We start from the raw sequence: 230,188 nt of genomic DNA, 5'->3' as shown, positions 1-230,188 counted from the left end.
TTATTCACAGTGATGATGTCAACAAAGCTTCCGACACTGAATCGGTCCCTCCAGAATGGGGACCAACACCTAACATTATAGTTTATGCGTCACCTTTTCCCTGTTAGGTGTTTTTGGCATTTCTGCCTCATTTACTACATGTGGTGTTGAGGGTCCCAGCCCCGTATTAGCGCACATGGCATTTCTTTGAGACATTACACTATGCACGGACAGGATATGAAGCAAAGAAAGTATTTGAAAATTGTGCCTAAGGTGTGGTTCATGAAGTTCAGGACATTAGTGCTGAAAGTTAGACTCAAACTTCAATCTTTGTATTTTGGTTGTATTATGCCAATATTTCCATGAAAAGGTAACATGAAAATTTGAATCGCCCCTTAGAGTTGCTGTAGTGACATTTATATAGAGCTCACACGGAAACATTGAAACACGATTCTGAGCTTTTTGAATCCGTGTATCAGTGAGAAACAATTGGAGTTCTCCAGTTTCCAGGACTTCTTTAATTGTGGTATCGCATGAAGAAAGATGCATCACTCTCTCCTGCTGGTGCAGCGACATTGGTGGGATCTGATGTGAAAAGCCAAACTTTCACTGTGCAGTCTGGACAGCCTGGATCCATGACCCCGTGGGATTGTGGGTAAATATCTGCAGCTCAGTCATGGGAATAAAATAGCTTCATGCCGAGGTCTTGATCCCCGGGTTACTGATATAAGATTTCAGTCATGAAACTGCTTATTTTCTTAATATTTACCTGCAAAACCATACAATGATAATAATTCAATGATTTAGTATCGATAATTACTGTACTGCTCTTAGTTCTTTTTCCCAGTCGGGGTGGGGGGGGGGAAGTTTGGCAGAAAATGAGTGTTTACCCAGGCTTTTGATGTCTGGTTTACTGCTCAAAGATTTGTCCTCTTTTGTCCTCTTGCCTGCTGAAAGTTTGGATCATCTGACCGTAATTCCAAATGATGTGTGTGTGTGTGTGTGTGTGTGTGTGTGTGTGTGTGTGTGTGTGTGTGTGTGTGTGGGGGTGTGTGTGTGTGTGTGTGTGTGTGTGATTACTTTAATTGTAGTTTGTGAGAGGGAAGGAAGGGTGAGGATTAGCACTCCTCTCAGTTGTGGGGCGAAGGTCTGTATGAGAACATCGTGGGAGCTTGTGACTTGGTGCCACACAAAGAGTGAGAAATCTGGGCGTTTTTTCGTGGCGCAGTGACGCACCTGAGTGTCTTAACGCCACATCTGGCACCAAGAAGTTAGGACCTGTCATTCATTACAGCTATTTCAGAAATCTCACCACAAGCCTGAGGTGAATGAACACCATGAAGTGCACACTTCCTCTGTGGCAGAATCAACCGCTGTGCTGTTTTTCCCATGGAGCGTCTGCTGAGACCAGAAAGAAATAAATGTTTTGTTCTCGGCATTTAAGCTCCTTTGCATTTGTAGTAACAAAGAGCTTCGTGTAGGTAGGACAACTTCATCAATGATATCTGCTTATTTTGGTTGACGCCCATGTAGTTCACAGGGTTACCCCCCCCCCCTACAAATACAGTAGTGTGGGTATATTGGGCTGTTTGTCCCAAGCTCACTCCCGTGACAAGACAGTCTACAATGGTGGGAAACTCATGTATCTAAGTTTAATTGAGTGGCATTAATCCCCAAATAGCAGCTGTGTAAAATGGCTGTTATGCGATTTCAGTGAAAAACCTGGGGAAAAAAACAATACTTTATTTAGAAAGGAATAATTAGATTCCCAAGAACCTGCGAAAGGCCCAATGTTCTGGTTCTTCATATCTTTCCAGTGCAAAACACATCTTGTTCTTGTCTTGTTCACAACTTGAACTGCTCTGGTTGGAAATTTCTTTTTTTTTTAAATGCTCCAGTTTGAAGTACATTTTAGTGTGATAATACACTTTAATTTGATAATTGATTACCAAGCTAACTTCTTGATGATATTTTCCCATAAAGTAAGGTAATCTTATGCCCCCTAAAAGTGGTTTAGAACATGTGCATTGCTATCTTAAGATAGGATTTTAAAAAAAGTACAAATGCAGCACTATTATCCACAAACCCGTTTCAGAGAGACAACTCTGGATTAAATCAAATACTTTATTGCTCGCACTTATATGCAAAATTAGCAATGTGTTTCAATGTGTTCATTCTCTGATAGCAAATGCAGTAGCAGCATGGAGCGGTCAGGAGTGACCAGGTAAAAGGGGGGGTTTAAATACCTCCCCTGATCAGGAGAGAGGGTCATGTGACAGATCTGTTGATCTGAATCATGCACTTTGAGTTATCTCCCTAAACTAGCTCCACAGGCTTCAAATCATTTATCTTCTCGCTTAACTAAAACCAAAGTATGGCACCTAAGTTGCTCCTGTTCTAACTGGTAAATGGCAGAAACGGTGGGTCTTCATTTTGTAAGACTGGTCACACTCACTGGTCAACACTCAGATGCAAATTTAAATGCACCGATTCCAGATGAGCAACAAAAAAACAGTCCACAAACATCAAACTTCCTGGTCCAGGAAAAAGCCTGTGAGGTTCTTAACTAAGGCTGCCCTGTGAACAGTTATCAAACTTTCCATCAGGTTCCCACCGTATACCTGCTGCATCTGACTTTTTTTTTTTTTAAATTTGTGTTTGTTTTTACTGCCTGAATGAGGAAAACAATTCTCACATCTCAGTTTACCTTACCCAGGTACTCTGCAACCATCAGGTCTCTTAGACCCTGAGACTCTTGTTTCGACCATCTGACACCTGTCATCCTATTTCATCTCAATCTGCATCCCCCCCCTCCCCCGTACATACACACATGCACATACACACCTACAACACAAACACAAAAGCCCCAGGCTGACTGGGCATTGTTGACAAACCAAACTCATATCTTTTAAGTTTCCTGCACACGATCATTGGTGAGAACCAGAATTCCACGGGAGCCTGGGAAATTCTGACAGAGGAAATCGTATCGACGCCGTGTGTTCATGAAACCAGTCCTTTGTCCTTGCTGCCTTTGAGGTGTGAAGTACCGTACAACGGGCGCATACACTTCAAAATTGACAGAAATTTGCAACAAAGGTGATGATTTACAAGTTCGCCACGCTGCAGGGAGAAACGTACTGCTGAGGATCCACAGAGGCAGTTGGCATCATTTTAACATAAACGTGTTTATAGTTCAAACAGAGATCCAAGAGACTTTGCATAACAGACATTTATAGATTTCAGTTGCGTGTGAGTGGAAAAAAATGAGTTACAGTCTCCTGTTGGTCTGCGTATCAGATGGTTCACATTTACAAAGATAGACCCACCCCTAGTTCACTGATTTTATATTATTTTGGTCATGAGTGTGCTGCTGACCGAGGCGGCTGCTTACAGCCTCTCCGTGGCCTCTGTCCATCCTTTTGGACCCACTGAGCCAGAGCCGGAATGTCCAGCAGGGCCAAAATCGTTCCTCCAGGCCCTTTAGGTTGCTGAATGAGGAACCCAGTACTGATTATTATTTGATTATAGCTGATTAAAAGGTGGCCTTTGTGCCTGTTTGTTGTTTCTGGACCAGATTCTTGTGTGTCGGGGTCTGAATGAGAACATTGTTCCTGTGCTGATAAGCTGTAATTAAGACCTGCCTGCATATAAGAGTGAGAACCTATAGTAGGTTCCACCTGACAAGAGGAAAGTTAATTTAAACTATAAGACAATGGGAGTCAGAGGGTCGATAGCTTCTGATAAAACTGTCTGATTTTGTGTTATGTACAATTGTTTGTGTTATCATCTGTGTTCCTTTGTGGGGAAAAAAGGGGATTGCCAGTGTGGACAAACTGTACAGCAACAAAATGCAGCCCTGCACAGCACATATGACTGACAACTTCGGTGTGAATTACCAGTTATAGTTGTGGTGAAATGCAGAGTTGACTCAAGTGGGTCAAAGTGGCCTGTTTGTAGGTTCTTTCCTTCATTTTCACTTCCTGTTGAGCAGTATCACCAGTATTACATTCCTAAATGGTTGGTTAAAAAAATGACCCCAAACTACAATTAGAAGCAGCTTGCTGTACTCCCTTACTGTAAAACTAGGGTGTTCTGCCAGCCGTCCTGTGTGTGTTTCTCTGTTTTCCAGCTGGCTAGTGGTAGTAGGTGGTGTTAATGAGACACCTGGACACGGTGTCTCGCAACCTACAAAACCCCACCTTCTTCCTCGATGCTCGCTCTCTCTCGCGCCACTTTCAGCCTGTCAGGAGAAACTGTTGGAGCTTTAATCTGTCACCTTGATATTGAATTTGAATAAATTCTGGGTTTTTCTTGTACATTTTTGGTTTCAGGTTCCCCTGCTGCCTGCCTTTGAGCCAAGGTCGAGACAGCTCCCACAGCCACGCTACCAGAAGCAGACATGTGACCTTTTGTGTATTCAGCCATTTTGAAAGTCCCTCATACTTGTTCATTAAATTGTTGAATAGTTTTCAGGTTGCAGCACAGTCTGGCAATAACCAGGCCGTTTTTGCCATAGCACAGAATCATTTTGTTTTCCAAATTGCTTCGGGTTTTTGTCTCAGGATGAAATGTGTGTTCTACACTTGTATGTGTGCATGCAGCTGCGTAGACTCATGTCTGGTGTTTAGATCACGGTGGTTGCTGATTTGAAAAACAGAACAGTGTGCACTGAATACTGTCAGCCACATTTAATACCATCAGTTTGATGCCCAAAGGAACTGTCTTCTGCAGGGTCAGCCTCCTCTTGATGCGCCGGTGGGTGCCCTGATCACTGCTGCTCTCGTCTGCTCTCTGAACAAGGAGCTTTAGTGTGCCTGGATGGACAATATTGAGGACAAGGCGTCTGGCGCTGGCACAGCAGAGCCAGTGGCGGCTGTAGCCACACAGACTGTCGTCTTTTCATCGCAATTACATTTGGTCCTTCTGCTAATTGCTGAGAGCTGGCTGGAGTGATGCGAGGAGAGGCTGGCAGTTTGGACTGAGCGGGTTTTTGAACCGAGGGATAAAGAGAGAAAAAGAGGGATGAAGCAGGGGTCATGGAGCTTGTTGGTTATTAGGAAGTGAAAGGTTCCCAGCTGCCTCTGTCCAGCACAAGGGTGAATGAGCAAGCAGTCAGGGAGGATCTTTCTACGAGCCTTTCCGCATTTTAGGCCTCCTTTAGTTCCTGAATCGTAAAATTTATGTCTTTCTTAAAGGTCTGCATCGCATCAAAAGCAGCGGTCATTGACACACGACAGTTTATTTTTTTTTGTGATAAAGGAAATGTTGTAATCTTCATGGAAGTGAAACCACATGCAGGTCAAAACAATCACTCCGAACTGATTTAAGGTCAATAATAAGTCAGTGGGAGGGTTTCAAACTACACTTCTACTTCTGCACATCAACTCCCTTGACTGTGGCCTTGTGAAACCTGAACGTCGACAAGCATGCAATGTCTGTTTTGATGTTGAATTGTTGTTAATCTCTGTAGTAACGCTATACTTTTATTAAAAATAAGCTGGTGTAAATTTGGAGGGGAGGAGGATAGGACTTAGCACCTTTGATATGTTGACCTCCTGCTCCTTCACACAGCCCAACAAGTGACAACGGCAGTGGGCTTTGAGCTTACTGTGGGCTTTATAGCTTATTAAAAACCTGTTCTAACACAGAGAAACAGCGTAACAGTCCCCAAAGGCATCAAAGAAATCTCTTGTTTTGTCAATTTGACTTTCTTCAGTTGTGGAAATGAAGTTTCTCATTCAACTCTTCAACTCGCATTTATTAAAATTCAAGTGAACATTTTTAATCCTTAAAAAAAAAGAACCTGTTATAGTGCAAAAAAGAGGAGAACACAGAGAAAAAGGAACAATTGTTGAATGGAGTGACAGATTCTATGAAATTGATGTGATATGTTCACTTTTACAAGAGTATATACCATCACCTTTGGACTCTTATTGTCTATGATGTCTAAGGCTAAAAATCTAATAAGGTATAGGGAAAATTAAGGTGGTTTATTTTTATTTGACGTTGGCCCACTTCCCCGGCTAACAGCCCTCCACGTGATCTGTTTTTTTAACAAGTAAACGGCCCACATCCTAAACGCAGACGCATGAAGCATGAACCCTGGAGCATCTAGCGTAGCGCACGCTGTCATGGTCTAAATGAACGGCAGCAGCTGGGTGCATAAACCTGAAGGTGGCTCCGCTGCTTTGAGCACTGGGAGCAGCTGGCGACCTTGTTATGGCCACTGGCTTGAAGACGTACATGCTCCCAACAGCTGCCACACATGTACGTGCACACACACTCACTTGCAGGACCTTTACACACAGCGTGCCATTGTTAACAGCTGGCAGGGGTTTTACCGCTGCATTACCCCAGACACGCAAACAGGGGAGCAGATAATGAGCCATGGTAACCTTGACTGTCAAACTCTGATTTAAACACGACAAAAAGTCATAAATAGCACTTTTGTTTCAAACTATAAGTTGTGTTTTACAATATAATCCCAGTGTTGCTGTGAGGGAGGGTGAGAGAAAAGTCACACCATATGGGCTGCAAAGTCATGAACACTCTGTTTTAACAGATTGAAAGACTTGTTAACATTGTGATATGATATTATTTTTAACTGATTGTTTTTTAAGAATCCTGAATGAATTCTGTGCATTGAACACGAGCTTCAGAGCCACGTGTGTCTTACACTGTTTGCAAGAGCAAACTTTTCCACTGTGGTTTGGCTAAAAGAAATGCCTGACTTTATTCACAACACTGAACAGACCTGAAAAAACCCAACCAGCAGCTCACGGTCCAATAAGTGAGAGATGCTCAACACTCTTGGCGCTGCGTATAAGCTTTGAGGTTATTGCAAGTAAAGGCAAGAAGAAAAGAGTCAGAACGTGTTGATGTAGTCATGGAAAAACCCATGTTTCCTAATCTCTAGTGAGGGTGTTGTGGACAGGAACACAGGTCTTTTAATTCATCAGTACACTGGAGCCTATAACTATTTAGGATCAGAATAGCTTCTGAATCAGCTAGAGTGATCTGCAGATTTTAATCAACAGAGGTCATAAACAGCAACGATGAGGCTGGAATTTGCATTTTCCCCTTTTTTCCAGGTTAAATCCACTTAGATCAAAATGGAATGAACTGCACTAAAATCAATCCACAGTGGGGTTAAATGTGCATGAAATACTTTTTTTCTTAATTGAACTGGGGCCCGGTATGAATAGCTTCTATAACCCTGAAAGTGCTTCACTTTTTTTGTTGGCAGGACTTGAACTTTAAAGTCACAGAGACGTATATGAGAAGCAAAAGACAGGAAGGAAAAGATTGATGAACAATGAATTTAAAGTCAAAAACAGGGTCAGAGAAACAAGCCAGAGGCCTGGAGTTTCTGGCCAGCCAGAGTCAGTCCCAGGCCAGTGGAGGAACTGGTCCCAGAATGGGGAGGGGGTGGAGTTTGGGTGGGGACGAGTGAAGTTCCCATGCCCTGCAGGTCCCTGGGGAGTTTTGGTGGCAGATGTGACGTCTGGGGCCTGAAAACTCCCTTAGTCTCTGGCTGCTATTTCCCTTCCCTCTGGCTCGCTGTCCTCCTCTGCATGTCCGGGCTTGTCTGCTGACCATCTAGTGAAGAGGGGAAGCCTCTCATCCATCACTCTGCCTTTCTTCTACAAAAAACACAACCCAATGGACTCAACTCTGACATCTGACAGAAACAACTGCTTACACTCATGTACAAGTCCTCCAAGGAAGTCCAACATCTCATTAAGTGTTTTGTAGTAATACGACATTTAATTGCTAAAAATACCACCGATTTCTTCAATGTTTTTAACAGATTTTAATAGTTTTAAGTGAAGACATAGACAAATCCATCAACTGACCTAAGCCCTATGGAAGCCTTTCACATCTTTGACATACAGCATCTGACTTTCTTATTCGTTCTGAATTAAAATAAGACGTCTCTGACGTGGAGGAAATAAATTAGGCGCTCGTCTGAGGAAAAGTAGAAAAAAAACAGTCTTTGTGGTGAAGAGCACAATATGAACTATGGAGACACCTTATCATAACAGTGATAAAAGAGATTAAGTCCAGCTCAGCACTTTGAAGGGGAGAATGAGGCTGTGAAGAACGAAACCGGTGGATGAGATACAGCAGTAAAAAAAGGAAAGGATCCTCCCAGATCCACCCCGAGCTGGTTTTTCCAAGGGTCTGTCAGCAAGAAGGCAGCTGTGAGGAGATACCTTTATCTCTCTAATGCACTGTATTACAGCAGGCCTCTTGGAAAAAGCCCCCGTCTCTGTGCGGCTGGATGAAAAAGATCCGGATTGGATCCCTTCCTCCTCTGAACAGATTAGGATCCTGTGAGCAGCCACACATCTCCAGCCGCTGTGTTACTCTTTGAAGCAGCGCTAGAATCTGTCGACACCGTCGGACTTGGTAACAAGAGTGCAGCCTCTAACATGGCGCTGAGGGACCAAAACGCCAGTTTTGAAGCCCATAGGGTAGATTTCTTTAAAGACCTCTTCCTGAGGTCTCTGATGATCTGAAAACAAACATGATTAAGATCCCAGGCTGAAAAGTAACACTCGCTTTGTGCTGCATTCTTTGGGAATTAGTGGGAAAAGAGAGGAGGTGGTGGAGATAAATAAATAAATAAAGAAGTGACTTCCTAGATAGTTCAGGATGATTAAACAAGCCACAACAAACAGAAAATGACCTCAGATCCTCCATGAAAAAAGAAAATCATAGTCTTCACTGTTAAATATGCCCAAGTTATTTCTAGAATATAAAAATGGAATAAATGTTTCAAGAAAGGAGAAGGATTTACTTTCAGTTCCATTCCTGCATGGCTTTGTAACAACACACACATGTAAAAATTACTACACTGTACTTTACATCGGAGAGCACATTTTCAGAGAACAACCATTTCTTTGGCTGCTTCCCTATTTTATTCACCCGAACAGAGAAATAATTTCCCCATTACTTCTTCTGGAAAGGACATCCCTCACCTGTTACACCTTGCAGAGAGGATATCCTTTAACCGGTCGACCCCCAACGTGTATTCACAATACAGAAAACCTATATAACCCTGTTAAATTTAGCTCTCAATACACTTGTCCCAGTGGAGAACCCATCTGACACCATTGTCCCTGGCTGTTAACACCTACAGCCACACAAAGCACAAACCTTGAGCACAGTGCAAAGTAAGAGAGAGACGAAGGTTGGTTTCTGCTCCCCTTTTGTTTTTGGATGCCTACAGGGCTTCCCTGACACTTTATAGACGTTACCAAAGTCGAGAAAAATTGGAATCTCGGATCAGTTGGTGACTAAGGGTCCGATTTTGACTTCCTTGTCAGCTCTCGTTTCAACTGTTTGGTTTTGTGAAATAGATCCTGTGAGTGTGCTTTGCAGACCGGGAGGATCTTGTTTAAGCTTGATCATCAAGCGTGGACAGCGACACAATTGCCCCCTTCTGGTAATAGACAGTACTGCACCACGCACGCGCGCGCACACACACACACACACACACACACACACACATATATGTATATATTCCATTTAAGTTTTTAATGTAAGTGTGATGATTTTACTCAAACTGTTTTAAATCTAAAAGAGAAGCTTTTCAGATACATTTGATCCTCAGAAGAAAACAAAACCATAACTAGCACAAATGAGCAGAGAAATGATTGTGTTATTAAGAAATCATGGGGGGTGGAGAATGAGGGGTTGAGGGTTCTTTTTTCTGCTACAATACAAGCATTTTCCTCTTCGGGTCAAAGAACATTTCTCAGACATGGTTTCACATTCTGGGTGGGTGAAAATCTTTCCAGTCTTTGTGTTTTTGTGGAGCTGCTAAGCTGACAAGCAGCAGAGAGGTGCATCCTGAGCATTTACACCCAAACTGCAGCTGTGTCAACAGCTTAGCCCACGCCACAGGCTCCTGTGATACTGATATCTGATACCATGACAATGAGATAATGTGAATAACAAGATTTTTTTCATTATGCAAGGATCGTTTGTGACTTGACCCTCAGCTGTTTTTGATAATTATCATTTTAATGACTGTCATTTCATACAGTTTTGGTTTGATCCAAACTTTAGCTGGTATAATTTAATTATACCAGTGTCCTCCACCAGCCTTTCATTCTGTGTTAACCACATGGAGCTGATCTAGTGAGGTTCTATTAAATGTCCTGACTGAGGACAGAGGTCAGATGTCACTGCAAGTCATTAGGACTTCATCAACATCTTGACCCTGAGGTCAGCTCAGCATGCTTTGACACAGAGCTCAGCCGTGTTGTACCTCTTGTTTGACAGTCTTATTTAAATGGAGCCTCTATCCCTTGGGAGTTGGAAAGTAAAAAATATGTCTCGTCTCATCTTCTTAACTGCTTTATCCCTTTCGGGGTCACGGGGAGGGTACACAACAAAATGTAAAAAATATATATATATATATTTATGTATTTGGGACTATTTGTGTAAACAATCTGATTTTAATGACTGACGTAGTTCAGTAGCACCCTGGTAATCAACACATAAACTCATTGATTTGTGTTATGTTTACCTTTTTAACAATCCTGACTGGATAATTTGACAAAGGTCTGAGGTTAATCCAATAGAACAGACTTTCAGGCCAGAGATTTCCTCAAAATACATCACTGAATGCGGGTTAATAAACTACAGACAGTGGTTAAAAATGTCAATAAAGTTTACTGGTTACAGACTTGCATTGTAGATAAGGTTATTTTTCAATATTTAAAGCATCAATAATTCCAAAAACTAAAGAGCTAAAGGAATGATTGGAGTGACCTCATTCGGGTTGTCGGGTATTGATATATCTGCTTTAACTAATGAGCAAGTCAGAGCAGAGGTCAGGTGAATTTGTCCCCATTCCTCCCGACCAATGCAGGGTGAGTGCACTAGTGCATGTTGGGGGAGTGTAACCATTGTCCCCAGTAGTGCCGCTCTGTCGAATCCAGGCCAAATCCAGCCTGAATTCATCACTTCCTTGGATGAGTCATGACAAGTGAAATCCAGGATGTGACAGATATAAAATCATGCACATTTGTGGTTTGTGTCTACGCCGCTAAGAAAACAATATCAACCAATATGTGAATTATTAACAGGACAGGATGTTATCGTTGTGTCTCTGTGTTTTTGTGTGTTTCTGATGTGATTGCAGCCGCTCCTGCAGCATGCTGCTCCAGCGCCTTAGGCCCTAACATGCGCCTGCTGTCTGTTGGCTGCAGATGTTATCGTTCGTGATAAGTACAGTGTTTTTGTTGGCACCGTGTCCCTCTCCGTTTGAAGGCGGTTGGACTTGGCCACATGTGTGAGCTGCCCCGAGGAGAAAAACCTTTGCACCTGCCTCTGTTTGTGCAGGCTTTCCAGAGAAAAAAAAGAAGAAGAAAAAAACTCATCAGGAGGCATATGTGGAGTCATTTGCCAAGATGAGATCAAGTCGTCAGGGCATGCTGAAGCCGTCGTACCTGTGGAGACAGATTATCCTGCCTTTATTGCACACGTGGGATCAGTGGGTCGCAGAGGTGAGACCTGCAAATGAGAGTGAAAACGAGGCAGGAGACTGGTGTGGATTACACCCATCTTGTTCCAGCAAAACATCATCTGGAGGCTTCTACTGCCCCTGTCTTAGGCCTGGGGGGGGGGGGGGGGGGGGGGGGGTGGCTTTCTGAGGGCCGCTTTCTGTGGGGAGGTCAGTGAAGGTCACGGATAAAAGAATCCCAATAAAAACTTTCACTTCGAAAAAGAGCATATTTTATAGTGAAACCAATACATAATAACAACAGAGTACCGATAAAGAGAAAGTAAAAACAGATTCAACCATGTCTTTCAGAATGAATGGGACTAAAGGATGCATCAATGAAACAATTGTGATAATTAAAAGAGCTGATTTAAAATAGACTCAAGTGACGCTTGCACTGGTCAGGCAAAGCAGGGGCTCATTCCTACCTATAATCTGTACCAGTGAGAAAAGATACATTGAACATACAGCCCACAATACACAGAGACACTCTGTGCTACTCAACGAGGAGATCCAACTCTCAATATGATAGAAAAGAAAAGAAAATCATGGGAAAAATCAGGTCAATGGTGTTATAGAGCTACACAAGGACTCTGATGTATTTTGCAGAACAAATCAACAACAAGCTGCAGGTGTATCAATATTGAAATCTTTAATCGTTTTTCATCTCTGGATTTGCGGTTGCCCAGCATAGTCATTTTCCTGCGTCTCGCCATGTCAGAAATGGGCCAAAAAAAGAGGCTCGGATTTGGAGAATCCCACCTCGGGATAAAAGACGCTGAACTCCAGCAGGCTTTGATCTGTGTTCATATCCAGGCCCAAGCCTTTTTTTGACTAACGATGGTTCTGCATTGGCATACTAGAGATCTGTACCCACATGGGTGCCTTTAATGAGTTGTATTTGTTTTGTTTTATCCACCTCCTACTCACCTCAATATGAGTTAATAATGAATACTACAAACGAGGGGATTTATGGAATCTCCCTTATCTGCACCTACATGGGGCTAATTATCTAACCCTCATAAGGATCACGGCTTGCAGAAAATATCCTTTTTTTCCACAAATGAAATAGACCAGAGTGGAGTCTGCCATTGGGGCTAATTTCAGATGTTTCTTTAACATACATCTTGGCGATAAGTCCCTTCAGCTGAACTTCATCTGAAACTTCCCTTAACTTTTGTGTTAATGCTGCACTAAACTACAAAACGCAGACCCTCTCCTGGGATCGGCTTCGAACTTTAATCCATCTGTCCCACTTCAGAGTAATTCTTCTGTTCCCCATCAGACAATCGTAATCCCCAACAATGCCTGGAAAATATGTCCTTTAATGGCATCGGTCACAGCACTTTCAGCTCATAATACACTATCTGTGATGGCAACTCCCAGTCCATCTCCTCCTCATTAGGCATATGTCTCATTTTCCATTTCAGACAGGAGATACAGAAGTGCGCACAAAAGCATTTTTCAACCGCATCTCTTCTGAAAGTCTAATGAGAGCGGATCAAATATAACTGACACCAAGGGGAGACAAAGGGAGACATTGCCCTGGGTGAGAGATGAGGAGAAGTAGAATAATGGGCCCGAATGTGCCGTCGCTGTTGCGGCGTGGAGCAGGACCACTGAATGCAGATGATTCTGTAATGAGGGATTAAGTGGTGGATTATGGGTCTTTATTAAGATGTTTCTGATCCTCATTAGGCTGAACCTCGTATCAGGGCATTGATTCCACACTCACTTGCTGCATTGGGTGCTCTCTGGAGGAAGACAGGAAAAAATGAAGAAGATGGCAAAAAGAGAGAAGGGGAGAGATGTGCCTTTTAGATCCTATTCTCATTAAATTACCTCGCTAGGAAAAGGCAGCATGATATACATCCTGTATAGATGTAGATGTACAGTAATTAGGCCTGCAAATATGCCCATCTATACTTTAATCCTGTAAATAATAAGTTAATAAGGATTTGGTTGCATATTTATGCCCAAAGAAGTCACTTGCTGAATTTAAATCCAATGGCCCACTTTGAAAAAAGTGTCAAGGATTTTTTTTAAATTTGCTCCATAAAATTAAATTAAATGTTTTTTAAAAAAACAAAAAAAAACCCTCCACATTGTCTGTATAAGTTACATGGCAATAAACATCAATCTTTTGTCATAACAAGATGATTTTGGTGAAAATCAACCCCCGACTCTGCTTAATCTGTGTGACATCTTAAAAACAGCACTGGAGAAAACACAGGCACACAAGCCAAATCCAACCCAGATGCTCCAGAAATATTATTTATGCTCTGAGACAACAGTGAAGAAGAGCGAGGCCAGAGGAAAGCAGCGCTAATATAATCAGGCAATCAGAACTCCACCGTTGTTGATGCAACTGGCTCCAAGTTTACTGTTGCGCCGCAGACATAACAGCTTGATATCCGCTCAGACTAAACGTCCTCCACCCCGATAGCAGCTCTGTCAGCGGCTTTAAATCAACCCCCATTCAGTGGTGCATGAGAAGTCATCACACACGACAAAACATGCACCACAAGTGGAAATCTACACCACTTTACTAAGAATCCTTCTAAATGTACACTTCTTTGATGCTCACTATCTATAGACAAATGTTTCCTTATACAACATGCGGAATCCTTATAGTTTCTACAAGTGTTATACTTTTGGGAAGAAATTTATTTTCTGATATCTGGTCTTTGGGACACAACTCATACTGCTGGCTAAATTTATAATTAGACATTATTCTATTACTGTAATGCTGGCAGCTGCCATTGCTATTGTATCTGAATCATTTTTATGTAGTTAGACTTGTATTAAGTATTCTTTTAAAGTACTTAAGTTTTTATTTATAATAATGCAATACATTACATTGTGAGGACAACTTTTAGTTTTACTCCACTGCGTTAATGCGTTAATTTTTGGATTAATTATATGTAGATTTTTAGAAAAATGTAATCTCATTGTTTCATTGTTAAGCATGTTTAAACCATATCATGGCAAATGTTTTGACCCAAGAGTAGAGAAAGATAAATTATTTAGCTATTGTGTTTCCTCCCATTGGCACCACACCCCCCCACCCCCTCCATGAACCTGCCAGTTTTGTATGGAAATCAATTGTACGAAAATCGGTTTAGTCTAAAATCCCATTTATGAGTGAAAAAGGTGCTGAAAATATAGATGTTTTTGATAATGTTGAAAAAGAGTTGTGGTTTTTGGTGATGAATGAGGACACACAATTCAGGTTTTAAAATTTTACAACAGCTTTATTGAGCACATTGTCAGTCTACTGGCAGGAGTCGGTGATACGCCTCATGCTGGTCACCCTCATGTTGCTTCCGATGGTGCTGATGAAGTTGCGGTACTCGCCGGGCCTCACGTACATCATCCTGCCTCTGTAGTGGGGCTGCTCGTACATGAGCCAGTGGCCCTCCATCACGTTGCAGGACATGCAGTTGGACATGCGGTAACGTTCCATGATGTTGTCACAGTCCTCCATCAGCTCATTCATCTGACCTCCAAAGTTCTCCCTCTCGTAGACCTTCATCCTGTAGGATCCCCTGTGCTGCAGAGCAGAAGGAGGAGCAGGGTTATTTGGCTTGTCCAGGGTAAGCAGTACTGGCAGAACTCATTTTATCTCACCATGGGGATCATACGGCAGGACCTGATACAGTCACTCATTCCCATCATGCTCATGTAGTCAGAGTAATCGCCCCTCCTCAGGAAGTACTGGTTTCCCATGTAGTTGGTACGGTCATAGACCACAAAGCAGCCTCTCTCCACCCTGCAGGAGTGACACCTGCTCAGGTAGGAGGACATGTCAGGGCAGTCGCTCTTGCACTCATAGGAACGTCCCTGGAAGTTCCTTTCCTCGTAGAAGATGATCTAGGAGTTTAAGGCAGATGTCAGTAAAAGGATGCAGCACTGTCATTATTGACAGCAGGCTGTTTGTACTACCCAACTAAGCCACTTGAGGGTAGCACACTCTCAAAAAACTGTCAAAACATTATTCAAGGGTTACAACAAAATTGCTAAAGTTTCTTAGGATTAAGGATCAGCTATTGGTTGGAACCAAACAACACTGATTTATTTACTGGCATAGGTTCGTGAAAACATTTAGTCATCCTTATTAGCAGCAGAGATAAACATGAAAACTGATAGCTTACTTTGCTCATGTTGCTCATTCCAGTGGAGGTCATGTTGCTGCTGGGTGTTCTGCTGCTGTTGTTGCTGCTGATCCTGGACCAAACTGTGTCCTACCTGGTTTAACCCTTTCCTTTTATACCTAACACGCACACAGGGCTTTGTTTGAAAGCCCTGAGACAGCAGCAGAGCCATAGAAATGCAGTGAATGTGGAGGGATTGTCCACATTTAGAGGGGGTGCATGGAGCAGAAATCCATTCAAGTTGTTTCTCGTACAACACAGTAGGTCAGAAAGGATGAAAGGTTAATGATTGAAGGTCAGATTTTGGCGTACAATTCATTATGCGCTACCCTGGTTGGTCAGCAATATCATCTATTCAGTGGCGGGTTTTCACTAACACACAATAGGTAATGGGCCTGAATAGGTAATGGGCCTGAGATATATTATGCAGATTATTTTCAGAACAATTGTTATTACTGATTTTATACTTTACAACAAACAATAGTAAAAATTGATTGCATGCTTTAAAAGTGATATTCTTAAAATCACAAATATATATAAGTGAATTTCATCAAACTATATGTAAAAGAGATTATCAGACAATATGTAAATGAACATGAAATAAATGCCCATCTACAACTGTTGCAATTTTTGTAATATTTACATTTATGCAAAGATTTATTTACTTTAACCAATGCTTGATGCATTAATAACATGTATTTCCACATCTCACCACAAGAGGCGCGGTGGGACATAATCTACCTCTTTAGCGGCTCTCTTGTCTTAGTAACAAATATGTTGTCAAACGTTGCTAAGGAAGTAATGGCGCTACTTTAATTTTCGTCAATCCGAATCGTAACAACAGCACGACATGAGTGACTCTGCTCCCAAACGATAAACACGAAGCCATTTACGCGACAGCTCAAACACGTATGCACGAATTTATTTGGTTATAACTACAAATGTCAACTAGCTAGTTAGCATCTGAGTTGCTACACATGATCATTTTTACCCGTATCCGTGGATAACAACAATAAGGGTAAGCTGCCGTTGTAATTTAACACATTGGGTTCACTGTCGCTGATATAGGCACTATGTGGTTAAACGTATGTTAAAACTCGAGTTGTGAATCCAGCGAAACATCAGCTGGTAAATGATAGCATTAGCATCGAATGAGCTACTAATCTCGGGCTAGATGGTTCTGTAATGTCGTTGTCTTTATGCGTCAAAAGATGTTTCACTGGAGGAAATATGTTAAAGGTGAAAAGCCAATGTTATACGGTGGCGCAGATTAAGCACAATATGTAGTTGTAAAGATTCGAATCATAAATGTCCAATAATCCTAACCCCATAATCCACCTAATGAATATTGTAGCATAAGCCGCCGAGCAAATTCTACCAACAGGGACAAAAATAATCAGTTACGGAGCATATCGAAATAAAACTCTTTATTTATCTAATAATGTATTTCCCAATTTAAGAAAAGTTCATATTTTCCTAAGGTACTTAGCACAGATTTACTCATCGTAATGCATCTTAATATGATACCAATACTGTTATGTGATACTGTTTATGATACTAATACTGAATATGGTACTGTTTTTTCCCCTCTTTTTGTTATATGGTCAAAAAAGTGAGCGATGAGACTCCTATCTACAGACCAAACTTGGTCTCAGACATGACGAGAGGATGGCTGACAATGGGGAGGACATTCCTCTCCATCAAGCCTGCAAAGGGGAGTCAATCCTTAATACCAACAGGCAAATCAAGACCTCAGAGGATGCTACCACATCTTGCAAGAACACAAATGTTGCCTTGAAAATTGCTGCTAGGGATCCAGAGGGAGACCTCAGCCTATACCAGCCTCGACCACCCACACAGCCCAGGTGGCCAAAAACCAGCAAAAAAGGCTCAGTGGAAAGGACTGTGAGAACCCGGAGGCTGAGAAACAGTCAGGAGAGTCTAAGTGACCCAACTGGCTCTTCTACAGATTCACTCAAAGAGGACTTAACTGTTCCAACTCCAGGTGAACAGTTTCTCATTGGTGCTGGCCCCATTAAGAATGAGCTGGAAACTCATGAGAGATCCCTCTCTGCTTTTATGACAGGGAGCCAAGTCTTCAGGACCCGAGATAATAGCCTGTCTGATTATGAAAGGGGGCGACACAGCCAGCAGAGCAGTCCCAAAGATCACCGTGTGAAGTCCAGCAAGCTGCGTCTCTCTCCATTGCAGCCTACAGGGCCACTGCCTGCTCTGGAGATGAGCTTTGAGTCAGCCAATTTAAGGGCAGCTAATAGGATTGACAGGGATTGTTTAGATTATGCTCTGCTAGCCAATAAGAAGGGAAAACTTCACAGGAACCTCAGTGACAGCCGGCTTCTGGGGAACATGGGATCGGACAGTGCCTCTGTCAGCTCTATGAAGTCTACCTACAGTGTGCTCAGCCCCATCAAACCCAAGGATGTGAGGAACAGGTACAGTTGTCCGATTACAGTGTAGATTACTGGACAGGCTCCTGTATTGTGGTCCATGTTTGAACACTACCAGCATTTTCAGTCTCCTAAAGTACAAGATTGTTAGAACTGGATATTTTTTACCCTCTGCAACTATAAGAGAAAAATAAACCAGTGCACAACTGGATAATTGTCCTCAGAAGACCTTTTACATGCAAATGCAGAAAAATTAAAGAGAGAGTTTTAAAAAAAAAAAGCTGTCTCTTTAATACCCAGTCACAAGCAACACCACAACAGAATTATACATTAGCATGTCAGCAGGGTATATTTTTAAAACTGACTGAATCATAATGTGTTTGACTGCATCATAAAGTAAAATGACCCCCAACAGGCGTGAAAATGTCCCTTTTTGTTGTGAATCTCTTAGGAGTTTCCTGGAGGGCAGTTTGCTGGGAACTGGTGCCCTGCTTGGAGCTGAGGAACTGGACCGCTATTTCCCAGACAGGAGCGTTGGCGTCTACGTAGCCACATGGAACATGCAGGGAGAAAAGGTAGGAGAAAAACAAGACTGTTTAGCATCTCGCTAAGCAAAGATTTAATAATTAAATTTTTTAAAAAAAAGGAATTTCTTGCTCAAATCCTTCCAACAACTGGAATGTAATCGATCTCTTTTAATTTATAGGCACTTCCAACCAATTTGGATGATCTCCTCTTGCCAGCAGATTGTGAAGTTGCACAAGATTTTTACATTATTGGCGTCCAGGAGGGGTGTCCTGACAGGTCCGTTTCGTTTTGTTCTATGTTAACAACAGTCCTTATTACAACTGCTTGGGGGTGTTTAGATGTACTGTAAATTTGCACTTAGGAGAGAGTGGGAGATCCGTCTTCAGGAGACTCTGGGACCTCACTACATCCTCCTGTATGGGGCATCGCATGGCGTTCTGTATCTGACTGTGTTCGTGAGAAGGGATTTCATATGGTTCTGCTCAGGTGAGTTCCTGTTCTGAGTCGCGGTTGCGTTGTCATTATCGTTAAACTGTTTTGACATTTTATCCTGTGGTCCCTCCCAGAAGCAGAGCATGCCACGGTCACAACTAGGATCATCTCTCAGATCAAGACTAAAGGCGCTCTGGGAATCGCCTTTACCTTTTTCGGCACATCCTTCCTGTTTATCACATCCCATTTTACCTGTAAGTAAAAGGCATGCAGTGACTTATGTTCTCAACATGCTGTTTTACACCTTTTTCTAAATGTTACTTTGTTCTCTCTGCAGCTGGAGATGCAAAAGTCTACGAGAGAATACTGGATTACAACAAGATTGTCGAGGCACTAAATCTTCCAAAGGGGCTTCCTGATGCTAATCCTTTCCACTCGAGACCTTGTAAGAATTTTAAAACATCAGAAAAGCACTACAAGCACATCAAGTCTTTTTATTTGTTCAACTGTTAAGTAGCACTGGTTATATTTAAATTAGCGTGAGTCTATGGAAAAACGTTCTTTCAATTTTCAATTTCAGCTGACGTCACCACCAGATTCGACCAAATTTTCTGGTTTGGAGATTTCAACTTTCGGCTGAGTAAGGCCCGAGTCGATGTGGATGCCATCATAAGTGGGATAATGGGGGAAGATATGGGCCCCCTGTTTGAGCACGATCAACTGTCAAATGTTATGAAGGATGGTATGCTGACAAGCTTTGAGCTACAATCAAGAGGAAAATTTGAATACATTCAGTTTGTTGTGATTGCCATCTTGGCTCTTTTCTGTCAAGGTTCAATTTTTGAGGGCTTCCAGGAGGCACCGATACACTTCCTGCCCACCTATAAATTCGACATTGGCTGCGATATCTATGACAGCACCTCGAAACAAAGAACTCCTTCATACACAGTACGTCAAAACAATTCGGCCAGATCTGTTTCATACATGTGGCTGCGAATGTTTATTTTGACCTGTGCACCCTTCGAATGCCAGCAATGTCATATTTCCTTTCACAGGACAGAATATTGTTCAAGAGCAGATACGTCGAGGACATAAAAGTGATCAAGTACACAAGCTGCTCTAACATTAAGACGTCGGACCACCGGCCCGTCATCGGAGTCTTTCAGGTCAAAATCAAGCCTGGCAGAGATGAGTCAGTTCCACATTTGATTTCTTTTTTCTTTTGCATTCAGTTAATGTCTCGTTATTTAATTTAAATCCTAACTTGTGTGGTCTTGTAGCATTCCCTTGTGTGCTGGAAAGTTTGACCGAGGCTTGTATCTGGAGGGCATCCGGAGGAGGATCACCAGAGAGCTAAAAATGAGGGAGGCCATGAAGAACCAAAGTAGCAGCACCATCTGTACCGTCTCCTAAACGCTGAAACGTGTGCTCTCCAAAAAAGAACTGTGCCAGAAACCTGAAGATGAAACATGGCAGTTTGAAAGGGACTAAAGGGAATCCAGAGTTGTCTTAGCTGCTCCAGTGTCAGTATTTACACCCCATTTTCATAAAATGTGTGCGAGTTAGTCATGGAATCAGAGGTAATGACAGCAGAAGTCTGGCATTTTATTTATTAACCCTCCTTATTTAAATACAACCCAGAAGCGAGAGGGCGCTGTCTCGTGTCTAATATTTTACTGTCTAAATGCCTTGAAAACCTCTCAAGTTTGTTACCAACATGTTTTTTTGATTTGCTTTTTCTCAACCGAAATATCCTAATGCCTTACCAATGAGATCACTACTGTGTGACATTTCATTATTATATTTAAAATAATGAGCTGTAAAAAAGCATTGTACTGTCTAACAAAGTGCCTGTGGGGCCATTTAGATTTTCAAGGCCTTCTTTCATTACCACCTCAAACATTGTGTAATAAAAAGTTTTAAAGACGATAATGGCTGTTTTTGTCCAAAGATACTTCAGTGCAACTTTGATTAACACAGTTTTATTGGTGGATACAGATGCCACTGAGATCGTTGTACAATACATATGCATGTGGGTTATCAGTAGTTGTGGAAATATGTTTGGCTTTAAAATTCACATCAATAAAGGAAACATTTTTTATAAGGAATAGGTCAACCCCCTGATATTCCTGGCCAAATTTGAAAAAACAGCTTCAATCCTATTTATTCCTACAAATCTAAACTATTCCTGAAACTTGTCCCTTTTTGATAATTGCTTCAAGGACTCATGTTAAAACAAATCAGTCTAGTATGAACCATGATTTTGGGAAACAACAGTTCAGGGGTTTGTCACATGAGAAGACATGAATATTCTTTATTGTGCCTGTCCATAAAGTGAAGGGCTGAAAAGATTTAAAGAAATATGTTAGTACAAAACTGCCACATATATTTGCCCCCTTCTTTTATACTGAATGAACTTAACTTTATGTTCATACACAATAACAAAGTTGGGTCTGGGGTTAATCTTCCCTTAAAGGTAAAACTCTTTTCAAATATTGAAATATGGCTGTCCCTCCACGCAAAATAAATACAGACCCCCCCCAAATGTACGTAAGTGAAGGTTATTGTACTAAAATGTAACTCCTTTAAAACTCTCCTTCAGTCAAGAGCCAGGGTATTAGTCCCCTCCCACAGTGAACTGTCCGTTCCATGGTGGGAAGGAACACTAGATGATATTTCAAGTCCTTTGCATTTACAGTTATGACAGACTCAACTGTGGTGGAGGTGGTCTATCGAAAGAGGCGATACATGCGGGGTAGACGTCCGTCCTTGCTGGACAGAGCAGACTGGATGTGTTCGTAGGAGGGCAGCTCTGTCAGATCTCCCAACGCTGCCACTGCGGGTTTACTGCGCAGCATCTTGGTGGCGACTCTCCTGATATCACTGGCCGTCACGTTACCTTGAGGGCGAAAACACAGAAAAGATGTGTGAAACAAAAAATATACAGTATGCCTCGTGTCATTTTGACATTTACAAGGGTATTTTTTGTAGTCTTTGGTAAATTGAGGACTCACTTATTAAATCACACAGTTCGTGGGGCAGCTTCCTCCGTCCAGTGGAGAGAACCTGACGGCCGACATCTTCAAAGATCACAGGCCGCGACTCAAGGTTCATCATCAACATGGACTTGAGCTGAGTTTTGGCCCGCTCCAGCTCCATCTGGCGAGTTCATCAATAAAAAGAGAATCGTGAACATCCATGTACATATTATTGGCTAGAGTTCAGCCGAGTTGCTGTCACACTGAAACAATGCCACTACCTCTCCCGCGTTGCCAGCCATCTGAATGAACTCTCTGGTTATTATCTCCACCATCTCCCGCACCTGTTGATGATTGGCAAAATAACTGTGGCACCAGGCAATCATGCAGCTCATCAGACACATAAACAAGAAATGTCAACCCTGTTATCAAGAGCCTGTAACCACCTGTCTGGGGTCTGCACTGGCATGGATACACAGCAGACCACTGTCCTCATAGCTGTGATGATAAGAGGTGGCATTGTACATCCAATGATGCCTAAAGAATACCAGCAAAACACAAAAAAATAAATGTGTTTCGTTTTAAAAATGACTGATATTCAACTGATGTTATGCAGAGCCTGGTACCTGTTGAGCACATTTAGATACAGGCGGGTGAACATGCCTTTCCCTGGTCCACCAGCGGAAAAGGATCCACCTCCACCCATCATCATGTTCAGCACTGCAAAGGGGATGAAATCCTCCTCCTTTCAAGACAAAATACATATAAGCACACACTTACATCAGGGTGCTGTTTAGAGGCTAACAGCAGACAAATATTACAAGCACTCACCAGGAAGGAGCAGCTCTCCAAGCCAATCATGATGTGGGTGAGCTCTGGGATTGGGGTGGGGCCAAGGCTGACATCTGACATGTCCTTCTCTATCTAATAAATCATGATATCATCAGTTTTATTTCCAGGAAAGGTCTCAAATAGCAAGAGCAAAAAATACCATAAACTCACCTTTACAATGCCTCCGGTGTACTGTGCGACAGAACAGTCTACGTTGGCTCCTGAACTCGTTCCCCAAACAGGCTTTACATTCAGCAGGTACTTCCTGGCACAGTCAACGAGCTGCTCATGCTCAATCCCCACTCCAGCCAGCACCATCCTCTCGGGAGAGTAATAGTTCTGCAGGTAGCTGTGAAGAACTCCCTTGTCAATCTTGTCGATGTTGTTTACAGGACAAAAGCGTGGCAGGCCAACAGTGTTGCCTCGGTATGCAGCCTGGAAGCAACCGGGATATTAAAGTTATAATAGAATTTCTAATCAGACAACAAAGGGAGATTACAGTAGAAGAGTTAGGATGGGGATTGAGGTCAGAAAACAGCAAAACAGAATTAAATAAAAAGAAAAATCCAAATTTATTTTAACGCAGATATGATTGTTGTCCTGTCCTTTACTCTGACCATTTTTTTCTGCATTGTGCTGTTATGAATGTAGTAATAGTCTGATATGATCTTATCATTATTTTCTTATCTTGACTGTTATAACTCGTTTGTGTTACTGGTAAAAAGGGAATTCAATTGTTTCTTGTATCTGACTTACTGCATGGATCATCTCCGTGAGTAAGGGTTCGGGGTCTGGTCTCATGTTTAAATCTTCTAGCTCAAAGCGCACAGCCATTCGGGTCATCTCAATTTCTTCATCTGCATATAAACACAAAACACATTGTGTAAAACAAGACAATCCTATTTACAGGAATTTTCATTCAATAACAATAAAGACGTTGATCTACCAAGAAGGCGTGGCTGTAAAACAGCATCAGACAGAAGGCTGACTACCGTGTCCAGACCTTTCACTTCAGCAGACACTGCATACATGGTTGTATCTCTGCAAGAATATGGGGAGGGAGATGTACCAGAGATGCAACAACTGGATTTTTTTGGCATATTCTTTAACAGGAAAATTCTAGGTTACACACCTGGATGCTTGGCAGTCACAGATTCCTCCATGTTTTTCCAGAGTGAGAAGGATTTCATCTTTACTTCCATACTGAGCAGTGGACTGATAAAAGCAGGATTTGTTTTTTCAATATTAAAAATGAATAAATTACTGTATTGGATGTTCTTTAAATCCAAATACTTACAGAAAAGGCAAGTTTCTCTAGGAAGTGTGCTATTCCACTGGGGTATTTTGCTTCATGTCTAGATCCAGAATTTACTAAAACTAAAGGAAATGCAAGAACACATATTTTACTAAAGCCAGAAACAATCGCACTAGTAGAACAGTACTATTACAACTTACTTCCAACTGTGCAGAATTGACCAAATTTGTTTTGGGAGGCGACTTTGAGGCCATTTTCTAGTGTTGTGATCTTGGTCTCATATTTCTCCTGACCATCCACAGAGGCAAACACAGGTCTGGGCAGCCCTTGCAGTGGTGTTGAGAGGGAGATATTTGGGTAGCCACCACCACTGCTGCTATATTTTCTGTAAGCTGTTACGCCGAAGCTTTGCAAAAAACAAAAAAAAAAGTTTATATGGGCACCGTGACGAAGTGTTATTGTCTTAAAGCTTAGCCTAAAGGAAGTATACCCCACAAACATTTACATCCCATAACCGTTAGACAAGTTAGACAATCATTTTCAAGCTAACAATAGGGCACGCTATTAAAATAGATCCACTAACAATTAAACATAGGAATAACATAGATTTTCTATCGTAAAAATATTGCAACAACCATAAACTGGTTATGAATAACAAACCTCTGAAACACAACGTTTTAACTAGACACAAGCAACACAGAATAAAACAATAATAGTGTGTTTGACAGATACATGTTGCATAACGCTAACCTAGCGACAAGGACCTAAACATGAGGAACAACGCTGCTGTCCGTGCGAGGATTGTCATAGAATACATAATAATAGAGATAAGCATGAACCACAAAACTAATGTTGTTGAAATTATATCCTACCTGTGTACACGACTCCAGGGTCTACACCTCGACATGTGAGTCGCCATGTTACCCGCTTGGAGACCGGAAGTCTACCCGGATGATGATAAAAGGACAGAGAAGAACTTCCGGCGCAAACAAGACTTCTTGACGTAGAAGAAGAACCGCAGACACTACTATTACTACTACTACTACTACTACTACTACTACTACTACTACTACTACTAATAAAAATAATAATAATAATAATACTATTACTACTACTACTACTACTAATAATAATAATAATAATATTAATAATAATAATAATAAATGTATCAATGTTTCAATCGTTTTAAAATCACCATGTAATACATGCATTAAATTAAATATTTTCCTTGTTTATGTTTTTATATTCAGCTATTTTATCCGCACAGCAATCTCTCTCCAAACTATTTTTAAAAAGCAAAAAATGGACCACAAGAAAAATATTTATTTAAGGGCCTGGTTGAATTTTATTTAGTTATTTATTTTTTAAAATCATTATTGTGTCATGTAATGCTTTTGCCTAGAATAGACGACTCCTAAAAATTGACAGTGAACATGCAAGCCTTGTCTCCTGGAGCAGGTCTACAGATGCCATGGCATGAATACAGCATCATCAATGGACTCGTGATCTTGCAGCAAGAGCTGAAGGTTTTGCCATTGGGCCTTATATGTTGTTATGGTGGAAGAGACAAGTAAAATTGACTGCATCTACTGGAACAAAGAGAATAAATGGCTGATTTTGATGGGGCATTGTACAGCTGGATTGGCAGTGCAAATGACAGATAAAGATGTTATTATACAGTAATTTACATGAACAAATATTGCCAATGTTTAGCTTTTCCCATTGATAGGTCACAGCAGCACAGGCACAGGTTTTTGATGCAATTTGGCTTTGGGATGCAAAATAGAACAATTGATCCTTTAGAGTGGTCTCTAGGCAAAGAGCTTTTAGCTTCCAATTAATCTATTCTAACTCAGAAATACCTCATGCTTTGAAACACTTTGCCACTTCCATCAACATTTTGCTGCAACAAAAACATTTAGCGGGACCCCTTAGCTTAACCAAAATGTTTTCTTGCTGGCAATTCACCACCATTTTTTGGGTATTAGTTTTGGTTTCACATCACAGCTCAGGTTATGAGCTTCAAGACACCATCCACAATCTGGAGGAAGAAAACATCCACCTGCAGCATCAGCTGGAGAACCTCACCCATGCCCTCAAGGATTTGAAACATCTGCTGACAGAACATTCCAAGGGTGAGTGCAGATACCTTTTTGTAGTTGACTGCAGGTGACATTATAATTTATCAACATATTTCACATTAAGCAGTTTCTGGTGGCGAACATGACACAGCATTTCTGCATGCATGGAAGGAATGGACCCAACATGGTAAGATCTCCTGACTCTGGATGTAATAGAAGATATTTCTTTCCACTGTGAGTCCATGTGTTATGATTTCCAGGCCTCAATCCCGAGACTCACCAAATGTTGAAGCAGGCCCTCTGTTTACCTGAACTTCACGGAGCTGCCAAAATGATTGCCTTCACTCCCTGCTTCCTCTTCCTCTCAGTTTTCTTCTCCGTGATTCTGTTGATGACCTGACTCTGGAAACTCCTGAAAGGCCAAATTCATCTTTGTGATACTAAATTCTGATGGTTGCCGAGTTGGTAAAATGAAAAAATTGAAACTGTTAGTGCTAGTTTTAATTCCACTATTTTACCTGATAACATATGTTCCGATTATGTTTTTTGACATTTAAATTTGAAAATCAATTTTTGTCTATAACTGCATCTTGCAGATAGATAAATGTTGATTTGATAAATGTGTATGTCTGATGCTGTTGTAAATCCAACAATTTTTACATTTATTCTGCTACATCAGCCTTTGTTTAATTAAAATGACCCTTCTTGCATAGATTATAAAATGGTGCATTTGTACTTCAATTTCCATTTGATTATGCTGAATGGGTGGGCCAATTTACATTTGCAAGCGCTTCATCTGGCCCCAGCGAGACTACAGTAACCCTATGTTATCACATCATCATCATCATCATGGCTGCATTTTTAAGACTATGGTTTTAAATTTAAACACAAAAAGTCACTTGATGGTCTTTGAGGTTGCACGTCTACTAGCTAATGGAAATGTTCAAATCTCACAGTGAGAATGTTACCAGAGCTTAAGCAACATTCTACTATATTCTCTCATAATTAGCACACAAGCATGCAAACAGAGCAGTGTCGTGCATTAAAAATTTTACCTGTTGGTATGTGATTATACAAGTAAGTTTCTTTGTTGAAGGTCACTGATTTATAGAAATCCACCACAATCATAAATATGAACCATAGTGTAATTTCTAATGAAGTTGGGAAATTCTTAATCTTTGTCTTTGTTTATTTGAAAAGGGACAATACAATTTCATAACACACATGATTTCACATGCAAAAAAAGGCAGAATTAGCAAAAAGGCTAGTTTTCATCTGCAGTCCCCTGGCCTTGATGTTAAAAGCAAGATTTTTTTTTCCTTGGCCTACTTTAAGAAACAATTCAATACCATCCTAGTTGAAGGACATGGTGTTTTGGAAACCACCTTCCTAAGCACTCAAACACGACTGCATTAAATACTGACTGAATTCATTATTCCATTCCATTAACATAGTTAAATGGAATGGAATAATGAATTGAATGCCCATTATCTATTATTTTCTGAAGGTGGTTGTGATGTCACACACAGAAAGGGTTTGAACAGCATACTGCAACACTACTCAACATTGAAATTATTAAATGTTATATTTATTACTAAATACCTGTTGCATAATAGAGGCAGGTAATAACACAATGACAGTTAACAGTTCTCTTTGAAGGATCTTATGTGACAAGTTAATCGATCAAGCCAAGCAGCAAAAGCAAATGCAAAGCAATAGCATTGTTTATTTCTTTTTTTATTTTACAAATGCATGTGTCTGCCAAGTTAATACACAATAAAATGTAAAATACACCGGCAATAGTTGAACTTATTCAATTGAAAATTAGGCTAGAAATCTTCACTTTTTCTTTGACCTTTTTATGACAATTTTGTTGATGCAATAAATTATTTACAGTAATAACGTGCATGACATGTACTTTTGTGTGCATGTGTCTATGCATTGTGTTGTACATTCTACAAAGAGAGGACCAGAACTTATATTTAGCTGAGGACATTTTGTCTGGTCCTCACACCTATATTAAAGACTGTTTGGGGGGGGTTAAAGGTTAAAATTGGGTTAAGGTACAGGTAAAGGTTATTGGCTATGATAATATGATTTAATGAAGGGCTTTGTGATTCACATAATAGTTTGTGAATTAGAATTAGCCAAGTGTGTGTGTGTGTGTGTGTGTGTGTGTGTGTGCGTGTGTGTGTGTGTGTGCGTGTGTGAGAGAGAGAGAGAGAGAGAGAGAGAGAGAGAGAGAGAGAGAGAGAGAGAGAGAGAGAGAGAAGCGGATGTGAAGCACCACAGCTGCAGCAGGTTGCTCTCTCACTGTTGCACACTCAGCAAAATGCATCTGGAGGTTCTCTGCACATCCAGTGAGGACGACTGGCCTGGTTGTAAACACAAATAGAGGAAATTAAAGAGCGAAGACATTTACAGTACTGAGTAAGTCTTTTAATCTTAAAGCTGTCATTCAGTTATACCACAACAATTTGCATCATATATTTTGATTTGAGTTGACTGTTTTTTCTGTCTGTTCAGTTATGTGCAGTTGCAAATCCAAGTTATGATTATTATTACCATCAATATTGTTGCTATTATTATTATTATTATTGATAGTTGGGGCATTAATAGTACTATTAGTAGCAAGTGCAATGCAACATATCCTAATATATATACATATATATATATAATTAAATACTAAGGTAACTATGTCTGTGTAAATTCTCAGTCATCCAGGTCATTGTATCCAAGGTAGTTTTCTCTGTCAACTGGACTGGGTTTCTTCTCTTGAAGACGAACTGAAGAAGCCTTCTGGATAGAAGGCGAAACGTCTTCAAGAGAAGAAACCCAGTCCAATTGACAGAGAAAACTACCTTGGATACTAAGGTAACTAATAATTTCTTTCTTTTTTGGCACAACAATGAGGTGCATGCAATTCAATGGTTGGGCTGAAAACATATTTATGTGCTAAACAGTGTAAATCATCATTGGGAGGATCAAGAGTCCAAAAAATAAACATCCACGGGCTCCTTCTCTTAGGAGTAAAACCAGCCAAAGGCTAATCAAGTTATTCATTGATACGTTTGGTTGATCAATGCTTGCTGAGACACTGCTGTAGGTGATTTATTTATTAGTTCTTGCCACTTTAAAGCATCGTGTCTCTCAGATTCCACCAATTTAGGCATAATGCTTCTGTTATGCATTATTGATTTACCTCTTAGATATTAATTGATGTGTCAAAAATGCTCTGAAAAGCACACAGATCCATCTAAGCCTAATAAAGTTTGCAACATCTGATATTTGGTCACACAAATTCGGCAGCGTAGGAGACATTCATGGGATCTTCAGACAATAAAGGATCATTTCACAGCCATGTTGAGAATCATGAAAGCCTACATGATCAGACGGGTAGCTTTCCTTGCAGACGACCAATAACTGATCCTCACAGTACAAAGCTCCGCAGCCTCTTTTCATGTCACTTTCATTCAGTAGAAGGCCACAGTGCAAGCTCTGTAAAGTGGCTGTGTCCATTCAATAGACGAAAGAGGACAAAGCTGAGCATGCTGTGCTCTTCTGGACTCAGAACCAGAATAGGGATGAAGCAAAGGGGAAAAGGGAGGGGAGTGCATTAAGAGAAAGACAGATATCACACAGGTCTGTATCTTTTGAGTAGATTTCCTTTCGAATTGAATTTAAAGTTAGCAAAAGCAAAGTTCCTTCATAGCAGCAAAAAGTCAGTATCTGTTTCAAACTGAAATCACCTAAAATATCCGGAATATTTTTGTCTTTAGTGTGTGGAATCTTTCCCAGCTGTGACCATGGGAGGATTTTTATGAAAGCATCCTGGTGACTCCCAGAGAGTTCTGCAGTAAGCTGTGTGTCCAGGTCTCCACCTGGATGCTCCCAGAGATGGCTTTATGCCTCTGCATAATCGTCCTGTCCAGCTTGGGATTGTCATTGCAACTCGGTCAGTTTGTGTCTTTTTAGATGTACAGTACATAATTTATTGAGATGATCCAGAACTCACCAATTTCTACATGTTGTTCCCACTGTTATTTTAATCCACAGGTGATCTTCTTTTAGTTGGTTTTCAGACTATTTATTTTTCTATTTGAAAATCGTGTCCACATTAATGTTCCCATCATTGTCCTCCAGATTTAAGAGTGGGCACCCCATTTTAAACTCTCTGTTCCAGGTTTGGAAAATGTTTTCTACGGCCCTCAGGACCAAACCGTGAGAGAGGGAACAGGAGTTTTCTTTCAGTGTGTATCTGGAGAAAGTTCACCTCCTGCACACATCACCTGGCTCAAAGATGGGGCAGTGGTCCATCGGGGAAGACAGATTAAGGTAGAAGTGTACATAACTGTAGAATGAGCCTCAAAATGAAGATATTTCTCTTGTAATATGCATAAAACCAAAGAACCAAAGATATAGATATATATATATATATATAAAAAAAAAAAGAAAAAGTGAAAATACCCAATGTTTCTTTATACCCAGGGGGTGTATGGAGGTGGTAACCAGAGGAAGACCTCAAGCACTCTTCACCTGTTCAATGTAACATTGGAGGATGATGGGATTTATGTTTGTGTCACACATAATCCATTACTGAACATCAGCAAGAGGAGCAGACCAGCTAAACTAACTGTCAGAGGTGAGTTTTTCTTTTTGCTTTCTTTCAGTTGCTTTTAATCCGGTTTTGCTAAATGCACTGAAAACAACCAGCATCACATCAACAAACACAACAATAAAAGTTGTATTCAGTTTGAAAATGTTCATTTATGAAAATTGGCATAAACACAAGAATGTGAAGCAAATCTGGTTTTTATAGAGTTAGGGTTAAATGGTATGTGTAGAATTTTTCGTGTAGATGTAATTGTTTTAATGTGCATCACAGGAGTTCCGAAAAGACTTCACATAATCCATGGTCCAGACAACATCACCGTTACTCTAGCAACTGAGGTCTCCATGCACTGCACTGTCGGCGGCTTCCCTGTTCCCACGGTGCACTGGTTCAAAGACGGCTGCCTCCTGACCAACTGCTCAGCCTCGTTCAGCCTCCACAACAATGGGCAGCTGCTTACTATCATGTCTGGCACCTGTTTTTCTTTTTATTCGTTTAAAAAAACTAATCATAAAACAAAACTTATCATTTGTTGTGAACGTAAGCATGATCATTCTTAAACTGCACATAATTTTTGTTTGTGGCTATGTTTTCAGGAACGTGACCAAGGATGACGAAGGCTGGTATCACTGTGAAGCAGTCAACCAGAAAGAGTCAATTAAGTCTCATCCAGCATTTCTTCTCTCAGCTGGTAATTGATCATACTGTATATATCAGCATTGCAAAACCATATGTCCTTTTCATCTTAACCCATCCGGGGGGGGGGCAGCTTTCTAAAAATGTGAGCAACGATCAGAGTAATCGTACTGACCCCTCCTCTCAAAAATACACCAAAATGTTTAAATCACACAACAGTGGTAGCATTTGTACAGCTGGCAAACAAGACATGTGTTATGGTTCCAGAGATGGATTGGAGCTTCGTCCAGCATCCGGCAAACATGACGGTAAAGCAGGGAGAAAATGTTACAGTCGTCTGCAGGCCGCCGTGCAGCAGACCAACAGCTCAGGTGTCGTGGTTCAAAAACAACCAGCTTTACATTCCCACAAATCATGTGGCCGTGCTTCCTAGTGGAGATCTCTTCTTCCAAAGGTGTGTGTCCCTCAAAGCAACATATAACTTCCCACATCTTCAGTTAATTGTTAGCTATATTTCAGAAAAAAACATGCATAGGTTTCTACATAAGAGGTGCATAGGTTTCTACATAAGAGTTTACATCTGTGTGTGTGTGTGTGTGTGTACTTATGCTATGTTCTGTAGCATCCAAGAACAAGACAGTGGGAGCTACTTCTGCAGAGCTTCAAACCTTCACCTTCAACGATTTCTCACCTCTAAAAGGGCGATGCTCACCGTGAACGGTATGAACTGCCATTCTGTGCAGCCTAATCCATCATCAACAATATTTATTTCTTCTTCCTGGCAGCTCCTCCATTAGTCAAGGTATGGCCCAGAGTTGTGACGGTGCCCCCGGGAGCTCGAGTAAAGCTCGAGTGTCAAGCATCTGGTCACCCTTTGCCCACTGTAAGCTGGCTGAAAAGAGGCCACTCCAAACAAACAGGAGGCAGGATTGTTCCTGGGTTAGTTAATGTGCTGTTTAAACAAGATTTCATAAACTGGTAGTTAATAACGTGTGTATGTCTTCATCTGATTGCAGACTGAGGAACACCACACTCCACATCGAATCAGTCCGAATCTACGATGAGGGTGTGTATGTATGCGTTGCCTCCAACGCGCTTGGACAAAGCAATGATGCGGCATTGCTTACAGTTGCTGGTAATTTTGTTGAATTTAATGACAATGAAAAGAAAAAAAATGGCACCATGCCATTCAGTTTCACAACATTGGCCAGTAAAAATTGCTCCAATGCATCATGACTCTCATAACCCCCCCTTATTCTGTCAGTGAGTCCCATCATAGTAACATTCTTAAGTCGGGTGAGCACCCTGATCGGAGATTTGGTGGTCCTGCCCTGTCGAGCTGTGGGAATTGAGCCCATTACATATACGTGGACCAAAGGGAAAGAAGAGGACCCCATTAGTCCTGCTGGAGATAAACACACTGATGGTTAGTCCCAAGTGTAAGTTTAGATATTTCTCATTCATTGCTTTGTCATGATTGATTATGGTTTAATGTTCAGAGGATGGAGCTCTACGTATTTCCACCACACAGCAGTCTGACGCAGGGGAATATTACTGCACTGCTGAGAACAGAGCAGGAAGACATCAGAGACGTGCCATCCTCACCATCACAGGTGTGTCAACCTCTCTCTTAGAATTGTAAAAATTGAACCAGCAGATATTCTGTAGTTTTGTTTTTCTTGCTGATCATCTTTCATGCTATCCTCTGTCTTAAGCTGAACACCATCCAGCCGATAGAGACGAGCAGACAACACCTGTTTTGTCTGCTGTGAGTAATGATATTGTTGAATCCCTACTCTGACCAGTGTGGTGCCCATCTCTTTAAAACTGCTGTGCAGGCTCCATGTTGACAGTTTTCTTGTGCATGTCTCTATCCAATGTGCACCATTCAAGCTCCATGTGTTTTAATCTGTGGACATCTGCCTACTTATTTCTAATTTTGTGGCATCCCAAATATAAAAAAATGATTCTTTCTACTCTATTTTAGAGCACCATAACTGATGAAGAATTCCCAGTTTCTCAGTCCAGTGATTGTGATGCTGAAGAAGAATTTAAGATAACATTTCCTGTCACAGTACACAACACGTGTATGTACAATAATGACACCTTTGGACTAAAGTAATTGCTTAGATCATGAAACAATAGTTAACTAGGCACGTTTGCTGTATGTCTTGGGATTTGCAGCCGTGCAGTCATTTACGATTAATTCTGATTTCATTTATTCTGCTAATGGGTGACATTTTTCAAAGAGACTTGGTGAAGCAAATTTCTACAATGAGTGAACCCATATGGATTCAAAGGAAAACCTTAGCATTTTCTTCTTTATATTTTTTTTAGGTTCCTTACAAGCCTGTGATGCAACAACAAACAAAGTTCCCACACATTCTACATTTTCAAGGGGGGCAGTGGATGAGAAAAGGAGGTCATCATTTGGTCATCTTTTACAACATCGTCTGAACCAGCCCGAGCCAAATCCCACCCAGCCACTAGTCACTCAGTTGCAGCCTCCTATGTTACCACCTCCCCCACATCCAAAATTTAAAGTAGCATTTTCCAGTCAAATTGTAGATACAACAGTCCAGTACAGGCAGAGTGAAAGACCGCCTCATTTGACACTACCATCAATGCTTTCGAAGTCTCAGGAAGATTCTCATGACAGAAAGTCTTTCACTCAGAAATCGCACCTTTATTCAGTGTCAGAGTCTTTGACTGAAATGCTTCTGTCTCAACCAGAGTCAAAGCCTCCAGTTCAGAGAGGCTTTGCCTTTCTTAAGTCGGAACTTTTTACAGTAGGACCCACACAGAGTTTTAAAACAGAAATTATTGAGAACAAATCACATTCAGTCACAGATTCTATCCAACAGTCTGAAGGACACCAAACTGAATCTCAGCAGCTGCTTACAAAACAGCAGCTTTACCAGCCCCTCCATGGGCCAACGTCAACCCAGATTTATCAATCGCTGAAGGGGAGAACACAGTGGCACTCCTTGTCCTCCCTATCTGAAAAGCCTGAGCAACAGCAATCATTTACTCAAAGCGTTTTTCCAAAATTAAACCCATCAACATTACAAAATTCTGTCCCATACACACTTCTTCCTTTAGTCACTGAGACTCAGCAGTCCTCTTTTTTCACTGACCAATCACCCACCCTGCCTGAAGAACATGTGATGACATCTACCCTCCTTGAACCCAAAACTCACCCAACACCAGCACATCCTCCACAATCACAAGAGCCGTTACCACATACAGAAACAGCTCCGTTCCAACACAGCTCTCTTGACACACAGCCAACCAGCACACCCTTTAGCTCTTCCAACTGGTCCTCCAGTCCTTCTACTGTTGATCATGATGGCCAGTTTAATACAAGCCAACAAGATGATTCAGTCAAGTCAGCCAACCACACAGAGTGGCGTAACAGCAGCACATCACAATCCCCGATGACCAGTAATGATCCAAGGTTGGTAAAATTAAAAAAAAGTAGTTAGGCGTTAAAAAAGATCTCATTTTCATATGTTCTCTAAACCCCAGAGCAACGCAACAGTCTCCGTCTTGGCTTCCGGTGATGGAGAAGCATGACATCCCCATTGTGGTTGGAGTGGGGGTCTCTTTAGCCTTCATCTTCATCACAGTTTTCTTCTATTCAGTGGTCCAGAAAAAACAGCCTGTGCCGCCAAACCGAGCAGGTCGGAGATCGTCAGCTACATGTTGGCACACATACTAAGTATCCCGAAAGAACGGACCTCTTAAATGGGTTTATTTAGTTTGTGAGTCGTGATACCAAATATTCTAGGCTCTATAGGTTCTGTATTCAAGGGAAACTTGGTTGATTTATCATATCAAAGACAGGCTTTGATATGTTAAATATGAGTCTTTTGTTGTTAAAGTCTGAGCGTGTTGAACAGGAAAGAAAAGGTTGATGTGTGCCGCCCAATTCTAATCTCCTGCGAGAGCTTGTATTAGAAGGTTACAGACTCCCCTTCATTGGACACAATGAGCTTAAATATTAAACATTTGAATGAGAAATTTTGAACGAGACGACTGATTGGGAAATATTGGTGGGGGTAAGTAAATATGACTTTCCTTAGATATTGCCCACTTCTTGTCATTAAAATACATAGTTATTTTAGTGTTTGTACATTGTTTTGCTCTGTGACCAAAAGTAGATCTTTCAATAGAAACATAAAATAGAAATCAATAAAATTCATTATTGTTAATCTTTGATTTTAAATGCAGTATTTGCCACTTGCAAAGTTTTCTATTTTTTTTCGTGGTATAATCAAATGTTTGCCCCCAGTAACGGTATTATAATATTGCCCTTCCTCAATATTGTTGACAGCTCAGAGGAATCTAGGTGTCCCTGTACGACATGCTGAACGCCGAGCTGCAGGACGAACATATGAAAACAGGTGAAAACAGAACAACATTTTAAAATAACAACATATTTTTAACATGTCTTTACTTCATCATAAAACAGTCCTGAGAGTTTTGTTTGACTGTCCCAGAGCGTTTGAAGATGATGATTGCGTGGCTGTGATCGAGCAGTGCCCTAATACAGCAGCCCGACCTCCAGGCCCAAGTCTGGTCACAGTGCAGATGGAGCCCACATCTATGGCTCTTCAGGGGGACCCAGGACTTGCTCCTGACAACCACTCAGTGACTGTAGAAACATACCCTGAGCCCATTGTTGACACAAAGGTTTGATAACACAGAGACATATAAACATGACATGAGAAAGAGCGCAGTAAGTCCTGGATGTGCTACGAACTTGCAGAAGCTGAGAGCATTCTTTACTTTTTAAGGTGGATCCTTCTCTGGAGGACTGCAGTTTGTCACAACCCAGCATCCAGCTCCAGTGTTCTGAGGACTGGACCAGTCAGAGAGGAGACACCTGCAGTCCATGTCAGGATGCTTTACCTCCTCCATCATCCATACCCACCTGTTCCCCTTCTCCTTCTCCACCATCTAGGCTTGAGGAAGGCCTTCATTCCTCGTTAACCCTGCAAGTCGCTGAAGCATGTATGGCACCGATCCACCACAGCCTCAGCATCTCCCATGGCAACCCTCCTCTTCTTCTTTCCCACCATGTCTCCATGGGCCCTACCACAGTTGCAGTGGATGTCCATTTTTACCCAACAGCCACTGTTACAACAGCAGCGGGCACCAGCACCCAAACTAATTCAGTGACACATTCCACCTCATTGGCTTCCCCTGTCTTCAGCCCGCCTTTGGTTAAGCACCAGGAGAATCACTCACAATTTAAGTAGCTATTACAACTGATTAAAACAATAACACAATCATTGCTGCTCTTTCTACTAGCTTTCCAAGTCAGGTAAATGGCGTTGTCTTCAGATTTTTTCATGTGCTACTTTTAATCAGCGGTTGCAGAATGACATATAGAAATACAGAAAGACAAACTATGGTACATATTTTTATATTAAGTATTTATAAATCAGAGGCATAGTTTCCTTTTAGCTGTATATTTTTTGTGTCGCTATTGTTGTTTGACTAAAAAAGAAAATTTTATTTATATAGATTAATATTTCTTGCTTTGTCTAAATGTTGTTTGTTGGAATAATCGATTCGTTGGCTGTTGTTGTTTATCACTCATCAAGTACTTTTTTACATGACTATATTTTGTGACTTCCTCAGTCAAAAGCCAAGGATACAAAATGTGACCTTTAATACCCGACTGTTATGAAAAAATGGGGGTGAAGAGGGGATGTATTAATAAACTTCTCAGCAATTCATCAAGGATAATTTCCTTTGAGTGATGTCCAAATCAAAGATTGTGACCAGTGTAGCTTCATGACATCTAATACAGAGAGAATAAGCAAATAATCAAACTACTTAACCAAACCACTCAATATTGATAACCTCTTACAAAGTCGGGAGAATATGCAAAGGAAATAGCCAAAGAATTTATTTTTCAGAATTTTCCCTTTTTAAACATGATGCTGAATAGATTCAGAAAGTAGTTTTTCATGCATAATCAATTGAATATTTGTTAAAGTTCATTCTTTGGTTTTGGTTCGTCCTCATCTCGTGGGACATTAAAGGACACGTATGGACACCACTTGGTGTTGAGACACACCAGTTTCCTTAAAGTGGCCGTTTTGACGATATTGAAGCCTGTCTCTCCCCCAAAGGTGCTGGGCTTCCAGTACTCTGGGGAGCAGATGGGATTTCCAAACAGGCCTTTGAGGGAGAAAGGAGAGCCCATCTCCACCATACTCTCTCCAAATATGCTGTTAGAGTGTGTTTTCTCCAGTATCAGCCCAGGGTAAAATTCTAAGGCATCTATGTCACCGTACAGTTCCTCCAAATCTCTGGCAATTTCTACGTTGTCTGGAAATAAAGAGAGTAGTTTATAGTGCATATAGTCCTGTGTTATCATCATGTCAATAATGGTTTTCATACATTATTTAAAAAACAAAATAGGTTAAAGATAAAATTGACATATTGTCAAAATGAATTGTCAAATGAAACAAATAAACAATTTTGTTTCTCTCTTCTTACCAGTCAGTTCACTAAATGACGAGTATGGCTTGAGGTCAAATTTCTTCCGATATTCATTAAATGGCCGCAGACGATCTGCCCGAGACTCTCTGAAGAGCGACTTTATGACTCCCAGTATATGTTCATTGAAGTTTTGACCCCCGCCTATCTGCAATGTAGATAAATTGTTTTAGTATTTTTGCAGTACAATATTATTCACCTAAGCATCCAGTGTAGTAGAAAAAAAATGTTTCAAGTGTTGCATAAACCTGCAACAACTGAAGAGGAAGCAGTACGAAGAAAAATAAATAAATGATGAATGGTAAAGAAAGAGGAAGTCCTAAAGAGATGATGCAGGATGCAGATATGCCGGATGATTGTACTGTAGATATTATCAACAGAACTAGATTCTTCACCAGCATCTCAAAGTTTGCATCTTCAGCAATGTAATAAGCTTGGCTACCTGTCCAGCCGGCTGTCGAGAAAAGGAATCCACCAATTTCTCCACCCCGTAGTGGATGAGGAGGGAATTGTTGTGGAGAAACTGGGAGTATGGGACGTCGTCTCCATCGATGAGGAAGCTGTCGGGCATCAGAGAGTGCCAGTGGTAAAGGTGGACAAACTCCACAGCGATGCGATTGCTGTAGTGGAACTGCTCTTTGAAGAGCAGGGAAGGATCAAACTTCAACTTGAACAAATAACCACTTAGATGTTGCACGTATTCTTCAATTATTATCTTAATTGTTTCTCCTGGAAGACAAAGGCAAATATTAAGTCAGGGTAAAAAAACAAACAAAAAAAACACTTCAAACTGTGACTTAACCCTCACCAATGACGATGAGCCTGGCTGTCTGAAAGAGCTGCTCATCGTCCCAGGTGGGGTGTTCTTCCTTTAAGATGTCACACAGTCTGTTGTGCTCCCTCAGCCATATGGTGGCGTACATGGAGAGACCCGGCACAAGACCAAATAACTCATTACCAATAGCCAGGCGGTGCTCTGGAGGGATAGTTGGAGGATACCTCATGTCCACAGGAACATTGCTTACTGTAGGAGGGTACATTTCTCCATTTATCAACTGATTACAAACACAAACAAAAATAGATGTTATAAAAATTGAAGTTAAGTTGAAATGAATGATCTTTGTTGCCTATTTAAAGTCTCATTGGATAATAAAATGTTCATCAGGATTACCTGATACTTCAACTTTCCATCTTTTTGTTGACGAAGTTGAAACTGTCGCATGAGGTTGTCTCCATAAATATGACTCCCGTCAACCTATATGTGAGGTCAATTCCAAAGTCAAAGAGCCAGTGTAAATACTTTAAAGAATCATAGCGTTTAGGCATAATCCTTACTATCTAATTCTAGGAATTCTGCTGCTTCCTGTCATCTCACCCCGTGTCCTAAAGCTTTGGTGAAACCACCTCCAACTCCAGGATGTGTCTTGAAAAACTGATGGGTGAAGTGTTGGGCCATGAAGGCAAACATTAGATTTGTTCCTTGAGGGTCAGGTTTGAAGACCCTTCTTTTGAAAAACTTCTCAAGCAACACGTCAGGATCAGGAAGAACAGCTTTTCCTGTGAGTAGAGACACAAGGTAAAAAGTTAACAAGGGCCTCGCAGGCCATCTGTGTGTAGTTGTGCAGCTCTTACCTTTAGTCCCCATGGGCAGAGGACAGTCTTCAGGTACCGGTGGGAGGAGTCGGGTGTAGTAGGATATGTTGTAGTAGGACTCCCAGTTGAGGTATCCGTATTTGGTGTTGTAGGTCGGAATGTCGGGAACCAGGTTGATTCGGACTTTGGGAGAATATTACATCGTTGTCCACAGATTTTTGTTTTGGAACAGAAGGATCGCTAGAACTAATGTATCAAATCAAGACGGAAGTTTCCATTCCTTTGTTTTGCCTTCCTCATCAAACTAGGGTTTGCATTGATCCTGTGAGCGGTCCAGTGGTGGACAGACCCATGTTCCTTTCTTGATCAGAGGTCTGGATAATTCTATTTTTTTCCCAGCTCAGCCCATAAAGAGGTTAAATAGTGTCTGGGCTGTGGAAGTTACTTTGCTTTTAAAGACTCTTTTAAAGTTCTCTATATAAACACATGAGTAAATCTTCTGCAAATGATGTGAGATAGTAGTTCCAAGTTCCACCCACCTGTCAGCACAAATCGCATAAATATGTCTTGCAGCAAAGAGTTGTTGACAAGGCCCCAGAACCAGTGAAAATTTGTGAGGATGAAGTGAACCACAGCAGGACTTGGCTTAAACAGGATATAAACCTTGGTCCAAAATTCAGCTGTGTACAGAAAACAAATGTGGTTTCTTTTTAAAGAGAACTACTAATGATTTTAATTATTTATGTAAATAATGTACATACGGACAGTGCAGTTGTCTCCATAGAAGCCGGTGCCAGTGCAGTCACACTGATATTGGTCTGTACCAAATCTCACACACACGCCTGCATTCTGACAGGGGTAATAACAGCAGGGATTCACTGCAAATGAGAAGTTAGTTAGACCACGATCGAAACTGCTGACAAGAAGCAGCAAGAAAGAAACTTAAAGGAACAGTATCATCTCACCAGTGACCTACTGCAGCACTGAAAGTCACAGAAACAAGACTAGAATAAACTAAAATGCACAGGTGTTTTTGTGTGTCGACAGAAAAGAGCAGAATAATCAGAGCCTATTTAATTAAATCACCCAGATATCACTGCATTTGGAAATATGTTGCCCCTGTTGCTGTCACGCTTACCCGTTCTGAACTGGCTGGTGTGATAAATATGATATTTGCATCATATGGGGCAAAAGGTTCAACATTTTTCAACCTGTTAAACCCTACTTATTATGCCTGCCTTCTAAACTGGCTTCCTGTGGTGTGTCATTGGCTGCAGAAGTTTAATGAGATAAGGAGACGTGCATCTTTTTCTTCCTGTGAGGCTTCACTGATAAGCTTATCGGGCTGTGAATGCATGCATATTCTTTCAAATCGCTGATGTTGCTTGAAACCAGGAAGCAACTTTCCATTTATCTGTGACTCATCAGATTAAGTTATGCAGCCACTTCTGTTGCTTACTGACTGCCTCAGTTTATAGATGGTGACTTCTTTTTAATGAGTTTTTGACTTTATTACTCAGTAGTATGATGAATGATGCGGTGACTCAGTATGTCTTTTCTCAGATCATTGCATCTGTTTTACAAAAGGGGAACAATGCAACACAATACTTCATAAAACACAGCGAAAGGTTCGTGATGAGTATAAATAAAATGGCCTAAACTTTACTGCATCAAATATTTGCCATTTAATTTACCTTCATAATTTTTTTTTCTGTAAAGTCATCAATATTAGAAAGTTAAATTATATTCCATTATGAGTATACCCCCAACAATACATGAATAAAAAAATATGCTACAGGGTACATGTTGATTAAGAATATTGGAGTATATTTAACATTAACTAAGGATTTCAAAGGTGTTATCAGCTCTTTTTGCAAATTCCGATGGGCATTTATGATTTAAGATGTTGTTACTTTTGATTATTCATTATCAAAAATACGAAAACACAGAAAGAAAAAACCCAAAAGGCGACTTACCAGAATTTGAGTCACCAGTTGATGACATGCTCTCCAGCAGCAGCAGCAGGTTTACGAGCATGCAGGCAGGGAAGCTGATAAAGGCTGCAAAATGGAATAACCATTGAAGTCAGCATTGTTTTTGTGGTCACTCCTCAGGGATTAAACATATTTTACCTTTCATACATTACCTTTCATTATTTCTGGAAGCTGAGTTGTTTTAAAGAAAGATGAAAGTTAAATCAACCCTCAGTCCCTCTCCTTCATAACCTCTGAATATGGCCTGACAGGCTTCACACTATCATTTATAGGGATTGAGAGAGAGAAGAGGAGGCAACTGACAGTTTCCTTCCTGAAGCCAAAAGGCAGAAAATACGTTTTCAATTACAGAATTTGTTTGATTCTGATAAATCGAGGTTGACTCTTATTGCAAAGTGATACTTTTTTTTTATATTTAAAAGTCGCATTTACAGATGTACGTCTGCTTCAAATTGCTGACTTTTATTTGTCATATCAGTGGGGGTCTAAAATAGGGCGATGCCTCAGGAAGAGCTCCATCTCCACCTGCTGGTAAAATGGCTTCACACAAAAGTCTTGTTAAAAACAACACTAAATGACAGCATTGGCAGATATGCCGGATGACTGTGCTGTAGATATTATCAAAAGAACTAGATTCTTCACCAGCATGTCAAACTAGCATCTACAGCAATGTAATAAGCTTGGCTACCTGTCTCACTGGCTGTTGAGACAAGGGATCCACCAATTTCTCCATCCCGTAGTGGATGAGGAGGGAATTGTAGATGGACAAAATCCACAGTGATGCGGTTATTGTTGTGGAGCTGCACTTTTTACCTGCTGTAGAGATAAATCTTCAACTTGAACAAATAACCACTCAGATATTGTAACTATTCTTCAATAATGATCTTAAATGTTCCCCCTGGTAAACAAAGACAAAGCCAAATATTAACTAAGGAAAAATCATTCTCTTCAAACTCTGGATTTTGAACAGCTATGATTGGTTACTTCAGTTAGAAGGTTGAGTGACCTAACCTCACTAATGCTGATGAGCCTGGCTGTCTGAAAGAGCTGCTCATCATCTCAGGTGGGGTGTTCTTCCTTTAAGATGTCACACAGTCTGTTGTGCGCCCTCAGCCATATGGTGGCGTACATGGAGAGACCCGGCACAAGACCAAATAACTCATGACCAATGGCCAGGCGGTGCTCTGGAGGGATAGTTGGACTTTAGATTTTTTTTTTTTTTTTTCGGTCTCACAACACATTTCTGTGTCAGTGTGGTCTGCAGTGGTAAATAGCCTATGACAACATGATTTTGATGTCAAGTAATTGCATTAATCTGTATAGTGGATAAGGTGACTGACTTACAGGCCCAAGGCTCCTGATGGGTCACATAAACTGGCTTATGGCCCCCGCTGTTGACTGAGCTCTAGTGGTAGTGAATAAAGAGTGAGCGCACACGTGTGTTTCTCATTACTGATGCAAATTGATCCATCTGTTCCAGGCAAAAGCGCAAAAAAAAAAAAAGTTGGAATTGGAGTTGAGGTTTTGAAAAAACGACGCCAATCCAGGAACAAAGAGATTGTCGTAATGCCAAGAACAGATAGGACCTGTGCAACATTTCCAAACGATGAAGTAACTTCCCTCTGAGTATCTGCGCATTACAACAAATTAGGGCTCACATGTGTTCAATGCGTGGTCAAAGTTTAATCCCTCTTTAGGGACTTTGACGGTGACATTTGATGTTCACTGCTTCTTTACAATATTGAAATTGTGACACCCTAAAGAGCCACCTAACTGCAAGAAACTACTACACTGTCACACCCTGTCTGCTTTAAAATACTTTAAATCTCTTTCTAAACTTTTGAATACAAGTAATTAACACATTTTCTTCCTGGAAATGAACATGTTCTTTTCATCACATTGCCCTTCAGGTGAGTGTTACGGCACAAAACCATGTAATAAACAGTGATTTCTCAATAAAATAAATAAATTAGAAAAATGCATTTTAAGCTGAAAGTCATTTTAATCTCACATACTTTACATGAAAATGTAAAATACTCAAGAATTTAACAAATATACACCAACACTTGATGGCAGATGGAGGAGTGGATGAAGATCAGATACATATTTTCACATGAAATTAATTTAAAAGTCAGCCCCACATGGAATTCAAACAGAAGCGGCTTCAGCACGATCACCAGCAGGATTAATCTGTGCAAACACAACCAACCATACATCTGCTCTCTTTATGAAAGGGTTTGATTCTCTTCTTTGTCAGTGTTACGATGAATGCTATAAAAGAAGGAGGCATCAGAAAACCATTATCACATCATTATTTCCTGGCCTAAAAGTGCCTAAATATCACTGTAAAAGTCATGTTGCTGGTTGCTGTTCTGTTTTTGCGGCAGAGTGAGCTTGCTGTTTCCTAAAGCGTTCTTGTTAATTGAGATCAGATGCTTCTCGGAGTGAAACCTGGACGAGGAGTAACCTGGAAGCATTTATTTTACAGAGACGGTGTTTAGTTAAGCTGCGCTCCCGCTCTAAACGAGCCTCGATCCAGCTCTGGTGATGAATATGATTGGTGAAAGCACCGAAGGCTGGTTCCTGACTTCTTCCTTCCCTTGGATCGGGTTGCAGATTAGCACACTTCTTTTCAGTTGTGGAGCTAGAGAAAGAAACTGACAGAGCAGTGAGGGGCGCACTGGCCAGGGCATCGTGCATTAAGTCAGATGCGATTTCCGACAGAGTGATGCGGCGGGAGGTCTTTAAGAAACCCAGCAGGTCTCATTTGGTAATCCTTTCTGAAGAAAGTACCTGCTAATTCTATAGGAGGAAGGAGGGCCCGTGATCGACTCAAATTCTTTCCCAGTTATAAAGAAAATAAAAAGTACTTTAAAACAGTAGAAATATTAAAAATCCTGTAAACTAACATATGGGAGTAAGGATCCTAATTCTTAAGGCTGTGTTGTTAAACAAAGCTTTAATAGCCACACACAGATAAATTGGAGTGAAACGCGACCCCAGGCCCTATAAAGGCAGACAAAATCGTTATCAATACCTCAGTTCTGGAAAGTCAAAAAGCAGAATCTACAAGAAGGAAACTATTCCTACTATAATATCACTGCCTGTCTGGAATATACAACCAATAAATCAATCCTATATCATGTTAACGTTGCATGTAGATGTCTTCAGTCCATTTTCAGGTTCACTAAGTTTTATTTGCACATGGTGGCCTGCCATCAGTTATTTTCTTGGTCTACCTATTGGTCTACCGTTTAGTGTCCTCAGCGTATTTTTTAAATGCTGCAAATGAACAGAGATGTGTGGGAGGGGACTGATCCTGGCCCATTCATCAGCTGTCAGAGCGCTGGCACAGTTCAGGAAAGAAAAACAAAGCCCGCTCAATGTAATGAAGTCGCACGTTTTGTTTTCATGGCTTAAAGTGCTCGTGGAGTCTGGCCTTCTGAAGTTAAGAGCGTATGAGATTTTAACAACAGGATGCAGTCATGGGCAATTATCCATCAATGTCTTCAAAATGGGAAATCCACAATTATAAAATGTTCCTTTTGAAAATTCTTGTCGATTTCTTCTCTTTCTCACTTCCCGAATGATCAAAGGATTTTCCATGAAATCAAGTAGTTCTGGTGGAACTCCAAGCTGCAGATCATTTTGCCAGAGCACCCCTTTGACACTCCCCCAGCCGATCGGCATGAGAGCGTGTCTTAAACCAGCCACCTCGCCCTGACACAGCTGAACTGATCAACAGGGTCAACAGCCTTTCAGGATATTGAAGTTGGCATCAAATTAAACAGGTAATCTCACCACTGAGGCTATTTAAAGTGACACTTTAAACACTTGAACTTAGAGTTGACCTGCCAGGGGAGATAGTGTCAGAGGACACCGGCTGAAATGACCTACAGGGTTTTCTATGATTAGGGATCCCACTCACCTCTTGATTGCTTTGGGTCACTGCAGGTGAGCCCAAGTGGTCGGAAGGAGGTAATTTTGCTCACAGAGCTGGTTACGTGATTGGGTAAGTAGCTGATCTTTGACACTGACCAAACACATAGATTGTATTCCTTCTCAAATCCTAAAGACAATCAAGTATATTTTAGAGGACCTTTTAAAAAAAAAAAAAAAGTCAACAGAGGTTGGAACATGTCCAATGAAAAGAGTCTCATAAAGAACTAATTTGTGTTCACCCAAAAATTGTATCCTAAATATTCATTGTTTTAGAAGCAAAAAACAAATTCCATTTGCCAAATTTACTGAAAACTGTTTGTTATCCAGTCAGAACAATAGTCTGGCTACTTTGTCTGAAACTACTGTACGATTTGTAATGTGGGAACCTAAAATGACAAGTTGTAGCAACTCGGATTATTAAAATGTCCTCAACTTGTCATTTTTACCTCAGAGTCTGCGTGTTTCCATCGAGGCAGCGTGAAAAATCGCTTTTTGAACGATAGTTCAGAGCAGATTTATCTGAACATTGGATGGAGAAAATCAAGAGGCATCTATGTTCCTCCGTAGTGTCTGCTTTGGTGTGGTAAAACACGATGCACTTGTGCACTAATTTTACAGCGCTCACCGGCCACTTGAGGGGTCTCAGCTTACATGCAACAGAGTGGAACCAGCGAAAACATCGTCTTTCTTTCCTCTCTCCTTTGGTGGAAGTGATCAGCTGCTTCCTGGCTGTAAATAAGCAGGCATGCTGTAATCCACTTGATAAATATCACAGAGAATACAGCAATCAGCTGAAAGCAATTTGCATGTCTGTGTTGGAGCCAGCGGCTCGTGATTTTCTCCCCTGTCATCTATCATAGACCACACGCTTGGGCCAAAATACACAATACCCCCAAATTGCTGTCATATGGAGAGCAAGCCCCCCAAAAAGCCCCTTCATTTTTCCTTGTCTGTACTTCAAATAAACTTGGATTTGTTAAATAATTCGAAGGGGTTTTTTTTTTTCCTGTTAGGCGCAACATTTCACAGAGAGGTGGTGTAATGTGCTATTTCCTTTTGTTAAAAGTTCGGGGCTATGATCGGATTGTTGTTTATTTTGATCCAAATGCAGCGCTCTGAAAGGCTAAACACCCGTGGAGTTTTTATGCATCTCGGTGTTTCTGCAAGGTCCATGTGAATGCTCAGGAGTGCGTTTATGCACATGCATCCCAATGAGCACAGCTGTTGTTGTTGGAAATCCAGGCTTGAGGGGGGACTTGAACATTTGGTGGTCACTTGTCTGCAAAACAATATAGATGTGAGTAACCTCTGGCTGCAGTTTTAGCCTGTAAATATTTTTCAGGTTGTGCTCTTACTCTGACCTGATAATCTTTCAGCTGAAACACCTCGTGGCACTCACATGGAACTACGGTGGCAGTAGTTCTACAGAAACAAGATAAGGCCTCAGTGTTGCGTTTAGGGCTCCCTCCGCCCTTCTCTAAACATTTTCTCTCAGCCAACATGCCAAGCAGGACATCAGTCATCCCTGGAACTCTGCTTTGTGCTGGATGTACGTATGTAGCACTGAAAGAAAGCGGTATGTGTCACGCAGAGTGTGTTTTGTGTGCCCCTCGCTCCAAAGAATCTACAAAAAAAGTAAGAATTGGCCAAAAACAGGAACTGCAGGAGAGGAAAAAATGAAATAGCATAAACATGGCTAAGTACAATGAGGGGCTGTGTAGAACTATTTTTTTAAATGAGGCAACAGGTCGTACATTAGTGCTTCACTGTAATAATAATAATAATAATAATAATGTTAAAATCCATATGCAGGCACAATAGAATTAGACACATGTAACCACAGGATCACTTCTGAGCACCTTATTAACATCTCTGATGACGACCAGCCATTGTTCAGACATTCTTAACGCAGTTATTTCCTCACATTTAGCACCAAATTCCACCCTCATGTGAACCTTAAAGCAGCTCTACCATTAACCGCAATGCACGTCATGCATTGTTGACATGCAGGCATCAAACTGTCCACTGGGGCTTGTTGGATGTCTAATGGCTTTAGCATGTGCTAAAGTTTGTTTTATGCTGATCCCTTATTGTCTTTGTGGGTCACAGCTGAAGGAAGGACACTTCCCTAGCACACGGACGTGGGGTATTCACAGTCAAAGCAGGATGCAACAGGTGACTGGACCTCAGGTATTGTCAGAAGGTCGTTGTATTTTATGTTGCCAGCTCTTTGAAGAGGAAATAGTGTTGAGATGAGGTGTACAAACACCGATGGAACATTGCTGGAATCCTGTTTAATGGCGGGTTATTTACAGCATGGATTAGACCCTTATACCTTTTTTTTAAATGAGGGAGCCTATGAAAATTCGAATTGTCTCCGACCTCTTTATACAGTTGGTGCTGTCTGACCTGTATCATTTAGAGACGAATATTTGGTGAATTGCAGAAACAAGACTGAGGACCTTGTTCATGATTTTGATTTCTCACTTTTGTCTATCTAAAATGGTAAAAAGAAAATATATAGATAAAATAGCCACGATTGGACCCCTAAGATACTCGTTAAAAAATGCCACCCACCACATTGTTGTTGTTGACAATAAAAAAAGCAAATAAATGATATTGGAGTGACTATTTTGGAGCTTGAAAACAGCTAAATTCCTTAAATTCCTGTCTGTAGTACACTCTGTTGGATGTTGGTAGAGCTTGAACTATTTTCCTGCAGAAAAAGAGAAATAACTGTGATGCAGATCATATTTAAGATTGTATATACTAAGTATATCTTTGTATAAACTTGGCTAGATTAGCAAAGTTAACAGGCAAAGAGCTTCTTTGGAACATTGAACCAGTCGGGCCTGCCAGGAGAAAAGAGAGTTTAAACAATGAGCATATTTCCATTGACAATAAAAGATCTGATATTTTTCAAGGGACTCCATCTGCCACCTCCAACAATTCCAGTTGTGGTTTAATACAGGGGGAAATAAAGGAGAGGTGTGTCTCTCTGGGAGAAGCAATAGGAGAAAAGAAAGCAAAGTGTATTTCTAAATAATTCAATAAAGTTGTGTCACTGGAATTATTGTATACCCATATATATGGAAAATGTGTCCAGATCCACAACAACACAACAAAATATAGCAGAAATATAATAGGTCAACCCGAATATTTTCACAAGTCAGTGTGGATAAATATTTAGAACATAAAATCATAACCAGTTGTTAAGAAAGGTTAATTACAGCACTCACAACACTGGCTTTGAATCAGGTAGTCAGTCTGTCGTGGAGACTAAATGGGTAAAATGGAAGTCTTTTTTTATTTTTTTTTATTTTTTTTACTTTCATGCTTAAATTGCATTAAAAAAATCTCAGTTTCGATCTACAAGTTTCAGTTTTTGCCCATAAAGGTTTCAGTTAATATGGACATTCTTATGGATGGAGTAATAGTTTTTAAATGCAATGTTTGAGCCCATTTGCAAAAAAAGTAAATGCAGGATTAAAAGACAAGGTACAACATGATCAACAGAAATGGAAAATGAGATTTTTTTTTTTTTTCCCCAGTCACCTTCTTGTCAATAAACTGGACAACACGTCCAAAGTGTTTCTCATTCATAGTGTTTCTAAAAGCCTTTTGACATTTCTGGACCAGTCCCACACTGGTCAAACACCCTTCACTCTTTTCACCAACAGACAATGATAATGGAGGTAAAATGGTACTTTTCTCCTGGGACTCCTCCCACATCTTGACCAGTACACTTCCAGCTGACCCTGCTCCATCTGGTAATTACAGTTAATGCTCACAAGTGTGTAATGTAAAGAGACCAGAACAATGTCATTCTGCTTTTAGAGGTGTTTTTTAACAGATCAATAATAGTTAGAGGAGCATTGATTTAACAGAAGCCTTCACTACATATCATTTCCACACCCCTCTTAGCCAAACCTAAAGATTTTCCACTCAACTCTTGAATGTGTGGGACACTACAGTGACAGACTAGAGTGATCATTTTTGTTCTTCAAAGTCTGGAAGGAAGTCACGACTGAGTTGGTGCTCAGTGTTACACACAGTCCCTCTCTTGGCATAACGGGAATGCCTGGACTGGTGTGATAATGAAGAAAACACGTGGAGTCTTTATGAGACAGGATGGAGCTTTGACACCTCTGGGGGAAGAAGACCACAACGTGCAGTTCCCCATTTTGCCACTAGGTGGCAAGTGCCTTTTGTAATGCGTGACAGATAAAAACAAGTGTTTACTTTGGTCATCTGTATACTTCAACTTTACAGGGAGGGTTTTTTCCTCACCTCCTACTCCTTTAAAACAACATTGTACAGTGGGACAGTGTAAAAGAAGGAGTGGATTCTGAGAATAACATAGTCAACAGGGCAACCAACATGTTGTGGGGTGGGGCTTTTCACTTGAAATAAAGAGGTATTTAATTTGAAACAAAATGCCACTTTATTAAAATTAGGAACTCATTTTTTAAGCACGGTGTCCCACTCCCTCCACCAACCCCCTCCGTGAATTCTGGATTCCAAATTTATTTTCAGGATTTGCAGATTAATCTATTTTGAGCTGAAATTTATGGTCAGCAATTGTTTTTATGGAATTCTGAATTTAATGTAAAACATTTTGAATAGTTCTCAGAATTCATAATTTTTTTATTCACACACACACAAAAAAAATTGAATAAGTCCACCCAGCAGCATTAACAAGAATATACTTCTGTCAAGTAAACCTGACTGTTTAGCACAACCTCAATTGCTTAATGATATCGTTTAAATTGGGATGCAGTGAACTGCTATGTTACACATCTTTCTTCTTTTGCCTCTTCCATATTTCACCATCATTGCTTTGTCTTTAACATAAATGTTATGCATCCAGACAGGATTCCACAATCCTTTTAAAGAGCAACACAATCATCCAGTTTATGTTTGATTTAGATTTCAATTTCCATTTTGAAGTTGTCACACTCCATTTGTGAGCCAGCACAGCATCATTGTCCAAGTTGTCAGGGTGAACTTTGATAAATTGTGGTCAATTACCTTTATTTATAATGTCAAATTATACATTGAGATGGCTTGTAATGTTAGGGGGTAATTCCTGGACCTGGTCCTCTCTCTGTGGAATTAGCATATTTAACCCTTCATAAAAACTTGCACATTAGCTTGATTTGATTGCCCCATTTTTGTGTGTGTGTGAGAGTGTGTGTGTGTGTGCGTGTGTGTGTGCGTGTGCGTGTGTGTGTGTGTGTGTGTGTGTGCGTGTGTGTGTGTGTGTGTGTGTGTGTGTGTGTGTGTGTGTGTGTGTGTGTTTATGTTTAGTTTTGACAGACCAAAACCTTTTGGAACGCTGTGATTTATTGATTGACAGGTGATTCTGTCAAAGGCGACAGGACCCAAACTTGGATCCTTATCGGTCCAGCCAACAAGTGGTTTCACTAAAAGGGGTCGTCAAGCTGGGAGTTTCCAGACTTTTTGGGGGGGTCTTGTTCTTAATGAGTTGGTAGAGCAGAGAGGTGGCTCTGCTGGGCCGATGCATCACATCCTGCCTGACTGAACTGGAGGAAAGAGGCGCTCGATATCTTTCCCGATTTGCTGTTATCCAGAAAAGTTCATTCATTCGGATTAATTTTTGCCTTAAAGAAAGCGAGGGGTAGAGTTTTTTTTGGGTTTTTTTTTTTCTTCTTCTTGTTGCCTGTTTTTCTTTCTTTTTTCTTTTTTTAAGACGCGTCCATTCGATTTATTCGAGGTATTTTGTTATGGTTTCGCTTCTTCTGGGAAGTTTTCCATCTTGCGTATTTTTTGGTTCCAACATTTCATCCCATCTTATTTTTCTGTCTCCAATATTTATACCGTGGCAGTAATTAACAGAATCTCGCACCCCCGTTCATTTTGACAGAATGAAGGACAACACGGACTCCGGATTGCCACCCAAGCGCAGGTTTTTTGGCAGTTTATGAATGCAGCTCCAATCATCCAGGGAGCCTCAAGTATTTAAACGGCGGTCCATCATGTGAACGAGACAATCAAGCTCCTTTATGTCTCAAGATCAGCTGCACTTTCTGCACATTGTCTGTTTTGAATAGACCGATCTCAAATTGAGCCTCTTCACTTTTGAGATTTTTCGATTTTCCATTATGCGGCATTTGGAATTAAGACTTCCCTCACTCTCCCCCCGTATCTGCGTGGCTCGGTTAGTTTTTTGATTGCCAGATGACATTGACACTCGGGTTGCCACTTATCAGGCGCGGCATTTCAATCCGGCGCTAATTGCAGTCGCAGCCTATAGCGCCAAACCTTCAGCTTTCAACGCGTTTTGATTGCAGTGGAACACATCCCCCCATCGAGAAATCGGATCGATCGTGTATAGGTTTTTTCTCCTAATTGCATCAAATTTTCGTTTGTTGTCGGGGTTTAAATGCAGGGGGAACTGTTCTTCGTTGTTTTGGACCGGATATAGTGTGGGCTGCGGCAGAGATGCGTAATGCGCAGAGCAAGCTCGAGCTTCACTCCACATAGACAACGTACGAGACTAGAAAATGGTGAGCCACAAACATCTGGACGAATCTGGTTTGCAACCTTTTGATTTCTTTGTCTTTCGGTGTGCGTGTGTGTCTGTGCGTGTGTTTAGGGCTTCGTGGATTCTTTTTTTATCCCCCAGTATCGGAATTAACATCATGGATTTTGCATTTAATCAGAAGGATGGAGGAAAAAGTCACAAAACTCTCTTCATCGGCTGCCTCTAGAACGGTCCGAGGTTATCCAAAGCAACCCGAGAGCTTTACTTAGTCACATGTTTAAAAGGATGATGCGTTGGACTGTTTTAGTCGATATTTTCTCTTTTTTTCTCTCACAAAAATTGCTGAAAGCAAATGTTCTTCCGGCAACAATCTAGAACTGCTACATTTTAAAAAATGAAAACCGCTTTTCAAAAAAAAACAACCTTTTTTTGTGTGTGCTGTATTTATTTGTGTTTAATTTTCTGTCAGTCTAAGTTGGAGGTGAAGAAGGAGGCCGGTGAATCCCCTCCGTCGGAGGCCGCCTGTCTGTGCTCCCCTCCGCCAGCCAAGAACCAGTGCGCCAGCTGCGGGATGGAGATCCAAGACCGGTACCTCCTGAAGGTGAGAAATCTCAAAAGTAAAAAAACAAAAAACAGCGAGTCACATATTATGTGTTGGGACGAATTTAAGAAGCACAATTATTCCTTCAATAATCACTCTTTTTTGTCTTTCTGTTTTTCTTCCTTTTCATTTGTATTTCTAACGCTTCGACGCATCAGTCTGTATTAATTCCTCCTGTTTTCCTGCGCAGGTTAATAACCTGAACTGGCACTTGGGTTGTTTGGAATGTTCAGTCTGCAGAGCGTCTCTACGCCAACACAACAGCTGCTACGTCAAAAACAAAGAAATCTTCTGCAAACTGGATTATTTCAGGTAAAATGAAGGTTTCACTTCGCCGCGCATCGTGTAAACATTTATCAGGGAGCAAATCGGACACGATTAACATCCTTGAACGGCCATTTTTATCATTTTCTCACGCATCCATTTACGTAATCATTTATTTATTTTTAAATGCGTTTATCAAGGAACCAATTAATAACGACCTCACTAATTCAGTGTGTCTAGTTTTTAAAATAGAGTTCGAGTTTGTATTTTTTTTTTAAATTGCTGAGCATTAAATAGGTCGCAGAAGATTCAAAACTCATTTAGTTATTTGCATATTATTTAAATTATTCAAATAATACTTCAGTATAACATATTAAAAATATGTAAGAATTAGGGTTTTTAGCCTTTCATTTAAGAATCTAATAAAACAAAAAATAAAACGTAACTTAGCATAAATTAAATCAAAGAATAATTCATGTTGTATTTTAAACAGTTTTGTTTATTGGACATTTAAAAAAAAGAATTTATTCCTGACGAAGGCTGAGCATTGTTGAAGAAACGTATTGGCCACAAGCATCTTTATTTTTTCAGGGCTTCTTATCTGCTGATGCGTATCACAGCAAACTATTTTAAGGGACAAAATTGGCTTTGCCACCTTTTGATAATGGGTGTCAATGCAGCGTGGAACTTTAGGTCTGTGTGATCACTGACGGGAGGCCTCACAAAGATCTAATCTCTGTTTATTGATGAAAAAACTGTTTTAAGGTCACAACCTGCCATCACAGTTTTACATCTTTTTTCCTAGGATCAAACAATTCTAATAATTTACCATGTGCAAATTTGTGTATGTAATACCGTCACAAAAAGATGATTGCGTGTTAAAACATGGCATAAAATTTAGTTAAGCTTCATCTCATATCTTCATCCTCACAGTAGGTTTGGTACAAAGTGTGCCCAGTGTGGCAGGCAGGTGTACGCCAGTGACTGGGTGCGGCGGGCTCGGGGCAGCGTGTACCACCTGGCCTGCTTCGCCTGCTTCTCCTGTAAGAGGCAGCTGTCCACCGGGGAGGAGTTCGGCCTGGTGGAGGGCAGGGTGCTCTGCCGGAGCCACTATGACATCATGCTAGACAACCTCCGCAGGGCTGCAGAAAATGGTAAAAAACATGGAAGCTTGCATTTGATTTGTATCTATCTATCTATCTATCTATCTATCTATCTATCTATCTATCTATCTATCTATCTATCTATCTATCCATCCATCCATCCATCCATCCATCCATCCATCCATCCATCCATCCATCCATCCATCCATCCATCCATCCATCCATCCATCCACCCATCCACCAATGACATCCTGTATGAAGTGTTAGGATGTGGTTTGACCTGAGTGTGTGTGTTGGAAGGCACTGGGCTGACCCTGGAAGGTGCTCTTCCCTCTGACCAGGACTGTCAGCCAAAGCCGGCCAAGAGGGCGCGGACGTCGTTCACTGCCGAGCAGCTGCAGGTAGACTCGGCTCTGGCCCTCACGTGCGCGCTGCACTCTGTCCTGGGGGTTGGTGTTGTTTGACCTGTGTGTGTGCCTGTGCAGGTGATGCAGTCCCAGTTTGCTCAGGACAACAACCCTGACGCTCAGACGCTGCAGAAACTGGCAGAGATGACGGGGCTGAGCCGCCGAGTCATACAGGTGGGGAGAGACCGGGACCTTCGGCACATGTTCGTGAACGTTTGCTTAAGCAGGCGTTTTTCACACAGGTTTCTGGGCTGGTTCAGTCACTGGTCGTATTTATCGGGGATTAGTCTCACTGCTTTTGTTTCCGTGATTTCCGAAGCCATAAAATATCAACCCTTGATAAGTCTTTTCATCTAAAAGAGAGATGAGCTTTAAATTAACATCTGTCTTTTGGATTTAGGGAGGGGCTCCCCAGGCAGGACACTCCATGTGTGTACAATTATTATATTATACATTTAAAGTCTATAATTAAACAATGACCAGTAAAAAAGCTTTGAGGATCCAGCAGGCATGCACACAGAGCTCTCTGCCAAAGTTCCTATACTATAATTACCAGCATAGGGAACCATCCACCTTGGTTATAACCACTTTGGCTGAGGTAGCGTCATGGTCTCGTGGAATGAACGAGCAAGTTCTTTTTTTAAAAAAAAAAGGAATTCACTACGTGAACAATGTTTGAAATCGACACATGTTGAGCAGATGCATCATGAGATCTCGAAACAAGATTTAGGCTTTTGGTGATTAACTCTTCATACGTGTGGCTCAAAACTAGCATACTTCTCTCTGCGGTTAATGCACAAACATCAGCTCCAGATCGTCTGTCGAGGCAACAAACGTCTATTTTTGCTTTCACCGTTGCAGATATTCATAGCAGTTTTTGTCCTGGACACAAAAGGGTGGACAAAAAATGACAAAATCAGCCTGCGACACACTAGGATTATCTATCTACTGTCTCTGTCTCTCTCTCTTACACACACACACACACACACACACACACACACACTGCTGGATGATCACATCATGTGTAAAATTTTCCAGGTCTGGTTTCAGAACTGCCGCGCACGACACAAAAAGCAGCCGCCCCAGAACAGCTTCTCCCAGAGCGCTCCGCTGTCCAGGATGCCGACATCGCTGCCAGACGATATCCCCTACTCGCCCTTCAGCGGTCTGGACCAGCCGCACCTCCTGGCCCTGCACGGATACCTGGACAGTGAGTGTCAGACGTCTGACCCACACAGAATATTATTTGTAGAAACCCTACCATGAACACATCAGTTACACCCCAGAGATTTTCCTCAGCTACCTTCAAACACAGGAGCCCACCGGGACCACACACCTAAGGTGCCCGTAGGTCACGGACAAAATAAAATAAAATGTCTCCTGTATCAAGTATTCCTGAGGTGTTTTTCTTCATCTGAGTTGTGTCAGACAGTTTGAGTCGATGCAAATATCAATTTCACCACCACAACTGCATCCAGAACGTCTTAATGCGCAGTAATTTGATGTTGCTTCTCTCCTCCGTGCAGCGCATCCCTTCTCCGTCCTGGCCGCGCAGAGCCAGTTGACCCATCCGTCCATCTCGTTGCCGCAGCTGCCAATCAGCCGCTGACCTCTGCTGTATGATTTCCATGGCGTCTGGACTCCAGGAGTTCAATCCCCCACCACAGCAGGGACTTTCCCCCCCATTTTCAGTATCTGGTTGTTTGTTAAAAGACAGCTGAGCTGAAGTTCTGAAGGAACTGGACTGTGTCCATTGGATATCCCACCACTGGGCCACGGGGGAGTTTTTCTGTTGTTGGGCAGTGAAGATGGACACTTTTACTCTTCATTTTTCCAATAGCATGTGAGGCATTTCATCAGAGGGGGAATCATGCTCACCTTTTGATATTGCCGCAATACCAACACAGAAGAAGGAAAAGAGGGAGCGTTGCCGCGGTAAAACATTAAAAACCTCAGCATATTTCTTACATTGGTGACGTACGTTTGCAGCCATACTGTCCTTCATGGTTCTATCTGAAAAGTCTTATTTATTGACAGTGAAACTTTCCATTTTAAAAAAAAAAAGCACTTTTAACTGTTTTTTTGTCAAATGCTTGCAGTGATTGTACAGCGTAAATACTGTTATGAGGTTCTAAAATGTATCAGAGCTGTGATGACAACGGTTTGTTGTTTTGGTTGTTTCAATAAATCAGAATCTGGTTGGTTCAGTTGTGCAGAGGTGTGTGCGTCCGCAACACATTTTCAAAGGGATGTTGGGACAGAAACGTGTAGAACATTAACACAGGTGATTATTTTTAGACTACGAGTGGCTGTCAGAGGCCAAGTAGCTGTTATGGCGGGGTTCTACTCTGCTCCAAACCTGCACATTATCTCCAATTTACACTCCACAGGAAATGTGATCAGTTATACGGTGAAAACGATTCAGCGTGGACATTGATTTGGCACTTTGTTAGCTTTTGTGAGGCCTTTTGACACAAATTATCTCCACTTCTGACTGACGACACTTAAGAGTCTGGGATGGAAAGAACGGAGGTGACTGTGAGTCAAAGAATACCACTGGATCTGGATTTTCCAAACTGGATTGATTTTTTTTTTTTCAACCATTGTAACAAAATAACTCCCCCAATTTTCCACCGAGTGCAGTCATTTATTTTTAGACTACGGTGAAAGTGTCATGTGTGAAACATGACTGCTTCCTCAGTTTTGTTAATGCTGCTGCAGCGATTTGACATTTTAATGCCAATTCTAGCACATTTTGGAATGCTTTGCTAAAAATTGATCACAGCCAGGGTAACAAACAAGCAATGAGCCTGTAAAATGTCAAGACAAGCTGACAAATTACTTTACTTTCTTGAAAATGTGTCGTCTGAAAGCAAACATGACTGTATGGCAGTGCTGGAAGACTTCAGAAGCTTCAGAAGATCTTATGTTTGGGTTGTCGGTTTCCAGTATCAAAGAAATTGTTCCAAAAATTGAAGAGAAGTAAACTTCTGTATATGAGAGACAGCATACCATGTAAGTAGGAACCGTAGAAGCTTACATTAACTCCTGCGAAATGTCTCGGCAGCACATAATAATAACTGCTTCAATCTTTTTCTTTCTCATATAAATATTTGTACACAGTTTACAGCAGCTATTTATGGGTTCCCATGAATATGTGTATGTTGCGTCATTCTGCTGCAGCTAATCTGTCCAGTCAAACAGTCTAATTTCGGTCTTTAGTCCATTTCTTTTGCTTTGAAAATGTAAATAGAAAGGTTCAATTATTTTTTTTAAAAACCCATCTATCTTCTTGTGGTTAAGAAAAACTAAAACCCAAGCTAACAAATGTTGATAGCTGTTTTTCCTTCATGATTCAAATGCACGTTTTTTTTAATTATGAATTGAACTGTGTTGTATACCAGCAGTATTGCTACTATAGTGGGGACATCTTTAGTTTTCTGGCTTATTATATGCAGATATTCAGCTTTGCTGTACACAACTTGGCATATTTTGTTTCTTAACAATCATCTGTGGCCAGAGGGTCGAAGTTCCAAAGGTATTATTGTGACACACAAGTGTGACCTACATGTACATCCTAGTCGATACACTCGAATTAAGGCAGATGCATGGATGTTTTGAGATTAGTACCATGCTGACCCTGCTCTTCTTGGTGTCAGGTATAGCAGCTAATGCTAAAATTGTGCATGAATTAAGAAAAAACAGCAAGCCGGCTGGGACAACATTTGGAATATTAGTGTCATAAGGGAAAAGTGCATTTAATGGGGATTCCATAATAACTGTATAAAGAACTGAGTTCTGTTAGCAACTGCTGCAGAGGCTGACAAGACAGTCAGATGGCATTATTATGGGATAGCAGAGCCTTAGCTACCAATATAATTGCTTGTCTGATGGCTGCCGTATCATAAGATGCACATAAGCATTGTGATATACTGCTGTATAACATTTGACGCTAACTGCATTAGCTTTAGGTTTGCCTGTGTTCCTCCTAGCTACATTATTATACTGTCCTGGCAGGAGTTGATCCCACTGAATAAAGATTCGAATCAAGCGTGTCTGGTGTCAGCACAGTGGTGGTTATGGTATGTGTCGTCAGTCAGATGTATATGGTTCTTTAGGGAGCGTTCTGCAAACCGTACCTGAGAGCGTCACGTTGGGGTTATCAGGGAACAGTTCAAAAAAGTAAGTTCACTGATTTTTTCATAAATTTAACTTTGCTTCCCCTTTTCCACCCACACGCACACACAGTCACTTCCACTTGATTCACTCCGGGAAGAAGCCTATTGAAGAAAACAACGGGCCCTCCTTGTGAAATCTAAGAATGAGAGCTGTCTCCGTGCAGAGCAGCGAGATGATTATCAGGCTGACACAGTTTGGGCCACCTGCCAGCACTATACGCTGTAAAAACTCACATTTCTTCTAAAGTCGCTCAGCTCTACGAGCTCTTTAGGCAGCATTTAGCCATGTCTCTCCCCGTGCACAAGCGTCCCACGAGCATTTAAGCTGTCTCGTTTTGTCATCATGTCGTGCGTCTGCATCGATGATTGGCAGCTTCAAGTGGTTGCAGATGAAAGCGGGCCCCCGCGCTAATGAATAGGCCCCTGATTGCAGAGCTGCTCGCTCTCTGAATTACAGCATCGCCCGCCTAATGAGCAGATACACTGCACTGCCCCTCGTCTCAGTGTATTCACATTTCCCTGCTTCACGCTGATGAGCTCTCCTCTTCACAACAGTTATCAAAACCTCTGAGGAAGATTGAAACATGAGCCATCTTTATCCTCCTCTTCCTCCTCCAGCATATTTATGATCCTGCCACATGCTGGCAGGATCTTCTATTGTTTTACTGCTTCATTTTCTGAATGTTATCCTGTGCTAACAGAGGCTTCAATGTAGAAGAATGACTGGTTAGCATTGCTAAATTAAGATAATAATAACTGGTTTACATTTGTATGTAAGGTCCTTCAAACTGATGTGGATTAGGTGATAAGACTATATTATAATTAATATTAGTTTTTTAAAAAAAAAAAAAAAAACTCCTAATGAAGGAAACAACATCCTGGGATGATGTTTCAAACTAATTTCCAAAATATTCTAAACATATGGCAATTTGCCTTTGGCATAATAACAGTTATTAGGAAGTAATTTGTGACATCATTTAGGTTTTTACATTTCTATGCCATGAAAATAATATAAACTAGCAGACTAATTGGTGTTATGTAATACTAACCCAATGTTGTTTATCTGTCATATTTTTTTTAAATTTGAATGTGCATCCTGGGGTGTTTAAAATAATAGTTACATTCAAAACGATATTTGCAGGATATGCTGACAAATAATGCTGTTTTTAGTGACCTGAAAAGACTGTTTGTACATTCCTTTGTTGCTATTGTTCTTTTTGATATTATGTTTAAATCTCAGATTAATTTACTTTTATGTTAAATAGTATCCAAGGGGGAAAGAAAGATTATGCTTTGTGCTTGAGCACAGTTGTTTTGATCTGTAAACATTCCAGGCTTCAGTCTAAATGCAGACCGGCAATAATGTTGATTAGCTCTTTGGTGACACAGCTAACTATCAGAGTTCTTCTTAGACTAAATTTGATGTCCGCAACTCAACAATTTGAGGTCTGAGAGCTGTACGGCTTTAACAAACAGCACTGTCAGCATCCACATGATACCAGTGGGCATTTTGGGGTGGATTTTACTTGAGAAGGCAAAAAGGACCACAGTGGATTTACTTGGTGGCTCCGCGTGTTTTGTTTGAGCATGAGCGTTGCACAAGACTCCTACTTAGTCTGTCTATAAAAGATCTACATGGCTGGATTCAGTAAAACATTTCCAAACAAAGCAAAGAAAACAAATTCATGCAACAGAAATTCTGAGAAATGGATGCTTTTTCTTTTGTGTGAACATACAAATGATACAGTAGCAGGACAGTTGTGTTGAAAGCAAAAAAAAAAATGGGCTTGAGCCCATGATTCATTTAATCAGGACTGACAACCCAAAGTGCACCATGCAAAAACACTAGAGCTCTCCATTCTGATACAAGAAGCAGAGATTTAAATGACACCTTGAGGCTTATTCCTCAGGTAGAGGAGCAGCCATCTCACAGAGACACACAGATTATAATGAAGACTGACACATTAAATACCTCGTTTAAAATTGTTATTCTCTGTCATAGTGGGAGCTAAATAAATAAATACGCTTTCTTAGTTCTGTCTCTAGAAACGTCGTTTATTTTTTAAATAATGGGTCAAACACTGTAATGACTAATAATTTTAGGAGGTAAATTCGGTACAGACATAACAAGAAACCGGGGTCTGTACAGCTGCTATCATGTCAGTCCTTTGAAAGATCAAATATGGACCAGCCGCAGGGGTATAAATTAAACAGGAACATCATCGATACCGGTGTCCAGACCCAGTCCTTGAGGGCCGTGAACAAGCTGGGATTTCCTTAATTCTATTCCACTGGCGTAGGAATTGGATTTTATGAATTCAGGAATATGCGTCGTTCAGCTTGTGTTGACCGCTTTGACCCAGTAGGTGGCGGTAGATCTACGGTTCATCGCAGTGCTGGTGAAAGTTGATCCAGCTTCCAAACTTCTTGACCTATATTCATCTGAATGTAACAATACTCACAAATGTCAGAGCTATAAACTAATATTACAATTCTGTTTTTGTTTCGTCTACCGTTGGAATTTGCTGACGGCTGCTGTGGCAGATTGGTAAGGCAGCATTCCAGGTCACTGTTAGCTGATATATGGATATGACCTACAGGAACACATCTTATACTGCATGTGTGTGTGTGTGTGTGTGTGTGTGATTTGAATGGACCTTTGCCCCACATTTCTCAGGGGTCTTTACTTTCTTTTCACTCTATCATGCCATTGTTCCCGCTTCCTCCCATTTCTCCTCATCCCGGCGGGCCGACCCCAAGTGAAACCGGCTCAGGGTGCATTGTGTCTGACTCAATGGTATCGTTGTGGCGACAACGCAGCCCTGGTTTCAAACCTGCAGCCCAATTTAATCAAACAGGTTAGACAAAAACAAAGAGGGCAATGTCACCTCAAATAGAGCTCTCTCAAAGTGGATAATGTCAACACAGCCTTTTCATATTAAATTATACTCTCTTTCCTTTCAATGCTTCACATATTACTATTGTGTAACCACAAATATCCTAATCATATGTACTGGTAAACCCTGATCCAAGCGTTCTAAAGACTTTAATGAAGTCTGTATTCAATAGTTTTATTAAACCCGGAACCAACTAACAGGTGCATTTATCTCACTAAGGCTTTGACAGACCTGTAGTGTGTGATTTCTATTTTTTTTCCGCTGCTCTGCCAGGTGTCAAATAGCATCCTTCTGTTTGTTGCTGTGGGAGTAGTCGCACCAACGATGGCCCCACCCCCATCAAAAAGAGCCGTGTCTCTGTGGCTGAACTCACCTGAAAATTTTGGTCCTGCAGGAACAGTTGTTCACCCGTTTGGGAGAATTAAGGAAAAACAGCTCAGTGTAAGTGTTTTTCTTCTTTACACATGAAATAAGTGTTCTAAATGATCTCGGTAGAAAGTGGTTATGTTGTTAAGTTGAACACTTTAACTACAAAGTACACAGGTGAAGGACTACTTCAAAATCTGAGGAGAGTTGCTTCAAAACGTTCTTATTCCTGTTCTTCTGCGACAACTTAATGGAATATATTTGGCTCTAAAAGTATTTTTTCACTCTCCTCTTCACATTCCGAAGACCTCCATCTTATTCTCCTGCAGTGGACGCCATGTCTTTCATCACCAGCCAGTCTGTGCGCAACTACTCTCTACGCCAGCAACCTTTCTCCAACACGTCTGTGAGGGACAGCGGACGCAGCATCCTCTCCAAACCCCCTGCCACGATCAGCAACTTGACCCGCTCTGTCTCGTTGGGCAATGGCCTCAACACGCTGGGCTCCAGCTTCAAATACAACACCACCAGCACTAATGATAAAGAGGCAATGCAGGGCCTGAATGACCGGCTGGCCAACTACCTGGATAAGGTGCGCTCCCTGGAGAAGTCCAATGCCGAACTGGAGGTGAAAATCAAGCAGCTCATGCTGGAAAAGGCTCCAAAATGTCATGACATTGAAGCGATGATGGCTCAGGCACATGCCATTGGGCAGGAGGTCAGTCTCCCTGGGTTGTGTCTTTGTAAAAAAAAAAAAAAAAAATGTTCAGAAAGGTCTTCTTTTTCAATGTCTATTATGTCCACACAGTTCTTTTTATTTAAAATGTTTAAGTGTATCATTACATGTTGGCATAAATGTCAAGCATTCTTCTAAATTATGCTAAATATGAACGAGTTCCTTATCAAAGGTAAAATGGCATGGTTTTTCAGTTACCGACGCGCCTAACGCCTCTAGTACTAAACCAGAACATAACACTGTGTCGTCCTTGTTGTTTCTAAAGGTGAGAAAGAAGAGCCTGGAGAACGCCCGGATCATGCTGGAGATTGATAATGCCAAACTGGCGGCTGATGACTTCAGGGTCAAGTGAGCATCCCACATAGAGGTTCCTTTCTTTGGCCTGCCTGCTAGCGGTCACATGGGAGTGTCAGACTGCGAAAGCCTTGTGAATAAATGGCGTTAATGTCAGTCCGTGAAATCAGAGCCACTTTCTCACGATGCTCGGACACGGAGGGAGCGGGATGCACAGCTACAGTGTGCACAGAGGTCACGGACCCGTCATCCATGTCGGAATGGTGCTGTTTAATTTAAGATGGTGGATGAAGAGTGATGTCTTTCACCAGCTCTTGTGAGCAGGTTGGCATTCCCACTCTGGTGTTGCTGTAACCCAGGGTAACCCTATGTGTGCATTTCTGCAGTACAACCTGAGGGTATATTAATTTAAGGTGCGAGAATATTTTGTCTGCACACAAGCCCAAAGGGATTGGTAGGAAGTACCATATTTGTCTGACTTGGTAGACACTTCTAACTGTTAAGACATAAAATGCCCTTAAGATCTTTTTCATCAGAATATTTACTTAAGTGAATATCCTTTTGCAGTCATTGCTATTATGTCCTTTTATACTGTATGTGCCTCTGGTCTCGTTTCTGCAGATGGGAGGCCGAGGCTGCCTTGTGCCAGTCAGTGGAGAGAGACTGTCAGGCTCTGAGGCGGGCTAAGACTGACCATGACCAGATCATCGGAACCCTGCGTGGGGATCTGGAGAGCCTGAAGGAGGAGCTCTATTTCCTGAAGAGGAATCACGAGGAGGTATGAATGAAACATGATAACACCTCAACTCTGGAGATACGTAGTTTTTCTTCAGGGATGTTTAGGATATTAACACCCATGACAGGAACATTTGAATCTAACCAGTCACAAGGTGTCTGTATGCTCAGTCTGAAAGGTGTGGTGTCCAGGATGTGGAATATTCCACACTTAGACTTAAAAATCAATGGTTTAGTGTTTGTTTCTATTTTTCATATTTTAGTACATGCTGATGTATTTAACATGCATGCAATTAAAGTACTCATGTGGATGTTTTGAAGCGTTTTAGATGAAAATGCTGGTAATGAATTGTTTCCTTTTTAGCTAATAATCTCTAATAATTCATCTGTGAAGCATTACCACAATGCTAAATACCTATATTAGAGAAATTCAGACAAAAATGACAACAGAAGGCAAAAGTAGAAATAAAATCGGATTAAATGCCATTGTAAATAAAGGTAAGTCAAATGTTTTCTGTGTTCATACTGGGAGAAATCGACCTGAACAAACTGCTCAGACAAGATCATTAAAAAACCCTCTAATATTTTTGAAACTGAAAATGGCAGTTTGTGGGTTTTATATTAATTCTATACCAGTTGACGTTATACTGGTGAACTGGAAACTGGGGGTTTGGAAATGATCCAAGGCAGAAGAGACTACAGATAAGTGTTTAAATGGGACTTCAGAAGCATCGTGACTACTTTCCTCTGCAGGAGATGAACGCGATTAGGGCTCGTCTGGCCAATGAGCAGCTGAGCGTGGAGGTGGACGCCGTTCAGGGTCCTGATCTGGGGGCCACCATGGCTGAGCTGAGAGTCCAGTACGAGGGCATCACTCGCAAAAACAAGGAGGATGCAGAGGCCTGGTACCTCAAGAAGGTCAGTCAGTGTATGAAAGCCCTACCAGCTGAAGCCCAGTGATGCTGCAACCCCCCCCCCACCCCCACCCCACCCTTCCCCATGGCAGGGATGAAAGGTGCCTTCAACATCTCTGTAATCTGCAACGCTGAAGCTTCTTACTGAATTTCATCTTGGAATTAAATACATAAAACCCAGTCGGACTCATCCGCACTATCCTTAGGAAGCACCCTTGATTCTCAGACCGGAATCGTTGTCCATAATCTGCCGCCTCATCCAGCAATTCCTCGAGTCCCATTCTCGAATAGCCAGCACATTTGTAATTTCTAAGTTTCAGGAATTCTTAACTTTTTAAAACTTTACGCCGAGTGTTGCTTCCGCAGGTAGAAGCCGTGCAGTCGCAGGTGAAGGAAAGCAATGAGGCCTTGCGCTTTGCTCAGAGCGAGCTGAGCGAGAGACGCCGTTTCCTGCAAGGTCTGGAGGTCGAAATCGACAGCCTCCGGAAGCAGGTACGGAACGATGGAGTGTGTGATCTCCAGGGACAACACACAACCTGTTCAAGACCAGCGCCAGCTGTTATTTTCCCCTCTCCATTGTCAGATACATCTGAAAGTCATTTCAGTCTCTATTCAAACAAAGAGTGGTGCAAAGTACACCGCTTTCTCACTCCATGTAATCCATCAGTGTAGCACGACCAACAGTCTAACAAGTGAAGGTTTTGTCCTCTAAGGGGAGAATATGCACACAGATCAAAGTACAGTGCAACAGGACAAATATAATGTAGCTCGTTGCAGTTTATGAGCACATAGCGTTTTAAAAAGAGACTGTATAGGTAGGATGGTGTAAAGGGTTTGCTTTTGATATAACGCGTCAGGTTCATTAGAAGAAACAGCAGACAGACAGAGGAGGAAGTTGAAATGGAAAATATTTTAGTCGCAAAGATTAATTTTGCAGGTAGAGGCACCAAACATAAATCTTGTTTAATGGCTGTTTAATATAAACAGTCAATATAAACAATGGCTGTTTAATATAAACAGTCAATATAAACAATGGCTGTTTAATATAAACAGCCATTAGCTGCCTTGAATTCAGTCTCATCTCCCAAACTTCAACAAGCTTATTGTATTATTAGCTATTGTTTCATGGATTAAAAGGAAAACGTTTTTTTTCAAAGGTCTCCTTTTTTTCCTAGCAGGTTTATGTGTAAATTCATCAAATGTTTCCAGTGGGAAAAGCTGAATTTAGGCGTAATGTGCTACATGTTTAATGTTCATTGCATCATATTTTGATGCTGTAATCTTGTAATGTTTGTACAGTAACTTGCTGTTTCACTACATGTTCTGTCAAAAGGTGAGCGTGCTGGAAGGAAACCTCACAGAGACCGGACTAAAGTATTCTGTGGAGATGGATCGCCATCAGGCCTTACTGACCCAGCTGGAGGACGAGTTGTCCCAGTTACGCCTGGACATGCAGCGCCACAAGACCGACTACGAGCAGCTGCTGCGCATCAAACAGAACCTGGAGATGGAGATAGCGACCTACAGGAGGCTGCTGGAAGGAGAGGAAATGTAAGTAAATGACACCAACATTTACACATGTGTCACATATGTCACTCATATTCATAATGTTTGATATATAAGATGGCATGTTTTTAAATTGTTCAGCTCTAGATATAGCGTTAAATGGATTTGTTATTTTTTTGCTTCTCATTATCATGATATTATCTATTTTCCCCATGCAGGATTAAAGAAACTCCCCCTCCTCCAAAGAGTAAGTTAGTTCAGTTTTTTTTTTAATCCCTATGTAAATTTATTTCTCTCCACTTTTTTTACAGCACAGTCCTGTCATGAGTGGGAACACTCAAAGTCTGAGTCCATGTGTGTGTTGATGCCTCCACCCCAAACACCACAAAATGTCATATAGCCAGTGAGAGTTTCAGCTCCTGGGGGACATTCATGGAGGCACCAGTTTCCTGTTGTCTTTTCTTACAACACAGCCTCTAATACTAGATTCAGAAAGCTGCAGGGTCATGCATGTATTGATGATGGAAGAAAAGAGATTTTTGTTAATGTGTGACTATTCTCACCTTAAATCTGTTACAGTTGAACCAGATGTGAGGACCAGGAAGATTGTGAAAGTGGTTACGCAGACTATGGTCAACGGCAAGGTGGTAGATGAGTCCAGCGAGGTGGAGCGGTTTGAGGAGCGCAAAAAATGAACCAAAGTTGAAGGAGCAGTAATGCTTATTTGACCCGAACACCCTGCTGATGCAGGTTTTGTTTTCCCTTTGAGATGATTTAATGCCAAAGTAATTAATGCCATATGATTTGAAAACTAAATGGAATACAAACTTTTTAAAATTTTCGCTTTAAGAGCAATGTGATACCTTTCTGACCACTGTATTTCAGGAAGTGTGTTGATGACTCTGGTGTAACTAATTATTAAATAGAGCAAAATGAGGGATAGTGACATTTTCATGGTTAAGTCAAAATTCATGTTTGTTTCAAAAAGGAATATTTGGAAGTATATTTTGTGATGTAGCAAAGTATGGGCAGTGCTTTATTTTTGTAAGATTAAATTAGCTTTCTTCTAATGCCAGTAAGAAATTATATCTACTTTATCTTATTTATGCTTAAATTGAAGAATAAAGCTGTGCCCAAACCAGCAACTGCAAACTCAGTTTCAACATGAAAGCCAATAAGGATTCTCTCAGGATAGAGAACAATACACACTGCACCAAGAGATAAACTTTTTTTAGGAATACATTTAAATCAACTCTATAAATTTCTGTTCATTTGATGGAAATCCTTTTGCAAAAATTGACTGTACTGCAATCTGGCAAAATCAATAAATCAAATGTTTAAAACCAAAGAGCCAAATATTTATGAACTGCTTTATTTAGTAATTATAAGTTAATTTTAAGTTTTTTAAAAATCTGTTCAGAACTGTGTTGCATAGAACTATAAAATCAATAATGTGAGTGTTTTAACAAACTATTGCTTAAAATCGCACAAATATTCAACAGGCCAAACCTGGCCTGCTACAGTCATGTCGCTAAATATTGATATCATACATAAAAATAAAGTCAATGTTATAATGAACTACGTTACCCACAATTCTTAGGTCGACAGCCGCCGTCTATTTCCGTGTTTTCTCTTGTGGAATCGGAGGGGATGATGGCTGCAGTATGTCGACATGGATATAGTTCCCTGTCCTCTTGAACCTTCGCCTGCTCTTTTATTAAACTTTTATTTCCTGAGCTGAATTATTACAGTCATTATTATTGGTGATAACTGTAACTTGGTTCAATCACTAGAGTCTATTGCTAGAAAGGGAGCAATTGTCATGGATAAACTTTCAATGGGGAGGGGCCTTCATGTGTCCCTGGATCTGGACTCACCGCCCCAGGTGGTGCGGGTGTCACATCACGCACAACACGCACGGGTGTGACGCCCAATTGTGTACCTAAGGTACATGTGTAAAAAGAGAAGTGGCGTCGGCCTTTCCCTGTCAATGACAATAATGTAAATATGAGGTTGTGCCGATAGATGGGGAACTTAATTGAATCACAATGTCTTGATTTGCGAAGGAAATAGAAACATGACTGTGTGTATTTATTTTTTTAATGAATTTACAAAGCATCGAGAAAGCAACTTTTCCAATTACAAGCTTATCTGCCAAATCTTTACATGGCTGGAAGATTATGGCTCATATGAATTTAAAAAACAACAACAACAGGGAGAAGCTACAAAATATCGTATCCATTCTCTTTCTTGATTTGTTCTATTATGACTAATCACCTATTGTTACTGTAGTGTAATGCTTTGAACAGGAGTAATCATTAACCAGTGTTATCTAGTTAGTTCTTCACCTACATCTTTTCTCCTCCTCTGGGATCATAATTCTAAAGCTTTTATCAGTCATTTTAGAGAGATAGAAGCTCAAACAGAAACTTGACTGATACTGAGCGAAGGGAGGGGAAAAACACACAAAGAAAGAAGATTCTGTACAGGAGGGCAGAGACTTCCAGGCCCCGGTGTCAGGTGACGCTGTTTGGAAGTGTTGTTTCAGTTTCCCCTGTTATTTATTTTGATTCTTTTTAGCTTGGAGGAATCACTGTAATGCCAAATGAGGGAGTCAAAGGAAACAGAGTTCAGACTTGGATGACATATGGAAGTGCAAAGAATAATGAATTAAATAATAAAGTCAGCTGTGCAGGGCCACTGTGATAATTAAGTCAGGTGAAATATGGAGATAATGAACATCTATCATCTCAGAGGTTTATGCCCTCCACTCGAGGCTGGGTAGAATATGACCAATGTTCAGCTAGCTTGGTTTTTTATGGTGACTTTCACTCCAAAACGTTTTGCATATAACATGCATTAATAGCTTTAAAGTATAATTAATAGGTTCGTTGTGAGCACTCATTTCTCCCTGCTGCCCTTAAATGGAGGGAGTCATCAGCTGATCACTCCTCCCCAAACAAACGCCATCTGACATGGATTAATGATTTACAACTGTGACTTTTAACTTGATGACTTTAACGTCAGTACGCCTTTGTACTCTGTCGTTTGATTCAATTATGAGGTTTTAATATTTTACCCCATCTCCGGGAATATCTCATAGTCCTCTAATATTTGACTGCTTTGGTGTTTAAACAAAAACCTGTTAGTAGAATCGCTGAAAGACGGTCTGTTTGAAATCCTGAATGAAATACTGTCAATACTTCTCCCGTAAAGCCTTTTGTTAGAAGGATGTTTAGTCAGGTTTATTGCTGCTGGTGGTTTCATCCTTATCTGAGTTTGCAAAAGACCCCTCAAGTCTGGGAATAACTGAAATAGGGCTGACATCTCTAAAGGACTGAGTCTGGGCCAAAAGAAACATGTAACCTACTGCTGTTGACTTTTTCCCAGCATAGCTCTTATTAACAGGAATTATAACCTGTTTCAATTGAGTATTTGATTAAAATGCAGTGGAGTGTTCAGCTTGTGTTTCTGCATATTTGCTGCAGTTTAATGTGGCTCTACTTTCACTCTGGTGTGAAAGTTTTTGCTATAAAAGACACATTCACAGACTGGAACGTCACCAGTAATGTCTGAAGCTGCACCCACCAGGATCTCACTACTCTCTACCATTATTCTCACACACTGTCTAAATCACAAGAGTTTCTTTCTTTCTTTCTTTCTTTCTTTCTTTCTTTCTTTCTTTCTTTCTTTCTTTCTTTCTATCCATCTATCCATCTATCTATCTATCTATCTATCTATCTATCTATCTATCTATCTATCTATCTATCTATCTATCTATCTATCTATCTTTCTTTCTTTCTTTCCGAAAATGTGGTGTGCAGCGTCCTCTTGTGGATAAAGAAGAAAGTTTGTTATTTATTTATTTGATTTAGTTTAAAATGACATATTATCAGTAAGAGCAAAACTATTTTAAAATCTAAACCACAAAATTGTTTCGTGCATATTCGGAACGAAGAAAAAAGAAAAAAATATATGTGGGAAAAAGACAACACCCTTCATATCCTAATCTTTCCACCAATCTCAACGAATCCACTTCCCAGAAACACCAAAATACAAGCCATTATGTAAGTGTCACGATAATAAGTGCTCAATGGTTGTTCAAAATTGACTTATTTTAATTACTGAAGCTGATTGTTCATTTAAGAACAAATGTCATGGCCTTTTATACAAGCTAACGCCGACGCTAAGTAGCAGCGCAGTTAGCTACATTGTTGCTAATAGTTATTTTAAAATATCGCAATATTTAAACCAGTATTTATCTTGAAACAATTAATCATTTACAGGGATTTTACGTTTTCTGTCATGTAATCGAATGCTACTTGTAATAGTTATCGGTGTATTGTTGATTTAATGTAACGTGAGGATGTTTATTTGTTAGTGAGTTTCATTGCATGGCCTAAACGGAGGGCACTTTTCATTATTATTTTTTCGTCAACAATGTTAAACAATAAATGTGTGTTTTACTGTCTGACATGCTGAAGGTCTGGAAACGGCAGCAGTTTTCCTGCTCACATTTTTGCTGCTAACCGTTTTAAAGCCCTCGACTATGCGTTTGAGGTGAGTTTAAAGTGTGTTGCTGCCCAGATGGATGCTTTATTTTCCTGTGGGATCTCCTGTGTCCTTTCTCTGCTTCAGAAAACCACCCGTGTGCAAGTTATTATGGATCTGATGTCACTGCCAGCACCTTATTCCATTGGTACCAGTAACCTCTACCCTCATGATGGTAAACTGCCTGAGGACACCTACAGAACACCCTGGATAAGAGGTATATCTCTGGGCTCATGGTGTTGGTGTAGATCGTAAATAGTGTGCATCTATGCTGAGTTGATTGTTTTAGGAAACGTGACCTCCAGCTGCAAACTCTTGGTCAGTGGTTCTGTCCTGGAAGATCTGGGAGACAGAATTCAAGGGAACTCACCGGAGAGGTTCCGCTGTTATACACACACTGTCACTCTGGCCAACATTTGGCACTTGCTGCTTTGCATGTTGCATTTTTATACGTTTCAGATTTGACGCAAGTCTGAGTGGAGATGCCGAGGTGACACCCAGCTCTAATTCCGGGTTGCTGAAGGATCTGGATCAGAAGGAATACGTTTGTCTTGTAAAAGGGTCACAGTTCGACTCGTGTCAGGAATCATTCCTCAGGTGGACGTCTGAGCAGATAAAACCCAACGATGACAACGAGGGTAATTTGACTTTCAAAACAGGCACAAGGGAATTAGTCTCTTACCAATCAAATTGCTTTCTCACTGAGAGTATTTTAACATATTTCCAAGAATTCCTCCTGCCCAAAGATCTTATGATTGTGGATTACCTGCCACAATTTAAGAGACACTTACCCACCCTACGACTGAAGCTGTCTAGGCTGCAAACCCTTCCTGTGTCCGACCCTCTGCTGAGATCAACAGACGGCACTTTGGACTCTGCATTCAGGTGGGAAAATGAAGTTATTTTCCTGGTTTCTTTGTCATGTTCCTCACTCTGCTTTTTTTCTTTTAAAAAAAAATCTGTTTCAGGAACCTTGAGTCTTATGAACATCTCCCAGACGTGAAAATCAGTTACACTCAGATGTGCAGACACATTCAAGAAAAGTTTGCTAAAGAGTCTCCGGCGGCTGAAGAGGTACTCCAGGGTTTTAAAAGATTTTCCTGCACATCAATTAGCTTTAGCTTGGATTGTTTTGTCTCTGCAGTCTCTGCTGCTGCCAACAATGTTGGACACAGTGGATCTGAGCCAGGCCTACTACACCTCATTTTCCAGCATCCGTGGTCTGTTGACAGTTGTTCCTGAGCAGCTGGACGGACAGCCTCCTGTCCTTGATGTACTTAATGAAGGTGAATGCAGAATAGAGTTATACAGTAAGGCAAATAAAGTACAGACAAGTAAATGTTTCCCATTTAGATGTAACAGCCTCAGTGGAAATCTCTCAGTATGAAACCCAAGAGGAGTCTGTCAAGTGGAATATCCACCTGTCGGAGATGGCTGGTAAATGTCACCGTATGTACTTGTTGGTCATTTTGGTGGAATCTGCTGGACACTCAAAAGGTATCTTCTCTTTAAGGACATGCCATGCTTCCAACTGAACTAGAACTGGACTTGACTTTGAGTCCTGAAACCAGACTAACTCAAATCAGTCTGTCCACATGTAAACTTCAGATGGAGGAGCTGTCCCAGTGCTGCAGACCGTGAGTGCTCCGTCACACAGCACTAAACTTTGGTTGGTTTTCCAACGTTCCGTTAGTGAACCTGCATGCAATAGCGCTGATGCTTACTGATCATGCAGAACTTTACTGTCGGCAAAGACTCAGACAGAGATGGAAGCAGGACTTTGGAACGCAGAGAAACATCTATGTCCTGTGGTGGGCTTTCTGTTAGCAGGTGAGCACACTCACAACTCACCCCTCATATACATACCAAACTCTTGCTGAAATGTCTTTAAACCTTCCTGGAATTACTGCATAAGTAAACCTGCGGGGAGTAACGACAGTGTGGACAATGATTTAGCGAAACAAGTTACAACTAAGACCACTAGAGGGCGCAGCTCACCACCTTTAATAATATAAAGCGTGAGACTACAGGTGAACCCACACAGAGGGTCTAAGTCTCTGTCAGAGTTCAAGACTGTCACGACACCTAAAGAAAAATCACAATTCGAGAAAATAAAGTGTTCTAAAGGGTGTTATCATTCTAATCTTAATTTCCTACAGAACCACACGTGTGTACACCAGATGTATGCCTCCAGTCCATGTCTGAAGTATTTCAAGCCTTAAAGTTGGAGAGGCAAAGTCTTACCTGTGCCGGTGAAGACATGCAGGTATTTCTGTGCAACACTTGTGAGTTCACAGAGAAAATGGGTTCTGAGGTTCCCCCTGCCACGCATAGAAGGGTGGAAGAATTCGAGAAACTGCCACTTGAAGACTTTGAGGGTGAGGAGCCTTTCATTAAATCACCTTGTTCCTTGGATTTGCTGTGTGCTTTAGTGGAACAGCATATTACCAACATAACAATACAATACAATACATATAACATTGTGGATGTTATATGTACGTACTCTAAGAAGATTATTTACAGTCTTACTGCTCTTTAAACAAACATAAAAAAGTATGCTTTAAATCAGCGTAATTGATGTTTTTTTAGATAAGTTGGATAGCTTTTACCAAAATTGTTTCTATAATTTTTGCCTTTATGCTTCACATCCTGCATCTAAAGCTGTAGTTATTTGGATTTCTGACATCTTGTCTCCACTGTTCTTAGTCACAGAAAAGATATATCTGAAGAAACAGGAAAGTGCTTCTTTCCGTGCAGAAGCGGCTCCAGATGAGACGCATCTTGAAGGAGAAACATTCACAAATACGTCCCCAAATCCGCCTGCCGACCCATCTAAATCATCTGAAAACCAAATATTCCCCAAACTTCCTGCTAAGACCAAAGTTATGGACATATCTGCTCCTGAGACTAACACAAGAAGTAAAGGTGGCACAAAATGGAGAGAATACAGTTTAGGGCAGGTGGCATCCCCCAGACTAGACATCAGAGACGATCACAGAGGTGTGCTAGTGAACAGATATCTTCCTGAGGAGACCCTGGACCGTTTGTCCACCTTCATGATGCTGAGAGCAGAACAGGCAGTTCCTGTTGAACCAGTACAGAAAACTGTCAACATTCCATCTTTTGGTAGATTCTGTAAATACTATTTAATTATTAGTTTTGAGACAATTATCAGATAAATGAAATGAATCGTTATCTTATTTGTTTAACTTCTAAACAGCATCACAGCCGAACCAAAGGACACCTGATCTGCAGCCGTCGCTTAGACAGACGCACAAATCAGGCGACGGGCTGAAATATACGACGGGTGCCGTTTCAGAAAGTGTTACCAGAGAGCAGAACTCAGTTTGTCACTCAACAGGAGAAGTCAGCAGTCAACATGTCCAGTCTGTCATCCAGTACAGCAGGGATGTCCAGGCCACAGGTGCAACACACAGCAACTCCAGTTTAGATGCTCTAAGCATGTGAAGTAAAACTTCCTCCTTTCTAAATTATGAAAATGTCTTAAGTTCACTTTATAAAATATATGCTGCTTCCCAGACAGCCAGAAACGTGCCTACTGGGAGCTGCTTGAGTTTGCTGAGCCCCTTCTGAAGTCTGCCAGACAGCTGGGGCTCGACTTGCCAGTAAGGGGAGACTTCAGCTGCCTGGACCCTGATCAAACGCATTTCCTCCTGAAGCAGCAGGAGAATGTGTTCTGCAGGGCACACGCACAGAGCGAGGCGCTGGTCACAGGTGCATAATGTCATTTCACCAAGCAGGAGCCCATTTGTCGGACAACTTTATGCTTTTCATGGTGTAACATCTCTGCGATTCTCTGTTGCGTGCAGATCAGGAAGCGCTTTTCAACCTGGCAGCTCTCATTCATGCATTGGTGATGTTTAAAGAGCTGCTGCTGAACTGCACCCTCAGTGCTGCACTGGGTCAGTGCCACACTGATAAATCCTCAGCAATTCTGTGGCGTCGACTAAACTGCTAAGTGTTTTTCTGTTACCAAACCATGGCTTTGCAACCCAACAAACCTCTTTTCATATTGAAGACATGGTGACGTTTACTTCCTTTTCCTGTCGGTCTTAAGAGTACCTGACCCAGGCAGCTGAGGCATGTGCACAGCAGCATCTGCAACAGCTGTTGAAGAGGCTGCAGATCATCCTCTTGCTCAGTAACAAGAACCCAGAGACGAACTTCAAACTGCTGGAGCTGCAGCACCAGCTGTCTACGTGGCTGCACAGCAGGAAAGGACAGGATGCCACAGCCAGAGTTGGTGTTCTTTACAGACAGAGAATTATCACATTTTATATGTACAATGCAGCTGCAATGATTTAAAACATTAAGCGTTGTTAAGATGGCCAACAATCACCCAATATTTAATGCCGGTGCTCTTTACCTTCAGGTTATTGTCTTAATATCAGTTGACTGTGACAACAGTAGGTCTAGAATTATTACCAGCTTGAGTCAGGTTACTGGTGAGTGACATTTATTTCAAGTTTTTTGTAAGCTACTGCAGAACAAACTTAGATCAAAGCAAAATTTAAACCTGTAACAATCCTGAAATGCATCTTGCAGCTAAGTGTGTGGGGTTTTGTCATTTTAGGTGGCGCTGTGACTGCAGTGTCTCCTGAGGAAGGCAAGAAGAAATTGAACGGTGCCAGTTTAGTTAGCTGGTAAATTTGATTTTTTTTTTGTTCAATATTTAGCCTGACTTGTTAAGAGTTTCCTTTTCTGTATTTACCTGCTCTTTTTTTCCATCCCATACACCAGTATGCAGGACACTGTGTGTGCGGTAGTGTGTGAGCAGCACATAGGTCCAGATTTCCCCTGGAACCGTTTTTCTCTAGTGGTGGAGTACGACCGCCCAGGCCAGTCACCGTGGGCCGCAATCTGCAAGGAGAAGGGCATCAGTCACTTTACGTTTAACACAGTCCTCTCCGACTCTGGTTACCTGCAGCTATATTGTCATTGTAAAAGACACCCACACACTGCCATCATACAGTGATTAATGCGCTTTGGATTTGTTTTTTTAAGAGGAAGAAAAAATCCTGTGGTGTCTGGAGGACAACGTGCCTTATGTGTTGTTTGTGACAGAAGGGCTTCTCAGCTGCCCACATTTGCTACAAACACTGGAGTCGGGGTACATTTTTCACATTTATCTGAAAATAAATCATACCTGAACTCTTTACATTCCTTAATGTTGCCTGCTGAACCGTGTCTGAGTCTTATAGATTTAATATAACGGTGGTTGAGAGGAGGCACTGCCCGACCCTGCAGATGCTGGGAGGAACCCACCGCTATGCTGTACTCACAGTTGATGAAAGCTCTTGTATCGTCATCCAGGTCGTTCCTCATTTTTAATATCGTATGCGCTTCTCCTTAACTCTGTGGAATTCTTATGGTAGTTGTTTTGGGATGTGTTGTAGGTAAATGTGAGATTTAATGTAGATTCCCTTTGTGTGCAGGAGGAGGATGAGCTGTGTCAGCAGCGAGCCAGTGAGGTGATGGTGATGAGGCTGAGCGCTCTCTCTTTGCAATATAGCTGCTGCTGGCTCATCCTGAACTGTCCAGACAGCCAGGGAGGAGGGTCAGTGGCTCCACACACTTACACACACGCTTCATTTTCCAAAACACTGACCATTATTACCCGCCTGTGTGTTGGCAGACTCTCCACTCCAGCTTTCAGTAACTTGGCGTTAGTTTATTCTTCCCTGGAACAGTTCAGTAACCAGAACTTGGAGGATCTAAATGTGAAAGTACGACCCAAACCCTTTATACACTGGCTTGGTTTCTGATGTTTGTGCTCAGTGTTAAGTTGGTTTCCTTGTGTAATATAAATATTAGACATTTTTAATGTTTTATTAAATTTTTTTGTTGTGTTAATTGTTTGAGCACTTGAAGGAACACTGCTTATCTACTATGTTTGCCAGGTTTTGATTGCGTGGGGGGTGACAGACATAGCCAGATGGATCAGCCGGATCTGCTTTTTCACTCTGATGTCCACTGAGAAGGATCCTCTTGACTTCCTAGACAGGGACTGGCTGAGTGTGATTCCCTCAGAGGTGCTTTGTCCAGACATTCATGTGGTTGAGACAATCTTTTCGGTTCACTATGAATCAGTGCCACCCTTGTTTATTTTCCAGGACGAAAAACGTTTATTGTCGTTTCCTTGTATTAACCCACTGGTCGGGCAACTGATGCTAAAGAGAGCGCCGACGTTCCGTTGGCTCCTCGGGGCATCTCTTTCCCAGCTGCAGGAGCTGCTCCCTGAGGTTCCACAGAAGGTTCTCAAGGTGACCACAGACAAACTGAGTTCAGTAACCATGGAAAGCCACCACAGTATAACATCAATTCATTTAAATGTCACTGTTTATGTAATGTTATTTATACTTCTGATACACAGTTAATGAGAGAGCCCAGAGAACACCAGACCTTGCAGGTCTCCTCTTTTCTCTTTGCTGATAAGAGTCAGCTAATGCTGCGCAGCTCTAATGTAAACAGTGTATTGTTGTGGTTCCATCAGTGTTGCGGAAATATGCCCGCTAGGGAAACAACCCATTAAATAAGAAAGTGGAATATTTTCAGCAATTCATCCGTCTCCTGTTTCTGATTTTAGCTTTTCAGTGACACCACCTCAATGTTCACCTCACCATGTTCAGAACCAGCCCAGCCTCAGATGTACGGTACTGAAGAAAACATTCAACACAGTTCCTGGACCGACAGCTGTGGCCCCGAGCTCAAAGACCTTTCAACAGAACCAGAAGCTGTCATCGTTCCTCATTCAGAACAGCTTTGCACTGACCAGAGCTCCCATTTCTTCTTTGGAGACGACAACACAGACTTCAGACTCGACCTGAGTTCTTTCTTTGGTGGCCCGGACGATCCCCTACAGAGGGACTGGACCAGCAGTGATCCGTGGCAAGAGGAGAACAGGCGCAGGGGCGGCGACAGCAAGAAGCTGACTGGATGGAAGGGCAGAGCTGGAACTTTGGGAGGAGTTGTTCAGAGGGTTCAAGCAAAGCCTGAAAGTCCAGCCAGGCTGGATTCTACATTCAGCTGCAGCCCCGTTGTGCAGCAGTCAGTCAACCGTTACATGTCTGTCAACTCTGCAGACCACTTTTCAGATAGCCAGAACATTTGCTCCATTCTGCATCCTCCTCCAGACTTCCTGTTGTGGAGTCCCAGCAGAAATTGCAGCACCAGCAGCTTTGCTTCTACTAAATACGGCACCAAATGCTGCTTAGGACAGGAGAGGAAGAGGAGCGGTGAGGCTGCAGGTGCTGTATGGTCGCAGTAGATGAATAATTCAACTGTTTTTGTCTTCCCGATCTGCAGTGATATCTTAATGAACCAAATTTAAAGCGTTGGTTCGTGTTTATTTGCAGTGTCAACGCCAAGGAAAAGGGGGAGATTAAGCTACGAGCGTGTCCCAGGAAGAAGTGATGGACAAACAAGGCTCAAGTTATTTTAGTTGTCAGTGTTTTGTTTTGTTAAATGTGTGTTTAACAAGAAAAAATTGTCCTCAATAAAAGTGTTGTTGTTGGAATATTCAAGCCATTTTTATAGCTTTACATGATTTAAGACATTTTGCAAATGTAACCCTAAATAATAAAACCTGCAGCTGTTTTCTTTTCCAAGCTGTTGAAACATCTTTTTTATTTACATTAGATGCTACAAACAAGCGTTTTCTCTTTAATATTTAATAATTCACCTAAAATAATTAGATAAATGAGCTGGTCTCATCAGTTCAGCAGAAAGATTACAGCAACGCTCACGTTTCGCTTTTGTTTCTCCTTAATACGGAACACGGACAGTGGAGAAAACAACCAGTGATTTATGATTGGAGGAGTGGGATCGAGTAGGGGGCATTTCCAGCTAAACTGATAAAGCTCCTCATTTTAGCAGCTCCAGCGGTAGGGCTATTTTTTTCCCCATTTTCATTTAGTGAAGCAATCCCCTTATCATGGTCCCTCAGCTTGTGGAGAGAGTGCTTATCTTCACGAGCCAGCAGAGTGAAGCCAGCTCCCTCAGGAATGATCCCCAGACAAAGACGACCCCGGGGGACATCAACTCCCAGCCTCCCTGCCTCTGGACAGCCATACCCTGCACCGGCTAGCCAACGCCATCAATAACCCGCTCCCCCCCAAACATCTTTCTTTCTCTGCCTGTCTGTCTGCCTTCTATCCAGCAGTGGACAATCGGGGAGGGTAAATGGTGGTTTTTAATGGCACTGGGACAAAAGCCCAACCTTCCCCATAAAAAGGCTAGGTAAATAGCCGCATAATGGTGCAGTAATTACCCCTGACAATACTTAAACCCGGGACTGAATGAGACAGGAGAAATATTGTGGGAATTTACAGGCTGTTTAAACCAAAGCTATCTTTTAGGTTTGGATCCTGGTCTGACCACAATCGTAAAGGTCACACAGTTATCTTCAATGTCAGACAGCAGTTAACTGTGTCACCTGGGCATTTCCTCTCAGTCACTGATTTACGATGACCCCAGTTTTGCCTTCCTGCCTGACAGAAATGGATAAATAAATAAATAATGAAAGCTAAAGTGAGGTGGGCTTTTGACAACATAACCTGCATCACAATACTTACTAGGCAATTAAAGCTGCACTAGATGAAGCCCAGAAATTTGTAAACTAAATCTATGTGTATTGGGAATGAATTCATAAAGCAAGAAATGATATTATTGAACATGATTAAGAATTAGAAGTAATATTAACGAGACCTTCTGGTTTAGTCATGAATGGCTTCTATTAAATTGCATTAAAAAAGTCTGTTTTTTATTATCAGCTGAATTATTAGAGCAAAGATCGTAGTAATAAAAAAAACCCAATGTGGCTTGTTGCGATTGTGATCGTTTTTGCAGCAGTCATTACACACAAAAAGGAACTTGTCACCTTCTGGTCAAACATTCCACTTGTGCGTTAAACATTCTGCTACAGTTCATCATTTCTTTCCTAATTCTACAAGTGGCTTTCCAGCTCCTCGGCCGTGATGGCAGTTCAGCTTCAACCTTAAACGACAGCAAGCGTTCAGGTGTTTTCTCTGTCTACTGTTGTCAGAGCTGGTTGATACAGACGTGGAGGCTGCAGGCTGCAGCGGAGGCCGAGTAGAGACGGAGAGCCGCGATGCTCGGCCTGCAGGTGCAGCCTCTTGGAGGAGGAGGACCCATGAATGGCCGATTTAGAAAACGGCCCCAGCGGGCCTGTTCTCCACAGCCCGGGGCTAATCCCGTCCCCTAATCGGATTATGTAAATTCCTACTCCACGCAGAGACTTCCATGGAAGGCTGCGTCTTTGAAACAACACTTGAAGGGTGTAAAAAGGACAGCGACAACTGGTTAAACTAGATTTAAAAAAAAAAAATTCTAATCCGAACGAGGGTTGAAAGTTGCAGCCGAAAAACTGGGGGGGAAGGAGAGGGAGAAAAGGTTGGCAAGAGGTGAGTCAGGGTGTGTGCTCTCTCTGTTTCCTCTCATTTATATGCGGCCCCTAGGACTGGCTCAACAAGATTACCATTGTCGCAACAAAACACATATTGTCCACCTGTCAATCTAGATATGGCATTTTTACCTTTTGTGGCCCAATCAGGCCCAGTTCAATGGCGAGGGAGCCGGTGGTACCAAGGTCATTTTCCACGGTGGAGGGGAAAAGGCTGTCCGTGCCTAATGTCAGAGGAGCAGAAAAGGAATAGAATAAGCGTTGGCAACTCGGATCAGCGAGATGAATGTCTCAGTTTCCCCTTCAGCAGGAATTCATGTGTCACCTTCTGTCGAAGAAACAGTCAAGGATTAAACCACAACGACTCATAAAAGCTCAGCGAATGGTCACTTAAAAGGCTGTTCAGTCCTAAGAGTCACAATCCCCCTCCAATGGTGCTGCGACACAACTGTTAAAACCGTTGAAGGTGATGATTTGTGGCCAGCGTGATCATAAAGCCACCTGGATTTGTTGTAAATGACAGAAAGGAGGCGGAGTTTGAGCCCCCAACCTCACACAATGCCTCAGTCTCCACGGCCGACGTCACACAATGGGCTTCACACTGCTATAAAATGTAGGATGCGAGCATGCAGCAGTCTCAGCCTCTCTGTTCCCCATCCCTCCCTCCCTCGTTCTCTCTCTTCCACTCTCTCTTCCCCTCTCGCTCTTTGAGGATCTCCATCAGCGAGCTCCAGAAGATGTGGACATTCACCCAGGAATCCTGGACAAACGAATGACCTGCAGGAGAAGCTTGATCCAACATACTTTGTAAATTCCTTCATAAATACAGGTGAGCGAATCATAGAGTATTGTTTTCGAGGCAAATTGGTAAATACCCATATAAAGACATATTGGTCGCAATTGGTCTGCATTTGTAGTGTTATGTAATAAACGTGAAGGATATATTTTAATATTATTCATCTTATACCAGCAGAAAATCTTAATGTAATGGCTAATAATGTACTTTAACCGGGCAGTTCAGTAAAAACCTCTTCGTTTATTTTTTTCCCTTCAATTTTTTCTTTATAAGAAGCCACAACCTGCGCTGTTGTCCCTAAAATTATATCATATATAGACTGTTGTGGAGGGAAGCAAGTATGAACTCTAGTATTAATAGATAATGCTGGCATTCATAACAGAGACACTCTTTGCCTTTACTTTTGTGAACTCCATTGGAATCACTGTCAGAATCCCTGATTCATTTTGGGTTGGCCGTTGCAGCTCTACCCAGCACCATGACCAGGAAGGTGTTCACCAACACCAGGGAACGCTGGCGCCAGCACAACGTGAACGCCGCCTTCGCAGAGCTCCGCAAGCTCATCCCCACCCACCCTCCAGAGAAGAAGCTGAGCAAGAACGAAATCCTACGCCTGGCCATGCGCTACATCAACTTCCTGGTGCAGCTGCTGGAGAGCCAGAGCGGTCAGCAGTCGGGCCACTCCCCTGCAGCCCTGCTCACCCTGCTCAGGGGGAACATGGAGCAGCTGCAGTCGCCTCCACACTCCTGGGCCCTGACCAGTGACACAGAGGTCCCCTCACCTGGATCCAGCTGCGACAGCTCCGAGGCCTGGTAGAACCACGGCTGCAGGCCGCACAACAGGAAGGACTTTTAAAACACAGCTCAAGTCGCTAGAGTCACTTTGGCCTCTGAGGTTTATGACTTCAACGCAGAAACATTTCCACATCTGTGGACGCGCGGAAATAAGACTCAGGGGAGGGGGGATGAATAGTTATTTAAATGGGTGAACCACATTTAAGGCATGCCCTCATAATGTTTTTGTTACCAGCTGCCCGGAGATCATTCGTTTTCGCAGGTGAAGAGAAAAGGGAACGCTAGAAGAAATAGGAAGAAAAAGGAGTTTCCCCATTTCAGTGCACACATTTGAATAGGACAGCCATTTTTGTTCACTCAAATAGCCAAGGGCACTTTTGATTTAAAGGACATGCACTTTGTTTCAAAATGTATTTATTTTTATGTAACATCTGACCTTTTTCTTTTGAAGGTCATGGTTTCTGTGAGAAACATTCTCTGTAATTGTCATGTTTTACATATTTATTTGTATTTAAGATTTTGTAAAAAAAAAAAAAAAAAAAGCATGTCAAGCAGCCAAAGATTATGAATTGATTGTCTTAAAAAAATGTGCTACTGCTATACCTCTTTAAGTTATTTTCATTTGCTTGTGAATAGATGATGTGTTATTTATTTGAAGTATTTATTTAATAAATGGTTTTTGAACAACAATACTTTCTTCAAGTAATTGAAAAAAATGGAACTCTGATTTAGCCAAGATTCAATATTGATCGAGGCAGTTAGGCGTGTTAAAACTGGCCCATTTAAGAATAAGAATAATGTAAATATAAACGCAATGACGTTGTTTGACACGATGCAAGATCCTGATTGATCTGGAGTTAAGAGCAGCACAGCTTTTTCTTTGTTTGTGCTCAAATAAGGCCGAAAACTTTCATCCACCAGGCCTGTGATGACCATGTGGACAGACCGCTGACCTCTGCTCTTGGGCCACTGACCACAGGCCTGAGAAAAGTGGCAGCTTAACTTGTGACCCCTGAGAGCCTGAGGTCATTCCAGAGTCAAACGCTATCCAGCTGACCACGTCCTCCATTTGTTACTACAAACACTTTGGTTAATACAGGCACCATAATTAACCTCAAAGGCTGGAGGGAATATGCAAAAATCACACATGCAATTTATTTTCTTATTATTTGCTTATATTACTTTATATTATCGATTATATTACATTTTAATCTTTCTAAGTAAATATACAGATTCGTAGTAACAACCTTTAAAAAGAAAGCCATGTCGTTAAATTACTTGAGCTATCACCATAAACAAGATCAATTAACAATGAGTCTAGTTCAAATAGTAACATTCCCTGTCATTGTTCCTCAGCTTAAACTGAGGTCATGTATTTTATGTGCCTAATCGCCTTTTGTGAATCCAGCAAATGCGCCCCATTTTTTAGGCAAAAGGCTGCAATGAACTGAGCTCAAGAGTAAACACTGGGTTTCACTGCTGCTGTTAAACTCTGGCGAACGGTGGGTAAATGGGCCAGAGTGCAGCTGGATACACGGACCGCACGCCTGTGGGAACTGACAGGTGACCCTTTGTGATCCGGAATAAAACAAAATAAAATGGAATGCTTTATACTAGGATGGTAGACAAGTGAAGCCCTCGCCTCTCCTTTGTGAGTCAGCACAGGTTTAACCTCTTCTGTATGTTTGCAGTGAAGCACCTTTAATGCTTGCTAAAGCTGAAGGGTTTGGCAATGTTAAATGGAGCGATAACAGTTCTTTGATAAATATTCTGCAGTGATTTGCGCTACCTGTTTGTTCAGGTGTCATTTTAAATCAGATTAAAGAGATTTGACAGCGTGCAGATACACCTTATTTGAGGAAATCTCCCAATCACAAAGATACAATTCCAACTTTAGGGTGGGATTGTGAAACCTTACTAAAAATAATAATAATTAAAAAAAACAAAGACAATTATGCGTGCTTCTTATTTCCTCCACACCGTGTATTTTCCTGACTGACTGCTCTCTCCTCACTGTGAGGGTAATCGTCTATTGAGAGCGAATTTCCTTATCAGTGTCTTGCACACTGTCTGAATCTGTTATCACCATGGTGCAGATCAGTGCAGGCAGCCCCTCGCTCTCCCGGCTGAGGCGAGCATGAAAAAGAATTTCAGGAGTTGGGTGCCAAACGATAGGCCCTGAGCTCTTTATCCCCTTAAAGCCAATTCACACTCTGCATGTTTAAATATCTTGCTCAACCCCTGCCCTCCCACTCCCCTCGTAGGCTTGAACACGCTCCTTCTTTGCTTTCCTCTCTCTCTCTCTCTCTCTCTCTCTCTCTCTCTCTCTCTCTCTCTCTCTCTCTCTCTCTCTCTCTCTCTCTTTCTCCTCTCCAGCCACTCCACGGATGCAAGCCAAATCGTGAACGGCCGTTGAGGTCGGACGGCTGGGTGGGATGCAGGTGCAGGCCGGGTGGAGGGTGAGAGAGGAGGGGAAGCTCCCATTGTTGGGCTGGACAGCACCCTCTCTCCTCTGGAGCACCCTCTGACGGGGGACCCACTGACAATCGAGCATCTTAATCTGATTATGCAAATGTCTACTTCAAAAAGCAATACGCTGTAACCCTTACCCTATGGTGGAGCGGAACAGAGAACAGAGGAATCAACAGGAATGTGGAGCAGGAATATGAGGACACAGTTGGTCAATGACCGTCTTGTTTCAAATGCCCTGATGTACCCTTGTCTCTCTCTCTCTCTCTCTCTCTCTCTCTCTCTCTCTCTCTTATATATATATATACACACACACACACACACACACACACACACACACACACACCTGGTGAAGAGGGCTGTGAACACAAATATTACACACCCTCGCGATCTCAGTGGCCACTGATTCTCTCACCAGGCATTGAATCCAATATTCAAATGCGTATTGTTTTTCCAGGCGCTCCTGAATCCAGCATCTACAATGTTAATCAGGGGGCCAGGGATCACGGAGGAAAGCTTTAAACGCCCACGCCGTCAGAAGTGACACTTCCCAGAAAACACTTACCCCACTAGCTCCCCCTCCTTTCCCTAAATGTTGGACCTGTTTCCAGTCAGTTGGATCAAAACATTATTAATAAAATGAATAATGATGAAACTTTCTTTATATAGCAACTTTCATAAAAGAATTGTAGAGTCGAAGTGCTTCCCAATAAAAGCAAAAAATTAAAAAAACAACAAATAAAACAACAGTAAACAATAAAGCCAAATATGCAATAAAACAATGATAATAAGATACTGCAAGAAAAGATCCAGATAAAATAATAAAACACAGCACAGGATGGAATGAAAAGCAGCAAATCATAGGATTTTAGAATTTAGGGTTTGGTAGGCAACCTCAATAAACTAGCAGCAGGCAATTGCCGTGTTCTTTAGGGTAGCTAACAAGGGAGTTTAGCATGTAGCTTGGTCCTAGCTTGGTGAAGCGCTTTGTACACAAGAAGTAGGACCTTAAAGTCAACTCTAAATGACACAGGGAGCCAGTGTAGGGCAGCTAAGACTGGACTAATATGCTCTCTGGTGCTGGTTTTGGGTTAATTAACAAACAGCAAAGTTTTGGATGTGTGCAGTGCCGCTGCTGATGTTATCGAGTGGCAGCCTGTATAGTGGCAGCATCTATGCTGGTAGCATGTATGGTGGCAGCATGTATGGTGGCGGCATGTATGGCAGCAGCCCTCCTGTGGAACTCCACGGCAGTTTTGGTGTTCTCGTGTCTTCAGATACATGAGCTCCCCCCAATAAATGCTGTAGGCACAGGGCCAATACATGAGGTAGTAGAATTACATTTAGAGACAGTCTTACAACGCTCAGATAATGTTTCACTATAGTAACAGTCACTCTTATACAGTTATACTGTTATGTTGCACAAAATCAAACACTTGGACTTTGAATCTTGAGCTTGTCCTAAATGCAATGAATCATTCACCATTTCTACCTGTATACTAGCAGGATCAATGGGTGCAGCAGCACGTATTTTCTTGTCTATTTGGCTGTAATCATTACCCATAACTGACATGCTATACCCCACAAAAGCACCATTTCCACTGAATTGGAAGCACAGTTTGAAATAAATTAATTCTTCTGTTGCTCACTTGATGGACTTTCTGCAATATCATTATGCAATGCAAGTCTCAGAGTCATTCAGTTAATTATTAATTCTTTTTTGATGCAGTCAAGTTGCACCAGACTTTTTGTCACACAGGCAAGATGAAGCCTGCACAGCGTCTCCCTCTGTCTGTCTTCCTGGTTCTTACTGTGACTCTGAGTGTAAATGGAGGGAACATCCTTGTTTGGTACACTGAAGGCAGCCACTGGATCAACTTGAAGCCTGTGCTGGACACTCTGATTGACAGGGGACACCATGTGACGGTTCTGGTTCCCAGCTCCTCGATGTTTATTAACACCAGCGAGTCGTCGCGCTTTCGCTACGAACCCTTCAATGTTTCAATCTCAAAGAAGGAAATGGAGAAGATAATGCACGATGTTCTTCAGTTCCTCATTTATGACATGGACCATATGAACTACTGGGAGATTTTCCTCAAATTCCTGGAAACAACAAAGGTGAACCTGGAATGCAGCCTGAAGTTGTTGGACGGTGTGGTGAAATCAGAAACCATGATGAAGAGACTCAGGGAAGGAAATTATGACCTCCTCCTGTCTGACCCCATCTACTCAGGCAGCGAGCTGCTGGCAGAGATGCTGGACCTTCCTCTGGTCTTCTCTCTGCGCTTTTCTCTGGCCAATAACTGGGAGAGACACTGTGGTCAGATCCCCGCCCCACCTTCATTTGTACCCATCGCTATGAGCAGAATGACTGACAAGATGAACTTCTTTGAGCGAGTCCTCAACTTCTACTTATATGCACTGCAAGATATTGTGATCGAAAACACCTTCTGGAAAGATTTAGATGCGTATTACTCTGAAGTCAAAGGTGAGAATCCCAGCTATTCTCAGAGATCAGATAAGATTTAAGAATATTTACTGTCATAATAACTGATACTGTGTAGCCACTCACCAGTGCTATGCTAACCCATCTAAATCCAACTGAAGTGAAGCGCCTTACGCAGCTAGATAAAAAAATATGCACTACAGCACATTATGTTGTGACAGGAACACCCACTAGTGCCTGCAAGATGATGAGCAACGTAGACATCTGGCTGATGAGAACCTACTGGGATTTTGATTTCCCTCGTCCGTTCCTCCCAAATTTTAAATTTGTTGGTGGGATCCACTGCAGACCTGCTAAACCTTTACCAGAGGTGGGACTGCCAGCACCATCACACACCTTTTCATGCACTATTGCTATTTTATAGGAGATTGGACACAACAAATCTATCAAAACACAGAGGGAAGCCATGTCCTATGTGTTGTCTGACATGATACTGGTTTATTTCCTGCAGGACATGGAAGAGTTTGTGCAGAGCTCTGGAGACGCTGGTGTCGTGATCTTCACCCTGGGATCAATGGTCAAAAACATCACCAGGGAAAAGGGAAACACGATCGCCTCGGCCCTGGCCCAGATCCCACAAAAGGTCTGAGCCCCTGGGTCGCCAAACAATGGCAATTAATTTTTACCCAGTCACCCAATTCCAGCATTAGTCAGCAGATTAAAGTTGAATATAATGCACTGGAAGACTTCTCCTAGTACCTCTGGTGTCCTCTCACACTCCAAAACATGCAGATTGAGTTAAATGAAGATTTAATACTTTTCTAGGTGCTGTGGAGATTCAGTGGACAAAAACCAGAAACTTTGGGTTCAAACACGAGAATATATGACTGGATCCCACAGAATGATCTTCTAGGCATGTATTTAAGTTACCGTATTTTCTTTAGCTGCAGAAGGGAAGGGTTACCAACACATCTGTTGGGCCTCTTTTCTGGTCTTATAAATGTAAAAATTACCGTATAGTTGATTGTTTTTTATTTATGACACCGTGATCAGGTCATCCCAAGACCAGAGCGTTCGTCACCCATGGGGGCACAAATGGCATTTATGAAGCCATCTACCACGGCGTCCCCATGGTGGGCATCCCTTTGTTTGGTGACCAGCCGGAAAACCTGGTCCACATGAAGGCTAAAGGAGCTGCAGTAGACGTGAACTTCAAAACAATGACGACGGAGGGCCTGAGAGACGCAATCAATGCCGTCATCAACAATAAATCGTAAGCTTTTCTCTTACAGGCGGTATGAAAACAAAAGAGAAAGAGCGAAATATAAAAATGCATTAGCATAAAGTACACAAGGAACCTAGAAAGGCTTTTAATTTAGGCTTGTTTCAGTTACCACACATTGCTTAATGTGTAAATTAAATGAGTGACTTAAAATAGTGTTAACCACATATTACAATTTCAAATGGATCTAAATGTGCCACACTTCAGGTTCAAGGAGAACGCCATGCGCCTGTCCAAGATCCACCACGACAGGCCGCTGAGCGCTCGGGATGAGGCGGTGTTCTGGATCGAGTTCACCATGAGGAACAAAGGGGCCAAACACCTGAGGGTCCATTCCCATGATCTCACCTGGTACCAGTACCACAGCCTGGATGTCCTGGCCTTCCTCCTCAGTGTTGTCTTACTTTCCATGTTCGTCTTCATCAAGACCTGTCGTTTTTGTTGCCGGAGATGCTGTAGCAGAAGAAAGAACAAGACTGAGTAACTATGGGCACTACTTTCAATGCAAAAGTTTTTTTTTAAATAAAAACCAAACAAATATTTTCAAAGAAAAAAAATAAGATCTTTGTAGTTTCCAACAAAGATCTATTGAAAAATGTAGAGCACTAACCTAATCTATAACATTCGATTTTTAATGGAAAAATTATTTCAATTTATATTGAATTCAAATGTGATCACATATTAAACTTAAATACCATTGCTCTTGACACTTTTACTGCACACATGCACAATTATATGCTTACAAGGGAATTTGTCCCTCTAGTGGCAATGTTTGAGTATTGCAATATTTGAGGGACCGTGGACAAAAATAATATACCACATGTATATATAGATTGATATAATAAAAAGGAATTGTTAATCCATTTATAATGTTGTGTGTTGCATGCCATGGTTCATATATTTTAATATATTTTTTAATAAATGTACATGAAAAGGATCTGACATTGGCTCAACACCTGCCTTCAGTTCATAGTTTACTTTTGCACTTTGTAGCCGGTCCCTAGAATGAGCGTCATGAGTTGTATATCAGAGACTCACCTTCGGGACTCCGTAGATTTAACTATAACTTTGACAGTCACACCTTTCACCTCCATGGTCTTATGGGGAGCATAAAGGATCTATGTAAGAGGGTAGATATGTTTGTTAATAATTAATCTGGGAGTGGGGTTGAAGTTGAAGCAGCTCTGCAGCTTCTTTCAAACACAGGCAAGATGAAGCCTGCACAGCGTCTCCCTCTGTCTGTCTTCCTGGTTTTTTCTGTGACTCTGAGCGCACATGGAGGGAATATCCTGGTCTGGTACACCGAAGGCAGCCACTGGATCAACCTGAAGCCTGTGCTGGACACTCTGATCGACAGGGGACACCATGTGACGGTTCTGGTTCCCAGCTCCTCGATGTTTATGAACACCAGCGAACCTTCACGCTTTCGCTACGAACCCTTCAATGTCTCCATTTCAAGGGAAGTAATGGAGAAAAGCATGGAGGAGTTTCTTCACTTCTCCATTTATGAGATGGATCACATGAGCTACTGGGAGATATACAACAAATTCCAGGCTATGGTTCACATCAATCTGCAGAACAATCTGAAGTGTTTGGACGGTGTGGTGAAATCAGAAACCATGATGAAGAGACTCAGGGAAGGAAATTATGACCTCCTCCTGTCCGATCCCTTGTACCCAGGCAGTGACCTGTTGGCAGAGATGCTGGACCTTCCTCTGGTCTTCTCTCTGCGCTTTTCTCTGGCCAATAACTGGGAGAGACACTGTGGTCAGATCCCCGCCCCACCTTCATTTGTACCCATCGCTATGAGCAAAATGACTGACAAGATGAACTTCTTTGAGCGAGTCCTCAACTTCTTCTTATATGCACTGCAAGATATTGTGATAGAAAACACCCTCTGGAAAGATTTAGATGCGTATTACTCTGAAGTCAAAGGTGAGAATCCCAGCAGCCAGAAATACTAGAACAGCTCTTGCTATGTTTCATATTAGCTGTAATATGATCAAATAGCCACTAAGTATGTGATCAAGTATAAAGGCTTGTCAACCCTTAGACATACATGACACTAAACATTAAAATGACTCACTTTCTTTTTGTGTTGTGACAGGAACACCCACTAGTGCCTGCAAGGTGATGAGCAACACAGACATCTGGCTGATGAGAACCTACTGGGATTTTGATTTCCCTCGTCCGTTCCTCCCAAACTTTAAATTTGTTGGTGGGATCCACTGCAGACCTGCTAAACCTTTACCAGAGGTGGGACTGCCAGCACCATCACACACCTTTTCATGCACTATTACAGCAGTGGCTTCTATTTTATAAGAATCAAAACACATTGGTGCTTTCTAATATGATCATTTGTTTCTGCAGGACATGGAAGAATTTGCACAGAGCTCTGGAGATGCTGGTATCGTGGTCTTCACCCTGGGATCGATGATCAAAAACATCACGAAGGAGAAGAGCAACATGATCGCCTCGGCCCTGGCCCAGATCCCACAGAAGGTGCGACTCTTCCAAGCTGGTTGACTGAAAATCATGCATTTTGAAATCAATTCCCAACCAGGGAACATTTTCAACACTTTTCATTACAAAAGGAGATCGATTTTGTAAAATGGGATAAACGGTGTTGAAAAAAAGTGACTGCATCCAGTCAAATGTGAATATGTTTCAAGTCTTTTAACTGGTTTTCTAGGTGCTGTGGAGATACAGTGGAGAAAAACCAGACACTCTGGGTGCCAACACCAGATTATTTGACTGGATGCCTCAGAACGATCTACTTGGTGAGTACATCGTCACAAAGAAATAGAAAATAACAAAAAGAAGTTTGATTCCAGCTCTGGACTTTCCAATATTGAGTTTGCATGTTCTTGTGTCTGAGTGGGTTTCTCTGGACACCAAAACATATATTATATCACTACTTTTGAGTGAATGGTGAGTGTGTGTCATGTACTTGTCCAGTGACCACTGGGATGGACTCCAGCAGCCACTGTGACCACCATAAAGTATAAGTAAAAATGGATGGATGGACAGTTTGTTAGCAGTTGCCTGGCTTCCTTCAGTCAGTACATCTTATCTGGAGGTCACTGTCACTACAGCGCAAAAGTTTGTTTACTTTTGTTTTTTACAGTCGCCATTTTAGTTAATCAGGAAAATGAGGCTTGCTGATTGTCAAAAACAGCTACTGATAAGATTTTGCAAAAGGAGAAATGTCTAAATGTGTAGAATTTTGTAATATATCATGATCAGGTCATCCCAAGACCAGAGCGTTCATCACTCATGGGGGCACTAATGGCATTTATGAGGCCATCTACCATGGCGTCCCCATGGTGGGCATCCCTATGTTTGGTGATCAGCCAGAAAACCTGGTCCACATGATGGCTAAAGGAGTCGCAACTACCGTGGACTTCACCACAATGACGACGGAGGGCCTGAGAGATGCGATCAATGATGTCATCAACAACAAATCGTAAGTGTTCACCTACATCCAGACTGAACCACACAACACTAATAATTCACCTCCGTATTTTAGAACCGTAAATTACAACTTAAATATGGGTTCAGCGTACAGGATGATGTATCAACCTCTCAACAAGGAGGAACAATGTTGTAAAATTGAAAAGTAATCCATATTTTACCCTGTATGACAACCCTTCAGGTACAAGGAGAACGCCATGCGCCTGTCCAAGATCCACCACGACAGGCCGCTGAGCGCTCGGGATGAGGCGGTGTTCTGGATCGAGTTCACCATGAGGAACAAAGGGGCCAAACACCTGAGGGTCCATTCCCATGATCTCACCTGGTACCAGTACCACAGCCTGGATGTCCTGGCCTTCCTGCTCACCATCATTCTGCTCCTCGCAGCCCTCTTCACCAAGACCTGTTGTTTCTGCCTGCGGAGATGCTGCGGCAGAAAAGGGCCAACAAAAAAGACGAAAAAGATGAAAAAGAAGGCGGAGTAACCGCCTTATGGTCACCGTTCAGTGGCTATGCTGGAGATTCTGTTTATAATTTGGCATTAAAGTTTTGTTATATGATGAAAAATAAATGAACACTGGGGGAAAAAATTGTCACACCTGTTATTACACCACCAGAAATAAATTCAAAGCATCTAATCAAATGGAAGTGATACTATAATGCAATTCAGTTTTTAATTATTAAAATGCCACAAATATGGGCCAAGTATTTTAAACAAACACCTCAGAATTATTTTGGAAAACAAACAAAATAATTTTAGGAGAAATTAAAATAAACACCTGATGAGAAGAGAACTGGGCACCTTCAAATGGTAGCATATCATATTGGGTGTGATTAAATAATGTATGCACTTCACCTTCATATCAAAATAATGAGGTGCAGATATTGGAAATGTGTTTTGGTGTGTGGGGATGTAGTTGGAATAAAAGTGCAAAATTAGTCTATGAAATTCCTTTTCTGGAATGAATAACTACCGGTAGTTTAAAGTTTTCTGAACTTTGTGAGAATTTCCCCGACGTTGACCTTCATCCTAGGAGGCTTCCAGTGTATTACCTGCTGAAATCAAGTCAAAGACACGTTAATTAATGTCCAACATATATCAGCATTTTCAATTAGCTTCTGGATCAGAGTTAAGCTCAACATTGCGTTACCCATCCAAGCAATCGCTTTTGAGTTAAGATTGTATCAGATGTACTGTATGGCAAAGGTACATGAACCAGAGTCCACGCTGAGTTAATCATTCTTTTTCCATGGGTGCGTTGCTTTAAAAGGATCCCAGCATGCTTTTCCCCTTCAAACACAGGCACACCATGAGCACTGTGTGGTGTCTCTCGCTTGCCCTCCTGTTGGTACTTTCTGCCACACGGATTGCACATGGAGGGAATATCCTGGTCTGGTACACCGAAGGCAGCCACTGGATCAACCTGAAGCCTGTGCTGGACACTCTGATCGACAGGGGACACCATGTGACGGTTCTGGTTCCCAGCACCTCGATGTTTATGAACAGGAGCGAACCTTCGCGCTTTCACTACGAACCCTTCGATGTCTCCATCTCATTAGAGGTAATAGAAGCAAGCAATGAAGAATTCCTACAGTTCTCCATGTATGAGATCGATCACATGAACTACATCGAGATGTACATCAAATTCATCGATCTGGCCATGATTGAATTGCGCAACAATCTGAAGTACTTGGACGGCGTAGTGAAATCAGGAACCATAATGAAGAGGCTGAAGGAGGCCAAATACGACCTTCTCCTGGCAGATCCCTTGTACCCAGGCAGTGAGCTGTTGGCAGACCTGCTGAACCTCCCACTGGTTTTCTCCCTGCGCTTCTCTCCAGCCCTTAACTGGGAGAGACACTGTGGTCAGATCCCCGCTCCACCTTCATTTGTACCTGGTGCCATGAGCAAGTTGACCGACACGATGGACTTCTCAGAGAGACTGTGGAATTTCCTTTTCTATGCAGTGCAGGATATTGTGATGCAATTCACCTACTGGAAAGAAGTCGATAATTATTACTCTGAATTCAAAGGCAAGTACAAGACAGCTCAAAAAAGATTTTCTGACAACTATTAAACATTTGAAAACTGTCTCTTGTAGCACTGGGGATGTTTTCAAACAGTCAGCTGATTTAACTTTCCATGAAAGGTGAACCCACGAGTTCCTGTGAGCTGATGAGTAAAGCAGATATTTGGCTGATGAGAACCTACTGGGATTTTGATTTCCCTCATCCGTATCTCCCCAATATCAAATTTGTTGGCGGGATCCACTGCAGACCTGCAAAACCATTACCAAAGGTAGGACTGCTTGTACCATCACATACCCATCTATCCTTTATGATACCTCTGCTTAAACTCACTCTCTTCTCTCAGGACATGGAAGAATTTGCACAGAGATCTGGAGATGCCGGTATTGTGGTTTTTAGCTTGGGGAGTTTCATCAACAACATCACCACAGAGAAGGCAAACATGGTGGCGTCAGCTCTGGCTCAGATCCCACAAAAGGTCAGAGAAGAACCTGAGCAGGTCTTTCCTCATTTTTCTTTTCTCCACAGCGGTTTGTTTGCACGTGCAGCAAACAACAGTTACACATCTGCATTTCGCAAATGTTGCAGATGTGGTTTGAGTGCCGGCCCAGTTTGCGAGATTCAGACCTATTTGCGTTGTCTTTTGCATTATTAGATCCTATATGTATTCATCTCTTTAGTGGGAAAAGATCTTGTTTCCTTCACGTCTACATTCCACTAGGGATGTTTTTTTTTCCCCAGGACCTTCCAAGTCTAATGATATCTTATCAGGTGCTCAAGGGTACAGGCGGGACTTATAGAATTTAAAAAGAGTCCATTCGGCCTGGGTTTATTATACATTTCAGTTCCTGACAAAAGTCAATGCTTTGACCAAACATGTCACCACCACCTGGGTAGGTTGATGTTTTAATGCTGCATTACAAGAAAATGGATAAATTTGTGCATTTTAACATTGTGAAATCTATATACTCTTAAATTATCAATTGTAGGTGCTGTGGAGATATAGTGGGAAAGTGCCAGACACTCTGGGTGCCAACACAAGAATTTACCAATGGATTCCACAAAATGACCTGCTGGGTGGGTAAAGCTGAACTTACACATTGACGGAGCATAAATAAAAGACATTAATACACTTTTTGTTCTTAGCTCATCCCAAGACCAGAGCGTTCATCACTCATGGGGGCACTAATGGTATTTATGAGGCCATCTACCACGGCGTCCCCATGGTGGGCATCCCCATGTTTGCTGATCAGCCAGACAACCTGGTCCACATGATGGCTAAAGGAGCCGCCGTTATGGTCAACTTGAACTTTATAAATGCTGAAGGCCTGAGAGATGCAATCAACACCGTCATCAATGACAAGTCGTAGGTTTTTTAACTTTTATTTGCCCCTCTCCCCAACTGAAGAGGAGCTATGAATCTTTTAATGCAGACATTAAAAAAAAGTTATAACTTCTACCTTTGCATTAACACTTTAATAGGTACAAGGAGAACGCTATGCGCCTGTCCAAGATCCACCACGACAGACCAATGAGTCCTCGGGATGAGGCAGTGTTCTGGATCGAGTTCACCATGAGGAACAAAGGGGCCAAACACCTGAGGGTCCAGGCCCACGAGCTCACCTGGTACCAGTACCACAGCCTGGATGTGCTGGCCTTCCTGCTGACTGTTGCACTGCTCCTTGTATTCTTCTTTATCAAGATCTGCTGTTTCTGTGTACGGAGATGTTGCAGCAGGAAAGCACAAGGAAAAAGAAAGTTCGAGTAAGGGCCCGATTGTCCAGGTCTAAGCCATCAAATTGGTGGTTTAGGACAATTAACTTTAATAGGCAAGACTCAACCTCTAGGCTCAACCTTTGGGCCCAACTCTGCTGTGCAGCCCATTTTCACCGTTTGGTGACATTTGTAGCATTTGCTCTGTGATCAAGCTAACTGGTGGCAGGTGTGCCAAGTCACACCCCTGCATCTGAGGCCAATTTAACATTAAGAGCGCATTTCTCATTGGTCAGTTTAAGACTGGGGGAGGAGGAAATGCACACTCAGGAATTGATTTATTGTGTTTTTAATTGGTCAATTCTGTCACCACCACCACCACCACCACCATTTCATGCTACCACAGTGCATAGCCAATAACATTTGCAAATCAACAAAAATGTTTTAATGTTAAAGTAATGTAATCAAAAAGAAAGACATATACAAAAAAGCCAAAGAAAATGGACATTAACAGTTCCATTAACTTCATGAGTTCTTCGACATGTCGCATACTTTGTATCATTTTTTCAGTTTTCCATCTTCTTTGAGCTTCCACAACATAAGCTCCATGCAGGCAGAGGCGTCTTCTGCAGTGTCATGACCACAAACTGGGAGAAACATTTATAAAATTATATTTTATTTGAGTGCAGTGGAGATGAACTTGACCTGAATTGTGGGAAATCCATGTTTTTCATTTTTAAACTTCCATATCAAGAAAAGGTTTTTGTTTGGGTTTTTTTTTTTTTTTTTTTTTTTTTTTTTTAAAGAAAAAAAAAAGAAAAAAAAAAAAAAAAAAGGTTTATGAACTGAAGGTACAAAAATGCAACAGAAATTCATGAGACCACCACAACAGCTCTAGATATCCATGATGACCCACCACTCTCTTGGATGATCCTCCTGAGGTGCTCAGCAGTGATGCTGGTGAGGGTCAGCTTGTAAGGGGGGCCCAGATGGTGGGGAAAGACCACTGATGTGTCCACCACTGTCCCATGGAGCAACTACAGCACAGAGGAAGCTCATAAGTGCCTCTTTCATGTGAATGGTCTCAGACAACATTTTGGCTGGCAACCATTTCATTTGAATCTATAAAAACTGTTATGACAGAAGTTCTTAAAGGCTAATTTGATTTTAATTAAAAAAAGACTGCTGTTAATAGAACCCCAAATTTCAGGTCTAAAGAGGTAAATGAAAGAGGCAATTGAAATGTAGATCACCTAATTAATAGATTTTCATAAGGAATCCAGAAGATTTACATGAACACACATCAACAGGGGTAATGCAAGAGTTGAGGGCTTTGACTTACTGACAACTATCATTTTGTGCATGCAAGTAAGGAATTAAGGATGAAAGTGTTATGCAAGGTAAAATAAAAGGGGGGGGGGGGTGCTGCTTGGTGTGTTACAAAAGTAGTGAGAATTCAATGGTATTGAGAAATTACAGGTGGGACCAGAAGTAGTGAAAAAACAGAATGAGCTGCAATTAGGTGACAATCCAATTCTAGGCAACAAGATTGAATTGTGGCAAGACAGTAATGACTCCAACACTGAGTAATGCAATTGTCTCCTTACTATATTACATCACAGGGCTGATTACCTCACGTCACTTGCACTGCCACATTTGAAATGCCTGTAAATTCAAACTAAAAGCCTCTTCACACTAGGCAGCTCCATTCTGAAAGATACAGCTAAGGTGATAAACCCTGAGAAGTAATTGGCAGCACATCCGGGTCACTGCGGTGACACCAATTGGAGCAATTTTAAATAGACGTTTTAAACCCCAAAAATTAATATGTATATAAAACTTATTCATCTCAAAAGAGACAATGTTAGCCATATTGGATGCAACTTGTTGAAAAAGTTTCTTCTGTTAGCTGAAGCTCCTGTGCCAATAATGGCTTTAAATGATCATACCATACCAGGAAAAGCTTATGGTAGTCACCTTCAGAGCACAGAGGTCTGTTTCCAAGCTGTGTCCAATCAGAATGGTGTCAGCATTAATGAAGCTCAGTAGCTTGTCCTGCACCTCCCGGAGGGAGGTGTGGTTGCCCTTCACATCCTCCTCACTGATGCCTGAGAACCTTCATTAACACCACAAGCTATTAATTTGTTTTCCCCACCCCATAGCAAAAGTGATTATACTCTGGAGGCATTACATTTGCATAATAATCATACTGAGCTTTTAAAATAAACTGCTCTGCATTCCTATAAAATAGGTTTTTAGGCTTGTCAATTTTTGATGACATTTTGTGCTGAAATTGCTTTAATTTTATCCAAATCTCCAATGGTAATTTCAGGTGTTACCTTGTGTTGTAGTCAATGACCTCATTATCAGGACTGACAAAGGTGTCATAGATGACCTGCAATCTTGAGTTGACCAGCGTCACTCTGGATAGTTCCAGACCATGAATGGTGTAGCACTATGACAAGAATTATACTGTTTTCAGTGTGCGTCTACGTCAAAGTCAATGTCACAAAAAGTAAATCATCGTTACATTAGCCGCATTGTAATTCTTGATATTAACATCAAGTAGAAATTTGATCAGAATAAATTTAACTGGATGTTTAGAATAATTTTAAAAGCTATGAACATTGTAAACTACGTATACAGTATTTGGTGATCAATCATGAAATTACAAAAACTGTCAACATCACCATTTCGCAATCTAAAGCGTAGAGGCCGGGGCAACTTGTATTTGAGGGATGTCTGGGGACGGTTGACACAAACCCATTGAGGCTGACAGAATCATGGACGTGCAACTGTTGAAAAGAAGGCATTATATTTCACCCACATCTCAGATTCATGCAGGAATAACCCTTCACTGCTTCTTCCTACCTTATATACCTGACAGCCAGGTGTTCCCATGACGCCCTCGCAGCAGCTGTAGCGAGTCTCCACCCCACCTGGAACTGCTCATATTTAAAATGGAACAGTAATCAGGCGGCTATGGTTGGACGGTCCAGAGGTGCTTTAAAAATGTGTACTTGCCTCTTTTTGTTACTCCTTTACCATAGTGATAAGTACACTCCTCCTTACGGGTGTGTTTGCCTGTTGGACTCACAGAGTAAGTAGCCCCACATCGACAGCAGATCCTCTTGAGAGCTTTGACCAACAAAACCAGCACCAGGAAACAGTTCAAACATGGTAGGACGTTACATCGCGGCTCAAATATGCTTCCTAGCGATATCAACTCACGGTCTCCAGTGCCTTTTTTATTGTCAACAAAAAGAATGGCACAGCCAGGTTTCTCTGGATGCCGGACGGGATAATTGTTCTCAATCAGCTTCTCCACAGACAACATATATTCCTTCATGTCGTCATACAGTGCCAGATCATCTGAGGATTCAGTTTTCTCATAAACCACAATATTTCATCCACACTTACTCAGAGTCAAACAAACCATCTCACAGTTTCCAAGGCACCTCTTCAGGTTCAGCGGAACGTTGCCTCGGAGTTGTTGGCTGTTTCCTTCATTTGCATCTACAGAGGATTACAAATAAAGCATAAAAAAAAAACCTAACAGGTCTTATTAGCGTGATTGATTTTCCCCTGATATTCTCACCTTTAGCAGCAGCTACACATTGATTCTTTAGTTTCTTTAGAGCATTCACAGCAACGCTCAGATATTTCAGCTTGTTCACGCTGCGATTGTACACGGACCTCTCTTCGGCCAGCGCCTAACGCCACCAGGAGATCAATTAAGCTACAGATACAAAGTTTGTCTGCGAGATCAGATGATATGATTCAAGCTCACCTTCTCAAAGGCTTCATTAACATTAGCTGTGGTTTTGAGGAACTCCTCGGTGAACATGTTGACGTAGCGCTGCCGGACATCATGCGGCACCTTGTCCTTAGTCGACTCGCAATGCTTCACCTTCCGTTTATGTGGTGGTGGCTGACAGAAAGATTCAACAGTGGATCACACCAGACGTACTGGTCGTTCAACTCAAGAGAAGCTGCCGGCCGGGCCTCACCTTCACAGCCGTTGCAGCGGATGCAGAAACGGGAGCCGCAGCACCTGAATGTGTTGCGGCCAAGCTGGGGGTCAATGATTTACGTGCCAGTGCAGGAATAAGTATGGGCGCTGTTGAGCGGGTTCTTTGCAGAGGACCAATGGCAGGAAATGGGCAAGATTGTTTCACGGTCACCATGCTTGTGTGCATGGAACTGATTGGAGTTAGCACCGGAGTAACTGGGATGGAACTGGAGGTGACTGGAAAGGTGCTATCTGGGAGGATTAAATGTAAATTGTTGCCCACTTCGATGACAGCGGTTCCCAGAGGTATGTAGTTCACATACGCTATGGGAGGAAAGAAAATTCCATGGTGATGTACTTTTCCAACATTATACTTCACCAATACAGTTGATTTCACACACGGCAATAAACAAAACTGACCATTTTGTACTGGTGCAAGCTGTGCTTGAGAGGTTGGACATTGCGGGAGAGGAGGTGGTGCATTGCTGGCATATGGTTTCCTCTGACCAGCAAAAGAAAGAAATGCCTGAGCACCTTTTGCTGAAGCAGTCAGCATGGATGCTCTCTCCTGTGCCTGCTGGATGTTGGAGGTGACAGCAGGCTGGGAGGAAAATCCCGACACCTCCGGCCCACGTAGGGGGATCAGCACCTGAGGCTGGGGTCTACTTTTGGCCGGGGGCTGTGAAAATACAATTTTGTACATGATTCTGAGGCTTGTTGTACCTGCTGAATCACAATTCACTGCAAAATCTAACATATTTATGCATCACTCGCATATATTAACATCTCAATTTGCCAAGGTTTCCAGCATTTACCTCTGAATGTTTGGCCTCATGAGCTACCCTCTTCTTTCCAACCAATTCCTGGGGTTTGACCTTCAACTCAACTTTCTCCACCTCCATATTTTTGACCTGAGCAGTTAAACAAAGGCCAGTCAAAATCACCCCAGTCTCAGGACCTGGTTTGATTTCTGCATTAAACCTGGAACATCAACAGCTAACTTACACGTGCATCAGGCAGTTCTTCAGTTCGTTTCTGCTCGTTTTCCTCCATGAAGATCCTGTAGCACTCCTCCATTGGGTCACTATCCGAAACATCAATGTCCGAATAGTTTATTTCATCCTCAGAGGTAGAATCAATGACAATGACTCGGCCATTATCCTTCTCCAAATACTGATTGGATTCAGATGACTCAGCCAATTTTGTCTGAGTCTGACTGCTTGAATTTTTTTCCACCTGCTCTGCACAATTTCCAGGTTTGCTCAGTAGGGGTCCAGGATTTTTGGTTATGGGTTTCTGACAATGTGGCAGCACTGATTGTGCATTTACTGAAGATGTCTGAGCACAAAATCTGCTCTGAACATGCGTTGTATCCCTAGCCTGTTCGGTGCGAGTCCTGCATTGCAAGTCTGAGGTAGCAGCTGTAGCTTTATAAAGGAGTGATGTATTTGATGGGAAATTTTGTTTTGGTGTATTCATTTTACCAGCGCTGTGGGGTGGATCAACATGTGACAAATTAGCCTGTAGATTTGTGAGGCCGGCCCCTGAAGGTTCAAGGCTTTTCTTCAAGACAGCTCCAAAAGTGCCTCTGGGGGGGTGATCACGTTCTCTGCTCTCATGAAGATTAGCCAGATTTTTGGTTTCAGCACATTTATCATCAATTTCTTCAATGTCCAACAATTCAGGTTTTGAACACTGGAGTGGAGAATCAAGTAAAATGGATGGCGCTTCACCCCCTTTTTTTTCATGTCCTTGTGATTTGTCAGTAACAGCAAGACTGCATTTCATTCCTTGCCCTTCCTTTTTCTGAGGTGAAGGAGGAATATCAATGATCAAGACATCATCTTCCATCCAGTCATCCAGGGGCTCCGGTGATGCCAATCTGGAGAGCTGGGCCTGAGTTGAACTCTTCTGGTCACATGGTCCGACGGTTCTTGCCTTTTTCAAACTTTGTGTATTTTTCAGCTTTTGCTCTCTTCGGGATGAGCTGTAAGAGCTCAAGTCAGAAGAAAAGTTGGACAAGGGGTCATACTCCAAATCAGTTCTCGGTTTCGAGCTGTCAACCACATACTTCCTGTCCTCCAAATAGGAGCACGGCAAGGACTCATAAGCTCCTGTGTCTATACTTCTACATGTTTTTGATTGCTGCAGATGTGAACTAGATGCAATGTCCCCTTTATCAGCCTGTACAGTCTGATAGTTTGACAACTGCTTTTGCTCCTGCTCCACCTGGTGCCTCATCGTTTCGATCTCCTTATTGATCCACTCCAGCTCCTGGAGGCACACGTCCTTGCCACGATCACTCTCTGTTGTTCCAGTATCACCTTTCGGTGTGACATTTTGGGCTCCTGTTCAAAATGGAAAAAAATGTTTAAGAATGAATTTTTAGTGAAAACAACAAGGTCAAAAATAACTTTACTCCTACCAATGTGTTTTGAAGTTAAATTATTTGTCCCAACATAAATTCCCTTTTCATTATATATATGTGAACCATTTCCATTTTCAGTTACTTAACAACAGTTTATCCAGGGATTTAACAACGGAAATGCGACAGCATGACAGGCTTACCTGCGAAGCCAACCATTGATGTGGTGTGTTTGTACAAACAGTGAGGTCGGTCACAAAGTCCATTGTTCGAAAACGGACATTCTACAGCAGCAAAAAGCCCAGACGAGGGAAACATCCGCAGGTTGAAACGCCAAACCGCAACACCATTCCGCTCCTCACCGCCACTCAACAGCTGCAACTCCCAATAATCAGGCGACGCCTGCCTGGGTTTTATAGACTACTCTAACGAAGTAATTAAATCTAAGCAATTTTCTTTAACTAACTCACCATTAATGTTTTTATTTTATCATTGGTCATGCCAATTACTGCAGTTTCACCTAACATAAATATTTGATAGCCATCGAAATAACTTTATTTGTTGCTTATCGTTCCTCCGCGCCGACAGATGGCGCTAGTGCACAGGCGCTTGATGCAACTGTAGCGACAATGTTTTTGCTCTATGGCGACCAGTCGTGTTCCTCTCAACATCTGCCTGTCGTGCACAGTTAAAGTGCTAATCTAAAATGGAGAAGAGTGAGGATCAAACAGACGAAGATGAAACCGAGTGGGAAAGCAGTTTCGCGGATCCAGTCCCATTCGAAGCTTCGGGCGCAGGTAGTTGAAAGCCGAACCAGGAAAACATAGTTTATTCCAGCCCTGTGTGACAAATCCATTGTTTTTCTTCAGCTTTCTATTCGTGTCAGTCGGTAATTCTTACTTGTTGTCTCAGTTTCAGGTCAAAACCTCAGTAAAACACCAACTGTCGCTCCTACATCCAGAGTTATTCTACACTTTGACCTGGACTGTTTCTATGCCCAAGTGGAAATGATCAGAAATCCAGCCTTAAGAGAAGTCCCTTTAGGTACAATCCTGATCTTATTTGACAAAAATATATTGACATTCACATGTTGTTTTTTTCTTTTTAAAACTAATTGCAATTTGGTTTTCAATGAAGTTTCATTTATCTTCAGGTATTCAGCAGAAATATATTGTAGTCACCTGTAACTATGTGGCAAGACAGATGGGTGTCACAAAGCTGATGTCTGTTGTTAATGCTAAGGAGAAATGTCCACAGCTGGTACTGGTTAAAGGAGAAGACCTGACACATTACAGAGAAATGTCATATAAAGTTACAGGTAAACAGATTCACCAGAAGTGCCACTACATTAAACACCTTTTTTATTTATCTAACCCTTTCACTTCCTTTACATTTAAGTCATAAGTAAATGTGTGATTTCTTAGTTTTAATTATATCTTCTTTGCTCTAAATGTCTATTTATTTACCTTGTGCTGCCCTGGATGCAGACCTGTTGATGTCCTACTGCCCACTGGTGGAGCGCCTTGGATTTGACGAGAACTTCATGGACATCACAGGGATGATAGAAAAAAGGCTGGCAGAAACTTCAGATTGTGACTTTTCATTTAAAGGACATGTCTATGGCCATGTCAGTGAGTAATGTGTTTATCTCTGGTGTGTCGTTTTATACTGTAACCACACCTGGCTTGTAATAAACAGGAATTAATTTGAGAAACAAAAAAATTTGCATCACACTTTCAGTTTCTCAGCACTTGCCATCTTCAACCGCTGTTCTTTTTCCTGTCCAGGTGCTGGTGTGAAAGCTTCTGATCATCCAAGATTAGCACTCGGTTCACACATTGCAGCAGAGCTGAGAGAAGCGATTCAATGCAAACTGGGTCTGACTGGCTGTGCAGGCATTGCCACCAATAAACTGCTAGCCAAACTGGTGTCGGGGACCTTCAAGCCCAATCAGCAAACCTCCCTGCTCCCAGAGAATATCGGGGACATCGTGGGCTGCCTAAATAGTCTCCGGAAAGTGCCAGGTGTAATATTTTTCACCTCAAACCTGACACTCTGTATCCCAACAACATATTTATGGTTCCAATATAACTGTTTAGGCGTTGGCCACCAAACCGCTAAGAAACTTCAAGCCCTGGGATTGGCCACAGTTAAAGACCTACAGCACTTCCCAGTAAATAATTTGGTGAAAGAGTTTGGAGGGCCCACCGCTCAGCGCCTGAAGAGTCTAGTCCTTGGTGTTGACGATTCTCCTGTAACGCCTACTGGGGCCCCTCAGGTTGGTAAGGGATTAACCAGTATATAAATATATGAATTACTTTCCTTAACATTTAGATAATTAGTGGCAAGTTTCCTTAAGCAAAGTTGTTTTCAGTTGTATTTATTTCATTTCTTACTCTTTGCATTCAGTCCCTCAGTGATGAAGACTCCTTCAAGAAAATGTCATCGATGAAAGAAGTGCTGGAAAAGATTCAAGAGCTTCTGAGGAGTCTGGTGGACAGGTTGGAAGTTGAAGTTGAAACGTGTTTGGAACTAATGACTGAAAATATGGTGTCTAACAGTGTCTTCTCTTTCAAATCAAGGATGCAGAAAGATGGCAGGCAGCCTCAAACTCTCCGGCTGACTATCCGTAGATACACAGCGACCAACAAGTGGTTCAATAGGGAAAGCCGGCAAGCTCCCATCCCAAACCACATTGCACAGAAGATAGCTTCAGGTAAAATTTTCCAAACTAAAATTCACATTAAATCTGTACTTTTTGAATGACATAATTGAAGGGTTTACTTGGAATTAAATCAATCTGAAAATGTGTTTTCTGTGACATTTTTAGGTTGCAAAGATGATGCTGTGGCACAGCTGGGCCCACTGGCTATGAAACTCTTTCATAAGATGGTGGACGGCAGCACTTCCTTCCATCTCACCCTCATTAACGTTTGCTTCAGCAACTTACAGAGCAGGGCGGCCGCCTCCAGTGGAAAGGCCTCCATCACATCTTTCTTTACGCACAGCAACGCAACTCAAGCACTTTCAACCCAGAGACAGGTGCTGGAAAATTCCTTTTTTTAGTCTTTTTAGTCATTAGTCATTGTGATAATTACACGACAAAAGAAAAGAAACTGTCACAATTATCACTTAAAAGATCCCGGTGCTTATTTTATTGAGTGTTAAATAAAAAATTACACACCTTCACACATACAATATTAATTCAGTGGATCAGATGAATGTTTGAACAGTAGATTAATTAAGCTACCTCTCATATGTAGTCTGCACTGATACGCTCCAATGCCTTTGTGGTAATTCTCTTGTTTGTTTCACCATTAGGAACCCTCATCCCACAGCACAAATCTTCAGCTGAGTGCATGCAGCACGATTACCCAACCTGCCTCACAAAAGACGTTTACCACGAAAGATCCTTTTTACTCTGACTTGTCATTATATGGATTTTCAAGAAAGCAAAGCCCTCTTGTTGCGGTGGAAGGATCTCCACATCAGAAAATAGCCTGCAGCACCGTGACCCACGATGGAACTGATACCACAGTAACAGAGCAGTTGCTTTCAAATGTTGATCCAGAAGTCTTTAAGTTGCTCCCTAAAGAAATCCAGATGGAGCTCTTGTCTTCCCCCAGCACAGACTATGCCACATTAGTGAGCCCACCTGAACTGATAAATGTCCCACACACAACAGAAAGCAAATGTACGGAGTCACTTAAAGATGTAGATCATTTTAATGTGGTACACAAGGAGGGAGAACAATTGGAATGTTCTGAGAAGGAGAGCTCTCACAGAATGGCAGAAACAAGCTCATCATCAGGCAACAATGTGTTCCAAGAAGAGATTCTTGTCCAATCTTCTGACTGTGCATTTCCTGGAAATGTGGACCCTAAGGTGTTTTCTGAGCTTCCCCTAGATATCCAGCAAGAGTTGATCTCTGAATGGAAGCAGAAGAAGCCAGTCTTTAAGAGCCCCTCATCCAGGAAACCAGCGAAAGGCATGATGAGCAAAGACAGAAAGGCTGTGGCAAAAAACAGACAAGCAAATAGTTTGTTAAAGTATTTCAAACCAGGTTGAAGAAGATATGTTGCAGGTTATTTTCTGATCTTTATCTTACAGAAAACATGATTCTTGCGCATTTTAAAGTCGCTTATTTGCAAGTAACCTTTTTTTTCCAAGTTATTTTACATTGCTGTACACTGTAGTAATACACTAAGCCAAAGGAGTAAAAAGATTTAGGAATGAATATAGAAAAATTCTTTAGTAAATAGTAACATAGTAAATCAAAAGGATGAAGTTGGTGCAATAGGTGATAAATAGTATACCAAGTATGCCATTGCAGTATTAGAATGTGGGTTAATTACAGTTATGAGTTCAGTTCATGTCAGTAACTTGGAGGTTGCATTGTAACTTTATAAACAGCAGGGGTCGCTCTTCAATATTTTGTATGTTTGGTGTTCCAGTGAAAACAATCACAGAACGGGCGATATCTGAGTATCTTTATATCTATTTTTAATGTATATAATTATAAGTTATATTAAACAAATGCAACATATTCCAACTGTATCTAAATTCACTTTTTTGGATTATAAATATATTTGTTTAAAATTTCCAAATCAGTTATTATAATTACTCTGTTATGGAACCTTAGTTAACGCTTGAGCCTTATTGTTGTTTACCCTCACAAAAGCAGGATTAGCTCTGAACCTCTGGAAATAAGCCTTGTTATTGATTTTTTTTCCCGAGGAGAAATACCAAGGTATGTAGGCAAAGCCTTTCTAGCGTGAAACTCCTCCCCAGTCACATTTTAAAAAGGGGTAAGGCTCACACATGCCTTCACATCACAACAATTGTTTACCATCATCTAGAAAAAGTGCAGCTTTTGAATGGATCTCGGTATCTTGGGCAGATAAACTGGTAAGATGCTTTTTGTCACTTAAAAATTGCTTTTAAATCATGACACTGCACAGAGGTCGTTATTTCGTTTTCTTCACAGTCACTCATTCGTCCGATTCTCACTGAACCCGACACCATTATTATTGCACATAACTGAAAATTACTCTAAAGTCAATCATCATATTTCATGTCCTGTCTCTATTGTGCTCTAAGTTGATAGAAATGATCATATTTCATGTACTGAAGTCAGTTGCACAGCTCAGGGCCAGTAATGGGATTTCTACACTAAGTTGAAGTAGAATCTTTGGACTTGCTTGTTCCCTTGATAGTTACACAACAAAATCTGATTTTTCATGCTGATTTATGAGCTTGTGTAGTAGTTTTGACAAAAAGCATGCACTGACCTGAAGTCGTTTCATGCAATGTTAACTTGTTTATCCCAATGAAATGACTTCTGTCTGCCCAACAGACACTTTTCTTTGACATTCAGCTCTGTCTGAGAAAACTGCAGAGGCATTTGACTGCTCATGTGGGAGCCCGATGTGGTCATGTGGCCCTTTTCTGATCAGTGTGTAATAAGTGGGGAATTTTGACATCTTGCTAAGCCTGTCTGATGGTTCTGGATCAGCAGACCGAAGGCTGCAGCTTAACCAGAAACTCTTTTTTCTTTACTCGCTCTGCCTGTTAACTCCCATTGAATGTTTTTCAAAACACAAATCCAGCACATGTTGAACTGTGACAGGTGGAGCACACAGTGGCACAATGGCTGACTGGGATTATGATTACTTGATCAAGCTTCTGGCGCTGGGTGACTCCGGCGTGGGAAAGACCACCTTCCTCCACAGGTACACCGACAACAAGTTCAACCGCAAGTTCACGACCACCGTGGGCATCGACTTCAGAGAAAAACGAGTGGTGAGTGATGAGGAGGTTGCAACCATGCAAATCCTAAATGTTCCGTGTGACCCCCCTGGAAATCAGAGGTGCAGCTAACGCTTTTGTTCAGATGTACACAGGGACCGGTGTTGATGGGATGACTGAGCGAAACTTCAGGATCCATCTGCAGCTTTGGGACACAGCAGGACAGGAAAGGTAAAGCAGGCACGCAGCTTAGACTGGTACTGTGCGAATTAGACTTGGACTGTGATAAAAGATGTAAACTCATAGACTCATACCTCTACATACTAAGTGATATCACGTGTTGAAAGGCAAACATTTTCCATGACTTTGGTTTTCAGGTTCCGCAGCCTCACAACAGCCTTCTTCAGAGACGCCATGGGTTTCCTGCTGATGTTCGACTTGACCAACAGACAAAGCTTCCTCAACGTCAGGAACTGGATGAGTATGGGTCGTGCCGGTAGCCTGCTCTGCTTTCAGTCATCGGCCTTGATGCCGCTGAAATCTTCTGAATGGTGCTCATGTCTGCCTCTGTCACGTGTGTGAAGAGTTTCCTCCTGTTTTCCAGGTCAGTTACAGGCCAATGCATACTGTGATAGCCCAGACATTGTGCTGGTTGGCACCAAGGCAGACCTACGCAATATGAGGGATGTTCATGCCAGACAGGCGAGAGATCTGGCAGATAGATACGGGTCAGGCTTATAGCTTGTATTGATGCCATTTTAAGACTTTTAATCAGTGAATAGTGATGAATATTCCTACAGTAATTCAATAATTTCTACTTTTTAACAATATTATCGGACAAATGTCTCAATTGTTTAGAGTACAAACAAATCCCTACTGTAAATGCAGGTTGGATACGTTGTTATTCCCCATCTTACCACTAGGCGGCGTTAACCAGCCGAGAAGACTACTTCTAATTTGATTAGTTGTACCCTGTTTTCCAACATTTGAAGGGGTCACAAGATAGATGTTGACGTCATTATTTAAAAAATAAATAAATATAATGAATAGGTGTATCTGTTGAGTTCCAGAAAGGAAACTTGCACGAAAGTGTGGTGATTGATGAAAATAAATGCTGACAATCTCTGTTGGTTTCAGCATTCCTTACTTTGAGACGAGTGCAGTGACCGGGGTTGATGTGGATCGGTCCGTGACTACCCTACTGGACCTGGTGATGAAGAGGATGGAGCACAGTACCTATGGGGGCCGCACCTCTGAACCCAATGGCAGCCGTGAGGTCCAGGAGGCCCCAGTTAGGAGGTGTGCCTGCTGACACCACCCGTTATCAATTCTAATATTAGTACACGTTATACAGTCGTGTGAAAAAGTGTTAGCCCACTTCCTGATTTCTTATTTTTCTTTGCATGTTTTCACACTTAAATGTTTCAGATCATCAAATGAATTTAAATACTCTACAAGGATAACTCATATAAACACAAAACGCAGGTCACAAACACAAAAAAGAGGTCGCCCCCTATTGGTTAGGATCAACAACTGCAACCAAACATTTGCAATAACGTAATGATTCAACTGCTGCACTGTGGAGGGATTTTGGCCCACTCCGCTCTGTATTATTCCTACAGTGGAGTCTGATCTCTCGAGCGTCTTCGATCTTTCGGTGTACCTCACTTTAAAAATGGCATGTCTCGTTTAGACGTGTTACCTTTGCCTACTATTTAAATTTGTTTGATGATCTGAAACGTGTGACAAACATGGGGAAAAATGAAATCAGGAAGGGCCAAACCCCTTTTCACACCACTGTATGAATATATTCACCCACTCGTGCACATTATTATTGTGAACTTTGTCCAATCAAGAAAGCATTGATGATTTAGCACATTTAGCTTAAAGCAATGCTGTCATACACCAGTTTCTATTTATAAATTGAATTTATATATCAACATTTGTTGTCAGTTGTGTTATTTATTGACATGTACCTTGTTTTTTACAAGGTACATGTTTTAACATGATGCTTTCCGCTGGTTTTGAATCCACAATATTCATTACAGCTTTACCATAAATCTTAAACCTACAGTAATTAGTTGCATCTATCATTTACCTCAGGTTTTATTTATATGGTGGCATCTATGTGGAGCATTTCTTCGCCGTTCTGGGCAAATGTTCGAAATAACGCTTTCAAAATAGTAGTATTTTAAAATAGCATAAATATCCCAGTAAAAACGGAGACCTGTGTTCTTGTGGAACTCTGCGCCACTTTTACAGTTGAACAGCAAATAAAAAAGATACTGCTTTATTTGACACATGAAGGGAATATGCAGGCACATAATGTATATCTTTCATGTGGAATAATCAGAAACATTTAAGACTTGTTTTTTCTTTTTTACATGGATGAAATTATTTGTTAGAACAAACAACAATGCAAAGTCATTGGCATGATTTATGTCTTTCCTACTATATGAACATAAACAGCCAAGGTTTTATATGTCTTATGGCAAAAACTTTCCATGCAGATTAAACACAAGTACAAGAAGGAGGAAGGGCTGGAACGAATCGGCTATAGAGCTTCGTTTGAGCACATGTCTGTCACAATATAATGCACAAAAAGCTATACTGTTTCAGGACAGGAATTACAATCCTTAAAATGTTGCTAGCATAATTATATGTACGAAACATTCCAAAGAATGACGTTTGAAAATCAGGAAACAGATCTTGAGGGCAACATTCATGATAGATCCCACCACTTGACTTACTACTAAGTTATTAACATGAGGGCAGCGGCAGCGTTAAATGACTTTTTTTTTTTTGACTTGTTATCGAGTCATTCAGCTTTTAAAATCAACATTCTCGTTGAATGGACGTTCTTTGGTGTCACTACATACACATTCTTAATGGAGGAATTACCGTAAGGGGATTCAAAGAAATGACTTTTAATAAAGATTTTGATCCGTTTTGTCATCAATTCTGTACATGTCGTAGAACCTGAGGAACTGTCAGGAAGCTTAGTTGCCTCGGGAGACACACAAAAATGTATTGTGCGACAAATGGATTCCTACTGCCAAAAATTCAAACAAGCACAATAGTGCACACTGTATCAAGTGTGACTGACTGCATTGCTCTGTGTATCAGAATGGCAGCCTGGACCCAAATCTGAAAGCAGCAGCACATGTTGTGGAGTCATGAGACGGTCATGTGGTCCGTCTGGCTCTGCCGAAAAACCCCCACACACCACCAGATCCCAGTCTGGTGTGACCGAAGGGAAGGGTGGAGAAAAGCTGAATAAAAACAAAAAAAATCATCTTTATAATCCTCTGGACATCCTCTGGACAGGATCGGTGGAATTATGTTCCTTGTAGCCTGTAAAGAGTTATTGTACGAGTTTAAAGGTATAAAAATTAGCATATAAGACTTGTTGATGCCTCACATGCAGTGGCATTCAAATGGATCGTGCTGTTTAGACATGATGGGGTTTAACATATCATTTCTTTGCCCAATGTCATTGATACTGGATTTAATATCATTGTGCGTTTAATTATTTTGCTTTTTGTGGGAAATTGCAACATCAGCTGTTCCAAACGCTGCCTAAATTGTGTCGTCGGATGTTTTCCCACATTGTGGTGATTGGCCGCAAAAAGGCAAAGCTCAGACCCAAGCGTAATGCCGAGGGGCCCATTTTGTCATTCAAACTGCATCGTTTTCAGGAGGCAGAGATACAGTTATAATGTGTAAATCAAAGGGCCACACAAGCGCAGAATAGCTGGGCTGGCGCTGATGAGGGGGCAGCTGCAGCGGACCGTGTGAACACAGTTCACGTGTGGTGATGGGCAGCACAGCATGTGAGAGTCCATGTGGCTGAAATGGGGCACAAACTGGCTGACATTTTCCATCCTGCAAACTGGTGTATGGATTCCAAGGCCAACAGATTTTGCCTGGATCAAAATAGGCTCTGCAAGTTTGCAAACATTGGAAACATATATATATATTGTGTGAGAGAGATTTTGGCAGCAGGCTAAAGAACATAAACTATAAATAGATCATTTTATTTCTTAAAACCGAGCCTCTGTGGCTAGTTTGCAACCCCTAGTGTAGCTGCAGATCTATTTGGAATAGATTTCAGCTGTCCTACGGTACAGTCTCGCTACCCTAATGACAGCACATTCTTTGTCCACAAAATTATGGCTTTTTGTTGGAATGTTGTTTGTTATTCCAAAAAAGAATCTCAGGAAATTTTGAAATGTATAGTTTCACTTTCTCTTGTGGGAAAAAAAAACTACTATCAAAACAAATCATACAAATATAGAGAGAACACAGTCCTTCTTCCAGAGGAGTGCAGATTGTCAGGCTGGGGGGAGAGGCATGAAATTGGAGCTGCGCCTTCTCTGGAGGCATTGAATCTGATCTAAATCCTTCCCTGAGATTAGGCAGTGAGTTCCGTGTGTAAAATCACCACGCTGTTGTTTTTAAAGGTGATTTCAGCATTGCTGCTTTAAAGAGAACGTTTGAAATCCGCCGGCTAAATGTGACATCTATTTGGTCCGAACTCAGCCCGCAGTCATGCGAAGGACGGGAGTGTAAACAGCTGAGCATAGTGCCAAAGACAAAACCGTACTGCGTGGACGACTGATTATGAATGCGTCTGTGTAGCATGGGTGGGTTTCAGGTGTCATGCATTGTGGGTCACAACTAAAGTTTAAGCAATGCGATCTGGGTCACAGTCCCTGGAGACCTCTCCGACTGTCTCGCAGGGTCTAAGTGCAGTGTGTCAGGCTCAGCCTAATCACACCTTCCCTGTGCAACTTGTAGAGCAGCTTGAACTCGGTGGGCAGCTGGTGGGTCTCTTGCCACTTGGTAGTGAATTTTGTCCCTTTCTTGTCATAGTAGTGGTAGGGCAACTCTTTGCCTGTGTTGGGGTCCCAGCCGAAGGGCCAAAAGCCGTAGAGGTGGATCTCATCGCACATGGCGGAGGCTAGCGTGTACATGAGGATTCCAGTGCTGAGGCGTTTGGGCGACAGGTTTTTGGTCTTCCAATATCTGCCAGGGGAGCAGAGGGACAACTTAGAGGAACAGCTACAAAAATCTGCCTATGCAGTGAGTGTGCAGCACATCAATTCTTTTTACTTTTCTATTTACTTTGCAATTCACCAGCTACCTTTAGACAAATAGGACCCAAATACTCTTACTTGTTGACATCGTGCATGATGTTTCCAGGCCAGGCCAGCTCCACTTTCAGTTGGCCTTTATGCTCCACAAAGAAGTCCACCAGGGTCCTGGTTACTGTGGCTGATGTGTGAAGGAAGAAGGCGGGAATCCAGAGGATGGCTCCTCCCAGCTTCTTTAGGTTCAGGAAGAAATTATTCCTGTCCTGAATGGTCAGCAGGTTGTTGTAGTAGCGCTCCAGAATGCTGGGGTTGAAGGTGGTCATGTTGGTCTTCCTCCCCACATCTTTGGAGTAGACCTCGGTGGGGGCGAAGTTGCAGCGGAACACAAAGTCAGCCTGGTCGATGTTATCGCCGCAGTGGCTACCCGTCAGGATGCCACTGTTGCCCACCACGGAGCAGAGGCTGTAATGCTTGTTGTGGATAGGAGAGGTGTCGGGGAGCAGAGATTTGAAGTTGTTGCTGATGGAGAAAACGTATTTGTGGCTCGAGTAATCGAAGTGCATCAGCTGGCCCACACGCACTCTGTCCTTTGTGAGGGAGAAGTTGTTGGGAATGTCGATGAATCCCAAGATATCCTTCCTGGGGACAATAGAAGTATCCATCAGGTTTACAAATGCGCTTTGAATACTTTAAATCACCGGGAACTAAACGTCTCATACCTCTGCTTATAAAAAGCGGTCTTGTTGAACTTCCATTTGGATGGTTTCCCGTGAAGCTCCTCGTTCAGGGCATTAGTTAAAGGAATAAAAGAGGGGTTCAGGGAATTTATGGCAAGCTGAGACCTGCGAATCAAAGCCACCTCTGTAAAGTTCTTATAAATTATGTAGAAAGTACAGTATATAAAAAAAGGACATGCTGCTGCACACTTGAACATTTTCCTGGTAAAAAGGAACAGAAGTGTCATGAAGGGTCAATACACTGCTTAATGAGCACTTATTGTTTCGACATTAACACTACAAATTAATAGGTCCGTACTTTCCTAAACACATCATATGCCATCATCATTATCATTATTGGTATTAAGTATAGTTTTCGGGGAACTGACACCACCAGAAGGCCCTGACAGGTTGCTAAGTGCTTACAGCAAGGAGAAAAATGAATCAAACCATATTCCAACATAATTTCTGTTACGTGACAATACGAAGGCCCGTTTTAGAGATGGGTGTCGCAGGCCTGTCTTCATTTTCCAAAAATCGAAAATCGAAGGTGCGGGACTCAATCGCCTCAGGTGGGGGTCAATTACCAGGTTTGGTGAGAGCGTTTCGACATCAGGACCCTGGACAGCTCGCCGGATCCTTGACGGCTGTGCGCGTCACGCCGCGCCTCGATATTTACCTGTCAGCTGCACACCCACCGCCACTAATGTCTGCTGTAAACGTACTCACCGAAAGCCTGCGTGGAACATGATCCTCGGGCCTCCCGTGTAGTATTTAGAGGAGAAGAAGCTGTCTTTTCTGAGCGACACATAGCTGATGAGCGACAGGATCAACACGGCGACGCACAGAATAACCAAACCGAGGGCCTTGGCGATGCGGACCATTTTAGGAGCCTTTTCATTCCTTGTGTGCTGGAAAGCTTTAGCCTAGGTCGTCATCGCCTGGGTCGCGCACTTCCTCTGCTGCCCGTCGCCAGGATGCGCGAACCGCCGTTCATCGCTCCTTATAACGGTATAAGATCTGCGGGTGTCTGCGGTCGGCTGCATGGGGAAGACACCGCAGCTCGGTCCGGTCTCCTTCCTCTGCCTGCCCAGCCCCCTCCTCTCCTGACTGCTGCTGTTGCCTCCCCTCCAGGCTCCCGTTTTAATTAAGAAGATGGAAGAGAAATGCGCTTCAACGCACGCAGCCAGCTAAAAGCCCCCGTCCTCCACCGCTCCTGCTCCCCCAGCTCCTCTGCATCTGTCAGCAACAAAGGGGAGCTTGTCTGGTCTCAGAAACGAGATGAAACAACCGTGATAGGAGGAACGGACCGTAAAAGCCTCCAAATATCCTCGAGTGAGCTTAAGGATTTGTACATCCTAGTATATGAGTGGCATTTAATTTTATACTTAAAACAAATAAGATGCTGTTTAAATTACACAGGAAACAATCTGTAAGAACTTATGGAAATAAAATCATTTATTTGAAAGGACGATTTCCGATCCTTCACAAATGGTTCACATTACAAAGGTAACATACTTTTGATGCAGCATTTTTAACATATTTTTCAGGTTATGTACATTTTTTTAAACTTTTTTTTTACAGTAAGCTTATCTTGGTTAAATATTTATGTCGTAACGTACGTCAGTGTTTCCATGCATGCACTTCAACACAACAGTAATATCATATAATGATAAAGCACAAAATACTTCTGTAGGTCCTATACAGTATATTGATGGCAAATGATTAGGTATAAAACTTGATAGACTGAGAATATCATAGCTGGTACTCAACATTTATAACTTCTCCTCTTGTGCGTGTGTCACTATTTTTGCTGGAATGTTGCAAATTCAGACACAGAAAGTCCAAATTTAAAAAAAAAAAGCACACAGACGTTTCGATCTACTGCACTTCGAGCTGCCACGGTATTGCAATTTTCTATTATTACGATATGTTTGTCTTTAAACGGTTAACTGGATTAACACAGGCACTTAATGTTCACAATCCATCACCGGGTAAACCTACATTGCACACAACATGAAAAGAGAAACACACATTTGCTGTGAAACTTGGCGAGGACGGTTACACTGTAAAGGGACCCCACACACACAAACACACACACAAACACACACCCGCCGCTGTATTTGCAGCTCATCACTTCATGCTCTGCAGAAACTTGGAGGGGAAGAAGGCTCCTTCACCATCACTTCCTGGCGAGCCCCAGGGGCTGTCTTCCCCAGAGCTCATGTCCTCGCAGAAGTCCTCACTGTGAGACAAAAGAGGGCATTACCTCTGGACTCAGAACCACAAATGAATGTACTTTATTCATCTCATTAATGCAAAGAGAGGGAATGGTTCAAAACCAACATGATGAACTGGTCTTCACTTTAAAACCTTATTAACTGTTTAATTAGCCACATGTTTGCTCTATGTCAGAAATATGCCTCTCTGACAGGATCATAGAGAAGAAAAGCCACATTACAATTACTGCCTTACACAGATGTGGTTTCTTCCATCTGGAGGACAATTTCATTTCTGCAGCACTTTCTCTCTCACACATTTGTGTCATGTATTTCACTTTAGTCCAACCATTCCTGCTTCTTTCTTTTTGGATTCAAACATACACTTTTCTGTAAAGATGCCTGCAACCTTTCGGTTTGCTCTTTAAGAAGCAGCTTCTGAACACATCAAATCTCTTGTCAGAGACTCTTCTGCTGAGTAGGAAGAGCAAGATTAGCTGAGAGCACCTGGCCATCTCAGAAAACATCTAATCAGATCCTGGTTACTTCTTATATTTCAATCAGTGACACCACCTGATGTTTTTCATTCTGGTTTGGTGAACAGAAAAAGATTCAATAATGTTTCTGGTATTAGCAACCTCTGCGTCAAATAGAGTGAAGACATAAAATATTACCCAGGCCAACTGACAAACTGTAAATGATCTTAAGGTGATATTGGTGGACAAAGCAAGACAGGGAAAGCTGTCAATGTGTTTAGAGGGAAACATATTCATTAAAAATAACAGGTAAGAATGGGGAATTTAAAGGATATGCTGGAATCAAGTCCATATATAACCATTTAGTTCCGTAAATAAAAATAAAAAAATCACTGTTGAGCAACGGTGATTTGTTTTTAAATGATGTAATTTAGGAGCTTTGTGAAGCAGTCTGTTGCTGTTCTTAAATGGCAAATGTCAGTGTTTTGTCATCACGCGGACTGAAGAAAATGGAGAAAATTGGGCATTTTTACCTCTCGCTCTCATCCCAACTCCCCTCTGGAATAGTTGGAAGCCCAGGCACAGAATAGTGACTGCATTGAAGATTCTGCGCCGTCTTCTTAGATATGATCCAAACAAGCTTTTTGTTGTTGGGCTTGTTGCATTCAGTTGAGCAGTATTCGGTCATGCACTTGGCCACGTGTTGTTTCCAGTGGAGCAACTCCCCATCACTGATCTGTTAAGATGTCAGACAGAAAAAAATCTGAGTGATCCAAAGACAGAAATATAGAAATTGTTGCATAGAACTTACTGGTTCCACATTACAGTCCGATATGTGCAACAATTAGATTATTTGCACGAAAAATTAAATAATAACCGTGGTCTATATGGATACAATAAGTAATTAGGATTGCATACAACAACAGCCTGTTCTTGTACACCTTTTATTACCTTTAGATATCCTTGGAGAGCGTGAAGAATCCTCATCAATTTGCTGGACTGGTGGGTGTCAAACTCTTGGGCAAATAGAGACAGTGCAAGAACTGAGGGCTGCGGAAGAGGACAACAGCAGGTTACGATTGTCGCAGATTTTAACATGAACACTGCAATGTCGGGAAACTGCCGCCTAAGAGCAATTCTTACTTTTGCTTTAGAGAAAACAAGCCGGCATAAGCACGCTTTTAGCTGGGCTTCCAGACTCTCAATGCTTGGGAGCTCCTCCCTTAAAATATAGAGGGAATCTTCATTTGATCCACCAGGACACATTTCATGAGGGAAAACTATTGGCTCATGTTTGTGCACACTCCTTGACAACAAAAGTATATAAAGCATTTAAAAGATTTTACCTTTCAACAGACCAGGAAGTGAAGGCCGAGTATAAGAGGTGTAGAAAGGTCAGTGGCGTGACCGCTTCAGGCTTCACACCGAGCTTCTCCATAACAATCTTTTCCATGCGACAAAGGTCCGGCACAGTGAATTTGCTTTGGCTGATGCGGATGAGTTCATGGATGGGTGAAACATTGCTGTCATCCTCGACCATTTTGGCAGCAATGTGAAGGCAACAGACTCCAATACACGGCAAGTGTTTAGGCTGCACCTTTTCACATTAACACAGTGTGAGTCAACAATTTAGGACTTAAAATCCAATTTGGTCAGTCAGATGATTCTTCAAAATATTGAAAATAACTTGTTACAATGTTGTCATTAAACAAACAGAAAGAAAATATTGTGATTAAACCCATATTGTAAATTTGAATCCTTTCAAAAATGCTTACCTTCATAACAGTGAGGAATCGATCCAGAAAATTAACAGCATGAACAAATGTTTGGGTGCTGTAGCCAAAGAAACTGGTCAGGCCCCACAGCTCTTCCACACGGCTGTCTCTGCATTTTGAAGACACTGCACGGCAATTCTGAAAATGCACCATAACGGAATATATTTCATGCACACAGAAAAATGCCACCCATTTGAATGGAATAACATATGTTTGCACACAGCACCGGAACCGGTAAATTGGGTCAGTGTGTTACCTCCACAGAGGAGGATTCTATCAGTTTCAGACCAGCCTCTCTGGGAAGAAAGTTGCACTCTTTCGCACAACATGACTTCAGCTCTTTCAAGAGCAAGCTGTCAACAGCTTGAAGATCCCTCATCCTGGAAAACAGCATGTAAATGTTTTATGTATTTTTTTCCTATTACAGGTATCGGGAGAAAATTTTTCCTCGACAATGAAATCAGTTTGAATGTTGTCTCCTATACCCCACCTTTCGGGTGTCAGATATCAGCCCCCTCCCCCCAAACACACACACCACCCCCAACACATCTTCCCTTAAAAATATTTTTCTCCTTTAAATCGTAAAATGTCATTGTTAGCAACCAAAGCTATTACAGGGAAGATGATGCAAGAAAATGATGTTAACAAGACATAGGATTAAGTCATATGCACAGTCGTTAAATGTAAATAATGTCTATCGAAACTAGGTCACGTCGTCACATCGAGACAGTATCATATTATTATGAAGATAATATAATAACGGCAGTAATAATTACATTGCAAGATTGAACATTTTGCGTATTTAGTTCGTGTAAACAATAAACATGTTTGCTAGGTTACGATCATTGGGTATCTTGCTGGTGTAATATTTGCAAATGTTATTACCTTGTTTGGTAGCTGCCGATGACCAGGATAACAGTTTTGCAACTTAAGACATGTATTAATACCTCATGATTTAGTTTCGATTGCAGCTAAAGCGCAAAAGACGGTAAAGTTCCTTGGTCCGTGCAAAATTGAGAGGGTGGTCCGCCCTGGATAAATTTTTTTTTTTTTAGCCCACTGTTAAACTACAATAACCATCATGCAACACGACGAACGTGCCGGAAACGCCTCTTCGCAACCAAACCGTTCAGAGGTGCCTTGTGTCATGCAAGTCGTTTCAAAGTTTCAGTGCTACTTTAACTTTTTATCGCTATATCATTGTGACCACTTACCTGAGAAAAAGAATTAGACGCAACAATTAAACTGTATATACTAATTCACTCATAAAACATGTTTTTCCGCTAAAACGATGTTGTTTCCATGGTGACGAAATTTGTCGTTTCACGACAGTGTAGGAACAACATGCTAACTAGCTGTGTGTTTTGTTTTCGAGTTTGTCTTGTGAGTTAGGTTTTATCATGAAAACCTAGCTAGTTCACTTTTTTTTTACAGTTTGACTAAAATGTCATTATTTGCTCTTTCGAGTAGAGATAGCGTTCATGTTAAGCAACCGAACCGTACAAATGCAGCAACAACTTCGACCGGTAAGTTAAGTTTGTAGCTAGTGATTCCTAATTCAATCATTTAGATGTTATGAATTTCTAGATTTCGAATTCAGAACTTTTGTTCAACTTTGTTTTCTCTCAGATACCCATACCACATCTTCGCAGCCGAGATTAAACAGTCTCACATTGGATCAATTGAGGTATCTAGAAGATAGATCATTCCAACCTTATTTCATTCTCCACTGCACAATACACACAATTTTTCTTATTGATACAGTGAAGAGCTCGATAGGCGTACCAAGGAAACACAGAAGCTACAGGATGAAGTGGAAAATGCAACAAAGCAAACCTTGGAAAAGTTTGGTTGTGCATATGAGATCCACTGTTCAGGTTCTCATGATGGCAATTGTAATATCTGTGAGTATTGGCTTTATCAGATTATGTTTATTAGTAGCTACATAATAAAAAAAGAAATGACATCTCCAGTATCATATTAATGTGACTTTTCAGATAATTTTTGTTCATTGTATTTTTTACCAAGGCTGAACTGTGACTGGCATCGCTTTTTCCCTGAATGGTATTATTTGTTACTAAATGTGCTCATTGTATGCAAGATGACAAGGAAGCATCATTATTTTTTCCTTGAGAGGCATAAACTAGACTTGAAAAGCTTAGAGTTTCCCCTCAGTGACTCTTTAAACGCATTTGAAAAAAGCACTCCCATATATAACTGAGGAAAATTTCAAAAAGTCCTCTCTGTTACACAGCGCTTAAAGCAAACATGCAAATTACAGTATAGAGCTAATTACAGAATAAACATTTAGAAAAGGGAATTTTACCTGTCGAAAGTCATCCTCGAGCAAAACGTTTGAATTAAAAATAAACAGATGTAAAAATCATATCTCAATATCTTTTGCCCAAAGCACTATTTCTCAAGTATTAACATGTAATTAACTTGAAATATCTAGTGGCAGATGACCCAGCTGCAGATTCTGGTACAGTTACAATCCAACAGCAGGTACTTACTCCACCCCTGACCTGTCATAAGACCAGTCAGCTCGGCGGCAGCTGTTCTGGAGAGGAGTTTGTAGGTGAATCTCTGCAACAACTGTGGGACATCCCATTGAAAGAGGTTCAGAGTTTCATTCCATTTATCAAACTAAATTTAAAGTTGTCTGGAAGAATGTCTTGATAAAGTATACTTTGTATATTGTCTTTTTCTACCTTTCTGAGTGCAGGAAAATGATCCGCATAAACCAGAGAGGACAACATTCGGTTTTGACAAAGTGATTATGAACCTCCAGAGGGAGTTGCAAAAGGCCCAAAGGGAGAAGGACGTGCTGACTGACCTCAGGTCAGCAGTTGAGCACTATTTTGCTTCTGTGAAGAAATTATACAAACCATTGTCACTATTTTATACATTTCTAGATTGATGGATTCAGCTGAGCATGTTGGTCAGATGGAAAAGATGCTGAGCATGTTGGAGGAACTGCAAAATACAGAAAGAGCCAAGGACCAGAAAATGTCTGAGACAGAGAATGAGGCATCGTCCATTAACAAGAGAGTAGAGAAGTTGGAACAAAATATGAAGGAAAGATTCTTTTCACATTTATCTCCAAATGAACACTGTGAAAAAGTTTGGGTAAGTTGTAGCTAAGAATCATTTAAAATGGATTTTAAACCATACGGTCTGTTTTTCATAATGTTTTTATTTTTTTCTGGCAGCCACTAGAACATCACGGGGGTGAAGAATACAGTGGGAGAATTGAGCAAAAAGAAGGGTAATGTAGTGTACTTTTAATACCGTCAAGTAAAATTAATTCCATGTATTTTCAGCCACTTGCAGTTAAGACTTGATGTTTTACTTAATCTTTTGCAACACTGGAAGGCTATTGGCCACAGAATGGGTAAATATAACACTTATTCTACCATCTCTGAAACCTCTTGGCGCTTGTGCTGTTGTAGAATGGACGACTTGATTGCAAATCTTGGACAAGAGATGGCGCTGTTGACCCACAACCTGAGCACATCAAAAAACAGCACCGTCAATTTCATTACAAAGTTAGAGATGCTTAAGTAAGCGTTGGTTCCATATAATCTGGCTATTCCACTGAAGATCAGACGGTGTCCCATTGTTAAATGTGTGATTTCTGTTTTAGAAATCTCACAGAAAAACAGACATTACTGCACCAAGCTCAGGTCTGTGGTCTTGTCTCAGCTGTCTCCAGACATAAAACTAAGGTAAGGGAGAATGTACATAAATTTAAAAAAAATAATAATATATTTTTAAAATGGTTCAAATGAACTAAGTGGCATTGTCTTGTTCATAACTATTGATCTCTGTGATGGAGTTTAATGTATGTGAAGGAACTGCAGATATTTCAACAATTTGTATGTTGTTTTTGTCACTGTAGGTTTGTTACCTGGAGCAGCAGCTTATTCAGGCTCAGTCTCAGCTGAAGGACACCCAGAGAGAGAGAGAACATTTTTTACAACAGTCAGAAGACGTTCAAGCTCAACTTGATCAACTTAAGGTACTACAATAAAAGATTTATTTTGCTCTCACACCCAAAGTCTTGTATGGCTTGGATGTGCACAGACTGGTTAAAACACAAGCTAAAACACAGGTGAGCTTAGTCACAGAAGATATGTTAGTTGTATTGTAAATGACAAATGGCAGGCAACCACGTTTCTACAAAGTTTTCAGGCACTTTTTACAATATATTATTTATATACTGATCATGTCAATGATGGTATATACAATGTTGTCTTAACATTGACTAAATAATCAATTTAATTACTTTTCATTATAACCTGCCCACTGGGTCTAACAAATATCTACCCATCCATCCAAGCAGCAGCAGAGTGAACTACAGGAGGAGGTAAAGGCTTTGAGAAGACAGTTGGAGGACACTGGGGAGGAGAAGAAATCCCTACATAGTCAGCTGGAGCAGAGGACACATGAAGAGATGAAAACAAAGGATCTCCTAGAAGAGAAAGAAATGGAACTCCGTCTCTTAAAGCAAGAAACCCAGCAGGTAACACTTATTATCATGTGTGTGTGTGTGTGTGCATGTGTGTGCATGTGTGTGCATGTGTGTGTGAACGACAGAGTTTCTGTGGAGAAAATTGGTTGCAAACATTAATAACATTCAAATCAGAAATGTGGGTGACTCATCATACTAAAGTAATTTTTCCAGCATCTTGACAGATTGGAAGGGGCTGAGAGACGCTACCAAACATTGCATGTGGACAGAGAGGCACTCGGGCAGAAGGTGGACGACCAAGAGAAGATGATAAATATTCTGAGGTTACAAGTGGAGAACAGCACGCAAGTGACTGTGCAGCAGGGCCAGACCATCAATATCCTTCATCAGGAGAACAGCTTTCTCAACCACCAGCTAAACCAGCACAAGCTGAACGTGCAGCAGCTCAGGGTATGGAGCGCTGAAGAACATGGCTAAAGCTCACTGAAACTGTCTATTTTAAGTCTTGTCCTTTTTTGCAGAATCAGAATGAAATAGACCAGTACAAGACAGATTTGGTTGCAGCAGAGCTGGAGCGACAGCGGCTGCAAGGCTCAGTGGCTGAACATGTCAAACATCTGCAAGAACAACATCTGGAGAAGCAGCAGCTTACCAACCAGCTAGAGCTCCAAAAAATAGAGTTTTCCTCTCTAAAAAGTAAGCAGAAATGATAGCATTCTCACTACAATTGTAACTGATTAATGCTTTTTAGTATCGCGTCTCTATGGCATTTTTAGCCTTTTACATTCACACAGTCCTGTACATACAGAACGTGTAACACACATGATCTAATAAAAATATTTAGTTGTTCAGATCCATTAAACTAACACATCACTGCAATCGCTTCATGCATTCTTTCAGCAGGAAGTCCACGATGCATTTATAGTCCCTTGAAAAACTTTCCTTTTCTTTTTTTTTTTCTTCGAAAAATCAAATGATCTCAGTGTCCCGCTGTGTTTAAACCAAGAACCCTGTTGTGTATGTTTATCCTGTCAACCAAGCCCATCTATTGCTATGTGCGGCTATGTTTTAGTGGATGTTTCTCTTGGTGGGTATAATGTGTATGCATGGACTCATTTCAGAGGAGCACAGGGAGCTGCAACAGCTCCATACATGTAAGAAGGAGGAGTACGAGGGTGTGGTGCTGAAGCTCCAGAGTCGGATGAAGCGGGCCAATGATGAGCTGGAGCAGGTCAGGGACAGCCTGAGGACCCTGAAAGAAGCTAATGGACATGGTTAGATACTTTATTTTCTGAGCTTTAATAAAACATGTCATGTCCAAAGAAATACTTATTACTTTTTTCTTATTTATACTCAGTGTGTGATTAGTTCAGTAGATAACAATAATTTACTTCAGTCACAATGAAAGCCAGAAACCTAACTTCAGTCAAATAATTAGTGGTTTAATGACAACATAAACACATTTCTTTCCCTGTTGCGTCCCAGACGGGATCTAGTCAGACATTTATAACTGAAAGCACATGTCCATGATTCAGTCAAAGCCTTCTTTCACCTCCTGTCCTCTCTCAAACTCCGACACTAGAAACTTTAAATCACTTTTTCTTAAGGGTTTGTCTCAGGCCTCAACGCAGCTGTGAACACTCAAGAGAGGGTCATTGCCAGAAGAGAGCAGATTAACTCCCTCGAGGGAAAGATCCAAAATCTCGTACAGACTGTGGAGAAGCTAAACCAGGTAAATGCTTAATGAACCATCATCTGGTTCATTGTGTGTTGTGTTTCAGTGTAACTATAATTTAACTTTAGATATTTTTATAAAGTTCAAATAGAATTGAGAATGCAACAGCATGCTGCAAGTGGACATTAAATAATCATTTAAATAACAGGATGAATAATCAAAAGGTTTTGCTATTATAGTGGAAGTTATCTAAAACTTTTCCCTCAACCAGTAATAGTACCGGTATTTGGATTTTTAATCATTCTTTAAATGACAATTTCTTATGTATGTCCTTTTAATGAAATTAAGTTCTGGACATTTATTTGTCATATATAAACTGATACATTTTCACACACACATCTTGCCCTATTTTTTGTCTGTGGTTATTATTTGCAGGAGAAATACCATCAGAATCTAGAGCATCAGCGTCAGCTCCAGGAACTTGCCTTTATCAAGGAGGAAAAGAGACAACTTGGCCGTGAACTGGAGGCCCTTCGCTCCAAAGACAAACGCATGAGGGAGTGGACCAGCAGGCTGGAACAAATCCTTCACAAGGTGAAGCACATTCATGCATCCATTATATGGCCACCAGAAACATTTAGCCATTACAGTAATATAGTGTTATCAGATTTGACCTTCAAAATATTAATAATTAACTTCATAGTCCAATTTTTTGTCATGAAAGCAAGTTTTGCTGCATCATGCTGTCCTTGAGATAATATATTTTCTGTTAACAAAAGACCTTATCAGCTCCACTAACCCTGTTCTATCTCCATGTGCATCACTTTATTGTTCCTGCTTACTACTCTACACTTTATCTATGTTGTTTCTTTCCAAAGATGTCGGAGAGGTTTGCCGAATGTCAAGATTTCATCCAGCTGCAGGAGCATGAATTCTTTCATCTAAAACTCCAGTGTAGCTTAGATTCAAAGGTAGAGCTGCACTAGAGTGAGTGCTTTTATAAGAGGGATGCAAACTTTTCCATCGTACTACAACCACGTGTGGAAAACAATAACAATGTTTAACTTCGATTTATACCTACCCGTTTGTCTTTATCTTAGTTTCACAGTAATGCTGTATGCACCCTTGAGCAAACCTTGATAACCTATTCGATTTCCCCTGCAGGAGCTCCAAGGTCAACATTTGCACACAGCCTTGCATGAACCAACAGCTCACCTGGGCCGTCCACCTGCGGCTTCTACTCCACTCTCCTTCCAGGAGAACGCCCACGCCCGAATTTCGGTAAAGTCAGGATAATCCCACACAGTTGAAGCTTTTCAATTATGTACGTGAATCATTGTTTATTTGGCTGCTCAGATACAGGCCCCAGCACATCTGCTCTGCCTTTAATTCAAAAACATTCATTTAATTGCATTCCTGTTGAGGGAATAGTCACAGCAATTCAAAATAATTCCAATACGGCATTGAACTATTTGTTCTGTGCTGCAATCTTGGATTAAATGTAAAAGATCTAATCAAATTAGCTCAGATATTGCTTCGGAGACTGTGATGAACTCCAGCAAATACCATCAAATATGAGCTGTTGACACAACATGACATCTCTCTCATCCTTTTCCGACTCTTGAAGCCAAAGAGGAAGCAGGATGGCCTCACCCAAGAGCTCACGTCTCTTGTCAAGGAGCTGAAGGCGGTCATTTCGGAGAACCGCAGACCACACACTGATAACAATGGCAGCTCCGCCAGCCGCGTCCCCAGGAGGAGGTCTGCGCCTGAAAGAGTGAACAGAACCGCATTGTACGTTGCATCTCTGTTCCCACATGCTATAAGGATTAGCGCCACTCCTCAGCCATCTTAGATCACATTTAAAATTCATGTGATCCTGTTAAGTGAGCAGAAAATCGTTAGACTGGAGAAGTGGGCTTTCATAACTGGTTTCATTGACATTTAGTTTGAAAGATTGTGCTGTTGGAGTCTGCACCTTTGAAATAATTATGGCTTTCATATAATATTTCATAGTTTAGATATTAAGTAATATTTGGGCCTCGTTTACGCAACAGAGAAAACAATTAGATTTCAGACTTGGAAGAAACAGAACCACTTAAAATGCTGCTTTGATGTAGAAATGACCTTTGTTCCAAGCAAACTGAAGATTTTGCAACAGATTAGCTGGTTCTGCGTGGACATGAAAGGGTTGTATTTAATAAAATGTTAATTTTGACCTTGACGGATGACGCAAATGTGGAAGAGCTCCCGGTGTCACCCCGGCTTCTCCGTCTCAGAACCATGACTCTCATGGTTTTGTGTCTCATTCAGCTTTGTTTTGTATTATCTCCTCCCTTACAGCAGCACCAACGAGGCTGATGAGGTCAAAGCTGGCCTCAGGTACAGAAGGAAAACCTCAGGCAGGTAAGGGACGTGTCTCAAACAAGTCGAACGGGCCCGTGTGTGTGTGTGTTTGTGTGTGTGTGTGTGTGTGTGTGAGAGAGAGAGAGAGAGAGAATGGCTCGCCTTGAGGCTGCAGAAAGCTGATAAAGCGCGTGATCCATTATTACCACTCGTGCCTCATGAAAAGTGGCCACTGTGGAGAAAGACAACGGGCTGCGTATTGTCATGTAATGCCTGCTTGTTTGCGTACACGTTGTCCACAGCGAGCCGCATTTTCCGAAGGCATCTGAGGTAAACTGGAAAACAATCAACACATCTTTCAAGGACAGTAAGTGTTCAGTTTTTTTGTTTTTTTTAAAATGAAGTTAAAATTTGTTTTTCCTGACCATCAATACAGTTGAGTTTATGAGCATGAACAGGTGAACAGTGAATTATCTGACGCGCTTTTGCAGACCCACGTTCTTCCAGTCCAGCACTTGCAGCGAGGTGCCCTTCATCCACAGATCGACTCCTGCTGGGCCGCAAGTCTCCCGTCTATTATCTCCTGACATCTGAGCCAAACCAGCCAAGCCATTGACAATAATTGATCAAATCAATCAACTTTTAGATTCAGTTCATCTTGTGCTTGTAAATAGAATCTACCAGATTATGTTCCAGTAAAAGGCTGCATTATATATATTTTTTAAAGAACATGTTAAAAACGGCTGTGTGATTGTCGTGCAAAGCCGTGTGAGTGTTCGCATAAAAGTCAAATATGCGCAGTTAATCAATACGAAGTCATCAAAGCAGTAGACACATTCCTCCGCTGTTTATTCCAACACCCACAGCACAAAAGCCTGACAATGTAATGAGGAGAAAAATACAGAAACTTGATGTAAACAACCTTGAGCATCCTTTGCTGGATGAGGCTGAAAGAGCCCAAACTTATTTTGAAAATTTTAAAGCAAGCCTCCGTGGCGGTTACCTCCCTTTTAATTTGAGGACACTTCCTATGAGTTTACATTTCAGTGAGCTTTCATGTTGTGCCAGTTTGGTCACTGAAATCTGCTCTTTATGTTGATTTCTGCTGACGTTTTGATCCATAGGTCATCGGTCAATGAAAAGAAACTTTTTGTTTTAGATGCTGTCAAGGCATATCTCTGTATTTCTTTTCAATAGTGTGGCTTTAAACGGCCCGTCCCGAACCCCCTCTCTGTGATGTAAATTCAGCCATAGAACAGCATATATTGCATAACTCCTGGCAGCTCCAGTTACTGTACATCTGTTTCAGATTCTCATTGTGTCAACAGTCCAGTTGTTTTTAGAAGGTCACGCAGATGGTAGACCTGAACGTATTGCTTATTTTTAATCTCGCTGCTCTCGAGGATTTGCCAACTATCAAACAATTTGGCAACTCTTTTTTTTTTATCATTTGGCTCAGAGGCATTTGATATTTAAAATCTCTGGTGTGATGCTTTCCTGCAAAAAAAGCGTTGGAGATTTTATTCAAAGTGAAACTGGATTCATCCACCTATTCCTCCGTTGGCTCTCCATAGAAACTGGAGAAGTGCTATTTATTTTGCATGAAAGCCTAAAATTACTGGGAAGAAATGAGATTTAACATTTTTCTCTTTGTTCATGTCCATTCACTCTTTTGCTCCTCTTAACTATTCTTTTATTTTCTATGCAAGCATATCAGGTTAAGCAGTGTGGAATGTCACTAGATTCTTAGAGAAGGATCAGTTTTTGAAAAAAGAACAAATTTCAGTGTCACTGTCCTCAATCCAGACAGGTTTTACAGCACGATGAGCTGAGAGGCTGCGTTCAAGAAGAAGAAAAAAACCTTCCTCAGATCCTTAACCTCAATGAAAAAAATGGATTAAAAAACAACAATCTGGAGGAACGTTCTGTGGACAGATGAAACAACACTTGAATTCTGACCTCTCTGAGCTGCATCATGTTTGAGCAGATGAGGCCTTTAACCCCCCACCCAGAACACTAACTCAAACATAGATGCGCAGCTGTTTTACTGCCAGAAGAGCTCTTGCATCAAAGAAGGGGAATTAATTCAAGTAAAAGGAATTAATTATACCCAAAGCTCCAAATACTTCTGGGATAAAAACTTCCATTAACATGTTAAATAAATCATGAAAGGAAATGTATACATTTTCTTATATTTATATTTGCACCATCTAATCTGAAAGCTGCTCCCCTTAAACCACCACCAAGAAACATTAAACAGGTAGAAGCGACAGTTTATCCTATGTTTGTTTTATCCATAGAGATACGGCTTTGGTCATGTCATAAAATTTGACTGATGATATAACTGCTGATATCTCTGTTTAACACAGAGTCAAAAAAAGAGAGATCTGAACTCTCAGAGGCAAAAACACATGGAGGTAAATGATGTGCTGCAGATCTCCAGCATTTCAAATCAGCATTCTTTACATGCCTGCTCTGATACACTGCTTGGTATCTATACCTCATGTCAGCTCACCACGTTTATTATTTCTCCCACTGGAAGAATTAGAAGAGCACATATTTTATTTAAAATGCATAAAATGGCAAGTCTGTTATTCAGGAATAAATATATGCTTAAGAAAATTTATGAAACTGTCCGAAAAATAACGTCTGAGTGATGCCAACACTGAGTACAAGTGCAAGAATCTTAACTTTGCCTAAATGAAGCATCGTGGTTTAACCCAAACACTGGTGCGATCTAGTTACCCCAGAGGGCATTTATAGCAGGAGTAACTACAGGTTACAGCTGCTGCTGGCCTGAGTGACAGCTACAGTTGGGCAACAAGCAGAAACTCTAACGGGAGAGTTGGAGAGTAACACTGGTTGACGCTCCAGTCGTTCTTCGTTTTATGTGGATTTTGTCTGATTTCGTAATATTAAAATGAGTGTGCGTGGATATTTGACCACAAGGGGGCGCTGTACAACGCTATATTTACACACGTACGCGCACATAAATGCTTATCTGTGATCAGTTTTAAGACAAAGCTTCACTTGTTGAAGTAACCCTCCCGGATTATGTTTAAGAATCCCACATATTAATAAATAAACAATATCAGGAAACAAAGTAATCAAACACAATTTACCAAACACAGAAACAACCAGGACCAGATATATTTATAGATATATGGGAGATGGCATCTAGATACAAGCATATATAGTAAACAATCAGTTTTAAAAAAATAAAATTAAAATTAATTAATTAATGAGAGCATACAAAGATTACAGGAGACGCGAGGCCACAGTTGCGAGCAGACAGGTGGGAGCAGGTGAGACAACCAGGAGTGGAGATGGATGGGACAGAGACAGGGAGGACGGGAACATGGGGGAGGCAATAGAAGATACAAAAAATGTCTAAATAAGTAAAAATAAACAAACAGAAAAGCACATGTCCTGTCAATAATAACTTCTCAATAATAGAGCCGCTTGGCTGAAGATATGGGAGGGTCACACTGGTATAAAGCTGCTAATATTCTGAAGATAATAATGAAAAAGTATCTCAGAAACAAATCAATTAATGTGACTTTAATGGAAAAAAACACTCCCACGGTGAATTAACGGATTAGCCGTTGCTTCCCAAGACTCTGGTGTTGTTTAAACACCGGGGGAAACACTGCTGGGACAGAGATCCTTCTGCCTCCTTTCTTACACTAATGATTGTCCCTATTTATAGCAACTTAGAAAACAACTTCAGTACAGTCACTGATCAATCCTCTCGTTTTGTTTTGATTGCCAAGGACCAAGGACGCTGGGATACGTCACAACTTTTCACTCTTTGGTCTGACTAATTTCCCTGGAAGTCCCCGATGAGTTCTTGTTAAATAAATATCCCAGGTGAACGCAAGTCACCTCTTAATGAATCAAGTCTGAAAAAAGCATCATGGCATCGTGTTGCCCTCACTGTAAGTGAATGGATTTTTTTTATGGCTCTTGTTGACTCGAACCTCTTCCTCGTGCCTATATGTTCCTCGTGCTGTCACAGGACTGCTCTGACACTCATGATGGCGCTGCAGCGGCAACAACAACAACAACACAACCCTTTCAGTAAATCATGGAGTCACGGCTGTGTTACATCATTGGGGTCTGATCCTCTGAGGAATGGTCACAGTGGAACGTGTTTCATGTAAGTCTGCAGCTTCCAGTCAAGTGTTTGAACGTGTGTCGAGACCAGCGCTCAAACTGCAGCGGGTTTGGTGGAGACTCTGCTATGAAATAGCTCCAAGACCTGTTTTAGTGTTTCTGGCTGAAGTTTCTCCAGTGTTAACCTTCACGTGAGGGGACAAACTTCCCAGGTTCTGGTGTGGCAAACGGGGAAGGGCTAGATTTGTTTAGAATGGCAATATCGTGGTAAACTGCACTCAAATCTGTGCACTGATGACATCATTCCAGGTGCACCTTTCTTTACAGAATGTCAAGGATTCAGTACTGGTAGTATGCTTTCCTGCGGTCTCTTTGTGGTAATATATATTTATAAAGAAGCATCTTAAACCTACATTTACCATCTTTTTGGTTGAATTAAGTGATTTTCTCGGTTCCTGCCCTTTTGTTTTCGGTGCAGCATTTTCGGTACTGTCTATAGTTGCAAAGGTTAAACAATTTTTGTTTTGTTTCAGCCAAGGTCAATTTCTTTCTTTTCACTTCGGAGGGATTTCCCGTTAAAGCATCCTGAAGGACAAACAGACTTCGTCATTGTCTGCAAACCTCTCTAAATGGTTGGAGGAATATGGCCTGACTTGGAAAGCTCAGCCCCTTAAAAAAAAAAAAAAAAATCCAAGTAAATATTAGAATGTGGATGGCCTTAAGGCACTGGGACAATGCGCTTGATGGCGCGTGAGTAGCCTTAAAGCTGATGCAGCGACTCACAAAGATGCTGATTTGGAAAAACAGAAGTATTATCAAATTATCTACCGGTACATTAAAACCAAATAACTTCAGCCAAGTTTTTTGATCAAACTATTTATTTATTAGACACACTCTTAAACAGGAAAAAAGAACAAGGACAATATTAATGTCCCTCTAGAGACTTTCTACATTTCACTAACAGGATATAAATAAGGGAAACCTGTGTGATACACGGGAAATGTCATTGTTTGCGGAGAAATTGAGGCGTCTGGCAGCTCGCAGCCTTTGCACTCCAAAAGGGCTTCATTGCCATTTTTAACAAATGTTTACTGCCTGTAGAATGTTGGGAAATACACCACAGAGGATGTACGGAACTAAGGAACTGATTATAATCAATCAGTATTGACCCCACTTAGCCAGGTCATTACAGAACCTTTTTTTTTTTTTAATATTTTCTTGTTTGCACATTGAACTCATCTTGTACATCATATGAAGTCTAAATGCCCAGCATTTTTCAAACAAAATTACTGTTAATTTGAAAAATCCACCGTATGAATGTTATTTCATTATTAAATTAAGATCACACCACCTCAGTTTTCACCTCATATTTAAATGGGTGAGACTAAATTGTGAGCTGGCTTTGTCAACCCCGACAATGTGTAGATTGTTGCAAAACTTTCTGTTTGGAAGCCTGAGGGCCCGGAAGGTTAAGCAGGGTGGGAACAAATATTCAGCTCATTTCAAACTGTTTCAGGTCAATTTCTTTGGGGAGTTGAAGCGATGTATTTTCCAGCTTATAGGGAGTCTCTTCTTGGAATTCCTGAAACTTTTTTCCTCCCCCTACACATGGGAAGAAAAATAATTGTCGTCTCCTACAAAACACATTAGCTGAATGGTGGGAAACAAACCCCACCTAGGTGGACAAAGGAATATTATGGTCTGCCCATCACTTAACTGCTGTAAATAAACAGCGGAGGTTGCCCATCATGGTGACAGCAGGGCTGGTGAAGAACATTTCTGTGAAAACATATGCGTGAAGATCAAATTTAGTGTTGAGCAATGACATATCTAAATTATGCCAGTCACTCGAAAGAAAAGCAGTCAACAAATTAATTCAGAGAGACTCTGTTAGCCATTAATGATTTGATTTTTTAAAACGTTAATAAATTAATTTTAAAAATATGTGCACTATATAACCTATCTCCTAATAGATATATTGTCTACTGCTCCTTTGTTAACATAGCTTGATAACTGCAAAGAGATTTTGTTTTTTTTACATCCTTTGTTCATAATAATCACTTTAGACCACTTTATTGGCATTTGCTGATGTAAACTTTCGTGTGAAAGTGAAGAACAAACTTTGGAAAAACTCTGTGAGCAGTATTCTTATGTCCTAACCACAAACCTAACCCCAGTATTCTAATGCCATATTTGATATGGATATTAGAGTGACTGAGTAAAAAGTGATCCTAAATTAAACTGCGGGGTTTCCTCTCTGAGCAACACCTGACAAGGCTGCTCCTGGGAATCGCAAGAAAGGTCTTGGAGGGACAAGAACACAGAAAGTAACCATGGTGATTGACTCTGCCTTGTCTTTGTGCACATGGAGACAGAGGAGAAAGAGATACCATGTGCGCCTCTCTCTGTAGAAGTCAGATATAAATTAATCCTGTATATAAATTAGACTGCATTGGCCTATTGTGGTTTCTAACAATATATTCAACATTTCACAGCGGTTCCATCCTTTTTACACTGCAGACAACGTTGACTACTGTTCTGTAATTTAAAGGTTCGATGCAGTCAGTGTGCCAACTAGGCCGATTCAACCAAAACTTTTCTGTGTCTTAGTCAATAAAATGGACAGATATAGTATTCATGTCTGAGAGTGTCTTAAAATATGATCATTGGTATAAATAGTTTAAATGATCAGATCACAGTCACACATAAGTAATGGCCAAGCACGGCTGCGTTACTTACTCAGCTGCCTGAGCTTGGGGGACTAGAGTGAGGGAGGACTGGCAAGGCTTTTCACTAAAGGTGATTAATGCAAACAGAGCCAGCCTGTGCTATGGAAAGAGTGCATTGCACTGAATTTATGTTGGGGTCAATCCATACTCTCCTTGGAGAGGATTATAGTCACAGAAAGAACTTTTGTTGCTGTGCTGCAGGACAGAAAAGCCGTATGTGGAATTTCAGGACAGTGACCATCCTCATTTTACTGTTTTTTTTTTTAAATAGCTGCAAAATATTAAAATGATTAATTTAATCACATCAACAAAATATTTGGTTTAATTTCTGGCCTCTGTTGAAGTTTTCCCAGCATCTTTCTGTTCCTAATCCCTCAACAAGCAACAGGAAATCTTAAGACCATTAAAAATATGTTAAAGTGTTTGGTGTGAGGGCACCACAATGTACTGTACTGTAACTTCTTTATATGTACAGAACTTTGGTCAAGTCTGCTCCTCCATTTTTTAAACCAGCAGGCGCCTGTGTCCACATCTCTGCCTGTGTATCAGCCTCTGGCCTTACAGAGCATCCAGCCTTGAAACTACGAAGACCAAATATTTCATCCCAGGCTTGTCTTTGATGTGTGTCCTGTAGGAGGAAAACTCCACGCTCTATGGCATGCAGTGTTTACAGAGTTAATGTGCTTAATGACGAAAATGCTGCAGATAAGAAGAGATGATGGAATGCGACTGGTGGACTGTGGGTTGTTTCCACATCTAAAAGTGAGCAGTAGGTTCAGTAGGTTTTTATGAACTATTTGTCATAACTTTTTAGATCAAGAGGATGCAATTTTAAACATCCTGCTCCTGTGTAAAGCAGGTAGGTCATAGTTTGCATAGTGCGTGTTGTTTGATAGTGTAGTTTTGCATGATAGAACACACATACTGTGAATTTGGCCATTTCAAAGTACACATCCACCCGCCAAACATTATCAGTTATGACTGCACATTAGCCATGACTCTGTGAAGCTACGCGCTTTCAGTGAGCTAACAGTGTTGCGTTGTTTCTCTGTAAATAACGCCGAAAACTCATGGTTGTTGTTTTCTCTATGGAATGTGACCCCAAACGACTCCGAATCACACTACAAATTTGCATGCGTGATAGATGTTTTGGACCAAAACGTCAACTGTACAAAAAAGGTCAAACATTCAGTTTCCAAAGTCACTCATTAAAACTGTATTTAATGTTCATTTATAGATAATTCCATAATTTGAGGGTTCATGTAACATTTTCAGGAAAGTGTTATGAGCTCACTGGAACCTGTCCAAAGTTATTCTGTGTGTAAAACTTTCAGAGTGCTTTGCATAGATATATTCAAATACAGTATATCGATTTTGTAGGTATTCAAAGTGGGATGACAAGTTTTTAAAAAAAAATCATCATTGCTCTGCTAACCAAATATAAAGAGGCCATTACAAAGGTTCTACCCCCTTTTCACCCTCCCGCCTTTTCTTTGGCAGAAACAATGTCCCCGCATTATTTGGCTGTTATCCTTCCCCCCTGATGATTTTCTTTAGCAGTTTTTTACTTCACTTGTTTGAACAGATGCTGCCCCCCGCCTGTTGCCCCATCCTCTGGGACTGCCATATAAGGGGGAGCACAATGAGGTAAAACTCCACTACATTAATGTTAAGAGCCCAGCCTAGCCAGTTCCTTCCACTTAGCAACATCAAAGAATATGATGTATATTACATCCTGGGGAAAATTGTGGTCTTTTGTCCCACTTTATTTATGAATGGATTATGAAAGAGGGGGGGCCCAATGACCGCGTTCACCTTTCAATCTGTCTTTTACGATGCACAAGGTCTTATTGTAGCAGGATCAAAACCCAGAGATGAAGCAGCCAATGAGGAATTTGAATGAGTTGTGCAACATCTTTATCATCTCATCTGAGAGAATTCTGGTTAAAAGCACACACACACACACACACACGACACCAGCAGCAGCAGCTGTTTACTGTAAATAAGGGATGCCATAATTCCCAGCAGCGCCAACTGGCAAGATGCCTTAAGTGCCAGACTCGCTGAGGTAAAAGTCGCCTTTGGCTTTTGGTAAAACTAAATTACAAAGAACATTCCAACCAAGATAGGTGGCAGATTGAAAACTGAAATGCAAGCCCCTTAGTGGTTGCGTGAAGGGGAAAAGTACAAAATTCCTAAAAATATCTGTTATCTTCTCTTCACTGTTTGAGACTAACAATTTCTGTTTTTTTGTGTTCCTTGTGTTTCAAAGCCTTTATGTGGTTTTAAGGTATAGTTCAAAACGAAACCTTCCTTTATGGTTTGATCCCTACGAGATGGAGGTGTAGGAAAGCGCTGCAGGTTAAAGTCCAGCGATACCACCGGAGAGGGTCGAGACCCATTTGGCTCCCTCCGTGGTGATGGGATCATTGACGATTTGATGATCAAATGATCTGAGGCTTTGATCCTTATTTTCCAAAGATCAAAGTCACGGAGATTTGATCATAAAGTAAACTATTGACTCGTGCTACTCTTGCATTCCTGCCTCAACTTACCTTAACCTGAAGGTCACTAGTCTGTACCGATATCAATTAACTTCAAAACGACTATGAGTTGTGATTAAAACAAATACACAACTTGTTGACTTGTTAGTGTATTCTGAACAATAATCCATCCCAAATCATGTCAATCGTGCAGACCCCTCCCCAAGCGCCTTCATTTTCTCCCCAGGATAAGGATCCTTCCATTGAGGCCCTCGGACAGCTGGGCGATTTTGCAAATCAGGTGCAACAAAAAATATTGTAGTTATGAAAAATCTTTCATTACATTTACATTTGTCAGATTAGGCTCAAAATTGATGTCTTGACGATGTTTTTCTTTATCATGTTTGACGAATAGGTCACAATTGACTTCTGTTTAGAGGTTCTGTTATTGGAATGCTGAATATTTTATGTGGACGCTTATTCCTATAAAGTCAAAACGATGCCACTGTGACAGTCTGCATGTTTGTTTGCAAAATAACAAAAATTTATGAACAGATTTTAATAAAATTGTCAGGAAATGCTAATAATGGATAGTGGGCCAGAGAACAGACAATTCAATTCTGGTGATGTGGATTCTAGATGGTTTTTGAGACTGTGAACTTAAAATAAAGAAATTTAATGTATTACTACTGCCTATATAGTGTGTATATATATGTGTGTGTATGTATATAAATACGCATATATGTATATACATACACATATATGTACTACAGGTTTAAATCACCATATGTAGGGTAATTTCCTGTTTGGTGGTGCTTTGTGCTGTCTTGGTGCTTTTTTTTTTTCTAGTTGGCCATTTGACCAAAGATAAAAGTAGCAGTTACAGATGCTTTTGTTTACTGTGGAGAAACACATTTTGTAACAGCAAAGTCATTTTTGTCTTCACCCTGTTGAAACACCGTGTTCTTATCACCTGGGATTAATTACACATTTCCAAATATGCAGATTTATAACAGCAACATTAAATTTATAGGTGACTACTGTGCAATGATGGATTATTAAATATTGGTTAACTAAGCCTTTTTAATTTTTTACTCAGTGTTCTTTCACCAAATCCTGTTTGACCAGGAGGCTGCACCTTGTTCAGGACAAAATAGAGACTAGTACTGCAATGCAAACTAATTACAGTTCAGCCTTTGCACAAAGCACACATGCAAAATAAACAAACCATTCTCTGATAAAGACAATGCATATTGCTGGTTTATTACCACGAGAAGACGACATAGATAAGTGTGCAAAGAATGTCAACATTTCCTTTATCTTGCATTCCTTGAAACCTGCAGAATCGAAAACAAGCACCTTGTACCTTGGATGAATTCCCTTCTGTCAAGAATGACGAAATGACATTCATCTCATTGAAAGGGAATAACACAATTGATCATTTGAGCAGGCCTTTTAGACCGCTCCACAACATCATCGGTTCTTCTGTGGCAGCTTTAGATCCTTCGGTTTCTTCTAGCGCACACAGCGAGCCATTGTCGGGGCCTCCTTTAAAGAGGCCACGCCCCGAAATCAGTCGATCAAATTCAACATCTACACACCAGCGTCTGACCAATCAGCGCGTCGAAGGGGTGGTCTCGAGACGGTGGTCCGTGAGGGCAGCAGCCAATCAGCGCTGGAGCCGCTTGCACAAAGCGCTCGCGTCAACGATCGTTGGTCGTTTGAATGGCACATTATTCATGTCCACGCGGCGTTTATTTAAGGAGACTCCGCGTCTTCAACTTTAGGTGTGCGCGGCTGCTCGTGCTGCGTGAAACTAATGTGCGTATTGTTTAACTTTTAATATTAACATTAGACAACAACAGTGTCCCCCTTCAGCACAATTGTAACCCAAATTCCCCAATCACGACTGTAGCTGACAACCCAAGTGTGTCGGGCTCAGACAGGATCGCCACCAAAGCCACGATTTATGGGAAGAAAAGGGGAAATCGTGGTCAAACGGCGCAGAACAACGCAGCTTTTAAAACAAAGATAACTCGGCGACGAGAGTCTTTGCAGTAGGTTTGATATCAACCGTGTCAGAAAGGCTCGGTCGACGCTTTTTATACACACCCACCGCCCACGCCGCCGCCCCAAAACGACGCTTCTCGCCTGACCGAGTTCATTAAAGCGGAGGGGAAGGGGAGGAAGTGGACTCAGCTCTTTCACGTCTGCCGAGAGCGGCTGCTTACACTTCACCCTCGAACCCGAGCAGCACACATCTCCCTCTTTGTACGTGCCAGCCAGGTTAACGTGTATATATGTGTAAAAAAAAAAATTTAACCTAAAAGTGCCAACGTATTTTAAGGGCCTTCGCTTGTGTTTTTACTCCAGCTTCGTCGTCATTCCGGACTGGTTACGAGAGTAGTTAAACCCCCCTCAGTCTGCTGCTCAGGACACGACGGATCCCAACAAGCACCTTTCTCCAACTTAGCTATCTTTCTCTTTTTTGGGGGGTGAAACTTTAATCCTCGACTTCAGGGAAGCCGTAAAGAGAGGACCGGCATCATGACGCGGAGATCCTGTGCCATTTACGCTACCGGCATCGTCAGCGCTCACCTCCTGATCGTGGGGATCGCCCTGGTCGTGGCTCAAGTCTTCCAAACAATGATCCACGAAAGGCTGAAAAAGGTCAGTTGTCGTCTGTACGCTCTTGTGTCAGCGATGTCACGGGTGATCTTTGCTTCCACATTTCTGCACTTTGTCACATTTCGGGGTTTTAACGTTAACCTGCAGATGCATCCCGAGCGCGCAGCATCCCGATGATAGCAGACCTCATTGCTGGCTCTTTTTCATCAGCACGTGTGTGCGAATGTTTTTATTTTACACCCTTTTTCATTATCTTTTGCGGGACGGACACGTTATTCTTTGCTGTAAAGGAATCCGCATGATTCGAGGTTATGTGACGTCTGATGTCCTAAGTTCCAATACTGCATGTTCATTCGTCCAAGCTTGCGCCTGGACGCGACATTGAGCACTGTGCCATCTTTAAAGCCCACCTAAAGGTTCACGTTTGTTCCATTTTCTGTCCTTCAAACACCCCTGCAGGGATCCGCAGCATTCGTGACTTTTGTAACGACCGCAATTCAGAACCGGCTGGGCGCGCTGCGAAAACGCACCATTAATTCATCCAGACCCGCGTTTATTCGCCACACGACAGCGTGCGTGTGACCTGGTGGCCCACTTCTTTAGGTGACCTCTCAATGGTCGGATCGTGGTCGTGGGATTCGTAGTAGTAGTGGTAGGAATCTGGGCTTAACTACTAACGGGTCGTGGTGATGAAGGGGGGAGGTGGTCAGGTCTGGAGGGGTGGGGGAAGGGAGTGAGGGACAGGCATGTCAGGAGATCCCCCTGAATCCAGGCAGGAAAAGTCAAAGTCGTTTGGCAGGAGCGGAGCGACTGGAAGCCATCGGTCCCTCTTAAACTCCAGCATCCCCTCCTGCAGTAATTTGATGGCCAGTCCCTCAGAACAGGTAGTTTATTCCAGGATATCACTCGAAATACGGTACTGTCGGTGCCACTCCTCCCCGCTGCAGAAGGGTTTCCTTGAAAAATCTGAACTCCAATAAAATAAAATCACCTTCAACTCTGTGATGCATTGGCAGTTCTTGGGAATTCTGAGTAAGCACAGTTTAGAAAACCTATATTCTGAGGCGTATGGAAGTAATTGGGCGGCAGCCTGCTTATGCGGCGACGTTGGTATCTGACACCCTGTTCCAGCCAGCAGATCCTTTTTAAATGCTTTGCATTCCTCACACTGACATGAATCACTGCTTTGGATGGTCTCACTAATAATGTGCACTTTGGAAGTCTGCCCTTTCTTTCTACAAGGGAAGGTGGAAAAGTCTCCAAGTAGCCGCACACTATCCCACACTTAAACGGTTTCCTCCTCCTGGAGTTAAGATCTAGGTCTGGGTCTCATTTGCAGCATCCCGGGGGTTCCAAATTAAAAGTGTTATTCAAAGTTCAGCGTTGTGGGCCTTAATTCTGATGTGGCCGGTGATTACGTGAAATGACAACGAGGCTAATCCTCCCTCCCCACAGTCACCTCGTTCAATGAGGCAGCCTGGGACGTGTTGAACGGATGCCAAAATTTATTTAGGTTCTCTGTAATGATTTTCTGGTCAATGCAAAAGCTGCCTCCCGGACTCGTCTGCTTTGGGTGTGACTTAAGGTATTAGCCATAAGAGGAATTTAACAGACTTCCATTGCTGCAAGGCATGATTTTTTTTTTTTCTCCTGCAAGCAGTTTGTAATGGCTTGTTGTTCCACCTTCTGCCTATCCCGAGTCGCTGTGCTCAGGCCAGGGAGCTGAACACAAAACGCCTACTCATGCCACTCCTCTGGCCCTGTTTTTGGGAGGAAACTTTTCAAGGTAGTGCGATGGGTTCACCCTGAAATGTTCAAAAACGAGGCCGCTGGTTAATCAGTGTTTGTTTTTTTTAGATCCAAATGTTCCTAGTTAATTGCAGTCTTTTTATTTATTTATTTTTTTTCAGGTCTGAAAATGCACTTTTTTTCCCCCCCCTACGCAGGAGCACGTCAAGCCACACCCAAAGTCTGCCTAATGTTGGTTCACTAAGTCCTGCTACATGCTGTCACTCGTGTTTAGAATCCTTCAAGTGAATCCCCCCCTTTTTTTTGATTGCACTGATAACGGTTTCCACTTTATTTTTTTTTGTGAGTCATGAAGGTTTATGGATGCTTTTTTAAAGGCCATATTCAAGGTTGGCAAACATGGAGTCAGGTCTTTCCATGGTCCAGGAATAAAGCCAGAAACCTTTTCTTTCAGATTTCATTGGACTGCCCAGTTCCGCATCAGCTTTTAATTAACCTCATCACTCTGGAGAGTCCACTAATTAATTACCACACAAGTAATCTGTCATCACTGAACCTGATGTAATTTTTTGGTGTTCTAGTGGACTACAGTGTGTTCCTGGACTACAAATTGTTATTGGAAATTACTTAAAAAGGACACTTTGGGCCCTTAATTTGTAAATTCCTTAACTGATTGGAGAAAAAAAAATCTTGATCTGAATCATCCCCTATTGGGAATTTGCTGCTTTTATATCAACAGCTCATACTAGTCTACTAGGTTACACTTCCCTATTGGTGTATGTACATATAGTGTTATGTACCCCGACAGGCCGGATGATTGAACTCGTTCATCTATTCAGTAAAGGCATTCAAAGCAGCTATTTTTGTCGAGCTGTCTGAGGTCTAACGTCGCTTTTTTCTGAAGTTACGTAAGAGTGATTATTGAAGAAAATCTGGGAAAACAATTCTATAGTTCAAGCCTGTTTGAAGTGCGGACGTTTTACCTTAAACAGGAAGCGCCTCCCACACCATAAGCTATATTTTCTCAAGGACAAATGCTGAAGACAATGTAAAACATTTCAAGAGCTGTTGACAGTACTCTGGGGACAGAGTGTTTTTAGGAACTTGAGATGCAAAACACACCAGTGGATATTTCACCTCTCCAACTTTAAAGAATGGGATATGCCTGCTTGGCTTTCCTGGCTACTGAGTGCCTTCAACTCACATGCTGGTTGTTCAAATTGTGCGGTTAAAGGTTACTATTGTTCATGTTTAAATATATGTGGCAACTGGACTTATGTCACGCTACTGACTCACCACTCCCTTCAATTTTCAGCCTTTTTTTTATTTTTAGATCTTAACATATAACCACTGTAGATTTCTGTGACATTGATACTTCAACTATTTAGTCACTTTACAGATGTTTTGTACTATTTACTTTACAAACTTTTATTGCAGCACCTCTGGCTGACCATGTGACTGCAGAAAGCAAAAGTGACAGCAGCCTGACAATCAGAATTTAATGTTTGAAAGGTTATCTCAGTGCGTCCACAGCTTTGTTAATGTTTATATGGAATTGAAGACGTCAGAATGCCTGTGGTTTAACAGGCACTACATGTGAACGTGTGGGTCTGCTGAGTGAAGCAGATGTTTCTCATGGTTAGTTAAGCAGTTAGTTATTTCTTTAAAGTCTTTGTATGACTTCAGGTATGATGGCTATACTTGTCTTTGCTGTTTTTTTTACCACCTTAAACTGAGATTGGGATTTCCTTATTTTTCTTAATAGGAGTTCACGTTAACGGAAGCGAGCCAAGTGTTCGAGTCATGGAAGAACCCACCACCACCGGTTTATATGGAGTATTACTTCTTCAATGTTACCAATCCTAAGGAATTCTTGGCAGGCGGGAAGGCAGCTGTTCAACAAATTGGACCATATACTTACAGGTGGGTTTGATATGTGGGTTGGCCTCATCTGAGAGTTGTAAGGAATCTTGCATTTGGCACATTTGAGTTTGTTACTGCAGGGTGAAATGAAAACAAGACCTCTTGCTGAATGTCTTATTCCACACACAGGGAATACAGGCCACGGGAAAACATATCTTTCCTGGAGAACGGCACCAAGATCTACGCTCTGAACCCAAAGAGTTTTGTGTTTGTGCCTGAGAAGTCAGTCGGTAACCCCGAGGTGGACATTGTGAGGACCGTCAACATCCCTTTTGTGGTAAGACATTTCCTCACTAGTTTAATGGATGTGTTGTCTTCCATGTTGTGACATCAGGCATCCCTTGATCACAAAAGTTACAGTAATGTAATTTATTGCTGAACAGAATATTTTTTCAGTTCGAGCAACTTCCTCCCTCATTGCTTTTATTTTTTTCTTAAATTCTTGTCCACAGGCGGTGATGAATGAGCTGTCATCCTACTCCTTCTTTCTGCGAACTGGCATCTCTATGTACATTAAGAGTCTAGGTGTTGATCTGTTCCTGACTCGCACTGTCCACGAGGTTTTGTGGGGCTTCAAGGACCCACTTCTCACAAAGTTACACACCATGAGGTCTGAAGTGGATGAATATTTCGGGTTGATGTGGAAGGTAAGTAGTTATGCTGTATCCACCATGGGAAAGCCGCACATTGTTTTTAGTAGTTACCAAAGCAACAGACAAGTTGAAGGGTCTGTAAAACTCACGTACGAGAAGTGAGATTAGCAACAAGGGGATAAAGTGTCTTGTATTTCCTGTTTATACTGCAACTGATGCATTTTTATGGCAGCGACAGCAGCCTTGTGATACTTAAGGCAGCACTTTTTAACAATTTAAATATAGCTCATGTCCTGACTCCTTTTTTTTTTTCCCAAATGTTATTAGTCAGCAGGTGCAATGAACTTAGTAATTTGATCTTTTGATATTGCTGGGGAACGTTTCTCACTAACTTTTTTACCTTTTGCCAGAAAAATGGAACGCACGAAGGGGAGTTTGTGTTTCACACTGGCGTGGAAAATTATCTGGATTACGGAAAAATCGACACTTGGAACGGCATGAGGTAACGATTCTCAAGACATTGTGTTGTCAAAAGAAAAACCTTCCATTTCCTGCCTGAAATTAGTTTCATAGAAAACCACCACCCATTCAATTTATTAGTTGGCATCTAGTTTACCGTCTCAAGGACTTTCCTTTTTACACTTCTAATGTCAAAAGTAAATGGATTTGCTGAATTTGAAATGGTTGAGGTTCTGATATAGACTCTTTTGTCCACAGGAAGATGAACTGGTGGTCCTCCAATCAGAGCAACATGATCAATGGTACGGACGGAGCCGTCTTCCACCCTTTGATAAACAGAAATGAGTTGCTCTACATCTTCGCCGCTGATCTCTGCAGGTAGGCAGGAACTGCTTCTGTGGTAATAAAACTTTTGGAAGCCAGGTCAGGCAGGTTCCCACCCAGAACTTCTGGCTATTGTCTAGTTTGCTGGAAGTTGTGACATTTTTGCAGATTAGGATGATTAAGCACTTACGCACTGGTCATCTCCCACGATATTGTGCAAAGTATGGCACGTAACGGCTATTTTCTGCTCCTTCTGTCATCTCAGGTCAATCCATCTTGCCTATGTGGAAGACGTAGAGGTGAAAGGCATTCAGGCGTACCGATTTGCACCCCCTAGTGATGTCCTCATGAGTCCCAAAGAAAACCCCACTAATGAGGGTTTCTGCGTGCCAGCTGGAGATTGTCTCGGCACCGGGGTGCTCAAAGTCAGCGTTTGTCGAGAAGGTAAATCACTGCCAAGCCCCCCCAACCCCCAACCCAACCCTGTTCCTGTGCCGTCACCCCTCCAAATAATTCCTGACAGCAAGCAGACATGCTGAGCTTTGTATCTGGCATTCCCACTGTTTAAGCATACAGGCTTTTACTCAATACGCTGGTCAATGATTTACTGATTATGGTGGTCATTGAGTGGGGAGTGATTGCTCTGATACAACTATCAGTATTCTGACTCAGGAGAATAGAGGATTACTGGAAGATATGCTACCGTTATGACCGGTATACTATTTTTACAGATATTGTAGTTGGGAAATACATGTTTTATATACAGTATAGAGTAATTTCCGCTTGATAACTTTTGGGATTGTCTAGGACACTGCTTTTTAGTGAGAGAACCAGAAAATCATTAAAGAAATGTTGCAACTGCTAAATCATTTGTCTCAAAATATCTGCAGCAGCAGTTTAATGTAAAAATACTTCATTGATTTCCTTAGTTGTGAGTTTGAGGAACTGCAATGTCTTTTAAGGCAAGATTCTCATGTGGCTTGACTTGATGTGGACCTTGATGGAGAATTTTCACTGATGTAGAAGTGGTACCACATGTATGAATGTACAATCAGTTTAAAAAACTATCACATTATTCAACTGAGCCAGGTTTGATGATTGAGCTCCAAAAGTGTTGAAAGTACGGCCTTAATCACACAATGTTCTGCGCTATCTGCTCCAAATTTACCCACCGTATTGACTCAAAAGTCTGCAAAAACCTCCAGAGATAATTTCACTATCTTATCTCTCGGGGGGGTTTTTGTCTATTTTGTCTGTTTGTTTTTTTTGTTGTTTTTTTTTTTTTTTTAGAAATGTCAGGTCACCGACTCATCATTTTCTTATCTTTTTTTTTTTTTTAAGGTGCTCCCATCGTGGTGTCATTCCCCCACTTTTATCAAGCAGATCCAATGTACATCAACGCCATTGATGGGCTCAGTCCCAACAAGGATGAACATGAGACGTACCTTGACCTCCAACCGGTACGGCTATTATTTATAATCCCTAGAGATTATAAATCTGAGACTGTCCTTATCTAAATGAGAAGTTGCTGTGATTGTTTTTCACAAGAAAAACCATTCACATTGTTTTTGTTTGACCATCTTCCTGCTAAAAGGAAGAAGAGGAAATATAGCAAAGACTAAACATTAAATGAACAAAACATTGTGATGAATATGTGCAAATTAATAAATCCCCTGTCTTGTTTTTTCCATTTAGACCAGTGGTGTTCCCATTCGTGCCTGCAAGAGAGCTCAGCTCAATATCATCCTGAAAAGAGTCCAAGGCTTCCCGTAAGTTAAACTCTGCTAAACTCTGACCCACTTCTGGTATTGCACCATTTCCCTTTTTAAACACATGTGAGACAAATGTCCTTTCTGACCTGCCATTGTCTGTCCTCCACACTTGCAGCTCCACCAGGTTCCTCAATGAGACCATCTTCCCCATCATGTTCGTCAATGAGGTGAGGATTCCACCCAGCACGGCCCGAAAGGCTCACGCGTTCAAAGAGACACAAAATAAATGAGCAGATTGATATAATTTAAAATAAACTATATGGAAAGAATTGCATTCAAACTACGAAGGAAATTTGATATTTTTGAAGAGATCTGGTCAAACTGGCTAAACTATGTGTCAACTGTAAGACTGGCTTCATATAGATTGCAAAGATAAGGTCAAAGGTCAGGTCATCTTTGTATTTTTATGCAAGATGTTTCCCATGCTGATTTACCAGCTGCTGTATGTTACTAAAAGAAAATGAATAAAATGCACAAAAGAGGTGCAAATGATTGATAATTGTCTCTTAACTGTAGACGGCCACCATCGATGACGATTCAGCCTCCCAGATGAGGACGCTGCTCCTCATTGTTACCCTCGTGTCAAACTTCCCCTTGCTAATTGTGGGCATGGGCATCATCCTGCTGCTGGTGCTTGTGGTCTTGTTCTGCCGAAACCGCCAGAAGAAGGTAGGAATTGCCCTGGAGTCTTGTATTAAACCACTGAAGTGTGAGCAACCCACTGACATTAGTCCACAGAATAGGTGAAACAGACTGTAGTACAGCCGATACTTAATATAGATCATAATATATTCCACAGTTGATGCTGAAATGTGTGTCAAATGATTTTAAGCATGTTTCCTGGGTGGCTGCAGGTTTAACCTCAAACTACGCGCATGTAAACTAACACACTGCATGATTCTTGTCAAAGTCTAAGTCGGCATGAGCAGTTTTTCCACAATTATGGGACAAGTGGTGTGTTTCTTGCTTTCCTAACAACTGGCCTCGTATTGGGAAACGTAGCATCGATGTAGCTGGTTTCCAACAGCAGGTGCACTGACCTGGAATAGCCCCGACAATGATGTCCCACAAATGTTGACTCCTTATCTCTGACAGTGCGAGGTTGTTGCTCCGAGCCCTGGCCTCACCTTACAGATCATTAGAGTTCAGTTATTGCACTGGCAGCAGGCAGAGTTTGACGGGACTATTTGCATTTTAGACGTTATATGTCATTGTTATAGAGCCAGATGAGAGGATCTTGTCTGTTATTACTGTTCTTGTCCATCTTTCCAAGAAAGTCACAAAGCACAGGCCTCTAACTCCACATTGAATGAATATTTAAAACATGCTTAATTGCAATTTGAAATGTATTAACCATGTTCTAAGTTTAATTTTCTGTAACCCCCTTTTTCCCCTTTTCTGTTTTAGAGCGAAGTAAAACGTATTGATTTTACTGAAGCTTTTCATTCTTTGACTGTAAGTCTTAATTTTTTGCCTTGGTTGCTATTCTCCTTTTGTTTTTAATTCATTATCCATTCATTTGCTGTTATCATTTTATGCATCTTTTTTTTGGGGATGTCTTCCACTTGTTTAAGATAATTCATCTGTGTAATAGGTTAATTTAACGTTGCTGCATTGGTGTTTTCATGAATGGGTGCATATTTTAGATTATTGTGGTTCACTGTGGACATTTTAGTCAAACCCATTGAATGTCAGTGTTGTATATTAATTCATGTTTTGCGACTGACACCATCCTTTTTTTCCGACAGACGACGAAAGATGAAACGGCCTACACTCAGGTCAGCGACAAACCCGACGACCCGTCACAGTCAGCAACCAGTCAGCCCAAAAGAAATGGCTCCTACATTGCCATGTCTCCAGTGGAGGCCCAGAAGTGTTGATCATTGTTCTGCCTCCCCAGGCTTAGGAAGGGGGTTGAGGGAACAACACATGGGTGTTGTATTGCAATGGGTGGGTTTCACACACAGTAGGCGCCTTTTCTATTATCCCAAGGGTGGGGGTGGGTGAACACAAGCTCCAGTAAACACTGACACCGCTTTTCTCGCCAAGCACTCATGACTGCGCCCCACCCCCTCTGTCTTACCTGCCACTCGCCTCCTGTAACATAACCAAACGACAGTCTAGGTTGGACATAAACATGTCGAGGGAAGCGGTTCAGCCAGGATAAAGATTTCATTCTATACTTCCGAACCCCGGACCAGTCTGGGCCAGCTATTGTGGCTTAAAGAATTGAATTGGCCCGAACCGCGATGGCTGTCGCCACCGTCTCACTCGTTCCTGCTCATCAGTGTTGTGAGGAGAAAACTTGAACTTAACAGCATTTCAAAAAAAGGAAAATCCCCAACAAACGGAAATACTGCTGACTTAACTGAGCGACAAGTCCCGTGGGGTGTAAAAATGGGAGGGGGGTGGTAAGAAAGGAACAAAAATGACCTGAACTCACATGTCCCTTTGGTGTGTATATATGAAAAAAAAAAAAAAAAAAAATCTGAGCCAAGACAATTCCTAATTTTTGCCTTGTTTTTCCTATAATGAATAGGTGCACCCTCCTACACATACTGCACCTGCTGCATCAGTAAGTGTGCGTTTGTGCGCCTTTATCTCACACTTCAGTGCCCTGGGTTGAAGGACAATAGGCAACTATTTTTCTGGATGCAGGCACAGTGTAGTGTGACACACCTGGAATACTTGCAATTTTGACCACTGGTCACAAACCCTCTTTTTATTTCCCATTAAAATGCTAACAATTAGAACATTACATCGAAAACATTAGCTGCATAAAGCTGCACCTTTGTAGGCTCCATCACGCTGAAAAAAAATAACACCCCAAAACTTACAAGGGAGACTTGAGAACTTTTGCCTTAGTAAGTGTGTTCATGTAGTCTTGTCACTATTGTATATCTTTTAAGGGGAATTCCGGAAATACCTCTTACCACACCCAGCAAGCAGTCCTTCTAGATGTGTGAAAGACAGTTGTTCTGGTTTCCACCACTCCTGCACATCTACACTGTTACTTTGAAGGAAAAGCACAATTTGGATTACTAATACAGTCGCCATTTAAGGCCGCAGGTCGTTTCTTCCCTGTTCGTATGTACAGATCTGTCTGTCAGGCCTTGGTGGGCGCTGTGGGGAGGTGTGGGGAATCTCTGGGTTGGAGGGAGGACTGCATTTTTCTGTGGACATTCAATTTGCCAAGGAGCTGTTCAGACAACAAAAAAAGAAAAGAAAATGCATCACTGGAATCACTGTATGTCTTCTGTTTCGTGGTTTTCGTTTCTCTGTCCGACGCACATTTCCTCGTGCAGTGGGTGTCGTGAATGGGAAGTGAATTTAAGACCGTGATGTAGTCAACAAAGTTCCCTGCACTTTTCCCGGAAATGGCAACCTGTGAATTTTCATTGTTTGTTTTTGTCCTGGTTATTTCAATGCAAGTGGGTCCATATGTTCAATGCATTTCAATTACTTGTCCTTACTAGTATTGGAAAAACAGATGTTGGGAATGAACTTCAAACATTCACACTTAGTCTTATTTGATTTTCTGAAGCGGGGGGGATCTACTTTTGATATCCTTTTGTATTTTGTTATCGCTGCTGACGAAGAAAAAGACCATAACTACAATATAAATTGTATGTCCTGTATGTGGTGTTTACCAGATTGTGCTCCTAATTAACTTCAGGGTTGATCATTTTGTTCACATCTGAGTTGCCAACACGCTCCACACCTGAGCACAAGCTACAAAGCCAGACTCTCGCTGTCACTTGTCAAAATGAATAATCATGCTTTTGTAAGTCCGTTGCATTTATCTGTTGGCAGATGATCTGATCATATCGCAGCTGTGGTCGGGCCAGGGTTTTATTAATAACATATGTAAACAGCATGGAGGTATACGAAAAGGGGAGAGCCACTTGGACAGCTTCGAAGACCAGATGGCTCATCCCGACTAAGAACACTGGTGTAGAACCACCCCTTTTTTTATTTAAAACAAAAAAAAATCTAACAATCAATTCACTAAAGGCCTTTTTATTATCACCTACTGTACAGGCAAACAACCTCCATGTTCTGCAAACATGGCGGTTGCTTGTGCCGTTTGTTCAACTGTACCTGAGCCATCAGTCCTACACCGTTGGGTCCAAGAGTTCATGCCCATTGGCTCATCCCTGCTTGACCAAAGATAACCCACATAGATCTGCCCCAGCGCTTTGTTTACTCATCTGTGATAACAGCTGTGCCACAAAACTGTCTCCTACTTGTTTCCCCCTTTTGTGCCAGAAATTGTGCCACCAGTAACCTGATGCGAAGTATTCAGAGTGGTCTCGTGAACGGATGTGTGTCTGTGCCTTTCTGCCGAGGCATCGTGAGAAGTTGGTTGCATGGGGGGGGGTTGTATTGCTTTTTCGCCACCAAAAAGTGGGAGCGAGAGAAATATTTCAATGCTCTTTAAGAGCCAATCTCAGTATTATTTAAGAAAAAGCAATACTGGATAGTTTTGGAATAATTTGTGGGTGTTGAGGGGCCACAGAATATTTATGTCTCGTCTTGCAAGTTTCACCTGTGTAGAACCATTTCCTTTTAATTGTTTTGTAAAGTTCAGCACACTTTTGATCATTTCAGCCCAGTAAACCTTTTTGTAAAGCTTACTCGAGACTGAATTAGCTGGTGTTTTCAAAGATTTGTGTACATTTGTTTCTGAAGCCGATGCATTGCTTCCGTCAAACTGGAGTGGAGTTGTTTTTTTTGTCTGTTTCATTTTTCTGGAAGGCTGATTATCTTGATGACTGACAGCAAAGTTTAAAAAAAAAAAAAAATCTAAGCAAAATATCTAGATGAATGAAGCCCTCCTTCAGGGATGAGCAGTAGTGCCATACCATCCTTTAAACTGTCCTTTTTCTTTTGTTTAATTTGCTCCCAGGTGTAAACTCAATTCATTTCTTCAAATGGTCTGAAGTGACCAACAGACATTTCCACTTCAAGAAAATTTGTTTTGCTGCTGAAAATGACAATCCCGCTTGTCATGTGAGGTGCAAAATGAATTCGGTGTAATATTCATTTTTAGTTTTGACAATTTACACTGCACAGATGTTTATACGGTGCTTTTGTAAACATTTCTAGTGTATTTGCAAAAAAATGAAATAAAAGTTGTACTGAAGTGCACTTGACATGAGCATGGTGTCGTTTGTCAACCTCGAACAGTCACATGATTAAGATTGCTTTTATGTGTATAAAAAACGCCAAAATATAGCGATCATATAGAAATATATATTTACTCTTTTATCCCAGAAGAGAGAGGATAACAAAGATGAACATGTAAAAAATGTGAATGTTTTTCCATTCATGTTTTGGATACCAGTTACAGCCCATTAAAAATTCAAGTTTCAGAGTAAACTGAAATATGGATGAAAGGCTGCAGTACTCTCCCACTCATTCAAGGGATCCTACGTTTAAAAGGATCAGCTGAACTGGCTGACAGTGGGAATGAGCCTATTTAATTTCTTTTAAAATGGAATCTCCTTTTGGCAATTGTGTATTTAGTGGCAGAGAGGGATATGATGATCACACCTTACGTTCAAATCCATGTTCAGAGATTAATGTTGGATTTCCCACCTTTGTTTAAAAATGGAAAATGTAATCACTGCCTGATGGCACCCAAATAGCTGAGCTATGTCTTTATTCCTGTCTTATCTATTTTATATATACATATAGAAAGTTACTAAAACAAACTTCAGCCATGAAATATGAAATCACTTGCTGCGAGTGATGTAGATCCGGTTTATTCAGATCAAGAGAAAAAGAGTGAGGAGTTAAACACCTGCAGGGTGTGGACAATGGAGATGCTCCCCTCCTCCAAAGCAGAAGATATGCAGTGTAGGACCCACTGCCTTCTTCTTTTGTCCCGTTGTCTCCTGCGTGTTTCTAGAATGGGACTTGTGGACGTGAAAAGCAGCAGAGGGCATCAGGTCATGGGCAGGGCTCAGTTAATAGAAGCCGTGGGATGGTGTGTAAAACAACCCAAAAATCAGAAACTTTGGATTACAGAAAACTCTCTGAGTAGAAGGAACTCCAAAAAGTGAGATGATCCTGCAGTCCTGTTAGGATTTAAATGTAATTTAGTCCACAGTTCTTGTTTTAAAAATCACAGATCTCAAATAGATTTTCGATATTTTACTGAACACTAACGGTTTGGGTTGGATAGACATAGACATCGCAGGTGTAAATATCTGACTTCGTGGCTTCTTAAATGTGCTTCTCTTCTCCTCCCGTAGATTCAAAATTACTGTTTAAATTGATGCCACCTTGTTTCTAAAACTCGAAGCCGAATGCGCCTTTGATTTTGCGTTTTTACGCACAAAACAACGGCGTAATTTCCATGATTGTGCCAAACAAAAGATGTCATCCGGGTTTTAGCGTATAAAGTGAATACATCTTAAACAATATAGCAACACAATGAAAGAGATCGTTTTACTCATAAAAGCAACTGAAATATTAATTAACTAGTTTGTATTTTACATCGAATTGGAGTATTTTCACGAGCCCTTACGATACTTGACATGGGACTTGTGAGAGACGAGGTGCATGTTATTGCTCCAGGACACGTGGTTTGGAGATCGACTTAAGGCGTCTCAAATGGGCGATACCAGGGACATTTGTCCTCGGCTGGACACTCTGAGGACGGAGGACCGCACCAACCCTGCCCGTCAGTCTCGTGCGCCCCCTGGTGGTTTTTTTAGGAACTGACCCGTTTCCTCGGGTATGATAAACGTTAGGCTTCATCACTTTTTATATCACCACTACGGTGTATTATATGGTTTTACATTGCTTATAAAATCTTTAAATAATCTTTTTGTAAAATTGTTATTATAAACCTTGTGCTTTCATTGACATATGCTGTATTTAGAATGTTTTGTGTGGTTAAAACTGCAAAAAACCCAGTATGATTCACTTTTTTATAACCTCTGGTCATGTCTCTTATGGTTTGATAAGTGAATAACTTATAGCTGCTATAATTCTTCCAAAAGTGATATTAAAGAAATAATACCTTCTCATGTTTCTCAGGTTTTATGCAACTCTAACAACTCTAACATTTAACATTGTTTTCGTCTTTGTGCAAAGCCTTGCCAACAACTTCCTGTTGTGACCTTGATTTAAACAGAAAAAGCCAAAGGTCATCCAGCTGGTTTTCTCATCTCACTCTCTGAATCATGCCACATATACAGTATAAGTATATATAAGTAAAGAATGTTCTCTTTCACACAGCACTTTGGATGTAGACGTTACATCCTGGAAAAAAAAAGGTCAATAAAAGCTTGAGTTCTCTGTTCTGGAGAGTGTTTGTAGCCTAATGATGCTTCACATTGTTGGCAGCAAAACATCGTCATTGCAAAACTAGACTTCATCTCTAGAAGATAACACTTGTACCACTAAGGCACTAGCAACATTTAGTTGCAACCAATTAGTGTTTAAGTTGGTTAACGCTCACTACACCGTCAAAATCTGAAGGGGTCAAACAAAATAAGTTATTGCAGATCGAGCTTTAAAATCTATTTCACCTTTATAAAATGGCTGAGGACTATGCAGCTGTTATTTGACTGATTGAAGTGAGAAACTCCATAGGTAATGGCTGTTGCACATCCACATAGTGCACAAAACAGATGAAAATGCGAAAAGAACATTTGCTGTTGGATGCCCTGACTGTTCAACTTTCTAATCTCCTGTGATCCTCGGGAGCGTCACTCGGCGGCCACGTCTTAGGATGCGTCAGTAAAGCAGCTTGTGTTGGCTTCATCTCCTCACCCTCCGCTGATGGGATGTCTGACCCAGAATCAGAGCTGCCGCCTTCCTCTTTGTTTCCAGTCTCTGGTCAAATATTGGGATCCGTGTCCAGCTTGGTGAGGTCTGTGTTGGTGCCCATGAACATGCTGCGGCCTCTTTCCAGCCGGCTCTTCTTGTCTGTGAGGCGGAAGGCCTCCATGAACTCGTCAATGTCGATGCTGCCGTCCTGGTTTCTGTCAATAGTGACGGCCAGATCAGAAATGGCATCATCCGAGATCTCCATTTTTAGGTAAATGCTCAGCAGCTTCCAGGTTTGCCGGAAATCTTCCATGGTGATGAAGCCTTGTGAAAGAGGCAGGACAGAGAAATAGATTAACGGCAGCTATAGGACAATGTGGAGGCAGACCACAATGGCGATGAGTGATTAGAGGTTGGGGAGGGAAGATCAGTAGATTAGTGGGTTAATCCCAATCTTAACAGGAGCGCTCAGCAGGTGGCAAGAATCTGTGGCCTCCTTTGCACGCTACAGGTGGATTTACAAAGTTTGAGCTTATACGCACCAACAACTGGATACGGGCCAGTTAACGCAAATGAGATCTACATCATTTCTCATTAAACTCTGGAGAAAATGTTGGCAAGCGCACACACACATACACACACACACACACACACACACACAACACAGCACTGACTATCAGACAGATTGTTCTGGTTCAATGGGAGTTAAGCAAAAAAAAATTTTAAAACCCTAAATTAAGATGCATTCTAATTCTTCACTGTCTTACCTGAGTTGTCGGTGTCTATGATTCTAAAAATTGTCTCCAAGGTGGAGCGGTGGCGATACAAAGTCTCCAGCAGACCCTGCTCGATGTGCTGTGAGGTGGAAAATTGAAAATGAGAAGCTCTATTTACAGATAATCAACCTGATGGAGGCAGCTGCCGTTAAAATGAAAGAGAAGCATTGGGCGTGTATATATCCTGCATCCTTACATCGATGTTGGCTCCTTTGATGGCGAGCTCGTCGAACCATTCGTGGTAGCTGATCATGCCGTCGCTGGTCTTGGCGGTGGCCAGCTGAGACCTCAGCATGCGCCAGGGTAAACCGAGGTGCATCACGCTCTCCAGAGCAGAGGCCCAGTCGCTCAGAGACACCAGACCTGAGAGATATGGAAACTTCATCTGATGTCACTGAACAAAGCCAGAACTCCCTCTCAACAATAAAACAACAAAACCTAAAAATTAAAGATGCTTTGGAAAAGAGGGATTAAAAACTTTTATCAGAAACACACATGCACAGACTCAAATGTCCAAAGAGCACGAGGACACAGGGGAACTCTCACTGAGAATCAGGCACCACCTGATCTACCAGGGAAGGGCTGGAGGGGACCCTGCACACACCTGTGTTCTGGCTGTCGTACTGTTTGAAGGCACTGATGAGGTCAGACTTGTGTGCAAAAAGCTGCTCCCGCAGGACTTTGAGAGCGGAACGCTCGGTTCTCCCAATGCTGCCCGTGACAGAACAACGGTGAGGTGAAAAGGTCACAGGGAACATTACAGGTCAACAACAAAGGTGAAAACAGGAAAAATGTACGTGTGCAAAGCAGTGCTGAGATTAGTGGCAAAGGACAGCACAAATGTATACATTCTGCACATGGACACATGCTTTAGACTTGTTCTGAGCTTGTCCCCGCCTCTATCCAAATGTAAACAAAAGCTTAAGAGAAGTGATAAGATTTAAAGGTTAGGCGTCTGGACAGCTGTCCTACATACGTTCATGGGACAGAAATATTCATTCTTAAGAGTGGTGTCACGTTCAAGTCTTAATATTCAGCCTATATGGCTCACTAAAAACCTACAGATCTTTGCAGTGACTTTCGACAACCTGATGAGCTCATTTTCTCTCAAACAAATACAGGCGTGGACGCTTTCTGGTGGGCTGGTGGTACCTTTGTCTCACGCTGAGCTCTCTGGTCATGCTGTTGGCCTGGTACTGAATCATATAAGGCACAAGGTCTGGGCCCAGTTTGACATAGGCCCCCCTGTTGCTTCCCACATCGTAATAATTGGAGGCAGAGAAGAGGGTGAGGACCTAATGAAACACAGCAGTTGTGAGCTGGTGCCCCAGCAACACAGCGAGGAGCCATTTTGAATTCATGTCCCTAAACTCTTCCCCCTGTCAGCTGTCCAATCACCTTCCGGTTGTGGCAGAACTCGTAACCCTCTTGTTTGCACTCATGGGAGCGGATGATGAGCTGAAGGTTGTGCTTGTTCAGAAACTCCTCTGTGACGTCAGGGCCCCAGTAGCAGCCTCCACCTCTAACTTCGTTTGGAATGCATCCGTCCTGGATCATCGGGTCGCTCCACAGCAGGTCCAGGATCTGCACGTTGATTAGAACATTTGAAGAGACAAATATGGGGGATGAAGATTGGGGTGAATTGAGATCGGAATAATTAAGATCAGACATGTTCCACTCTCTATTCTTAGTAGTGATAAGACAAATTTCTCATTTCTTTTGGACAGCAACCACGTCTGGAAGAGCCAACTGTCAGGGATGCATGCTGACTGCCACAGCATCAGACTGTGACTCAGGGTGTAAATCTGAGCTGTTACAACCACGAGGCTCGTGCACAAAGTAGGTGGTTGTCATGACAGCAAAATCCTAACTTGAAAAAGATGAGTACAAAACCAAATATGAACATTTAGGGACAAAAATATATAACATAGGCAAAATAATAAACATAATAAATGCAGCAGTGTGTTCAACTTAGCTGATAGAAATTTGTGTGTCACGGCATTACTAATTAGATCAAATTTTAATAAACAACCAAGTAGTAAACAAATGAATCACTCGTCACTCACCTGTTTCCACTCTTCCTTCAAGTTCTCACTCTGGACGGAGTCAGAAGACGCAGCTGTATTCAGGGTTTTCGCCGACTCGCTGCATTGAAAAATGAACTCCCTCCTCCGGCTCAGCTCTAAATCACTCTCTCCAGAAAACCTGATCCGGTCCGAAAAGTCCTGCAGCGAGCGGTTCTGGAAGCTGCTCCGGGTTCCGAGGGGCCTGGTATAGAGGAGAGAGGTACGCCGCTGGAAGATCCTACTGTTGGACGAGACGTCCTCATCCACGTCTGAGTCGATGGACGTCCCCGCTGAATTGTAGCTTCTCCTCTTGGGAGGTCTCAGAGCTGAGACATACTGGGAAAAGACAGCAAAGATTCAACCCACTGAAGGTAGAAATGACTCTTCCAGAAGGGCAGGTCGCGTCCTCACGTTGTGTCTGTCCAGTCTAGCGAGGAGGCTGAGGTCGGTGAGGTCCGAGATGCCTCCATGGAGCACCAGCACCTTCTGGTCAATCACCGTTGCCAGCGGCAACCAGCTGAAAATCTTTTGCAACAGCTTCAGGATCCGTTTGCCGTGCATCTGAGGATCAAAAATTAGAATCACCTTTCAGTAGCGAAGGCTTTTTTTTGCTTGCATGTCCATTAATTTAGCATTTGTTACTGCGTACATAAAATTGGGACGCCCATATTTTGCCAGGGCTGAAATAGATTGCAAATTTTTACAAAAACAAACACGGGTTATAGAATGAGAACCAACCTTGTATTTAGTTAACACCTCCTTTGTGAATCCATACCTGCATCGATTAGATAAACACAGAATTACAGATATGATTTAAGGACATTTTTCTTCTTTAAAATTAGGGCAACGATCCGTGTGATTTTCCTGATGGAATTGTACCTTAAGTTGACTATATGGTCCTCGTGGTTTCCTCTGTTCAGGTAGACGTCGCTTGGGTAGACGAGCAGGAATGCAAACAGGATGATGAGGATCTCGATGGAATCCTTCCCTCGATCTACGAAGTCTCCATTAAACACGTAGGGCTTCTCCAAGGATGGCATTCCATTCTGCAGACACCCATCATGAAACATTTACGTTTTGTGATTAAATCTGACATAAACGTAGAATCAGGGGGGTCGCATGTTGCTTTTTTTCTGCCTTCTGCCTGAGATTCTATATTATTTCTGAAATTTCTGGAAGTTTCTGACCTTGTAGAAAATCAACAGCAAATCTTCCAGCTGTCCGTGTAAATCGCCTGTAAAACAGACGATTCAAGTCAGCAGCTTAACGGAAAGACAAGAAAACAAGCAGCGCTTTTCTTTTCCTTCACTTGAGAAAAAACAGCCCTTTTCTGAGAAATGTGAAGCCCCAATTTTCCCCCAGCGTCCCTGCAGCTCACCACAAATAGTGATTTCTTTACTGTGGCAGGTGGAGATACGGTTGATGTTTGGCAACATCCGCAGCTGTTTCCAGGTCTCGAGCAGCAGCTGGAGGATGTAGCGCGAGTGCAACTGCTGCTGGGAGAGAAACTGGTCAGAGAACATTGCAGGCGCCCAGTCGGCACACACTGATGTCCTGTTCTCTTTCTTATTGTCTGTATGACCCATTTGATTTTATAAAATTCTACTTTGTGCTACAAGCTTCCAGCAGGGGTGTGATCCTACTTTCTTGTTCCTGAAGGCCTCCACCAGCCCGACCGCCTGCTCCACCGTGAGAGGGAAGGTGAGGTGAGGTCCCGAGTAGATCTCTGGCACCTCAATGTTCTTGTAGCAGAAATGCCTCTCCCACTCCGTGTCCCGACAAACCTCATTCTCTCTGAAGATGTGCGAGATCAGATTTCCTGAAAGGGAAATGTTAAGAGAATCAGAAGCAGGCAAAAACAATTGCAGGGTGGAAATACAACATTCACGTCTCACTTTCGTTGCTGGATGGTGTGAAATTATCCATGAGGTAGTTGAGGAAATTGGAAAGCTGGACAGGGAGTAGAGAGAGGAAAAAGCTGTTAGTTGTCCCCTCCAGCAGAGTCGTGACCTTTGGTCCGAGAGCTCCTCACCTTTATCTGGGCCTGTTCTCCGGAGTATTCGATGGACTGGAAGATGTGCCAGGTGCATCTCCGTCTCATCTCTGAACGGGCGACGTACTGACGGTACCATCGCTGGATCAGGACAGCTGCCCTCAAAGCTGTCACACAATACGACCATTTAAGGTTTAAGGTTTCCAACCAATGCAACCGACCCCAAGATGGAATAAAGCACATGGTAAGAAAATAAATGGACATTTTTAAGTAAGCTCAGTTTGATTTTATCCTCAGTACTTCTATCTGCTGTGTATTTGGATTGTTTCACTTGATTATAATTGTTTTAGATTATTGATAGTAGTTTGTCATTGCATCTGATTGTGATGTGGAGGTGGATTTAAACATCCATTTATAGCTCAAATTGCATTTAAACGTTGAATAGAATCTTGTTTTACTAGTTTATTTATTTTGGCTAATTATGATTTACATCTACCAGCAGCGGGACGACAGATGTGCTTACTTGTGACAGCTGCCGGCAGCAGACCAGACAGACAGACAGACAGACAGACAGACAGACAGACAGACAGACAGACAGACAGACAGAAAAAAAGAAAGAAAGAATAGCACACAGGCCATTTAGTGATGGGTTGCATTAATTTGTGATTAGCAGATAAACCAGTTAGTTAATGGCTCTGGTTACCTTTCCGGGAGTGTTTGTGGAAGTGGTCAGATTTTGTGACGCCACATCCCATGACTGTTCCTGTTCACAGTGAGTCCATGTTAAACTTGCGTGTCACACGCGGAGCTCATGTTCTGGATCAAAGTGCACTGATAAAGCTTTGATGATTGAAATGGTTTTTATCACTGGGAGAACCACTGCCTCACATGCTTTTCTAAAAAGAGAAAAAATACTTCCGCTACAGCCTTCAGGGCGCCTCAGGTCAGAAAGTGAACCGTCGCTCCTCAGCAGCGGGGAAGCAGAAGCTGCGGGACGTTCGACTTTTTTACCCTTTCTAATCTTGTTATGTGCTGGTTCACTGTGCGATTGGCCTTAATCCTGCAGCACAAGACTGTTTTGGTCTGAATTCTATGAAGGCTTACAATTAATTTCTCAGCTTTATAAAACAAAAACAAAAAAAAACCTGCAGGCACTGACGTTAGTTTGAGAATTAAAAATCATTACTGCACAGGTTGAGGAAAACAATTGGTGCCTATATGATGGTCTAAAATCTAAATGACCAACTTTTTTCTCTCACTGGATCTTGCCTGTATAGATGAAGCTTTCTATTCCGTTAACTATATCAAACAGAAACGTGGATAAAACTTTACTTACGTGTTACGCCTGTTTTACTCCAGTTCCCAAGTTGTCTGGCTTTTCAATTCTCAATTCTGGTGTGATTTTAAGCATCCGTTTGTAGTGTTTCATCCTACATTGGTTCACAAAGACCAGGTCAGAGTCCTGTGGGGGCATCCATCATGCTGTTCGCTGTTGGTGGATGAACAACATCAGTTGCTCAGCAGATGCCTCAGATATATGCTGCTGCTCCCGCAGTGCAGCTCTCCTGGTCTGTGTTGAAGTGGGTTAGTCTTTAGTCTCTTGTGTAAACGTGGAATCAACTCACCGAGTCACAAGTGGATTACTGGAGCTAATGACCTCCTACAGGTATACAGATCTTTTAATAAGAAGATGGAAAAGTGTGGTAAACACAGGTGTCCAGAAGGAGAGCATTTAAGAATTAAGAGTTGTATATTGAAGGTTTCTGAATAACAACCAATGTCTTGTCAATTGAAATGCAGGCACTTCTGCTTCCATCAAAACCAAAATGCATCTTTTAGCAAGGAGGGGCAGACTAAAGGCACCTCCATCTTTCTTCTCTTTTTCATACAATTTCCTCCAACCAGGCCAACAAGTAGAGTTTTTATACATAGGCAATCTAAAATTATTAATAAGTAATGGCCATGGGATGTTTGGCTTGGCAAATATAGTTATTTAAATCACTCAAAATTAAAAGAAAAAATGAGCGGCCTTGTAGAAAAGTGAAGAGGTATTGTGGAAATATGCCTGTAAATCTTCTCCCATCCAATTCATTGGATTTTAAATAATGAAACGAATGGAGTTCAAATTGTTTTTAAAAAGTTTTCCATATTACAAAATATATTTGTTTAGGCCACCTTGAGCCCAGTGGCTGACACTTTACACATATGCCTAAAAAGCAATTTTTTGCAATAAAAACAATCACCCCCCTGCCTTTCCCACCGTTTGCTTTGCGAACAGGATTGAACACTTTCGCTCTTGAACGGCTCCCTGACCGGATGTTAAAGTCACACACGCGCTGCTATGGTGACGTAATATGTGGGCGTCGTTGCTGCCGTCAGGTTGTTGGTGAGTTCCTGTCAGCGAGTTCCTGTCCGAACCCACAGAAGTGTGACCCTATAACAGGCCGACATGTCATGTTTTTATGCTTATGTTAAACGTATGGGAACGGCGTCCCAAAGCCATGGCGACGATCAAAACGCCCTCCGGATACAGGGGGCTAAAGTCACAATGGCCCTTTTATACCCCAAATGTCGATTAACAGCGTGTAATGTAATGTTGCCAGGGCCTTTTCTCAAGTAAAAGGACTCGGGGCTGCAGAAAATGTGAAGATTTTCTATGTAGGACGAGAAAATGTTTTGCCATGGTTTTAAGCCTACAGGCCATGTTCGTTCTTAATATGTCAAACTCAAATTAGACAAATAATGGTGTTTTAAAAAACAACAGCCAGACTAAATCTGTTATATCGTGTATTTATATCGCATCTGATCATGTTTAATTAATGAAAAATACACAGAAACAATTGAAAATGAAGTCATTGTTAATATGAAGACTCTTAATTTTGGTGTAATTCAACTATGGAAGACAAAGGTTTCTTTTAAGGTTCTTTTTAGGTTTCTTATACAAAGCTGTATAATGAGAGAACATTTATTAGCTCACAAACCTTGAATTCTCTGCAAAGGCCACTTTATTGCACTGGGGTAATCACTTTTGTACGCTTAAATGTATGAACAGGGAGGGAACTTCCTGGCTGTTAAAGTGTGAGGGGTCAGAGTCGGCTGTGTCTGACTGAGCCGTCGGTGCCAGAGTCTGAGGATGAAGATCACCGTGCTCGGAGCGACAGGACAGACTGGACAGCATCTGGTCAACGAGGCCCTGCAGCAGGGTCACACAGTCACCGCTGTGGCCAGGGACCCAGGAAAAATCACCGTGCATCATGATAACCTTAAGGTAACGTAGCTAAAGGCCGTTGTTATGCACTGCTGTTCATTTCATATTGGGTCCAAAGTTCAGAAAATGAATCCAAAGCAACAGAGGTTTTTGGTTTTGAAACTATTATCAGCGGATTGTGACGATCGAAACCACATGATTTGACCGAAAGGAATTGAAAAGATATTCTCTTCCTGATCCTGTTCTGCTCCTCAGCATATATAATGCAGTGATTATGATTAAACTTCAATTCAGTTCATTTATATCTTCTGCTATTTTGGAAGGACGTTCATACACAGAACTACAAAGTGACAAGTAGCACATCTTGGGGGGGGGGGGTTGTCTCTGTTCTAACCTGTCCTCTCTGGAGACCTGATAAAGGTCTTGGGCAGAAGGCAGGAAAACCCTTGTGAGCCTTCGCGTCACTTTAAACCTTCCTGTTTCCTGTTTGCAGGTGGTTCAAGCTGATATTTTCTCCGCAGACAGTCTAAAGCCTCATTTCAAGGGTCAGGATGTGATCATGTCCTGCCTCGGCTTCCCAGCCTCCTTCTTTACGGGGGTGACGGGATATTCCCTCTCCATGAGGGCAGTGGTCAGTGCCATGCAGACTGCCCACGTCAGTAGGCTCGTTACCATGACGTCCTGGTACACTGAACGTAAGCACGTGCAGGGCAGCATCCGTTGGGGTCTCGTCTGTTTAATGATGGTCAATTTCACAGTAATAAAACATGTTGACCGGGAAGATGGCTTTACCTTTAATTGGATTTTAGTCATTAATATTGACTAGAAAGCTGCAAGAAAATAATTAATTAATTTATGGTGTTTAGTGTGACATAAAGTTCTGATGATTATTACTAGCATATATTGACTAACGTGCTAAAATAAGCCAATATGCTTTATACCCAGTATGTTATTTTAAAAAAAGAACACTCAGTGCTTAATTTTCTGTATTTCTCTCATTTATTGTTAGCAAACTCAGGAGCACAGTCATCCTTACTGATCCGGTTCCTCCTGCTGCCGCTGATTCGAAGCGTCCTCAACAACATGCACGAAATGGAGCAAATGCTGATGAAGACCGACGACATAAACTGGACCGTGGTTCGCCCCCCTGGCCTAAGGAACCTGCCCTCCTCAGGTAGCAGTGGGTTCCTCATCTTTCACAGAAAAAGAAACGTTTTAATCTAGATCAGTGTGGCATCACATGGAAAAAAACAGCATAGCATATTTTTCCATCAAAGACTTTCCTTGTACCCGAGTTATGTAGAATTAGACATTTTGTGCCTCAGAATCTGTTTTGACACAGTTCAAGGTTATTATCTTACTTAATCTTCGATTGTGGGAATGTCCTCATTTTTTTTTAAAAGTCACTTTTCATTCAGCAGGAACCTTAATATTTCATGATACTTCTCTGTTTCACAGCGCAAGAGTTTCTCACCTACGAGGGGTACTTTGTGCCCGACGGCAGTGGTTACCCCAAAGGCAGCAGCGTGGGAAGAGGCGATGTGGCTCGCTTCATGCTCTCTCTGCTCAGCAGCAATGCCTGGGTCAAGAAGGGTGTCGCCATGACTACGAAATGAAAGATGACGCTTACATCAGCCCAATTCACTTATCTCATTCACATGTTGCTATTTTTGCCCTTTTTTCCTTTTTCCTTTGTGCCATTGTTTCTAATAACACTATTATAAATACTAGGGCCAAAGTGCATATTATTACCTTTGGAATTTCAGAATTAACTGTTAATATTCCACACACGAGGAGGAGCAGAAGGGCACTGATGACAAGAACGGAGCAGCCAAATGTGTCTCAAAGACAGAGATAGATTGTAACCCCACTGTTGATATGGGTGTTCAGACTGGATGAAATGCAATTTCCTACATTTGGAGTGTTTGTGTATCAAACAACAGGCTTATAAATTCAAATTTACCATTTTGATAACGTGGTTTAATGTAATGTTTTACTGTTGTGAATATGGTACTTTTGATGTGCGTTGTTGCTTGTTTGGGGCACGAGGGGGCGGTGTTGGGCTCGGGATCTTTAAAATGAATTCATGCCTGACAAGCTGAAACTCTATTGATGCGTGCATTCTGAAATAGACATAGCCTTTAAAAATATATGAAAGTCGTTCAAAGGACCCCACCCTTAAAACAACGAAACTGGGAAATGGACACACATTTATAGCAGAGTTCGATACTCGGTGCTCCGATTAAGTTCTTGCGTTTTCTTCGCTGTCTCACGCACAGATCAGTTTACATTGCTGGAGAACTGGTTGTGCAGCTTCGTAATTAAGATCAGCGTCCCAGATAAAACACGGCGACACACTCGTTCGGGGAAAAAATACGGATAACAGGAAAGAAAATTGCAATATTTTGCTGTTTGCTTTGTCCAGCACCGACACAAATAATATCCAATCTTGTCATAGTTCCACCCAATAAAAGGGATGTCCATCTAATCCCTCCCCCCTTACGTGTCTGTGCCTTCAATGACCTTTGACCCACAAATGTTTAAATTTTATGATACCAAGAATTAGAATTTTCCAAAGTACTGTTAAAAAGTATATCCTTTTACATATTATTAGCAGTAGTAGTAGTCTTGTATTGACATATTTATGCAAATAATATTTATCTTGGCTCATGTTTGATAAGTCTCCAGGTTTTGCTTCAAGGTCAGTTCGCGTTAACTCTTCATTTGAGTTCATCACTTTCATCAAATTAATTGGAACTTCCCCCATAGAGTAAAAAATTCTAAATCACATATCTGACACTGTTAACAGGACATTACTCACCTGTAACCCTGGAGGCCTCCCTCTCTGGTACAGTCATGTTACCTCCCCCGAACACACCTGATTGGTAAGAATGCATGAAAGCTCTTTGAGTTCATGTATCAGGTAACGCCTAGTTTTCTCCGGCTCCCTGCACAACCTGCAAATCGTGTTGCTATTTGACAGCAGGTGCTGGGAGAGGCGGTGGCAGTGTTATTCAGTGATGGTCTTCGCTCCTCTCACAGCCCCAGCTCTTCTGTTAAAGGGCGAGCTGTGCGTGATTCTCTGAGCCCCTTGACTTCTGCGATTTCTGAAATGGCGGGCTGCCCGTGTTGTCCAAATACGGAGGAACCCAAGGCAGTTCCTCTGTCACCAACAAACGCAGTGCCAGCTCTGGCCCCGGCTGATCAGCTATGGAGCACCAGCAGAGACCAGGCAGTCAGGCTGAGGATGGAGGGCTCGGGTCCGGCTTCACGCACTCCCTTAACCATCCATCAGATGTTCCTGGGGACTTTGGAAAACTATGGAGACCACCCGGCCTTGGCATACAAAAAGGAAGGCCAGTGGGTGAAGCTGACGTACAGGCAGTATTATCAGCAGTGCCGGGCAGCTGCTAAAAGCTTCCTCAAGGTTTGATTGCATACAATTTGCTTTTTCTATATTGTGAGGCTTCTATTTTGGGGGGTTTTAAAGGCACTTTACTTTAAACAAAGTTCTATAGAACTACTATAATAGTCATCCTGCTGTTTCTATGTAAACAGTCGTAAAGATTAAAACAAAAAGGTCAGCTGTTTAATGTCATACTGACGTTTGTTTCAAAGAGCAGAGAAAAAAGACCAGTACTTTATCATGTCTGACATCTGTTCTATGAGCTAGAGAGCCTGAACAACACCAAATATGTACTCCACCGTTTGATTTGAAAATACTGCAGGACGGTGGTGTCCTAGTGTGAGAACTGTTGAAAGCCAACACTTGGGCGTGCGGGGTTGACAGTTCGCCTTGCGTCTCCTGTTTCATGGCCGTGTTTGACCATGCTCTGCTGTAGCTTCCCAAACGAGGTCAACGTTGTCATTAAAGATGCACGTTGATTAAAAGAAAAATACGCACGCCTTGTCTCCTTGTAGCTGGGGCTGGAGCGATACCACGGCGTGGGGATCCTGGGCTTCAACGCTCCTGAGTGGTTCTTCTCAGCCATCGGCTGCATCTTAGCGGGGTGAGCTCGTGTTTGTGCCCTGATGCAGCTGATAGACACACTATGCGTATGCACTGCTGCGCATTTGGTTTATCAGCTGGTTGAAAACGGCCTTTAGACGCTCAGGAATCCCACTGAAGGACGTTAAGGGAATTCTTCTCCCTTATCTGATTTGTTCTGTAGGGGTTTAGCAACTGGAATCTACACCACCAACTCACCTGAGGCCTGTCAGTACGTGGCCGCCAACTGCGAGGCCAACGTCCTGGTGGTGGAGAACCAAGCCCAGCTGGACAAAATCCTGAAGGTCCGCAGCACTTGGGCGTCCGCAGAGATTCTAAAACCTCAGCGTCGTATTTAAACAGTTGTTCTCGACAGGTGAAAGATCAACTCCCCCACCTGAAAGCTATCGTGCAGTATAAAGGCTCGCTGAAGCAGAAGCTGCCGTTCCTCTACACAGTAGGTTCAGTCCTTAAACCCTCTGGTGATGAGACCAGCCACGTCCTCACTCTCCATCGGTGCGTCCGCTGATGAGCGGCGGAGGTCGGGCTGGATTTGGCAGATGTTGCTGTGTGTCCGCAGTGGGAGGAGTTCATGAAGCTGGGGGAGGAGGTGTCTGAGGAGCAGCTGAACGCGGTGATCGACAGTCTCCGGGCCAACGAGTGCTGCAGCCTCATCTATACGTCCGGAACCACCGGCAACCCAAAAGGAGTCATGTTGAGCCACGACAACGTGAGTCACTCAGACTGGCTGCTTTCCGATTTCCCTGGAAATAATTCATCATTGATCACCTTTGTTCTGATGCGTAGGTGACCTGGACAGTTCAAAGTGCGCTCGCCATGGTGAATCTCAAATATGCCGAGGAGGTGGTGGTCAGTTATCTGCCCCTCAGCCACGCCGCAGCGCAGATGTTTGACATGTGGATGTGTATTTGTTACGCTGTGACCACCTATTTTGCTGAACCCGATGCCCTCAAGGTAACGCCGGCAGCGAGGATTAAGCAGAAAATGTGCATCGTGTTCAGATTTTACGGTGCAACTTTTGGGTTCCAGGGCTCTCTGGGAACCACCCTGAAAGAGGCCCGCCCAACCTGTTTCCTGGGAGTTCCTCGGGTTTGGGAGAAGATGCAGGAGAAGATGAAAGCTGTCGGTGCCAAAGCCTCACCGATGAGGAAGAGGGTGGCAGACTGGGCCAAAGCTATAGGTCTGCAGTATAACTACAGTGCAATGAACGGGTGAGACAACAACCAGGATCATCTAATTAAATTGTCTTTTTTTTAAGAGAATCTTAAAATATGATTAACCACCTATTAACTGTTGATCTTTTTGGGGGTTAGAGAGAACGTGGTGCCTTGGGGCTTCGGACTGGCTAATAGTCTGGTCTTCACGAAGGTGCGTGCTGCTCTGGGGTTAGACCGCTGCAAGATCTGCTTCACAGGCGCTGCACCCATCACCAAAGACACGCTGGACTACTTCATGAGCCTGAACATCCCTCTGATGGAGCTATATGGAATGAGTGAGAGCTCTGGCCCACACACTGTCTCCTGTAACGAAGAATATCGCATGACCAGGTCAGCAGGCACACATTAGCACAAGCCACCTGGGTCTGTTATTAGGGGGCATTTGCACAGACGTTGTCGGTGTGTACAGAAATATCCCTTTGTGACATAAATTTCATAGTAAGTTCAGTGATTTTAACTAACCAGAATTTGCGCACTATGGTTTAAATCTCCCAGCTCTTAGCATACAGTAGTGTTGGGTGAATATTCATTATTAAGTACCCTATAAGGTCTGCATGTTTGCCCGTTATGATTTATTATTTTTCTGTTCTAGCTGTGGAAAGGTCATGCCAGGCTGTAAGACAAAACTGGACAACCCTGACAAGGACGGGAATGGAGAGATATGTTTCTGGGGTCGCCACGTCTTTATGGGCTACCTGAACATGCCCGACAAAACAATGGAAGCCATCGATCCAGAAGGTTGGCTGCACTCTGGAGATCTTGGAAAACACGACCACCTTAACTTCCTGTACATCACTGGAAGAATCAAGGGTAAGCTGCTGTTACAATCAGCTATGGACTGTCCAATGAAACCCATATCTGAAACTATGATATGGCTTAAAATGTCAGGCACAGATGATGACAACTCTCTTGGTGGGGTCCTAATGACTGAGTCATAGGTGGAACTGGAATGTGTCTTTCATTACATTTTATTCCTGGTCATAAGTCTGTATTTATTATTGCTTTGCTTTTTGGGTGCAACAGAGCATCTGAGTATAGACTGAGTAGGTTGCTGTGTATTTTTCACAGAACTGATCATCACAGCGGGTGGGGAGAACATCCCCCCGGTGCCCATCGAGGAGGCGCTGAAGGCCGAGGTTCCCATCATCAGCAACGCCATGCTGCTCGGAGACAAGCTCAAGTTCCTCTCCATGCTGGTCACTCTCAAGGTAACACGCAGACGCTCACCGCCACAACATCCATGAAAGGGCACAACGATAACGACCCTTTCTGCTTTGCTCAGTGCGTCGTGAACGACAGCGGCGAGCCCACGGACAAACTGAGCCCCGAGGCCTTGGATGTGTGCAGACAGCTCGGCATCGCGGCCACTAAAGTGTCTGAGATCATCGCCAACAGGGAGCCGGCCGTCTATAATTCCATTCAGGAGGGCATGGAGCGCGTCAACGCCAGAGCCACGTCCAACGCCCAGAAGGTCCAGAAGTTCACCATACTGGAGCGAGACTTCTCCGTCGGCGGAGGAGAACTGGGTCAGTGAATGATTGGTTTTTCCATTTAAGCCAGAGCAAAACAAATGCACCAGGAGAGCGCACCAAGTGTCTGACAGCATTCCAGTCATGTTTGCGTCAGCGTGTTTTTGTCAAGATGCTGAAGCTGAACTCAGCTGTTCCTGTTTCAGGAGAAACTGAATCTCTTTAAACACTAACTGAGCTCTTCTTGATTTTCACATTTGTCCGTGCAGGACCGACCATGAAACTGAGGAGGCCCATTGTGATGAAGATGTACCAGGAGAAAATCAATGAAATGTACGCAGGGGCAAAGTAGTGCAGCAGAGCCTCACTGCAGAGATAAGATGCTGCCTTCAACGTTTATCAAGGTTTTACTGCGCACAGACGTCAGATGGAGGAATGCACAAACCTGTCGTCACCCTCATGCATGAAGAACAAAGGAAGTCTGAGGTCAAATGCAGGATTGAGATTGTGTTTCAGGCTGTATTTAATGGAAAAGATTGTTGCTTTGATACATTTCTGCCCCTAGTTAAATCAAAGGAAATGTAAATCAAAAATGATAATCAGACCCATAATATTTCCATTTTTCGTGTTGAATGTAAAGTGCAATTTTAGATGCAGAGCACAAAACATTGATATTTTATCATGGATTTTAGAGCACTACAAGTTCCTGTGTTGTTTCTGGTGGCTTCACTCAAACATCGATACTGCAAATCCATTAAATAAGCACATAGGTGTGGAAAAACTGTTTATACCGATAGAAAAAGTAATATGAGAAAATCATTTATTTTGTGATAGACATCAAGTGATGATAGTAAAGACTTTGCTTCCAAAGTGTGATTTTGCCTTTTTTTAAAACAGGTATCAGAGCTAATGCTAAGCTAACAGCATTTCGTGTGCATATTTTGAATTATAACAAACAATTGAAATTTAGACTCTATTCAGATATTCCATTATTTTATCTATCCCATTGTGTCCAGCAAAAAGATAAAGTCCAGTCAGACAACCACAAGCTTCCCTTTAATATACATTCAATAAGAAAAAAAGCACATACTGATGAATACAAATGTTCATGACAAAATAACTTTGATCAGTGTAGATCTATAATTTTAAAATTGTAAAAAAAAAAAGAAAAAAAAGAAATAAAGACACTTATTTATGACAAATAAGAGCAGCACCAATTATTTCCATAACACGCATTGTAGCATGATTTGTTGACCACAGAGAACATTGACTTGATCTTAGAGATCCAGTGTGTGAGACTTGGAGGCATCTAGTGGCAGAATACAGACAGAAATAACAATCGAAAACTGGATTTGTCGACAGCTGGATCGACCAGTATTTCCAGTTCAGAGGTTCCCTGCTGTTGATGTGTTTGTGGATCGACGCTGGAATATAAAAGTTTATATTCAAGCATGTTAGTCTGTTGTGCTGCTGCAGAAAACAACAGATTCTATCACCAGTGGAAGTCAAGGTCAACCAGTAACACAGCAGACCGATCAGACAGTATAAATGTAGAGTATATGCAGCAGATTATTACTTCAGCCAAAGGGCTTCTGCGACAGCCAACATTTGGTTGTTTTCATAGCAAAATAACTCAAGAAGCTATGGACGGATTTTAATGACATTTTCAGAAACTCTTGATAAAAGAACGAGGAAGAGCCGTTTAATATGTGGGGATATGACCTGCTTGAGGTCTGTGCTCTGAGTGTTTTTCTTCTAGTTAAATGTAGTACGCAATTAGCTTCAAACTGCAAAATATGCTTCATACAAGCATGTACATATCATTGGTTTAAAGAACCAATAATACAGTTCGATACTATCAGAATACTTCAATATACGTATCAATACATGTGCACAAATTAACTATAAACTGCTGTTTTATCCATGGAATGTTTTTTTCACCCCAGGTTTAGCTGCAGATAAGTCGCCTGCCTCTTTACTGCGGATTCATCATTTTCCATCACATTCATGTATTTTAAAACTGATTCTTGACGACAGACCTCAGAGACAGATGTGGGTGAAAGTTCAACTGATGAAGAGGCGGCAGAGAGGCGGCTTTGTCTGCAAGTGGACATCGAATTGATGCGGTTCTGAACATGAGGGTGACGACAGGTTTGTGCATTCCTCCATCTGACGTCCATCTAAAACCTTGATAAACGTTGAAGGCAGCATCTTATCTCTGCAGTGAGGCTCTGCTGCACTACTTTGCCCCTGCGTACATTTCATTGATTTTCTCCTGGTACATCTTCATCACAATGGGCCTCCTCAGTTTCATGGTCGGTCCTGCACGGACAAATGTGAAAATCAAGAAGAGCTCAGTTAGTGTTTAAAGAGATTCAGTTTCTCCTGAAACAGGAACAGCTGAGTTCAGCTTCAGCATCTTGACAAAAACACGCTGGAGCAAACATGACTGGAATGCTGTCAGACACTTGGTGCGCTCTCATGGTGCTTTTCTTTTTTTTTTTTAAATGGCCTAGATTAAAATCAAAGAATGTCACGGTGACTTCTCTAAACTCTGACAGCATTTGTTTTGCTCTGGCTTGAATGGAAAAACCAATCATTCACTGACCAAGTTCTCCTCCGCCGACGGAGAAGTCTCGCTCCAGTATGGTGAACTTCTGGGCCTTCTGGGCGTTGGACGTGGCTCTGGCGTTGACGCGCTCCATGCCCTCCTGAATGGAATTATAGACGGCCGGCTCCCTGTTGGCGATGATCTCAGACACTTTAGTGGCCGTGATGCCGAGCTGTCTGCACACATCCAAGGCCTCGGGGCTCAGTTTGTCCGTGGGCTCGCCGCTGTCGTTCACGACGCACTGAGCAAAGCAGAAAGGGTCGTTATCGTTGTGCCCTTTCATGGATGTTGTGGCGGTGAGCGTCTGCGTGTTACCTTGAGAGTGACCAGCATGGAGAGGAACTTGAGCTTGTCTCCGAGCAGCATGGCGTTGCTGATGATGGGAACCTCGGCCTTCAGCGCCTCCTCGATGGGCACCGGGGGGATGTTCTCCCCACCCGCTGTGATGATCAGTTCTGTGCAGGAATAAAAAAAAAAGGAAATGTCATATTGTATTGAGCATCAAAATGTCCTGTAATACAGCTAAAAAAGGCCATTTGCAGGGAACGTTTTTTGATTTTGCATCACAAGTAACTTGTCTTCTATAAATGTAAGAATGTTTTAGCCATGACCCACCTTTGATCCTTCCTGTGATATACAGGAATCCATCCTGGTCGTGTTTTCCCAGATCTCCAGAGTACAGCCAGCCCTCCTGATCGACGGCTTCTGCTGTTTTGTCAGGCATGTTCAGGTAGCCCATAAAGATGTTTCGACCCCATAAGCATATCTCTCCGTTCCCGTCCTCGTCAGGGTTGTCCAGCTTTATCTTGCAGCCCGGAAGTGCCTTTCCACAGCTGGAAAAGAAACACTCGCAAATCAAAATGCATTATGGGTGGTATTACGTAATATTGTGACGTTATATGATATTTCTAAGTCATTTGATGATATCTGCTGACCTGGTGATGCGATATTCTTCATTACAGGAAACATAGTGGGGGCCAGAGCTCTCACTCATGCCATACATCTCCATAATAGGGATGTTCAGGCTCATAAAGTAATTCAGAGTCTCTTTACTGATAGGTGCGGCACCTGTGGCACTGATCCGGCACCGGTCCAAGCCCAGAGCAGCATGCACCTTCTTTAACACCAGATTATTAGCCAGCGTATAGCCCCATGGTACCACATTGTGTCTGTAGATCCACATTACAAAAAAAGATCCGTTGGTAACTAGTGATGTCTTTAAGGAGACCATTTGCAATAAACTGCGTGTTGTTCTCCCGGATGTCGCCTCACCCGTTCATTGCGCTGTAACTATACTGCAGGCCTACAGATTTGGCCCAGTCTGCCACCCTCTTCCTCATCGGTGAGGCTTTGGCACCGACAGCTTTCATCTTCTCCTGCATCTTCTCCCAAACCCGAGGAACTCCCAGGAAACAGGTTGGGTGAACCTCTTCCAGGGTGGTTCCCAAAGAGCCCTGGAAAACAGAAATTATGTTCAAAATTTGAAAGATTCCTTTTCCAATCAGGTTCATAGGTCCTTACTTTGAGGGCATCAGGCTCTGCAAAGTAGACGGTAGAAGCCATCCAAATACTGATCCAGATTTCAAACATCTGGGCTGCCATGTGGCTGAGCGGCAGGTAACTGATCAGCACCTCCCCGGCTTCTTTAAACTTTAGTTTGTCCTGTGTTGCGCTGGCTGTCCATGTCAGCTGCATGAGAAGAAACCACAGAGATCACAGACGGGAGCATCAAACGTTGTCTGTTACTATCGATTCAAGCTTGAAATGTTAAGCTGAGCTCTTGGAAATAGATCTTTCAGTGCTCACGTTCATGAGCACAACAAGACTTTGCCTGACTCACGTTGTCGTGGCTCAACATGACTCCTTTTGGGTTGCCGGTGGTTCCGGACGTATAGATGAGGCTGCAGCACTCGTTGGCCCGGAGACTGTCGATCACCGCGTTCAGCTGCTCCTCAGACACCTCCTCCCCCAGCTTCATGAACTCCTCCCACTGCAGACACACAGCAACATCTGCCAAATCCAGCCCGACCTCCGACGCTCATCAGCGGACGCACCGATGGAGAGTGAGGACGTGGCTGGTCTCCATCACCAGAGGGTTTACGGACTGAACCTACTGTGTAGAGGAACGGCAGCTTCTGCTTCAGCGAGCCTTTATACTGCACGATAGCTTTCAGGTGGGGGAGTTGATCTTTCACCTGTCGAGAACAACTGTTTAAATACGACGCTGAGGTTTTAGAATCTCTGCGGACGCCCAAGTGCTGCGGACCTTCAGGATTTTGTCCAGCTGGGCTTGGTTCTCCACCACCAGGACGTTGGCCTCGCAGTTGGCGGCCACGTACTGACAGGCCTCAGGTGAGTTGGTGGTGTAGATTCCAGTTGCTAAACCCCTACAGAACAAATCAGATAGGGGAGAAGAATTCCCTTAACGTCCTTCAGTGGGATTCCTGAGCGTCTAAAGGCCATTTTCAAGCAGCTGATAAACCAAATGCGCAGCAGTGCATACGCATAGTGTGTCTATCAGCTGCATCAGGGCACAAACACGAGCTCACCCCGCTAAGATGCAGCCGACGTCTGAGATGAACCACTCAGGAGCGTTGAAGCCCAGGATCCCCACGCCGTGGTATCGCTCCAGCCCCAGCTACAAGGAGACAAGGCGTGCGTATTTGTTTTTAAAGAAATCATATATTTGGTAAAGACCGATCACATCTCTGCTGTTACAGGTGACTGCAAATATGTTCATGAAACAAGAGATTCCACACACTCCAGCATGCTGAAAGATATGGAATGGGATAATGAATATAAATGTGACCTATTGACATTGAGCCTTATTAGTTGAGGCCCAGAGCAAACCTAACATAATTTACAGTACGGTACATTCTGCTACCGCGTAAATGTATGTAAATAATCTGAAACTGTTTCATAAAATTGCAGTTGTTCCCCAAACATTTTCTCATGTTTACAGTGATGTAATTTATGGCTTTTTCAAACCTTGAGGAAGCTTTTAGCAGCTGCCCGGCACTGCTGATAATACTGCCTGTACGTCAGCTTTACCCACTGGCCTTCCTCTTTGTAAACCAAGGCCGGGTGGTCTCCATAGTTTTCCAAAGTCCCCAGGAACATTTGATGGATGGTTAGAGGGGGGCGCGAGGCCGGACCCGAGCCCTCCATCCTCAGCCTGACTGCCTGGTCTCTGCTGGTGCTCCACAGCTGATCAGCTGGTGCTGTAGATGAAGCTGTCATTAGAGGAAAATAAAGGGGAAATGCTTCTGTTTCATTCTTTAAGGAGGGATTGTTTAGCTTTTGCTTTTATATTTCAAGGTTTTTTTCAGTGTCTAAAGGAGAGGCGTGAACAATGAGGGGAACAACTTGTCAGCACAAATAGACATTGTGTTCTGAGGAATTTAAGGCACCTGATATAAAAGAGGAAGCACACAATTATCCATCAAAGCTGCCTATCAGGTTACGGTACTATTTTTATTCCACGTATTTTTAAAATCCCCATTGTTGCAATGCAAGTCATCAAACACTGCTCAGCAGTTTTGTGATCACTGCTTTCCTACTGGGTAAATGACATTTTCCAGATGTGGGTACTCTTCCCCATGAAGTGCAACTGACGTATGTTAAAGGCCTAATCATGCAGAGCATTGTCAGCACCAATCCTGCTCACCGGTAATCTGTTCTTTATTCCCGACGTGTTTTTTTCCCCTCTTAATTTACTCCCCACCTGTTTTGTTGGACCCTGGTCAAATAATCAAAGTTGAGGCAGAATGAGCAGTTTAAAATAGGCCTTGTCCTGTGACCAGCACTGTTTTATCTGTGTGGATAAAGGAAACACAACTATAAGATTCAAATATCTGCGTTTAAGTTGGCCTGGATTCTTTCTCCATCCTGCTATTTTGGTTGTTGTATTTTGGGGATTCCTGGATGCAGCATTCTGTTTTATCTGTGCAATGCATTATTGTGTGCCTTTAGCCTGTTTAATGCACTAAATTTATGCAGGCACGTCTAACCTTTGAACTTATAACTTGCCCCCACGGGGGACTGTATCCTTCTCGCTGTGCTATGCTAAGGCTCCTTCGGCCACTCTGCCCTCAAGTGGCCACATATGGTACTGCTTGAAGGACCCCAGTCAGCCTTGATGAGGGATTTAATCTAAATTTGCACATCGCTTGAATGTTTAAATTACATTTAATTAATTGCTGTTTTGCTTGTCTTTGTGGCGTAATATGTGTTTTCCTCTTTTTTTTGTGTGTGTTAGAGAGTCTCCCCTAAGTAACAGGATTAAAGTTTAGTGAGCTAGAAGTTATGATTAAGGCTCAGTCATTGGATGTGTGACAGGTCCTGTTTTCTCTGTTTTCGTCTAGGACAGGGTGGGGGAGGGGGGGGGTGGTTTAGAGCACTATTTACCATTTTTATCATACAGTAAACATTTCAGGGAGAGGCAATGGTGTCTGGTGTCAGGAACTTTCTTTGTTCACCTTGATGCAGGATAAGTACGGTCCCATATTATTGGTGTCAAAAAAAAGAAGAAAGGTGCTTTCCCTTCTAGAATATTTACAAAGTGAGACGTGAGAGTGATGCTCATGGTTGATCGAAGTGTAAATAACTTGTAAAATTTAAAAAGAAAAGCCAGGGGAACGGCAATTTTAAGCTGTAAGGGAGTTGGTCTCATCTAATTGAAGACAAAAATGGAGGTTGCACTCTGTGGCCTGCAGCTTGAATGCTCTTTTGAAAATTAATAAAATTATTTGAAACAATCTGCTTGAAACCGTCAAGGGTTAAATCTGGAGAAGATTCACAGTAAACAATTTGTTCAAAAGCCTCAAGGATTTTTTATCATAGATTTCTCTGGAGTTAAATGGAGTTTTAAACTACTTTAAACCTGTCATTAATTGACCTTCACATTGAAACACGTTTAAGTCCATAGAAGTCATTCATCAATCATTTTCTCTCCAACATTTAGCTGCTTGTCACCTGTTTCATGCTGTATTTTGGAAGCGGCTGTCTGCTTGGTCCTTGTTGGTGAGGCTTCTCTCTCTTCTGCTGTGGCAGCAGCTTCTCTGAGGGATGGAGCAAAGCCAAAGTTTCTGAAATTCGAGCCAGTCTGCATATTTGGTAGATTACTGCTGAAAAAGACAGAGAGCTGATCACCAAAACCTGGGAAAACATCATTTTTACATCTGTAATAACAAGAAAACTTAAACAAAAAACTTAAACAGCATTGTGACATACCTGCTTTCCTCCACTGCAACAGCGTTCCCTTTAATGGAATCTTGTTGGACGCTCATTGTGGCATCAGCTGAAGAAACAGAAGAAGCAAAGCATGTAGTAAGCATCAAATCCCCTCACTTGTCCGTTACAAAAGGAAAAAATAAGTATTCTGAACATACATGACAAACACACCACAGCTGCTCACAACCACCTTCACCAGAGAAAGAACATGAAATTTTAGTTTTTATAATTCACCCACAAATAAGACCTCTGAGCAAAATGAGAGAGTTTATCATGCCTGAAAAAGAAGTCAGCCTGTCAGTGAAACACCTCTATCCAGTGAGACTACACTGTAAACGTCTACTAAAAAGCCACAAGCTAAAAAAAAACAACACAAAAAACAACCTGTGAAATATGATCACTTGTGTCTGCCAAAAGAGATGCATTTATGGCATATCACCCATGTTTGTCACGGCACGGTAACACTTAAAAGAACCAAAGTTGCATCCCAAAAGGCAACAACCTCGATTCCAGGCAGGTCTTGGATTTGTACATTACCCAGAAAGATGCTTTCCTCAAATACTCCAGTCTTAAAAGAAAAATGACTAATGCCCGTCTGAGTTTCTCACTGTTTCCGATGTTCAGCCTGAATGTGCAAAAGCCCGTAGGGATGTGGTTTTTGCCTCCTGCTGTTTGTTTAGCATTGAGCAAAAACCAATCAAAATGGTCAAACCCAAAGAGTGACTGTGATGACGGCATTGATCAAACAACAATGGCACCACCTTCCAGTGCAGACTCTGGTTAATCATCCGTGGGCTAGAGGCAGACAGACCAAAGAGCACAAGATGTTGCTTTTTTTTGTAAATGACGTAATATACCTGATGTCTGGGACTAATCAGTCACGGCATTGTTTGTATCTATTCAATAATTTAGGAGGTTGAGCAGATGAACAGTCCATAAACTGGTTTTATATCTTTAAAAGAGCTCAAACCCAAAACAGTAATCTGGTCCCACTATTGTTGAACTTAATGTGGCACAGGTGTACCACAGGGGTGTTGTGTTGGGCCTCCACAATTGTCCATGTCTCAGAAAATTCTTCTAAAACACTTTAAACCTTTTAAAGTAAAAGGTCTTAGCAAACAAATATCAATTGATTAATATTAGGATATATTTGAATAATGTATGTTTATAGTTTCATTCATGACAACCTATTTTAAATAGTTTTTGCAAAGCTTTTTGCTACAGATTCTGCTCACTTTATGGGAATTATAACCAGCAACTAGAAACTCCAAAACCAGCACCGCAGGAGAAATATATTAAGAAGCAGTGTTAAAAAGCCAGAGTTTAAGAAGGCCGGTTAGTCATTAGAAATGCACCATGAAGCGCGGCAGAGATAAAGCTAACATTGAAATAAAACCTGCTCTGTATCGCACAAACGCCTCGATAGTCCGTGGAAGCCATCAACCTGTAGAAGTTACAAAAAAAAAAGAAACGAGGGGTTATCTGCGGGACGATGAAGTTACGACACGCTTCCCCGGGTGACCTGTGCTCCCGTTACCCACAATAACCCTAATCAGGAGTCACGCCACCATTCCCCCACATCTGTCTGCATATGCTCCCTGATAACGGCACATGCTGCACGCGTCAGGGGAGCAGCTGTGCAAACAGATGTTTCTACCTCTGCAGATTTTATTGATCGCACTGAAATTGCTGAGCTGGTACTTGGTTCACTCCCATCGACGCTATATTAAACACCTGAGCTTTCATCTTTCCAATAATGATCCTTTATTTTCAGCCATATTAAAAGTACTGCCATCACTTTTTATTTTTAAAAGATACATGAGCCAAGATCTACATTGCAGCGTTTTTGTCCATAAAAGTGGATTGAAGCGTTTGACTTAAGGGGTGATTATATTCATCATATGTTCAAAGGGAAAACACATGAGAACAGACATATCGACAGGATCACTATTATCCAGGAGGCCATGTCAGCTGTCTTCCTCCCAGCACGTGGACATGAAGGTGGTAAACTGACTGAGCACCGTGTTTTCCATCATTAATCACTGCAGAGGACAGAAACTTGTGAATTCAGTGTGCACAAAAATGACTGCAGGTGGATTATTGCTCGCAACAGAAGTCGGTCTCTTACCTACTCTGTAGCCCTCGTTTAGAGACTCCTGCGCGGCCACCTTTTTGGCAACAATCAACAAATGTCCTAAAAGCTGAAAGGACAAGGAGAAATTAATTTTAAAAAATCAGGAGGAGGGGAAAACCCACTGCTGTGGTTTATTCTAGTTTTTACATGAGACAGGTGTCAAACCTATTCAGGATCAGTGATCAAGGGCAGATAATGGGAATGATATTCTCAATTTCTAACTTCCTGTTCTCTGATTTCTACTGAATCTGGTTAAAACTGATTTGCCAGATACAATCAATCAATCAATTAAACAAACAAACAAGTCCTACAATCTTGCAATAAACAAGCATCATCAAGACCAGCTAAAGGCAATTTTAAAAAGCCAACCATCAGTGATGTTGGACAGTAACAAAGGATGAAAACAAACATTTGCAGTTCTGAAAATGGGTGTTGAGAAGTTGAGAACGAAAGCCAACAAATGTAAACTTGTTTGTTAGTTTTACAAAACTGGAAACCCTGTTTCTACAAGGCTGTTTACGTATGAATGAGAGTTGTTACACGAAACATTTGCATTCAACAACCATCAAGATCCATCAGAATACACAGTTTTGAAGTAAAACGTTAGAATAGAAATCAATTTATGCTAGATTGCAATGTGTTAGCAATATGCTACATGTAGTGTCTGCAAATGTTATTTCTTGTGTGATTTGTATGAGCAATGATATTTGTTTTGGTTTTGAGTGGTTGCTAAAACTTTCTCTTAGCTGCCTTGGGTGGTTTGTTGTGCGATTTCAAACTTTGCATGCTTTCTTGAGTTCTGTCGTCCACCAGATGAAGTGAAAATAAATGAAGACAACAGCAAATGTGTAGCATAACGCACTCCTACCTCAGCATCATCCTCTTTGGCCTCGCTGATTCTGGGAATAGGGACCCTTGGAATAACCAGAAAATGAACTGGTGCTTGTGGACTGATGTCCCTGAATGCCAAACACTGATAAACACAAATTTACCATCAAACAGGACCAGTTTAGTGTAAATTGCTTTGGCCTATATCATATAACGCATCTATGCTATATGTTGATGCATTTCTGGGTCACATATGTACCTTCTCATCTTCATAGATGATGTCTGCAGGGATGCTTTTGTCAATCACTTTGGAGAAAATGGTTGGAGCTGGGTTACCATACTTCTTGAAAGCCTCCTCTGCCAGTCTCACCTCATCGCTCTTGGTGCACAGTGGTCTCTGGGTGGGTTTCTGTGGGTCAACACACAGACAGGCGATATGCACAAAAAGAACCATCGATACGATTGATGCTGCAGCGTGCAAAAACACAACACATGAACAAGGGGGGATCACACTAATTGAAGGGTGCAATAAACCAGACCTCTTCGTGGTGGGACACTTGTGACCCACAGTCACCACCAACCCTGACAGGACAGATTTCCGAATGAGCTGCTCTAGTTAACGAAAACAAAGTAATAACCACAACACAGTTCATTTTCAGCATAGCTACCTCGGCTAGCCAAATATGTCGGAGACGGGCAATACAAGTTCTTCCGGACCCGTAGAACTGTGTGCGTAAAACCCGATGAATATACATAGCTAGTGTAAGATAACTCTGCGTATCAAAAATCAAAAATAGATATTGGATCTTTCAACACCACGGTTTGTCAGCATGAGTTCAACAACTAGATTAAAGCATGATGTTGCATTCAGGAACCACAAGAGAAACAGACACTGACCATATTAGGACAAATTTGTCAGTGACTGCATAACATTGTGTTGTTTGCAACGCTCTTGAATTGAAAAGGAAGTATATTATCATCTATTAAATTATAAATGTAAAACTTGGGTAACAACGTTGAGTAAAAATGTATAACATACAGCCGAAACATTTAATTTTAAATAAACAGTCAGCGCGTTTGTAAGTTAAATTTCATGACTGGTATTATAAATTTATCTCCTCAGTCAACGCTTGTCACAGTCCACAATTTCAATTAGCGAATGGTTTTATTGTATTGAAGATACTGTTGTGTTGTGTATTTAATGTCCGACACTTCTCCTCGGCACAAATGCATTCTGTAACTCGTCATTGCAAGGCTACCTTCAAGAACAACAATGTGCTCAAATCCCATGTTTACAACATTAAAATGTATTATTAAACTAATTACACTACATGAGAATAATTCATGTCATCTTCTCGATATAGTAAACTGTAGGGTCATAGTTCTCTCTTCTCCAAAGAGAAATCTAATCAAATATTGAAGTTACACCTTATTGTTTTCTTATGGGCCATAGGGGGCACTCTAGCTAACGTAGCATTCTATGTAAAAGAAACAGAAGAAGAAGAAGGAGACGTCACAGGCTGAAACATGGCGGCCCGCACTAGGCTGCCCTTGCTTCTTTCCAGAAATCTGCCTCTATATAAACACCATAAACAAGCTCACACAGAAGCATCGGTCAAGGAGCCTGCCTATCCGCCCATCGTCCCATCTCTTACGGCTAAAAGTAAATCCGCAAGACGGCGACAAGCTGAAGAACAAATCAAGAAGATATGCGCGTCTACTGTGGAGGAGAAACTCTCCCTCATCACTCGTGTCCAGTGGATGAAATTTGTGGTGTACCCACAGACATTCGCACGAAACGCAGACAGATGGTACCAGCACTTTACCAAGACCGCGTATATACCTGGTCTGCCGGACAAATTCAGCCTGGACGAACGGGGCTCGGAACAAACGACGGTTCAAACGACAGTACCCGGGATTGGCGATGAGGCTTTTGCAGACATCCGCTCCTTGGTCACCAATGTCATCTTGCAGGAACGCTGGTACACGAAGAAACGCAAAACTTTCCTGTTCAGGGCACAAGAGCAGACGTTCGGACCTCTCCTTAGAAACTTGGTGGCCGGACTCACCCACAGTCTGGCTAAATACAATCCACAGCTTCTCCTGTGCAGCCTAGGTATGGCTCCAAGGAGCTGGAAACAGTTTAATGTCTTTTGCCTTGAGTTGTTATTGTAGTACAACTATATAATAACGCACAAGCCTATGTTGAGTGTAGACAGAAGTCTTTTGATCAAAAGCATTCAAGTCGTCTTGTTTTAATTTCTTGTCCAACCGGGTAATAGTCAAAACTATTGTGTTTTCTGCAAGATTCTAAAGTGGCGATTAGATTGGCTTGCACAAATTGTTTCATTTTTGTTCAGACTTTGATCCCCAAGTCCATTTTTACTGGAGGAGAGGACAGAGGATCATCCCTAAGGGGCATCGGAAAGGTCGTCAAGAGCCGACCAGGTTCCAGATCGACGACTGTCCGCACAGTCAAATCAGGATACCCCAACAACTGAAACAGGTAAATAAAAAGATAATAAATAATGTCTCACAAAGTAGACCGCATTCATTCAAACATTTGAATTCAGTCAGGTTCATTCAGCATCACATCAGAACTTGATAATATTCTAAAGAAAAATGTAATATTTGTTGTTATCTGTTTATTTCTAATTTATTTTTTAAGTTTACCCCACTGGAGGACTCGTATGCAGCCGAAGTTCCAGAGGTCACATATGCTCCCAACCTGCTGCCTCTGTTCAGACGACAATATGACAACAACATTTTTACAGGTGATACATTCCTAAGAGACCACTTTGTCTTTTCATTAATTTTATTGCTGCTTGTCTTTTGCCACTGTACCGGTATAACTGTTGATTACTGCTGATTTTGTAAAATACTTCCAGATTTTGCTCCATATTACAAATACACCTGGTTTCATAAATATACTGGCTCGAAGAGATGAGACTGAAAATCCTCTTGGTTAAATTAACAGGCTCCAAGCTGCCAGACCCAGCACGCTACGGGCACACTCAGTTCCATCTGGTACCTGACCGGTACCACAGAGACCGGATGGAGCGCCTTAAACAGTCTGATCAAGTGGAGGTTTTCCTGAGAGCTAATGGAATCGCCAGCCTCTTTGCCTGGACAGGAGCTCAGGCCATGTACCAGGGTGAGTACAGGGGGCCTTGAGCTTATGTACAGTAACACAAAATATTGTTTTATGTGTTCCTGCGGCAACAATAGCCAGTATCTTCCAAGAGATGTGTTGTAACATAACGTATTTCTGTTTTAATCTACAGGATTCTGGGATCGAGAGGATGTAACCCGGCCTTTCGTGTCCCAGGCTGTGATCACAGATGGAAAATATTTCTCTTTCTTCTGCTACCAGCTCAACACAGTGGCTCTCTCCGTGGAGGCCGATAGTGACAACCCCAGGAAAAATCTGATATGGGGCACGGAGAGCCTGAAGCTCTATGATGGAGTGGAGGACGGCAAAGTGGTGGGTCTGAACGATGGCGTCCTCAAGCTTTTGGTTCAGTTCCTACTGAACCAGCCGTAGATCCCTTCCTGTCTCTACTACGCACGCTCCAAATCAACATGGCAGGCATGAGGAAGACTTGTAAATGAGATGTTGGGTTGAAAAGGAATTAAACGATCTTCAAGTTTATGCACTTACCTGTTTGTCCACTCCTTTGTCAGTATGAAGCTGATATAGTCGTTGTTTCTCTTCTTAAATGATTGTATAGGGTGTTAGTCCAGATGAAACAAGCACACCAGCAGTGACTTTGTCATATTTTTGCCTTTATTGAATAGAGGCATTAATCAGGGGGGGGGGGGGGGGGGGGGGGTGACATGCAGCAAATGTCCCGAGACGGATTTGAACACGACCTTCATGTTCTACCGACTGAGCTGAACTGAGTCCCATGCAGATTTAATAATCAGTGCTTATCCTGATAAAAAGATAATCTGCACATCAACCTTCAACTTTTGTGTGGAATCTTGACGGAGATGATGGGGTGTTAGATCACATGACGCAGCATGGCGGGTGGCACAGAGGTAAGGCACTGATTAGGAACTACTGAAGGAGTTGGGGCGTAACGATGTACAACGGGTTTTTTACAGGAAGTGAAAGGATAATAGTAACGTGTGCAGCTATGATTGAGAGTCTTTATGAATTTTGGTCACTTTTCTGTCCCTATTAATAATTCCTACAGCACATTAGTCCAGATTTCAGGCTGTGAATCCAGAGCTTCAATCATTAAGGCAGCCTTTCAGGGATGATGTAATCCAGCCGGGTGGACACAGCAAACATCATCAGCAGTCTTCTGTGTAAAAAGCTGTATTGGTTATCACCTGTATGGATTATGCTGGTTATTGCTGATGCTTGATTAATCGTACTAGCTATGATAAATTCAGTGTTGACATGCGTAAACGCTTTCCAGTTGAACCTGAAATGTGCCGAGTAAAGGAAACGTGGATCTTGTGGATGACTCCAGCCTTCACATTTTTCTCTGTCTCACTGAAGAGTTGGACTCAGATGCATCATTTTCTCCCGGTGTCCTGAGTAAGACACAAAAATATACTAGTTGAAAATCAGAAAAATCTAAAAAGTCTAGAAAGTCAGAGGTTGTTCCGGCACTCACAGTGTGTTGGCTTGGTCGTTGTCCTCATTTCCTGAATATAACACACATTCTTAAAATGAAACTAGATCAAAGTGCACACAGTTGGACAATTTGCTCGAGTGACACTAAAATACCCTCTGAGGACGTCTTCTTGGAGCGACTCTTCTCGTAGAGCAGAATGGCGGCGACCAGCACAGTCACCTCGATGACGATGGCCATAAAGGGCTTCAGGGGCTCGTAGAATGTGATGACCTTCAGGACACAGTAACACACAGCTGCAGAAAAACCCTCATCTCAAGCTCATTTAAAGAGGTCTTTTAGCTACCGAGGTCCATCTATTCCCGTCAGTTATTTTTTGAGAAAGCTCAGGAGTCCATAAAGGACACAAAAGCAAAGGTGGCCCCCAAATATTGATTAAAACCTTTGATTACACAATCCAATTATTATCCCCCACAGAAACATGACATTAGTCTAAAAATGATGGTAAATCTTCTGCACATCTTTACAGCAGAACATGGAGAATTGTGTTGCTCTCACCTTCAGCTCCACGTGTCCCAGCGTGCTGCTGATGGCATAAACGGCGCTGCAGAAATAAGACCCGGAGTCAGCTTCTGTCAGATTGTGCACCACAAGCCGAGTCTTCCTCTCTTGGTTTTTGATTTCATGCCTCTGAGACTCTGTTGCTGCCAGAATCTGCTCCTGTAGGACAAACGTCAGTCTTCAGGTCTGCACACCTTCAGATCTACACGTACACAATAAAGAGGACATGCACTTCCCTCCTTGCTGGGCTGGCTCTATCATATGCACTTGTATAGTCTCAGTGTGATTTCTGTTTTCGTGTGCTGTATTTAACAGAACTGAAAACAAACGTTTAAAATTAAAAGGGAAGTTGAGGTTTGAGTTATTTCCTTTGAGAGTGCCAAAAGCAAGACAAAAGCAATCAGTTTCTCCACAGTAAATAAGAAGAAAGAATGACGTGTTGATAACTGCAGCCCGGAGAGCTGTTGACACACCTTCTCTGTTCCATTGGCCTTGTACCAGATCCAGGTTGTGGGCGGCGGTTTCGTGTCCTCCATTTTACAGGTGATCAAAGCTGTGTCCCCCACATAACTGACTATTGGTTTATCTCGCACCTCCCCCATCTGTGGAGCTGATGGACAATGGGGCAAAAGTATAACCTTGCTTTTGCATTTATGACCCTCTTACTCCGGTTGTCTCCGGTGATCATTACCTGCCAAGACAAAGTTGATTTTTGCATCGCCCCCAAACACGCAAGAGTAGTTTCCGAGGTTTTCCTGACTGACGATGTTAAACCTGGGGGGAGGGGGCAGAAACAGGCATGCATGCATGCATCAGTAGGACTTGAGTTTTCTCCAATATTATTTCAGATAATTAAGTAATAAAACTGATAACACAGCTGAGTGCATTTGGTTTCAGGCTTCTAGTTCCAGTGTGAAAGATTTGACAGTATGTAGCAGAGAGAATGCACATTTCAGGTTTAAATACTTTCTTTTCAACAAGCAAAGTGGATTGTTCCCTGGAAAGACCGGCATCCATAAGTGCATGAGGACAGTAACTGGTATTCTAATATACATCTATTTAATTTCTGCAATCAATTATTAAAGATCTTAGACACGAGCTCACGTTCATGGCCTAGAAAGATTCCTGCAAAGTGAAGCAATGAAACATATTTAAATATACGTAGAATATGAGTAATAAAAACTATGCATGGGGAAGGGGGGGGCGGGGGTGGGCGCTTACTTTCGTTGGAGATGGTAGTGCTCATTCTTCAGCGGCACTGTGAGGCGGCTCTCCTCAATCTCTGTCCCATCTTTACTCCAGAACCCAGTTACATTTGGATGCCTGTCTGCATCACCGGTCCAATTGCACTCCAGTTCCAGGATAACCGGACTGACCACCTCAACCCTCTCCATGTAGACGTCACCTGTGTGTGGTAGAGGGTCGGTCAGGTCCAAGCGGAGCAGTTCTCATATCTGCTAAAGTGAGGTTTAAAATAAAACCTTTACCTTTCAGGACAACTCTCTTTGAGAGTGTTGGCAGAGGACTGCTGGGAGGCTCCGGTGGAGCTGAGGGTCCAGCAGACTCTGATGGCAAAGCACATGTATAATATACTGATGAAAAAAATACATTACTGATATTAATTATTCAGATTTGTTGCTAATACTACGATATCACAACAATTTTCCTGTATATGTTGGCACTTCTATACAAGCAAAGAATTTCTGAATGAATTTCAGAAGAAAATCTAATTGAAAATGCTAAACTACACATGACGCAGTAGGAAACCACATGCTTCTCACTTCCTAGGGTGAGCATATTCTCACGATCTCTCACAGACACACAGATTAATCCAAATTGGTTTACTTGTTTGGGTGAGTCTGCAGCAGAGGAGCAGGAGGAGGTGAAAGAAGAGCTGCTTCCAGGAGGCGACCATGATCAGAGGTGTGCTCCTCTCTGCACTGCAGGCGGCTTTCTCCCTTACCTCCCTCCTCTCTGCCTGCTGCATCGTCTCACCAGCCCTTCCTCCCTCACCGGTGACGTAGCGTCAGCTCACCCTGCGTCTTGTGTGTGGATTCTCCATCCATTATTCAGTCAGGCGGAGTTCATGTCGCACTCTCCGTCCCACTGATGTAACGCCGGGGCGGAGCAGGGCTGATCTTTATGGATAATAACCTTCACAATGCTCTAAATGATCCAATGTTTAGCACATTTCCCTGTGAGTATTGTGGTGGACTGCAGTGTTGTTTATTTACTCCTTAGTTTGTGTTCTGTTGATTCATATTTACAGCTGTTGATAACACAGTGACCTTGACCTTGAACCACCTTTCCATCCTTGGAAATAAAGTGAACATTATTTAGATGAAATGATAACACACAGCATCGATTTCAGAAGCAGGATCCAAGATTATGCTATTGTCTTATTCTCACTGATTACCTGCCTGGTGCTACCAACATTCTGGCTTTTGTTTTTTTAATAGAGGTGCAGATTATTTCTGCATCTAATAATTTTGAGAAATTAATAACCCACCATGACCTCGGGGGCATTTCCTCATTGGTGCACTTATTGCTTCACAAGGGTTCCATCATGTTCGACGCAAACCAGCCTTCTGTGTTTGGGAAAAATAGGATTTGGAAACTTGCCGAGTTGAACTCAGTAGTAGTTATGGTTGACTGAGGAATAAGCTGTAATGTAAAATATACATTGTAAATGACCCTACAGGCTCCCTTGAGGTGGCAAGAGAGTCCATTACTGCCAACCTGAGAGTAATTTAAAGCCCATCACAATGGAATGATTTATTATTTATTGATTATTGTTATAGATTTAAATGATCACGGTATCTTACAGACAGATCATGAAAATCAACTTGAACACCAGCCAGAGGCAGCTGCTCAAATTCATGTGCTTGGCTCATATTTGGCAACAGTCAGGATAAAATTCAGCTTTAAAAAAAATAAAAACGGGCCAATAAATCTAATCTCTTTGTATTTTGTGGGGGATGTTTATGCTTTTAAAAAAACACACCTCCCAAAAGTGCCCCATTGTGTAATGTCCAAGAGTCATCTGAAATACATATGTTTCTCTAAAAATGTAAAAACTCAGTGTATATAATATTACATTGCTGTTGTTTTTAACTCTTATAGCCTATACCAGGGAGAGCAGCGTTTAAAATCCATCTAGACGTGTCAAACCTCCGACAGCAGTTTTACTGTTGTTGAAGCTGCAGACTGTTGATGAACACAGTCTGCAGCTCACTGATGTCATCTGTGGTCTCTATAGGGATGCTCATCCTGCTGGAAGAGCTTGAAAGCTTCTCCGCAGATACGTACGCAGGGTCATACTGAGGCTGGCTAACGTTTTCATAGTAGGACTCCCCAGAGCCACCAACGGCACCCTGCAGAGGCTCGTACACGTCCAGGTAGTGGTGTTGAGGCGAGAGGCGGGCGTAGTCCTGGACTTGGTACGGTCCAGGAATAATGTGGAGGCGATGTTCCGGCCCTGGGCTGTGGCAGGGGCTGTGGCAGGGGCTGTGGCAGGGGCTGTGAGAGGGGCTGTGGGGCATTAGGCAGGTCTGTAGGCAGCTGTTTCGTCGCACGTGTCGGTGCAGGTCCAGTCGAGCTATGAGCGGTTTGCCAATGTTGATCGTTTTGGTCCAGTGAACTGTGTCATCATCCATGCTGACAAAGGTGCCCTGAAGGCAAAGGGTGAATGCCAGCTCCTCCTGTTGCAGGAAATGTCGGGAAAAAAGAATCAACAGTTTTATAAAAATAAACAATTTGTGAGACTTAATCAGATTAAATGCTGGCATTGATGCTGACTATTCTCCAAAGCGTGTCAATGTCACAAACTGGCCCCAGTTAAAATGACATTTAGATCTGATTTCAGGTTTACAATCACTCCCCTTTGCAGAGCAGATGGAATATTCCTTGATTTATGTAAAGCACCACACTAATTTTCCTTTCTGACCTTGAGCTTCTGCAGTGCTCCGACTCTGGTGTAGAGACAATGCTGTGGTAGACTGCTGGAGAGGAAGTAAACCCCCGTCTCCTCCGGGGTCTCTCTGTTCATCTCTTTAGGATCCACATCCACATCCTGCAATTAAAAATAACATGTGCAACATGCACAGTGCACACATGCGTACATCTAATCGTGGCTCGTGCAGCAAGCTGACCTGCGAGAAGTCAGTGACGTGAGCCTGGCAGAGGGACATGTCTTCAGGCTTCTTTATGATGTGAGTGTAAATGACAAGAACATTGGAGAACTCTGCAGCGAAGCCCAACTTGATCTGAGCACCACAGTCAAAGTCCAGGCACATGCTCTCTGGAAGCTCTGGAAAGATTCAAAGACACGATGAACTTCCTTTTAAGCAAAAAAAACCCCCAAAAAACCCCACTGATAGATTCACACATTATTCACATAATGTTTAACAATGTTGCAAATTGTAAAAACAAGGTCATAGGCATTGTTTTGAAGGCCAAGAACTGTTACAGGAAACACTCAAACACTAACCTTAGTGAGAAAAAAAAAGCTGAGCTGAAACTACACTACCCATAATCCCACTGTTACATCAGTAGGAAATTAACAACATGCACAGTTCTGATATTTGTCTTGTCTGCCTTATCACTGTGCATTTAAATAAAGAAATTGTGGCATATACTTCTAACAAAAACAAAAAGTGATTTCCAAATTAAAATAGTTATTATATATATTATAATAACTATTGCTGGGCTGAAAGGGGAAAAAAAAGACAATCACAATTTCACAAACATGACACCAACTCTGACTCAAAGGGATTAAACTCACCATGAGCCTTCGCCCAATGCCGGCTGAGAGTGTGAGCCATGTTGGGACTGTTGCCGGGCAGAATAGGATCCGTAAGCGCTCTCCTCTCCGACAGACTACTGCGAATCTCCAGGGCCTGCTTTCCCTTTGTAGCATCAAACTGACCCATGTCTGCACACAACACATGAAACTTTCAGTACGTTATAACATACCCAATGATACTGTAACAGCAGGTGCTTTGTCCCTAATGAAACTGTATCTCTCGTTATTTTTCACCCTCTGCAACTCTGTCCAGCAGCACAGTAATCTTCTCATCATCAAGCAGCCTTTTCTTCAAAAACTTGACAAAAACCCCGTTGGTGAAGCCGGTAGAGCTCAGCTCAAAGGCCTCAGCGTCCTGGCATCTGAACAGCAAAAAGGAAGAAAGAGTACTTTTGCTCTACAGAACAGAAAATGGGCAAATGTCATGCATGACAGCCGACAGTAAACACGTACGTGGCGTAGCCAAAGACAATGTTGGCTGTAACTCTCAGGACGATGTTCGGAGTGCTCTCATCATGAACATTCCTGGGAAGGGGGGGAATCCTGCATGAGTTTCTCATACAATAAAGATGAAGCTCAATTTACTGCTGTGACTGCTGAGGTGACACAAATCCAAACCTCATATTGGACAATGAACTTAAGAGCCGAATCACCTCTTCCTGCACATGTCCAGCAGAAACACGTTGAGGCCCGTCTCTTTCTCCTGCATCAGCTTAAGGATGCTCTGCACACATAAACAGTTTGCTGAGCGGTAAGGGTTCGGCGCATCCACGGGAACCATGAAACTGTTGCCGTAGTTCTCGTATCCATGACCGGCGTAGTACAGCAGACCTGAGGGGAGAAGAATAGGACTGAAAATGAATTTAATTTACACATTGGGCATGATTCTATGTTTCTAACCATGCAGAACCCACCGTAGACCCCCTTGTGAAGCAGCAGCAGGAACTCGTCGACGGCGTTCCTCATCTCGGACTCTGTGAGGTCCAGCAGTGAGACCACTTGGAAGTTGAGCTGGCGCAGGAGGTTGGTGAGTTCGTATACATCGACCATGGGAGCCTTGAGCTGAGGGTGGTTCTGGTAAGACAGATTTCCGATCAGCAGGGCCACCTTGTCAGTCGCTGGAATGATGCAAGGCAGAGGTGGAAAGCAGAACCGTTACAATCCGGACCGATAAAAAAGCCCGTTCATGCCCTGGAATACACATTCACTGATTGAAGTTGTCATGAAAACCCAATTATAGTAAAATTAACTGTTCATTATTGCCAATTAAATATAGTCTGCACTTACCATAAAGTTGTTCTGGAATACTATTTAGTAAAAAGTCACTGGGACCTAAATTTGCAAAGTCACACACACACACACACACAGACACACAGACACACAGACACACGCACACACAGAAAATGTAAACACAATATATTTAAACAGGCATTTATGAGGCAGGATTAAATATCTCTCTTACCCCCTCCGATGGCGTAAATGTCATCTGGAAATCAAGAATACAAATGTTCTAGTTGAGTTTACGTCCATTACACAAAGAATTATGATTGAGCTTTAAAATGAAAGATTTTACTACCATCCACCAATTACTTAATTTGAATTACGGGGCTGTTAATAAAATGAGAGGCAGGACTGCAGGTCCGACACACATCAGTCACTCACACACTCGCAGCGAGGCAACACTGTACAGTCTCTAATCAATCTGACATGCATGTATTTAGATAGTGAGATAAAAACTGGAAAAAAAGAAACAAACACACAGACACAAGGAAAACATGCAGACTCCAGGCAGAAAGACCCAAGCTGGATTCAAACCCAGAACCTTTCAGTTAACCCGGTCTAGTCTTGTATCATTTCACACCTCAATATCATGACTCCAAAAGTATGGATTAATACCAATACAAAGCTTTAGTGAGTATTGACAATAACAAGAGTCCCCAAATGCACAGACAGCTGATTCAGTGCCAAATATCTGATGATATCTGCCAGGAAAAGCACCCACAAACACAAAAACAATTTCAAAAACTCAAGCAGAAGAGAAATTGTAGAGCAAAAAAGATGTTAAATAAAGATAGGTCTAACATTTTCATGCAGGTAAAACTACGTTTTTTTTCAGTCCATACACTGCATGCACCATCCAGGCCACAATACCTTCAGAGCACTCCGTTGCCCCTGAAATCTGGACACATATCCTCGGGGCTTTTTAAGTCAAGAGCACAGCAAACACAACAATCCCTCAGTCGGAACCACAGGACAGCGGCTTTAACAGTGTAACAATCTAAAGTGCAGGGTGTTCACTGTACCTATCACAACGTCGACCTCATTGGTCCACAACCTCTCAGTGCTGCTGCTGATCTCACAGCGATACCGGCCATGCTGCTCCTGCATAGCGTGGGGGATCTGAGGAGAGACCCAAGAACACGTCTTAACAACACAAACCTAAGAAGAATTTAAAAAAAAACCAAGTTGAGCTAAAGACACATTACCCACAAACCCCACAGTGTCACATCAGTAAAACATTAACAGGAAATCACTTCTTTGTAGCGTTGATATTTGTCTTGTCAGCATCATCATTGTGCGTTTAAATAAATTGTGGCACACTCTTCTAACTAAACTAACGCCACCCCAAACTTTACAAATTAAAACATCGATTTTTTTTAAACTACTGTTGGACTGACAGGGGAAAAGACAACCACAATCACGACGCTAACGCTGACTCAATAACCAACCTGCACACCTACCAGACAGGAAACAGCTGGGTTTTTTTTAGTCATTCCACCTTACAGTTCCTGACAGGAAGCCCTTTTTTCTTCTTCTCAAACAACAAACTAATCATGTTTCAGAAGAGAACATCACATTACATCAAGAACAAAAGAAAGAAAAAAAAAAAGCCGAGTTCGGGACCTTTGAGGGGGAATTCTGTTTCCCCAGGTGGGTTTTATGGCTGCCAACTGCTGTACAGTCTTCACAGATATTATCGAAAGAACCATCTGCTCACCACCAGTTTCCTCTTTGTTGCTTTGGGAATCGGGACTCCATTTCTGTGCCACTGGTACCGAGGGATTGGTCGTCCCACAGCTCCGCACTCAAGCTGCAGGTTTTCCCCGACCTGCAGCCGCTGCAACTTAGGCTGGATCACCAGCTTCAGTCGACCCCCTGCAGACTGGTAACTCTGCCCTGGCGGGCGAGGGACATCAGAGGTGTCATTGCTTTCGATTTACCGTGTACTTAGGGGGGAAACACTGAGATATTGTGATAAGGTACCACATGGCATGTTGGTGTTCAGGACGTCAACCTGAGCCCACTGGCTGAATTCAAAAGCATCTCCACAGTTGACTCTGCAGATGTAAAAGCCAGTGTCTCTTAGAGAGACTGGACTTATCATCAGGTCTGGGGAGGTGCTGTTATGCACCTGCAGATGTAAAAAGAAAATGTATATTTAGAAACAAGATTTAATTGTCTTATTGAAAGGCTGACCGGAGCTCACCTCATCCTTGCCTTTGAACCACTGGTACTGCACTGGAGATTTGCCCACAGCGTAGCAACTGAGACGCAAATTGTGGCCTGACAGGATCGCTACAGACTGGGGCTGAACCAGAATCTGTAAGGCTGCACAGGGAGAATTCTCTTTTCTGGACCAGGTTTAAGACAGAAAAGAATCAACCTTGTGCAGATATTGGGAGTGTACCTGGTGGTTTCAGACACTGCAGAGCCTCGGCGTTGCCCACGGTTTGGAGATAGTCCATCAGGTGTCCCGTGGTACAGCCCCGCTCCCCCATCAGCTTCAGGAGCGTGCGGCTGGGGCTGCCTTCCGGCTGCAGCACCTTCAGGGAGCACATCTCCATGTCGTCTGGGCTGTGAGACAAAGTGGGAGAATTATTCCAGTTAACTTTGGCATCAACTGCATGAACTGACATAAGAAGAAAGAAAAGTAATTGAACTGCTTTGTGTTCTCCAAGTTTACAGAAGCATGTTTAATAGGAACTTGTCATTCTTGCCTCATTCCTACCTGAGACTCACCGGCCTCTCTTATGGTACCACTTATATCCAAACAAGTGTATTTTTATTAGCAGGTAAAAGATTAGGCCAGAAGCCTAAACGCTGTGTTTTAGGGACAACAAACTCTGCTCATCACAACAAACACATTATGAATCGGAAGGGTGACATCATTATTTTGTATGAATGCAATTCTGCAGGAGGCTCTGGAAAACTTGGACTTCCATCCTTTCAGACTGACTGCTGTGATCGTGGACAAATCTGTATTTGCAGAGTTACAGGTCCAGAAGATTTAAGTGATCCATTTGGTGTTAATCAGCTGAGAGTGTTGGTGAAGTCTTTGGAATCACTGACCATGATGCAATCAATAAAGCCATAAAACTGCAAATACAATGATGATGCGAATAGAATGTTTGATAGAATGATAACACCTGTTGTGACTGTCATGCTGTAATATTCACTGCTAAACACCCCGATCTCACCTGACTTTGAAGCGTCGGTCATTGCCAACTATCTCTCCAAGTTTTCGCCATCCTTTATTGCTCGATTGATCCAACACCTCACAGAGCCTCCGCACAACCGGCTCCTTCAACAGGCTAACCTTCACGGACCGCTCCAAACCATCCGACATGGTGGACGGCTGACCATGGACGTGCAGGTTCCGAAGAGTCAAACCTAGCGAAAAAAGACCCTGCAACAAGTTCGGCCTATTTCCTGGAAGACAGACAGCGGTAAAGGCGACACACCTAGGACCGGTTTCCGCCGCACAAAGATCGTCTAGGCGACAAATGACTCTCCACTCAGACAAAAACGAATCTTTTTGATTCTTAAATGTTGGCCGATAACGTTTGGGACTCTCAAGCACAAAAGTATGCTGGTGATTTAAAAAATATGTATCAAAAATATCAGACTAAATAAAATCACGAAATTCTTATTCTTAATTATTTACTTTCAATTATAGAACAATAACGGGATGTGAATGAGGCTGGACGGTAAAGTGAACTTGGCTGCCCTCATCTGGATGTTTTATTAACTGCAGGAATGACGGTTTTCAAACACAAACTCGCATCTGTTAGATAAGTAAATATATTAAATGATTCATTAAATATATATAAAAAATGTCCTAAAAAAATTAACTAGACCGTACTGCAAAGTTTTGTGACCAGAATTTCTTTCACTATAGCCGGATAATCTACTTTTACTGTACTCTATTGCTTGCAGCTTAAGTGAACGATTACCTTATTGTTTTTAAAATGCAAGCCATCAACGTTTTTATTGTGTTGTGGTGTGTGTGTGGCTTGTTTAAAAGGATATGCTGTCTGTCCTGTCAACACATTATTATCAGATTGATTACTGTGACTTAACTCATGGACAGTTGAAGATAATGTGCACAACATCTGGTGAAATTAAATAATTAACTGAATGTGAGGTGAGGAAAAGAATCTTTCAGACTAAGTGATCCTTATATCTGTATAGTCTGTGTCTACAGGTCTGCAGGTCTGCAGCTTGGCCCTGGAAGACGGAGAAGTGGAAAACTACGGGCACTTGTGCTCTATCACTAGGTCATCTGAGTGAAAATCTTTGCTGCAAATAGGTGGCCTTAATTCACCGGTAGCCTCAGGCTCACATTAAAAAGGGGAAGAACTTTCACTAAATGCTGACAGACAGTAGCATAAATGCAACTACCGTACGTTGACTCATAGCATGGGTTAAAGACTGAACTATCACAGACTTCCCATTTATTTAGCTACAATAAACAATAAAGTCTCCTATAGTTCAATTCTGAGTTAATGAATGAAAACCTACAGAACCCAACAGCACCGGACACATTTCATCCATAAATCATTATTGTTTCGAACATATTATAGTGTACACCCTCAAGTGGAGGTTAATAAAGTTTAATCTTGTTACTGTTGAAGGAATTGCCTGGAATGTGCCTGCTTTGTTCAGCGTATAGAAAAATTAAGATTTGCATGTTGAAAATGAGAGGAAAGTCTGAATAGAACACATTTTTATCCTCTGTCATAGTAGAAAAATATCAACATTTATATAAACCAGTGACCACACAAGTGTTTGTACTTGCATCTTTGTGAGGGCTCAGGAGAGACAGGAGAGTTCCCTGAACCTTTAACCCTTAGGAGTTGAGGGAACAAACCAAAATGCATACACACACCCACACATACCCTCACATTTCTGACTTTGTGAGGACCCTCACCTTAACCATCCCAATTAACCCCCTAACTCTGACCCTAATGCAAACAGTTAGTTGCGAGGATCAGCCAAAATGTCCTCACTTTGCTAGTAATATTCTTGAGGAACTACGAAAAAGTTGCCTGTAAAACATTTTTGGCAAATTGTAATTTGTTATGTTGCACTAAATAATTAAAAATCACCTGGAACACACAGACGCTCATGATACAGCCTGAACAAAAAGAAGGGAAGCTGGTTTGTGTCGGGTGTAAAATTCCCTGATCAAATGTCACACCTCTTGTGTGATCACACAAGTAATTCCATCCCGGTAGTTCCATCCTAGAGCTACAAAATTCCATGAACACCTAAACAGTATAAGTTAATAAAAACGAATATTAATTTGAAAGGGGCTGTGTAGTTTATACCCTTATTTAACCCCATACACTTAGTGTATAAGTTCATCAAACCACCCGTTCGTCATATTTGACAGTAAAGAAAAAACACACCTACCGCGCTCTCCGGCTGCCAAAGATTGTTTAAATTGTAAGATGAGTTACTTGCATTTGTAAATACGTTAAAACCCTTCTTTAGTTGACGGCCGACAATATACATACTAACTAAATCGGTTGGATATTTTAATAGTGATATAGAGAGATTGAAGAACTCTAGTCTTTGCGTACCGATAATATAAACCGAAAACGAGGGCAAAAGAATGGGTTTCAGCAAAGTGTGTATAAGTGAGATACTGTGATTCAGATACAATCTCTGCAATCGGGTTCTCCAAGGACGCTCCTCTTCCTCCTTTTTCAGGTGCACAAGTATCCTTCAATAGTCAACAGTAATCATCGGAGAAGAGACTCGGCTCCTGCAAAGAGCTTCAGCCTTCCTGAAATTTAGAGCTCTTTAATGGTTACACTAGGTGAGTGTGAATACTAATACTAATACTATTAAATCTCTTAATACTGCTTAATTGGTCACTAAAGCCAAAATACATTTATGTCACTGGAATGCTCTTAGAGTCTAAGACTCTTTCATTCGTGAAAATACAATAACAAAATTATAATAGAAATAAATAAAGGCAGCAATGTTTGTTTAGTTGCATCAACTATTTTAACGTAGGTTTGCGAAGAAGTGTAATTTTAGCAATAGAATACGCGCGTGTTTTTGTCTTTATTATAATCTGAAGTCTTCATATGACGTCTTCAGTATTGAATGCCAGTTTCTGCTACATATTTACATGTTTATTCACGCAACAACATTCTTTGGTGTGACTGCTATGCTCCTCAGTATTTAAGGTAAAGTTTGTTGCAAACGATGCAATTATTCTTGTGATTCCATACATTGCTTTTATTCGAAAAATGGAATATGCACGTAAAATTAAATTACTATCCTGGCCTATCCTGTATATAACCTGATATTGTCACATATGACCTCAGTCCTCAGTTGTAATCAATCAATCAATCAATCAGTTAGTCGATGAACCTCACCTTGCGAACATGAGACTGAGGCAAAAAAGCTGGCAGGTGCAAGAGGGTCAAATTGGTTTGTTTTTATAGATTTGAATGTGTATAAGGAAGAAATCTGCTGCTACAGTATCCTTGACCTGAGGACTCCAGGCCGACCTTGTTATTGTTTCTCACACTGAGTTTGGGTGGACCAACTAAATGCTTGCCAGATTTATTGGAGTTTGCTTGACTGTTGTCCAGCCCGTGTTGACTGTTCACGTTCCCTCCGTGCTGGTTTATTGTATGTGCTCTGTGTTTTCCCTTTATGACTCCTTGTTTCAGGTAGCAACAAGACAGAGCCAGACCACACTCTTGTGTCTTTCAACCACCAGCCTGCGATGTCATATCCTTCGTCATGACGCGTGGCATGATCAGAATGGGAAGAGGCGCCCGGCTGGTGCTGCTTCTGCTGCTGTCTGCAGCCGGAGAGTCCGTCAGTGAGTTCACATTTCACATAATTATATTTTCATATTATATTTTGGAAAAGTATTCCCCAGAAAAATGTTATCCACTTACAAGAAATCACCATTGTGATTCTCGAAATATTGTCTCCAGCCTACCATAGAATGGAAAAAAAAGGTTTTTTTTTAAACATGTAAAAGCCGGAGTGACCCCCTCATATCACATAGTCACCCACCACCGTCCTAAAGACCTGTTCTGGGGAGATTCCACAGATAAGGAGCAACACAACAACAGTTAATATTCCTGCAGACGGGTTTCTGCGTGCAAAAATACACCTCCTGAACCCTCCACTTGTTTGTTCTTTTGAGGTCAACCCATCCACTTGTTCATTATTTCTGCTTCCCCCTATGAATCGTCACGTGTTGCTTGCCGGTCGTGGTTGCCAGGTATGTCTCCACCGGGGACGCCTGTACTGCTCGGCTGTAGGTCCCCTGAGAAGGAGACCTTTACCTGCTGGTGGCTGCCGGGTTCTGACGGAGGGCTGCCAACCACACACCGCCTCTATTACGACAGAGAAGGGCAAGTATTCATCTCCAAGTTCAATTCTTCGAATTTATTTTCTTATTCCATACAAATCCTCATCTTTAACTTAACGGAAATAGGTCAATTTGACATCTGAAACTATTTTTATTCTTTAGTTCTGAATGGATTTAATCACTTGCGTGTTAATAAATGTAATAGATATATTTATGGAGGAATAAAATGACCAGAATATATGCTAAATATAGTAGTTATAAGCTGTTTGGGTGAGTTAACTGCAGGGTTATAAACTAGCAGGTGGAAAAGTACGAAGAGACATAAAGCCATGTACAGATGGAGGCTTCCAGTGGACGGAGGCTAAAAGGATAATCCTGATACCAATAGATCAAGTGAACAAACGATTATTATTCAATCATAGCATTTATTGAGTATATGGGCCTGTAGTCCTTTATGTGCCGCTACCCTGTTTAACTGTGTTGACCTATGTTTTTGTGCGAGCAGAACCAGCAGGGTTTGCTCAGACCTGGTCAGTAAAGGTCTTGTTTTGTGTCCACACAGACTGACGGGACTGCAAGAGTGTCCCGACTACGAGTCAGCAGGCAACAACTCCTGCTTTTTTGACAAGAGCCACACGTCCATCTGGGTCGACTACAGCCTGATAGTGGTGGCCTTTAACGCCCTCGGAAATGCCACTTCGGACCCCTTGAAGATCGACGTGATGGAAATTGGTTGGTTGGCAGCTGATGATTAACTTGTTTGGTTCCACCTACAGGTCAAAAACTGCTCTCCTTTACGTTTAAGAAGCTGAAACTGCAAATGTAAATTTTAGAGGAACCGCTAATGCAATTATTGCGCCTTTAAAGCTCAATTTGCACTCCAAACGGACCGTGTCAACGAAGAAAGAGATTCCAATATATTTTTACATGATCTGCCTGTTGCAGCCTTGTTTGAAATCACGGAGTTAAATAGTCACATTGGACTTGTCCCAATACACTTTGAACTAGTGATGATGAGGTATCACTTCACGCTGCCGCTATTGATCTGGCTAATGATTGCCGTGGTTTTATTGGCGGTCAGAGTTTCTGAGCATGCGGTGGAGAGAATGAGGCAGGACAGGTTTATGCCTCGTGTGAAACTGGTTCTCAGCAGCAGAACTTATATCTCCACCTTTGTCTGGTCTGCAATTCTTTACTGGTTGAAGCACAGCTCATTGTAATCAACTACCAGCTCACCTGAACTGACTGAGATCGGAGCGATTGCCACAAAGAAATGTGTGCAGATAATTCTGGTCTTCCAAACGGTTGCCCCACAGGTCTGCAGTTAAACATCAATACATCATCCATTAATGGTAAATATGTTACCATCAGTTGGACCGATTGCTGTCAATTCTGACACATGACACTCGGGCTAAAACACAGCCTGAATGAAACCACTGACGTAAACTCTTAAAGCATGCGTCACACTCAACTAGCTTGAAAATATTCTTAGAATTTAGGTTTTTTAAATGACGAATTGTGCAGAGATGTTGACACTGTGGCCCCATTTGTGCTCACTAGTGAAACCAAATCCCCCCGAGAATGTGACCGTGCTGGTGGAGTCGGATGAGATCCCAAACCTTCATATATCCTGGGAACCTCCTGATAACACAGATGTCAGATCTGGCTGGATTACTCTCAAATACAGCCTGCGGGTCAGACAGGAAAACAACAGCAAGTGGAGGGTGAGTTTCCAGTGATTTGAATGTGAGTGGAATAGATTGAGTGTCCAAGGTAGTTTTCTCTGTCAACTGGTTCTGTGATTGGACAATAGATTGAGTGTGAATATTTGATATTTGTTTTACTGTAGGAATACCTGTCAGGCAAACAAACCCACTTCAGCCTGTACAGTCTCACTCCGGGGGTGGTGTACGCGGTCCAGGTCCGCTGCAGACTAGACCACGGCTCCTGGAGCGAGTGGAGCGAGGCCGCCTTTAAAAAAGTTCCTAACTGTGAGCATCAGATGATCTTAAGCCTCCACTTCTGTTTCTGCCTTTTGATCACAGTGGTGTGAATTTCTTTTTTCAGCTTTGCAGAGAGGAAAATCCTTTTGGATCTTTGTTTCCACGCTGTTTGCGGTCCCATTTATGGCAGCCATGTGCATCCTGGTCATGAAGTGGAACTAGTATGTGCACCCTGAAAAAGCCAAACAAAAAAACCCTCTACATTTTAATATTTCTGTTAGGTCCTGACTCAGAACTTTCTTTTCTTCCCCAGCATCAAACGGCACATTTTGCCCCCTGTACCCGGTCCGAAGATAAGAGGAGTTGATTTCCGACATCTTAAAGTAAGGTTTTGTGCTCTGTTCTCATCTTGTTTTAAATGCGTCCCATTTAATGCTGTAATTGTTCCTGCCAAACCTACAGGATGGACAATCTGAAGACTTCAACACTCTGCTTAGCAACCAGAACTTCCCTCTTATGGCAACCTGGAAGGACCACATGGAGGAGTACCTAATTGTGACAGAAATGGACAGGAATAAAAACTTCTTCCCTCCCTCCGTCTACTGCGTAGGATCAGAGATTCAATGTGAAGACTTGCTGTGCTTGCAGGACCATGAGAAGGTCAAGGCTCATACCGCTAACCACAAGTTTGTCTCCGAGGAGAGTTTCACCAATACTGAGTCTCAGCCGGAGGACGGGCAGACAGGTTCCCATTTAAATCCCGCTCCCTCAAACCCAACAGAAAACAGTCTGCTGTACTGTACAAGCACTCTTAACCCACACGCGATCGGCGGCTACGTGGATGTCGGCCCACACCTGGACCACATAGAGGCAGACAGCAGTGCAGGAAGAAGGCTCAGCAGCGGACAGGCAGAGAACTTGTCAGATGACTACAGCCGGGTGAAAGACGTGAATGGTGGCAGTGTGGTGTTTCTGGAAACTACGCCTGTTCATACTTCCTGTCAAGAAAAATATTACACTGACTGTGAGCGTCTCAAGAATAAAAAACCTCCCGAGGTCACACTGAGAGAGGAAGCGGTCACAGACTTCAACGATGGTGGATATATAGATGCTGTCCCTCACACGGCTCTAATGTAAAGCCTTGTTTTATGGCCTGAGGGGGCATTCTTCCATTCTACAGCTTCAGACTAGAGGCCTGCATGCCTCCTATGACCTCCTTGAACTTATGTAACCAACCAGTTTGTCAAACTAACCAGTTGAACATTAATCATGACATAAAGCCCAAACTGGCCAGATCATGTGGGACACCCGTGGTCCCAGGGTTAGCTGGATAAAACAGCCATCTGTTCACACTTAAGAGCATTGTGATCTGGCGATTGGAACAAGGTGGCACGGCTCACACGCCACCAGTGAATACATCCAGCAAATAAGCTGACCTTTCCCAGTGCAGCAGATGATCCATTCAGTCAAGGAGACCGCTGGTGTCGTCCTTCCTTCATAAGTAAATTATTTTTGAAGTCCTCCTGAGGGAATCACACACACACACATGCCACATTTTGCCTTGGAGGTATTAACAAGTTGATAAATGTATATGATTTTTAAAGATGTTTTCATGTAACTGAGTACATTTTTGCAATTTACACTTAAAAATGAGGTAAAATAGGATGGAAACTAAATTCCATATCATATTTTTCATCTGCATCAAAAGAGTGATATAATAGGAACATCTAAGGAAACTGGGTTGGTTTAAAATATCTTTATTTTCTGCATCAAAGAGCCTTTCATCCTCCAGTTCTTCCTGTATCAGAGTTTTAGACCCAATGACAGAACCTTTTCTGTTAGAGAATTACAAAAAGACAGAGGCACCTACGTGGGTGAAAAGCTACAATTTAGACCCATTTAACACGAAATGAGCAGGGCAGCATGAGGCTGGCGTTTGTTGTCCAGGTGATGTTAAATGATGATACTGTGCTGTACAGTTCTATTAGAAAAAGGTAAGACTTTTTGTTGCTTCTCCTTTAAAACAGCAAAACGTAGCTCAGAATGAGCGACACCACCTCAACACAACAGGTACCCGTTATTAACAACTTATAACAACTGCATATGCAGCAAACATCTGTGGATTCATTCGAATATCCTTTTAAAAATTAATTACAACAATTTGTGTTACAATTTTTAAGTAAACAGAAAAAAACCTCCACAAAAATGTATGATGAATACCTGGTAACAAAACCTATTTTCCAAACGTAGTGGCAGGTAGTGCAATATACAGTATGTAGCACAATAAGAGAAAATAAAGAATAAGGGTCTACTCTGTAGCGTAATTGGGGGATATGTAAACAGCAAATCTATGTTGTGTCCGCCTGTAAATGTTATAGATCGAACAAAATCACTAATTAATTGCCGTCACAATGAGAAACGAGAAACTATTCCTGTTAGACCAGTGCAATATATCCTATTAACAACTGTTTAGGAAGTATTATTTTGTCTATGTAAATATGACTGAGCACAACTGTAAGATTATGCAATTAAGATTTCCAAATGTGCTCCCAGACTGTTCTGCAACCATAAACCTTTACATTCATAAACTTCAATTTGTCAGAGGATTGTCGCAGCCTTAAAGATTCCGATATACCGACACACTTTCACGTGTACGATTAATATCGACTCTGATATGCTATAATACCTGCTTGTTTCCTCATGTTACATTACACCACTAATGCTCAGGGCAACGCTAATAGGCAATGAATATTCTCAGAACAAAAGAGAAAACAAATGGGGGGAAAAAGCAAGAACCTTGCGGGGTGATCGAACAACAAAACAGTGGAAAATCACAACGCAAATCATCAAATCCCAGGTTTGGTCCAAGCGAGTGAACTGTTAACATATATAACGGCTCATATACAACCTTCCACAGATGGTTATATTATGTGTTTCTGTTAGACAAAAACTCCTCCGGATAAAAGTGATTCACAGCAGCATCTGACAACCGTCGCACACCCCAGTATTTTTCCTTCTAAAAGTGGTTATCGGCAAAAGTAGCTCATTTGTGAGGCACAGAAGGCTTTAATACGGTCAACTCTCCTCGCCGTTGGTGGTTTCAATGCATTCACTTTCCAAGTGCATGAAGCTCAGCTGTTTCTCAAAGTTCAGGAGTTGGTTGCTGCGATCCTGGTCGAAGATTTTGTTCCAAATTTTTACTGAGGAAAAAAAAAAAACAAGACAAATTTAGAAATTTTCCTGGATAAAGATTGTGTACATCTGCTCCTTTGTCGAACTTACGGTATTCTGGTTCCTCTGGCTGCGGGTCACCAGAGCTAGTTTCAACCTTCTCAGCCAGGGGGCTGGTCTGCTGCGCTTCCTCTGCGTCTGTCTGCTCCAGATTCAAAAGCATCACCTCATAGGCTGTCCTGGCTTCAGAAGACAACTCAATCATCTTATGATAGAAGTCCTATAGATGACCCACGGACATGAAGCATACATCAGTCATTGGGAAACGATGGACAGCCAATAATGTGACGTACAAATGAAAGGAACCCGACCTGTGCACCGTCGTAGTTGAAGATGCCCACCAGACTGACCGGTACTGCCTTGTTAACGCAGCGGCCCAGGGCTCTCCGAGAGAGGGCGAACACAAACGGCACTGCCTGCTCTCGGCAAGTGTCGATGATGGTGTGCAGAGCTTCATCCAGGCCTCCTGAAAAAGGTGACATTGACACCAGGATTGTGGTCACTGGTAGCAGTTGCTAATTGCACGTTGAATCTGTTACAATGACTTCTGAAACATTCTACATTCTGTATTCTACAGATTTGGCATCTTACACGGGCACCTTACCTTTGGACTGAATGCGTTCACAGTTGGGCGAGATGATGACACACTTGAGTTTCCTGAGTTTGAGGTGTTTCTGGACCTCTCGGAGGCCCATCACAATCCGTCTTTTCATGCGGGCCTTTATGGGGTCCTTCTGGTACAGGCGGTCCTGGAAACGTACCAGCTCCTTCAACAGGGTCGTCACACATTCGTCCACGTCTTTGCTCAGCATCTGGGTGCAATAGCTTAAAAAAAAAAAGTGTAAACGCACAATATGTGTGAATCGGTTCACAATCACCAATTGATGTCTAACATAACTCATTGTATACGCAGTTAAACACCAAAATCTTACTCTCTGAACTTTCTGCTGTGGATTTTGAGTCTGCCGGCTGGGTAAGACACGGATGGAGACGCAGCGATTTGCTGCTCCACTGTCTGATCTGTCTCCAGCTCTTCATCACAGTCTTTTGCCACTTGATTGGCATCATTTAAAGCTGACAGGTCACTCAGTTCTTCCGCTGGGCTTCCAACTTCACCTGAGGGTTCAGAAACATAGTTACCACTATGATCAACATTCAGCTGATGTGTACGCCTGCAGATCTCACCTGAGGTGTTGTGCTGTTCTTCCTCTGCAGCTTCATCGTCAGGCTGACACTCCTGTTCAGGCAGCAGTCCTCTCTCTTCCAGCAAACGTCTTTGTTTTCTCTCCTCTCTTTCTTTCAATATGACCTGAGGATCAGAGACATTTATTTTTAAGGTGGATTCTTACACCTGTCATTGCAAAGGAATTAGATCCTGGCTTAAAGGTGGCTTACTTTTTTAAGAGGCGTTGGTTTCTTAGCTTTGGGCACCTCTCTCTGCTTGCCTTTCTTCACCAAAGGGCTGGTGGAGTCCAGAGGATTATGGGCAATTTTGTCCTTCTGCCAGGGTAATTTCTTTTGGACAGGGGGTTGCTTCTGGACAACAGGTAATCCTCCCCCAACTGCAAAAAATGTCTCAAGAATGTACTTCTTTCCTGAATAAAACATATTCAGATGCCATTAGCAGCCATAACCCACCGGAAAGAATAACAGACTTGGCGTCCTGCCTGTTTTTTTGAGTCTGTTGCTTTTTTTCAAGGGTGGCCAACACGTTTCCTATGTCCAGCTGAACAGGAGCTTTGCTCTTCTTCCCTGACATCTTTTCAGTTTTCTGAAAAGGTAGAAAGAGGTTGACCTGAAATGCTGTAATAATTTAGACAACATGCCCAAATCAGTATGAAAGACTCATTTCTCTACACTAACCTGTGTATTCTGAGCTCCAACCTGTCCTTTGGGTAGATTTAAATTTTCCTTGGATGGGTCATTCAAATGATGAAACCCTTCTTTTTGAATTTTCTGAGAAAGAAAGCATAAAAAGTTGTTTTTAGAAAAAACTGTGTATTAAAAACAGGAAACAGTATCCAAATTATAAGTTGGGCACACATATGAGGACAAGCAACTGAAAGGTACCTCATAGCATAGTTTTGCTGCATTGCTGCTTGGCATCATCCTGTCATTCACAGTCAAAGACAGAAATAAGTCCGGAAACTCTTCTTCATCCTTGCAAAAATAAATAAATCTTTCATTTCACTATACAATCAAATGAACGCTTTGTTTTCCTCAGAGCAGAAAGTTTTGAGTGTGACCGAATGGGAAATAAATGCACTAATTAAAGTTACCTCAATCTTTGGAGGCTCCTGATAACTTGCAGGCCCTTCTGACTCAGCTTCAACATCTTCACTTTTAGTCTTTTTCTTCTTTTTCCTACGCTTCTTCTTTCCTGAGGTGACATCTTCCTGTTGTTCAGGATTGTCCTCAGACTGATAGAAAGAAAATGACACAATCACTGCATGACTTTTAAAATGATTTACAAAAACACCAGGGGTTCTTAAATCTTAAATTACTAACAATAAATGTAGTTATATATGTTGGGCCAAATTACGTGCCTAAATATATGCTCTCCTTTCACATATCTAAGCTCACAGAGACTTTGTTAATCATTTGAAAAAGCCTTTTTTCATAAAACTGTCAGTGCCCTGTAAAAAGAATGTTACATATCATCTAACCTGCAGGTTGCTGCAGATTTTACTCTTGTGAGAGGCTGGTTTCCTCGGAGGTTGTGAGGCAATGTTGGCCCAAGACGTAAGGGCTGCCTGACCTGTTCACAAAATCAACCCATGAGTGGGATTTTTCCTGTAAACAATGTGTTGCATTCAATGAAATCTGGCAACACAATTTTTCACCCACTCTGAGCTATTGTGGAGGAGTCAGACGTGGTATTAGTAGTTATTTGTTGACATTCAGGCTGTGATGGGATTTCTCTCCTGCCAGACTATTGGACAGAAATTCTTGAAAAGCTTTTGCAGAAAAGTACATTGTATGAAATGTGATATTTTGGACTCACCGTCCAGGAGAATGCAGTTGATTGCTTTGGAGGGCTTGAGGACCTCCAGTTCTCGACATGACAAGGGGCTGATTTGTTACCAGCCAACTCTGGAAAATCATTCATCCTCACCTCAAATGGGAGGAAGTCTGACTTTACTGGTTTTGATCTTCCTGCAGAGTTTGGGGACGATCGTGCACCTAGAAACCCTGTAGTCCAAATACATAAAGTCAACAAACATAAAAAACCCCACTGAGCAGTCCAGAAATGTTTTAGCAGCGCTCCACCAAGGCACCAGGTGATCAGGACCTTCAATTATTACCTTTTTTCTGTGCGTCTAGGGAGTGCTTCCCCATAACTCTGTCTTGAGAAGAAAACTCCTTGTTGCCTTGTAAGGTCTAAAAAGACAAACGTGAAAAACTGATGAAAAATTTCAATCTATTTTTCTATAACCATAAACTAAACCTAAAATTGTCAATGTGTCCAACCTTTCTAACTCCGTGGCTGCTGCTCGTCCAGCCATGACTCCTTGACATTTCCTTTGGTCCAGTGGACCCCCAGTTCGTATTTGTCCTATTCATTGCTCCCACACCTGACAGGTTACTAAACATTTAAAAATATATTACACTCAAAATTAAACCAAGCCTTTATTTACATATATTACAGATCTTTAACAAGATCTAGGTAGATCTGTGACATTTCCCTACCCTCCTAAACTTTGCTCTGAGACACATGGATCTGATGAGATCAGGTGAGGTGCTTTAAGTGTCTTTGGCTCATTTCTCTGTCTCGCCTGTTTTTAGTGGCCATTTGACTGGAGCTGAGAATCTGCTCTCCTGAGAGAAGATCACCAACTTATCATGAAATGTGACCTTTTACAAAGATACTAGTTGCATTTCTATGTGAAACCCGACGTTGCAAAGTGCGGTAAAGTAAATCAACCACCAGTTTACGACGAAAATTTACGAGCAGATTACTGAAGAACAAGTTTCTCCAAAAGCCAAAAACAAGTTAGCTTACGCTTGCTTGTTGGGCTAGCTAACTGGCTGTTTTAAAACCAAAAAAACTTTTTTGGACGGAGAATACCTTGTACATCGTTAGGACTCCCTACTTGTAGTCAGGTGTCCACATCCTCGGACAAAGTTGCACGTGTTGTCATACTTTGCTACATTCATCACTCGGGACAGCAAATTGTATATTCACGCATTAGCAGCCTGTTTGTTAGTATGGTAGTTGCAGCCGATAGTGTAAACCAGTGGGTAAACAGCTGATTACGGCGGTTTACCCAATCAGGTCATGCTGCCAAATGGCGCCGTACGCACGCGCCGAACAGGTCCCCTCTATATAGTAGTTTACGGTTATGCCCGTTTAAAAATATTAACGCGAATGACGCGGTCGATGCTGCCAATATTGAGGAAAATGTGTATAAAAATAAATGGTCAAAGATAGTAAAAATTAACCGACATAGGTGAAAGAACAAGACCATACACAGTTAAATGTTCTCATGACGACTTTTTTTTTAGACTTGTATAAATAAATGAACTGAGTCATAAAATTCACTGTTAATATTTACTTTGTTTTTATTATAGGAAACAGAATATCATTTCTTACAAAAGTATACAGCATCAAAATGACAGTCTTGTTACAAAATACTGCATTATAAAAGTATTTATATCCATCTTGTGGACATCACACTTGCATTAACATTTTGTTTGCTCACCCATTTGCACATTCCCAGTTTGCCACAAGCAATACTTTTATTGCATTTTGAAATGTAGCATAAACTTTGCCACATACCACAAAAATAAGCATTTATTTTTGATAGTGTCCAAGAATTAAGTCAATATATGACTTTCCACAAGTTGTTCACATTTACACCAAAACAGTGGTGCCTAAAATAACTTAAATGTTTTTATGCCTCTTACTCCTCCTTTTGCCTCCCGGCTGTTCTCAGAAGAACCAGGGGGATAACGAATGAGATCGATGTGAGAAGAAAACAGGTCTGAGCTCCAACTATCCAGTAAACTATGAAGAAAATGCAAAGGTCATCTTGAAATTCTTTTTTTTTTTTTTCCATACACAATTTTTGTTTTTACAGGAAAATTAACCAAGAATGCAATTTCCATACAGTATGTTAAAAATGATTTTTTTAAATAATGAGTTTTGAAATATCTGGCTAAATAAATATACTAGCTTGTGTCTGTCCTTACTTACCAGAAGAACACACCACTGGGCCCAGTGCTCTGGCCAGAGCACCCACACTACGGAGAATACCCATCACTGTGCCCTTCTGACTGGCTGAGCCTAGAAGAAAACACGAAACACATTATAAAACAAAATCTTTGAATTTCAACTTTTAAGACAAACAAAAAGGCCAAATAGTTTCACCGTGTTCAGATACAAGTGTGGAGAGGCATGGGACTACGATGGCAGCAGCTGTAAAAGAATGACACAAACTGTAAGCAAGGAAATACTTATATATAATTGTTAGAGAGGAGTGACCTTTAAAATATTGATGTGTCAACTGCAGTTTTATTTATACATCATTGGATTTGGACACGTATCAGAATAATTAACTTATTGTGCTGTAACATAGAGTAATAGTAAAAAAAAAACCTCACCAAATGAATACAAGAGCAGGCCGCAATACAATACTGCTGTATTCCATGAGAGACCGATGAGGATGAATGCTGGGATCAATGCCAAGATTGCCTAAAATAATAAAAAAGAGTGTAAGTCTATAATGGTAACCTTATTGGTTTCTGCATAAAAAGTAAAGGTTTACCATCCGGACAGCATTGATATGATGCCCAGGTTTGATTCTGCGTGCGTATCCCCCCTGAATTAAAGCCATGGTGACACCGATGAAGAAAAACATCTTTCCCTGTTGCATGCTGAATAGAAAAAAATAATCAAAAAGTCGTTATGTTTAGAATAAGTGAGTCCACAACTTGATCTGTGAGCTCCTACCTTGTAAAATGGAAACGCTGGTGAGTCAGAAAACTCAGGGTGAACTCCAGACCAGAGAACAAAAACAAATAGCAGAAATAAACCAGGCCCAAAGCTTGAAGCTTCTGCATTCCTGTAATTATTTTTTACCATTCAGTCATACAACTGGGCCACATGTTTCTGTCTTACAGATGATTTTTGAGGCAGTATGTGCATCGAGCTTACTTTCTTCTGTAGGTGGATCTTTTACCCTGGTGACGGCTGTAAAGTGGAACAATGACACAGGGCTCAGGAGATCCTTGGATTCCCCAAATCCCGATGTGGCAGCCTTGATTGAGACAAGAGTTTTATTTTGTTTAAACTTATTTCCAATCTCAGTGTATTTAAGTTAAATTCCAAAATTCATCAATATAGTTTCAGTCATTAATCTACATGACATTTTCTAGGTGAGAAATTTGCCTTACTTTCCCTTTTAAAGACATTTTTAGTGAAACAAAACACATCAAGATAATCTAATGCAAATGTTTGCTTTAGTTTATGTGTTTGAGTTTGCACAGAAAGGATGTGAGGAGACTAATTTTCCTCTGTAAACAGTGAATAAATCAATATAATAAGTCAATTTATTTCAAATATTTGCTTTTAAAAACAATAAATACACCCATAAAACAAACGAACATCTGCTCTTTGAGCTAAAATCAATGCTGTTCTGTAATATAGCAAGTCTCGTCCCAACCTTGACATCGGCTGAGAGTGTCTCTGGCAGCATGAACCAGATGAAAAACAGGTTTCCAACACTGAAGGCCAAGGCAAGAAGAGCTGGAGTTTGGAATAATATATTATCTGGTGCTGTGGAGCTGATGGCAAAGTAGGCCCCCAACAGAGGCCCCACAGTGAAGCCCAGAGAGAAGGCGATGCCAATCATGGCCTGGTGATGATACAATTCAAGTTAGGTATACTGACCACACTGAATGCAGAGAGCCCCTATCCCAGCTCACCATTCCTCGATTCCTCGCCTTCGGACAGGGCAGGTCAGCAATAATGGCAGTGCAGAGGCTCACGTTGCCCTTGCAAATGCCTCCGATTACTCGAAACAGTAGGAACATGCCGAAGCTGTGGGAAACAGCCCAGACTGCATAAGACAACATCAGCCCTACCTGGATTACAGGGAACAAAATTAGATGTGATCAAACAAACATGGGTCAATATAAACCACTATCAATCGCACATTACATACTGTGTTAAGTAGTCTAGAATGACATTTTTACTCACGGTGGTAAGAAGAAGCAAAGGTCGTCTGCCATAGTGGTCTGACAGGGCTCCAGTTACTGGGGATGCCAGGAACTGGAGCAGGGAAAACAGGGACCCAATGAGTCCTGAAAGAAAGGGAGATGCAAACAAATAAGGGATCAGAGTTGTGAAAAGCAAACAACTGCATCAGCTACATCAGATGTCATATCACTTCCATATACCTCCAAACAGCACACTGTTGTATTTCTTTTCCATGGGAATTCCCAAAGCCTCTCTGAACCAGTCCACCACACTCTGCAGACACTGATACACGCCGTCCTGTTTGGATGCAACAAAGACAGCAGGACTGTGACATTACCAATACAAATTAGCAAAAAGAGGTCAATATACAATTATAGCATGAATCAGCAAGAGTCTGCACAAAGGCGCAGCCCATGCCTAATAATCTTATCACTCATGAGTTGGTTATGACTCCGCTGACATGGATTCTTCGCACAAAGCCTCTATTGTTCAACAGATGTTAAAGACAGCGATGTCTGTACAATACCTGTCTTTTTGTAGTATAAAGACAGTCTTCTATTGAAAAACAAATATTTCTACCCACAATGCTGCAAGACTACTTTAGTGAGTCATAATGGCAGCGACTTATATGTATAGAGCTATTAGGTCCCAAGATTAAAATTAGGAAAATAACTGAGCTGAAGCTACTAGATCTTATTTCCTCCTTTGTAAAATAACCCATATATTTATGTTTGACACATTACTTGAAAATAAAGAACGGATAATGATAAAGCTCACCCCCGTTTGTGCATAATGTTCCAACAGGGAGGGAAATAATGGCAGAATCAGTGTGAATCCCAGTAGATCCAACAGCAGGATGACGAAGACTCTGATTATAACTTTGGATGAGAAGTGGCTGCCCTCCTCTGACGGTTCGTTTACAGTTGACATTCCTACAGATAAATATGTACTCCTCTCTTTGCAGTTCTGTAGAGAAAAAAGTATTAAAAAAAGTTTATTTTTTGAGCAAATGGTATTGCTTTTTTAGCAAATAGTCTGTGGAAAAGGAGTGCAAGATTTATATGTAAGGCAATGATGAACCTCATCCATGTGCTTTTATTAATCCTGGAGCAAAATGGGCATGACTTCTGCTCTCTCACCTGCAAAATTCATGGCATATTTACATCACAGAGGCCCAACATTTAGTTATGGCTTAGCAACTAAATCAACGCAAGTTGAACACTTTATCTCTATTAATGATTGGAGGAAATGCCCAGAAAATATGCAACTCTTCCTCTATTCAGAGTAAACTAAGCCATATAGCAATAATGTCCTGGTTATAACGTGGATATATGTCAAGTGTTTTGGTTTATACTAGCAGACAGTGCAAAGAAAAAGGGACGAAAATGACACATTCAGTGGAAATGTTTTCATATATTAGAAATCTAATATGTAGTAAGATAGATTAGAATGTATTTTTAATTTACTTATGGCATTCAAAACTCACTGTAAAAAAAAAGAAAAAGAAACAACACTGAACATAAAAGGTTGATATAAACAAAGGGAAAAAACTTATATTTATCAATTATGTGTGTTTAAGCGAATCCTGTGAAGATAAACTCGAATGTCCATCAGGCACACAAGGAAACAGCTCAGCAGGGGAAAAAATGAGGAAAAGTACAGAACAAATGACAGGTTCCAACCTTTTTCTATAAAAACCACCAGTAGTTACAGCTAAAAAAGTGATGTAGATGTAATGTAATACAAAATTATCCTCTTTTAAACCACAATAATGAAAGATGTACATGCAACTGGCGGTGTGATCGAGTAGTTATTGCTTGCTGCCAAATATTGCCATCACAGCTTTAGAACGCAACTTTTTAATAGAAGGGAAAGAAAAGAAATGGAGCCAATAAAGCAGCACATCAGTGAGAGAACGTACCTGACTGAAGAGGTTCTATGTTCTCTGTTCCTTCCTCATCAGTCCATTTTTACGAACCCACACCAGGAAGCAGTGTCCTCTTACGGGCACGGCGTAGCGCGCGGCCTCAATGATGCCTTCACGGGAATTACAAAAACACGCTTTTCCCCTTCCACTTACGTACCATTACTTAATTACAATTTCTTCCTTTGTGATTAATAATATGAACACGACACACACAACAGAAGCCTTGGGCAGCAACGTCTGAGGTCAGAATGTTGGCGAGAGAAGAAAACGACGGTTTTAAACAGCTGTCTCAATCGTAAAATAATTGCATCTACCCGGTGTTCAGCGATGTCCTGTACTGAAACAAAACAAAATAAACGGCACGTTTGATTGAATTCTGTATTTATTTACATATTACATTTCCCCTTAAAGTGAAAAGTATAATAAAGAAAGGGTTAAAGAATATTAAAGTGAAATTTCCTACGGCACTTGAATACAACATAACGAAATCAGGTTGGGTCACAAACTGTGACACAAAATCAGGTTTTGCACAAAAAACAGCCTGATAAAATCTGCATCTTTTGGTTAAACTGGACTGAACCACTAGAATCGAACAAATGTCCAGAAAAAATTTGATGCATTCAGAAAAGTACAATTACAAAGTACAGTCTGTAAAATGTAAACTCTCACACGAAGAGGAGCTTTATAGTCCATGGATCTTTTATATTCATTCAGGTTGCCATCTGATTTATGCAGGATTTTCCAGTTTAACCTGCCCGTGTAAAGCTGGTTGATCAGAGAAATGGAGAGTGCCGTAGTGGGAAATAGGCTGCATAGCAGAGCCATTGTTCAAGTTTGAACACACTTTAAACTCCCTTTGCTCAGGATCATCCTGGGGTATTCTCTGGGTGGGACACATTTCTGAGTTGGTGGCCGGTGGCGGGAAGAGTCCCTCTGGTATGGAGCCCTGAGAGCATTCAGGTTGATGATTTGTACCTTTAAGGTGTATAGAAGCTGAACATTTTGAGTTGTGCTTTTCCAATATGTGCTTCTTCAAATCTATGACACACTGAGTGCTGAATGGACATCCTCTGCACTACAGACCTCTCTGTTGCTTCATGGCAGTGGCTGTGTCTTTCTCAAGGTCTGTTTTGTCTTCTTTTTTTGCAGCGGTTGCTTATCTTGCTGCTCCGTTATTCTTTTAACAGATTTGCTTCTCTGCAAGAGAACATTTGAGATGTACCATTCCACCTTCTTGCTACTAACCGTGACTCCTTGGTGACTCAAGGAAATAAAGTGAATCCAACACACATGCACGCACCGTGCAAAGTGCACCAAAGAACTCTATTGGGAGGAAAGGAAGTGACGCAATACGTTACCCAACGGAATTTCAGCCAGAAGCCTCCTCTCTCTCCTCTCCTCCTCACCAAGTAGACCAGCATTGTTATTTCTTGTGTAGTTTTTCTGCTCCCCCCCGTATTCATCTACAGGTATCGCCGCCTTCAGAGCTGCATGCTGACCTAATGACCTCTAACCCCGCTGACCCACTAAACTGGACTCTACCGGCAGCTTATTTTAATTAATATAATGTATTTCTGTGTGTATTTCCGTATGTTCTCCCTATTCTCTCCTCCACCTGTCCTCCCACCTTCTCCTCTCTCTACCCAGCCGACCATCAGCAGGAGGGTCCCCCTACATGAGCCTGGTCCTACTCAAGGTTTCTTCCTGTTAAAGGGGAGTTTTTCCTTGCCACTGTTGCTTGTTGGGGGTCAGGTCCTGGGAGTCTGTAAAGCGCCTCGTAACAATTTTACCTGTTGCAAGGTCCTGTCTGTGGCTGCAGAGGGGGCAGAAAAACATGTGTTTCTCATTCTTATACAATATTGGAAACTTGCTTGCTCTTTCAGTATGTAATTATATAATATGACCTGTTTTCTATTTATTTTGTTGTGTGAAATGTTTGCCGTTATGATAATCCAACGACACCAATGACGTTGGGACTTGAAAAGGCGCAAAACTGGCAGTAATACAAATCCTTGCAAGTATTTTTTGGTTAACTGCTTTTATTAAGTTTGACAGGAGGTTTCTCACTCTTGTGTACATCTCCAGCGGGCCTCATGGTCCCAGACACTTCTGTGAGCTCTGCATGTAATTTAGAGCCAACTGGTTTGTAATCAGTGTTTATTAAAGACACAGAAACTTCAGCTTTGTTGGCTTTCTTAGGAAAATCGAAGATATTCCCACATGGATGTGTTTCCCTGTAATGCATCTGTTTGGCTTTTTTGTGTTTCCTTTAGAGAGATTTTCATTCCCCTCCTCATTATTACTAAATTCAAATGATAACTTTGAGACCCAAGATGACCGTTGAGCCCTTTTGGTGATGCTGCTTTCATGCTCAGCCTTTGCCTTTTTTGGGGGGAAGGAGGATTGGGGCATTCTTTCTTAGAAGGAGAGAAACATTTTTTTCTGAATCGTTCTGAATTCTCTGGTTTCTTGAGGGGTGTTTCAAGGTAGTCCTGTTCCTCACTTTTGTCTAAAATGTCCCAAGAGCTGCATTTAAAAAATCACATGGCTGTGATTTTAAAATACTTCTTATTTCTGGTTTCTGTGTGTTTCTTTGGTGCCATTGTGGGATTGCAGCGGAGATGCTTTAAGTGGGATTCTTGCCTTCAGGTGATATGTGATCTTCCCAGAAACACTGACTGACAGTAAACAAAGTTTCAGGTTTGATTCCTCATCTTGAACTAAACATGGGTATGACGTTCTAAACGAAACTAAACTAATTCTTGAAAATGTATACAAGTACCAAATAAATACAAGTACTCACGACTGATGACAACCGAACACACCCCTACCATTTTTCCCGCGAATAGAACTTCATCGGGATACTTCCTGTCGTAACAGGAAGTGGAAGACGGACAGTGAATCGCGAAAAAATACCAATTAAAAGCTACAACATATTTCCTGCTAAAGTTGCTCAACTTTAAAAATAACATGCTTAGCGGCTTCGCAAAACAACAATATGTGCTTAACATGGTGTTCCCTTATGCAACATACAGCAAATAACGATGTTAGAGTTTAAAATATGAAGGGTTTTAAAGAAGCTATGTTTTTTTTTTTGTTTTTTTTCTTCAAAAAAGATGTTAAGTGGAGTGCACACGCACAACTACAGAAACCACCAGATTCTTCCTTGTCATTGGTTCCGTGTCGTGCTAGTGTCTTTCCGGAACCAAATGTTGTGCGTACCATAACAGGAAAAGACTAATGTGTGGAGTGAACGTCCTGAAAATGGATCGTTTTCTATGAAAGTCCTATTCTGTCTCATGTGACGTACGTTGTAAGTTTTATCGTTGGTAAGCTGTCAACAACAGGGATACGGTTACATAAATTCTGTTCAATTTCCAGATAGCGAAACTACTTATTGACTAACCCTCAACATGTTGTCAGTAACAATTTCGGGGCTAGTTATACATGATATTTTCTCGAACATTTTTCATAGCTACATTCTCAAGAAAATTGTCATTGTTTGCTCACGATATTCAAGCTTTAGACAGCGGAGTAACCAGGACGTAATCCTCTACCAAAGGAATGTCCCCTTCAGCATTTTAGACCTCCTTTGTGACAAGCGACTGACAGAATGCTTCTGTGTGTTTTGTGTAACCTGTCAGAAACACCATGTCCCCAGCTATGCTGTTGAGCAGGACCGCCAAAGGCCTGTGGAGGAGTCACCATGGAAGTTCTTGCCTCTGTGTTTACACATCCAACTCCTTCCTGAACACGAGAGGAGGAAGGCATGAAGATGCTCTTCAGTCAGATTCCAGTGTGTTACCAAGAGCGTTTTCCCCTGCAGTGAGATCATCACCCGGACTTTGGAGAACACTCCACTCTGGGAAGAGGTCATTCAGGTTTTCGGCTGCTTCAATTGTGAATTCATCACCAGCGCCCGTTCAGCCATACCTCCGACTGATGAGACTAGACAAACCAATTGGTTTGTACATGTATTTGCTTTTCAATACTTGTTATACAGGCATTTAAAAGTGCTTTAAAGAGAAACAGCATACATTAATGTGAAGTCAATAGTATGTAAAATGTATTAAGAGTTTAAAATGTAATAAGTTATTTAGTTGAAAATAAATGTACAGTATAATTTTATATGATTGCAACAGAGGTCAAAGGAGAAAAAAAAACTGTTAACATGATTCAAAAAACAAGCTGATTCATGCACAAAGGTGCACCCGCTGACCACATATGGTCTGTATTGTTAGTATTGTGAAACCTACTGAAAACAAATGCCGTTAGTGTGACGTGTTTTGTTTGACCCTGGACATTCACCCAGTCAAAGATGTCCTGCCTTTAGAGGCTCCAAGTTGTTTACATGTCAATTTCCTGGATTAATAGCATTTCTGTGGATTTTAGGGACATGGTTGCTGTACCTTCCATGCACGTGGAGCATCGCACTGGCCTCCGACCCTGGATGTTTACCACATCTGGGCATGCTGTCCCTTTTTGGTACAGGAGCACTGCTGATGAGAGGAGCAGGATGCACCATCAATGACATGTGGGATAAAGACTTTGATAAAAAGGTAAATGAGGAGATTAATCATTAGCAACTCATAAAGCTGAGATTTAAGAGTTTGATTAAATATTTTGGTGCAGGTGGCACGGACGGCGACGCGACCCATCGCTTCAGGAGAAATTTCTCGAATGCAGGCACTTGTCTTTCTAGGAGGGCAGCTCTCTCTGGCTCTTGGGGTTCTTTTGTGTCTCAACTATTACAGGTATCTCATAGTCTTCATATTAACCACAAGGATGGTATTGATCCTTAAAAATAAAATAAAAATGTAAAGTTCTGGGTATTATGAATTCAGCTAACATTTATGAACATTTTTAGTTTGAGCTTAAATTAAAAAGTTAGACCTCTTTTTGGTGTCCATATGAAAACCTCTTGTAAAACTTTTTAAAAGAAAACCCACAACCATAAAAGTTCATTTACTCTTCACAGCATAGCTCTGGGTGCTGCTTCGTTATCTCTCGTCTTCACCTACCCGTTGATGAAGAGGATCACGTACTGGCCACAGCTTGTGTTGGGTATATACCGCCATGAAAACATATGTCATTTTTGTTTTTATATAATTAATCCCATCTACAAAGCATCTTTCAGCCCGATGTCCCTTCATTTTTTTCTGCTAAGGACTAACGTTCAACTGGGGGGCGCTGCTTGGCTGGTCTGCCATCAAGGGCTCCTGTGACTGGTCCGTGTGTCTCCCGCTGTATTTCTCTGGCGTGATGTGGACGCTCATATACGACACTATATATGCACATCAGGTGAAGTTTGAGCTCCGTTGTTTCTTGTGACCTTTCATTTGAAGCACTTAGATAAAACTTTTGATAAAGAAGCTCAGGTGCTGTTTAGGATTAATTTCTTAATTGCTCATCTTTAACATGAAATATGCATAAACTGCTGCTGTTATTACTCTGCAATTACTATGCATACATGTGTGTACATTTAGTTATCATAATCATAATAAATCAAAATATATGTTTGTACATGTAAATGTATTTTTATCAGGCTCATTAAACGAGGCTGTCATTCCTGCGTTAAAGCATGTATACAGCTAACATGTTTGTGAAGTTGCCATAGAAACGTAGGGTGCAAATTGGCTTTGGTTAGGACTGTGTCTTCAACACATTCTTGACCTCCTCTCTCTCTGGTTAGCAGGATAAGGAAGACGATATTAAAGTAGGAGTCAAATCTACTGCCCTGAGGTTCCAGGGACAAACCAAAACATGGCTGAGTGGCTTTGCAGTAGCCATGATGTCTGGATTTATTACAGCCGGGATCAATGCTGAGCAGACCCTTCCCTATTATGGCACGCTATCAACAGTCGCCATTCATCTAATTTATCAGGTGAGAAGTCTGAAGTCTGGACCTTGGCTGCCATTAAGGGCTATTGTTGTCCTCAAACATGCAGTTTTAAAGTAATCGTTTCCTCCCTCTCTTACAGATTTACACATTGGACATCAACAAACCGGAGGACTGCTGGCAGAAATTTATCTCTAACCGAAACCTTGGGCTTCTGCTGTTTTTAGGCATTATTGCTGGGAATTTATGGAAGGAAAGAAGAGACAGTTTGCTGCAGAATGAGGAAACAAGCTGAGTGAGATCATCGGCATAATTTATCTGGATTTTTTTTTTTTACTGTATAATTCTGGGCTCTTACACGTATTTACAAAAAACAAGGAGTAACAGAATATTTGTTTCTCTGATGTGAGTGCAGACAAATTTCTATCATCCAGTGTAACCGGATTAACACGTGGCACCAAACCACAGAAAATATTTGGCATCAAAGGCCTGTAAATATTTGAGGAGAAGTCTGCACAGTACAAGTGTTGAAGGGCTGCACCACTTTCTTGCAGGGGTTGGTCCTCTGAGATCCACAACGGAAACATTTTTCATATTACAGGAAAAGAGATTTTTTAAAGATGACAAAGATACGACATTTTCCCCACAGTTCATCTTTGCTATCAGAGAAAATGTTCACTGGAGAAAAGCTGTGAACAAAGGTTTTAGTTGTTAAAAGGACCTGCAATTAAATTGTCTTTAGCATAGCCGCATACTGTGTGTAGATAAACTGCATGACAACTAAAACAAGTTAAAGTGAATGAGCTACATTTAACACCACATTGAGGTTGATCATGACTGCATTCAGGAAATATAAGTTCATTTAGGGTTAGGCAATGATCCAGCTGCTTTCAGATGTTCGGAAATTACACATGAGCTTCGCGACCTCTTGGTTTTGTTTGCTTAACCACGCAGAGTGTTGCCAACCCCAACAGGTAGACAGGTTCTAGTTCTACTACCGCACCCAGCATCAGGACGATTCACCAGGACGCAGCCTTCGAGGCATCCGTGATGACGGCGGGGATTAAATGTTAATATCTATTACTCGTGGTGGGTTATGGCCATTAGGGTGATTCTGATTTGATTGGTGCCAGCAACACAACTTGTTTTTGATCTGTCTAAATTATATATATCTTTAAAAGCATTAGTATTATTTATTGACACAAACGAGCCCTTGGCCCATTTATTCCATAAGAGCTGCTGACCTAAGGAGAAATGACTTGATCAGAAAAAGAATTGATTATTTCTTTTCAACGTGTGCAAGAAAGAGTTGTAAATAAAACCGCTGACGTCATGGAATCTATTGAAACTGTGAATTCATGCTGTGAGGATCTTTGCAAATAAACAATAGGGAGAAAAAAAACCCTTCCTTTGGCTCAACATCGACCCTAATGCAGCCCTGGCTGCTGCGACGCAGTGCTCAATGCTTCAAAATTGAAAGTGCATTTTGGCCCCATTTCGTAAATCATATAGTCTTTTTTAAAGCCTCATAATCATCTTATTTTGTCAGATTGTCATATTTCGCGTGAGATGGTTCATTAGAATTTTTTCCCGTGGCTTTAATCCCGAAAAGTTCTAAGTTCCCGATTTCCAACTTCGGCATCTCGCGAGCTGGGGCACGTGAGGGGAGGGTAGTGGTGGCGTGTGTGTGTGTGTGTGTGTGTGTGTGGGGGGGGGGGGGGGTTAAAAAGTTTCGCTGCTGTTTTTCTGGCGTCCTGACCACGTCACAGAGCGCTGCGCTCTGATTGGTGCGCTTTTGTGCAACGATGCTGTTGTATAAATCCTGGGGCTTTTCGGAGTGAGCAGAGATTCCTGCAGGGAGCAGTAGGAAAAGCAGTCGAACGCGCGGAGGTCACGGCAGCAGACACCGTTTCAGGGTTATTGGACCTTCCTCCCAGAGATTTCGGAGATGCAGAGCTGCGCCAAGTCCTGGGGACTCCTCTTGGCCAAGTCGGCGAATCCCCGCGCCCCGTGTCGGCATCTGACTGAGAAGAGTCGCCTGGCGTGGAAAGTTCAGGGCAGGATCCGGACCCGCGGTGCGTCCGCCTCATCACTATCCCCATCATCCTCAGCAGGAGCGGCGCTCAGGGGTTTGAGGACTTCCGCGGCCATCTCGTCCAGGCAGATAGAGAGAATATTACCCAGACATGATGATTTTACAGAGAGGCATATCGGTCCAGGTGACCGAGAGAAGAGAGAAATGCTGGATGTTCTGGGACTCGAGGTAAGAGTAAGAGTCCCCTTCGCACGCCCCCTTCACAGAAAATTAACAGTGCCTAAAAATGCATAAACCACCTGCTCAATTATGTTGCTAATTATTGATCAAAATCTTCTTTTTTTAAAATCATTCCTGTGACAGTCGATCGACCAGTTGATCGAAAACACGGTGCCAAGCTCGATCCGAATGCGGCGCAGCATGAAAATGGATGATCCAGTCTGTAAGTTTATCTTTATTTCGGAAAATATGCTCTGCTTGTGCAGCACCATCACTTCGCGCATCACTGGCGCATCAAACAATCGTGGAAATGTTTGCAAAGCTGCTTTTTTTTTTTGGTCCCACTCTCCAGCAGCCATCCTCCCACATGAAACGGGCGCTGAATAGAGCCGAGCGAGTGGCTGAAATGTAGGTTGCGCCTCTATTGTGTTCCGGGAAGCGCTCTCCCCAGTTAAGTCTTCCTTTGAACATATTTGGAGTTGTTTTTGAGAAACTCGGCGAGCGGCACCAATCTCCTGTTGGGAAGCCGATGCTCATAGGATGGCAACTGGAGTGTAAAGTTGAGCCTTGAGCTCAGGCCCAAGTCCAGTTCAATCTGGTTATAGCGTTCACATTACATCACAGCCGAGAGGCTTCCTAATAAGGTGACTTCAGATTGTCTTGCATAGGATTTGCCAGGGTGCCGTTTTATTCTTCTCTCTCTACACCCCCATCCATCCAGTGTCCATGCATCCAAGCTCTCTTTTAAGGGCAGATATAGTTTTATTCGCTGCTGTGCATGGATTCGCTTGTTTGCATTTACAACAGATGCAGTCTGGAGAATTGAGACATTGGCTGGAGTAGATTTGAGCTGTGAATAATGATGCATGGCCATAGTGTTATGTTTTTTTTTTTCCCTGATTTGGACAATTTCAGCTGTGGCTTGATGAAAATAACCTTATATGTACAGTGGTGATTGAGTGGCATGATGGGCAACCACAAAGCCTTGACCTGTCCGGACGTCCATCCCTCTCCTGACTATGTTTCATAATGCAGTAAGCCATGCTGAAGGAACGGACCCGACCCGAGTCTGGGCTTCTTTTCTGCTTATTCAGCTTTGAAGGGGCTTCAGTTTGCAAAGCGAGCGAGAGATTCTCACTCCAACAATGGACCTCCTGGATGATTGTGAATCAGGCTTTTTTGTGCGCTGCCCTGCAGAACTCCAGGACCATGGGAAAGCACTCTTCTGAAACAAACTCACAAACACAGAACGCCAACACCTCTAAACATATCCTGGACAGGAATAACATGTGTTTACAGACTCCAGTCCTAATGACCAGGGAGATAATAGTGTCCTTTTTGGGTCAAAACAGGACAGATTAGGGCTCTTGTTTGGGATAGATGGGGTTGTCTATTCCTCTGAGTTGCTAAGCAGCACAGGAAGTCAGAGGAATCTCAAAGGCTGAGCGTGCAATTACTGAATGTCAGCGCAGAATGGAAGGGTGCATTTGCCATTGTTGGCTCAGTCGACTGGAAAACCGAAAAAACCTTGCATGTGTTTGCATGTAAGATGTTTGAGGGTGGAGGCGTATTAACGGGTGTGGCTGATTGTTCTGATCATGTGCCAGACTGAGCCACTTCCCGAGGAATGTTTGCTGGGCTCATAAATAGTGTGGCAAAACTTTGTGGCTTTGGTGATGTGATGAGTTGACTTACTACAATATTTGCAGGTGAGAATGAGATCCTGGAGTCCCTACAGAAGATCGCATCGATGAACAAAGTGTGGAGGTCCTACATCGGCATGGGTTACTACAACTGCTCGGTGCCACCCCCCATCCAGCGCAATCTGCTGGAAAATTCTGGCTGGTGAGTGGTGTCAGATGACGGCGGAACACCTGAAGCCAGTAATAACTCTCTGCTGCTTTAAATCATGAGTCCCATGACTTTAGCTCATTTGAGGTCAGATGCTTTTTTTGATTTCTGCAAATCTCCAACACGAGGGAGTCACACAAAGCATTCCACTGTCCTGACCCCCGCCTCCGACACCCCCATCTTTTGTGCTGTTGTCCTCCGGTCTGAAATCACACTGCTGGACTGACCGTTCCTGTCCTGTTGTCAGGGTAACTCAGTACACACCCTACCAGCCTGAAGTTTCTCAGGGTCGCCTGGAGTCCCTCCTCAACTACCAGACCATGATATGTGACATCACCGGCATGTCAGTGGCCAACGCTTCCTTGCTGGATGAAGGGACGGCTGCTGCCGAGGCCATGCAGCTCTGCCACAGGTACAATCATTTCAGTTTTCAGAGCACATGGTGTTACACGTGTGTTACAGTTGTTTCCTGTCTTTAATCTTTTACTTATCACTAACTGTGTTTACTCGCCAACTCCTTACAGACAGAACAAAAGAAGAACTTTCTATATTGACCCACGCTGCCACCCGCAAACTATAGCTGTAGTGCAGACCAGAGCCAAGTATGTGTACTGAAATCATCCAGCGGTTTGTTACAAAAGCTCATTTTTTTTGAATGTTGACTAATGTATAACAGTTCTATAAACCAGCGTGACTCACTTGTCTTGCAGTTATATCGGAGTGAAAACCGTGCTGATGCTGCCTCATGAGATGGACTTCAGCGGGAAGGACGTGACTGGGGTACTCGTCCAGTATCCGGACACTGACGGCAGGGTGGAAGACTTCACTGCTCTGGTGGACCGGGCACACAAGGGAGGGGTAAGAGCACATGAGAGGGGTCTTTATGGGGCAGCACTGAGGTTGATAATACAGCCTCTTTTTGCTGTATCCAGGCTTTGGCTTGCTGCGCCACAGACCTGTTGGCGCTTTGTGTGCTGCGGCCTCCGGGAGAGTTTGGATTCGACATCGCGCTCGGCAGCTCCCAGAGGTTTGGGGTTCCTCTTTGCTACGGTGGTCCTCACGCTGCCTTCTTTGCCGTGAAAGAGAACCTGGTGAGGATGATGCCTGGCCGAATGGTCGGAGTCACAAGGTGAGACAAACCGCTTCAAAAAGCCCTGCAAAACATGTTTTTATCCTTAAGAAACTTCCCCATATGTCACTGCGTCACCAAAATAGCCAGGGACATTAGGACAAAGTCAGACCCTCACAACGAGGCAAAGCTCAAGCTGCACCAATTCGTTAAATATGCATATTTCTCTTTCAGAGATGCAGCTGGGAAGGAGGTGTTTCGACTGGCTTTGCAAACCAGAGAGCAACACATCCGCAGAGACAAAGCAACCAGCAACATCTGTACTGCACAGGTAAAACCTAGACACCCCCCTCTGCCAATAAAACATGTTGTTTGGCAGCAATTGAAATATAATACTTTTTCATGATGCCAGATAAAGTATCTCTATTTATACCTTTACCCCAGGCTCTGCTCGCCAACATGGCCGCCATGTTTGCTCTGTATCACGGTCCGCAGGGGCTCAAACACATCGCCAAGAGAACGCACAGCGCCACTCTGATCCTCGCCGAAGGTGACTTTTCCCTCATCCAGACCGATTCGATGCACCGCAGACGTACTGCTATTGAGTCATGACGCAGTCAAAGGCTTTGGTGTCTCGGTAACTGGATGCCGCACTTGTTTTTCAGGCCTGAAGAGAGCGGGGCACCGGCTACACAGTGACATGTTTTTCGACACCTTAAAGATCACCTGTGGGGTGGCAGCCAAAGACATCCTGGAGAGAGCAGCTCAGAGGCAGCTAAATCTGAGACTGTACAGCGAGGGAGTGGTGGGTGTCCGGGTGGTTCATTAACTTGTGCTACAGCAGTCTCGTAAAACACTGGAACTGGAATTCACGTGCACCGTCACGTCCGTCAAACGTTTTCTTTAAAAGATCTGTTCTTTGAATATCACTTGCACACTAGTAATAATGCCTTTATTGATAACAGTGCTGTTCTCTGTCAACAGCTGGGCGTTTCTCTGGATGAGACGGTGTCCGAGAGGGATTTAGACGACCTGCTCTGGGTCTTCGGCTGTGAATCTTCAGCTGTACGTCTTCTCCTTTTTATTTTTTGCATGCTTTCCTTGTCAGCTCCCCTCAGTGTTTTACCTGCGGTTGTCCTTTAACCGTTCTGTTGTCAGGAGCTGATCGCCGAGCAGATGGGGGAACGGCCCAAAGGGATCATGGGAAGTCCTTTGAAGAGGACGAGCAAATACCTCACACACCCAATCTTTAACAGGTCTGGCAGAACAGCTGTTAACATTCATCACAATGTGTTCGTCTACTGAGATATCAAGTAAACAGTTGGCATTAAAAAAAAAATCCTTAAATTTATGTTCTTGACATGCCAAAAGAAGTGACCGGCTCTGTTGGGAGTCAGGTCAGCCTTCCAGATCTTGCAGAACTTAGATGAACTCCTAACATTTCAGACAGGAGTGGGGAGGTGCTGAGAACGTGCCACAACAGATGGAAATTTATTGCATGCAGACAGTAAGCCAAAAAACAGGTTTTAGAATCTCAATTGCAAACGTTCCAGTTGGGCTGGAAATTATTGCTCAATTGAAAGCTTAAAGTTAAGTCTTTTCAAGAGGTTAAATATGACTTACGTCCACCAACAATGGTGGTGTCGTGCCAGTGTGCGGAGCAACCAGGCCTCCGTGGGAAATTACTGGCTGGCAAGCACTGACATGGGACACCCTGTGTTGATCCTCTCTCCAGTTATCATTCTGAGACCAACATCGTGAGATACATGAAGCGCCTGGAGAACAAGGACATCTCATTGGTGCACAGCATGATCCCACTGGTCAGTAATATCCAGAAGCACGTGAGCTGCAAGCATTTCCTCCCATCTTGTGATCGCATTTTAAACGCTGCTGGTTCTTCTTCAGGGTTCCTGCACCATGAAGCTGAACAGCTCCTCAGAGCTCATGGTGAGTCCAACCCTGTGATGAAACGACAGAGACTGGTCAGGAGTGTCAAACTACCTTTAGTCCACAACAAAGATGGATCTCTAGTGGGCCTGACTACTAAAATAATATCTTAATCCATAGATAAGGAGAAATCCAAATGTATCTCTTATGTCGTGTGTGTATGTATGTTAGTACATATACATTTAGAGTGTTGCTATTTTGGACCAAGTCATGTTCCACAACTGCAAGAACAAACTGCAGTTTAGGTCTTTCATAATTCCGCCATCATATTCCTCTCACATGGGGCCGGATCTGAACTTCATGTGGGCCGGGTTTGGCCCATGGGCCGTAAATTTGACACCCCTGATAAAGGTCGTCATTTATTTCCATCACAAACAAGTCACTCCACTGCCATTCTCCTCCCGCAGCCCATCACCTGGGGGGAGTTTGCCAACATTCACCCCTTCGTGCCTCTGGATCAGGCTGAAGGCTACCAGAAGCTTTTCAGACAACTGGAGAGGGACCTGTGCGAGGTGACAGGTTATGATAGCATCTCCTTCCAGCCGAACAGGTGAGCCCACAGAGGCTGATGCTGCTTGAATCAGACATGAGGCCCCAGGCCGTACATGTCTGCAGATTCAGTGCCACCAGAGTTTCATCGCAACGCGTAGAAAATTGAGGCGCATTAAAAGCTTGATACAAAAGAGTAGATTAGTCTGATCAGTTTAATCTTCCAGAGTTTTTTTCCAAGCAAAATACTACAGTCGTAAACATTTCCCCTCTGTCAATAATGTCTTTGGCTGCGTTTCTGAGGTCTGCTCAAAGCAGGGTTGTGAAAAACGTGTCATGCTGCACGCTTGAGGGGACGGAACACACCCACCTCTGCAGCCTATCACCACTTATCTCAGGGTTTATTATTATCACACTTGGCCTGTTTGTTATCATGCTGCTAGGTTCATCCCACCTGTGAGGGATGACCTTTGAACTGTACGGAGGTAAGAATGTCCAGTATGTGACCATGCTTTCGTTTTGTCCTGTCTTGCAGTGGCGCTCAGGGAGAATATGCCGGCCTGGCTGCCATTAAAGCCTACCTGAACTCCAAAGGCGAAAACTCAAGAACTGTAAGTGTGCTCCCAGGAAACGGCGCTTCAGTGGAAGCAGGAATCGACACCAATGAGGTTTCTGTTAGAGAGTGTGTCAAAGAGAGTGAAAGTGTCCCCCTTTATCACAAACAGAAAGAAGTTCCAGAAGCCTTGCAATCAAATCCAAAAGTAGTTTCAGTTGTAAAGCACTTTTGTCTTTGCCTACCTAAACTAAACTTGGTGTTGGTGTGCAGACATGGACCTGAATACAGGCCTTTTAAAAAAGGCAATCTACCAATTTTATTATCCTCAGATATGAGGATGAACATTCGCTGATACCTAATCCTTTACAGGTAATTGATATCTTTATGTTCTTTCCTCATGCTCATCGCACCATATCAGCCCTTGACAGTCAGGCTCTGTGTTCACATGAACACGGGTCACATTGTCCAAGCACCATCACCTCCCAGCAGCTTTGACCTGAAACCTCTAACAAGTGCTGATTAGTCGTAGTTTCTGATGATAAGCCATCCTGGGAGATTACAGACTAGCTGACTGAAGTCTTTCAGCATGCCCCGTAAATTGGCCTTTGTTTCTAATAGAGCCCTTATTAGTATGTCTTAGATAGTGGCATGATCCCTTGAAACAGTCAAGGTCCAAACTAACAACCATTTGTGCAAACATCGGGGCCGAGGTCACAGCCATCTGACTACAGGCCACCTACTTTCAAGATTCCATATTTGGATGTTTTAAGACTCAGTGACAGGCTCGGCTGTGTTTTCTCTTCCAGTCATTTGACAGGGTTGCACAACCCACCGAGTCATTGTGTGTCTTCATTGCAAAATGTCAGAAGTGTCACCCTAATAAGGGATAAAATCAATTTGGAACAGGTTACATATTAGTTGCAGGGTGTCAGGTCACAGCCCCTTTGTTCACATAACACTTTAAACTCCTTTGGCATACTAAAATAATGTTGTATTTATTAGGTTCTTTAACATCATATATTTTAAAACAATTTAATGGACGCCGGGCAGTCATCCACATAATTCCTAGATAATTAAATTGATGTTAAAAGCAAAAACAAATGCATTGGATTTTTAAGTGCAGGTAAATGTACATGTAGAAATACCTTCGTTAATAAGCTCTTCAGTAAATACAGCTGTGAAGTTTAAAGTTAAAACACTCATTAATGAGAACACTGTACTGTAAAAGTATAGCACAGTACTTGAGAACAGGACAGCACATAAGTAAAAGTACTTAGTTACACTCCACCACTGCCCATGAGGAAGGTCCTTCAACTAAATGGTCATGCTACAAATGAGTCCTTTCTAATTAACCTTACTTTGGCTGATTGGCGCTTTTCTGTCCTTGACTTCAGGTATGTCTGATCCCCAAGTCGGCCCACGGTACCAACCCAGCCAGCGCTCAGATGGCTGGCATGAAGGTTCAGGTGGTGGAGGTGGACAAAGACGGCAACACTGACCTGGCACACCTGAAGGCTCTGGTGAGAACTCTTTAAAGCTACCGCAACACAAAGGTCATCACAGGTCGACAAACGGTGTCTGGGCACTGGATTCGCCGCTCCTCATGACCAGTATATGAACGCTGCTGCTCTCTTGCAGGTGGACAAACACAAGGCTAATCTGGCCGCCATGATGCTCACCTACCCCTCCACCTTCGGCGTGTTTGAGGAGCACGTCAGAGAAGTTTGCGACCTGATTCACGCGAACGGCGGCCAGGTCTATCTGGACGGCGCCAACATGAACGCCCAGGTGAGAGAGGCAGATGGGAAATGTAGGAGATGCAGGCGGTTGTTGTACGGTCATTATTGACACTTGTCAGTTGCAGGATATTGCTCACTGACCTTTAACCTCTGGTGATCTGGTGTTATTTATTTGTGTTATTGATGTGTAACAGGTTGGGCTCTGCCGTCCTGGAGACTACGGCTCCGATGTGTCTCACCTCAACTTGCACAAGACCTTCTGTATCCCTCACGGTGGAGGTGGACCCGGCATGGGTCCGATCGGAGTGTACGTTTAACACGCTGACAAAAAACGCACACCTCAGTAGTAACGACCTGTAACCAGACGCACTCGAGCGATCAACCCTCGTTCTGAATAAGTCATCGGATTTCGAAAAGGCAAAAACCTGTTTAAGAAAGGAAAATTGTTTGATGTTTCATAGGAAGGCCCACCTCGCTCCCTTCCTCCCGAGTCATCCTGTGGTACCCATGCATTCAGTCAACAGCAGCAGCTCACTGGGCACCATCAGCGCCGCGCCCTGGGGCTCAAGCGCCATCCTGCCCATCTCCTGGGCCTACATAAAGGTCAGTCGAGACTATCTGAGACAGGAACCATGTTCAGATAACAGAGAATATAGAAATGTCTGTTTTGTTAAACTAAATGACTGGGTCTTTAGATGATGGGAGCCAAAGGACTGCTTCATGCTTCAGAGGTGGCCATCCTGAATGCCAACTACATGGCCAAAAGGCTGGAAAGTCACTACAAGATCCTCTTCAGAGGCAGGAAAGGTAGTGAACTTTGAAAGCTCTGGAGTTTTGAGCATTTTCATCACTTTCATTCATTCAGATCAGCTTCTGTTCAACTTTCCCTTCCTTCCTTTGCAGGTTTTGTAGCTCATGAGTTCATTCTGGATGTGAGGCCCTTCAAGAAGACGGCCAACATCGAGGCTGTGGACGTGGCCAAGAGGCTCCAAGATTACGGTACGATGGCGCACACTTGCCCTGTTTGAGCGTGTTCTTTTTGGGCTCTGCAAACTGGAATTTTGTTGTGCAGGTTTCCATGCGCCCACCATGTCGTGGCCGGTGGCCGGAACTTTAATGATCGAGCCCACGGAGTCGGAGGACAAGGCCGAGATGGACCGGTTCTGCGACGCTCTGCTGGGTATCCGACAGGAAATCGCTGACATCGAGGAGGGAAGGATGGACTCCCGCATCAACCCCCTCAAGGTGCCTTTCACAGCTCCTGTATCTGTATGAGAGGAAATTCTGCCTTCAACCAGCAGATGTAGGCAGCTCTGACCTGTGAGGGTCCTCACGTGTATCTGTTTGCAGATGGCCCCTCACTCTCTGGCTTGCGTCTCATCCTCCGCCTGGGACAGACCCTACTCCCGGGAACATGCCGCTTTCCCCTTGGTGAGTGTCTCCAGCTCCTCCTCTCAGCCCCTGCTCTCGTGTTGCTATTACATCCTCTTCCTTGTTGGTGTATCTAACTACCTGTCTGTGCTTTTTGAAAACCGAACAGACCACATTGCCTCTTTAATATAGACCAAATTTAATGTTACTAACTATTGTGTAGCAAAGTATGCGTGCCTCAGGATGCACACCCAGGTTTTCATATTGTTGTTTCACTCATTTGGTGACATAAGAGAGTTGGTACAACTTTCACCCTGTCTGTGCAATGGTGCAGAGCAACTGCATCCTCCTGTATACATGATTAAATAGGCTGGTACTTCAATCACTCTCATGAACTGATGCTGCTTGAATCCTGATATAAATGACAACAGCAATAAGATCGAGGCGTTTCAGATATTCAGGATATGCCAAAAATCAGTCTGGAGATTCAACGTCTGTGTCTCCCTCTAGTGACGACATATGCGAATTACCCCTTTATTCAAATGACTGGGTATAAAGAAGGCAAACAGACAGCTTTTAACTGGTGTGGATGTACCAAGCAGCAGGAAATAACATTAATACAGAGAAAATACTGTACTACTATACAGTATTTGCAGAAAACAAGTTCTTTCACAGCATAAACATGCTTTATTTAGACATTTTATCTTCCCTTTGCAGCCATTCATTAGGCCCGACTCCAAATTCTGGCCAAGCATCTCCAGGATCGATGACATCTACGGTGACCAGCACCTCGTGTGCACCTGCCCACCCATGGAGGTCTACGAGTCTCCGTACGAGGAGAAGAGAGCCTCCTCGTAGGCGACCCCCGATGTCTGGACACATCGAAACCTTCTGTTTGCTTTAGTTAACGCGTGAGAGAAAGGCGACGCGACAGGTTAAAGATGACGTGAGCTGAAGAAAGTGTCTCTGCTTTCATGATGTCAATTGCAGATGTGTAGTGTGCTGGTTGTTAAGGTCAGATCCAAGGTCATTGATGGGGATGACTTTAAAAAAACAAATTACCGGTATGCACAGTGCACATTTAAGATCGTTTTTATAGAATTGAGAATATTTATATTGTGGGGGGAAGAAAATCAGCTTTCTTCACATTGCCAGCCTCATGCTTTGATTCCAGCTTGCTGATCAGATCAGATTTACACATCATGACGGCTCACATTCGTGCAGGTATTTAATACATTCCCTGGATATATAGATCCCCATTCACTAATTAAATCTGTCTCACACAAGGACAAAATCAGAGTTTAGTCACTGGAAATGTGAATTGAGCCTTAATTAGGCTTAGACACTAGATGTTCTCTGCCGTTTTCTTGCAGTTCTGTTGGTGTTTTGACACCTTAACATGACAAATTTGGGGTAATTCCTTTCAGCAGAGGTTTAAAAGGCTGCAGCAATGAGACCTGAAAGACATTAAGCTGAGATAGACCGTGTGAGGTGGACAGTTGGATGCCCTTCTTACGCAGGTCATGGGCTTTTTTCCCCCCTTCTTGATCTCTTCAAACGGACCAAAGGTGTAACTTTTGCACCATTAAATACTAAAGGCAACTCCTGGAAAATAGCTCTGCCCCACTGTACTTACAGTCAGATTCCCATCATCTCTAAAGAAGCCCTCGGTGCCTCTGTTTCTTTTATGTAAAATAGTTGCCTTCGCTGTCCTTTTATTTTCAAAATCTTTCAAATACTTTTACAATATGAAATAGCTTGTTGTGGCTTTTGTTGCTATGGATTATGTGTAAAAAAAGTCTTCATATGTGTTACATTTGTCGGCCATAGATGATGGACCTGATCTAATTATTTTCTAATCGGTTTCTGTAGTAAAAAGTGTCAAACATTTGAGCGTGTGCATGTTTTCCTTGCAGATTGTTGCCAATTTCAGGTCAGCTCATAAGGCATGAAGGATTAACTAGCCTCCAGATGGCGTATCAGTGAGAGTTTAAAGGTTTTTTTTTATTAGGGTGGTGGCAGTGGTGGCTCAGTCTGTTAAGGACTGGGCTAAGAAGCAGCAGGTTCCTGGTTCAAGACACAGCACAGACAAGACATGGAAGGTGCTCTGGTAGCAAGGGAGGGACCACACCACCCTAGAGCAAGGACAAGGAACCGGGCCCCCATGATGGGCGGGCCCCCATGATGGGCTGCCCCCCCACCCCACCCCCACGAGGCACAAAG

General features: G+C 42.1%; 30 protein-coding genes and 2 long non-coding RNA genes across 75 annotated transcripts; 17 read left to right on the top strand and 15 right to left on the bottom strand.

The window, feature by feature from the left end:
- Positions 1–14,730: 14,730 nt before the first annotated feature.
- LOC101070320 (gamma-crystallin M3-like) lies at positions 14,731–15,799 on the bottom strand. The gene is made up of 3 exons (XM_011615977.2): positions 15,652–15,799; positions 15,128–15,370; positions 14,731–15,050 (listed from the first exon to the last, which is right to left on the bottom strand). The coding sequence occupies exons 1-3, from the start codon at positions 15,682–15,684 to the stop codon at positions 14,772–14,774; spliced, it is 555 nt and encodes a 184-aa protein (XP_011614279.1). The 5' UTR covers positions 15,685–15,799; the 3' UTR covers positions 14,731–14,771.
- A 575-nt stretch (positions 15,800–16,374) lies between these two features.
- On the top strand, positions 16,375–20,945 carry inpp5e (inositol polyphosphate-5-phosphatase E). Of its 3 annotated transcripts, XM_011615979.2 has the most exons (12): positions 16,375–16,669; positions 17,265–17,656; positions 17,738–18,104; positions 18,511–18,634; positions 18,766–18,863; positions 18,949–19,073; positions 19,154–19,273; positions 19,357–19,464; positions 19,600–19,761; positions 19,852–19,967; positions 20,075–20,211; positions 20,300–20,945. In XM_011615979.2, exons 2-12 carry the CDS (start codon positions 17,320–17,322, stop codon positions 20,430–20,432), a joined length of 1,827 nt encoding a protein of 608 aa, XP_011614281.2. In that variant the 5' UTR covers positions 16,375–16,669; positions 17,265–17,319; the 3' UTR covers positions 20,433–20,945. The 3 variants fall into 3 exon arrangements, with proteins under 3 accessions (XP_011614281.2, XP_011614280.2, XP_003975255.2); XM_011615978.2 differs by having other exon boundaries at positions 16,375–16,560; positions 17,265–18,104; XM_003975206.3 differs by having other exon boundaries at positions 17,265–18,104.
- A 41-nt stretch (positions 20,946–20,986) lies between these two features.
- pmpca (peptidase, mitochondrial processing subunit alpha) lies at positions 20,987–25,057 on the bottom strand. The gene is made up of 13 exons (XM_003975110.3): positions 24,956–25,057; positions 24,284–24,489; positions 24,126–24,205; positions 23,961–24,043; positions 23,775–23,869; positions 23,585–23,685; positions 23,000–23,263; positions 22,829–22,921; positions 22,624–22,742; positions 22,444–22,534; positions 22,279–22,341; positions 22,034–22,178; positions 20,987–21,918 (listed from the first exon to the last, which is right to left on the bottom strand). Exons 1-13 carry the CDS (start codon positions 25,000–25,002, stop codon positions 21,749–21,751), a joined length of 1,557 nt encoding a protein of 518 aa, XP_003975159.1. The 5' UTR covers positions 25,003–25,057; the 3' UTR covers positions 20,987–21,748.
- Positions 25,058–28,479: 3,422 nt separating this feature from the next.
- On the top strand, positions 28,480–36,676 carry LOC105418069 (flocculation protein FLO11). The gene is made up of 19 exons (XM_029829554.1): positions 28,480–28,594; positions 29,944–30,119; positions 30,348–30,499; positions 30,653–30,806; positions 31,050–31,242; positions 31,373–31,467; positions 31,680–31,866; positions 32,035–32,132; positions 32,198–32,351; positions 32,429–32,547; positions 32,677–32,838; positions 32,912–33,025; positions 33,128–33,180; positions 33,400–33,499; positions 33,750–34,869; positions 34,941–35,095; positions 35,749–35,818; positions 35,915–36,107; positions 36,212–36,676. Exons 2-19 carry the CDS (start codon positions 30,050–30,052, stop codon positions 36,674–36,676), a joined length of 3,654 nt encoding a protein of 1,217 aa, XP_029685414.1. The 5' UTR covers positions 28,480–28,594; positions 29,944–30,049.
- Positions 36,677–37,308: 632 nt separating this feature from the next.
- On the bottom strand, positions 37,309–41,764 carry ptgs1 (prostaglandin-endoperoxide synthase 1). Its single transcript, XM_011615980.2, has 11 exons — positions 41,668–41,764; positions 41,498–41,581; positions 40,283–40,399; positions 40,061–40,201; positions 39,561–39,704; positions 39,304–39,485; positions 39,100–39,183; positions 38,737–38,983; positions 38,371–38,657; positions 37,929–38,076; positions 37,309–37,757 (listed from the first exon to the last, which is right to left on the bottom strand). The coding sequence occupies exons 1-11, from the start codon at positions 41,672–41,674 to the stop codon at positions 37,417–37,419; spliced, it is 1,782 nt and encodes a 593-aa protein (XP_011614282.1). The 5' UTR covers positions 41,675–41,764; the 3' UTR covers positions 37,309–37,416.
- Positions 41,765–45,095: 3,331 nt separating this feature from the next.
- Positions 45,096–56,547, top strand: lhx6b (LIM homeobox 6b). Of its 8 annotated transcripts, XM_011615983.2 has the most exons (9): positions 45,097–45,306; positions 45,470–45,527; positions 52,435–52,566; positions 52,757–52,878; positions 53,764–53,984; positions 54,234–54,334; positions 54,419–54,514; positions 55,379–55,550; positions 55,867–56,547. In XM_011615983.2, the coding sequence occupies exons 3-9, from the start codon at positions 52,537–52,539 to the stop codon at positions 55,947–55,949; spliced, it is 825 nt and encodes a 274-aa protein (XP_011614285.1). In that variant the 5' UTR covers positions 45,097–45,306; positions 45,470–45,527; positions 52,435–52,536; the 3' UTR covers positions 55,950–56,547. The 8 variants fall into 8 exon arrangements, with proteins under 8 accessions (XP_011614286.1, XP_011614285.1, XP_011614284.1 ...); XM_011615984.2 differs by lacking the exon at positions 45,470–45,527 and having other exon boundaries at positions 45,096–45,306; XM_011615982.2 differs by lacking the exon at positions 45,097–45,306 and having other exon boundaries at positions 45,321–45,527.
- Positions 56,548–61,753: 5,206 nt separating this feature from the next.
- krt1-c5 (keratin, type 1, gene c5) lies at positions 61,754–67,314 on the top strand. 2 transcript variants are annotated; one of them, XM_011615986.2, is made up of 9 exons: positions 61,754–61,856; positions 62,088–62,499; positions 62,783–62,865; positions 63,433–63,589; positions 64,300–64,464; positions 64,827–64,952; positions 65,794–66,011; positions 66,185–66,213; positions 66,546–67,314. In XM_011615986.2, the coding sequence occupies exons 2-9, from the start codon at positions 62,119–62,121 to the stop codon at positions 66,659–66,661; spliced, it is 1,275 nt and encodes a 424-aa protein (XP_011614288.1). In that variant the 5' UTR covers positions 61,754–61,856; positions 62,088–62,118; the 3' UTR covers positions 66,662–67,314. The 2 variants fall into 2 exon arrangements, with proteins under 2 accessions (XP_011614288.1, XP_003975258.1); XM_003975209.3 differs by having other exon boundaries at positions 61,757–61,856; positions 62,111–62,499.
- Positions 67,315–69,798: 2,484 nt separating this feature from the next.
- shoc1 (shortage in chiasmata 1) lies at positions 69,799–78,143 on the top strand. 2 transcript variants are annotated; one of them, XM_029829073.1, is made up of 28 exons: positions 69,799–70,033; positions 70,451–70,526; positions 70,605–70,734; positions 70,807–70,894; positions 70,977–71,155; positions 71,246–71,402; positions 71,486–71,591; positions 71,662–71,803; positions 71,871–71,954; positions 72,031–72,154; positions 72,253–72,347; positions 72,677–72,895; positions 73,224–73,643; positions 73,738–73,941; positions 74,058–74,252; positions 74,348–74,440; positions 74,596–74,777; positions 74,911–74,983; positions 75,112–75,181; positions 75,279–75,454; positions 75,543–75,648; positions 75,740–75,851; positions 75,974–76,095; positions 76,174–76,264; positions 76,439–76,570; positions 76,652–76,801; positions 77,125–77,780; positions 77,889–78,143. In XM_029829073.1, exons 1-28 carry the CDS (start codon positions 69,942–69,944, stop codon positions 77,977–77,979), a joined length of 4,365 nt encoding a protein of 1,454 aa, XP_029684933.1. In that variant the 5' UTR covers positions 69,799–69,941; the 3' UTR covers positions 77,980–78,143. The 2 variants fall into 2 exon arrangements, with proteins under 2 accessions (XP_029684933.1, XP_011614290.2); XM_011615988.2 differs by having other exon boundaries at positions 69,801–70,033; positions 77,125–77,785; positions 77,894–78,143.
- On the bottom strand, positions 74,978–80,471 carry LOC115247469 (uncharacterized). The gene is made up of 4 exons (XR_003886528.1): positions 80,285–80,471; positions 80,092–80,183; positions 75,250–75,398; positions 74,978–75,135 (listed from the first exon to the last, which is right to left on the bottom strand). It is a non-coding gene; the product is annotated as an uncharacterized lncRNA (long non-coding RNA).
- Positions 80,472–80,575: 104 nt separating this feature from the next.
- Positions 80,576–82,240, top strand: tal2 (T-cell acute lymphocytic leukemia 2). The gene is made up of 2 exons (XM_003975111.3): positions 80,576–80,788; positions 81,220–82,240. The coding sequence occupies exon 2, from the start codon at positions 81,234–81,236 to the stop codon at positions 81,570–81,572; it is 339 nt and encodes a 112-aa protein (XP_003975160.1). The 5' UTR covers positions 80,576–80,788; positions 81,220–81,233; the 3' UTR covers positions 81,573–82,240.
- A 3,521-nt stretch (positions 82,241–85,761) lies between these two features.
- On the top strand, positions 85,762–95,752 carry LOC101071697 (uncharacterized). Its single transcript, XM_029829553.1, has 18 exons — positions 85,762–86,507; positions 86,687–86,835; positions 86,977–87,108; positions 87,291–87,378; positions 87,519–87,738; positions 87,955–88,228; positions 88,902–89,682; positions 89,855–90,003; positions 90,118–90,249; positions 90,440–90,527; positions 90,994–91,213; positions 91,403–91,703; positions 92,493–93,255; positions 93,372–93,520; positions 93,596–93,727; positions 94,239–94,326; positions 94,396–94,615; positions 94,732–95,752. Exons 1-18 carry the CDS (start codon positions 85,784–85,786, stop codon positions 95,015–95,017), a joined length of 4,896 nt encoding a protein of 1,631 aa, XP_029685413.1. The 5' UTR covers positions 85,762–85,783; the 3' UTR covers positions 95,018–95,752.
- On the bottom strand, positions 95,296–102,942 carry LOC101071918 (putative exonuclease GOR). Of its 2 annotated transcripts, none has more exons than XM_011615991.2 (16): positions 102,806–102,942; positions 99,980–101,322; positions 99,790–99,885; positions 99,395–99,653; positions 98,973–99,298; positions 98,753–98,893; positions 98,561–98,675; positions 98,407–98,478; positions 98,194–98,334; positions 97,987–98,100; positions 97,834–97,907; positions 97,653–97,757; positions 97,302–97,417; positions 96,940–97,078; positions 95,879–95,999; positions 95,296–95,609 (listed from the first exon to the last, which is right to left on the bottom strand). In XM_011615991.2, the coding sequence occupies exons 2-16, from the start codon at positions 101,213–101,215 to the stop codon at positions 95,521–95,523; spliced, it is 3,144 nt and encodes a 1,047-aa protein (XP_011614293.2). In that variant the 5' UTR covers positions 101,216–101,322; positions 102,806–102,942; the 3' UTR covers positions 95,296–95,520. The 2 variants fall into 2 exon arrangements, with proteins under 2 accessions (XP_011614293.2, XP_011614292.2); XM_011615990.2 differs by lacking the exon at positions 102,806–102,942 and adding an exon at positions 101,543–101,747.
- Positions 101,633–105,885, top strand: poli (polymerase (DNA directed) iota). 4 transcript variants are annotated; one of them, XM_029829075.1, is made up of 11 exons: positions 101,633–101,772; positions 102,028–102,136; positions 102,252–102,383; positions 102,493–102,657; positions 102,827–102,970; positions 103,127–103,363; positions 103,439–103,617; positions 103,749–103,840; positions 103,922–104,055; positions 104,170–104,381; positions 104,661–105,885. In XM_029829075.1, the coding sequence occupies exons 2-11, from the start codon at positions 102,046–102,048 to the stop codon at positions 105,405–105,407; spliced, it is 2,133 nt and encodes a 710-aa protein (XP_029684935.1). In that variant the 5' UTR covers positions 101,633–101,772; positions 102,028–102,045; the 3' UTR covers positions 105,408–105,885. The 4 variants fall into 4 exon arrangements, with proteins under 4 accessions (XP_029684935.1, XP_029684934.1, XP_003975262.2 ...); XM_029829074.1 differs by having other exon boundaries at positions 101,676–101,772; positions 101,993–102,136; XM_003975213.3 differs by lacking the exon at positions 101,633–101,772 and having other exon boundaries at positions 101,974–102,136.
- A 119-nt stretch (positions 105,886–106,004) lies between these two features.
- LOC101067730 (ras-related protein Rab-27B-like) lies at positions 106,005–109,023 on the top strand. Of its 2 annotated transcripts, none has more exons than XM_003975112.3 (6): positions 106,005–106,247; positions 106,969–107,141; positions 107,233–107,318; positions 107,465–107,568; positions 107,692–107,815; positions 108,225–109,023. In XM_003975112.3, the coding sequence occupies exons 2-6, from the start codon at positions 106,989–106,991 to the stop codon at positions 108,397–108,399; spliced, it is 642 nt and encodes a 213-aa protein (XP_003975161.1). In that variant the 5' UTR covers positions 106,005–106,247; positions 106,969–106,988; the 3' UTR covers positions 108,400–109,023. The 2 variants fall into 2 exon arrangements, with proteins under 2 accessions (XP_003975161.1, XP_011614295.1); XM_011615993.2 differs by having other exon boundaries at positions 107,465–107,583.
- Positions 109,024–109,361: 338 nt separating this feature from the next.
- On the bottom strand, positions 109,362–114,202 carry LOC445980 (sia-alpha-2,3-Gal-beta-1,4-GlcNAc-R:alpha 2,8-sialyltransferase). The gene is made up of 4 exons (XM_011615994.2): positions 113,629–114,202; positions 112,903–113,025; positions 112,265–112,822; positions 109,362–112,115 (listed from the first exon to the last, which is right to left on the bottom strand). Exons 1-4 carry the CDS (start codon positions 113,781–113,783, stop codon positions 111,833–111,835), a joined length of 1,119 nt encoding a protein of 372 aa, XP_011614296.2. The 5' UTR covers positions 113,784–114,202; the 3' UTR covers positions 109,362–111,832.
- A 139-nt stretch (positions 114,203–114,341) lies between these two features.
- LOC101072587 (cyclin-G2) lies at positions 114,342–118,404 on the bottom strand. Its single transcript, XM_003975215.3, has 8 exons — positions 118,255–118,404; positions 117,626–117,749; positions 117,370–117,507; positions 116,941–117,191; positions 116,738–116,816; positions 116,546–116,644; positions 116,128–116,330; positions 114,342–115,144 (listed from the first exon to the last, which is right to left on the bottom strand). Exons 2-8 carry the CDS (start codon positions 117,746–117,748, stop codon positions 115,033–115,035), a joined length of 1,005 nt encoding a protein of 334 aa, XP_003975264.1. The 5' UTR covers position 117,749; positions 118,255–118,404; the 3' UTR covers positions 114,342–115,032.
- A 325-nt stretch (positions 118,405–118,729) lies between these two features.
- Positions 118,730–132,720, top strand: LOC105418060 (coiled-coil domain-containing protein 158). The gene is made up of 23 exons (XM_011615995.2): positions 118,730–118,752; positions 118,840–118,895; positions 118,999–119,056; positions 119,134–119,273; positions 119,825–119,988; positions 120,095–120,210; positions 120,285–120,498; positions 120,582–120,637; positions 120,822–120,932; positions 121,016–121,097; positions 121,271–121,390; positions 121,712–121,894; positions 122,057–122,293; positions 122,365–122,539; positions 122,965–123,117; positions 123,451–123,575; positions 123,954–124,112; positions 124,397–124,489; positions 124,683–124,799; positions 125,146–125,312; positions 125,862–125,924; positions 126,167–126,231; positions 126,356–132,720. Exons 6-23 carry the CDS (start codon positions 120,149–120,151, stop codon positions 126,478–126,480), a joined length of 2,307 nt encoding a protein of 768 aa, XP_011614297.2. The 5' UTR covers positions 118,730–118,752; positions 118,840–118,895; positions 118,999–119,056; positions 119,134–119,273; positions 119,825–119,988; positions 120,095–120,148; the 3' UTR covers positions 126,481–132,720.
- Positions 132,721–137,031: 4,311 nt separating this feature from the next.
- scarb2a (scavenger receptor class B, member 2a) lies at positions 137,032–149,794 on the top strand. Of its 2 annotated transcripts, XM_011615996.2 has the most exons (14): positions 137,035–137,463; positions 137,566–137,862; positions 141,335–141,492; positions 141,622–141,769; positions 141,945–142,139; positions 142,496–142,587; positions 142,803–142,922; positions 143,134–143,312; positions 144,210–144,328; positions 144,564–144,637; positions 144,756–144,807; positions 145,157–145,309; positions 146,048–146,095; positions 146,389–149,794. In XM_011615996.2, exons 2-14 carry the CDS (start codon positions 137,740–137,742, stop codon positions 146,518–146,520), a joined length of 1,593 nt encoding a protein of 530 aa, XP_011614298.2. In that variant the 5' UTR covers positions 137,035–137,463; positions 137,566–137,739; the 3' UTR covers positions 146,521–149,794. The 2 variants fall into 2 exon arrangements, with proteins under 2 accessions (XP_011614299.2, XP_011614298.2); XM_011615997.2 differs by lacking the exon at positions 146,048–146,095 and having other exon boundaries at positions 137,032–137,862.
- A 1,760-nt stretch (positions 149,795–151,554) lies between these two features.
- Positions 151,555–159,395, bottom strand: ppef2a (protein phosphatase with EF-hand domain 2a). The gene is made up of 18 exons (XM_029829396.1): positions 158,597–159,395; positions 157,964–158,023; positions 157,784–157,792; positions 157,300–157,427; positions 157,163–157,217; positions 156,911–157,086; positions 156,646–156,760; positions 156,455–156,501; positions 156,147–156,313; positions 156,006–156,042; positions 155,679–155,828; positions 155,268–155,603; positions 154,600–154,785; positions 154,354–154,496; positions 153,806–153,912; positions 153,398–153,564; positions 153,193–153,280; positions 151,555–152,749 (listed from the first exon to the last, which is right to left on the bottom strand). Exons 2-18 carry the CDS (start codon positions 158,013–158,015, stop codon positions 152,496–152,498), a joined length of 2,217 nt encoding a protein of 738 aa, XP_029685256.1. The 5' UTR covers positions 158,016–158,023; positions 158,597–159,395; the 3' UTR covers positions 151,555–152,495.
- Positions 159,396–159,534: 139 nt separating this feature from the next.
- LOC101073034 (flavin reductase (NADPH)-like) lies at positions 159,535–162,970 on the top strand. 2 transcript variants are annotated; one of them, XM_029829410.1, is made up of 5 exons: positions 159,535–159,646; positions 160,313–160,528; positions 160,962–161,163; positions 161,478–161,642; positions 161,927–162,970. In XM_029829410.1, the coding sequence occupies exons 2-5, from the start codon at positions 160,394–160,396 to the stop codon at positions 162,082–162,084; spliced, it is 660 nt and encodes a 219-aa protein (XP_029685270.1). In that variant the 5' UTR covers positions 159,535–159,646; positions 160,313–160,393; the 3' UTR covers positions 162,085–162,970. The 2 variants fall into 2 exon arrangements, with proteins under 2 accessions (XP_029685270.1, XP_029685271.1); XM_029829411.1 differs by lacking the exon at positions 159,535–159,646 and adding an exon at positions 159,668–159,686.
- Positions 161,453–163,449, bottom strand: LOC115247503 (uncharacterized). The gene is made up of 3 exons (XR_003886577.1): positions 163,290–163,449; positions 161,943–162,073; positions 161,453–161,661 (listed from the first exon to the last, which is right to left on the bottom strand). It is a non-coding gene; the product is annotated as an uncharacterized lncRNA (long non-coding RNA).
- A 103-nt stretch (positions 163,450–163,552) lies between these two features.
- LOC101073255 (long-chain-fatty-acid--CoA ligase ACSBG2-like) lies at positions 163,553–168,036 on the top strand. The gene is made up of 12 exons (XM_003975218.3): positions 163,553–163,895; positions 164,390–164,478; positions 164,641–164,761; positions 164,833–164,913; positions 165,037–165,186; positions 165,264–165,431; positions 165,507–165,688; positions 165,791–166,024; positions 166,287–166,504; positions 166,763–166,902; positions 166,977–167,220; positions 167,433–168,036. The coding sequence occupies exons 1-12, from the start codon at positions 163,581–163,583 to the stop codon at positions 167,513–167,515; spliced, it is 2,025 nt and encodes a 674-aa protein (XP_003975267.1). The 5' UTR covers positions 163,553–163,580; the 3' UTR covers positions 167,516–168,036.
- A 161-nt stretch (positions 168,037–168,197) lies between these two features.
- On the bottom strand, positions 168,198–176,598 carry LOC101073483 (long-chain-fatty-acid--CoA ligase ACSBG2-like). 19 transcript variants are annotated; one of them, XM_029829400.1, is made up of 16 exons: positions 176,403–176,598; positions 175,165–175,196; positions 175,007–175,073; positions 174,749–174,900; positions 172,763–173,007; positions 172,324–172,412; positions 172,041–172,161; positions 171,889–171,969; positions 171,615–171,764; positions 171,296–171,463; positions 171,047–171,228; positions 170,710–170,943; positions 170,390–170,607; positions 170,090–170,229; positions 169,772–170,015; positions 168,198–169,485 (listed from the first exon to the last, which is right to left on the bottom strand). In XM_029829400.1, the coding sequence occupies exons 3-16, from the start codon at positions 175,060–175,062 to the stop codon at positions 169,403–169,405; spliced, it is 2,163 nt and encodes a 720-aa protein (XP_029685260.1). In that variant the 5' UTR covers positions 175,063–175,073; positions 175,165–175,196; positions 176,403–176,598; the 3' UTR covers positions 168,198–169,402. The 19 variants fall into 19 exon arrangements, with proteins under 19 accessions (XP_029685260.1, XP_029685263.1, XP_029685267.1 ...); XM_029829403.1 differs by having other exon boundaries at positions 174,749–174,897; XM_029829407.1 differs by having other exon boundaries at positions 174,749–174,834.
- Positions 176,599–176,753: 155 nt separating this feature from the next.
- On the bottom strand, positions 176,754–178,867 carry hint2 (histidine triad nucleotide binding protein 2). 2 transcript variants are annotated; one of them, XM_003975220.3, is made up of 5 exons: positions 178,637–178,861; positions 178,228–178,377; positions 178,009–178,113; positions 177,135–177,207; positions 176,754–177,048 (listed from the first exon to the last, which is right to left on the bottom strand). In XM_003975220.3, the coding sequence occupies exons 1-5, from the start codon at positions 178,721–178,723 to the stop codon at positions 176,957–176,959; spliced, it is 507 nt and encodes a 168-aa protein (XP_003975269.2). In that variant the 5' UTR covers positions 178,724–178,861; the 3' UTR covers positions 176,754–176,956. The 2 variants fall into 2 exon arrangements, with proteins under 2 accessions (XP_003975269.2, XP_029685272.1); XM_029829412.1 differs by having other exon boundaries at positions 176,760–177,048; positions 178,508–178,867.
- Positions 178,868–179,453: 586 nt separating this feature from the next.
- On the top strand, positions 179,454–181,628 carry mrps30 (mitochondrial ribosomal protein S30). The gene is made up of 5 exons (XM_003975114.3): positions 179,454–180,084; positions 180,329–180,474; positions 180,637–180,742; positions 180,946–181,122; positions 181,253–181,628. The coding sequence occupies exons 1-5, from the start codon at positions 179,496–179,498 to the stop codon at positions 181,510–181,512; spliced, it is 1,278 nt and encodes a 425-aa protein (XP_003975163.1). The 5' UTR covers positions 179,454–179,495; the 3' UTR covers positions 181,513–181,628.
- A 140-nt stretch (positions 181,629–181,768) lies between these two features.
- emb (embigin) lies at positions 181,769–185,117 on the bottom strand. Of its 3 annotated transcripts, none has more exons than XR_003886702.1 (10): positions 184,961–185,117; positions 184,603–184,680; positions 184,337–184,520; positions 183,807–183,889; positions 183,589–183,725; positions 183,113–183,274; positions 182,710–182,827; positions 182,597–182,627; positions 182,402–182,513; positions 181,769–182,306 (listed from the first exon to the last, which is right to left on the bottom strand). XR_003886702.1 is itself a non-coding variant. In XM_029830037.1 (9 exons), the coding sequence occupies exons 1-9, from the start codon at positions 185,100–185,102 to the stop codon at positions 182,453–182,455; spliced, it is 996 nt and encodes a 331-aa protein (XP_029685897.1). In that variant the 5' UTR covers positions 185,103–185,117; the 3' UTR covers positions 181,769–182,452. The 3 variants fall into 3 exon arrangements, 1 of the variants encoding a protein (XP_029685897.1); XR_003886703.1 differs by having other exon boundaries at positions 181,769–182,278; XM_029830037.1 differs by having other exon boundaries at positions 181,769–182,513.
- A 766-nt stretch (positions 185,118–185,883) lies between these two features.
- On the bottom strand, positions 185,884–192,693 carry malt1 (MALT paracaspase 1). Of its 2 annotated transcripts, XM_011616007.2 has the most exons (17): positions 192,398–192,693; positions 191,608–191,774; positions 191,407–191,528; positions 191,184–191,331; positions 190,918–191,096; positions 190,223–190,319; positions 190,071–190,118; positions 189,382–189,405; positions 189,207–189,251; positions 188,834–189,037; positions 188,573–188,750; positions 188,373–188,444; positions 188,154–188,281; positions 187,899–188,048; positions 187,267–187,424; positions 187,062–187,187; positions 185,884–186,816 (listed from the first exon to the last, which is right to left on the bottom strand). In XM_011616007.2, the coding sequence occupies exons 1-17, from the start codon at positions 192,544–192,546 to the stop codon at positions 186,301–186,303; spliced, it is 2,511 nt and encodes an 836-aa protein (XP_011614309.1). In that variant the 5' UTR covers positions 192,547–192,693; the 3' UTR covers positions 185,884–186,300. The 2 variants fall into 2 exon arrangements, with proteins under 2 accessions (XP_011614309.1, XP_011614310.1); XM_011616008.2 differs by lacking the exon at positions 190,071–190,118 and having other exon boundaries at positions 192,398–192,692.
- A 2,220-nt stretch (positions 192,694–194,913) lies between these two features.
- prlrb (prolactin receptor b) lies at positions 194,914–200,108 on the top strand. The gene is given in 9 exon segments (NM_001078625.1): positions 194,914–195,024; positions 195,893–196,047; positions 196,459–196,591; positions 197,111–197,280; positions 198,109–198,272; positions 198,398–198,539; positions 198,616–198,712; positions 198,805–198,874; positions 198,954–200,108. Coding segments are annotated over 8 exon segments (1,533 nt in total). The 5' UTR covers positions 194,914–195,024; positions 195,893–195,965; the 3' UTR covers positions 199,629–200,108.
- Positions 200,109–200,232: 124 nt separating this feature from the next.
- secisbp2 (SECIS binding protein 2) lies at positions 200,233–206,016 on the bottom strand. 2 transcript variants are annotated; one of them, XM_011616011.2, is made up of 18 exons: positions 205,792–206,016; positions 205,413–205,541; positions 205,194–205,308; positions 205,028–205,103; positions 204,727–204,914; positions 204,570–204,654; positions 204,389–204,480; positions 204,002–204,142; positions 203,793–203,882; positions 203,586–203,678; positions 203,361–203,493; positions 203,118–203,284; positions 202,908–203,031; positions 202,655–202,838; positions 202,327–202,547; positions 202,034–202,188; positions 201,774–201,942; positions 200,233–201,691 (listed from the first exon to the last, which is right to left on the bottom strand). In XM_011616011.2, exons 3-18 carry the CDS (start codon positions 205,284–205,286, stop codon positions 201,567–201,569), a joined length of 2,136 nt encoding a protein of 711 aa, XP_011614313.1. In that variant the 5' UTR covers positions 205,287–205,308; positions 205,413–205,541; positions 205,792–206,016; the 3' UTR covers positions 200,233–201,566. The 2 variants fall into 2 exon arrangements, with proteins under 2 accessions (XP_011614313.1, XP_011614311.1); XM_011616009.2 differs by lacking the exon at positions 205,413–205,541.
- Positions 206,017–206,260: 244 nt separating this feature from the next.
- mfsd10 (major facilitator superfamily domain containing 10) lies at positions 206,261–210,952 on the bottom strand. Its single transcript, XM_003975224.3, has 13 exons — positions 210,845–210,952; positions 209,701–209,889; positions 209,124–209,220; positions 208,924–209,027; positions 208,650–208,808; positions 208,388–208,579; positions 207,880–207,982; positions 207,676–207,787; positions 207,491–207,599; positions 207,327–207,417; positions 207,094–207,141; positions 206,920–207,009; positions 206,261–206,730 (listed from the first exon to the last, which is right to left on the bottom strand). The coding sequence occupies exons 2-13, from the start codon at positions 209,851–209,853 to the stop codon at positions 206,627–206,629; spliced, it is 1,362 nt and encodes a 453-aa protein (XP_003975273.2). The 5' UTR covers positions 209,854–209,889; positions 210,845–210,952; the 3' UTR covers positions 206,261–206,626.
- Positions 210,953–214,032: 3,080 nt separating this feature from the next.
- On the top strand, positions 214,033–218,096 carry coq2 (coenzyme Q2 4-hydroxybenzoate polyprenyltransferase). Of its 3 annotated transcripts, none has more exons than XM_003975225.3 (8): positions 214,033–214,163; positions 214,495–214,814; positions 215,243–215,409; positions 215,483–215,604; positions 215,829–215,914; positions 216,018–216,151; positions 216,546–216,734; positions 216,832–218,096. In XM_003975225.3, exons 2-8 carry the CDS (start codon positions 214,502–214,504, stop codon positions 216,982–216,984), a joined length of 1,164 nt encoding a protein of 387 aa, XP_003975274.2. In that variant the 5' UTR covers positions 214,033–214,163; positions 214,495–214,501; the 3' UTR covers positions 216,985–218,096. The 3 variants fall into 3 exon arrangements, with proteins under 3 accessions (XP_003975274.2, XP_011614314.1, XP_011614315.1); XM_011616012.2 differs by having other exon boundaries at positions 214,047–214,179; XM_011616013.2 differs by having other exon boundaries at positions 214,048–214,156.
- Positions 218,097–218,519: 423 nt separating this feature from the next.
- Positions 218,520–229,855, top strand: gldc (glycine dehydrogenase (decarboxylating)). The gene is made up of 25 exons (XM_003975115.3): positions 218,520–218,952; positions 219,088–219,166; positions 220,653–220,788; positions 221,042–221,206; positions 221,319–221,396; positions 221,505–221,652; positions 221,727–221,923; positions 222,098–222,194; positions 222,308–222,413; positions 222,529–222,668; positions 222,848–222,928; positions 223,022–223,119; positions 223,599–223,683; positions 223,769–223,810; positions 224,218–224,360; positions 224,835–224,910; positions 226,250–226,375; positions 226,494–226,643; positions 226,789–226,901; positions 227,056–227,197; positions 227,290–227,401; positions 227,498–227,593; positions 227,667–227,839; positions 227,945–228,025; positions 228,683–229,855. Exons 1-25 carry the CDS (start codon positions 218,638–218,640, stop codon positions 228,821–228,823), a joined length of 3,120 nt encoding a protein of 1,039 aa, XP_003975164.2. The 5' UTR covers positions 218,520–218,637; the 3' UTR covers positions 228,824–229,855.
- The last annotated feature ends 333 nt before the right edge of the window (positions 229,856–230,188 follow it).

Source organism: Takifugu rubripes, chromosome 21 (assembly GCF_901000725.2).
Source record: "Takifugu rubripes chromosome 21, fTakRub1.2, whole genome shotgun sequence".
Taxonomy (NCBI): domain Eukaryota; kingdom Metazoa; phylum Chordata; class Actinopteri; order Tetraodontiformes; family Tetraodontidae; genus Takifugu; species Takifugu rubripes.
The sequence above is the reverse complement of the archived record's forward strand: the minus strand, read 5'-3'. Positions and strand labels throughout refer to the sequence as shown.

What these genes read in the sequence shown, in the direction of transcription:
- ppef2a (XM_029829396.1), bottom strand. Translation starts at nt 158,015, where the DNA reads ATGGGATGTGGCGTCACAAAATCTGACCACTTCCACAAACACTCCCGG. An exon ending in CACACCATCCAGCAACGAAA is followed by an intron (nt 157,087 to 157,162) that starts GTGAGACGTGAA and finishes TTTCCCTTTCAG; the next exon opens with GAAATCTGATCTCGCACATC. An exon ending in CTAGACTGGACAGACACAAC is followed by an intron (nt 155,604 to 155,678) that starts GTGAGGACGCGA and finishes GTCTTTTCCCAG; the next exon opens with TATGTCTCAGCTCTGAGACC.
- tal2 (XM_003975111.3), top strand. Translation starts at nt 81,234, where the DNA reads ATGACCAGGAAGGTGTTCACCAACACCAGGGAACGCTGGCGCCAGCAC.
- LOC101070320 (XM_011615977.2), bottom strand. Translation starts at nt 15,684, where the DNA reads ATGACCTCCACTGGAATGAGCAACATGAGCAAA. An exon ending in GAATGAGCAACATGAGCAAA is followed by an intron (nt 15,371 to 15,651) that starts GTAAGCTATCAG and finishes TTAAACTCCTAG; the next exon opens with ATCATCTTCTACGAGGAAAG. An exon ending in CCTGCCGTATGATCCCCATG is followed by an intron (nt 15,051 to 15,127) that starts GTGAGATAAAAT and finishes TCTGCTCTGCAG; the next exon opens with CACAGGGGATCCTACAGGAT.
- LOC101073483 (XM_011615998.2), bottom strand. Translation starts at nt 175,110, where the DNA reads ATGCTTACTACATGCTTTGCTTCTTCTGTTTCTTCAGCTGATGCCACA. An exon ending in GTCGGCTGCATCTTAGCGGG is followed by an intron (nt 172,162 to 172,323) that starts GTGAGCTCGTGT and finishes TTTGTTCTGTAG; the next exon opens with GGGTTTAGCAACTGGAATCT. An exon ending in CAGAGCCTGATGCCCTCAAA is followed by an intron (nt 171,229 to 171,295) that starts GTAAGGACCTAT and finishes TCTGTTTTCCAG; the next exon opens with GGCTCTTTGGGAACCACCCT.
- LOC101072587 (XM_003975215.3), bottom strand. Translation starts at nt 117,748, where the DNA reads ATGAGGGATCTTCAAGCTGTTGACAGCTTGCTCTTGAAAGAGCTGAAG. An exon ending in CTCTCCAAGGATATCTAAAG is followed by an intron (nt 116,331 to 116,545) that starts GTAATAAAAGGT and finishes ACATCTTAACAG; the next exon opens with ATCAGTGATGGGGAGTTGCT. An exon ending in AGTTGGGATGAGAGCGAGAG is followed by an intron (nt 115,145 to 116,127) that starts GTAAAAATGCCC and finishes TTTGTCTCACAG; the next exon opens with TGAGGACTTCTGCGAGGACA.
- ptgs1 (XM_011615980.2), bottom strand. An exon ending in CCAAAGCTTTAGGACACGGG is followed by an intron (nt 39,184 to 39,303) that starts GTGAGATGACAG and finishes CCTCACATATAG; the next exon opens with GTTGACGGGAGTCATATTTA. An exon ending in CTCGACAGCCGGCTGGACAG is followed by an intron (nt 38,077 to 38,370) that starts GTAGCCAAGCTT and finishes TCTACATTGCAG; the next exon opens with ATAGGCGGGGGTCAAAACTT.
- mrps30 (XM_003975114.3), top strand. Translation starts at nt 179,496, where the DNA reads ATGGCGGCCCGCACTAGGCTGCCCTTGCTTCTTTCCAGAAATCTGCCT. An exon ending in GCTTCTCCTGTGCAGCCTAG is followed by an intron (nt 180,085 to 180,328) that starts GTATGGCTCCAA and finishes ATTTTTGTTCAG; the next exon opens with ACTTTGATCCCCAAGTCCAT. An exon ending in TACCCCAACAACTGAAACAG is followed by an intron (nt 180,475 to 180,636) that starts GTAAATAAAAAG and finishes TTATTTTTTAAG; the next exon opens with TTTACCCCACTGGAGGACTC.
- LOC101071697 (XM_029829553.1), top strand. Translation starts at nt 85,784, where the DNA reads ATGAAGCCTGCACAGCGTCTCCCTCTGTCTGTCTTCCTGGTTCTTACT. An exon ending in CCCACAGAATGATCTTCTAG is followed by an intron (nt 87,379 to 87,518) that starts GCATGTATTTAA and finishes CACCGTGATCAG; the next exon opens with GTCATCCCAAGACCAGAGCG. An exon ending in GAAGAAAGAACAAGACTGAG is followed by an intron (nt 88,229 to 88,901) that starts TAACTATGGGCA and finishes GTTAATAATTAA; the next exon opens with TCTGGGAGTGGGGTTGAAGT.
- lhx6b (XM_029830231.1), top strand. An exon ending in CCGCAGGGCTGCAGAAAATG is followed by an intron (nt 53,985 to 54,233) that starts GTAAAAAACATG and finishes GTGTGTTGGAAG; the next exon opens with GCACTGGGCTGACCCTGGAA. An exon ending in CCTGCACGGATACCTGGACA is followed by an intron (nt 55,551 to 55,866) that starts GTGAGTGTCAGA and finishes TCCTCCGTGCAG; the next exon opens with CGCATCCCTTCTCCGTCCTG.
- pmpca (XM_003975110.3), bottom strand. Translation starts at nt 25,002, where the DNA reads ATGGCGACTCACATGTCGAGGTGTAGACCCTGGAGTCGTGTACACAG. An exon ending in TCACGGAGATGATCCATGCA is followed by an intron (nt 23,264 to 23,584) that starts GTAAGTCAGATA and finishes GGTTGCTTCCAG; the next exon opens with GCTGCATACCGAGGCAACAC. An exon ending in CGAACTGTGTGATTTAATAA is followed by an intron (nt 21,919 to 22,033) that starts GTGAGTCCTCAA and finishes TTCGCCCTCAAG; the next exon opens with GTAACGTGACGGCCAGTGAT.
- mfsd10 (XM_003975224.3), bottom strand. Translation starts at nt 209,853, where the DNA reads ATGTCAACTGTAAACGAACCGTCAGAGGAGGGCAGCCACTTCTCATCC. An exon ending in CAACAGTGTGCTGTTTGGAG is followed by an intron (nt 209,028 to 209,123) that starts GTATATGGAAGT and finishes CCTTTCTTTCAG; the next exon opens with GACTCATTGGGTCCCTGTTT. An exon ending in AGGCGAGGAATCGAGGAATG is followed by an intron (nt 208,580 to 208,649) that starts GTGAGCTGGGAT and finishes TATCATCACCAG; the next exon opens with GCCATGATTGGCATCGCCTT.
- LOC101067730 (XM_011615993.2), top strand. Translation starts at nt 106,989, where the DNA reads ATGGCTGACTGGGATTATGATTACTTGATCAAGCTTCTGGCGCTGGGT. An exon ending in GATGAGTATGGGTCGTGCCG is followed by an intron (nt 107,584 to 107,691) that starts GTAGCCTGCTCT and finishes CCTGTTTTCCAG; the next exon opens with GTCAGTTACAGGCCAATGCA. An exon ending in GATCTGGCAGATAGATACGG is followed by an intron (nt 107,816 to 108,224) that starts GTCAGGCTTATA and finishes TGTTGGTTTCAG; the next exon opens with CATTCCTTACTTTGAGACGA.
- LOC101071918 (XM_011615990.2), bottom strand. Translation starts at nt 101,657, where the DNA reads ATGTTTCCCTCGTCTGGGCTTTTTGCTGCTGTAGAATGTCCGTTTTCG. An exon ending in ATGAGGCCAAACATTCAGAG is followed by an intron (nt 99,654 to 99,789) that starts GTAAATGCTGGA and finishes GTATTTTCACAG; the next exon opens with CCCCCGGCCAAAAGTAGACC. An exon ending in ATGTGTAGCTGCTGCTAAAG is followed by an intron (nt 98,479 to 98,560) that starts GTGAGAATATCA and finishes AATCCTCTGTAG; the next exon opens with ATGCAAATGAAGGAAACAGC.
- poli (XM_029829075.1), top strand. Translation starts at nt 102,046, where the DNA reads ATGGAGAAGAGTGAGGATCAAACAGACGAAGATGAAACCGAGTGGGAA. An exon ending in CTGAGGAGTCTGGTGGACAG is followed by an intron (nt 103,841 to 103,921) that starts GTTGGAAGTTGA and finishes TTTCAAATCAAG; the next exon opens with GATGCAGAAAGATGGCAGGC. An exon ending in CACTTTCAACCCAGAGACAG is followed by an intron (nt 104,382 to 104,660) that starts GTGCTGGAAAAT and finishes TTTCACCATTAG; the next exon opens with GAACCCTCATCCCACAGCAC.
- LOC101073034 (XM_029829410.1), top strand. Translation starts at nt 160,394, where the DNA reads ATGAAGATCACCGTGCTCGGAGCGACAGGACAGACTGGACAGCATCTG. An exon ending in TGCATCATGATAACCTTAAG is followed by an intron (nt 160,529 to 160,961) that starts GTAACGTAGCTA and finishes TCCTGTTTGCAG; the next exon opens with GTGGTTCAAGCTGATATTTT. An exon ending in AAGGAACCTGCCCTCCTCAG is followed by an intron (nt 161,643 to 161,926) that starts GTAGCAGTGGGT and finishes TCTGTTTCACAG; the next exon opens with CGCAAGAGTTTCTCACCTAC.
- coq2 (XM_003975225.3), top strand. Translation starts at nt 214,502, where the DNA reads ATGTCCCCAGCTATGCTGTTGAGCAGGACCGCCAAAGGCCTGTGGAGG. An exon ending in CTGGCCACAGCTTGTGTTGG is followed by an intron (nt 215,915 to 216,017) that starts GTATATACCGCC and finishes TTTTCTGCTAAG; the next exon opens with GACTAACGTTCAACTGGGGG. An exon ending in ACACTATATATGCACATCAG is followed by an intron (nt 216,152 to 216,545) that starts GTGAAGTTTGAG and finishes TCTGGTTAGCAG; the next exon opens with GATAAGGAAGACGATATTAA.
- shoc1 (XM_029829073.1), top strand. Translation starts at nt 69,942, where the DNA reads ATGTGGGAAAAAGACAACACCCTTCATATCCTAATCTTTCCACCAATC. An exon ending in ACCCAACGATGACAACGAGG is followed by an intron (nt 71,156 to 71,245) that starts GTAATTTGACTT and finishes CATATTTCCAAG; the next exon opens with AATTCCTCCTGCCCAAAGAT. An exon ending in GCCACTTGAAGACTTTGAGG is followed by an intron (nt 72,896 to 73,223) that starts GTGAGGAGCCTT and finishes CACTGTTCTTAG; the next exon opens with TCACAGAAAAGATATATCTG.
- krt1-c5 (XM_011615986.2), top strand. Translation starts at nt 62,119, where the DNA reads ATGTCTTTCATCACCAGCCAGTCTGTGCGCAACTACTCTCTACGCCAG. An exon ending in CTGCTGGAAGGAGAGGAAAT is followed by an intron (nt 66,012 to 66,184) that starts GTAAGTAAATGA and finishes TTCCCCATGCAG; the next exon opens with GATTAAAGAAACTCCCCCTC. An exon ending in AACTCCCCCTCCTCCAAAGA is followed by an intron (nt 66,214 to 66,545) that starts GTAAGTTAGTTC and finishes AATCTGTTACAG; the next exon opens with TTGAACCAGATGTGAGGACC.
- LOC101073255 (XM_003975218.3), top strand. Translation starts at nt 163,581, where the DNA reads ATGGCGGGCTGCCCGTGTTGTCCAAATACGGAGGAACCCAAGGCAGTT. An exon ending in GAAGAATATCGCATGACCAG is followed by an intron (nt 166,025 to 166,286) that starts GTCAGCAGGCAC and finishes TTTCTGTTCTAG; the next exon opens with CTGTGGAAAGGTCATGCCAG. An exon ending in CGTCGGCGGAGGAGAACTGG is followed by an intron (nt 167,221 to 167,432) that starts GTCAGTGAATGA and finishes TTGTCCGTGCAG; the next exon opens with GACCGACCATGAAACTGAGG.
- secisbp2 (XM_011616011.2), bottom strand. Translation starts at nt 205,286, where the DNA reads ATGAATAGGACAAATACGAACTGGGGGTCCACTGGACCAAAGGAAATG. An exon ending in CAACTGCATTCTCCTGGACG is followed by an intron (nt 204,655 to 204,726) that starts GTGAGTCCAAAA and finishes TCTGTCCAATAG; the next exon opens with TCTGGCAGGAGAGAAATCCC. An exon ending in TTGGAGCTCAGAATACACAG is followed by an intron (nt 203,494 to 203,585) that starts GTTAGTGTAGAG and finishes CTACCTTTTCAG; the next exon opens with AAAACTGAAAAGATGTCAGG.
- scarb2a (XM_011615996.2), top strand. Translation starts at nt 137,740, where the DNA reads ATGACGCGGAGATCCTGTGCCATTTACGCTACCGGCATCGTCAGCGCT. An exon ending in TTCGCCGCTGATCTCTGCAG is followed by an intron (nt 142,923 to 143,133) that starts GTAGGCAGGAAC and finishes CTGTCATCTCAG; the next exon opens with GTCAATCCATCTTGCCTATG. An exon ending in AAGCTTTTCATTCTTTGACT is followed by an intron (nt 146,096 to 146,388) that starts GTAAGTCTTAAT and finishes TTTTTCCGACAG; the next exon opens with ACGACGAAAGATGAAACGGC.
- malt1 (XM_011616007.2), bottom strand. Translation starts at nt 192,546, where the DNA reads ATGTCGGATGGTTTGGAGCGGTCCGTGAAGGTTAGCCTGTTGAAGGAG. An exon ending in GAACACCAACATGCCATGTG is followed by an intron (nt 191,097 to 191,183) that starts GTACCTTATCAC and finishes CTCGCCCGCCAG; the next exon opens with GGCAGAGTTACCAGTCTGCA. An exon ending in GGCAACGGAGTGCTCTGAAG is followed by an intron (nt 189,406 to 190,070) that starts GTATTGTGGCCT and finishes CTTGATTTCCAG; the next exon opens with ATGACATTTACGCCATCGGA.
- inpp5e (XM_011615978.2), top strand. Translation starts at nt 17,320, where the DNA reads ATGGCTGACAATGGGGAGGACATTCCTCTCCATCAAGCCTGCAAAGGG. An exon ending in CCCAAGGATGTGAGGAACAG is followed by an intron (nt 18,105 to 18,510) that starts GTACAGTTGTCC and finishes TGAATCTCTTAG; the next exon opens with GAGTTTCCTGGAGGGCAGTT. An exon ending in GTCAAATGTTATGAAGGATG is followed by an intron (nt 19,762 to 19,851) that starts GTATGCTGACAA and finishes TTTTCTGTCAAG; the next exon opens with GTTCAATTTTTGAGGGCTTC.
- emb (XM_029830037.1), bottom strand. Translation starts at nt 185,102, where the DNA reads ATGCAGCAGGCAGAGAGGAGGGAGGTAAGGGAGAAAGCCGCCTGCAGT. An exon ending in CACTACCATCTCCAACGAAA is followed by an intron (nt 183,890 to 184,336) that starts GTAAGCGCCCAC and finishes CCCTCCCCCCAG; the next exon opens with GTTTAACATCGTCAGTCAGG. An exon ending in AACGACCAAGCCAACACACT is followed by an intron (nt 182,514 to 182,596) that starts GTGAGTGCCGGA and finishes TGTCTTACTCAG; the next exon opens with GACACCGGGAGAAAATGATG.
- LOC105418060 (XM_011615995.2), top strand. Translation starts at nt 120,149, where the DNA reads ATGAACCTCCAGAGGGAGTTGCAAAAGGCCCAAAGGGAGAAGGACGTG. An exon ending in TGGAACAAATCCTTCACAAG is followed by an intron (nt 124,113 to 124,396) that starts GTGAAGCACATT and finishes TTCTTTCCAAAG; the next exon opens with ATGTCGGAGAGGTTTGCCGA. An exon ending in CAACACATCTTTCAAGGACA is followed by an intron (nt 126,232 to 126,355) that starts GTAAGTGTTCAG and finishes GCGCTTTTGCAG; the next exon opens with ACCCACGTTCTTCCAGTCCA.
- hint2 (XM_029829412.1), bottom strand. Translation starts at nt 178,723, where the DNA reads ATGTATATTCATCGGGTTTTACGCACACAGTTCTACGGGTCCGGAAGA. An exon ending in AAGTGTCCCACCACGAAGAG is followed by an intron (nt 178,378 to 178,507) that starts GTCTGGTTTATT and finishes GTTGACCCACAG; the next exon opens with AAACCCACCCAGAGACCACT. An exon ending in CCAAAGAGGATGATGCTGAG is followed by an intron (nt 177,208 to 178,008) that starts GTAGGAGTGCGT and finishes TTGTCCTTTCAG; the next exon opens with CTTTTAGGACATTTGTTGAT.
- LOC445980 (XM_011615994.2), bottom strand. Translation starts at nt 113,783, where the DNA reads ATGGTCCGCATCGCCAAGGCCCTCGGTTTGGTTATTCTGTGCGTCGCC. An exon ending in ATGTTCCACGCAGGCTTTCG is followed by an intron (nt 113,026 to 113,628) that starts GTGAGTACGTTT and finishes TTTGATTCGCAG; the next exon opens with GTCTCAGCTTGCCATAAATT. An exon ending in ATCATGCACGATGTCAACAA is followed by an intron (nt 112,116 to 112,264) that starts GTAAGAGTATTT and finishes CTCCCCTGGCAG; the next exon opens with ATATTGGAAGACCAAAAACC.
- gldc (XM_003975115.3), top strand. Translation starts at nt 218,638, where the DNA reads ATGCAGAGCTGCGCCAAGTCCTGGGGACTCCTCTTGGCCAAGTCGGCG. An exon ending in GTAGTGCAGACCAGAGCCAA is followed by an intron (nt 221,397 to 221,504) that starts GTATGTGTACTG and finishes CTTGTCTTGCAG; the next exon opens with TTATATCGGAGTGAAAACCG. An exon ending in GACTGTACAGCGAGGGAGTG is followed by an intron (nt 222,669 to 222,847) that starts GTGGGTGTCCGG and finishes CTCTGTCAACAG; the next exon opens with CTGGGCGTTTCTCTGGATGA.
- LOC105418069 (XM_029829554.1), top strand. Translation starts at nt 30,050, where the DNA reads ATGCTCCCAGAGATGGCTTTATGCCTCTGCATAATCGTCCTGTCCAGC. An exon ending in GGGCAGCTGCTTACTATCAT is followed by an intron (nt 31,243 to 31,372) that starts GTCTGGCACCTG and finishes CTATGTTTTCAG; the next exon opens with GAACGTGACCAAGGATGACG. An exon ending in GGCGATGCTCACCGTGAACG is followed by an intron (nt 32,133 to 32,197) that starts GTATGAACTGCC and finishes TCTTCCTGGCAG; the next exon opens with CTCCTCCATTAGTCAAGGTA.